The following is a 231,457-nucleotide window of genomic DNA, read 5'->3' as shown; positions in this document are numbered from 1 at the left end:
GGAGGGTTACAAGAAGATAGCAAAGCGTTTTCAGCTTGCAGTTTCCACAGTGCGAGGCATAATTAAAAGATGGCAGGTGAGGGGAACTGTGGAGGTCAAGAAGAGATCTGGAAGACCAAGGAAACTCTCGGAGAGAACAGCTCGTAGTCTGGTCAGAAAGGTAAACCAAAACCCACATTTGACTTCAAAAGACCTCCAGGAAGATTTAGCAGACTCAGGAGTGGTGGTGCACCCTTCCACTGTGCGCCGATACTTGTACAAACAAGACCTTCATGGAAGAGTCTGTAGAAAAAAACCTTATCTACGACCTCATCATAAAATACAACGTCAAAAATATGCAACAGAACATCTACAGAAGCCTGATGACTTTTGGAAACAAGTGCTGTGGACTGATGAAGTTAAAATAGAACTATTTGGCCACAATAAGCAAAGGTATGTTTGGAGAAAAAAAGGAGCAGCATTTCATGAAAAGAACACCTTGCCAACTGTTAAATATGGGGGTGGATCCATCATGCTTTGGGGTTGTGTTGTAGCCAGTGGGACAGGAAACATTGCTCGGGTGGAGGGAAGAATGGATTCAATTAAATACCAGCAAATTCTGGAGGCAAATATCACAGCATCTGTAAAAAAGCTAAAGCTGAAAAGAGGATGGCTTCTACAACAGGATAATGATCCTAAACATACCTCCAAATCCACCATGGACTACTTCAAGAAACGCAAGCTGAAGGTTTTGGAATGGCCTTCACAGTCTCCCGACTTAAACATTATCGAAAATCTGTGGGTAGATCTTAAAAGAGCTGTGCATGCAAGACGTCCTAGGAATATTGCAGAACTGGAAGCCTTTTGCAAGGAAGAATGGGGAAAAATCCCAAATAATAGAATCCAGAGACTTGTTGTTGGCTATAAGAAGCGTTTACAAGCTGTGATATCTGCCAGAGGGGGTGTTACTAAGTACTGAAGGTACTGATGCTGTAGGGTGCCCCGACTTTTGCACATGCCAAAATTATGTTTTTCATTTTTGTAATTTTGTTCAATTTATAAAATAAAATGTAACTATGCATTAATGTTTCCTGACAATATTGTCTTTTTTTCCCATATACCAGAGAGACAGTAAATATGAATATAACTTTTTAAATATATAAAATATGCTGTTTTTAAAGGGGTGCCCTGACTTTCGCACACAACTGTAATTGATGACACAAGCAGTGGTTGGTTTCTCACGCAGGACTGAATTTTTCTGTCTGAATAAGAGTCATCCTCAGGCTGAGTTAGGCTTCAAAGATGTGGATTTTTTGGCAAAAATGACTTTTCTTCGTGTCTACAGTGGAGCATACATTTAAACTGGCATCATAGTCTAGAATGGATTAAATTAGTATGAGGAAGGAGCAGAATCTCACACATCACATCATTAAAATGTAACATCAGCATCCTCAACAATTACTGTTAATTTTTAGAACAAATTTGTATTTAATTTTAGTCATAGTCAAAGGGCTCTGTGGCTGCAGGTCAAGCAGCAGCACACCTAACCTAACTCATTAAATCAACTGATCTCAGTTTTCAGAGAGTTGATTGGTCAACATAATCTATTACATTGATCAATCTGAGTACTGTAATCTGATTACTTGGATTACTAACTGTTATTTTAAATGTAATGTATGAAGTCTACTAGTCCATTCAAATAACCATGTTACCACATCATGAAGGACTTGGTATGTAAGGAATCATCAAACAGTAGCCTAGTGCTAACTGTAGACAGTGGGTTGTCTGTAACTAACAACACATTAATACATAGAGATTAGAGATGATGCTAACTGACTATTGTCCTTGTCTACTATACTGATGTTTCTTTATTGACTAGTGACTATTTTAAGTTTTTCTCAAACAATTCAATTTAAGCACAAAAATAATCTACAAGGTCAATACATTGTCTTTAAAAAATAATGTGCCTCTTTAATATTTATCTGAAAACATTTTCTGTATAACTAGTTATTAGTATAAATACTAATGAGTGTGATGTTCACACTGTGAGAGACGCTGTAACAATAAAGTATCTCCTCAGGGTTAATCAAAGGAAGAAAATCACACTGAAAACAAACCAATGAGCTCTGGAATCAATATCTAGCATTTCCATGCATTTCTTTAGTTTAAAGCTTTTAAATATTTTGACAATAAACAGTCCAACAGGCAGAAGCAATAATATTGATCAATAATCAATGTGATCAACAATTGCATTAAAATGGCAACTATACAAAGGAACAAACACATAATAAATCAGTTAGAATTATGTTCAGGCATCACATTTCAATAATTGACCCTAACCCATGAACAAATTGACAGTTTGCAGTGCCAACAGCCATGCAAGTTATGCAGCATTCTCACAATCTATCAGAAATTTTAATTTAAATTAAATAAATGTATATTATCAGTGCTTAGATACTCTCTAAGAAAGACAAAAAATACATAGAGGAAGTGATTCATTGGATTTTTTAAGCTTAAAAAAAAAGCTTGTGAAAGCTGGTGGCAAATGATGGGTTTTACTAGGACATTTTTAGGGATTTCTGTGTTTTTCCTTGGGCTACTTAATCATAAGCTCCATCGCAACTTTCAAAAACTGGATGCAATGTCTCATTATATATTGATTTATGTGATTTTATTTTATATTCGTCCAAGACATTCTAGCCATTCATTGAGACTATACACAGGTATGAGTATTTAACAAACGTGTTCATAAAGATATCTCCAAAGACATGTTATCCACATAGTTCAACCATTCATAAATACACAAGACATCTATCCTATTCACAAGTTAAGGGAATTTAATATCACATGATGGAAAAAGACATTTCCCACAAAGCACAATAAACACTGTACAAGTAATAAAACACTGAGTGAGGAGGGCAAAACCACATAGTCTTGGAAGTACAATGCACAGATATGAGCTCTGCTTCTAGATACAAGACAAAGCACCCAAGACCAGGACATTTGTCACTCTACAAATGTGCACTAATCACTTATTCTACTCATTCAAGACTATTCATCTTCACATTGGCTTTGATGAAATAGATCAAACTTTTTCTCTGCAGCTGGGGTACACACATTAGCTAAATGCAAGTATGATAATATTCAATAGAAAAATATACTGAACAACTCTATTGCCAGGGCATTGGACTGAAGATCTGTGTTTGATAATCATTCAGAACAGGAACCATTTTAAAGGTGGTCTCTTGTGAACTGAGGGTAAAACCTGACATTCAAAAGACACTGCATGAATAAACCTACACTGTAAAAAAAATATAACTACAATCTATTTAGCAGAGCTGGTATTCTGATGTGTTTGAACATGTAAATTAAAATGGCTGTAAATACACATCAGACCAATGATGTGCACCTCACTCTGTCTATGTTTGCCATTGTGAATAAGCTGAAATTGTAATTTGTTGTTTGCCCAAAAAAGTTGGGGGAAAAAAAACTGCGTTTCCCAGAATGCACAGCAAGGGCAAGTTTCCCTCTCTTTTTCCACGACGACCCCAGCCACGACAGAAACATCATTACTTTTAATGGACGACTTGCAAGCAAGCCTGTGAATGTAAGTATTTTGTGTGCAAATCAACATGCATTCTATTAATATTAGTGAGTGACTCAATGATAAATGTTTGCTGCTTTGCTAAATGTACTTGTGAAGGTTGGCTATACTTAGTTATTGCTAAAGCTAGTTAAACTAGGTAAGTTCTCTGTCAAGATTTATGTCTCAGACGAGAGACGAGATTCTGCAAAAATCAAGCAAACAACCACTTGTTTCCTAGAATTGAAGGAAAGTGTATATTTGGTGTGATTTTTCTTTTTTTTTACTTTTTCTTTTTTCTCAACCATTTTACATGAAAATTCACATTGCAAAACAAATGTTCATATCTTTTACAAACTAAGTGCTATTCGGGTATTAAAACTCCACTTGTCATTACCTTCTCATTAAACCTTTCTCATGCCCTACACAATTGGTTCTAATATCACATTTGTGAGCTGGAATGTCAGGGGGCTACAGAAACCTTCAAAGATAAATAAAGTCCTTGCTCATCTTCACAGTCTAGGGGTCAAAATTGCCGATCTGCAGGAAACTGTTTTGAAAATACGAAGAAGCTGGTTTAATCAGTCCTATCACTCATTTTAATGGCAGAGCTAGAGGTACATCTATTTTGGCTCATAAATCTTTACAGTTCACAGAAACTAATGTGATTGCAGAACCTGGGGGTACATCTACTGTACGTCCAGACTACCTAAGTCTGCTCAAGTAATCAATACATTTATGAATAATTATGGAATCATAAATCTCAACTCAACTCATAGAGCATACTCATTATTCTCTCTGTTGCACCAATCATTTTCTCGGATTGATTACTGTCTTGCAGAGCCGTATAGGGAGAGAGTTGCAACAACTCCATGCGGTTCGGTTTTTTTACAGCAATGGCGGCTCATAGAGCCTCACAATTGTTCCCGGAAGTGAGCAGTTTACTATTGTAGCCAATGGAGCTAGAGCGGATTAGATGGTTTGTGATGCACTTTTGAACAGTAAGACATTATTATTATTATTATTATTATTATTATTATTATTATTATTATTATTATTATTATTATCAGCAAATCTAAACCCATTAATGTGTGCATTAAGGTATGTTAGTGGATTGTCCCCCACTAAACTAGTCATTTTTTTATTTTCATTTTTTATTACTATTATTATATATTTTTTTCATTGTGAATACACTGCTGTTGTTTTCATGTTCGAAAGAAAAAGAAAAAAGTTCTAAATTCTTCTTAGAAAATTAAGGGATCATTAGCACAGAGTTCACTTCACACAACTTTATCTACCCACATGGGCTACATATCTTCTTCTTTTTTATCAAACAATAAGCTTTCAATTGTGTTATTTGTGGAAAAAGTGCAAATGAAGTGTTGGAATATGATCACTCACATGTTTTTTTAATTTTTATAATCTTGATTTTTTTTTTTTGTTTTTATTAGATTGCTTCTGCTGACTTTGGTTAATAATTTCTTTCTGCTCTCTGGTTTGGTTGGGAAGCCATACATTTTCACTCCTTTTTCGGAACTAGTGGAGCATCCCCATACAGCACAGCAAACTGCATGACAAGTTATTAATGTTTCTGATTTTGTTAGACATTTATTTCATGAATATATCTTGGTACATAAGTGCTAGTAAAAAATCTAATGTCTATTTTTATATATGTATGAATATAATAAATATGTTTTCAATGTGTCCTGTCTGCATGTGGTGTTTTTTATCTACCCCATTTTTTTAAGAAAATTAAAGAAAATTCAAAGCAATACATCCTGTATACAATACATATTAACACAATTTTTAACCAAATTATTGTTGGCCGAAACTATGTCAAAAAAGCAGGTAAGCCAGCTGTTTACAATATTTATTAATACAAATTTAAGTTAGGAAAAAAACAAAACATTTATGGAACAGCAGACTGCTCCAATCAGTAGTGTGTGGAAGCCCGTTTCTGCCACAAAAAAATTAAAAAATCACCAAGAAAAGTCATAATCATGGGAAACAAAGTCATAATTATGAGAAAGAAAGTCATAATTATGAGAAAGAAAGTCATAATCATGAGAAATAAAGTCATAATTATGAGATAGAAAGTCATAATTATGAGATAGAAAGTCATAAATATGAGATACTTAAACACATTTACAGCAGCTTGTTCATGTGGTGAGCTGACACTGAGAGATGGCTGATAAGACTATCAAAGACTACGTTAGACAGGGCTTTACACATGATGAAATACTTTGTTTGCTTGCAAATTCACATAGGAATATGCTGAGTAAACGCACCCTTAAAAAGATACTAAGCAAAAAGAGGCTCTGGCCTCGAAAGGATAAAACTGATGTGGCTGAAGTAGCTCAGTTTATTGAACAACAAATGGAGATTTCTGGTCAGTGCCATGGGTACAGATGGATGTACCAAAACATTTTCTATCTCATAATTATGACTTTCTTTCTCATAATTATGACTTTACTAACTCATAATTATGACGTTCTATCTCATAATTATGACTTTCTTTCTCATAATTATGACTTTACTAACTCATAATTATGACTTTCTTTCTCATAATTATGACTGTTTCTCATAATTATGACTTTCTAACTCATAATTATGACTTTCCTTGGTGATTTTTTATTTTTTTTAGTGGCGGAAACGGGCTTCCATAGTAGTGGCCTCTTCATATAACGCTATTATTATTTCTGACCACTCACCACTTACAGCCACTTTTAGACTAACGTTCTGGTCTGAGACCACCCTGGAGACTTGGTGTATCTGCTTTGTCCCAAGATAAGATTACTCAACACATAGCCTCTCAGATAGACTTATACAGTATGTGAATACAAATTCAACCAATGATGTCTCCTATGGAATCTTGTCCGAGGAGGCTGAAAAAAACTAACTAAATCACGCCATCTTTATTACGAATTTGGAGATAAAGCAAGTAAAATACAACTGTAACAGGCAACAGCCTCTCGGCTAATTAGAAAAATTGATACATCAGATGGCCTTACCCATGATGGCCAAAAAATGTAGTTTTAAACATTTTTATTGGACTTTGTACACTTCTGAGCATAAAGCAGTGCCTAACTTTGACAGCTTCTTTTCCAAACTGGTTATTCCACAACTTGGTGAGAGATCTCATATTGGTCTTGATGTTCCAATCACAATTGAAGAACTGGGGATTGCCATTAAATCTATACAGACTGGGAAGAGACCTAGGCTCCCCAGAATTATTCAAAAAAATTCTGATAAATGATTGAATATGCATAACAAAGTGGGCCAGAGTGGGACTCATTTTCAGCCCTGGAGCTTCATACCTCAAACCGGCTCACAATCGAAACATATTATTATAATAATCATGTTCTAACCTTACATGTTGAGTCTACAATACCATGCTGTTCTGTAAAGCCTTGTATTTCAGTGTATTGTTCGAGAGTATTTCAATTCAGTAAAGGTTGTTTCAAAATGTAGAATTATTTCAAAATGAGCGCACATCTCCAACATTCGTCTTTACAACACGTCCTTTTCAAAAACAGACACAAACATTTTCTGCTGTACCTCCCTTAGAAAAATTAAAAACTCTCAGGGCCCCCCATTGTAACAAAATGCTAAAAAATAAAAAAAGGGTAAAAAAAAGAAGAAGTGTAACCATTTTTGAAAACAAATATAATACATAATACATTGCAAAGAAAAAACATTTTCTATTTTTCATAATTCATAAAAAAAATTTTATATCAGCATCACGTGTAAGAAAACGAGAATGGATGAACATGAGATCTTTAGGATATAACCACTACACTAACTTCAGTTATAAATAATCACCTGCTTCATTTATTAAAAACAAGATGGCAAATCATATCAAATGCATTCATTATTAAATATTAATTATTCAGACAAATTGGATTTTGATACAGATTCTTATATTTTTTTGAAAGCATAATTAAGTAGGGATTCAAGGCTGATGAGCTGTGGGGGTGCAAATGGACCCTCCAGGACCAAGTTTGGATCCCCCTGAAACTGACAGAGTGCACGGATGTAATGCTCATGCGCGCGCATGCCCATGTATGCTCATTACTGATTATTTTTTGCTAAAAAAAAATAATAATAAAATAATAATAATAATTCAGTTTTGTTTATTTTTGTTTTCAAAGTGTAAGGACACTTGTTTTATTAGTTTACTGGATTAGGTTAGGGTTAGAGTTAGGGTTGCATGCACATATATGCTCATAATTGATCTCAGTCCGTGACACTGGCCCTCGCAGCCCAATCATCAGACCGGCCCACCAGGAATTGTCCCAGTCCTCCCGATTAGCCACTCCGGGCCTGCTTCGGCCCCACGGAGAGTGACTACGTCATTTTGAAGCCCATCAAACGGACATGAAGTATAACAAAACAAGAGAAGAACAAAAACATTAGGTTACATGGTCACTAAATTCAAAACAACATAAATTCAAAGCAGTTCAGTTCACCACGGATAGCCAATTTAACTCAGAGCCTGTATCAGTTGCTATAAAGTTTAGTAAAACTGGCACAGCAGCCCACATGCTCACAAACACAATTTCAATATGTAGTACGAAAGGCCTACTCACCGGCCAAATTTACAATTAAAAGTAGTGACATTTCACAGAACAATGTAAATGTAACTGGTACAACAATAAAATATGACTCTGTCCAACGATATAGCAAATTGCTGAGATGATTCAAAAAAATTGACTGCATAGGTTTGCCTTGATTTTTAAAGTTTTCTCAGTTATTCCTTTTTGACACTGTAAAACCTAAACTTTGAATGAAACACACGAGGACGCAGCTGAAGCATTAAAAATCAAAGTGTTGTGAAATGATCACATTTTATTAAAGTCAAACTAAAAATAAACCTCATACTTGGAAGCTAAGAAATGTAAAAAAGAAGAAAAATATCAGTAGTGTCAGTAGTGTGACCCTAAATAACTGTCAGTCTGTCTGCCTGTGTTTACATCAGTGAGGAGCTGTAACCAAGCCCATTATATTTTTATATTTTTAACACATTGAAGGCCAATGGGAGATAATAAAGCTCTATTGGTGCCACAAGGCACTGTTTAAAAATGCACCACTGCTCTATGAAAGTGTTCATTTCTGAGTTTATTAATCAACCGCAGAACATCAGAACATCTCGTTCATTTGGACGACACACAAACCAAACCAAACCAAACTCTGGCTCCAGAAAACAACTTTCATTGTTGGTGTTTCCTTTTAAATAGACAAAGTATCAGACCTCACAAGTATGATACAACTTCCTTACCAATTCTTGTCAACTACTGCACCAGAAAATGGGTGTTAGGGATCTACTGGTTTTTGTTTACAATGAATATGCATCATTATTCTTTAGCAAAGAAAAATCCATGAGCTGATTGAATTCAGGTTAGAATCCTTCTTGTTCTACTTGTTTTCGTGCATATGTATGTACGTACTTGCATGTGCAGTTATCAATATTCTTAAAGGATGGAGTTGGCTGCAGGGTTAGGAAAAATTGTATCTGCAAAAGAAAATAGCTTTGTGTATTGGTGGCATGTTCCATGTTTTGATCCGTTGAGTTTGTCTGGTTCTGGGACTCATTGTGTTCCTCGAGTTCCAATCATTTTTACATGCATGTACATTTTGTTCGTGTCACACTTGCATTTGATCATTGCATTGCTTCTGATCTATGAATAATCTGATCTAGACACATCCAGCTGTGACACTGTGGAGAGATGATTGATGCCCTGAAACTAAACTTCCTTCAGAAAACTGCTTTTCTTTTTTCATCTTTTATTTAATCTTTGTCCACAACGAAGAGAAGGAGATGAAAAGGAAAAGCTAATGTGGAGCGAGACCCTGGCAAAGCAATTCCATATGTGTGGTATATTTTACTGCATGAGACTGTAGCTGTCTTTGTTTCCTTAAAGAAATGTCTTCAATTGGCCCGAGTAAAGATATTTAGGATTCCTGATCCCGAACACATTTTGGACATATTAATAGTATATACTAACTGTCCAAACCAATCTTGTCCAATCTTTCTGAAGAACAAACACCAATAAAGTTGTTCGGCAAATGAGTAATTCTATCAACACAACCAGTAGGAAATGGGGCATCAAACAGAGACATAGCTTGGTAGAGCTTTATCACACTGGAATTAAACTGCTGATCTGTAGCAACATTTAATCATGCACAATTTGTAATTTTGGAATTAATTAGTTTTTTTGTGTGCTTGTTCATATTACTCGTTATGCATTTGACTTCTATCAGTTTAGACTAGAAACTGAAAGCCACCCTATGAGGTGAACCAGGGGTGGACTGGGACCAAATTCAGCCCTGGCATTTTAGGTCTGTAGTCCACTACATTATAAGAGGACACCATGTAAAAGCCCTTAAGTCAGTGATGCTGAACATGTGTCTCTTCATGTCTTAATTTTAATTATTATTCCCCCAGAAAACCTTAAAAGGGGGAAACTTTTAAGCCCTATTTTTTACCCATTTCTTTTGACCATTTTGCAACTTCCTTTGTCTCATTTTAGTCCCTTTTCAAAAAGTTCTAACACTTTTTTCAGAATTGAGCTTCCTTTTGCCAATAAATATTCCTTTTTTTCTATTTTTTGTCAATTTTTGCAAGTTCTTTTTGACACTTTTATCCATTTTTCCCCACTTTTCATCCAAATAGGCTACCTTTTGCCCAATAAATACCACTTGTTTCTTTTTTCCCTACATTTTGCCTCTTTGTGTTCCACATTTTTTCCCTTTTTCACTATTGTTTGCCACATTTTGCCCATTTGCCCTTTGCCATTACATACTGTACTACCTAGTTCCTCTTTATTTGCTCTTTTTTGGCCACTCGTGACTGGTTTTGGCTCATTTCACTTTCCACTCTTTTCTTGCCACATTTCTGCTACTTTTGGACTATTTTTGGCCACATGTTACCATGTCTTCCTTTACTCACACATCACAAACAAAAGAAAACCAAGCTGAACGGACCAGCCCACTTTGGGTCGATGGACCACCGGGGTGATTCCCGGTATACCAGATGGCCAGTCCACCCCTGGGTGAACCACATGCACATCACATGTCCTGAGTTAATACATGAGCACACAGGCCTTTATGTGTGGAGGCATTTCATCTAATCTTAGCCTGTGTGTGTCACTGAAAATATGTATAATATATAAATATGTATTCATTCTAAGACCTCACTCTCCTTCCACTTTCATTGCATTTTGATAACGTAAAGGTCAGATAAATGTGACCTGGCTATTCAGACTGCGGTCGCATTGTAAAAAAAAATATCAGCTACGTAATTGGATTTAGGAGCACATATAAAAGTGACCTGGGTCGAATTTGAAAAAATGTGATTTGTGCTGTCTAAGTTGTCTTTAAAAGATCAAATACAGGTCACATATGGGTGACAAAAATCTTATTTGGCCTGCAGGCTGAAAGAAGCCAAAGAAACCCAGCACATTTTAATTTACCTAATGGAAATAAATCAGCTTGAACTAAATCTTTTATAGTCAATCGCAAAAAATGGGCAATAACAAAGAAATGTAAAACTCTGTGCTGGTTGGTTAGAATATTGTGATTCCTATGTTATGTTCTGTGATCATGCACACTAGGAGATGGCGTATGCAATGTTAATGTTCATGGAGACGTGTCATATAATGAGCTAATAAAGACCCAGTGGGATGAAAAGAACAGATAGGATTTCATGAATAATTTCATACTGGGAGGATGGGGGCTAAATACAGACACAGTCATCTATATCTTACTCTCCTAATTTAACTAAATCATAGATGATTGAAAGCTAATAGACCCTCACACCTGCTTTAATGTTAAGACATTATGTGAAGGAGAAACCTGATTGATCGAGCGTTTGTGTGGCATTAGTATGACAGCGTTTGTTTTAAATTTCATTTGATCTGAAAAGAGAGAAGAAAAAAAAATAAAACAACTGTGCCACGCTCACGGTAAGAGGGTGGGACAATAGTATGGGAAAGGTGTTCACTGTGCCAGGGAAAAAGTCACCACAGTAAACAAGAGCACATATGTGAGCAGAGAGAAATGTCTCAACCAGGACACAGAAAGGTCCGGTGCAATAAATCTAAATAAAACTTTCCAATGTCAAATGTACAATATTGTTATAAAATGTGAATTTCACAATATATATACAATTATATACAGTATGTAGCCAGGTCTTTGATACCAAATATAATTTTTAGGTCATATACTGTAACTCCTCTCTGCTCCTCGCAATAAAGAAACTGTATTTATTTGTAGAGACTTTAATATTTTAGACGAACACTGCAAATAACACAAAGACAAATACTTCTACCTTTCACTATACATATTTTTTTTTTTTCCTTTACAGTATATTAACCTCACAAGATAGGATGGATGTATAAATAGGCTGGGAACCTTACAGTTACCCTGGCTATTATTACCCTGTGTCAACTTATACCTGTCCTCCTAATCCTAAAGAAACTCTCTGATAATGTCTTTTATCCCTCAGAGGACTGAGCACCCGTTTTCTCTTCTAGCTTTTGGCCAAAAGAACAGAACAAACAATGTTTTTTTATCTCTTCATATTCAAACTTTAAGTTACATTTTTTAATTCATCTCATATTATTGTGAGTTCAGTTAAAAGTAACACTCTTATACACATTATACACAGCATAAGATGAACATTGGATGAGGTTGCGTTTTGGACTATAATCTACTACGTTGTAAGCACAATTTAACTGAAATTGATTTTAAAAAATGTTTGTGTTTAAAACCATGAGTAATATTGTTTAATAATTATTATCATCAGGGGCATTTGGTGCTAATTCAATTATGGAAAGAACAAAGCTGAAGACACAGGTCTGATCTTTTCTCACTGGTTCTACAACCTTTTTTGTATCGTATCTGCCCAGTTTAAACAGTAAAAGTGCAGCACAGGTGTATCACTAAAGTGTATTTTTATGTAATGTGCTGTTGACCAGTTCCTCTATAGATTACTAGTACCTGTACCAAAAACTTAGTTTTGTCACTACTCCAAATGTCTTTCACCAAGTACTTTGGATGAATGCACAGAGGGTTCTCAGTGCCTTTTAGGCTTAAATAATACATCACAGAGTTGTGCAGAACAGATGCAGAGTAGCGTATAGAGAATGAACAGGCAGCTGCTGAGGATTCTCCCTGGCAGAGACTTACATTTATGTAGAAGAGACTATTCTGCAGTTCTAATTAACAGCTGTATTTTTGATTAATAATTTGCTTGATTTGCTTGCAAACACTTTTCAAAGAGTGTAAGATTTTCACAAAAAATTTGTAGTTGAAATTTAAAGGGAAGATTCAAAAGTTTTTAATTCGACAAATCACTGAGCTCATCTATGAAAAAGGGCTGCATATTTCTAAATCCGTAATTTTGCCTATACTTAAGTATGTTTTAAAAGAAGTAAAGTAATTCACTACATTTCTACTCTCAACCGTTACTGAGTCAATTATTATTTTTGGTTTTCAAATGATCAACGGACTTTGTATATGCACATATTTCATATGTGCATATACAATCTCAGTACGATGAGCTCTCAGCCAAATCTATGTTTACGTATGATTCTTTTGAAATGTGAAAAAATACTTAACTAGTCTTTTACTATGGTCTACTGCCAATGGTCATTCATATACATGAATGTATATAAGTCCTTCCTTCATACAATAGACCCCTATACAAATGGAAATGATCGCTGAGTGTGCCCAGCCAATAGGCTTTGACTTCCTGTTTTTGAGACTGTCAATCAAAGTAAATGTGGAACTGTGCACGGAAACAAGGCCGTGCGTCACAACAGCAAACAGGCTAATATGATTTTGGCTCTTACCTAATTCATAGACCTATATCAATGCAACCCGATGTGACCTTGTTATGTTCCGCAATGCGTTTACAGAAAAGTAGAGACGTGGCTTCTGGTAGATTTGTAGAGTGGGAGGAAGTGAGGCTGTTTAGGGCGGGACATCGAGACGTTTCTCAGAAACTCCGAATAGCTGCTTTAAACTTTGGTGTCAAAACTGGTTTTAACCTTTGGTTGCTTTGCAACTGAGCTCTCAAACTAATGATCGGGCCACATTCCCTTTGTCTAATATCCATGATAGCATTAAGGAACCATCGATGGCATTGTTTCATTGGCCACATGGCTCAAGGCTTCCATTTTTAAATAGAAGCAATGTGAGCCGAGGCTCCAGTAAAGCATCGCTTTGGAAATATGTGAGCATGTATAAGTATGAATGGTTGGGTCTTAAATCAACACAAAGCCTTAAAGTGGATTAGTCGTAGTTTTATTTTAGATATCTAAAGACAAAATAAACATAATAGCAAATGATGATGTAAGTATGTTTATTTGCTATATATGTACATATTTATTTGTATATTGTTTATAAGTTTATAAGTACACAAGTATACAATAGGATTACAGGATTAGATATTTATTGGTGAAATGAACTGCTGCTCTTACCTTTTTAAATTCTAAGTCAAAAATGTTAGTCCTGCAAGCTCCTTAGTGAGTATAGATAGTGCCTGCAATATTAACTTTGCAAAATAATGTCCAGGGTGTGCAAGTTTCTATGCAGGCAAATTGTCATGTGTGTAAAAAATGGGTCGCAAATTGTTACTTGCATAATAAACAAATATATAGTTTAATATTGCTGGTCTGTGAGTATTTGGCATTCACATTGGTTGCTTGTATCCATTCATCTGTGTGTTACTGTTGATATACATATGCCAAGATTTGTGCATGACAGTTCTGTTCACAGATCCTGTTACGTAACGTTAAGTAGTGACAGAAACACAAGCTTGATAAGCATTATAAGAAATGTTGTGAATGGTTTGCTAAGTAAGAAGCAGTAAATGTTTGGAACATTTCTTCCTGTGACTTTTAATACCTGACTGTTTGAGAAACATACACAAATGAATTATAGCACCAAAAACTGCTGCTATTTGGCATTGTATTTCCTCATTTCTTGGTTAGTTGATCTTTCTTTGCTTGTTTTTCTCAAAGGAAATACATGCTATGACCTCTGGGAGGCAAAGGATGATCAATTATCTGTGTTGTTTTTACTCTTGTTCAGACTTTGACAGATGGAAAGGTCAGAAAGGCAGCTAATTGAGCAGGTTGAACCTTTTCACTGAGAGCAACTATTAGAAATGATGTGGCCTATGTGAGTTGAATGTATAACAAAAACATTTTACAGTGTATTTCTGATGCCCAGTTTTTGGTTTCACTTCAATGAAAACATGGATTGTCACATAAATGCAATGGGGAAAGTTTTCCAAAAGAAATTAATTGAAAATGTGTGTTTTCTATCAGAAAAAACAGCGGAATTAATATGAGAGGGAAAAGTGGGAGCCTTCTTATCCTATGAATGGGTATGAATTGTGCATGACTGTTGGTGGTCGTCAAAAAAACTGTAGGTGCAAAATGGCTGCCAAGTACGCCCCAGGGCAGCTGTGGCTACAATGAAGCTTACCATCACCGGTAAGACTTATGTGAACAACTGGTGTGAATGAATAATGGTTTCTATAGCGTGCTTTGACCTTAGATTTCCACTGGATGCGTATCTGCACCGACACTGCTCTGCTGCGTGACTTCAGCACAATCTACTGTCCAGCAATCCCCACCGCCTCCGTTTGCTGAGCATTTGTTGCAGCAAGCAAAGGGCAGCAAGGACTCAGGGGACCCCGCTAATTCACGTGTAATCGCGCGATACATATGAATGATTCAACCATGCATGAATGCGATATTTATATGTGAAATACAATTTTAAAAGTGTTCGGATCAGGCCAACCATAATATCAACGGAAAGGTCTGGTCCCCCAAGTCCGAATATGTGCTAGGTTTTTGGGTAGAGTAAGAAATTGCGTCCACTAAAGCCAAAACGCACAATTTTATTGCCAAATAAAAAATTGTTTATTTTTTCGAGTTTTTTTCCCCTGAGTCCGAATATGTGCTCAGTTTTCCGACAGAGTCCGAAATGGGTCCGTCGGAGGTCCCGGAAGGTCGGTGTTTTCCCCTTTGAACACGCAGTATTTTATTTTGAAAATAATCTGGATATTTTATTCTGTGTCTATGTTCTACTTCCTGTCCCGCACAGGCTTGTTTTTGTTAACTTGCTGCAGCACACCTCCAGCGTCCAGCAGAAATAGAAGTGCTGCATATTTGCTGCAAAGGGCAGCAGCATGACTCAGCAGTGACGGTGCTGATTCACATGCGGTGGAAATTGATACATTGACTTTAATGGAAACCGATCAGCTGCAATGCTTTTTCGCAGCAGTTACGCCTCCAGTGGAAATCCAGGGTTTAGTCTCCTCAAAAAAAGCACTTCACACTAGTGAAGGAGGTCCACAGCACAGGGGCAGGGAAACAATGGACCTCATGCAAGAAGCCATAATATAAAAATAGATTAAAAAAATAATTCTAATCTGTAATTTTGTTAGTACCCATTGGTTTTTGGGATTCGCCAATGTTTTCTTATAAATTCTCTTTGGTAAGAGAAAATTCTACAAAAAGTTTAGATCCCACATACTAGCTAAATAAATGATTTTCCAATGCAGTGGTTGAAGTACCCCCTTTCTCTTAGCTTTGAATCCAAGTACCCCCTTACGTTTCACCACTATATTCTGTGAAAAAACAACTATGGAGCTTGAATGAATGAGTGATAACACACATTTTAAATTATGTTCTAATCAATATCATTTCTATCATTTTCTGTGTGCTTTTTTGTGTTTTTGGTGTCATTGTGTGTATTTTGCTATCATTTGTTCTTTTTATTATATTCTATTATGCTTGTTTTTGTGTGTTGTTGGTATAATTGAAATTATTATATCTCAGTGTGTGTGTTTTTGGTGTCATTTGGTTCTTATATTGTTGTGTGCATTTTGTAGTGATCTTATGTATGTGTCTTTTTTATGCTTTTATTTATTAATGTTCCTCTCTCTCTCTCTCTGTGTGCGCATGCGTGAGTGAGTGAGTGAGTGGCGTGGAGTGAGACGCTGAGTGAGTGTGTTTAACATAGTTTAAATTTAATGTGGTTTGATGTTTGTAGTTGTCACTTTAAGTTTATTGTTAGTGTGTGTGTTTGTTTTTCTTTTCTCTCCTGCCGGGCTTTTACCGGTCGGCGTCTAGAGACGCCATGGTAAATGGAGTCACGTTTACCCACCTCACGCGAAAGCATGGCATTAAAATCAACACCAGCTTTCTGTGTAGTGTGGAGGACATTGGGCTTGCTGTGGGAGAGAAGGTTGGGCACGACAGTGTGAGGTCGGCCGCTCATTTGAACAGTGCCGTGGTCATCTTCCTGGATCAGGTGGAGAAGGTGAACCGCGTAGTCGTGGTAGTGGTGGAATCAGCTGTCCACCAGGGTCATCCTGTCAAACGTCCCTCCTTTCATAACCGATGAGTTTCTGAGCAGAGAGCTCTCCAGACATGGGAAGGTGGTGTCACCCATCAAAAAGATTCTGTCTGGATGTAGATCTCCGCTGCTGAAACACGTAGTGTCTCACCGTAGACAGCTGTTTATGATACTTAACAACCGGGATGCGGACCTCAACCTCTGCTTCCGTGTTAAAGTAGATGATTATGACTACGTGATATTTGCCACCTCATCGGCTATGAAATGTTTCGGTTGTAATGAGGAGGGACACACCTTGAATGCCTGTCCGAGGCGGGGGGATCCAGCTCCGCCTGACCGGGGGGTACCCCCCGGCCCTGTGGCGGGATCTTCCGCCGCCTTGCTGGTGGCGGCGGGGCGGACGGAGGTCTCTGACCCGGACCGTGACGTCCGAGCGGCGGCGCGGAGCACCCCGCCCCTCTCCGCTGCTGTGTCTGACCTGGAGCAAGGGGGGGTGAGTATGGATGATGTGCACGGTGTGCGTGAAACTAATCAGAGGGGTGAAGCACAAGTTTTGGGTGATGTGGTGGAGAGTGAGGTTGGTGAAGAAAAGGGGAAAAAAAACAGAATGAGGGTGAAGTAGTACAGGTAAATGAAATGAATAGTGAAACACAGGAGGAAACACAGGTGGAGGAGCAGTAGTCCTACATGGGGGGATAGGGTGGAGGAGGCTGAGATGGAGGAGGAAGAGGCTGTGAAGGAGAAATCTGCTTCTAAACGCAGAAGTGTTTGGAAAGAGAAGTTTGAGGCAAAGAGTAGTAAAGGGGAGGAGAGCAGACAGACAGTAAAGGAGCAGATGGGGGAAAGTGACAGTGATGAGTGTGTCTCTGATAACAGTGACATATCTCAAAAAATAACTATTAGTCAAAAATGGTAAATTATATAGCGCTTTATCACCACACTGAAACAGTCTCAAAGCGCTTTACATATCAGCTCATTCATCCATTCACTCTCACATTCACACACCAGTGGGACAGGACTGCCATGCAAGGCGCTAGTCAACCACTGGGAGCAACTTAGGGTTCAGTGTCTTGCCCAAGGACACTTCGACACATAGTCAGGTACTGGGATCGAACCCCGAACCACTCGATCAGAAGACGACCCTCTACCACCTGAGCCACGGTCGGAAATGTACTCTGTAGAAATGATCCAAGATTGATCCAAGATTTTTTAGCAAAGACCAAAAACGCCAAAGGGGTCAAAACTGAAGAGCATTTCACAGATTTAAGTTTATTTTGCACATCGGCCAGACTCCACATGAGCAGAAAGGATGAGTCTGGCCTTTCTGAAAGGGAGGTTTTTAGACTAAAAAACTTGTGTTTAAAGTAAGAAAACAACTGAACAATGATGAAGCCAAGATCTCCAATGTGTGTTTTAATTAATTTATTGATTTTTATCTGTATTTTTACTTTCTCACTTATGAATAATTTTAGAGTGGGAAGTTTAAATGTAAATGGAGCCAGAGAGTCTAAAAAAAGAGCAGCCATATATGAAACGGTCAAAATAAAACACATTGATGTGTTTTATTTACAGGAAACACACAGTGATAGCAGCATTGAGGCAGACTGGAGGAGGGAGTGGGAGGGGGAAGTCATTTTAAGTCACAAAACTTCTCTTAGTGGAGGAGTGGGCTTCCTCCTCTCCAAGTCCTTCACTCCGGTCTCACTGGAGGTGGAGCATTTTATCGAGGGGAGGTTGCTTTTAATGAAGGCACGATTTGATACTTTTTACTGCTGTTTTTATCAATGTGTATGCTCCAACAATCGGTGCAGAGAGAAAACTGTTTTTACAAAAAGTTGATGACGTTTTAAATGGCTGTGCCCCGGAGGATTATTTATTTTTGGGCGGGGATTTTAACTGTACAGAAAATGCATCTTTAGATCGCAACCATGCAGGCAGCTGGTCTATTCTCATGGCCTGGTGGATGTATGGACAGTACACGTGGTCCCACCTCAGAGAGAGTAGTGTGTCCTTGGCTAGACTAGATCGTATTTATTTTTTTAAGCATCATTTTAATATTGTTAAAATGTGCAGTATTGTTCCTGCTGTTTTTACTGATCATTCTTTAGTTTTGTGTAATGTTTTTATTCAAAATATTTTACCAAAAAAGCGCTTATTGGCATTTTAATTTGGTCTTAACAGTTGATAAACATTTTAAAGAGTTTCTTATTTATTTTTGGGATGTTTTTAGACAGAGGAAGGCAGAGTTTAACAGTCTCAGGCAGTGGTGGGACCATGGTAAGACAGAGATTAAACTTTTGTGTCAACAGTACACCCTCAATGTCACCAGAGACATCACCAGATCTATGAAGGACCTGGAGAGTGATATAGTGGAACTAGAAAGACTGAGTGAGTCCACAGCAAATCGAGAATATATTGAAATTCTCAAAATCAAAAAGCTAGTTTTAGCCGACCTATTTGATGGTAAAGTACAGGGTGCACTGGTCAGGTCCCGGTTCCAAGCCATCGCGGAGATGGATGCTCCCTCTAGCTTCTTCTTTGGCCTGGAGAAGAGGAGTGGGCAGGGGCGAGTAATCCACTCACTTTTTGAGGACACAGGGCAAATTCTGACTGAACCAAGCCAGATAAGAAGGCGAGCTGTTGGTTTTTACTCAACACTGTACTCTAGTGAGTATAAGGAGGAGGTAGCTCTGATGGACGAGTTCTGTCAGGGGCTGCCTCTGATCTCTGAGGAAACCAACAGGCAACTCAACCAGCCGTTACAGATGCAGGAGCTGAGGGCTGCTCTGCAGGGCATGCAAGGGCGGCATGCTCCCGGCATAGACGGACTGAGTGTCGAATTTTATAAAGCCTTCTGGGAAATCTTTGCACGGGATCTTTTAGATGTTTTTAATGAAAGTCTGGCCTTTGGTTCGATGCCCATGTCCTGCAGGAGAGCCGTAATAACGCTACTTCCAAAAAAAGGGAACCTGCAGGACATTAAAAATTGGCGCCCTGTGTCCTTGCTGTGTGTTGATTATAAGCTCCTGTCCAAAGTCTTCGCCTCCAGGCTGGGGAGGGTTATGGAGCAGGTCATTTATAGGGACCAGACATACTGTGTGCCCGGCAGGTCCATGGTGGACAATGTCCACCTCATTCGGGATGTTTTGGACATCTCCAGCTCATTGGGTTGTAACACTGGTCTGATTTCTCTAGACCAGGAAAAGGCTTTTGACCGCGTTGAACACAACTTCCTCTGGAAGGTTATGGAGAGGTTTGGGTTCGTCGCCGGTTTCATAGCCAAAGTTAAAGTGTTGTACAGTGAGGTTGAGAGTGTCCTGAAGTTTAATGGTTGTCTGTGTGCTCCTTTTAGGGTGTGTCGAGGCGTCAGGCAGGGCTGTGCTCTCTTCGGTATGCTTTACACACTCTCCCTGGAACCCCTCCTTTACAATCTACGCTGCAAGTTACAGGGCTTGTTTTTACCCGCTTTTAAAAGTAACATTGTTTTAAGTGCGTATGCCGATGATGTTGTGGTTTTTATTAAAAACCAAGGGGATGCAGACATTTTAGCTAACACGATAGAAAGGTTTAATAAAGCATCAGCAGCGAGGGTGAACTGGAAGAAAAGCGAAGCCCTGGAGAGTGGAGTGACGGTCTCCCAGTTCTTCCCCAAGGTTTAGTTTGGAAAACGGAGGGTTTTAAATACTTAGGGGTGTTCCTCGGTAAGGAACATATAGTGAAGAAGAACTGGGAGGGTGTCACTGAGAAAATCGAAGGGAAGCTTTCCAAGTGGAAATGGCTGCTCCCTCACATGTCTTTTAAAGGTAGAGTATTGGTTTTAAACAATCTCGTAGCATCCCAACTGTGGCACCGTTTAACTGTTTTAGACCCCCCATCAGGATTGCTTGCCCAATTACAGAAAAAAATGGTAGATTTTTTTTGGGATGGGCTACACTGGGTGCCACAAGGGGTGCTATTTTTAACCAGAGAGGAGGGGGGAGAGGGCCTCATCCACCTAGCCAACCGGACAGCTACTTTTAGACTACAGTTTTTACAGAAATATCTTACAGGTCCTTCTGATCTTGTGTGGAGAGATGGGGCCAGCTGCATTCTCAGACGTGCAGATTTCCTGGGGTTGGATGCTGCTCTGTTTTTAATTGATTCTAAACTTTTAAAATTTGGTGGGCTACCTCCGTTTTATCAAGGTGTTTTTAAGTCTTGGGCCCTTTTTTACTGTAAAAGGTGCCCAAAGTCTAACTCTCTGTACTGGTTGTTGAGAGAACCGTTAATTCACAGAGCCATGCTGGACATCAGCAGCAATGTCACCCCCGGCCTGACGATGGCGCTGCTAAAAACAAAGACTCTATGCCTGCAGCAGCTGGTGGATGCAGTGGCGCCGGCGCTGGAGGACACCAGGGCCCTGGGCTCTCTTCTGGGCCTGCACTCTGTCCGGGTGACAGAGAGACTCCTAGAGCTGTGGCGCCAGAGGCTCCCTGGAAAGGAGAAGAGCCTTCTAATGGACTATGGACAGGGAAAAGTCAAACCGGTTCCCTGCGGATCCCTTCCCCGAAATCTTCCTGAGCCCAGCTCTGGGGGAGCTCACCGGCCCCCTTTTGACTACAGCACAGTCTGAAAAGCTGACTCTGCACAAAGCTGATAAAAAGACGTGGTACATGAGCTGCGTCAAGGCCATACACAAGGCCGGACTGAGCAACCGCCCCCCACTGTGTGGTCAGAAAGATTGGGGACAGATGGAGCGAGCCCACAGTGGAGGATTTTATATAAACCTCCCCTAAAAAAGCGGACAGCTGACCTCCAGTGGAGGATTTTACATGGTGCTATTGCCTCCAATGCTTTTATTTCTGTTCTTTCTGGGTTTTTATCATGGGAACTAAGTACAAAAAAGAACAAAAAGAAAAGTGGCAGCTCCTCAATTACCTCTCAGGTGAAGCTAAAATGGCCATTTATATAAGCAGAAAGAACAGGGTAGAGAACAGAGAAGGACAAGAGGCTGAGGCAGTATGGCTGGTCAATATAATGGCGAGACTCTGGCTAGATTTTAGATTTTATAAACACATTGGAGACTTGGACGCTTTTAAACAGCGATGGTGTTTTAACAATAATGTTTGTTCAGTTGTTGATGATGAGTTGGTTTTTACGCATGTTTTTATGGCTTAAACTGTCATTTTTTAAAACAAAACCAAAAAAAAAAAAAAACTGGGTTTTTAATGCATTAGCACTTTTATTGGATTGTGAAAACTAAACCTGTGAAAATAAAGTGTTTTTGTAAAATAAAAAAAAATCTCTTTCTCTCTCTCTCTCTCTCTGTTGTGCCATTGCATACCACTAGGGGTACACGCACCCCCATTTGAGAAACTGGTCCAATGCACAATAGCATGGTTTACATTTAAGAAACATAAAAAAAGTAAACAGTCTAACTTACATTATTATGTATTTTAAATTAATGTTAATGATTGATCTCTTTTGGTCTGCAACAGGACCCTTTTTTTTTGTTTCCATCGTCATGTGAAACTCTTTTCTTCTTCAACACTGCATCCCTGCACTGACACAGCATTCATAGCACACACAGCAAACACACAGCTAAGGACTGAGGGAGGCTCGATTGGAAATGGGCCACACCTGAGTGACTAACAGGAGGGAGCTAATCACTAACAACCCAAACACATTGACCTCACTGGGAGTGTGAGAAACTACCAGGAAGACCTCACAACACAAGAGTTAACACAAGAGCTAAAGCATGAACTAGAACCTCAAACTGAAATAAACAACACTTAAAGCAAACAAATTACAAACCATGACAAACCTCCCACATTGAAGGTTTTTCTCTTCAACCAGCAAAAATGTCCTCGAGTGAGGTAAAAAAAAGAAAAAGAAAAACCTTTTCAATTGCACCTCAGATTTTAAGTGTAACACTTTCCTAGACATCTCTTAGGCAAATGAACTGAAAAGAATGACACTTGACTTCTTTAATGCACTTAGCAGAAACGCAAATCATGACAACATAAGAAACTCAAAAACAGTTTGACTGAGGACAACAAAATACTGTATATCAGCTCAAAAACACAGCCTGTGTGTGCGCCTTATATTGAGTGTGCCTATGTTTCGTTGCATTATGTTGACTATCTTTGAATAGAATCATTTTGTCTGCCCTTAAATAAAAAAAAAAATCAATCTATTCCTGCACGTTTGAATAGTTATTGAAGTGGTCTAAGGAATGCTGCATTAATTAAACAAGATCTGCAGCACTGAACTCAGATCAAGTGCAGCTGAGTGTTCATCTATTACATAGGAAAAAAACAAACGGCTCAAAATAAACATATGTAATGCAAATTCTGCCTTTTTGCCAACATTATGCAAGAGGTTTTTATTCATTTAAAACGTTACAGTGTTTATCAGTTTAGTTATCCACCACCTCGCCTGGTGGATGAGGTGGTGGAGGACCCAAGCACAGGAAGAGATTGAGGCAGCATCCAGGTGTAGCGTTCATAAAACCAGTCCATGTTTAATGTAGAAACCAACAAAGAACAAAATGGCACAAGGAAAACACGGAGCAGGGTACAAAAATGTCACAGCACACAAACAGGGTAACCAGCAATCATGAGGCAGCTAAACACTCAACCCAGACACATTGGCCCTCATTTATCAACCTTGCGTGAAAATGGGTGTAAATCTGACTGCACATTTGGTTGTAAAACAAGACCAAAGTGGGACATATGAAGCATTTTTGGATTTCACCAATCCTAAGCTAAAAGTAGCTCTTAGTGATGTCACTCTTAGAAGAATTTTAGAATTTCTCGAATTTTAAGATTTTTCTTAGAATTTTTCTTTGTTAGGATAAAAGTAATTCACAAAGCATCTTAGGCCCTAAGATAGCTCCTAAGGTGAAAGAGTTTTAGGAGTAGTGAGGAGGACTTTTAAGAAGCCTAAAAGTGTCTTAAACAAACAGAAACAGAGAAAGACAGGACGACAAGATATTATCCGTATGTTTAATGACAGTGATTTAATAAGACTCTACCGCCTTATATTTATTATTATTCATTTATTATTATAGTGTTTCTGTTTGTTTTAGTTTTTCACAATATCCACCAAGTTGTATTGTTTTAAACTCTAACTGGCAATAAAACTATTTTGATTGTGACTTTTCTCACACAGTGTATTGTAATAGCAGCTTTGTATTGCTGTGTGATTTGTTCACTCCCTTCTCTGTGTGCTGTAATCTCTGTCCTCACTTTGATTGCAGCAGGTAACAGCGCTTCACACTCGTATCTTGTGCCACACAGGAGAGGGAACGATGCATTGATTAACAGGGCCAGCAATCACAGTAATCAGTGACAGCTGATTGTCTGCTCCACCATTAGTATCAAATACATAAAGTGGTAAAATTACCAACGTAGACAATAAATAAATCAATCTAATAATCTGCATGTGAATGAGGTTCAAACATTTTAAACTGTTTACAAATTAATTACATTTTGCTGAATTAAATTAATTTCATGATTACACATTTCTTAATGCAGTCCAAGTATGATCAGTTGATTTTATTCTCCATTCATTATTGGGAGCACAGAGTATTTTTCCTTTTCTTTTTCCCCCTTTCTCTAACAACCAATGACAGCTTTTAGCAGACTGTGTCATACCCAGCAACAGAGTCAACCACACCTCCTCACTAAGATAAAACATTCTGTGAACTCCTTGCTCAGAGTTGCTCTCAGAAACTTCCTGAATCATTTTAAGCTAAGATTCCTTGCTAAGAAATTTTAGGCTAAGTTAGGAGCCCTCTGAGGGGACTGAGAAGCTTTGTGAATATGGGCACAGGTTATTAACTTGTTTAGAGGGAGTCAAAGATGTTGTTTGAGCCTCAGGACCGCAAACTAAAACTTAAGTTTTGTCTTGATTGAGCTGGAGAAAGTTTTCTGCCATCCATGATTTGATACAGTTAAAAAGAGCACAGACTGGACTGGTGTCATCAGGAGACACAAAGATATACAGCTATGTATCGTCAGCGTAAGTGTGGAAGTTCACTAAATAAAACAGGTCCTAAAATTGATCCCTGAGGCACATCACGTCTACGGTGTTGAAAGTGGCACTAAGGTCCAGTAGAACAAGCACTGTCTGTCTTTTTGTGTCCAGGTTATACCTAATGTCATTTAAAATCTTCAGGAGGGCCGTATCTGTGCTGTGGTTCACTCTGAAACCAAATGATCGGGTGTCGCTAAAAGCGGCAGCTGCTGAATTTGATCGTCATTAACATGTTACACCCTCAAATGTTTCTGGTTTGGAGGCCCCGCCCACTGAGGTAAAACCAAACATTGGCTAGAAAAATAACATTTCCAAGATGAAAATTAGCATCTTATAGCTGAGGTGAAGAAAAACAAAGATTTTCTTTCGGTATTGGGAAAATAGCAATTTAAGGGGCTCATTTGAAATGCTCTGTGGAAGAGAATAAGTCTTTTCATACTATGGAACTGTGAATGCGCGACCTGGTGGTCATAGAGGGATAAAAACGTCAACAAGCTTGGTCAATCTGTCGATATTTCCAACCTAATAACTTTTATAATTTTAGTGTTTTAATAGTGTTTATATCATTATCCCCCATCACAGAGTGGAAGGGGGATATATGTTTGTCGACATTCAAAAATCTCATATCCACAGATTCCCTAAATAGCACTGAATCAGCTGAGCTAGGCCACGCCCATCTCAGCCTTGAGTTTTGTGGCGCAAAATCGCTAAAACTGCAAAACCTACTTTTTCTAACTCCTCCTTGGGGATTTGTCTAATCAGTGTGATCTGTCGCTCCTGAGATCATATCTCTGAGTTAATTGCGATTGGTCAAAGTGGGCGTGGCTTAATACAACATAAAATATAAATAAACAGCTGAAGAATTATATTGACAGTTCTGAAATTTACAGGGAATATATAGAAGTGTACACAGACCACCCATTCCAAAAACTGCACCGCTAGGTAGCGCTATAATGGGTGCAAACTTTATATCCACATGTTCACTGCAAATGGCACGTTGGCCTGTGTCGTGACGCTCGCCCCAAGCCCGTCATCCTTTATGTCGTAATTCCATGGGCTCCGCAAAATCTGGGGGCCGAGTTGCGCAGGAAGGCTTGGCCCCCTTTCATAACTGCTTGCAGTTTTAGTTATTATCATTATTCTCCCCCACCACAAAGTGGGAAGGGGGGTATAGGTTTGAGTTTCGTCCGTCCGTTTAAGATCGTAAGTAATTTGATTTTCTGATGTGATCATATTTTCTTATGTATACATAGTTCTTAGATTTAGGACATTTAGGAAAAGGTTGTGAGTTATAATGACAACCAATGGATGTTGATGACTATGTTTTCTTGTTCATATTACACATATTCAGACTTGAGGAGGGGGACCAGGGTTTTCCGCTGATGCCACTTTCTGCTCGGATCCAACCACTTCTAAAAACCAATAGGAGAAGCAGTATTGAAGCAAGGGCAGTCCCCTCGCTTCCATACAGGTGACCCCTGGTGGACAAAAACACAGACTACCTGGGTCTCCAGCGGGCCAATTCAGACTACCTGGGAATGATGCACATATCCGAGCACTTTTGTAAAACCGATGGGTGAAGCAGTGTAAAAGAGACAGACCTCCCTTGCTTCAACACGCCTTCTCCCAAGCTTTTAACTTGTGAATGTTTTGTACTGTATTTTCTGTATTTACTTTTATTTTTAATTTTTTTCTTGTCTTGTGTAATGTTTTTAACAACTGGAAAGTGTCTTTGAGTTTTTGAAAAGTGCTTATGAATAAAATGTATCATTATTATTAGTGGGATAAGCAAGATTTTCGAGTGTGAAAAGGACAGTTCTCACTTTGAACAGGTACATTTACGAGGCACTGGTACACCATTCAGTAACCAGGTCCATGATGATTTTTATTAAGCTATTATTTTAATTCAATTTACACATTTGAAGGAAGTGCACAAGATGGACAGACAGATATGTGAAACAGTGCTGATCAGCTGATTGTTAACTGTTTGAAAAGCCAGGAAAAACCTGAATTTTCAGCTTGTGTGCAGCATTAGCTTTAGCAGCTAACTCGACATTTATACCTTGGAGACCAATACCACGTTTCCGCAAAAAGTCTTTCAAGGAATCAAGGCTCCAATGGGAAAAATTATCTAAATCTCTGTCAAACTCACCGCCTATACAACGTCAGACATGGCAATTTTTCTATGTCTTGACCTTTGACCTCATGTGCGAGAACTGAACGAGAGCGAGATTTTCAAGCGTGTGAAGAGGCTTATAACAGAGGCCTTGAACTGCTTTTCCGTATTGGAACGTAATCAAGCTGAGGTTTGAATTAAATTCTCAATAACTAACTTAAACAATGCCTAATCATAGTTTACCTCTGGTGGACATCTTAGCGTTCAGCATGTCAATAGCATATTCCTGAAATATCTGAGGCATGGTGGTTTTCAACAAAATGTGACAGCTTGAGAAGTTTTTTTATTGTCACCAATATAAGTAATGTCTAAGTACTGTTCAAGGTGTTTTGGCAGTTTCTGAAAATGCCACACTCATGTAGAATCACTGCATCACTGAGCAAGAGGTCAGTTGACGAGGTGAACTCAAACGTGGTGCTCGAATGAAAAGAAATAGTCATTGTGTACATAGGACATTTCCAGATTATTTCGGGTGGTCCCTTTAATGTGACATCAAAAATATTTTTGCTGTCAGCCACAAAAACAGTCATCGAGATTCTCGGGATGGCGAAAAAAAAAAAACCATATATATATAGTGTTAAATAGGCCTACTTACTAAATGGTGATATTGAACTAAAATGTCAAGCGTCCATCCTTTTTACTGATCCAAGAAAAGGAGAAACATGTTAGTCAAGATGACAACATTTTTTAGTTGTTTCTTGTTTTTCCTCACAGGTTAAAGCTCATCTGGAGCTGGAGTTTAATGCCACAGATTAAAATGCTGCCCTTCAACTTTAAATCGAGTGTAGTTAATTGGTTTTGTCAGGCACATTGATAAGCAGGTGCAGGAACCATACACACACACACACACACACACACAATTATTTCTTTAATTAGTCCAGGCCTCAGTCACGCCAGCTTTCATAGAACAGAGTCAGGAGAGGTGTGCCTTCTGTGAATTCCCACAATAAACCTTTCTAATCTGTTTTCCGGGTTAATGTCCTTTTTCCCTGAATGTGAGAAATCTTATATCCTCGTCTGTGACAGGAATGCTGAGCAGCTATTTCTCTTCATATTATCCCCTCAGTCTTACCGTGTGTGAGTGAGTGAGTGAACTCTGAATATGATTGGATGTGCTATGTCAATAGTTTCCTTTACAACCATTGGTGTGTACAGTAGGTCATGTTTAAAACGATACAGTAAAAATACTTTGGAGATAAAATAAGCTATGTAATTAAATAACCCTGATGACGTAGCAGGGTACTAACTATACAAACCTGTTGACGCACATATAGAAATTCAGATACATGAATCTGTGCTCCCTGGCCCATTTTTTTTGCACGTGATGTCCCATCAATGACTCTTATTCTGAAGGTTTAGTCTGTATTTTATTGTTTTGACTGTGGTATTATCTAAACGTTTAAACTGCAGTGTTTACTTGTTGCTCTTGAACTGTTTATGGGGCATTCCCTTTTTTAAATTCTGCCCAAAGAGACCAGTCTATGGAAAGTCTAAAATAACTGCCCATGATCACTGACTTAAAACAGACTGGTGGGTTATGTCTGTGTCAGAAATGTGGAAGAAGTTGGTGAATCAGGAAAAAAAAAAGGAAAGTGTAAATATTCAGTCTACTTGTAAAGAATGTTACCAGATAGGGGTGTAACAATTTGTTTTAGCAACGATTCGATTGGAATCATGTTTTGTTGTGGCCGATTCGATTCAAGGAAGATATTAATCAATTTAAAACGATTCGAGCCGATCGATTCAGAAACTTTTTAGTTAAAATAAAAATTAAAGTGTGAGTAAAATAAACACCTGAATAGTGTACGGTAAAAGAGAGCTTTCATAGATTCCTGATTTTTCTTGTCAGGGAATCATCGATAAATCAATTATGAACATAACGGGCGACCGTGGCTCAGGTGGTGGAGGGTCGTCTTCTGATCGAGAGGTTGGGGGTTCGATCCCAGTACCTGACTATGTGTCGAAGTGTCCTTGGGCAAGACACTGAACCCCAAGTTGCTCCCAATGCTCGACTAGCGCCTTGCATGGCAGTCCTGTCCCATTGGTATGTGAATGTGAGAGTGATTGGGTGAATGAGCTGATATGTAAAGCGCTTTGAGACTGCTTCAGTGTGGTTATAAGGCACTATATAAATCTAGTCCATTTACCATTTATAAACAAAAAAGTAAACAACATTTAAAGTCAAATATATTCAGATTTTATTTAAATGAAGTCCAACCAACACTTCAGTTTAAATCAACAGGATGTTTACTTTTCAATACTAGTAATACAATGTTAATGTCAAAACTGAAGTGCAACCAAGATTTGTTCATGTTAAATGAGTTAAATGAGCGACTCTAATAGAATATCTTCGTCTGTGTTAAAGCCAAAGTGTTTCTACACTGGACCCAAAAGGTGGATTGATCAATTTTTCACGTGACATCACAGACAGCTGACAGAGTCAGTCGTAACATCTTTATCATTAAAAGCGGTTCACCTTGGTAGAAACCTGTTTTTTCAATATTGACATCCATAGCTACAGTCCCTTTCTTATCTTTTCTGTCATGCTTTGGTACCTGTAAAACAAATGTAGAAATGAGTGCAAAGCAAAAACAAAACACTGAAGTGACACTTTGTTTTAAATCCTAATTCTACTCACAGTTTAAGTGAAAAGAAATTCAAAAAATTAATACATTTCCCCAACAGTAACACAAAAAGGTGAAGCACGTTACCTTTGAAACAACAATATTTGAGTTTGTTCATGTTCCACATGGTCACACTCGCACTAACTAATGGGGGCAGGGTTTTTATTTCCAACTCAGGAATTACTGAAATGTACATGTCCATATATTTATCATTAACACAGGAATATCACACACAAATGTTTTTGGAACAAAGTTAATCTTTGTTGAATTGGTCATCATTGATTGCTTTTTTATGTGTTTTTAACTTATTAAATTCTGTAGATCCTGCTCTGTTTGTGTGAATGTGAGCAACAGACTGCTGCACCTTTATTGATCCTTTGGGATCAATAAAGTATTTATCTATCTATCTGTCTATCTATCTTTATTGTTTATCCTCATTGTTCTGCTCAGCTTGGCTTCCAACGTGGCCTTTGAAGGAGGGAGGCATAGTCCTAAAGCATGAGCACACACACACACACACACACACACACACACACACACACACACACACACACACACACACACACACACACACACACACACACACACACACACACACACACACACACACACACACACACACACACACACACACACACACACACACACACACACACACACACGAAAGATGGAACAATTACACAACTTTTCTGCATTTCTTAGATAAAAATAGATTTCACAGGGGCAATAAGACCAACATACGTACATCCACATCTTATACATACTACATGTTAGCGATGCACTATGCACTGAAAAGATCATTCCTGGCCAAGAGAATGAACTGAGAATGAGAGAACCAAACCGTAAGAAATAATTTTGCCAATCATTGGTACTGTTGTATTAATGGCTGCGACTGTGTACTAACCTCACTAAAATCAAGGCATGGCAATTGTATCAATTATTTAATACTTCTGATTTAAAAAATAAATACATTAAGAACATATATATGAAACTATTAAGCACGGACATTCAAACAATGCAAAATACAAATATCTAAATTGACCCCACTTGTGTGTACATATGTACACAAATAACAATGTGCAGGCTTATGGCTGACTGGGCTGCTGAAAGATAGTCAATGTTCTCTAATGAAAACACTAAGTGCATTTAAGTTCATGATGCTCTGGCTTCTCTTGCTCTTTGCACAACTCCATCTCCAAGCAGGTTCTCCGCATCCATCATGATGTGCATCATTTCTTGTGCCCACATCCAAGTCATTTTCAGCCCAGAAACCAAAAATGCACATTTGAGAAACTTCAGTGGCTGAATTTTTGTGTGAAACTACATGTTGGATACTTTGACTCTCTTGACAGGCAGAGAAACAGTTTATCCAATTGTTGCAAGATAAAGATCGATTACAAAGGTGTGTCGTGTGTAAATTAGGAACGGCAGAGATTCAAGAAGTTGGATTGGTCGTCTTCATTAACTGATCACTCTCATATAGCCCAAGAGGAGGTGTAGCTAAATATGTAGCAGACCTCCCTTAATAAGCATGTGTTGTTTCTGTGAAGCACTGGAGACACAAGCACAAACTCTACTGGGATGGATACATGCATGTGGAAAGATGCAATGGCAACAGAATACTCTCGTGTTAAATCTGTTTTGAATCTGAATTAATCTGGATAAATGAATGAGTGAATAAAAATGTAGCGAGCAGTAAGAGGTCAAGCCACACATGCTAATTTGTGATTATGAGTCTGCAGGATGCCAGTCGTATGCTTGAGGAGTAGCTTTCACAGCTGCTATCTTTGTGAGTGGCGCTTTTGTTAAACCAGGAATGTGCCTGAGGCCGTGCCTTACCAAGGCCCCATTTAATATTTCCAGACGAACAAAACAATGTTGTCACTATGTGTTAACCATCTGCTTTGAAAACTATTCAAAGCACTTTAGTTTGAAGGCTCCATTCATACACTTTTTTAAACTCTTTGATCAAGGTGTAATTAGAAAAGCACTGACACGTTTGCTGATGATGACACGTAGTTGGTTTCCATTATTATCATTGATTTGGTATGAAATTAACTCTTCTTTAAACGGCTATCTTTAAAAGTGACCAATTCATGCCATCTAGTATTAAAAGTGTTAAATACTGTAGAGAGAGCTGCATTAATAAACCTTTGAAATGAAAGCAGAGAGCTTTTTTTAAATTATTATTATTGTTTTTGTTGCAAAGGAAGATATCACATAATTTAAGACTTTCCAGACCACTTACTGTAGCAAGAGGCACTGCTATTTTTTGTCAAGGTCTTTTTAATGTTTCTTTTAAATTTATACACACAAACAAAAACATGAACATCAATGATGTTTCATTTAAGAACAGTAAAACATCCCCCTCCTCCGCCCCATAGCTCCAGTAGAGCTATTCTCTCAATGTGTTATAATCAATACCAGAAGTTCAAACACGCTATGAAAGGGCAATTTATAGTAGGTACAGTATATGAGATATACTAAAAACACACACTAAAAAAAACCTGAGTAACCAATGAAATAATGAAGTTACCTAAAAAGTGGTGGGATTATCAGCCTTAATTTACAGTATTTTTAGCTTTTCTATATAAATTATAAAAGGTTGCTAGATGGTATTAAATTTCTGAGCACTGCCTCTTGTGATCGAATTTTCTCATGATTCAAGAAATAACATCAAAACAATATAATTTACCCATGATTTAAAAGTTGTGTGTCCTTCCATTTAAACAGTATCAGTTGACACGTCAAAAGAAAACCAAAAGCAACCATAGTTTTGCCGGACGACTGAGATGTACAGTAACTCAGGTCGTATGACCCCAAAAATTGCTGTTATAGGAGTGAGTTTTAATGATGTCTTTAAGATATCTGTAAATGTTGAGAATATCAGTTTTTTTATGAACATTTTCACAACTGTACTCTGTTTGTGAGGATCTGTTAAATTAAAAGTAATAGTTTAAAGCTAAATCAAAGCTCCTATGATAAGCCATTTTTAATTATGAAATTGATTTATGACAGACTGCGGTTCAGTGTTTTTGTACCAAACATGTTTACGTCTGTTTTATATGTGTGTGCCTGCATCAGAATGGAAAGATGCACTTTGGTGGAGCGGGTGTGACCCATCAGACAAAGCTGGAGAAGCACTGGATCAGAGATACTCACGTTTGTATGATTAGTGTAACCAGGTACCCCCGTTACATTAGGTTGGCCGAGCATTTCCTCATCACCCACTGTAGGAAAAAAAGCATCACATTAAATCAACAGATTAAGACACTAACTTAATATTGTATCAGTGCACAAATATGAACTCCTATTGAGGATGTAGTGAAGGCTTATATATATATATATATATATATATATAAAAACAGCATGCATATGTTTTTTTCAACACAAACAATAGGAACATCAAAACAAGCTAACCATCCTTGAGATGCTCTTTTGATAAGCAAATATTACACAAGACATCTGAGTTTTCCGAACTACTTTCCTATGAATGTCTACAAAGCCTTTGAAGTAAAACTATGGAATGCACTTCACTGCATAATCGAAGTCGGTAGCGATTTCCAAAAGAGAACCGTTCTTTGCTTAGTCTCAACCGCATCAACCGGACTGGTCTGCCCCCCAATTGGCTCAAACAATCTATTGGTACTCAGCAGCATGTTGTCTGCAATCCGGCCTCGCTAAATCAATATTAAAACGTATGAGCCTGTTGGTCGTACTTCAATTTTTCCGAGCTATCTTATATATCCCTGCCATATGCGGCTTCTTCATCAAAGAACTCGTAGCTGGAATTAATTCCATCTGTGCTGCACAGATCCCTCCACCAACAGCTGTTGGAAACAATGTAAGTATTGGAAAAAAAGTTTGTCAATTTTAATTTCAGGAATTAATTCTGTTTTTTGTCTTTCATCCATGACCCGCTTCCGGAGATGCCGATCTCCAATCAGCAACAAGGACCTCTCTTGCACGGAGGAGGGGAGTAGGGGTGTTCGCTTCTCACCTGTGCCTTCTCTGCCAAGCATGCGGGCTCCAGCCAGAACGCTACATTGTCCTCTCCTTCTGCTTCAGAGCTGCAGCAACAACGTCTTCTATAGCCCCGTGGCAATGCCCAAGGCAATGGCCGCTGGTCGTCTTCTGCTTACAAACGTCGCCTATGACCTGAGGCCAAAGCCATCCCCAATGCTCAAAAGCTTGAGCCCCTTGTAGCTGCAGCATATATATATATATATATATATATATATTTATGTTTAAAGCGCCCAAAACTAGGATCCGGTGTCTATTAGATCATAGCCAGCAACTATAGTTAAACTAGATATCAATTATTCATTAATAATTCATTTATCTATTAATAATTATTTTCAGTTATGTTTCTACTGGCATTCAATCATGGCCAGCTATTCTAGTTAAAATTAGTCAGTACATTATCCATATATTTATTTTCAGTTATGTTTCTACTGGCTCCTTTGCAAGTGCATGAAAGACTATGACATATTTGGGGGTCATGCTGACCACTCTCCCATCTCCGTTTTTGAATCATAGCCAGGTTCTCTATTTAAAATAGTTATTAGTCATCAATAGTTATATATTTATTTTCAGTTATGTTTCTACTGGCTCTTCCAAGCAAGCGCAGAAAAGACACAATCCGTCATTATGGTGTTTTTTGGGGGGTCATGCTGACCGCTCTCACTTCCACGCAGGCACGTGAAAGGCATGGCGGTGAGATTGGGGGTCATGCTGATCTCGCTCTCTGTATATGCATTTCCATGTAGCTCATGGAGGAGCTTTCCACGCACCTGCTGGAATGGCACCCAAAACAGAGCCTTACCGCCAAATCTAAACTACTTGCTAAATAAAGCTTTTGAAAATGCCTACTTCCGCACGCTTCGTCCGCAAATGCCTTCCACCTTACCCCCACCCCAGCACTTCCTCTTTTGTCTTACTAAACAGATGCCAATGACTCAACTAGTCTGGGACACTCTGATGGACCTGGTTCTTTCCTGTTAAATGGGAGCTGTTTCTTCTCTGTCGCTGATGCTTGTTCGTGTGGATTTGTTGGGTTTTCCTTTTACAAATTAAATATTTTGATAGAGTTGAATTGAACTGAAGACACTAATGCTGTGCTCTGTTCCATGCTGATCATGCTCTCTGTTTATGCCTTTCCATGTATGGAAGAGCGATGGGGAACAGAGGCTTACCGCCAAATCTAAAATGCATGCTAAGTAAAGCTATTTGACTAAAGTAATCCTGACTGAATTGGAATTGTAATCGTAATTGAGAAAATATGTTACAGTTCTATGGCATACACATACATAGTTATCAAATATTAAAATATATTTCATATCAAGTTTACATGTAAGTTCTCTTGAGGATTTAAAACTAATTTGAAATCAAGGAGTTTGACAGAAAAGAGGCTCAGATGCCCACAAAAAAATATTAGTACCTATATATTCATAGATAAGGAAGCCTAACAAGGTAAGCAAGTGATGAGAAAGAAATTAAAATAGAGAATCGTTTTTTCTTGGCAGAAATACTTTTGAACACTTGCTGTACATTCAGCTGACATAAAAATCTTGTTTTCAAATATGTAGAATAATTGTGAATTCATCAGTAGCAGTAGTAGTTTTATTATTTTAGTTCATTTTTTGCAGGCACCTTGTTTATGGCTTGTCTCGTTCTTGGTCTTGGCTCGGCTCCCAGAAGTCTTGGTCTCGATACATTCTGGTCTCGGGCAAGTCTTGGTCTCAGACAGTGTGGTCTGTGGTCGGTGTGGACCCAAATGCAGAGAGAGATGGAGGCAGAATGCAGGCATAGCGTTCCCAGAACCAATCCATGTTTATTCCAACAAAATTAATTTCAATCCAAAAGATACAAGGAGGTATAGGGAGCAGGGAACAAAATGCAGCAGGGTAGACAATGACGTAAGACAAGGATCCAGCAATCACTCTATGTCCAAGCACTCAGCTAAATAGTGAGGGAAGCTTGATTAGGAACGGGCCACACCTGGGTGGAAAACATGAGGTAGCTAAACAGTCAGAGACCAAGCACACAGACATCACTGGGGGTGGAGCCACAAAAAGGAATACCTGAAACACAGACAAGAGTTAAACACAAGAGGCCAGACTCAAACAGAATAAACAAAGACAGAATAACTCAAAGGACCAAAAGGGCTAAATAACCAAAACAGAACCTGACACAAACACATTTTACAAGCGAGTACGAGACCATTGAGCGTTGGCTCCATTGTGTTCCTTTCTCAATGGGTTCCGGACACAAAACAGGCCGAATGCACCCGGCTTTTTCTTCTTCGCCCCTCCTCGTTCGTTGGGCCCCCCCGCCCCTCTAACCTGTGTCAGTAACCAATGTGACATGCAGTGGTGTATAAGATGTGGTGTTTCAAAACCATATTAAATGCTACGTGTAAAAAGCATGTGTTTGTGAGTGCGCAAATAATATCCCTCACTACCTACGACGCTCAGCAATCTTCTCCTGCACTTGCACACTGCAGCAGAAGGCAACCATAGCTTCTCTACGAGTAGCATGGATACTCACGAAAAAATTGCCGCTGTCGATGAGGTGGTAATAGACAACAAAGTGAAACAACAGGTAATATCTTCCATTAAGGGAATTCCTTAATCAAATTTTTATTCCTTGTTATTGTTTTTATTGTGCATAGTTCATGTTATGAACATATACATAGGCTACATCTGAATGAGGTAACTTTTTAAATAATAATAATTACAAAATATATACATAAATAAAAAAAATACAACTGGTTTCCATGTGTTTCCGAGCAGTAGGAACTAATCGCTGGTAAATAAAGCCCAATAAAACTCTGGAAAACCATAACAGGAATAAATATTAGCTGCCTGGTAAAGATAATAGCTCTAACTGGTACAATGATAAACCCAATGATATTACCGCCTGTGCATGCAGTACAGAGCAGAAATTGCTGTGTCTCCAGTATGTCTCCAAAATGTTTCAGAGTTTTAGCATCTCCCTACAAAAAGCAAACTGGTGCTGTTAATGTTATTTAAACCAGAAGCTATTCATGTTTTTCGGTTGCTGTTTTTTTTAATTATTTCTTGCACAGAAAGCCAGTAGTTTTTTGTTTTGTTTTTTTTGGTGACTGTGCCCTTTTTAAAAAAATAAGCTAGTTATTTTTTTCAAAATGTCTTGCACAAAAAGCCTTTGTGACTATGCTTATTTTAAGAAATGTTTTTAAGTTAAACCTGAAGTTAGTTATGTTGCTGTTGTTGTTGTTGTTTCAATTTCTTGCACAAAAAGCCAGAAGGTGTTGTTACTGTTAATCAAACCAGGAATTGTTCATGTTTTTCAGTTTATTTATTTATTGCACTTTTTAACCAGAAGATGCTGTGATTATTATTTAATTAACCTTGAAGCTTCTTGCATGTTTTATTACTTTTACAAAAATCCAACAAATGCTGTTTTATAGAATTTAAAGACTTCAATGAAAATATCGAAAATGTGATGTGATTTGTGTTAGTTCACTGTACGAGAGCAACTGTACAGGATTGTTCCAACAACATGGCCCACAGCAAATTGTAGTTTAATAGCCCTGGTCGATGAGCTAAAAGACAACAATTCTTTTTAACATGTGAAGGAAAATAGTGTGTGTGTGTGTGTGTGTGTGTGTGTGTGTGTGTGTGTGTGTGTGTGTGTGTGTGTGTGTGTGTGTGTGTGTGTGTGTGTGTGTGTGTGTGTGTGTGTGTGTGTGTGTGTGTGTGTGTGTGTGTGTGTGCGTGCGTGTGCGTGCGTGTGCGCCCTGATAGAGAATGGGAGACCATCTGTTCGTCAGCTGGGCCATCAAATCACATTGACTGCTCTGCCACAGTTATTTCCTCCACCTCGCTTTGATCCACTAATGATTTGCAAACAACTATTTGCTGAACTCAAGTATATTAGAATCTAAATAAGCTTCACTACATGAAATATTGGAAATATGAATGATTGTTTGTAATGTAAAAGATGAACCTCATCCGATAGCACGTTCAGCATATTCTTTAGGAAAGAAATCCTAAGGAATATTAAATGAATCACTCACATACAGTAGGTTTGGATCACCTCTGTTTTCACTCTTTTTTGGTGTGTTCTGGTAAAACAAAATGTACCTTCATCAATGAAGCAGGTTATTCTCACATTCTGCACAGATGTTGCTTCTGAAAAACCTGCTCACTGAGAACATAGGCTGTTGAAAGCAGCTTTAATGCAAATTCACATCGGCCTGGATTATCTACCAGGTTCATATTGCTGAGGGCATGACCAGAATACATAGAGGAGTAACCAGCATAATCATTGGCTTAAAAAGACAGGGTTTTAACCTTTAATACAACATTAGCTTGTGCTTTCCTGAAAATAAAAAAAAATAAGCATTAAAGGACCACATTTGTCTAATTGGTTGATTTGTGTGGAGCCCTATGCTATATATCTTACTATAGGGAAAGTGTCATGATTTACAAAAGGAACAACAAATGTGACTGGTGTATAACTGGGAGTGCATTAATAGAGGGCGCCTTGTGTGTGTCCTAGCTTTGCAGTGTAATGTTGACCTTTTAAGAAATACAGTACTTGTTTCTCTATTGTCTTCACCTCTCAGGAGAGAGAGAGAGCAATCAGATGTGACAGGTGGGAACAGGCCTACATTAAACCAATAACCCTGGTCCTGCTGCTTCCTGTGCTTCTTGTTGCTCAGCATAAGTGATGACTTCTAAAGGATTGCCCAAAGCTGTCATTTACATTTTCATAATTTGAAATTCAAGAGCACCGAATAGTAGGCATAGATAGTGAATAATAGTATAAAAGGAAAAATAAATTCGACAACTGTGTAACGGGACTCAAGAGAGGCAGCACAATTAGGCTGTGAGCCTGGAGCTGTCCGTGGTGCTGAATTAATGTTCCTTTTGCACTCTTTTTAAAAATCCTGTTTCTTTCTTTCTCTGATCAGAAAGTACCACCAGAACCATGCAGGTTGAAAGACCCAGGCCCAATATCATGATGGAAATTTCCGTGCAGAGAAAGAACTATACCACAGATTCATTAAATGTTTAACATCAAAGTTATACTAATATTAGTAAAATTAGAGAGAAAATACATAAATACAACAGGTCAATCAATTATAATGCAAGTGTGGGTTGAAGATGAATTCTGGTCCGTTCTCATCCTTCATTCAGGAAGAAAAAAGCAATTGCACTTCAGATCTAGGAAGAGTAGTTTTAAGAGCATAACAAAGGCACAGAGCAAATGATAGACTGCCCCCCAGGAACCTCAAAAACCCCCAGATTTTTTTTTTTTTTTTTTTTTTTACTAGTCTGCACATGCTGTCAAAGGTCAACACCACAGGAAGTGCAATCATTCTGAGACAGCAATGCATATTTTGTTATTGCAATAAAATACAATAAAAATAAATAAATAAATAAATAAAAATAAAAAACCCCCAGATCAAATCAGATTATTCAAGCTCTAGATAATTTTATAATTGCCTCAAAGAACAGGTGATCAGCTGTCATATTAGGTCAGTTGACTTCATAAAAGCTTTAGCAACTGTGAACAGAGGCATGGCAGAGGGAATGGTTAAAGGCAGAGATAAAGTTACTCAACGAAGGCAAAGTTGATCATTTTTTTACAGCAGCAGCTAGCACTCAAAGACTGGACACAATGCTTTGAGGGACCATCAAAAAACGTTCCATCTGGGTCCCACTTTCTGCCAATAGGAAGTACAGATTGACTCGAGTGTCCTTTCACTCTAAATAAGAGAAGTGGCTGTTGTATGTGTCAGCTACACGTTTTGTCTCATTACACTGTTGGATAATCAGTTTAATAGACAGTCATACACTTCTCTTTTGGAGGACACTTAAATTACATTGTCTATATCAGTGGTTCCCAAACTTTTTTGGCTCAAGTTCCCCCTTTCTTTTATTTTTTAATCCAAGTTCTGATTACACACATTTGAAAGAATCTCATTTAAAACAGTCTGTCTCCTGAATAGATTTATTTTTATACTTCTTATCATTTGCGGTCATCTCCCGCCTGACCCTAGTATTTTCAGTTCATGTTTCAAACAAGATCGAAATGATCTTTATTATGATTATCATTTTCAACTAAAACATATACAATAAAAATACCCATTTTTTTAAATACTTTAATTGTCCACTCTCTCTCTCTCTCAAGTACCCACTGTAGTGGCATTGCGTACTCATAGGGGTACACGTACCCCCACTTGAGAAATACTGGTCTTTTTGAACAATTTGAATGAGACTAAAACACTGCCAAATAGAAGGTACAGTATATTGTGTTTACCAATAAAGCAACATTTGCAATCAATACGCAGAGAATTCGGAAAAATGGAAGCTTGGCTACATGAAGTTTGTTCTTAAGACAGCTGTTCATCTATCCATGCATCCATCCATTCATCCATCCACCCACCCATCCATCCATCCATCATCCATCCACCCACCCACCCACCCACCATCCATCCATCCATCCATCCATCCATCTGTCCATCTATCCATCCATCCATCCACCCACCCATCCATCCATCCATCCATCCATCCATCCATCCATCCACCCACCCACCCACCCACCCACCCTCCATCCATCCATCCATCCATCCATCCTTCCATCCATCTATCTATCCTATTTCTTTCCCTACTTCCTTCTGTTCTCCAGCTCACATTGGGCATCATGAATATGTATTTTCAGTGTGTGTGTTTCTTCTATGCAAGTAGGGTGAATAAGTGAATCGTGTATTAACAGAAATTAGCCTGTGGCTAAAATCTGACATATTTCCATATATCATATGTTCATTAATATCTACTGTATTCTTTCTAAATAAATTTAAAAAAAAAACATCAGTTTACATTGCTGTTGTTGGATAGAATCAAGGCGATTGGCAGATGCAATACAACAGAGGGAAGTTATGAATGAACAGTCATTGATACACCAGTGAAGACGTCCTCCCCCCACCCCCCTCCCCCCCTCTGTGTGGAGTTTGATGGTTGGTCGCTGCTCTCTCTCTCTCTCTCTCTCTCTCTCTCTCTCTAACCATTCCAGCTCTGCTGACAGACAGAGACACTCGGCTCACTGACTGACCTGCATGTCTGTCTCCTGATGTGAGGGTGATGGATGTCCCTGTGGAGCGGGACTCTGGCTTTTCCCCTCACCGGAAACACATCACTTTACAGGACAAATAAGGAGTCAGAGGACAAACACCAGGATTCTTGCCAAAAACACCGCCGACGCTGCTGTGGTGTCTGTCACACTGACACTACGTCCCTTTTTCTTCCTTCGTCTTCTTCTCCGGCTCCGGCACACACACACACCGGGGTAGTTAGGTCCAAAACACGGATAAAGCTAGCCCAGCTGTCCCCTCCTGGTACCGGGGAGCTAAGGTAAGACCTGCTCTGGTACATTCCGTGTCTGGAAACCCACTGGTCGCCCACTGAGCGGACGTGTGTTTCACATATTAGGTGAAACCTGGAGACTCTAGTATACATTTATTCCAAAGTGGGTGGGAAGGTGACTCATACTGGATCCTAGCGCTGTGTTTATATATATATATAGACCCGCAGGATGCCAACATTTCATTTACATACAATTGTAAACAAACTAAATCCATTTGATTTGAAAAAAAATAGCTATACATAACTGTTGTAGGGAATAGAGAGGGGTGTCAAACATACAGACTGCGGACCAAATTTGGCCGCCAGTGAATTTGCCCTCATTTGACTTTGGAAAAGTTGAGACATTAATTTGGTTAAATACACCATCTGTTGTTGCAGATCCATAATCATTAATAATTAATTAATGAAAAGGAATTTAGTTTAAATTAAGAAAATAAAAGTCATACATTTTGTAAATACATTCAAAATCAAGGGCCACATTAAGCCAGTCATAGCATCCAATACAGGGCAAACACTCATATTTAGGGCCCTACTTCATTACTTGGTAAAACACTGCATAGCAGCCAACCAAGATGTTTACAAATGCATACTTTGCTCTTAAACAGAATATTCAATCTTTGTACTTTATGCAGTAAATGCAAATATAATAATAATAATAACAATAATGATAATTATTAATATTATTAGTGTGTGTATTATTATTATTATTGTTTTTATTATTATTATTATTATTAGTAGTAGTAGTAGTAGTAGTAGTAGTAGTAGTAGTAGTAAGTTACCATTATTCTGGTTCAGTTGACTTGAAATAAAACTTTGCCAAATGTTGCAATGTAAATAGCACATTTCTCCCACTGCTGGTCCTTGGGGGTCATCATGTGTGTATAGTAGTTGCTAGGGGTGTGTATTGCCTGGCATCTGGAATTATGATTTGTATCCTGATACATAGGCCACGATACGATATGATACAAAATATCCCAATATTATATATATGACTTAAAAAAACAACTAATTTGTAAATGTGTACACCTTTATGAGAACATTATGTATGAAAAAATATTTTATTGGCATATTTCACACTCAAAACGTTGGCTTAAACATGCCGCGTGCCAACAACTAAAAATAAAAAAATAACATACAATCTGCCTGTGGCTTTGAAACCAACTTTGACTTTAGTGCAACATGACCTTAGTGCAACTTAACTGAGGTATATTCCTAGAACAACAAACAAATGCAGTTAGTACTTTCTTTTTCGATTTTATTGAAAAAACACAAGCTGGTCAACATGCCCAGGTTTCAGCGCACTTCTTTGTGCAGATACAATGTCTCCTGCAGTGGAAAAGACTTTCCTGGTAAATGAAGGTTAAAAAAAATAAATTATTATTTATTTATTTAAAAAAAAAAAAAATTGATATGGATGCATTTAGAATCGATTTGAGAATTGCGCAACGTAATATCGCGATATATCGATTTGTCTTCACATCAAATTGAAAAGTAGATATCGACAGGACACAAGGCAAATATATCATTTCAAAGAGATAACTATCCCAAACTAAAATGTTCTGCATAATAGTTTACGCAGTATTCCTTTTTCCACAGCAAGTCTCAGGGTGGCCAGCTAAGCCTACTGTTGAGGAAGAGGTTTTTTTTTTTTTTTAAAGGTGGGCTAGGCGATTTTCAAAAGCTAGCATAATTTTGAATGTAGATTCCCCGACAGCTCCACCTTCACCTCCCTCCTCACCCTGCTGCAGAAAAGGAGCTCAGCTCATCGCTTCCATTGTGTAGAAACGTTGTCGTCTCATGTCTCATTCAAAGGAAACACTAAACTTTACCATTACATGTGTTAAAAAAACATGACCAAAAACTCTGTTTTAACTCTGTCTGTGATGCGCTTTCAGTGTGAGCTTGTACATGTGAGGGATCGAGAACGAGCAGGGAGACGTGATTGGTTAAAAAAAGGGTTTGTTTTTTTTCCATTGGTTGAAGATTTACAGCTGCTACCGTTGACAAATTTTCTTCGTTCCTTTTTCAGAGCACATAAGATATTAATTTCTGTCAGGACATAAAGACAATTCCAACCAAAAACTTAAAAAGTGTATCTAGAGAAAATCGCCAACCGTAGCGTTAAGTAAGAGAAAGCAATGTTGTTAAATACTTTGAAAACTAAGAGAACTGAAATAATAATTGTTTCAACAAGAATGGAATCCTTTTTGATTCTGCTTTTTTTAATTTAGCAAGGTAAACAAAGTGCACTTCTAACAGTAATTTAATAACATTCATTTCATAACAGGTAGCATGACTTTCCTTGTATTGACTTAAATAAACTCTGACATGCTTTGATCCTTTAGTAGGTTGCAGTGTCTTTCATTGCATCAAATTAGAAGTGGATTTAGGTCTTGTTACTCTTTTAGCACAGCTTTTTGAGTGACCTGGAAAACAGCCTAACTGCTGCCTTAGTGGCCTCAATTTGCTTTAACTGCAAAAAAAACAACCTAGTAGGCCCTTCTAACTCATAGCCATTTCTGTCCATTCTCCCTCTCTTGTTCGCTCACTCTCTCATTCACTTTCACACACTTTACCCAACCCACCCCCACCCTGGTAGTATGCACTCACTCAAGCTGTGTCTCATCGTATCTCATCACACTCAGCCGCACTCTGCCCCCTCTGCTTGTCCCCATCACACATGTACAAAAAGAAGCACACTAGCCCACAGCCATGCTGGATGAAGTCGATCAAATCTGTGATCCTTGCCCTTAACTCTCACGTGTTCCGCCATCACATTTGTTTGTGTTTGTCTCTTAATTCACTGATTTGCGTTACCTATATCGGATTTGATGCCTGTTTTTCTTAACATGTAGTTGACCTTCAAATGATGTTATGGTGGTCACATATTGTGTGGACAGTAGAAACTACCAGCAGTGGTTAGCTTTGGCATTATTCCAAGGGCAAGTCATATTTTTGTTCTGTATTTACAATGTGGTGACGTTAAAAAAGACTTAATATGTACAATGGAGCCCTGTATAAAATGTCTTCTTAATGTGGGTGGCTATACTACATCATATTGCATCTATGTATGGGTCAATGAGGCAAATGTTAATAATGACATAACAAGCTTTTCAGGGCTCTAAATTAACTTTTAAAGGTTACTTGTCATGTTGGGCAAGTAGGTCGTCCAATCTACTCGTCAATCACATGGCAAATTGAGATTTTGTTCAGAAACCAAATTATATATAACTAATGAAAATGGTTAACCATTCAGTTATCACTATCAATAATTATATATGTGCACATGTTACCGTTTGATCATTTTGAAAGCTCAGCAAGAAGATGTTTGTTTTACCATTAAAAACAAGCAATGCACCAAAATGAAAATTCCTGCCGAAACCAAAAACTGAAAATGAGAAGAAAGAAAGAAATAGTAGATTACAATTTATGAACATATCAATATTAAAAGAGCTATTATTTTTCATTATTAGCAATTATTTTCTATTTTATTCATACAAATTATTGCTGCAGCTGTCAGTCAACGCTCTGTGTGGGGTGGGAATTTGATTGCAACTGCTTTGAGTCCGGCCTAAACAAATGTTCCAGGATTTTCTTGTTTGATCTGCAATTTCCTTTGGACTTGCCGTGTTGGGCATTTTCGATGTTAGATTAGAGGAAATGATTGGTACACTATAACTTGTTGCAATTGTTAATGTTGAGCCTTGTTTATGCTTTGGTTTGGCTGTAATACATTTCTGCAGTAAATACAAACATTGATGATATCAACAAACCACAATATGGACATATGGACTACAGTATAAGTGTCTAGTAAAAGATACAATTGCAGCAGTCAAACCCATATCTACATGGGAAAACCACATTGTGTATCCTCAATGTATGTTAAAACTTTCCTTCCTGAGCAGTTGTAAGCTAACATTTCAAAGATAACCACAGTGAAAGTGTGAATCTGCCAAATGTAATCCTGATCTTGTCATATTCCATCCCCAGAATTAACCTGTTAAACCCTAAACTTGAAGGAAACTGCAGGTTTGTTGCCAGAGAGCTCAATTGTGTAAAGTAAAAGTTCAGTCTATCATCTTTATATTTTTTTTAGAAACAACAAGTGGCATGATAATAATGGAAAGGAAGAGGACTATCATTTTTCTCATTCAAACAAAGTCTCAGCAGCCTTCACAGCCCATTTCATGTTTAATGAGTATACCGCCAGCAGCCACACTGCCAAAGTGGGTATAACTTTAGAACATAATTATGATATATATAATTATTTGTTATTTCTTATTACAGTATATATATATATTATTATTTTGGTGTATTTTAACTGTACAAATGCCTGTGTGTGGGTGTGTGTGTGTGCATATGTGTGTTAACTGTGGATGGGAATTGATAAGAATTTGGCGATTCTGATTCCTTACCGATTCTCATTGGGTGAAGGAATGAAATAATACAAATGGATTTGTTTGCCTTAACTCTTTATTATATTATCTTTGTCTCTTTAATTTCCTGCAGGGATATCAACTCTCTTTTAATCCACCAGGTATAGATTGTTTTCACTGGATAATAATATATACAAAAGCGCTATATAAAATTGATGATATAATATTATTATTATTATTATTATTATTATTATTATTACAACATATGACACGTTTTGGCTACAAATATTTGAGAATATTTATAGTGCTCTTTTTGAACTTGAACAACTTGATCCAAAACTAATTCAGACATAAAACAAATAATTATTCTGTAAAAAAGAACATATTAACCAAAAGTACAGCTGAACTTATTGTTAAGTATTTAAATGGTAAAGCTTTAGTTTAGCCTTTGTTTACATTTCTATAAATGGACCTTCAGAGACGCCGTCCCCGTTGTTACATGTGACGTCATCAGCCGTGTGTATGAAAATGTGAAGGAGCAAACTAAAGACAACGATCAGTACCAGTCCTTCTCCTGTGTCTGATTACTTGTTATAAGGACATAAACTGGCGACGAGGTGTGTGTTCTTACTGAAGTTTGTTATTTTCAGAAGAAATGTTCATGCAAGAAGCAACTTTTGCGCGACTGTACAGAACCCGGAAGTGACTAGCGTAGCAACAGAGACGCAACAAACAGCACGGAGGACAGCAAAGAAAGAATACATTTTCATAAGATTGGTTCCAGGTTGTTCTTTTTTTGTTGTTGTTTTAGGAATTGCCACTTAAGCTTTTTGCATGCATCATTTCTTCACTTGACTGCACTTAATTAAACTTGTCACTAGTGAGGAAAGCTGGAGAGCGCAGTCCGAATGCACTTAAATATGTGCACACAGGTATTTATCTATATATTTTTTTTAATCCTGCAGTTCACACATTTTATCTAAACAAAGTTGACTTACTTTAAAAGTTGAAAACATCAAGACAAAATATTTACTGAGAATAGAGAAAAAAACTTCAAAAGTACATTTTGTACATTTTCTAGTACTGCAACCCCTTTTTGTTCATCTCACAAGCTACTGAGTCGCTTAATAGCAAGCCTGTGTTGCACACACAGTCCTGCATTGAGATGCAAACTTAGCTCTATAAACAGCTCTTTATCAATGGCTTAAATCCTTTCCGTCTCTCTGTATGAATGATGCCTCAGCGACCAGTCTTCTGTCAGTGGCAGGCACAGGCCCATTGCTAAGCACAACGAGGAGGAATGGGCTCTAGTCAAAAGATGTGTCTTGGTGGGAAGGGGTCAGCTGCTCAGTCAGAAAGCTTAGACTAGACCTGGGAAACTGGCAGATAGTGGGCCCACCACTGAGCAGAAGCTGGTAGATTGTGTTTATTCAAGTTTTGTTTTTTCTCAGCCTAAATCACTAGGAATTATTCATAAAACTATAGTTTCATTGATTTATTTTAATTTTTTACAAATGTCCAAATTGCTTTTATTGGTGACCAAGTAAATAGTCCCCTTTTTCTATTTTCTGAATCCAAGTACCCCCTTTGTCCGACTAGATTTTGCTTAGAAAGCGATTTAAAAACAACTATTGAGCATAATGATGGAATGAACGAGTGTTGACACACATTTGAAAGATGCTCATTGTTTAAATAAGTGGAAAGTAGTGGACAGTATTTAGTGCAGTGGTTCCCAACCTTTTTTGGATCATGATCCCATTTGGTTATCAAGAATTTCTGGCTACACCAATTTTTTTTTTAAAGAATTTGTTTTTTATCATGTTTGAGTTCAGATCATTTTTTTAACTGCATTTTAGTTCAACTAGATTTATATTTCAAAAAGTGAAACTATAGAAAAAATGTTATTTAAGATTGTGTTATTTTCATTTAAAAAAAAAAAAAAAACTTTAAAATTTAAAAAAATCTATTTAGACTGACACTTAATTTCAGTTCTCAAAGATCTGAAATATTTTCTATATACACAAAATACCTATTTCTCTCAAATATTGTTCACAAACCTGTCTAAATGTGTTAGTGAGCACTTTTCCTTTGCAGAGACAATCCATCCCTCAAGTGTGGCGTAGCAAGATGCTGATTATACAGCATGATTATTACACAGGCGTGGCCACAATAAAAGGCCACCTTGAAATGTGCAGTTTTGCTTTATTAAGGGGGTCTGGGGTGGGGTCAGTAGACCACTCAGGATCTGGTGTGACCATCATTTGCCTCACGCAGTGCAACACATCCCCTTCGCATAGAGTTGATCAGGTTGTTGATTGTGGCCTGTGGAATGTTGGTCCAGTCCTCTGTATAAAGTTGCTGGATATTGGCAGGAACTGGAACACGCTGTTGTATACGCCGATCCAGAGCATCCCAAACATGCTCAATGGGTGACATGTCTGGTGAGTATATGCTGGCCGTTCAAGAACTGGGATGTTTTCAGCTTCCAGGAATCGTGTGCAGATCCTTGCAACAATGGGGCCATGCATTATAATGCTGCAACATGAGATGATGGTCGTGGATGAATGGCACAACATTGGGCCTCAGGATCTCATCACGGTATCTCTGTGCATTCAAAATGCCATCAATAGAATGCACCTGTGTTCGTTGTCCATAATATACGCCTGCCCATACAATAACCCCACCGTCACCATGGGCCACTCGATCCACAACGTTAACATCAGCAAATCGTTCACCCACACAACGCCACACACTCTGTCTGCCATCTGCCCTGAACAGTGAAAACTGGGTTTCATCCATGAAGAGAACACCTCTCCAATATGCCAGACGCCATCGACTGTGAGCATTTGCCCACTCAAGTCGGTTACAACGACAAACTGCATTCAGATCGAGACCTCGATGAGGACAACGAGCATGCAGATGAGCTTCCCTGAGACGGTTTGTGACAGTTTGTGCAGAAATTCTTTGGTTATGCAAACCAATTGTTGCAGCAGCTGTCCAGGTGGCTGGTTTCAGATGATCATGGAGGTGAACATGCTGGATGTGGAGGTCCTGGGCTGGTTTGGTTACATGTGGTCTGCGGTTGTGAGGCTGGTTGGATGTAATGCCAAATTCTCTGGAGCACCTTTGGAGACGGCTTATGGTAGAGAAATGAACATTCATTTCCTGGGCAACAGCTCTGGTGGACATTCCTGCAGTCAGCATGCTATCTGCACGCTCCCTCAGAACTTGCAACATCTGTGGCATTGTGCTGTGTGATTAAACTGAACATTTTTAGAGTGGCCTTTTATTGTGGCCAGCCTAAGGCACACCTGTGCAATAATCATGATGTCTAATCAGCATCTTGATATGCCACACCTGTGAGGTGGAATGGATTATCTCTGCAAAGGGGAAGTGCTCACTAACACAGATTTAGACAGATTTGCAAACAATATTTGTGAGAAATAGGTCTTTTGTGTATATAAAATATGTTTTATATCTTTGAGTTCATCTCATGAAAAATGGGAGCAAAAACATGTGTTGCATTTATATTTTTGTTGTGTACATGCAAACTAGGAATGTAACAAAATTTCGTAAAAATAAAAAATGGCGGTATAAAATTCAAAGGTTCATGAAATAAAAAATAAAAATAAAGTTAAAAGTTTTAAAGGATCGCAGCAGCTATGACGACTATCGTGGTCATTGCAACGTGTCCATTGAGCGGTGACGTGCCAAACTACTCCCCCCGACAAAATTACCATCCCTTGGCCATGGTATTCATTCAGTGTTCAGCGAGTTACGTTATTTGAGACTTTTAATGCCATAATCTACATTATTGGACTTTTAAATGCTTTTGATTTTTATGTATCATTTTCAGGGGTGGAAAGTAACAAATTACATTTACTCTGGTTACTGTAATTGAGTAGCTTTTTTGTGTACTTCTACTTTTTTGAGTACTTTTTGAAATCTGTAATTTTTATATTTACTTAAGTAAATTTTGTTTCAAGTAACAGTACTTCGTTACATTTGAAATAGATTCTGTTACAGAGTAAAAAAAAATCCCACACGCGGATGGGAGTCTGCTACATTTGTGCTATTGAACGTACCGTAGAGCTGTTGTTAGGATCAATGTGTACAGTATATGTCTGTGGCCTGCTCTGTTGATTCATGTGACGTCACTCACATTGCTGCATCGCGACAAAGCAAGCACTAAATTCAAACGGAGGGCAGAGAACAAGGCCATAAAAAGTGGATTTTAAACCTACGTCTGCTGTCGGGAGGAGCAGAGTCTGCTGATATCCGTGTCAGTAGCGAACACTTGATCAGAGGTATGTTAGCGAGCTAACTTTGTTTTTGTGGCTGTGTTTATATAGCATTAGGTTGTCGTTAAATGCTCATTTACTATTATTTACCTTCTGTACACATAAAGCTGAACACCGTAATGCTATTTCACTACATGTCATAAAGTACTATTCAGTAGGGATGTAACGATTAATCGTAAGACAGTTAAAAATCGATTAATAGGTATCACATTTCACATCAATACTGTGAAAATTGAATCACAGTACTTTTTTCAAACAGCAGAGGGCGCTATATAGCCTTCTCTTGTTCAGAAGTGTTAGAGGCAGGTGGAATCTACTACTACTTTCCTTCTGGCCGCCTTCTACTCTTAAACATGTTCATAAATGATTCCTTACCCCTTTAGCACCGAAAGAATATCTGTAATATTATGTGAATATCTGTGAAAGTCTATTAGCTCTGTCTGCTAGCGCATAGCATCTCTTCTTCACTGCAAGAATTTTTGCATGTCAACCGACCCCCCGGTTACCAGCGCCTTCTGCTGGTCCAAACATATATCTGATGTAAATACAGTGCAACCTGTTTTTTTCTTTTTTAAAGTTCAATTGTTAAGGCACAAAATACATTTTCAGTTGCACCTTTAAAAAGAAAAATAACTATTAGGCAGTTTTGCATTGTTTACTATAGAACCAGACTTTAAATTAATAGGCTTCTTCTTTATTTGTATTATTACTTTATTTATTTCATTCAAGATTCATTCTTTTAGTTAAATTGCATTGTTTTGAATAGATTATCAAGGGATTCTGACAATGAAAAATAACAGAAAAATTTTACAGTATTTTTCCCAAAATAATAAAGGAATATTTGTCAGTTATTTGTGTACAGTCCCATTTTGTAAAATAAATCGTGAGAGAATCGTATAGTGAACCCAGTATCGTGAATCGCATCGTATCGGGAGTTGAGTGAATCATTACATCCCTACTGTTCAGTAGTAGTATATATGTATGTGACAAACAAACCTCATGTATCTTTGACTGTCAGGCTATCGTCGTCATTAAGATGTTTTGCAAGTTTGTTTACATTATAGCCGTTACTGCTGAGGATGTTGTGGACCCACCTGCTCAGAAGCGCGCCGATTTTGGTCGTGGGGGGGGGGCTGGGGGTGTGCGACTCAGAGCGGAGCATTTTTGTGCCCCTCAAAGTTTTCTTAATGCCCCCCATTTAATACTGCCTGGCGCCGACTCAGGTCTCCCGTGCTCCTCGTCCTCCAGCAGTGCCAGGTAAGCCACTGTGCTTCTTTACGCATTGTGTGCGCAAGCTACAGGTGTTATAGCCAATTGATCAGCAATTTTGCGCAATGATCATGTGATTTTAATTACAATTGTTATTATGAATATGAAACTGTATTTGTAGGCGCGCGCAGAGAAGTCAGTGATGATTTGTGTAGTTTTTTGGCAGTTTAGACGGTGTTTGGGGTGGTTTAAGCTGTGTTTAATGCAGTCAGGAAAGGAGGGGTCCCCGGAAACATTACCCCGTAAAAAAATGTTCCTTGGATCACGGTGACTGCATTTCATGCCTTTTTTGTCCATTTCCGCGTTTACCCGTTTTCATTGGTCGATTCCGTGATTCCGTCTGCGATTCTGTTAACATGGATTTTTTAGGGCCCTATCTGTCTATCGTTCCACTCCTAGTCATAACCATGCACCACTTCCTAACCGCCTTACCTCTGTGCAACTTTGTTTTTTGAATTGTTATTTCAAATAAAAAGGTAATAACCTACAACAAAACGACACACAGAGGAATGCCTTTACTCGTGTAAATTAAATTTAGGATGTTCTGATTATGTAACAGTGCCACTTTTAAACGTTCACTTGCTCACACGACCTCTGATCATCACACACACCACAATAACTATTAAGGTCAGTGCTCAGATTAAATGAAGCTTGTCTTTAAAGCCCCCCTGTGATCTGTAACATGCTTTTAAAGATAATTATAGCTTTCCTATTGCTCTCCTGTGCCCCCAGAAATAGCCTGCCTTACTTTTTATCTCTTTTTCTCTCCCTGCACTTTTTGAAAGGACCGTACCAAGGACTTGGTGTGTATTGTTAAAGAAGCAAGGGAAAAAAAAGATTTATGTTAGGACCTGACGACACGTTTAAAGGCATTTATGAACAAAACATTATTATTAAATCTTTCACATGAAAAATCACAATGATACCCCACGAAACAAAAACGATTTGTAAGTTCTTACACATATTCATAGGAAGTGTTAATTGAAAACCAAAGTGTGAGTGGGTGGCTTAGTGAAGACGTGTTAAGAACCAACAAAGAGGAGATGGTTTAAATGAAAGTCCATTTTAATAAAAAGACCAATGCAAACAAACAAGTAAGCATCCTGTACCTGCTAACATTTGAAGGAGACGGTGGAGATGGATGGAACAAAAGTTCCACATGAAAAAAACAAACATATCCAGGTGTCTTTGATCACTCAAGGAAACAGGAGAACAGGAAGATGAGGAAATCTGAGTTCAGACTGACACTTAATTTTAGTTATCTCAAAGATCTGAAACAATTTCTATATACACAAAATACCTATTTCTCTCAAATATTGTTCACAAACCTGTCTAAATGTGTTAGTGAGCACTTTTAGCAGACTGCTAAAAGAACTAACTGGGGTTTGAAGTTCTCTTTTACATCACCAACCAACTGGGATTGCTGGGAGCAAGATTGTACCGCGACTTTACAGTGAAGTGTGTTGCATCGTTGGGCTGTAATAGTTTTCATTACACTTTCCCGTCTGCCACTCACACCATAATGTGCACTATGTGCGATGAAGAAAACAAAGGTAGAAAAATGGATAATTTTCTGCCTCAAGTATCTATTTTATTAAAGCATTACTCTTGTATTTTGACATGCAGGCTCTAACCAGTTTTACAAGAAGGCTGTTATTTCAAAGCCGTGTTCATGATACAACACATAAAAGCTAATGGTGTCAGATGAAGTAGAAATCAGTAGGGGTGTGCATTGCCATGAATCTGGCGATATGATACGATTTGCATTTCACAATGCAATATATCCCGATACTAAACAATATGATATACATCACAAAAATCACAATATTAATAACTACAAATTTCACCTTTTTCGCCTTTACAAGTACAAAATGATTTGAAATACAATTTCTTTCTTTTTTTTTTTTTTTAAACTAACTATTTCAATTACCAATATCAAAAAACTTTAACTTTTGCTTCTACAAAAGATTCTGATTCTGTTCCTAAACATTCCTAAAATTCCTAAACATTTTTTTAACTACATCTATACATCTATAAAAGTGTCCAGTATGTTTTCTGAAAATAATGTGCAATCAGCTTCCAAGCTAGGATGCATTGAAGAGTGAGGTACTTTAACAAGGTTTGTTATGGTTCACTGACACCTAGTGACTAGGCATTTACGTGCTATGTATACGTTAGCCCAATTAAATGTTGTTTTCCCGTTTAAAACTATGATTAAAAGAACATATCTGGGCATTTTTTGGATCGATACAATACTCGCGCGGTGAAATATCGCGATATATTGCCGAATCAATTTTTTTTTACAGCCTTACAAAATCAGTCTCCTCATTGTCCATCTGTAATACAGACTGGCAAAAAAATGCCAGCTAATATGAAATTGTCACAGAAAATCACAGCATGTCAAGCTGCAGAGACCCTGATGCAGATTGAACTGATGGAGTCATGATTAAATAGTTGATGTGTTGCTGTATTTGTGTTTCCGGGAGGTTTTAATTAGTTTCCAAAGTAGTTCAGATACTTATTGTCTTAGTTGTATCATCAGTAAGAGCTCATCTCCCTAATGACAAATGGAGATGCTCAGGCAGTTAAAGCTCTCCTAAGTGCTTCTTTGAGCCAAGACTGAGGTTATGCAGTCTGAAGTGGAGATGTATAATTTCAAACGTTTTCTAAGTGGAGTGATTTTTTTAATTCAAAACCCAGCAATATCTTGTTTTTTATTTACTTTGTTTGGTCAGTCTTTCATATTTATTCATATTTTGGCACTTTATAGAGCTGTGTGTTGAAATGAGGAATAAAACTGCCAGGCTTCTTATGGTTTGTTATTTTTGAGTGATTTGCTTTATCAATCTACACTTAAAGTGCAACATAAAGCCTACAGCTGTAAGAGAAGAAAAATGGCACAATGGCGAAGCAGGATCATGATCAATAAGGAGCCAGTAGTGAACGGTGTTAGTTAAAGATGCCAGCATCAAAAACCTAGTTAGGGCAAAGACAGGTGATGAATCCCAGGATCAGAGGCATATATTCTTTGTAGCATATAGATCAAACTATATATCTTAATACTGTAGAATTTATTTACCAAAAAACTAAAATGCTTGCATTTAAAGCCTTAATTTTTCTATGTTTATTAGATGATGCCTTGACAATTTCCATTCCAGTCGAATAGATTTTTGAAAAAGACAAACGAAGAAAGATTGCTTTCTTGGTCAAATGTCAAAAAGCAACTACACATTTTGTATTGTATGAATAAACCAGTGGTTATATTTAAGAATATGTTTACCCTTATGCAATGCAGGGGTTGTGGAAAATGTATTAAAAGTCATTTACAAAAAATAGCAAAAAAAATTACTACCTGATTCTTGAACCATGACAGAGGGGCAGGCTGAATTCGAACCGTAAATCCCGCCCCTCACTCTGACACTCTAGACAGGACACTGACTTCCTCCTCCCAGCACAGTGACGTAGGGCCAGAAGACAGCTCGCCCTCCTCCCACCCACTCCGTAGTCGAGCTCGTGCTGCTTTATAAACATGAGACAGAGTGTGGGGATGCTGGATTCCTTTGTGGGCGTGTCTGTTTACATGTCAATCACGGCACAGAGCTTCCTGGAGGAGTGGCTTCTCTAGCTCAGTGTCGCGTCAAATTCGTCATCAAAGTGGGAACGTGTCATCAAATTGGAGCAAGGTGTTAGGGCTCGCCCTGCAGTAAGAAAGGAGCAAATCACCCTCTAACTAACAATTGAGGGAATCAATGAAAAAAACACTTGCATGTGCATGTGTATGACGCCCAAATAGCACTTTTATGATGTTTAAAGCACAGAAAAGTTGATTTAGCTTAACATGGGCCCTTTAACACAACTTACATTAATGCAAGTTAAATATTGTTAATTAATTTTAAAGGAATTTTCTATTTCACAAAGGATCTGTACTGTTTTAAAATTATCTAATAACCACTACCTCTTGGCTTCTGTGCAGCTCAATCTGTGTTATACTTGTCATGTTATGAAATGCTTTTAACATAAATAATGCAACAGCTAGAGATGATATCAATCAATGTAATTATCATTATAACAACCCCTAATTACTTTTCCTTGTGTACTTGTTTGAAGAGGGATGAGCACCTTTCACCTTATTTGATTTGTTGTGGGTAATGTATCTGTCCAGGTATTGCATTTTAAAAGCTGTTGTTACGAGATTTTGAGTGACAACTTAAGTGCTACACCATTTCTGTCAAAGCTTTTTTCTGCAAAATCTATAAAGTAGAAACAAACTTTGAGTAGAACTTTTACATAAAATTCGATCTATCTATATCTATCTACAAAACGTTTCTTTTTCAAAATCCCTAAAACGAGACTTTGGTAATTTGCTGTGAGTCCAACAATATCTCAGTATCAAAATAACCAACAACTTGTCAAATTGATTTCAGGAACAGAACAATTATAAACTTTTTTGCAACAATAAGTCAATTAAAAATACTTCAACTTTGATGATACACTAAAGTAGATGAGCACTACTTACCAGTACTTTAAGTTTTTTCTCTCAGCATTGGCTCAAAGAACTTTAATTCTTCATTGTAATGTTTTTAAATAAAGCCCCTTGACTTTCTTCATGACCCCCAAAGCCACCATTGACACAGGGCAAAATAATCTCTAAGCCAGCAGACTAAAGATTACATCTCTGTATACCATGTATCAAAGGATGAACCTTTTTGTATTTTATGTCACACTAACTTAACAGCTGATTTAGCGTAACTCTCCTCCAAGCTCTAAGTTGGGTTGTTGCCAACATAGCACACAAGCAGGTACTTGAGCAAACTCACAAGAGAATATAATATTAGGACTCAAACATGATAAAGACAGAATCATGATAAAGGATTGAAAATGATAAATCATCAGTTATGCTATTGAAATGATGTAAAGATACATTTTTGTGTCGTTATATTATTGAAGTTTCATCTTGTTGGTCTGTGACATGGTTAAAGCCTATGTATTATGATGCCTAGTTTCTTTGCTTTAATAAAGTTGATGCACCACAGTGTCCCAAAACTGGTGGTGAAACAGCTGGGAAAAAAAAAATACTGCATTTGATAATAAATCACAGAAGGCGGAGGCTATAGCAATAAAACACAGTGCCACTCCACAAACAGTAAATCAGCTTTTAGATTTTTCTCAGCTTTTGTGATATCTGGATTCCTGTTCTAAACATTATACTATCAGGGTTAACAAATACAACTAACAATAACTATCAATTCTGGCCTTCACAACAAAAGCCAGTGTATTAAAATATTATAATTAAGGATGTTCTGATTGATTCAGTGACAACTTGTGGCTGCTGGTTGGTGACTTATAGAGGGCTTTCATCTACGTCACGTTCTGAGCAGTAACCCAGATGCGCGGCCATATTGGAAGCACTCGGAGGTAAACACTGCGATGGATAAATGTCTGAAACCACAGAAAAGCTCCTCAAAATGCGTTATAAATGCAAAGGCATACAGGAAAGGACTATATATATAGACTTTTCTATATATGTATATATACAGGACAAGGCTCCAACAGATGACGTGCTCAGTGAATGTCTCAGACAATGGGGAACAGAAGATGAGGTGCTGGAGGTTCCGTCATGGGAGGACAAGCCCCTACATGGGATGTACCTCCAAAACATAACTGAAGTGGACTGAAGGACAGCACAGAGGCACTCATCATGGCTGCATAGGAGCAGGCCTTGAGCACCAGAGCAATAGAGGCCCAGACCTACCACACCAGACAAGACCCCAGGTGTAGACTGTGCAAAGAGGCCCCTGAGACAATCCAGCACATAACTGCAGGGTGTAAGATGTTGGCAGGGAAAGCTTACTTGGAGCGCCATAACCAAGTGGTTGGCATAGTGTACAGAAACATCTGTGCAGAGTATGGGCTGGAAACCCTAAGGTCAAAATGGGAAACACCTCCAAAGGTAGTAGAAAATGACCGAGCTAAGATCCTGTGGGACTTCCAGATACATACGGACATAATGGTAATGGCGAACCAACCGGACATTGTGCTGGTGGACAAATAGCAGAGGAAAGCCGTTGTGGTTGACATAGTAATACTGAGTGACTGCAACATCAGGAAAAAGAACACGAGTGAAATAAAACAAAAAACTAAACAATATTTATAAAAAAACGTACGCAAAACAAGAAGAAAAATGCACGAAAATATACAAAATGGCTCCAAAAACACACAAAATGGCAACAAAAACACACAAAATAACTGTAAATATATACAAAAAGACTCCAATAACACACAAAATAACTCCAAAAAACATACATTCCAGAAGAATATGAAAATGAGTCAAAAAAACACATAACTAAATATTTATACAAAAAATACACAAAACGACAACGAAAATGCACAAAACTACACTAAAAATGTTACAAAAATACACAAAATGACTCCAGAATCACACTACAATGGCAACGAAAAACTATAATTATACAAAAAATGCACAAAAAGACAACAGAAAGATACAAAAATGCACATAATGACTCCAAAAAACATACATTACAGAAAAATACACCAAACAACAAAAATATAGAAATGAGTAAAAAGAAAAACTACAAACAAACTAAACAATATTTATTCAAAAATACTAAATAAATGCTAAATATGGACAAAGTTGCATTCATTATCATATAGATTTACTTGTGAGCGAGTTTATTGAATTTGTTGTACAAATCAATGTTTTTTTTTTTTGTCCCCCTCTGTACATCACAGCGGCGTATAGACAGCTTTGTCCAGACAGGTCCCTCATGCATCGTGGAGGAAGCTGCAGGTCTTACTAGATGGGTTATAGCAGTGGCTACACACTTTTGACTGTTTTATTTATTATGATAAACCTAAGGAAATAGGTTATGTGTGTATATATATATATATATATATATATATATATATATATATATATATATATATATATATATATATATATGCCCTGGCATTTGTTTACTGTTAAGTTGAAGTTTTGAAAATTAATTTTGAATACAATTTTGAAGATTAACTGACGTTTGCGTGCTCATTTTAAGAGGTCTTTCATATTTTGTATTTCATATAACACACTATGGATATAGTTGTTTACAAACACAAAAGTGTATTTTATCCAATTAATCGATGGAAAAATCGACAGAATACTTGATTACAAAAATATTTGATAGCTGCAGCACTACTTTTGATAAAGGTCATACTTTTTACCTGGAATACAATGAGAAATACAGCATATTTTACCTCTACATATTAAGAACTGTGTTGCTACTGTAGCAGGCTATTAAATGTGATTATATTAAGCCAATAATGCCACATGCAGTAGCTTGATATGAATTATATTATTGTCATCACACTAGAAAATTAGTTAAGAGCTGCTGCTCACAAAATGGGCCAAACAAATTCAGATGTTGTCCAGATTTTTGCCTCGTAGATCCTGGTTTAGCTTCGCTAACCACAAGCCTCCTTTCCTCTGATAACTGATAACATTGTTCTCCGTGATTTTGGCAGTGTATAAAACTCAAAATGTTTTTCACGGTCTGACTGATTGGTACAGCCAAAAACACGGCAATAATTCACCATTTCCTTCCAATCAACGTTCAGGATCTGCTTGAGTACGTGCGCTTTGTTTACCAGCTGAGTACCTCCAATATGGCGACTTCCGGTTTGATGATGCGGTGATGATGCGCCATGAAAACCCTCTAGTGAGACACTATTACTTTAAGGTATCTTGCTTTTTCCAGGCACATAGAACCATTCTATAGCATACTCACATAACTATACTACCCAAAATAGTTCGGAAAATACAGAAAAAGTAAAAAAAATTCCCTTTGTAGCAACTCTGTTCATGACGCTTCGATTTTGCCTGTCTCTTTAAGAAAGTCCTAGCTTGTCTGACACACCCATGAACACTCCCCCTTCAAACACAGAATATGTTATTGGAAAAATGGTACAGTGTAAGCATGCTACATTACATTAAGTGAGGAATGCCAACACAATGCTTGAACTCCTTAACTTCATCGCTCCAGTGGCGTGATGACCATGAACTGTGTGAGTGTGTGTGTGTATGTGTGTGTGTGTGTGTTCTCCTTCGGCCGTAGCACTTATCATAGACAGCGCGGGGTTACTAAAGGAAGATTCACCCAGAGTGTAGGCTTATTTAAGAAGTTAAGCACGTAATTTTGCCCTGGTGTCCATCACAGCTGCAGCCGTCTTTCTGTAGCTCTGTAGCTGCCTCGGCTCTACAGACAGTGACAAGAAGTTTTTTTTTTTTTTTCATGCGTACATAAATTAGTAGAGACAACTTAAGCCAGAGGTTTCTTGGAAAAGTATTTGAAATAAGTAAATTAAAAGCTAAATATGCAGAGGCGGATACTGTGGGCTGAACTAAGGAAGAGAACACAGGACGGGGTAGGGGCCTCGTCCCCAAGGTGGAGCCTCGTCCCCTTAAGCATAACAGCAGGAAAATGGCTGCTGGCGGGGGATTTAAAGATTACTCAAAAATACGTGAATCAATCTGAGAAACAATGGATGTATGTTTTCCAAATCTGGCCCTGAAGAGCATCAAATTCAGTCTGCTCCCAAAAGTAAAAATGACAGGAAAAAAGCGTGAAACCTTTTGTAAATTACCAACTAATTCAGTTGTAGATTTATCTCAGCCCCTTCAAAAACAAAAGTTCAGTTAAAATCCACAATATTTGCTCTCAATTGTTTCATAATGTGGCAAATTCTTCCACAAAATTTCCGCAAATTCCCAAAATCAGGGAAATTTAAGTACAGTTCCTGCAGGGATGGACGTACTCACATACTTTATCATTTATATATAACGTGTATGTGGAAGAGCAAACTAGGATGTTGAATCTGCTTATTTTCCCACCTAAAATCTGTGGCCCACTTAAGGTCAAACTGTTCCGTATTTGGCCCCTGAACTAAAACTAGTTTGACACCTTGAGACTAATCAGCTCCACAATATATATCATCTGGTCAGTTTCAGAAGCAAATAAGCCTCATGGTTGAGAGGTGAAATGTCTTCAAGTTAAATTTTAATTCCATTTGCCTCAACTGAGCTACCAGGATCAAAATGACTTTGATGACTGAGAACCTTTGCAGACAAATCACAATAATATTGCACTTGCCATTGTTTGACCTTCACTTAATGTACCACAATCTGCATCTCCTCTGTCCTGAGAATCATTACCTGTGGTTGATATCAGCCATATCAAACTGATGTTTAAACTGCTTTCCATACACAGGTTACTCCTCTAACTACCTTATGAACACACTTATAAATGAATTCATGGATTAAATGAGGCTGTATAAAGAGCTAATTATTTCAAAAACAATGTGCTCCTTTTGTTAGAACTGAGTATATGCTTTTTTGCATGTGTGTTTATTAATAGGTCAATTATTGCAGTAGATATACATAAATACATAAACATGTTGGTTTCCTTGCTGCTCTTGTTTTTGAAATGTATCTATTACATGTTGTGATTCAGTATTTTCCAACCCAGTGAGCAAATATACACAAAAATTGCTTCAGAAGTTCAGAGCAAGTTATTAACCTTCTAAGAGCTACTTGATCTATGCTTTACATTTTGTAGCGATGCAACGACTGAGCTGTACCTGTATTTAAAGTGAATCTTTTGATGATTGTCATACCGCAGCCAATGTATAGAAAATGATCAGCCAGATAAAAACCTTTTTACACCATGTAACTGAGGCACATTGACAACATTATTATCATTGTGGAGATGTGTTTTCTCCTACCGTTGAACGAATCATGTAATTTCTATAATAAAAGCTTATGATCTGTTTTTCCACTTCTGTGGACATTGTATGTGTAGATTTTACTGCACACAACCAGCTTAAGTGCAGCCCATATTATTTTGTGCCATTACTGAGCAGATTATAGTGGAATCATATTTGTGCATTAGTGTTTGTTTATACAGAAAAATAATACAGACAAATGGATTTCAGGGGCAATGGACTGCTAGCTCTACAAATGCATGTGCCATTATGCTGAATCATCCTGCATTTAGTTCAACACTGCTGCTTCATCAAAAACATGTCATGTGAATCCATTTAAAATGGAGCTGGAATGATATAATGTGAGAAATACTGCAGCATGGCTGGCCTTCAGTAATGCCTTTTACCATATCAGTGACACATGCCACTGTCCGCATACACACAGAGGAGACCAGTTTGTATGTGACAAATCATTTCTCAGAATAATAAGGTGACATTGTATATGCTCTACTTTGTGCTTTGCTTTTGCTTCTTGTTTTAGATGTATTATACCAAACAATATTTAGGGTTTGATTACAGCACTACCACAGACTGCAGATGTCAAGGCCTATGGGATCAGTGGGCTTTGTTTATTAAGTACCTTTGGTTTATTTCTGTATAGTTTTCCCTTAGGGTTTTATTTTTGGTTGGATTATTATATGCTAGGCCTTGCCTTGGGATTTGATAATCTCTTTAGTGTTTGCTGGGCTTTTCTTTTTGGTTTATCAGTTTGATTTTGGCTGGCTTTTGTTATCTAGATTTTCTGTGGGTCAGTTTCAGTTGTAATTTATTGTGGGTGGGGCTTTTGTCAAGGTTTATCTTGTTATGATTTATCTAGCATTCATCCAGTAGGAATTTTCAGTTTACATTTTACAATATATGGCTGTAATATTGGAACACCAGGTGGTATTGGCATGGCTAATCAATGCCCTACTTGGGGCTCTCATCTTTAACTTCAGAGGGCTTTTTTGTTTCTGTACCCCTTTTCCCAGTGGGTATATTATGTTGATTAATTCCTTCTTCCCTCCTTTTAAGTGCTGAGTGATTGGTTTTGTTTTATTCAGTGAGTCAGCCAGTCAGTGGGTTTACATGCAGCTTGACAAACTTAATAAATGGCTTAGTCTGATATTAAGTGGATTTTTATGCATGTAAACAGTCCATAGCTAAAAAAGAAAAGTGAAATAAAAATTTAACAAAATGGTGAAAGAAGGGGATCTCCCCACCCAACCCTGAATCCCATTAAAGTCTTTGTTTTAGACTATTGGGAGAATGGCATCCCATTAATGGTCTACCTTGTTTTCTGAATCCCTGCTGTACCCTTGATGTATAAGATAAAGTTGGCCTATAGAGTAAAGAAATCTGTATTATTGCAAATTGGTATCATGTAATGATAAGGTAATATTAGTTTAATCTTACAGTATATTACTTTGTTCCCCTTTACATATTATTCAATTACATTTACTCAGGCTTTATCAGAATAGTTCTAATTGGTAATCCGAACAGGGCAGTACAAACACACAGCCTTATCGTAAAATCAATGACCAAATCAGAAAATAGTTTTTCTTGCTGCTGGGTTTTAACACCTCCATCAACCTACTGTTTTATCAAGTATTTCACAGGTCATATTGTGCACCTTAGATCTGAAACGGGGGTCGCAATTGTTGCCAATGCCAAATACCTACATGCAACTTTGTGAGCAATCTTGATAGTGTGTGATACAAGATAAGGTTGACCTTCAGGAAGACACCGGTTTCACATTGTACTAGGCTCTTAGTTTCCCACAAAAACTCATGCATATTTCATTGCAAAACTTTATCTGACCTCCACATTCTTTGTGATACGCCTTGACTGATAATGCAAATTTTAAATAATTTCTGTCTGAAAGACAATGATTGCATTTTGACTAAAACCAACCTGATCTACATCAAAACAGATAACCGCTTCATTGTTCTTTTCCACTTAATCTGTTAATTTGTCCAGGCTGATTTAAATGTAAAATGTTTTACAGCGATCCCAAATAATTGTAGTGTTGCTTTATAAAATGTAGTTTGGAGTTACAAAGTGGTGTCATTCATTGGGTTAGGTCATCTGATCATGTTACTAAAACGAGCGTTACAGTTTTCATAATTTTGGTATGTCGTACTTATGTTGGTAATACTTTTTGTCTGCCCAGCACTTGTAATACTATGATTAAATTAATTGAGCCAAGTTAGCAAATAGAGCTGAAAACCTGCTGGCATTCAGTGGCTTGGCTCATTCAAGCACTACACCCCTAAGTTGTGGTCAGGTTATTCAGACACTGCACGACCACAAGAGAAAGAAAAATTTAAAATAGTTTCTCTTTCCCTGACTAGTGTTACAGCCTCAAGCCTCCTTGAGAGCATGGCTCATGATTTTGAGGCTACACAAAAAATGGACACCAACACAAAGGTTGCCACAAAAATGTACTGGTTTAGTTTGAATAAAAACACAAAAGAGAAACACAGCCAAGCTTAGCATAAAAATGAGAGCTATGCATCTCTCAAAGCCAATGCTTTCCCACTACTTTAAAAAAAACTGAACATAACTAAGGGTGGTTTCACACATGGCTCTTTGCTCCGCACCATGCTTCGCTTCCTCGGATACTCCGGTCTTTTTGCGATATGTGAAAGGTCACTGAAAATCTGGAGCGGAGCATACAAGCTAACTCTGGTCCTCTGAAAAATGTAGGTCTCAGTTCGGCACAAGCGAAGCATGATGCGGTGAGAAAGCAACCAGGACCAAACATAGGACTTTACTTTGAAGCGCAATTGTAACGGAGCAGCTCCATCAGTGACAGCAGCTGCTGCGTGCCCGCCATCACGGTAACAGACATGAGCACACATTCACAACCCAGTGCTCCAGCAGCAACACGCATATCCAACCATCTATCCATCCATCCATCCATCCATACATCCATCTATCCCTTTTCAGAGTCACTTTGTCAGCACACAAAGAAAAACACGTCACATTTCCTCACTCCCTTCCGTATTTCTCCCACATCATACATTTATTTCACTCATCTGTTTTCCCAAACTGTTCACATGATCAGCGATGGTTGCACATTTGACTGCTCTGTTTTATCTGCATATATATTCTCATATCTTCACACATTACACATCCCTACCGGTAAGTGACATGATGGCTCTGAGCGCTGACAGGTAGAGACGAAGCGGCATCAGGTGTGTTTCTGTAGCGCATTAGTGCAGGTTGTGGCATTGTGTGGTTATGGGTTATTTTGATTTACTATTAATAACTTTTCTGCGGGGATTGTATTAGGATTTCTTTTGGAAAACATAGGTAGAGAGACCGGCGCGACTGTCAGTAGTGACAGGGCAGCGGCACATCATCACGGCATTGGAGGCTGAAGTATTTTGTCCAATCGGCGACTGACCGTTTCGCCTGCGTGACGTTGTTCAGTAAATTTGGTACGCTTGGCAAATAGAATGTGTGAAAGCGGACCGGAGTCCACCGGACTGTACTGTATGTGTGAAAGCACCCTAAAGCTACCAACATACTGCACCAAGCAGGACTACCTGGAAAGCAGGCAAACCAACAAGGAATCACTATCAGAGGAATCAGATTTTTGCAAAATAAAAGCAATATTTCTAAATGTCGACAAAGTATATTTGTGCTTTGAATGTGTTTCCTTTGAAGGTTGTTTTGGGCAGGAGCCTCGCAACTCCCATTAAATCTCATTCCGCGAGACTTTGCCGCAGGAAGATGGACGCTCCAAACCTCCTTATAAAACTCTTCATTCCTTTGTTGTTTCACGTCTAATGTGGCAGGAATATATTTTAAGTATAATGCTAAGAAATGTCCCGGTCTCCTTTTCTGTTTACACGTACCACGCCATCTTTTCTCAGAGAGAAGTGGTCATGTGACCAGGTACCTCACGTCATGTGACCAGCTACATCACGTTCTGTGACGTGTATTGACGGAAAAAGGTTTTCCGTAGTGCTTTTGCTACACATTTCAGTTTTGAAATGTCTGAAATTCCTCCTCATGAATTCGTAAATTCTTTTTAGCAATATTTGAGTGTTTTTACGAAATTCTGGTTTTTCCATTACCAGTTTTTATTGCGCTATTTAGTTTTTGCGCATTTCCAAGGTTAACAGAAACACAGCGAGTGACAGGCTTGGCCAAGTTGCACGGCTGTCTGCTTCACCCAAGCATCTTTACGAGTTGGGCTGGAACCACCTACGCAGCTGCACAAATGCAGCCAGTCCCACTTAAGAAACTTACAGAGAAGAGAGCGGGTTACACTCAAGCACTGGAAAAGTGTAGCGAGTATAACCTGCTCCAAATAGAGACTGGAGGAAGACGTGAATATGTCAATCTTTTAAAAATAGCAAGACAAGCAGTATATAACACTAAGAAATCAAGCCATTACGTCAAAACCATTGATTAGTTGTGGGATATTTTGTCAGCATTTTTCAACCAAATAGTTCATCATTATTATTGCAACTCTGTCCCATTGGTGTGTGAATGTGAAAGGGTGAATGTGGCTGACATTCTAAAACACTACAGCTAAGACTAAGAGCAAAAACATACATACAACATTGCATGTTTGAAATTGTTATTGTTAACGCTAAATACAACACAGTCATCTCATTGCACTTATCTTGTAAGATTTAAAGACATGTTTTAGTTTAAAAACCCAACAATTGTATCATGTATACTAACAAAGACATGTATGGAACATTCGTGTAATAGTCTGGTTTAGTTTACCTGGAAAATTGATGGGCCCTGGATTATTGTGGTTACTGTGACAAATGTGATTTGTCTATGCTCTAAGCTGAGAAAGGAAATGCCAGGGTGATCTGAGGTCAGCTCTTGTCTTCTTCAATTTAGCTTTATTTTGAGCTTCTTTTGCAATGCTTTCTGCTTCTTTTACTTGTGTATTTTAGATTTATCTTATCTGCATTTCTTTTTCTATCTTACTCTCGATCACCATACCACACCTTGTCTACTTTATCTGAATAATCTTTTTTTTAAATCCTGAAAACACACAGAGCCATAGGATTTTGTCACAATGAGCTACGCTCGATCAGTCATTTGTTATCTTATTTTTCAAATTGAAATAGATTGTTGTCATTGCTTACAAGATGAAACTCTGGCAAGAACAGTCTTGTCATCTTCAAGTTGTTTCTGCTCGATGCTCTAGCATTTGAAAATGGCATAAGAAGGATTTTTGTGGCAGTGATCGTTGCTCAAGAGAACATACATAAATACTAGATATGAGTCATGCCACCAAAACCTTTTTTTATTTAGGAGGATTTCATGCTCTAGTTTACATCAACGCTCCAGAGGCATCTCAAATTGCACATGCTGCCATATGTATTGTATAGACATTAGTTAGGTATCTGAAGAGGAAAAGCCAAAGGGAAGCTTGGTTTTTGACACATCTCATTGATTCTTTGAAGTAGATGACTTTCTTTTAAATTAAAGATGACTGAAGAAAGCAGTTTCTTTTTCAAAGCATATAAGAGCAGGAGAGAACATGCTCAAATTTTCAAAATGACATCTGTTTTCTTGAGTCTCAAGACAAAAACTACATAAAAAAACAAGTGTTTTATTCTGAAAAGGTTGTTTACTATTGAATTGGTTGATTTATATACTGTATAGTTACAGATTGTAAGATAGGGAGTTAGAGGTCAGGATATAAATGCTCAAAGACCATGATTTGCATTTTAGAAATATTTTTGTATACATGTCAATATAAATGTTGGACAGTTTGGTGGAACAAACAGAGACAAGGTAACAATGGTTTGGTCATATATGTAGGAGAAATGATAACTATGTAGGGAAAATGATAACTATGTAGGGAAAATGATGCCAATGATGGAGCCTCCTGGAAAAGGGAGAGGAGGAAAGTCAGTAAAGAGGTTGATAGATGCAGGGAGGGAGGACAACAGGTTATTGGTGTGAGGAAGGAGGTCACAGGAGACTAATGGGATTAAAGGAAGATGATCTGCAGTTGCAACCCTGTGAAAAGAGGATGTCAATATGGAGAACATTTTCGGATTTTATTGCATTTTTAACACAGTTGAAATTTTGTATCTGATATATGCATACATACATTTTATGTTTTTGTTAAAGTTTCAATACTAAAAGGAGGACGCGATTGCAGCAAGTATAGAAATAATACAGAAAATATTGTTTTTGCAGTCATTTCTGTGAATTAGGAATGTTTTTTTTAACATGTTAAACAATATCATGAATAATGTTTTTTTAGTGTGACTGAACTTGTATATACAGTATCTCTGTAGGTGGTTTTACTATTGTTTCAATTTATATAATGTATTCCTCCAAAGCAAGTGGCTTCAGTTTGCACACCCCTGTCAGTATAATCTAGTACTATATATTAGAATGAAATCACTTTTTTTGTACATGGGTTTTAGAATAGTGTTAGCTATTTATTAATACCTTTATATGAAAATAATGGGTTAAGGAATATTTTGAGACTCACAAACTTTTTTCAAAGCTGTCAAAAAAAGAATGCACTACACTTTGGGATGGATTCACTAACATCTGAACTGAAGGGTGGTAAACCAGGTGTGTCCCCTAATCCTTTGGTGGCGCTGTTTGCTCACCTGCTGTGGAGAATTCACTAACATTTCAGGACTAATAGCTGCGCGTATAAACATGGTTGGGACTGCCCAATTTAAATGAACATTTTGCTCGTTCAACGTGGAGAGGTGAGTTCACAGAAGCACAAAATTATATTTGAAGAAGTTGGACTCTGTAGAAAACAAAATTAAAAAAAATACAAATGTTGTTTAATGAATTTCAAAACCTAATGATATTTTTCCCCCTAATTTAATATAGTTGCTCCGCCAGGTCCTGCAACTTTGCACTTATCAGTCTATGGAAAACAGGCAGAACAGAAACTGTCCTATTGATCTGTTGATGCCATTGATCTGAGTTAATTCAGCAACACCGTCTGTCAATCAGTCAATCAGCACCATTTGAAGATGCTCTACTGAGCATCATCCAGCAGGTCTGAGCTCCCAAGCAGCGCTGTATCACACACACTCTCATGTGAACATCTTGCCAGGGCTACTTAAATTACGCAGCTGCTCAGCTGCGTAATTTACTTCTACCTGACCTCCTTACCATCAACGTGACATGAGAGTGTGACGGTTAAAACATGGAGAGGAAGACACAGGAGCTCATTGGAGCTGCGTTTTCCGGTGCAACATCCATGGAGCTCCGCACAAAGCGTCCACTACACCACAGCGTCACCGGACTCCACACGGGCAGACTCGGCTGTTTCTCTCCCTCACACACACTTTACTCTACATTTTCTTTCAGTGGCTGTTAATATTGACTATTGTTTTATTCAAATTATTTTCTTATACTAGAATTTTTTTTTCCATCTCCACTGTGTTTTGTGTCAACATTCAGTGCATTGACGATCTCCGTGTGTGTTTGCACCTACCTGTGGGGTGTACTTTTTTCGGCGCTAAAAACAGTTACCGCAAACAGTTCCAGATTTGATGAATTGCAATGCGTCCACTGCATTAATTTATTTTCATTTCCCCTTCCCTTTTTTTGCTCCCCTTATGAGAACTGCCTACGTTACCCCTTGTTGGCGCGTGGAGTGACGTTGGCACGTTTTAATTTTCCTAAACTTTTAGTGAATCCGCCCCATAGTGTTAATCTTTGATATCATATGCAGACAAGTAGTTTATTAACATTTTCATTGAACCACATGAGCACATTGAGTCGCTAGAAATAATCTATACTTTAATTATTTGAATAAAAATTCAAACAAGTTTGTGTGTGTATACTATATATCGCAAGGTTCACTTTTTTAAACAATAACGCTAAATTAATTCACTGTAATGATAATTTACTGGACCCCAGGCCAAGTTTTGTCCCGTTCACAGTCATTTTGTTTGTTCTCTTTTGCATAGTAACATACTACAAAGCTGGCAGGGAGTCATGTGCCTGAAGCCAAAACTGTTGCAAACTTTTTCTTTTGGAACATATTGTGCATAAATTTGCGAGTATGATACAAATATGTTTTGTTATTTTTCTTTTAATATAAAGCTTTCGACTGGTTAGAACTTTCCCAGCTTGGTTGCTTCTTCTACCTTAGGCCTGCTTGGTTGATGTGCAGTGGCGGGCCCTACATTTGGTACATACCTGACTTAGTCCACCTCTTAATAACACCATTATGACATCACAAAGAGCGCCTTTAAAATGGATTTTTAAGTATGTCTGAGATCAAATCATGGTCCCTTTGTCATTCAGTCATTGTTCAGATCGATGCACAAGTGTGTTCTGAAGTGATTTTCTTGTAAAAACAGCAGTATCATGATTTGCTCTGACCTTGAAATAAGAGAACAGCCGAGCTGTGCTTCACAATAAGTTGTTGATTACGTTGGGGGCTCCTGTCAGAGAGTGACTGGGCGTGTCTTAAAGCTGCAGTATGTAAGTAAGTCAGTAAGTAATCTTTATTTATAGAGTGCTTTTCACAAGTAAAAACCACAAAGTCCTTTACACAAATTTCAATATCATCCCGTCTAAAGAGAATATGGAAGAACAGTAGGAATGTGCGATATTTTATCGTTTATGATTTATTGTCAAAAACATTCTCACTGGTAAGAATATGTCATCCCATGACATAAACGATAATTCCCATGTCGGAAAATTAGCGAGGGCCATGGGCCATTTGTCCCTAAAATTTCCCCTGTTTGTTGTCAACAACTTATTATTCTCTGGAGTGGAATGTAGGGCCTTATAAAATCCGCGTTAACGGAATCGACCAATAAAAACGTTTAAACGCGGAAATGGACAAAATCGACATAAAACGCTGTCACCGTGGTCCAAAGAACGTTTTTTATGGGGAAATGTTTCCGGGGACCGCTTATTAGGCGCGCCGCCCTCCCTCCCCCTATTCTGGCTGCATTAAACTCCAGTGCACGTTAACTTTGCTGTGCCTGTAAAGCTCCGTCCGTGTTTCGTGAAGTGCAGCGACGCTCCATGAAAACGTGATCAGCTTTCCTCTTCACCTGCTCAGTGTTAGAACTGTTGTGCCTGGCTAACTAAGAATAACTCAGTCCGTGTTGTCTTTTAGTTCTTTTTATTCCAGTTTTTTGTCCGTGTCTCATAGTTACATATTCAGAGTCAGTTAGCTACCTCAAGTACACCATTTCAGTGGGAACTTCCGGTTTACAAAATAAAAGTCCGTTGGAGCAACGTTATTAGAATGTTACATTCTAACATCTCACCAGAGCTACAGTAAAATGCATGTTGAAAAAATTTATTAATAAAAAATTAACTAATGAAACACAATAATGAAAACAATCAGTGTATACTTAATTTATTATTATTATTATTATTATTATTATTATTATTAATATTATTATTATTATTTATTTATTTATTTTTTAATAATGTATTGTTTTCTTTTGTTTTTTAACTTCAGTGTATTGCATGGTGTTACTTTCATCCTGACTATGGGGGACAAAAGTAACAAAGTACAACATCTAGTCAACGTCAAATTCCACATTACAATGGTAATGGTAAATGGACTTGATTTATATAGCGCCTTATCACCACACTGAAGCAGTCCCAAAGCGCTTTACATATCAGCTCATTCACCCAATCACTCTCACATTCACACACCAATGGGACAGGACTGCCATGCAAGGCGCTAGTCGACCACTGGGAGCAACTTAGGGTTCAGTGTCTTGCCCAAGGACACTTCGACACATAGTCAGGTACTGGGATCGAACCCCAACCTCTCGATCAGAAGACAACCCTCTACCACCTGAGCCACGGTCGCCCTAAGAGACAGAAGATAGGATCATTTAAATTAGGTTAATTTAAACTAAGTTGATCAGAACTTAATTAATAGAGGGCTGGCGAAACCCAAAGCAGAGAAGACGTTAGGTCAGATGTTAGGGTTCAGAGCCGAGATTCCAGCTGGGAGTAGGAGATTGGGAGGGGAGAGGTTGAGGACAGAGTGTCACGTCTGTAAACATCGCGTTGAAATTGGACACATCCTTGAGCATGTTAGGGGGAGGGCAAGCGGTGATATTGAATTGTTTTGTTACAGGCTAGCATTTTTTCCAGTAGCCTTGAAGTCTCTGGTCAAAGTAAATCCAATATTGTGGAATCAAACAATTGGCCGACACATCCTCTCCATTATTTCCAAGATCGATTCATTATAGTCTGAACGTTGAATGCTCTGCCCAAACCTTCAGTGATTACTGGCAGCCTTCCCAAAACGGCTGGCAACGTAATGCAGACTGCAATAGACGAGATAGCCGCCAGCTCCAATTAGCAGCATTCCTGCTACCATGATTCCAATCATGTATATACAGTATCCTTGACGTCCTCAACGAAAAATAGAGACAGACAGGAATCCTTACAGGAATCCCGGGAATCCATCGTGTATCCAGCTGGAAACTTTCCATCAGGGTATGCAGGCTCACCTCGGCCTGGTCTTTTCATTGAAAAAATTAGATAAACAGCTGACCAATTCCATAGTTTCGGTATGTATGTTTTTTTGGTTTCATTTGGTCAAAAATCGCTGTAGCTTTTGAGGACGTTGATTGGAATTTGATTTGTGGTAGCTCTCAATGATTCTCCTACAATAGTCGACACAAACTATTACAGTTCAACCTTATACACAGAGTTTATTATAAACCTCTCCATAGAATAAGTAGTTGCTACCAAGAACACTCCCTAGGTGTAAAGCTGAATCAGGATCTCTGGACATGCAAGTGCCTGGAGCATTATTGTCTGGACATCATCACAAAATTAGTGGGGACGAAGATCCCAACCATTCCGAGATTGATATTGTTGGGGGACTGCTCAGTTTTGCCACCTGACCTAAGGGGCTTTACTTGCTTTGTCAGATTAGCCTTTATAGCGGCTAACAAATGCATAGCCATTTGCTGGAAAAGTGAGGAGCCACCTGGGGTATCCCTGTGACTTAACTTACCTTCTGAAAAGAATGTGTTTAAATTCAAGAGGAAGCCATCTCTTTTTGACAAATGCTAGACCTTCTTCTACCTTCAATACCCATACCTGATGTGACACTGCAGGGAGCTTCTAAGGCCCTACTTGGCCAGATGCACCGCAGCCTCATTCAGATCAATATCATAGCACGTGCATAGAGCATGTATACTGCCTGGTTTTACAACTGTTATGTTTTGCTAACTTAAATTACACATTTAATTTCTCTCTTTTTATTTCTCCCCTGCTAAATGAGCTATTTGCCAGTTGAAGAACCCACGGCGTCAGTGTGGATCGAAACAATACGGTACGCGACACTACGAGTGTGGCGAATGTTGCCAAATGGGTATATTTGGCTCCACATGCCCCCAAATTCATCCCATTATCACATCTTTGATAGTTCACATCGCTCCACAGTGCTAGGCTGCTGTTATGCTGTTATGGCACCTCTGCTCCATCCGAGGCACGCCCCTTCTGTGGAGCACCAGGAGGAGGTGGAGGAGTAACTCGAGGTGCTGGAGAAGCATCAGTAACTGCAGATGTGTTTGGTCCCTGACTGTGACCTATTCTTCAGCTATGGCATCTTGAAACAGTGAAAAATGAAGCGAGGATACACTTTCAAGCTCTATTGCGTGCCAAAATCAGCACATGGCGACATGGATGCACTGCTATGCACTCCACTATGTAAAGCTGTTTGAACATACATTCCATATCAGTGACATCAGCCATAGTTAATCTCTATTAGTGCATGTACTCAATTTTGGTTTACTAGTGCGTAAGTAGACTTTACTAGTGAACTAAAAACTGTCACTAGTACTACCAGGTAAAGAAAAACTGTCAATAGTAGCACTAATGTTGCAACATAATTATACAAAGGTTTTTTAATAAGTATGCACCAGCTTCCCTTACTGAGACTGGGAGCTGGCTCCAAGGGTGGGGTGCCATGCATAAAATCAGTGCACAAAAAGAGAAGTGATCTACTTTGTAAATAGAGCACTAAAAAGTTTTTAAGATATAATAGAGCTTGATCATTAACAGCTTGGTATGCTAACAGATTGATATAAAATTATATTCTAGATGTTACAGGAGGATAATGAAGCCGATCGTGGAGAAATATGATCAGTTTCTGATGGGCCGCGGATTATTTAGATCAATAAGGGATCAGTCCCGGTGGTGGTGGAGAGTTATCCTGGTCTAAAGTTGTCTTCGGTCTCATGTGAGAGATCTTCAAAATCATGGTCGAGAGAAGGGCCTTTTTTCCGTGGATATCTGTTGGCCATGTACAAGGTCTTCATTCCATGATGGTTAGTGCAGCGTTAAACAGTGCAGTCGTGGATCTGGGTGGTCCCAGGTCACTTTATTGTTGTTGCATGGAGTTGCTGTATGAGAGAAAAAAATTGATCACCGTTGAGCTGTTGTTGAGCTGTATTTATGAAATTGGTGAGAAGCTCATCCTTCGTTTTAAGTACATTTGAAAGGCAACATATGCTCTTTGGGTAGATTGGTGATTTTCTTGTTGGCATTTAGCAGTAGAATGTCTTTCTCTGATGGCGAGTGTGGCATCTCCACAGCCTGTGACCCAGTTAAATGATTGAGGACATTTGGGAGCCCTTTCCCTGACAGGCTGATCAAAACAATTGATTTATTTAATTTGTTCTGTGTTGTAATCATCTTTAAGGGTTACAGATTGTGAAAGTAATATTAGACAAGAACAAAAGAGACACAATACTTTTTGTACCTTACCAAATCAGATTGAAGGTTTTTTTCTTCAGCATGTGACTGTGTAAATAGTATGTGTTTAAATAAATACAGATTTATTCAATGTATGAAACACTAAAAGTGAAGACATAAAGGCAGATAGTTTATTGCTTGTTCTCTGCTGAACTATTTTTGGTAGATGGCCGCATTCTAACCTTACTGGTTCTGCCCTATCACCTCTTACTTACAGCAATTTCTACTCCAGCACCTTCAATCACGCAGTACTCTAAAGCTCTCTAAGGTGCATAGCTGGCTCTTATTCAACAGCTCATACAAAGACCACTTTTGTATTTGCTATTTGTCTCTTCCCTGCTCCTTTCATTTGACCTTGACAAATTAAATTTTTTAGTACAGTACTTACAAAAAGAATGCTTTTAGCTCTCAATCTACATTTTAAACTATGAATGCTTTCCATTATCATAAGCATTTGATTGCATATGCAGTCATTGGGAGAGAGTAGGACTGACATTCTGCACAGTTTGTGTTATTCTAAAATTGATTTGATAAAATTGTGTATCACAAATCATACATCATGTATCAGTCATGATGTTACCTTGATGACACTCCACAGTTCGGCACAGACAGGGGAGATCCAAGTAGAGTGCAAGTTTAAACAAGAGCAGTCAGAGACTACAAACCTCTGCCAAGCACTAAAGATTAAATTACATAAATGAAATATAAACAAGTGAATTCTAGCTTTCACAAGTCAGGATTAGGTTTTTAGTTGGTAAACATACAGGCAGTATAATGAGGTGAGTTGTCCAGGGTTTATTATTACTGACTGAATATGGTAAAAGTGATGTAAAAGAACATAAATGGACTGTGGGCACACTGTTGCTGCTGCTGCATGACTGAATTTATTGTTGTGAGGAGGAGACAAACAAAATGAAAGATTTTTCAGCTTGAGTCAGCAATTTTTGGAATCCAATGTGTATACTTGTTTTTGAACTCTTCCACTACCAGCTCCAATTGAATGGCTTCAAAATTAATTCTCCCATACTCTTCATGTTAAACCCCATAATGCAAGCAAAACCTTTGAGATAGTGCATTGTCGCAGAAAATGAATGCATTAGGCAGCCCTCAATCATTGTACATTTCACACAAATTCTCAAATGCAAAAAAATCTAATTATTTATTTAAGAGGAACAGCGCACATTAATCAACCTAAGACAACTGTAAATGCAACAGAGTTAGCCAAATTTTCATTGGTAGTTTCTTGTTTATGGCATTTCAGAACAGATAAAAACAGCAGACATAAGATACAGGATATATATAGATGAAATAAAATAAGTAAGATATTACATATTCAATGCTCACAATTTTGATTATCACCAAAAAAAATCAAATGCTAGATTTCTTTGTAAGTACACACAAAGTATGATGTGACAGACAGCTGTGGAACATGTAGCCTACAGCTGTGTGAGTGGTGCTTTTCTGGCCTCAATAATATTCTTGCAACTGAGCATGAAAAAAACTAGCTAATCATGAATTTTATTGAGTTTGTTAATTAATTCCATTTAATTTCCAAATTAATTTTATCATTAACAGGAGAGGTTTTCATGCTTGTCTTTGATCCTTGACCATGAATAGAAGGCCAGAGAGTAAAAAGGCTGAATTGAAAGCTGCCCTAATACCATTTTTATTCACCCTTTTTCATCTCTCTTAGTAACGTCATTTTCACCAAAGCGAGAGTGTCTCCTGAAGGTAAACCAATAAATATTTTAGAAATTCTGCAAGATTTCTACTTTTTTCCAACAGCAAAGGGAGGGGAAATAACTAGCTTAAAATGCAAAGTAGGATTTGATTGTGCAAGAGGAAAATGTCAAGAGAGACAGATAAAAATGGTGCAAAACAAGAGAGAATAGCAAGAAGGGGGAGGGGTGCATAAACAAACAGAGCTGTGAGCAAACCCTGGACTTGTGCTGAATGTTTAGTGGCCAATGCATGATAAGATCCAGCTAGTGACTCAACTCACAACTTAGGGTTCACACCGGCAAATCTTGAAGCTTCTTAAACCCTATGGGATTTGTCTGCTTTGTTCTGGCCAGTGTGAACATATAAATTAAATTCTATAATGGAGCAGACAAGTGAATTCTCAATGTTTTGTTTTTTGGGGGGGTGGATGGGGGGGCGGGGGGGTCACAGAGCATTTCCAAAAGAATTAACAAATCTGACGGAGAAATAAAGCTAGGCACTCTGCGTGGAGTGGCCCTGAAACATGGGCATTCCCCTTCAAATCTGGCCTTACGTGCATTCTCCGGGTGGCATTATATATCTATCCAAAGGGACACAGTCACAGGGGTTGCGGGGGAGGGGAGTAACACAAGCACACTAAAGGACTTACCATCAGCATTTTTAATATGTTCACATTTACCAGTTCTAGATGGGGCAAAATGTGTTACATTTCATTATATTTTACCTGTCGTCCACTCAGACTGACTCCAACTATTTTAACATTGTGTACAATGTAAAGCCACAGTTTGATCCACTACACGAGTAAATAACAAGTGAAACATTGATGACAGATGATGATGACAGATGATGATGACTAATGCGCGCTGATCATTTCTGAATGCAGGAATGTAAGAAGTTAATAAAATCAGGCTTTCCACACAAACAAGCGTTAATCTGTCCTTAGTATGATGGGGAAAGAGAGATTTTAACTGTGGCTAGGACAGAAGAATGCATTGTATATCAACGAAGGCTTTTCAAATTTAAAGTGCTCTTTATAATAACATTTACAAGCGTTGGGAAAACTCCCATGTTCTGGAATTTCTAGACAGCCCCAAAAAATGACATCTTGGCCCAGTCCGCCTCCTTGGCTTCAGACCGCTTTCATTGACAGACCTATGCAAGTTTGGTTGAGTTATGCGTGGTGGGCGTGTCAGAAGCCTGGACCGGAATATACATGCAGGAGAGAAGAGCATAACTGCAGGCGCGTAAAAAAATTCTTAAGTCCAGACCGGAGAATACGGCCCATTGTCACAGGTCGAATCCAACTTGGGTCATTACTATGGGATATAGAGCAACTCCCTCAATCCTACCTGCTTGTGTTGTATGTCACTTTGGAGGTTCGGCTAAATTAAGGTGTAATTGTAAAATTTGTAATTGCAAACGAAAAGCAGTGAAAAGGGGCAGGCGTCTGTGGATGTTTGAAGAAACTCATCGGAATAACCAGGTTTTAGCATGTTTAAGGGAGATGTTAGCATGTTTAGGGGAGATGATGCACTACGTTAACCCTGAATGCTGCCTGTAGGGTCAATAGGTTTTGAAGCAATGAGGAGAAACGAGTGAGGCAGTCATTGACCCCAGCCCTGTTGGTGTTTCTGCTTTTTACTGCTGAAAATCCTTTTCACGCATTAAAAACAAACAGGTGAGCTGTTATTTATGGTGTTGTCTGTGTCATTTAGAAACGTCAAACATCAAACGTAACCAAATCAAGATGATAGAAGTATTAGCTGTATTCTGCCCATTCAGTGTGAGACAATCCCAAAGCACAAAGGAGCCATAGACGCACTCTAGATTACCTGGAAGCAAAAGACCCGATGCAAACAAGCAATAATACATAATACATCAAACACAAAAATGTTATTCTCCATTGCATGTACAATGCTTCTTTTCCATCTGCTTTGGCTTTAATTCTGTACAAGCTCACTCCTCTACGATTACGTGACTTTGTTCTTAGTACCACCTGCTGAGTGGGCTTTATAAAGGACATCAATATTTCAGACTCCAGCTCTCCTGGGGGTACACGGCTAGGCTCAGAACCCACAGAGAGGTGCTGATAGAGACAGAGAGCCTGTGAGAATGTTAAAGTTGGGGACTGACAGGTGACTGTACTACTTTGTTAGTGGAGAGTGAAAAGAAAAAACTAGTTATATTGCCATTGGAGGTTTAACCACGTATTTCATACTTGTTCAGGTGTTTGTTACTATAGACATACATGGCAGATTCAGTTTTAGAAAAGTGAGAAAGACATTTTTAGTGATGCTAGCAATCATAGAATGAAAACACATACATTGAAAGCATTTTAGGTTGCTTTTGAATAGACAACTCCACACTGGTGTAAACAAAACGAGCTGGAGCCAGCTGAATTTAAGTAAGGGTGTAAAAAGGATTGAAGAATAATTGAGAGGGAGCAGTTGCACATGCATATCCCATCTGACTGCTGATGATCCTTCTGTCCCTTCATTTAATTCACCCTCTCATGCTCTAACCACATACACCAAATGCCATGACTGCAGCTGTTGTCATTAGAGGTTGTTACCTTAAATTTAATGGCAAATGGTAAAGAGGTGTCACCAGGGCTTTTTACAGCCACTATGTAAAAACAACTTGTGAACACAGGGTTAGCTGGTGTCAATTGGATGGTTTTTGAATATTTGTTTTATGTACAAAACAGTTTTTTTTCAGTATTTGTGGCAATTATACAATCAAAAAAACAATCTCTTGATATTCTCTTTGACATTGTTTACTAAAAGAGAAAGTTTCTAGCCAGTACGACAGAGCAACGTGCTGCTTATAGAAATTGCCATATGCCCGTGTCATACTGTATGTAGGAACTCCTTAGAATATGCAAACTGATCTGTGATTGTATATGCCTAAAGTAAAATATGTATGTTTATTGTATATATGAACATATAACATTGTTATATATGTAACAAAAAGTGATATGGATTTGTGGCAGAAATGCAACCAAGGGTTCTTTTTACAATAGGACATAAGTGTAAGAGGAGTTTTACTAACCTATAAATATGGCACTGTATCATCTTAGACTTTAACTACTCATCTAAAGGCATTTTTCACTGTGAAGCACCATTGCCCACTTCTGCAATACTACTACAATACTGTTTTATTCTGACGCATTTGAAAACTGGACTATTTTGTTCATTCTTTATATGCAGCTGTTTATACAATGATTGTGTATTTTGTCAATGATGAACAGCTTCAAAGGGTGAACAAAGCAAGGATTAAAATAACAAAACTGCTGTATTGGGAGTTTCAGTATTACTTTAACATTAAATATATGAGTGATCTTGCTAATTATTGTAATCAGCCATCCTAGAATAACTAACACCCATTGTGTTGATATGAACTTTGTTGTCTTAACTGTGTTTGCCAATGAATGTGTAAGTAGAGAAGCTGATGCTATGTCCCTTTGGCCTCATGTAAGATGTGATTCACCTGGGCATGAGCCACACTTTGTGCTCTCAGCAAAGCATAACCTGTGTGCACCCCTGCTTAGAATGAACAACTGACCCGAACAGACAGAGGACACTAGGTAAAAGCCTCCCCTTCCTATTCCCTGACACTCTATCTGAAGTCTACCATAAACAAAAGGAAAACGGGTTAAAATATTTTGACAGATGTTTAGAAAGAGGAAGGGGAACATATAGTTTATATACCACCATAATGTTAATTAAAACAGTATTCCTCCATTCCTCAAAGACGAGTCCCCATGATGATGGGATGGGAGGAGAGGCTGATATCTTCTTCTCCTTGCGTGGTGCTTTGACCCCGCGCAACATCCCAGTCGTTTCCACCTCAGTTCACGGAGGATATCGTGCTCCGAGTATTTCCCGACACGATTGCAAAAATTACAGACACAAGCAACAGAAAAAATAGTGCAGTTTGGGCATCCATGTTTGAAAGAAATAAAGGAACTCACTAAGAATAAAATACAGGTAAACAAGGTTAAAAAAAAGGGATAAGAAGGGAATAAGGTCAGTTGTGAACTTGAGCTGCTGCTGTGGCCATTCGGTGAATCGTTTCGATAGTTATAATGTCCTTCGTTGTTTGTTTTGATATGTTGAATATATCCCTTCACAGCATATTGTAACCCCTTTTGCCTGGATCTGGAGGATATCACGCAGGTATTGCTCCAAAAAGACTTGCTAACATGCACAGGTAGACTTATTTCAGCCATTCCAGATGAGACCAACTCAGGAAAATGTCAGACATCGCAAAAGTAAACAAGGGAGGCGGGGCTCTTGTAAAAGGTCAATTTATAATTCTACTTTGAGATTATTGGGTGCCTCTTACCTCTGTTTTTTTTTTTACAAACACTCCTGCATTTTGCTCCCCACACACAAGATAGCAAGCCGTGTCACTCCTCTCCCTGGGCGATGGGGTCTACGTATGATGTCTATGGGTTGATCAAAGAAGCAAAGCCTGTTATATAGATTAATGATATTGCCGGAATGGCCGATACTTAATTTCAAAGCCAATATCGGCCCATAACTACAATATAACGTGCCCTGATAGATGTTGCATCTAACCATCACGCATTTAGGTTTGCGTATGCGTGCAAGCATGCAATTTAACACACAATCTATTTTGCGTGTTTGCCTTTGATGAAAATGCAATGTGTGAACATCTGCCAGGCATTAAATATTGGAAGCAGAACATTTAAATACATTAATGTAGCATGCACATTTGAAGTTATTAAACCTGGATTTGTTTGCTGTGCTTTTTTTTTTATTTAGATTTGTGCTGCAATCTCAGTAGATGAGGCACAGCATGTACGGAAATAACTAATTTATTTAAGCACTCGAGATTTTGTGCCTTTAACAAGACACTAAGGTGCAGATTCACTGAGATCTGAAATAAAGGGTGGTAATTCAGTTGCTTCTGTAAATCCTATAGCAGGTGTGTTTCTTCACCTGGTGCACGGAATTCACTAAGATTACAGCAATGATTAGTGCACGTTCAGAACTGGTGCAGACCGCCCTTATTTAAATGAGTGTTTTGTACGTGTTGTGTTAAACATGGAGGATGAACATAAGTGAGCGGAAGCGAAAATAAAAATGTGAAGCAGCAGAATTGGAGTTGTTAGAAAAGGAAACAAATATAAAAATGGAATTGCAGCAGATAGATATTCTTTATTAATCCTGCGGTGGAGAAATGTGCGTGGCTGTGACTGTGAGTGACGGATATGTGCATGCGCGCGGCTGATCGCGTGCGTTTGTGATACAGTGACCTGCGGAAGAGAGATGTACGCACGTCCAGCTTTTTTTCTCTCACACACACACACAACTGGAGCCTGTTTTTCATCTCTGCTGTATTTTCTGTCCACATTTACTGCAGCAAAGATCTCTGCGTGTGTGTTTGCACCTGCTTTTCAGTTGTACTATTTTCTGGTACTAAAACTATCACCGCAAACAGTTCCAGATTTCATGAATTGCATTGCTCCCCCTGCATACATTTATTTGCATTTCCTCCTCCCATATTTTTGCTCCCCCTGGGAGATCTGCCTACTATGCATATTCATTAGGGGGAAATGCACTAAATGGATTGGGGGCGGTGCAGTCCTGATTCCCTGGGCTCTTTACTCTTTAATAGCGTGTGGAGTGACGTTTGCACACATTTTAATACCACTAAACCTTTAGTGAATCTGCCCCTTCTAAATGACAAATTAGGGCTTTGCATGGTCACTTTGTCCCATTTGTGAATGGGTTAATGTTGCTGATATTGTAAAGCGCTGTGGGACTACTTAAATAAAGTACAAAATAATTAATTTCCTTTTCATATTTGTAAAATAAAAAGTTTTCAGCTGAAAAACAATTCTGCTGACCTACGATATAACCTGAAGTTTTTCTGCTGTAAAGCATTCATTTTCCTGATCTAGTTATAATTGAGGATGTTATCTGTCTAGATAAGACATTTCCTATCTCAAAAACCTTATTAAATCACTAAATTAATTGTCAGGATTTCAAGACACGTGAAATGCATTACCGAAAGATTGCGATAGTTTGTTCCCAGTGACTGAAAAAAAAAAACTGTGAAGTGAACAATCTTTTATTTATGTAGTGTCACAAAAAAATAATGAGCCATCTTTGTCTTACAGAGCGTCTTCTCTCAGCCCTCGCTCTACTCTGATATCAACGATCAGCAGTCCTGTGAGAGCCAAAAGGTAAAGTGGTGCCTCTGTTTTTGCCAATGCTATGACAGCAAATGTGGATAAATGTTTTAATCCACTGTGTATTCTTCTGGGAATCAAAAGCTTGTTTTAATGAGACACTGGGCTGCTTCAGGCTACTGCTTATACACAAATAAAAACAGCTGAAGCGCCAGGAGAATTATCTCCATAGCTACATTAGGGCAAGAAGAAGTTGACCTTGTCTGTTATGAACTGGGATAGATCCAGAATATCTTCACTGAATATGGCTGTCAGACTAAAGCTTGGGAGGCAGAATTCAATGGGTTTGGTTTTAATAGGCAAGAACGTGTTTGAAATTGAAATAGCAGTAGATTTGATTGTTTAAAAAAACCCAAAAAAGTACCCTAATAGCAGTGTATAGTGTACAGCAGGGCTGTGTGGTTGCTCCAATGAAAGGGAATGTTTTGTCATTTTGAAACACTGGAACAATGTTGCCTACAAGCAGAACTTAACCACAGTGCTCAGCAACACGCTCTCTCACTGAGTGTCCCTGAGGTATGACGCTGGATTCCTGATTTCACACTGGATTAATATCATTCCCAGCACAAATCTGCTTTGTGATGCTATCCACAGGAGCAAACTGTCACTCAAGCTGTGCAGCTGGGAAGCATGTGGAGATTTTTTCCTGCACACTGTGCAGCCACAGAAAGGAAGGAAGTCAAGTGATGCGTTTGGCCTGACACCCACACACCTGATCTGTATGGCATTTGATTGGACTGAATGAGACGATTACCACATTATTGTAGACTTTCTATTCAAAAGTACAGCTGAATGTAGTCACTACAACACCGTCATTTACATGCTTGAATATGTTTTGTTAATTTGTCCTGTAGATTATTATTATATCACCTATCCCAAACCCAGTGATTTGTAAAACTAAATACTGCGGTGCAGAGCTCCTAACAGGTCTGCAGTGTAACCTGTTGGACACATTTATTTTGTTTTTAAAATGTGAAGGAAGTGATTTATGTTTGAGATAACTACCTCATGTGCAGTTAAAACAACATGTTTGTATTGTTTCACAGGCATTCAGATTCCAAAAACTTGTCCCCAAGGGGCAATTCAGTTTCAGTTACATCCCGACCAAGAAACATGAAACGACTTGACCTGGTTCAGAAGACAAAAGTCCAGGTGGCGATAAGGGAGTGGAGGTAGAGAGGAGGGGGGGACAGAGCGTCAGATCTTCACATTTACCCATGGTGAAGAATAGAGTCACAACCTTGAGCTGGCGTGTGAGGGGGGGGCAATGGGCGATAAGACGATTGTTTTTGTTTCAGGCTAGCACTGTTTGGGTAGGCTTGAATGTCTCGGTCTCAGCAATAATGCAATAATGTGGCGTCAAACCGTCAGCCGAGCATTTATCTTCTCCAAGATCGGTTCCATTTCACGTAAAAGCTTCTTGCTTACTTTTGAGTTTGTTCATCGTTGGAGTCTGAGTGTTAAGTGATCTGCCCAATCCTTCAGAAATGAGTGACAGCCTTCCCAAAACAGCTGCCACCATAGCACAGACTTTGCGGTACATCAGGAAACTGCCAGCTCTGATCAACAGAATGCCTGCTACTATAAATCCAATTATGTATATGTCCTCCACATGTTCGATAGAAACCATGGACAGACACACGATCTTCCACTTATTCCAGGAATCCATCGTCAACCCGGCCGGACACGCGGGCTCACCTTGGCCCGTTTTTCTTGCTGAAAAAATTTGGTCAATAGCATTGAGAGACCCGTTGATCAATTCCATGATTTTTGATTTTTGGATAAGTGCAAAGAGAGTCTCCTGTAGATCCACATGACAGAGACAGCAGACTAAACAAAACAGGGAGAGATAGGGAGGGAGGACAGAAAATGCGACCGCCTTCACCAAGAGGCAGATTAGTTCAGTGTTTTACAATAAAAAAAAGATTGGAACATTCAAGGTGTTTAATGTCAGTTGTTTAAAAAAATTGGTGCACCACAATACATATCTACTGGTATTTGGGTATTAAAGGGGACATATAATGGTAAATCCACTTTTTTAGCCCTTAAATGCGTTTTGTTGTATATTTAGAGTGTTTAGAAGTACAGAAAAGTTAAAATTAGTCTCTTCAGGTGCTCCGTTGATATCTTTATATTCTGTTTTGGTCATGTTTTTCAATCTGTTTCGATTTTTCGATTCTCTGTTACGTTTTTTGAACAATAACGTCACAGTATTTGCAGCGGAACTGCCAAATTAGGACATCGACTCCAGGCCCAACACTTCGAGCAATCTGCCATTTGTATTTCTCGCTTTTATTTTGTAGTCCAAGCTCCAGGATGCCGAAGTTACGAGAGGATAAGTCAAAATGTTCAGTTGTTGGATGTAGTAACCCACACGCTTCATTACAAACATACACAACCGTTTCCTCCAGCATCAGAACCTTTTCAAAGTGCCTGGTTGAGTTTTATTTTTCACGGAAATGTACCCACATCTGTGGGTAAGGTCATTTTTGTGCGCGCGAAGCACTTCGAGGATGACTGCTTCTGCAACCTCCGCCAGTATAAAGAAGGATTTACAGAAATACTTTGTCTGATTGAGGGTTCAATTCCTTCTATCTTTGGAGATGACGAACAGAGCGCTTCGGTAAGCTGTAAATAACGCTAAAAAGTGTGATGATAAGACGTCCCTGTCATTGTTTTGTTAGCATTAGCAGTTGCACCGTCTTCATATGTTAGCGCTGTGTGCTCATTTTAGATCCTTGATGACATGGCCTACGTGATTTAATTTAAGTCTAAAGTTTTCATTAGTCATTTCATTTTGCCGTTTTTTTCTCCTAAAAGACTGTATTAAAATGCATTTCGTGACGTTAGCTTGGCGCTAGCGTTAGCTCGGCGCTTGTGTTAGCTCAGCGCTTGTGTTAGCTCACTTGTTAGTCGTATCTCTTCTATCAAACTACAAAAATGGCCGAACAGGGTGGAGTTGAACCTGGAGAGGGGGCGGGGTATGAAGTGTCTCATTTGCATTTAAAGAGGCCGCACCAAAACGAGTTGCTCTCAGAAGCACATCAGAAAAGGGGTAGAAAAGGGGCCTGTGGAGCTATAATAATGAGGAATTCAGACCCAAGCATTGCAGTTCCGCTTTATATAGACCACAACTGTATGATTTATATGTAAAAAGGAAGGACTTAAATGCATGATTTGTCTCCTTTAAGTAGTGCTGTAATGTTTCTGTTTCTACTGTAATGTTTTTGAGTCTGTGCTTTTATATAGACTAAATTCTGGTCTAATTAGAGGGTTCATCAAGCTATGTGTGTATGTACAGACACATCGTGTGTGTATTTCCGTCTGCCTCTGCATGTGCGCGAACGTGCGTGTACTGTTTGTCGCTGCGTGTGTGAGGTGGTGTTCCGGGGCTCATGGCTAAAGAGCAGGGGCTGTTTGAGTGCTATAGTGTCTGTGGGGTTGTGTGTGCATGGGTGAGCTTCACATTGGTATTCTGTGTGCCTGTGATTGTAGTAGTTGATCATAACCCAGCGCTGTGCGCTGCTTGACTGGGTGTGTCTTAGCTGCTTCAGGAGTAATGCTTATAATCATAAGCATTTTTTTAATTTGCCCCCTAGTAAGCAATGGTCTTTGATTGCACCTAATATCTATCCTGCTACAGTATATGGAAATGCTTCTAGCAGGATCAGTTTGTTTCCTACAAGTTGGTCTTAATGTTTTATTAGTTCAAGAATTTGTTGGTTGGCCTTACCTGTCCATTACTCTGAAGCTTATTGCAGAAAAAAGACCTAAATCACATTTTCAGAAAATGCTATTATTTCTAGTATTAGTGTTACACTAATATCGCTACGCTGACTTCCCATTGCTTACCGGATTAGATTTAAAATTACCTTCACCTTCACAGCACTTCTTGGTCAAGCCCCTGAATATTTAACAAAACTCATACACCCGCATCTGCCAACCCGCTCACTAAGATCCACCTCACTTAACCTGCTGCCAGTACCGAAGACTAGTTATATAACACGTGGTGACCGAGAATTTGAACTTTGAAGCCTTAACTCTGAAACTCCATACCCTTGTCAATCCATTTTATGACTCTCTAGAGGCTTTTGAAAAACATTTTGAAAACATACATATTCAGACAGGCTTATGGATGATGTAAATGAGCAATTTTATCTCACTGTTTTTAACATTGTGTTTTTTGTTGTTGTTTTTTGCTTAATTTGATGTAAAGCACTTTGTGACCTCTGTAAAATTTGCTCTATAAATAAAGTTTACTTACTGAGTATGATAGCACACTTTATAGGGCCCTGTAAAATCCACGTTAACGGAATTGTGGACGGGAATCACAGAAGCGACCAATGAAAACGGAATCCACTGTTGGACACGGAAATTGACAGAATCGAGATGAAACGCTGTCACTGTGAGGCAAAAACATTTTTAAGTTTCCGGGGACCGCTCATTAGGTGCACTAATTAGGTGACATTAGATTATAATTTCTAGAAAAATGGAATTAAAAAAAATTATTGTGGAAAACACAGAATTTGGAAAAAAATAACACAAATTTTATAGGGCCCTAACTTTACCTTAGCTGTAATATACTGTATGTAACTGCTCATCCTTTGGTACACATCCTTTGATAGTTTAAATAGTACTTCAATTAATTATTAATTATTATTCATCATTCAAGTTCTTAACAATGCACATAATTTCTGTTTATAGTAGGTGAAAATTTGAATTTGAATAATTACAAGAGGCATCATGCATATTTTATTGTATTGTCGAGGATACATCACATGCCAGTCCAGAGGTGTCCTTGGATTCCATGTGTATGAGTTTAATTGTCACGAACAAGGAGCCTGATTTGCATTCAAAGATTTTCAAATTACAGCTGTAATCAGGGACAAAATGTTTTTTTTTTTTTTAAACAAATGTTTGTGGACTGTGTCTATGCAAGGTGAAAACATTTAGCCAAGGACATTATACGGTAGCTTTTGCAAACTGGGTGCTGTAGCTTACTGTAAGGCTTTCAGGGGATTTCTTTTGGGACTGCCTCATTTGAATGATTTGCACAGAAGCTATGAATTGGCTTTACAGTGTAACTCTTCATGCAGGGCACTCTTATAAATGTGCTTGAAAAATAAGAAATTTTCAATGATGAAAATAACTTGTGGAGAAACTGTAATGCCTGACCTTCGGTTACATGCTCTTCAGAAGTCTCTCTGTGTCATCAGGTACAATAAATACAATGTAACCTTGTGGTAAAATGACAGAATACTCTCAAATGTCTGAAAGCTGCATCAGACCAACCAAACAAGAGCATTGTGTTATTGTAATATACTCCACTACAAAGGCTTACTGCTGTCCTTTTATACCTGTGTGTGTGTGTGTGTGTGTGTGTGTGTGTGTGTGTGTGTGTGTGTGTGTGTGTGTGTGTGTGTGTGTGTGTGTGTGTGTGTGTGTGTGTGTGTGTGTGTGTGTGTGTGTGTGTGTGCGTGCGTGCGTGCGTGTGTATGTGTGGGCATTGCATTAACCAGGTTTAATCTGTGCATGGCTTATTGGACACAAATCCCTCACAAAGCTTTAAAAGCTTCTGCCTTTTCATATCCTCTCTCTCTCTCTCTCTCTCTCTCTCTCTCTCTGTTTTTGTTTGGTCTTATTTATGTATTTGACATACTTGTTGAATCTTGCTCTCCTCATTTATTTGAAAACATTACACCCTAGAAATGTCTAAGATTTCTCTCACTGCAATGTTGTTTGAGCAGAAATATAGCTTTTCTTTTTTTTAATGGTATTAAAATTTTGATTGTTTTACAATAATGTATTTTGACATTCCATGAGTGGTTAAGAGTAGTGTTGTCAAGAGAAACATTTTTCAATTATTGAATCATGATCTGTAATTAATTCATCTAATTAATCTCTTTTTTAATAGCACTTACAGTAAATATTGCTGAGAAACGCCCTCAATTTGAGGTATTTTAATTCAAATGACATTATCGTGGCAGATCAAAACACTGATACATAACAAAGTGGTTTTATAAAGTCGTTTATTGTTTTTAACAGACTTGAATAGATGCAGGCGTAGCCATTTACATTCCGCTGTATTTGAGACTCGTCCTTTTGTCAATCTCCAAATAATAGAAACTACAAGTGAAATAAAACGTCATGTGTAGTAGGGGTTGAACGACTTTACAGTTACCATAGACTCACGGTAGGCGATGCACCAGTGTTCCTGGGTTTACTTAGCTCCTTTAGCATTAGCTACTTTAGCATGTCCCATGGGCTGGAGGTCTTCCGTCTTTCCCCTCTAACGGAGCCTTGTTTTTAACCCGTTCAAGTTTTTCATGTCATGAAAAATAAAGGTTTTTTTTTTTTTTTCTTCACTACAGTTTATGTATACATTATCTAAAGTATAGGTTTTGGCTTGTCTGGGCAATCAAGAGTTATTTTTTTTAATAAATAATTTAAAATAAAAATACGTTTAGGAGTTTTAATGAAGCCCTTGAGCAAGTTCACATTCTTTTTTAACTTGAGTGATTAACTTATTCAACTCAAATGTTTACTAATACTCTAATGAACAATCCCAGATTTGGACACCAATTAACAATATTTTGTGTAATTGCAAAGAAGATATGTCAAATGTATTCACATTTTTGCCGAGCTTTTCTTGTTGTCATACATCTCCTTCTTCTCACCTCCAACGCAATGCATAATTCAACGGGGCGCTGAGTTTATGCTGCATGTGATAACAGGAAGTTGTTGAGCAAAGCAGCGCGACTTAACATCTGAGAGTCATCCCCAGCATGAGCCACATCCTGTCATATTCATCCACTGCTTCCAAACATCAACGTCACTGCGAAAAAACCTCCTTCCTATCCACACTCCTCTTTCCAACACTGCTTTTTACCTGGTGTGTTCAAATGACACACTCTCTCCCTTTTTTATCTTTTTTTAGATCAAGTGACTGCTCTGTCAAATCTGCAAGGCAATTTTTTTTGTTTTTTCTGAGCCTCCTGTCTCTCTGCTTTGTCTTTCCTCTCTGAAATCATTCCAAATTATTACCATGGTGAACCTGGGAAAAATATAACTCAACTCAACCTTATTTATCAGGCTCAAATTACAACAAAGTCATCTCAGTGCGCTAAACAAAATATAAAGTCCATAGTAATAAAAATAATCCAACAAGATACACATGAACAAGCATTTAGTGACAGTGGGAAGAAAAAACTCCCTCTTTTTTATAGGAAGAAATCTCCAGCGGAACCAGGTTCAGCAGCTATCCGCTTCCACTGGTTGGGGTTAGTGAACAGAAGGGCAAACATACGGTGGCTGGGAAGTGTCAGGTGAATGCATTTACAGAAACGAACACAAATGCAAACAGGTCACAACACGAATGCAAACAGGTCACAACACGAATGCAAACCGGCCACAACGGAAGTGTTTCCGACGGACCGGTATTACAGTCAGACGGGTATTATGATATGATAGCCTGATATGAAAAATACAAGAGTATCCTAATCAACTTTCACTTACTTTCATACGTGTTTCGATGTCTTCTTCTTGTTCTTCTCTGTTCTGGTGGGTTAAAAACATCCGCCAGAAACGTGTCCGTCTGTAATACCGGTCCGTCGGAAACACTTCCGTTGTGGCCATTTTGCATTCGTGTTGTGACCTTTTTGCATTTGTGTTCATTTCTTTAAATGCATTCACCTGACACTTCCCAGCCACCGGGTTTCCGCAACGGAAGTGTTTCCGACGAACACGTTTCTGGCAGATGTTTTTAACCCACCAGAACAGTTTAGAACAAGCAGAAGACATCGAAACGCGTATGAAAGTAAGTGAAAGTTGATTAGGATACTCTTATATTTTTCATATCAGGCTATCATATAATACCCGTCTGACTGTAATACCTGTTCGTCGGAAACACTTCCGTTGTGGCCGGTTTGCATTCGTGTTGTGACCTGTTTGCATTTGTGTTCGTTTCTGTAAATGCATTCACCTGACACTTCCCAGCCACCATACAAACAGGATAGGATAGAAGGTTAGTCCAGCCGAGTGTTCCAGACTAGTTTAGCTGCAAACCCTCGATCAGGAACCACCGGCTCCAGCATCAAGACACCTGAAACAGAAATAAGAGCCATCGGAGGGCGATGAGAAGGCGCAGACTGCAGGAAAAACATGATACACTATGATACACTCGTTCCTAGTGGTTAGGTTAATATGAATATTAAACGTCTTGGGGCCTCCACCGTGTTCTGAAGTGCTACCACTACAGACGAGGTTCAGTCTGGTCATTTGGAGAGGGAGAAGCATGAGCAGTTTTCATACTTTATCGAATGTAGCTCAGAGGAACATACATTTCTTTCACTGTGAATTCTTTTGTTTTATTGCTTGTAATGGTGGCACATTAGTCTGAGTAAAAAATGTGGTGCTTTAGGAAGTGAGGATTACATGTAGACATAATGCTTTGAATGTGACCCCTTTTATCTTTTAGTGTGAGACTAGGTCATGCACTCACTGAAGCCCCACAGCTGGCGGGACAAACACCAGCGCACTGAACTGCACTCAGATTAGCATGCACCCAGGTAGATTTCCAATGAAAGAGGTTAGACGTCATCCATAATTTGTAAAGTGGTTAGCAGCAAACGCGTAAGAACTTCACTAATACCACGTAGCATTTTTCATTATAAAAAGAGCTCCACAAGGATTACATGTCTTTAACGCTACACTGTGGTTTGAAATCGTCATTCTGGCCCAATCGATAAAGAACACTTGAATTTTTTAAAGGTGTGAACAAAAACAAATAACTTAATATTCTAAACAATGTAAACAGATGCTTCTGTGTGGAGTTTGTATGTTCTCGCTACAGTCTAAAATACATGTATGCTCGGTTGCCTAGAGTCAACTGTGCATGTTAAAGGTGCATGAATGTATAGTTAGCTTTTATTGGGATGTTTTACCTGTAACACGCTGGGTCCTGTACTGGGTGTCCCTGCCAGTGCCTGCCAGAGCTGGGAGAAGCACCAGCACAATCCTAAAACCCTATACAGGAAAAAGCAGGTATAGCATATGACTGACAACCTCACAACTAAAGCGCATGTGTAGCAAAAAGTAAACCTCTCCATTTGTTGTACATCAGCATCAACCTGGATGTCTCTCAAATACTCATAAAGGTTTAGTTCATTTATTAGTTAAAGGGGCTGTATTATGAAAAGATCACTTCATAATGGTTTTGCCTCCCTCCCTTGTTATGTAAAGTCAGCTCCAAACGGGCGAGTTGGATTTTTAAATCTTGTGGAGCTTCACATAGTAACTACTAGGAATGGGCGATATAGGCAAAAAAAAAAAATGATCCCGATAATTTCTGGTATTTATCACGTTAACGATAAAAATTCTGATAAATAAAAACACGAACAACGATGGAGAAGAATAATAAAAAAAAAAAAAAAAAGAAGACAACACTGACTACAGATGAGAATAAATCCTACACAAAAAAGGACAAAAAAAAAAATGAAATTGTGTTCAGAACCAAAGAATGTTTGACCAGAGAGACGAGCTGTGATGTAAATTTTCTGTGTTCAAAATAGGGGACAGGACTCTGATAAGCAACCTGCTTCTCTCGTCTCCTTTTTCGGCATGTACAAAAAAATAAAGAGAAAAAAAAAAACTGTGAATGCAACCATGTCGAAAATAAACTGAATAAATAAATAAATAAATAAATGAATAACGTGTTTAAAAGGTGTTGCTACTATCGTAGCTCGTCTGCCAGTCTTTCCTCTAAGCCCGTGTTCATTTCTCCTGCTCTGTTTCACCAGGAGGGTGAAATACAGTTTGATGTTACATTTAATGCGGGTCGATACAATGCCGAGCAGTGTTTTGTGTGACACCATCTACTTGGCAAAGTCCTCGGCTTGCGGTAGTAAAATCTGAGCTTTGCATTTAATTGACCTGGCGGACTCCGCGAGTCCGTGAACAGCTTTCCGCTCCAGAAAATAATAAGTTGTTGACAAAATACTTGGGGGCATTTTTGGCCCGTGGAACAAGGTTTTTTGGGGCATTCTTGGCTAAATTGTGGGACAAATGGCCCGTGGCCCTCGTTAATTTCCGACATGGGAATTTATCGTTTCTATCGTGGGATTACATATTCTTACCGGTGATAATGTTTTTGACGATATATCGTCAACGATAACATATCGCACATTCTTTGTGACTACACGTTTAGAGCTGCTTACATTTTTTTTAAATATGTGTGAATGTCAATTTATTTAGGACAGTGAATATCCTAAAATTTGCAAGATTTAGCCAAACATTTTTGTTTCATTTGCATTTTTTAAAACATCACAATATATACAGTAATACACAAAAAGCAATGAATCCCGTAACTAGTCATCATAATGAAATAAGTTATAAGGTTAATAAATAAGTAGTACAACAAAGTCAATAAGATGGTAAATGCTTTGAAACGGAGAGGAATATTTGTAATACTTTGTGGTTCTTTGAGTTTGTTAATCCGTTTTATTGAGGTTTGGTGTAATTGTATGTATCCTATTATTGTTATTATTATTATGCAGGATTCTCAACAGGAATTTTTCACAGCATATGGAATCGCTTAGTACAATGCAAGTGAGTGTTGTAGGGGGTCCGAGTGCAGCCCCCCTAGAACATTTTGAAATTTATAACCCTCTGAAACACTATTTCCTGAATTTGCTAAAGTTTTTTTTTTTTTTTTTTTTTTTTTAATCTTTGTTACAGCTTTACTTTAAAGCCAAACATTATTTGTTGAATTGGTGAAGGGTCATAATAAAGGGAGTGAGAGAGATGCCTGGTACAGGTCCAAGACAAATACATACTCAGAGACTCTGCATAGACAAGAAATTAAATGTTTTGTCAAAGAGTGATTGGAAGACTGGCTTCCTAGTTGTCGGTCAGTGATCATCATGCGAGTCACATATACCACAGGGCTAATTTGCATCGGTTTCCCGCAAGATAGAGCAACAAAGGAGAAAACGCCCGTGTGTCAGGACAAAACAAGGGTGTAGATTGCATCCTCTTGACACATTGCCCGAGTGGGCGTCTTAGTACAAACAAAGATGCAAAAACAGGTGTTAATTACATTGTTCTCCATTCTCTGAGGTGTTCCTCGCACCAAGAGCAAAGATGAAATATCTTTTTCATGTTTAAATTAGGTATTATGTGGGACCCGCATATGTGGGACCCCCCCCTCAAAATGACAACGTAGGGGCCCTCGATGCTCAACTGCACTGGCGAGAACTCTTTTATGCTTTATATCATACAGAAAATGTTACAGAAGTAGTTTCAAAAGTAAAATCAGCCCAATTGCCCATAATGGATACCTCAGTTACATTGTCGTCGTGCAAAAATGCCAAGTCTCAACTGCTACAACCTTATTCTGCATTGTTCTGGAAATCTTTTAGCTTTTTCTCCTAGCTTGATTTTATTTTATTCTCTCCGTGACATCAATTATTTTCTGGTTAATCCCGGCATTTGCAGCTTTAACCTTTTAATGCTTATTTAAAATAATATATGTCTTTTCTGTGCCTCTAACTCAGTAATGCAAAAGCATTGCTGAGCTGACTTTAATTTGAACATTGCTGTCAGTGAATGAAAACATGTAGAGACAATGTCATTAGGCAATTATTTTCCTTCTGATAAATGGAGGTGATAATGATGGGCATCAAATAACTTCACACAGACGTAGACCTAATTATTTCTCTTGTACTTTAGATAATTGGATGTCTTGCAGCCCATAGTGCCCCAGTCACCAAGCAGCATTTCACTGATCCTTTTTTCTCATCGATCAAACTCCCAGCAGTGACTATTCTAACCTTGTATCTATACAGAGCCAACATTCTGTAGCACCTGGTAATATATTTCCCCAAGCTAAGGGATGATTCAAGCATAGAGTTAAAGCTTACCTGTGTTTTTTGTGTTTACTAAGCCAATAATAGGTGTCTGTGCCCTCTAGACACACATTGTTCTTCATATCTCTTGGCCCAGTCTCGCCCTCCTCTCATAGTTCCTTTTTACAGCGATCCAATTTGTCTCGTGTGCTAATTAACAAGGCTGTCCTCAATTAAAGCACTAATTGGATGATCGTGAAAAAGCAAACAGAGACACACAAGTCTCTTGGGTGCCCCTCCATTTAAAAGATTAATTTTAAGCATTAATGATGAAAGAGAATGTCTGCTATAATACAAACATGATAAAGTATTATATTATCAGTGCTCTACTTTATTAGGTGTGTCACCTTTTGTGATAAATGTATCATTTATCATGCAAGACCTTAGCAAAACTAGGAGTGTATAGTGTTTAAAGGGATACTCAACCCAAATAACAAATACAGCTCAGCTGAATGACTACTATACTGTATGTAAGCTTTACTAGTTAGAATGAACGATTCAGAAGCTGCATATACAGTAGAAAGCACTTTAATCACACCATTGTGGAGGTCGATAAAAGGTCATTTAAGACTGAAATTAAAAAATGTAGGGAAGAAATTTAGCAAACTTGTTCTTCTATTTACAATTAACATCAAACAAAAAATATTAATTCCTTATTTTCCACAGTTTGGCCCGGGATCATATCCTTTTAGATAAAACGTTTCTGCTTTGGTTACATCTTTCCAGCTCTTACTTGTCTTATTTTATGGAGTGTTTTTATCAAATGCCTGTGCCTACGTTGTTTGTTTTGACTGTGTGGATGGGGTTGTGACTGAAACTCTCCTCGCCTTTGGACTATCAGATCAGGCCATATTTTTCTGTCCGAGGTGGCTGACGTTTGACAGAGCAATAGCCAAACCCAAGTCCGACGCAGAAATCCTTTCTGCTTCCTACTAGGAAGGAATTTATAAATGGCAACTGATGAGCACTTCAGTGCCCAGCATGTTAACACACGTGCTAATGTGAATGTAAATATCTATCCGAACACATCATTACCTTCAGGTCCCATAGAGCTTGGTTGGTATCAACCATCTACTATATAAAAAAGTAGAGTTTATTTTAGGGGGCAAACCAACACTTGGCCTACAGCTCACTCTGATTGGTTTATTGGTGTGTTCGTAGTGTTGACATGCAGGCCCTCATTTTACATCTTGAACATTCAAGTCTGCTCAGACACAAGCTATTGCACTTCATTCTTGTTCCTATTCAGCTGCTGAGGAACAGCAGTCTGTTCACATCACTGGAGGTAAGAGCCACTCTCTTTTTCCTAAGCTACTATCATTATAACGAATGATTACAAGATTGTAATACTATTCCTGTGTTTTTCACACTCTGGAAATGTTTCACACAGGCTACTGCATCGTCACGCTCACAGTCAAAGCAAACGGCTGACACCAGTCCTGACGGCTGTCATTGCTTAAAAGAGGTGCAGTGGTCACATGTTAGTGCCACATACAATGTCCTTTTGTCGGCAGTTTATTACTCCTGTTTAGCGATAGCCTTTCTTTAGTTTAGTTTAGTTTTGAGCAGTTTACTTTTTTTTTTTTTTACATAATTCACATTATTCAGTTACAGAAGCTCAAAAAAGGAATAGGCTGAAGCTAGAAAGCTTATATATGCCTACCCAGTAATGGATGTAACAAACCATTGCATTTCCCGGTGATTAGGGGTGTTGAAAAAAATTGATTCAGCGATTTATCATGATATTACGTCTCACGATTTTCGAATAGATTCAAAATGCATCCATATTGATCTTTTTTATTTAATCATTTTATTTTTTTAATGTTTTAAATGTTTGCCCTATTTAATGAAGTTCGTTAAAAAGCCAGGGGGAAAAATGGCCCGTTAAGAGTGGTAAGCACCCCCAATCAAAAAGCCCCCACCAGGCTGCCCTGTCTGGTGAATGTTTGCATCCAATGCTGTAGAAGACAAGGTTGGAAATGACAACCGTAACAAGCAATAACAACCACATACATCAGTAAGTAAGTGAATAATTTTGTTGTTACTGTCTCAGGACATTAGCTCATCATGATAATTTAATGGCAGTAGAGACCTCTGCAGGAGTCCTCCAGTATTGCATCCACCACTGTGACCGGTAGTGTCGTACTTTTGAACACATGAGAGGCCATTTTTTGTTTACATAAATCTTTACACCTTCACTTGAATTTTCATGGAATTGCAAATTGTTACTAGTGTGCTAAAGTTTCCCGTGTTGTATATTAGACATTAATAGTTTTTTTTTTATATATATATATATATTTTTTTTACAATTTATTACAGAAAGATTATTGCAAAACATTATAATATTTACAAGCCTAAAATTTATGTATTTTGTATTTTTTTATAGCACAGGTTTACAGCTATGTAAAATCTGAAGCATCTTAATGACTAGGCTAGTTACATTTTGAATAAACACAAATAAAACCTTGAAATGATAGGCTTTGATATTAGAGGGACTTGTCAACCGTTAGCACTCTGAAGGTAGAAGCCTCAGATGTCGGCAGCCGCCATGCTCATTAGCTTTCGGAGTGAAACATGAGAGGTCATGTCAAATAGAAAAGATTTTAAGAGGAGGTGTAAACTGAATTTATTTTTCTATTTATTTGTATATGGTCCAATTGAGCTGGAGTCTGTCCTATCTAACATGATGGGAGCAAAAGATCAAATACCCTATGAATTGCTTTATGTCACAAAACAGACACCATAGACCATTACACAAAGATTTACACTGTGTGACAGCTTAGGGGTGTCAACATATTACTGTGGGCTGAAGGATCTTTTCCTTTGTGTAGGTTGACTGAAGACGATACTGAGTATAATGATCTAGAGTCGCACATACTTGTTATATAACCACTAAACCTGAAGCTAGTTTCACAATCCTAACTATAAGCCACAGATTATCCAAACATACACGTCTTTGGATTGTGATCAAGGTCAGTTCAAGGTCAGAAAGAAAATTGTTTCCCTTTTTGGAGAAATTTACTTTCTTCACACATTATGATATGTGAACAAAACATAACGATGTGTGAACAAAGCAAAAAACAAAGATAACAAAACAGAATATATGCACACACAAGCTATTTTGTGCCAGCTTCGGTAATAACTCCTCCGTTAGTGGGCTGTAATGTCCAGGACATTTTGCCCTTAGGGACACGTTTTTGGGATTCAGAGTAATATTACATTTCTCACATGCTGCAGGGCATCATTTCTCTTTTTGTTATTTTAGAAACCATTGTCACAGATTTTGGATTAATAGCGTCCATGTGCTTGCTAAAACACAATTGGTACTGTCAAAAACCTATGCTACACTCTATGCTCTTTTCTTCTGTGGTTCCTGACAGCAATGTTCAGTGGTTGTAGTTTGTGTGGAATACACAACCAGACTGCAGCATTTTACTTAGTGGCCAGCAGGGTTTCACTTACTAAGGAAACGCTCATGCCGTGTATGCATTTCCCCATTTTTTACCTTGATGTGGTGTCCTACAGGAACAGGACTGGATGTTCTTGGTAGTACAAATAATTGGTTTTGTTGCTTTATGTTGTCAATGTATTTACCTCTGAAAAGACTAGATACTCATGTTATGTTTTTTTCCCAATGGAAGCAAGAAGGGAGAACAGGAGACGGTTGTCTTTAAATCATTTTTGTTGCACTTAAGTAAACTTAGTGAAAATAGGCATTTTAACTTTCAATTTAATTTTTTTGTACTCATCCTCATATCCAAGATAAACAATAATCTGTATAGTTCTTTCAGCTTGTAAGTGGATCTACTGATCTACTCAAAAAAGTTATTAGTTAGTAGTTCCTTTTAGTTATTGCATTTGAAAAGTAACTGCACTACTTGTTACTTTACTTTCCCAATTTTTAATTTAATTCACAATTTTAAAAAAAAGAATATAAATATGTGGTAAGTGGAGTTGCATAAAGTGTAGAATAATATAGAATAAAATAATACAGTGAACAGTGATTTTTGGCATTTTCTTATTAGGTTGATGATGGGGTCTTTCGAACAACTCAGCCAATTGTAATGTGTAGTTAGGGTGCTCCTACTCCAGTTCAGATTAACGGAGATTTGGGTGTATTGTTATGAGTTTTGACTGTTGAGTTGCCATTTACACATGAAGTCACCTCCTCACTGCTCCATGTCTGCACATCAGTCCATCTGTAGCTTTTTAAGGTCATTTATATTGTAAACAGGCGGCTGCTTCGCTCCCTGAGGCGAATTCACTAAGATCTGAAATAATGGGTGGTAAACCAGGTGTGTTCCTAAATCCTTAGGGGGCAGTGTTTCTTCACCTACTAAGATTGTGGCACTTATTGGCACGCGTATAGACGTGGTTGAGACCACCCGTTTTTTTTTTTTTCTAAAGTTAAGCCCAGTATGAGTTTTATCCCACATCTTAAGGCGTGCCAGTGCATCGTAGACCAGTATATGTGCAAAAACCGCTACCACAAACCCAGGAACTGCCCCGGGCCCGCAGATGCAGCCAGGCCAGCAGAAAGAGCGGGGGCCAAGGTGCCCCAGGCCACCCCCCTACGGCCGAGCAGCCCCCCGAGAGGCAGCCACCGCCCCCCACACACACATCCGAGGAAGCCCCAAGCAGCCGAGCACCCAGCGCATCCCGCCACCGACCCCAACCCCCAACCTCAAGGCCCCCCGCCAGCGTCACGCCCCCTCACTCACCCACACCCAAGCACCCAACCCCCCGAGGGGAGGACCCAGAGAGCCCCCAGCCCGAGACCCCCGCAGAGGAGCCAAGGCCCACGCCCATCAGACGGCCAGAGCCGTGTCGAATGGGCAGCCGACGGGCCCAGAGCCAGCAGGGATCGGACCCCAGGCCAGAAGGACCCAGAACAGAAGCAGCACTGAGAGCAGCACCCCAGGGACGACGGCCACGCCTATTGTTGCCGAGGGCACCAAGGGGATGCTGCAAAATGCCCCGCCGGCCCCCAGGCGCACCGACCGAGCACCCCAGAGCGTGCCAGATCGCCTTTCCTTAATGCCGCCCGCGCGATGAGCCCTAGACAGGCCCCCCCACCCCCCACCAAAGGGCCCAGCCACACCGCAGAGCCCGGCTTGCAGGGCACCACCCAAGCCTGGGCCACCTGGTGCCCAGGCTTGGGCACCAGGTGCCCCACCATGGTCCGCACCAGAAGACCCCATGCCAGGACTGGCCCAGCCAGCCGGCCAGGCCCGCCGGATCCCAAGGGCACCACCGCAGGACAGGGAACCCCCAAGGGCAAGCCCCCGGGCCAAACCCCCGTGGGGGGTGCCCACCCACCCCAGCCCACGAACCGGCCACAACCCAGCAGGACTGCACAGCCCCAGACGGCGCAAGAACAGCAGCCCAGGCCCTACCCCTAACCGGACAGCGCAAACCAAGGGGCAATGGACTTCTCGGTCTGTTGCACAAATATTTAATAATGTAGAAAACAAAATAAACAAAGAAAAATTTTGTTTTTTTGTAACAACTTTAAAACCTTATGATATTTTTCCCTCTAATTTAATGTGGCTGTTCCATCAGTTCCTGTAACTTTGCTCTTAGTCCATGAAAAACAGGCATATTTGGATAGAAACTGTCCTATTGATCTGTTGATGCCATTGATTTGAGTTAATGCAGCAACACAGTCTGTCAATCAGTCGATAAGCACCATTTGAAGATGATCTATTGCTCATCACTCAGCAGGAGGTACCGAGCAGTGCTTGTCACACACTCTCATATGTGAACATTGTGCCATCACTGCGTAAATCTTGCATCTGATCAGCTGATTCTGGCCTGTACACACCCAACACAGCATAACGTGGATGGCTGTTCATCATAGGAATGGGATCCACACAAGGTTCCTGCTGCTTTACAGAAGGTTTTCCTTGCCGCCATGATGAATTCATGTTGGGTGTGGGATACATATGTATGTGTATATACGTATATATGCATATGTGTGTATCCATAAAATGAAGAGTCCGTCCTTAAGACTGCTCTACTGTAAAGTGCCTTGAGATACCATTGGTTATGATTTGGCGCTATACAAATAAAGATTGATTGATTGATTGATTGATTGATGCTCCTGCCATCAACACGACACAAGAATTTTACGGTCAAAACATGGCGAGAAAGACACAGGAGCTCACTGGAGTGGTGCGTAAAGTGAGTGACATCCACTGAGCTCCAGACGCACAGTGACCCTTTGCATCGCAGGACCCGGGACTCCACACGCGCCAACTTTGGTGTCCAGCTTTTTCTTTCCCTCATAATTTACTCTGAATTTTCTTTTTCAGTGGCTGTTAATATTGACTATTGTTTTATTTAAATTATTTCTTATTTTCTTTCTTATCTTCTTATACTAGAAAGGTCAATTGGAGCCTTTTTTCTTCTTCTCTGTGTTTTGTGTCAACATTTAGTGCAGCGATGATCTGTGTATGTGTTTGCACCTGCCTGTGGGTCGTACTATTTTTGGCGCATAAAACAGTTATGCAAACTGTTCCTGGTTTGATGAATTTCATTGCGTCCATTGCATTAATTTATTTGCCTTTCAACATTTTTTTGCTCCCCTTGTGAGAGCCGCCTACTTTACATATACATCAGAGGGAAACGCGGTAAATGGATTGTGGGCACATTGTGACTCACAGAAGACGTGCAGTCCTTATTCCCTGGGGTTTGTACTCTTTTTTAGCGCATGGAGTGATGTTTGCACATGTTTTAATATCCCTAAACCTTTAGTGAATCTGTCCCTCTGTGCGTCAGCTTGGACACCAGGGTATAAAGGAAGCATGTCTTATGTCCCATGCTTGAAAAGCTGTGCTGCCTCTGTGCATCCACTCTTCCCACGACCTCCGAAGCTCGTTTTTGAATGTTTGATTCACAGTGTTATCCAGTGGCTGTGCAGCTACCTTTGACAAATGAGTGCGTGCCTTCACTGCCTTGCACTTTCGGAACTCGGAGCAGCCACTCGCGTTAGTTATTCTCCGGCACCGCCATCTTTGTTTTGGTCGTACGACGCATTGGCGCTCATATTTTGCGTCAATGTATTTTTTTGCATCGATGTCATTGATGACATCGATGCGTTGTCCCGACCCCAGTGTCACACACTTCTGCCTCCCGACTGCCTATTTTACCACTCCACCAAAATAGCGAACTATATGCCAAAAAATACGGGTAGCACGTTTCGATAATCTAGTAATGTAATTTCATTACCATTTTTTTAAGTGTAATGCCTTACTTTACTTTATAGCACAAAAAAATCATTTTCTCCATTTGTTGTATACAAATTCTTGTTTCTAAACTTGTCTTAAATCAGATCTTTGCACCAGCTATAACATTTTGTGCCATGGTTTGTCTTAATTGGTTTTCTTTCCTCGCCGTATTTTTTTTTCTTCTGCCAATTCAAACTGTATCATAACATTACGCTTGTCACGTTGCATGTATTACAATTTATCTGAAGTCGGTGCCTATGTTAGTTAATGATCTCTTTATCGTTGTTTGAAATAACATGAAGTGTTCCGAACTGCCCTAATTGGTTTGAAATGCCTCTCACTAATCATTCAGACTCATTAATCCTTCTGAAGTAATGTAAATATTCAAACTAATCCTTCACAGTTGCTACAGAATGCTAAGTAATGCTAGCATTACACTACATCGCATGATTAAAGGCCATCACTGAATATTTGAAGTTTCTCCACATAATCAGCTGGCCTTTGTAAGTCAAGAGGGCGGTACGACATTGAGGTTAATAAGAGCAGTGCACTGAAGAGTAAATAGACCTTGTGGTGATTGGGGGTGGGGAGGAACAGGATTAAGGTCATGTCAACTGAATACCGCTAGAGCCTTGGCGTCATTACCATCTCACAGGTCAAAATTAGAACTCTTTCATCTCAGTCACAAATGTTTTGCTATTGCTTTTTGGCCACCAGCGCCTGAAGACATCATATGACTTTTACTAACCATTGAATCCAATGGGTCACAATGTGTTTTATAATTTTCCAAAATGTTCCAAGTTCTGTCTTTGTTTCTACAGCTGTCCCACTCATTTTTAAACATGTGCCCAATGTTCTCCTCCATCTGTCAATGAATTTTATTAAAGTGTTTTATTCCACCACTCCAGTGAGATGCAGTTGACACTGTGGACCCATTAGCATGGCCCAATTGAGCCTTTCTGGAACTATGATGCTTGTACCACCTGCTGTCTCAGTTAGAATAATGGAAATGGTACCAATGGGAAAGGTAAATTTGATTTTATTGAGATTTAGTGACTAACAAATTAGTTTATTGTCATTTATTCTCTACCATGGTTAACCATAATCTTTTGTAGTTTGTTGTAAAGACGTGAGGGAGGAGCAAACATCTGGAGCTCAGGAACTTATGTGTGTGCATCATATGAGAGTTTATCACCATATCTGGCCTGGTCAAACGCAGTGCTAAAGCGTATGGTTTTGCAGGTGAGACTGTGACTCACATCTTTTCACTATCCTCATACCACACAGTAAAGTAAATAAAAAATAACATAAATGTAAACTTGTCAAATATGGCTAAACACATTGTAAATTGTAAAATCAACTCTATTCAGTAAATGAATTTCCTCTGTGTTAGAATGCATTTTTCTAGCTTTAGCTAGTGCTACCCATCATGGTCAATTAAACAGACCCCTAATGCTGCAGAAATGCACAAGGCCTGAGGCAGGTATCCAACAAAGAGAAAAAGATAAGCAAAAAATAGCATTCACACACATACTGACACACTGTGCCCTTTAACAATTCAAAGCCTGTTGTGCCTACATGCAGTTACCAGTGCTATTACTCCAGGATGTAATTAGAGCCATGGCTGGAGGATTAATATTATAAGATGCATTTCCTTGGAGAATGTACATTTATATACTGTAAATTTAGCCTAAAGTAAAGTGGCCTTTAGGGTCATGCATAGGAATTTGCAACTCTGTCATTTTCACTGTAGCATGTAAAATTTTGTGTTCACTAATAATGTTCGCTTTTGGTGTGAGTGTTTATTTTCAAAGGGTTCAATCATTTGGCGGATGAAGGCATTACATTTGGGTTCACTGTGATGTGGAATCTGGCCCCTTTAATTCATATCATTATGTTTAATAATGCCGGCGGTTCTTTGCAGCAGACAGATTCAACTTGGGTCGGCATTAATGAGCAGCAGTCGATCCTGGTTGCCTGTATATACGTGCACCCTGGAGCTCTTCTTCTCGTCTTCATGCTGTCAACGAAACGAGTTGGAACTGTCGCCCCCTGCAGTCACAGAGTTTTTTGGGTCACATATTTTGTTCATCAAATTTCGGTAAACAAAAGAGGTTTACATCAAAATTTAAACTTTTACTGATTTTTACAGCAACCCAAAGCAGCACAAGTTGTCATTTTGACTGAAAAAGCTGCTAAATGATCCTGAATGATGTTATTTCAACATGGTGTCGCACAGGCTCCAAAATGGTCAAATAGTCCCAAGTTAATAAAATTAATATGGTGCAAAATAATGCACTTTTAGGCCACATTTGTAAAAAACAGTAGATGATCCCTTTAATGTGCCATATTGAGGATAGTTTCTGATTAGAGTCACTGCAGAGAGACACAGGGGCATGATCACTGATATTGATTGATGTATTCTAGAAGGTTTAAGTGCAATTGATATATGTGATTAATAGAAAAATCTAATTTTGTCCATCCAGGTCAGTGAAATGTAAGAAACTGTTTGGAAGAAATCAGGATTGCCATTGTTATTATTTGGTGCACAAGGATTCAGACGTGAAGAATCTTAATGATTATTACCCTCATAATTATGTATCTGCTTTCTGTGTCTGTGGTGGTGCTAATGTTGTTAATGAAAATAATATATGCTCCCTGCTGCCAACTGTTGTTACTGGATGAAAGCATTGTGTTAAAATTCAATTCTGCCAGGCCTATTCTTCTGATTTTAGGAAACATGTTTCTTATCAGAAGACAGTGTCTTCATCTATTCTTATTACGTAGTCATACACCACTTTTGAAGAGCCAAGGGGTGATGTTGCAGTTAATTTCTATTGTCAAAAAGGGCAAAAGCAGATAGTGCTTTTAATCAACCAACCTAAATAACCTGCCAGTGTTGGCAGGCTTGTGTTTATCAGCATCCCACCTTACCGTAATTTAATTTTGGCTTCTAAATCTGATTTCAAGCTTCGAGGCTGAATGACTCTTTTTACACCACAAAAGACCACATTTACTTTAATTACATAACAGCCTTTTATGGAGAGTGTGTTTACATATTTTAAGTATGTGCGTCATCCAGTGACATGCCGTGACCACTAGGGCTGGGTAGGCACGTTGCAAATCGAGACCACCAATGACAATTTCATATGTTTCTGCTGTCAAGTGTAAATTCAATTCAAATCAATTTTATTTGTATAAAGCAATTTACAAGAAAGTCATCTCAATGCGCTTATCAAAATATAAAATTCATAATAAGAAAGAAGAAACCCAATAAGATCCACATGAACAAGTGTTTAGCCATCTAACAAAATCAACATCACAAACACCATTAAAGAAACATAAACAATTATTTAATATAGCCTCCATACTCTCCAACAAGATATATCTCATGACATGGCAGCACATCTGTTGTTTGTGTTGGAAACACAGAAACACGGAAAAAATGACAACAACTTAGAACAGCCTCAGTGAGGAGCATCCACAAAGCCAATCCTTCCTTTTGTTCCATTCACTGTGAAAAGTATGAAACATGTTCTGACCTTACCTTTGCTGAAGGTCTGGTAGCTCAGGTGTTGGTCTCCATCTTTTAAAAGCTGTTGTTTTTCCTCAAAACAAAGTTTCTCTATCATCTCTAGCGCTGTCATCCTGTCTATAGTGTTATCCCGCCCACTTGCTAGAGAACGTAGCAGCAGCGGTCACGTGATATCAATTCACTAATGTACTGTGAACTTACGTATAGCATTTAGCATAGCACGGTTATGTCCAAAGGCAGCTCTCTACGCTGCCTTTACGCGTAAATGGTTTTCATCTTCGGGACCTGACTGTGCATGCGCAAACACGTAAAATCACGCAATGAGAACGGAGGCAGAAGAGCAACGTGCCTTTGGGAGGGGGCGTGGCCTCCCTCTGCCTTACAGCGGAGTGAAAAAAAAAAAAAAAAGACAGCTGTTCCAGGAAATAGCGCTGTTTAGTAATTTGGGCTATGAAACGCAGAAAATGCGGACACTTTCAAACTTATAGGTACTGTAGGCTATTGGAAATGGAAAAATAAATAATTTATAATTATATGATAATTCACCCTTGGGTAGGCACTGCCTACCTTGCCTACCCTGATGGCACGTCACTGGCGTCATCCCAACCACATTGTTTTGTTCATTTTAGTACGTGTCAGTTCCTCCTGAGCTGTTAAAAAAATCTGCTCAAATGATTTACCTAATCTCATATTTCACTGAGCTGCATTTTCTGATGATCTTAACTGCAGTGAACCCCAAAAATAACCACACAAAGGAAACAGCTGACACATTTACATGGCTATTTTAGTTCAATGTTGGTTTAATTTAGGAATACAGTGTTACACAGTATGTTGTTTTGTTAGTAATCTTTGGACATCATTCATTACAGCTATTAACAATGAACGTGGAATCATCAGTGTGGGTGTATGGATGATTTTGTTTTCCATGCATCCACCCCCTACTGCCAGAGACACACTGTGTACTTGGCACAGGAAGCTGTGGTATCACATTCTGTGTCATATTAAATGTGAGGGAAGCACCCGCAATCTGGGAAATATGAGTCAGATGCTGAAATTCAAAAACTCTCCAAAAGTCAACACATCAAGGTTGAACTGGAGCTTCAGAGCATGATTTTCACATTCTTTCTCAAAGATTCCAAATAGAAAATCTGAGAGAAAAAGAAGTCTGACTTCTGCACTTACCTCATCTTATGATGTGGTGTTATTGTGCTTTGTCTTTTGCTTTAGTCAAATAGAAACCCAACTATTCCAGATGTGTCTTTCTTATAATGTTATCATCTAATCTGTAGTGTAGGTATTCTGACGGATTTTGTTTATCCTCTTCTATAAGTGTTTTTGCTTGATGAAACTGCGATATCAACCCAAGCCGATAGCAGCAGACTTCGTAAAATATGAAAACTTCACATAAAGTCAAAGGCTTCTTTCTCATTAACTCAGTATTCCAAAAGGGCCGTGCACCCTTTTTGACTGATAGCTGAGATCATTCTCTTAATGTTGAAATACAGAAACGCAATTGAGTCAATTGTGGAATAGATGGGGGCACTTAGATTTGGAACTGGTGTATTGGGGCATGAACAATTTGGCACGCAATAGTAGCTTAAGCCATCTCCAGAAGTTTTTAGGTCAGTAGTGCATCCATAGTAATCTTTGAAAAAGAAAGATGTTGTGGTCTCAAGGTTAGACAAGCAGGTTTGTGATTGAAGTGTCACTGTAGCAGCAGGAGAATAGGATTCGGATGGTAAACATGTACCATCTACTCTGATTTTCTATGTATTCTGACTACAATAATTATTTCAAGCAGAGGATATACAGGAATTTGATCTATTCTGGCTTTTGTTTGCCTTTTTTCTATTTGGAGTAGCACTGGGCAGTTATTGATAACAGTTTGTTGGCTGTCATTGAATTCAGGCAAATTGGCAATGACTACATTAGGGGGTAAAAAATAGATATCTGCTAACGACTCTATTTTGTATGAAAATGTCATCATTAACTCATTCAGTACCAGCAATTTTCAGAATTTCTACCCCCCCCTCAGTGCCAGCTGTTTTAGAGCATTTTGTCTGATTTTTAAAGACTCACAGAATATTTTGTACTATGAAAATCTGAAATCTGACACCAGATTCTGAAAGATTCATAAAAAAAAAAAAATGTTTGTAGCCTGTTTAGTTATTCTGTAATCAGCAGTTGAATAGAGCAAATTTTACACAAATTGCCAGTTTCAGAGCAAAAAGTGCGCGCTGCTGTGAGCTGGTGAGAACTTCAGCATCAACTCTCGTAGCTCCATTTTCTGTCTCGTAAACTCCTTTCCTCTCCCTCTGTGCTCTGCCCATCACGGGTGATCTCTCATCCGAATATGCTCTGCTACCACCTACATGTCAGCTATTATTTTGCTATCTGGCTCACAGTTGAATGTTTTGCTTACTGTATTTTGTAACTTCCTTTTCCTCCCGACACGCAGAGATGACCCGTTTAGTTGATGGTTTCATCTAACGATCACAACATTATTAATAATCCATTCAGGTCCACATATGTTCTGGATTAGTACTGTATGTGGTGCTGTGAGCTGCTGGATACTTCACAATATCACTTCATAGGATCATGATGCCCCTCGTCCCTGCTTCTCCCTCCTTAGCTAATGGTAGCATTAGTGGCTAATCTCACATCTATAGGTGCGCTGCTGCCACCTTCAGGGCACCAGTTGGTCACTATATCAAATTACAGCTTAGATATTGATGAGGGACCTCCGCCAGGGTGTATTCTTGTAATCTCAGTGATAAAAAGCAATTGACGAGTTTTCTAGTCAAGGGCACTGAGCGTTTTGATTTGAAATGACGAATTATCTTGTCAATGGCACTGAGCGAATTATGCACAAATAACTCAAAAACCAATAGAACTGAACAATGGTCTCCTCATTGAGTATATAATCAGTATATAATCACACAAAACATTCTTTGAAATAACATATCAATTCTTGTATTGCGACCGTGGCTCAAGTGGTAGTGGGTCGTCTTCTGATCGAGAGGTTGGGGGTTCGATCCCAGTTCCTGACTATGTGTCGAAGTGTCCTTGGGCAAGACACTGAACCCTAAGTTGCTCCCAGTGGTCGACTAGCGCCTTGCATGGCAGTCCTGTCCCACTGGTGTGTGAATGTGAGAGTGATTGGGTGAATGAGCTGATATGTAAAGCGCTTTGAGACTGCTTCAGTGTGGTGATAAAGTGCTATATAAAATCAAGTCCAAGTCCATTTACAGCTGATATTTGCTAACAAGACAACAGATGCAGAGTGCTGTTTGACTGAAAACATCAGATTTCTCTTAAGCTGATTAGGCTTCTTATAAGACCATCATGACTCACATCACCAAGTGTAAAGCAGAGTACAAACAAATGATTTCACTGAAGGATTAACTAATATTGCCTACTTGGTAATGTCCATTGACATGTAATGTAGCTTATTGTTTTTTGTTTTGTTTTATCAGACCTATGAAACAGCCATATTATTAAAAAAAGGTATATGTATTTGCACATTTCCTTTTGTTTATGTTCATGTTAGGGAAGTGCTAGCGTCCCTTTCCTTCCGAAAGCCACTGTAGCGAGGAGGACGTAAGCTTCTCAATTAGCATGGGATTGGTTTGAGTGAGACAGGCTCATGTAATACTGTCAGTGGTTAAGCCTGTGGGCATCTTTAAAGAGCTTTCATTCGCCAGACAGGGAGAAGGACAGGAAGGTGGGAGGAAGGGGAGGAAGGGATAAAAAAAAAAAAAAGAGTGTTGAATAGCTTGAAGAGAGAGACCCATTTCAGCACAACCAGCTGATAGAATGGAAGAGGGAGACATATTTGATTAGGGAAAAGGAACGCACAGATCAACCGTGGATTAATATTATAATGCTGACTGAAAACAATGTCAGCAAACACAGCTTGGTTTGAGGGAAGATGGGCTGTATTTCTTTTGATACATTTATCAGTGCTTAAGCATGTCTGGTAGTGACACAGTAATATTCCTGAGATAAGAGTAGCTATGGATGACATGTTTTCCTTAGCATTTATACTGTAGGGTGGTAAATACCAGTAGGAAGTAGGAATACCTGGTTTTAATTTGATGCCCAGTTCAGCTGAAAAGTTTTTTATCTTTTCACAACCAAAGAGGTCTTTATGAATGATGATTTGAGCTTTATTGCATTGGCTTTAAATTAAATTTGTGAACAAAAGATTGATGGAGGAAATAAGTTGTCATTCCTCAGATAGATTGAAAGAGGGGCAGATAAGGCAGGTGTCAGTGAATGCCAGCCCATTTTTCTTATGCATAATGGGAGCCTAAGATTATCAGTCTAGTACGTAATAGGGTGGGACAATACATTGAGTTCATGATACGATACAGTAGAGACTATTGGGCTCACAAAAATAGCACAATAGTTTTGGAAAGAAAAAAAAAGACCAAAACATTTTAGTTGCAAAGATAAATTGACTTTAACTCTGGGCATACTTAAATACTATACTTACTCTGGGTATGACCTTTTCTACTCATAAGGATTATAAAAATGAAAACAAACCATAACTATCTGGTTTTGGTAGATTGTGTGAATTATTTTTCATTTGACCCATTACGGCTTTTCGCAATACATTTTGATATGTTTGATGATGCAGTAAGAGGTATTGTTGAAACAATCATCTTATCTATGTTTTATACTACATTCTAAGCTTATACTAAGTTTTAAACCTTTGTCTCGTTATGAAATATCTGAAAATACAGCTGTGAATTTGATCAAAAAGCACAGGCAGTCACTGATTCATTTCAGTAGATGTGGCAGCTAGTAATTTTCTTGAATTAGAATGGCCAGACCAGGGTCATTATATTGATTAAAATTAGTGAAGTAGACAGATGAATACTTTTTTCATTATTTTGGGGAATATTGAAGAAACAAGAAAAGCTGTAAAACACTGAAGGAAATCAACTTAAGTTTTGTGAAAAGGAAAATATCTCTGACATTTGGGTGTTCTGGAAACATACAAGTTGTTCAACCATGAGAAAGGACGTCTTTATTTAAACTGTTTCCCCATTCATCTTAGAATAAAATAGTTGTATCTCAGAAGAATAATGGATTATCCAAGAATGTAAGAACGTCAATGTACAATTATAAAATGCAGCAAAGTTTAACAGCTTTAAGTGTCACATTATGACTTCTATTTTTGTTTGAAATGCGTCAAATGCCATTTAATGGCATTTAATGGTTTAGAAAGCCATTTTGACGTTAATGTAAACTATTTTGATTTGCAAGGGGTGCAAGGGGGTCAGAAAAAAGATGGATGAATAAACTATAGTAGATAATCTGTATGTACTTTTGGTTTTGATTTTAAGATACTAGTACAGTGTCAGTCGGAAGTATGTATTCATATAGTGGAGGCTTAAGTAGAGTTGTCAATTATGGCCAAATGAGTGAATGTGTTTGAAGGTTGCATGTACAAAGAAGTGTACATACTCCCTGGTTTAATTCTATGGGACATGCGCATGATAAATGTGTTTTGTTTTTTTACTCATTTTTATCTATTTTTGTTTGTTGTATTTTTCTGTAATGTATGTTTTTTGGAGTCATCATGTGTATTTTTGTATCTTTTTTGGTGATGTTCAGCTCATGATAAATGGGAGCAAAAACAAAAGTGTTGCAATTATATATTTTTTTAGTGTATTAACAAACGCTTAATAACTAATAGAATGCAAAGTTTGTCTTTTGTTTAGCTAACCAGACTTGACATTGCATAAATTGCTGCTTCTGGTTTTAAAAAAACCTTGAACGTGGGCCTAAAATAAGGCCATGGAGGAATATCTTTGTCATTCTCAGGGTCAATCTCTGCCAAAGTGATTGTCCAAACAATAACAACACTATTAGACATGACCTGCCTCTCTTAGATTTGCTATTGCACTGCCGAGCATGACGTATTAAAGATTTGGTGGAACTGTGACAACCTGTATGAGGATCAACAGAAACTTTTCTTGTATTAGAACTGAAGCAATAAATAAATCTGAGCTCACAGGAGAGAAAAAGTAGAGTAATGAGAGTATCCTTACAAATGTAGTGGAGCTAAAGTAATCAGTAGCCCGCAGAAATAATAATCAAGTAAAGTACAGATACTTGAATATACGACTTAAAGCTGCTATCTGGAGTTTCTGAGCGAATGTCTCGATGTACCGCCCTTAACAGCTCTACTTCTTCCCCTGCCTCTGCCGATCTATCAGAAGCTACGCCTCTACGTTTGTGCACGCGCATTGCAAAACATAACATGGAGTGCCATAACCTTTGATTAAAACATGTTTATTACCTGTCTATAAGAAATGTCGCCAAATCCTGGTCCTTTGGAATCCTCTTAAAGGCAGCATGTCCCTCCACCTTTGAAAAGCAGCTCTGAGATAAATCCTGTTGCGGTCACAAAAACGTTTATCCAGCTTTATACGTTGCTGATCATGGAATGGGTAACTTTGGGGTTTCAGAGCGCTCCTCCATGACGCTCTGCTGCTCAGAGTGATACCTGTTTGAGATGCGCAGCCTCGTTTCCGCGCACAGTTTACGCAGCACTCCAATCACTTTGATTGACAGTCCTAGCTCCAGGAAGTCAAAGCCTATTGGCTGGGCGCACTCGGCGATTGTTTCCATTTGTATAGAAGTCTATAGGATGAAGGAGGGACTTATATACATTAATGTATATGAATGAGTTATTTTTTTGCATTTCAAAAGAATCATACATAAACATAGTTTTCTCAGAAACTCCAGATATCAGCTTTAAATACAGTACTTCAGTAAATGTATTTGTTACTGTCCACCACTGGATTTTAAACAGCCATCTCTCCAGCTGTCTACAGATTGGTCACTGCCAATCTGCAAAAATGCAGTTATACATCAAATTGAGACTCCTCCTGAATGGGGTGTCACTAACAATTAAATCAATAAAAATGTGTTATAAATATCACTATTGTTTTTAGGTCTCATGATGACTGTCATTTTTCCTATGAAGGGTTTAGCTGTGCATATATTACCAGATGAACCCTTTTGAGGTCTGAAATATGAACTCATTATGAGGCTACTGGCTGTTGTTCAGAGCCAAACAAACGACACAGATGATGTGATTATGTCAATTTGCAGCCTGAGGTGCTCTCAGTCTATCCTCGGGCGCCCACCTGGTCCGTGCTGTAAGGTTTTTGGTTCTTTTGATGAACAGCTCGAGGACAGATGACAAGAAATGTTCTATTTCTCAGTGTAGTTTATTCTAAATAGTGAAAAATAAAGGTTTAGCTGGCCTGTGTTCCTAAAAACAGCTTACTCACAGGTGGCTGGTCAGAAGGAAGTGAAGAAATGTGAAAATGGAGTACTGATATCTCCTGGACTTGGCACTGCCTCTCACAAACCGTGGAGGCTGGCACAAAACGAGATTGGCCATATATCATCGCAGCGGTTCAGCCCTGCTGCATCGATTCCTTGAGGGTTCTGTCAAAACAGTGTGAGTGATGAATAAGGCAGGTAAATAAATGCAATAGTTGCTGGGTTTCCATTACAGATTTTTGCAATATATATTCAATACACATTTCAATATCGAAACGTCTGAAATTTCTCGTCATGAAAGCACAAAAACCTTTTAGCAATATTTGAGTTTTTTTTTGAATTTCAGGTGTTTCTATTACCAGTATTATTTAGATTTTGGGCATTTCAAAGGGTAATGGAAAGGCAGCTAGAGTCACAGGGTCTACAAAAGAGAAGTCTTAGTAATATAGTTCACAGACAACTTTTTTCTAGTTAATCACTTCTGTGAACAATCCATAATTAAATGCATCACTACGTGTATCCGCAAAACTATATTGTAAAGTGCAGTATAGAGTCCAATTTGATTTAAAAAATATTATTTTAAAAATACATTTTTTTATATTCTAATTGACTTAAAAAGGTCATACCAGTGTTTGTCAAATAAAGGCATAATTATTTCTCCAACTGCAATTTGGACAGTGAGGGACAGTGCATATTAATAAACATTTTTAAAATAAATTTTCATCTTTAGCTTTTTCCACCTTTCAAAAGTATCATATTGTGAACTTTGTATATCGTCACATTCCAAGTAAAAGCACAATATTTACCACAAATAAATACATTAATGCCATATTATCTTGCAAAGATAGCATATTACAGGCATTCATTTCACCAGTTTTATTGGTAAATAATCCAAAAACTATAGTTACATTCAATTTATGCTTCATTTGTTTGATCAAATATCCATCACCATCCTCAGTAGGGTCTGTGGAAGCATAGAGATGGTTTATAAACCATCACTGGTGTTTTGGATGATTTTACACATGAGATCAACAGCGCTGCATAACCATTATGTGTTGCTGACTGGTTGATGATGGGAGCAAACTCAAAGCTACATAGTTATTCATCACATCACTGATAGAATAACACCAAATATTTTGTATCTCTGGTTGCAGGAGACTTTCTGCCTCTAAATTGTATCGGTCAATTTGCTATTACACAGCAGGCTGTTGGCAAGCTAGCTTGTGCACACATGGCACTCCAGATACCAACTATTCTTTAGGAGCCAGTTGTACTCAAACTATCAACCCCTTAGCTTTGGAGCAATGTCTGAGTGAGCACTAACACAACTCTGAAAAACCATTTCTTCTGTTTTTAAACAACCATCTGCATCCTAAAGGCCAGTTTCAGACAGTAAGAGGGTCAAACAGCAGGACTGGTATGTGTAAGACTGTTTCCATTTGGTCAGTTAAACAAAGCTGCTGTGAGATCCTGCTTCATGTCTGTTATCTGTCCGTTAATCCAACATCTTGCTGTTTACATACTTTAGCAATGCCAACCTGCTCCTCTTAGACCAACTGGACACTTGTTCTCTTGTGTGCGATCCAAATGTTCTCAGCAAACATCTAGTGGAACAATGACGTTCAAGTTTTTTAAAATGTCACATATAATCGTGATTAAAGAACTTGTGTATTAAAGCAGAAATAAGTAACTTTCGCTTAGCGCTCCCCCTAAAGGTCCCTTTTGGTTATGTCATTGTCGTAAAACACTCCGCACCCCCGAGGCAGCAGCTCCTCCCTCCCGCTTCAGTGAGACGAGCAGTGGGAGGCTTCCTAAACGTACCAAAAGCGGTTAATCTTGAATAAGCCTGCATTCTGAGTGAGCTCATCCTTTAGTATCTCAGTAAGTTGACCATTTATACCGTAAAAACGGCACTGTTTATGATAAGGGAAGTGATCAGCCAGTTGTCTCCCCTGCTGCGCAGACACACATGCACACACACACACTGGAGCGATGAAGTGACCAAAAAGCACCACTGTGTTCAAGTTACTCATCACGGGCGATTGATGTGACTGCAGTTGCTACAGTCGCGTTTGTTGTGAATGCACCTTTAGTGTGTATTGGGCTGTCATAAAGCAGTACATGTTGTCGCCAGAACGAGAACAGAGCTGCGAGACTGCCACCGGGTCGGAGGCAGGAAAGTTGCAAGTGCAGTTTTCTGGCCAGAGACAGCAGGGAGTGATGAAAGACCCCCCAATCACCCCATAAACACTTGTATTACCCTCACAGTGACTAAGAGGAGGATTTATTAAGGTGAAAAAGTTACTTAGTTCTGCTTTAACTATTCATTACAGCGTTGTCATAGTCACCACAAATAAATTAGTACGTTTTTCATATGCCATAAAAGTAATCTATTGTAGCCAAATACATATCTCTCAAAAGCTATAAAATTGCTCTCAAACGTCCTGCTTTTACAAAGTGTAACATGCTATTGTGGCAGAGCAGTAAACATACAGTAGCACTGTGCTGTCAGTCTGAGTGGCCTCTCTTTATCTATAAACATCCCATGGGTACTGGGTTGGCCTGTTCTTGTCCTACTTTTGCTCCTGCCTGTCTTTTGTCCTTGTCTTTTAACACAGCTCTCCTTTAGTTGACCTATCTATGTATTTATATCTAACAGCAGTCACCTGCTGTACGATGGAGTGCATTCATCCATCCACGTTATGTGTGTCCAACTCAATTCCCTGTTCTCGTGCTAGTTTCTCCCCAGACAATTATCTATTTTCTATAACACAGGCCAATGAAACGTTTTGTTTCAGTTTGCGTTACATCCCCTTTTTTTCTTTCCTCTCTTCTTCTCTTCTCTGTGTTTAAAAAGCTGATCAAGTTGTCTGTAAGACACCAAGGACTCACTGACACTTTGCATGAGTACAACAATCTAACACAGAAATAAGCCGCTTGACCTTTTGCTGTCAACGACTTCACTTATTCAGTAAAGCGAATGTTAAGTGGAGAAGAACTGTCAAAACCAGCTTGTTGGCAGCATCTCTGTAACAGCAGGAGAAGCATAATTGATCACATGTATGGAAATTAGCTGGCTATTATTGATAGCAGAATTATCTCTTACTCCAGTAAGGGTTCAGCAACATTGATAGCAAGCTAGTAGCCTAACGAGTTGGACTAATGACATATTTATTACGTCCATCTTTCTTTTCAGGGTCAGACCATTTATAGCTGCAAATGCAACAGGTTCATGGAACACTGCTTATAAACTTAAATAATAGTTCAAAATAAGGTTAATACAGGGCTCTACACTAACTTTTCCAGTGGTGGCACTGCTGATGAATAGTTGACTTAACTGGCGTACCGTAGTTTTGTATGAAGTAAAGATTGACAATATATATTTATATATTTGCTAAATGTTTTCAGGTTTCAGTGTTAATATTACGTTTTTCTGCAACAAGCAGTGACTGAATTAACAGGTAATTTCTTTTTTATAATTTTAAAAGAAGACAACCAAAATATCTTAAATAACAGCAAAGCATAACAACAGGTTACATGTAACCTGTCCTACCGCAGGCGACCGTGGCTCAGGTGGTAGTGGGTCGTCTTCTGATCGAGAGGTTGGGGGTTCGATCCCAGTACCTGACTATGTGTCGAAGTGTCCTTGGGCAAGACACTGAACCCTAAGTTGCTCCCAGTGGTCGACTAGCGCCTTGCATGGCAGTCCTGTCCCATTGGTGTGTGAATGTGAGAGTGATTGGGTGAATGAGCTGATATGTAAAGCGCTTTGAGACTTCTTCAGTGTGGTGATAAAGCACTATATGAAATGAAGTCCATTTACCATGTATTCTGTTTTTTTTTTTTAGTTTTGCAGAAATGCTGTACTTGAGTTAAATTAACAGTAGCATAACCATCTGCATTGCTTCAACGGATTAAATTTAATTCAGAGGGCCCAGCTCTGATAGTGGGGTCTCCTAACCCTCTTCGGCCTGGCTGATCATCTGGCCTGACATCACAGTCCATCAGTTCTGGCCCCTCGATGCTGATTCTGATGAGCGTGTACGCTCCATCGCTGCGCTCGGCATGTACTGCCGCCCTCAATGTGAGCCTGGCTCCGTTTGTGGACCACACGCAGTCCAAAGGAGAACATTGGTGTTTATACTAGGCGCATTCACCGTTGCACTACCCGAAGCCAAGTTGCGTGAGCATGCACCGTCTCCTCACCCGCATCGCGGAGCGAGGGAGGAAGATAAGTGCACTCTGTGGGATGAGACGAAGTGCTCAGCCGCTCTGTCACAAAAAATAGTCGCATATGCAACCAATTTGGTCACAGTGTTGAGCCCTGTTAATAGCTTTTGGATACATTTGGGACAATCAATGCATTTACATGCACACAGCTATCGAGCTATACAATTTGACTTTTTTTTATCCCATCTAGTTATTTTAAGAAAACTACTGTGTACAAACGATGTGCTTTAAGAGCCAATCCTGTGCATTCAATTATGTGAACCAACTTCTCAGTCTTTTCTCTTAGCTGTGTTATAAGAGCACACCACTTCTTTAATGATGAACTGCGTTTTTGGTTTTCATGACCAGTGTGTGTGCTATGAGCAGATGGAGTGATACAAATTGAGAAAATTAGAGGCAGCGGGAGTAGGAGTGCATATAGTATTAGAGCCTCTTGTTAATAGTGCAAACAGATGTGGCACTGTTTAACTGGTAAGCAAAGTCCTGCTGTGTGCATTCCTGCTGCTGCTAAAAAGAAGCAAGAGCTGGCTTTATTTCTGAAACTTCGGGTTAGCGCAGAAAGGGTTAACACCTGCTAAGCTCTGATTAAACCTTGCAGGTCTCCAACTTCTGGACTGCAGCACAGAAGAGGGACAATGGACAGTTTGCTCCGGCCCAAAGGAAAATAAGAGAAATAATAAAAGAAAGAAGGGATGGCGCCATCCAACTTAGTTTCTAACATTTGTTTTTACACATTGCAAAGCTGCAGTAAACTACTAACTTTTATACATTGTTCCTACATTAAAGGAGTTTGGTTTCGAAGTTGATGATCACTGGTAGTGATGCACTGAAAATTTCGTCCGAAAACCAAAAATGCACTGAAACAACCCGGCCGAAACAGGATATTATGATGATGCGAGTCTGGATACAGAGCACTAAAGTGTCCTTTAAGCAGATGTTGAGACAGAACATGGTGTGAAAACAATGAAAAGTTCCCTCTCAGGTCCCTGCATCTGCGCCATCTACCCTCTCTGGTCGCCCACCATGCGGACGGGCCGGGCTCACACCAGACAGGCCCCCTACATGGACACTTCACTCCCAGCTGGTCTGGCCCACTCACTTGGTGTATCACACACCCATACCCAACCCTTGGGGGGCTGGATGGTGGGGCTGGGGGTGGAGGGGGCCACCGCCTGTGTTTTTAAGTAGTGGCACAGGGGCGGCACTCCCACCGCGTGGATGTTGACCGGGGGCCTTTTGTTGTGGGTTTGGGGTTGGTGGCAGGGTGCGCTGAGTCCTCGGCTCCTTGGGGCTTTCTCGGATGTGTATATGGGGGGCGGTGGCTGCCTCTAGGCTTGGGATCTTGGGGACGTCTGGGGGTTGCTCGGCTGTGGGGTGGTGGCGTGGAGCTCCCTGGCCGCCGCTCTTTCTGCTGGCCTGGCTGCATCTTCAGTTCCAGTGCAACGCTTGGGTTTGCAGTAGCGGTTCTTGCACATACATTGGTCTACGATGCACTGGCACGCCTTGGGCTGTGGGATAAAACTCATACTGGGCTTAACCTTAGACACGTTGATCCCAAATACCTGTTTTAGGTATTATCACTCACTCCTTCCCTCTGTCCACAGTCACCACCATTATACCTAAGCTTCACACTAACTTCACCAGACTGGCTTGAGTACATACATGTAACACAATAAGCACAATATACTCAACTACAACTTCACATCTCACTCTCTCTTTAAAATAATCAACTCACCTAGGTGTAACATTGCCCTCTCCTTTAATATCCTCCCTTTAATAAAGTATTTCTCACCCTTCCTTAGGGAGGGCTGGTGATGGTCACAATTATGCAATAAAATAAATTAATCTATCTATAAAAGCAAGGAACGTCTGTGTGCGTGTGTGTCTGTGTGTGGAGCGAATATCTCCGCGACGCGGTGTGAGTTCGACCTGAAACTTAGTCGACGGCTTCCAAATACCCCAAGTGTGTGCATCTATTATTTTGGAGTAATTTGGTGTAGCAAAACGGTTAAAACGTTAAATTTAAGATTACGGCTCCCTCGGTAAGAGCGCGGTATTGAGCGCACAACTTCGGGTTCCGGGTTAAAAAAAAAAAAAAAGTCAATATTAAAAACCTTTTTGTACCACTAAAAGTCATTTAAGTTAATATTTGATGGTTATTTAATATTAGTCCCGCGATTCCAAACTTCCTTTAAATCTCGATTCATGGACTTCCTCCTTCGTCTCCATGACCGTGGATGGTGGCTGTGCTGACAGTCATTAGTCGACCTTATCACAAACATTCTGCTTCTTCAGACAGAGGAATGTAACGTTTTTGTGAGCGAATGGGTCCACTATGATTATTGTTTGTTTTGCGCAACGGTGAGTGTTTCTTCTTATATTCTTCTATGTGCTAAGAAAGATGCTAGCAGCTACAATGCAAACAAACACACACACACACACACACACACACACACACACACACGGCTGATGCGTGTGTGCACTACATCGGGATGTACACGGTGAATGCACACAGAGCCGTTGAGAGAGAGTTGCAACTTTGGTGTTGCAAAACGTTTATTTTTCGTGGTACTTTCGGTCTTTCTCTCTTTTTTTTTAAATTTCTCAACAACCTGATGGATTATGTGCATGACGCGCGCGCACGTATGTAAGAGATAACGCACGGAGGAGATGGAGGCACGCACACACACGCACACACTTTTTTTTGTATTCTTTTATCTTATAGTTACTGGTATTCTCATTGTATTATTATTATTGCTATTACCTTGTTATTTTATGTTGTTATTGTTTTTATTGTATTATAGTTACTGAATTTTTATTATATTATTTTGTTATTGTTATTGTATAATTCTACTACTATTGTATTAAAGTTATTGCTATTCTTGTAATTACCATTCTTTTTCATTATTAATATTTTTTATTATAGTTACTAGTGTTCTCATTGTATTATTAGCATTTATTTTCATTATATTACCTTGTAATATTTATACAAAAAGTACACAAAATGACAACAGAAATGCATAAAAATATACAAAAAGGCTCTAAAAACACACAAAATTACTCCAAAAAACATATGTTACAGAAAAATACACCAAACAACAATACACAAAACTACACAAAAAAAGATACAAAAATACACAAAAAGACAACAGAAAGATACAAAAATACACATAATGACTCCAAAAACAAACATTACAGAAAAATTCATCAAACAAAAAAAATATAAAAATGAGTGTAAAAAAAAACAAACATTTATCATGCACATGTCCCATAAAATTCAACCAGGGAAATTGCACACACTATTTTACTTTCCACCTGCAAATAAACCCCTTTATAACACTACAGAGTACAGAGTATGTACACCTCTTTGTACATACAATCTTCAAACATATTCTCATTTGGCCATAAATGACAACTGTACTTATGCGCCCACATGAATGCATACTTCCGACGGGCACTGTACTAGTTTATTTAATTGCAATATCAAAAACATGCATTGCTGTCTTAAAAATATTGCACTTGTTGTAGTGTCGACCTTTGACAGCATGCGCAGACAAGGTAAAAAAGGAAAACACTCTCAAGTGCGATTTGTGTTTCTGCCTCATTTTGACTGTCGACGTGGACCCCTACGCTGGAGCCTGACTCATGTCTCTAAAAAATCCTAACTATGCATCAGAAGCATTAATTGGGCGTTGGAGTCTGTCAGCACACGTTTCACAGAAATCCTCTGAATTTCATTGCGATTTGCAGCTGTACTTGATCAGCGTTTTAAAGAAATGATCCACGCTGTAAAGGATGCAGAAAACCTGCTTGGAGACAGTGAAGCACATAAAGCAGGAGAAGGAGATCAGGGCGCCAACAATGAGAGACTGTCATGAACAGACTTCACTGTGATAAAGTAGAGAAGGTGCTCTTCATCCAGAACTTACAGGCACTTTATGTTTTTATGAAAAAACATTTAATTTGACTCTTTCAGCAGCCCAGTCAGTTATAGGCCTGTACATTATTCTTGATATAACATGAGTTAGAAATGTTATTTCATATTTTTTTCATGTTGTGCATTGTTGGAATGTCAGTACTAAATCAATTTAAAATAGGAACATATTATTCAGTCTTTGAAGCATTAATAATAATTCATGCAATTGAAATGCCTTGATTTTAGTCAGGTTAGGTACTAATACTTGGCATAATAATTTATTTCATTGTTTTGGTTTTTGACCTTGGTTTCCTCATTTCAGTTTTTGGTTTCAGCCAAGAATTTTCATTTCAATGCATCCCCAATAGAATAAAATAAAATAGAATACACCTTTATTGATCGCCAGAGGGGAAATTCACATTTCCAGAAACACGGTATAAGAAGAACAAAAATAAATACTAACATTGGAAATACAGTAAATACTAACATAGGACTAATAGTGCAAAATGTACAACATAAATAAATTAGAAAAAATAAACAAAGACAGTAATAATAATAATAATAATAATCATAATAGCTTGAATTTATAGAGCACTTTTTTCGAGGAGACTCAAAGCACGTACAGAAACCATTATTCATTCACATCAGGTCTTTACAGTAATGAAAGGAAAAACACCAAATTATCTTTGTATGTTTGATGATTCAATCCCTATGGACTCAAACGTTGTATTTTGAACTTCATTAAAGTAAAACATAAACTCATTAAAAGTCAAAGCAAAACAAAAAAAAACATCTGCATGAAAAGTTTTCCTTTATGTTTATAGTAGAATATTTAAGTCAGATGTCTGGTGGATGTTTTTCCATTTTCTTTCACACTGTTTTCCTTACACTTTATCCCCTTGCTCAGAGGTCAGAGGAAGTTCAAACAGCAAGGATAAAAAATTCCCTTTCAGATATGCTGTGGAGCAGTGAGGTTGTGGCTTTATATTTAGGCACACTTGAAGGCAAATGACAGGATTGATGGAATCTTCTCCAAATTGAAGGAGGTCAAGGGTTTTATTTGATGGGATGCAGCTTTAAATGAGATGATCACTTTACGAAACCCAGCATAAGGTATGGATGTGTCAAAGTGAAAGTATCATGCCAACACTAGCAGGCATAACAAGACCTGACTTATTGTGTCTTTGTCTCTCGGTTTGTTTATTTCTAATTCATAATGAGCTCTAGTCTCCCATGCGCGTAAGTCAAAAAAGCTGCACATGAGTTTGTCCAAAATCTTCTTTTTAAATTTGGTTTATTTTGGTCCTAAAGTTTAAGTGTCATGCATTAGAGGTAGGGTAGGTGATTTCTCCAGATACACTTTTTTCAGTTTTTGGTTGAAATTGTCTTTGTGTCCTGACAGAATTTAAGATCTTATGTTTTCTGAAAAAGGAACAAAGAAAATCTGTCATCTCTAGCAGCTGTAAACCTGTAAAAATTTTGACCAATGAAAAAAGACTGTACTCGTTCTCGACCCCTCGCATGCTTGAGCCAACACTCAAAGCGCGTCACTAGTGATTGACTTAAAACTGAGTTTTTAGTCACGTTTTTTAACATATATAATTATAAAGTTTAGTGTTTACTTACTGCTGAAATAGACATTAGACGATGAAGTTTCTACACAATACAAGCGATAACCTTAGGTCCGTTTCTGGAGCAGGGGTGCTCATGCATGTGAGTGAGACGGAGCACAGAGGGGAGGAGGAAGGGGGGTAAAGGCAGAGCCGTAGGTGAAGCTACATTCAAAATCATGCTAGCTTTCGAAAATCACCTACCCTGCCTTTAACTCTTCACAGCAGTGCTGCTGATGCTGTGACACAGTTATTTATTTACTTGCGGTGAACGTGACTGTTTACTGCAAGACCTCCACGCATGCCTCTGCGGCCGTAGCAGAGTCCGTTACTACCCAAAAAGTAGTTTGGTCCACCGCGCTTGTCTTTTTCTGATCTCCAAGACGCAGAGGATGCACATTCACTGTCATTTATTTAAAAAATTAAAAACGTGTGTTTAGGGTATTAAACAGCTCTGCTCTCCTACGTCTGGGGAAATTAATAAAAAAAGAAACTGTGAGACCAGCTCTAGATCCACACTGAGGGGGACTGTGAAGTATAGTATAAAAAGTGCAGTTTTGCCATAAATGTAGGGTTGCACAAGCTGGAACAACTTGCCAGTGGTAGTCAGAGACACCCTTGCTCCATTCAAGAAACTGTTTAAAGAATGGCTTATTAGTAACCAAAGTTGTGATCACCAAATATGCAAATTCTTATAATGTATTCTTCATTCACTAGTATAAGTGATTCTGAGTGTTGTATGTATGTGTGCATCTTGTTATAGTGAACATTTTAATCATGCACTGAAATAGGACGATTGTATTTGTATCATGTATTGTCTGATTATGTTTGCTAGCAATAGGGAGATACTGTATGTGTGTGGGCTCTTTCTTTTTGATTTTGAACGCTTCATCCACCATTGGCATTAAAAGACTTCAAATTAATGTTTATTTTTACAAAAATCCTGCCCTAAGTTCCTTTAAGTTACTGTTTTCACTACTAGTAGTTAACTATGTTTCATAAACCATTTATGAGTCATGATATGTGTGAAGAAATAAAACCTACTAAATGTTAATCAGATTTTACGGTACACCACTTACAAACTTACAACTAATCTGTTTCCAGCAATAATTTTACAAAGACGTGTAAGTTCAATGCTGAAAGGTTCAAAAGAATCATTACCAATGTGTGTTTATTAGGGAAACTCTGGCACAGGTTTTGTTGTTGTACTGTACACAAACACATATCTGTCAATTATAAAAACAAGACACAGACAAAAAAAATTCCACCATTAATGCATAGTGCATATTTAAGATGGTTGGCATATTTGCTGCCAACTACTGAGTCATTTGCATAATTACAGTATAACACGCAGGGTTTTTGAGAGTGTGTGTCACACTGCTTCACTTGTGGGATTCATCTTTAGCCACACATAAGTTGTTTCCCATCTGCTGACTGAATACTGTAAACTGTTCAAGTAGGAGAAACTCTTATCCCGAATCTTCATACTGATTGGAGATTTGGAACACTTGTCTTACAGTGTGGTCATGACTCATGGACATAATTTCTGGGCTCTTCAATATGCATTACAGTAATTGTTTTTCAAAGTATCCTGAGCAATATATGTGCAATATTATAGTGCGTGGGAAACAATATGTTGGTCAGGTGAATGAATTAAAGAGTGTCCACAGCTCAAGTAAGGAAAATATATCAGTTTATTGCAATTTATCAATTTAAGTTCACACTAAAATCCTAATCCGATTTTTGCCTGAACCTGATGAGACCCAATGAGCCAGTTAGAGTTCATTCTTATTTTCTATCAATTTACACAGTCTCGGGTGGGGCTCAGACGCTGTCTGGTGAATAAGCGGTCAGGTGATGCAACCAAGATGGGTGAATAGGTGCTAAGGAGGTGAATTGAAGGCTGGCCTCTAGAAGAATGAATGACTTATTCTTTACGAAAGGCAAAATAACTGTGTGCGTCCCCAGATTTAAATAATCTTGCGCTGTAATGGGTTGGAGCTTAGAAAAAAATCAGTTTCGAACGAGTATAGGCCCAAATCCGTTGGGCTTGAGCCGTGTCCAGTCTAACTTTTAAGGCCCGATTACAGATCTACTTTACCATGCAAATAGTACACAATTGATCTTTCAAATAAAAGTATGCACAGTTTTAATATAAAATGAAAGTGAACCTCAACGCAGGAAGATTGGCATCATCTTTGAGAGACAAGAGGGAAGACGTGTTAATCAAACTCACAAGCCAAGCAGGACCAGGAGTGACATAAAGCAAAAGAGAAACCCAACTTACTCTACAAACATACTGTGACAAGTTGGCTATCAGTCATCAACTACTCATGATAAAAACTACTTTGGTATTGTACAGATAAATCTGAAAACAAAAACATTTCATTGAATTGTATATTATCAATGAACCTCTGAACCTGGTTCCGCTGGAGATTTCTTCCAATAAAAAAGGGAGTTTTTTCTTCCCACTGTTGCTAAATGCTTGTTCATGTGAATCTTTCTTTCTTACTATGGCCTTTATATTTTGTTCAGCGCTTTGAGATGACTTTGATGTATTTTGCGCTATATGAATATAAAGTTGATGAATTAAAATTGATATTTTTGAAATTCTATTCCATCCATCTATTTCCAACCCACTTGCTCTCTTTCAGGTTGTTTTAAAGCATTCTTCCAAAAAGAAACCCGTCCAGTACATCCTCTACTTACTGATAAGTCCACGTTTCAGTTTTGATATTTATCTTGCCGTCTTCTAAACTAATTTGGCACCATACTTTGATGCATGCACTGAAGGAGTGATATAATGACTAGATTTCTGAATTAAATATAATGTGTAATGACTGACTTGAGTTTTATTATTTTATTAAAATATCTGTGATTTTGTTAGTACCCAATGGTTTTTGGGATTCACCAATGCCTTACAAATTTTCTTAGGTAAAATAAAATTCTACGAGTGGTCAAGAGCACTCGAACTAAGACAAAACCTCACAGCCTAATCTTCCAAAGCACAATGATGCATGCTTTAAATTTAAGAAATATTAAAAAGAAAACAAGTTATTTAGTTTAAAGGGATTTTAATGATTGATCTCTTTTTAATTTGGGATTTTATAAAATCCCATTGGTACCCAAACCCAGTCAAGACTATAACAGCCCTAGGGTTATTTGTTGATTAGTTCTTTTCTTTTTTGTACTTCCGTTGATGTTTGCACACAGCACAACACCTGTCCTTATGTGGTGTTTAGTGGGCGTCACTTATGCTAATAAGCTGTGTAAGATCCAGTGGGATTCAACATTCAGTACATCTGGGTCAGAACAAACTTGGAAGTTAAGAACGTTGGGAGTTCTGTTATTTATCTAACAAAAAATAAAAGAAAACATAAGAGACCAAATGTCAGCCCATTGTCTGACATTTGGGTAATATTAGAAATGTTTTTCATCTTACAATAATTTAACCGATATTGATAATCATTGTTGTTACAGGCCATGGAATAATGTTTTTGTTCTTGTCATTTAGATTCTTTTGAATAACAGTTTGAGGCCATTAGAAGACGACCTTTAACAGTGCTAAAAGCTCTGTGTGCGTGTGCGTGTGCGTGTGTGTGTGCGTGTGTGTGTGTGTGTTTTCTTGACATTTACTAGAAAAGGTCACAGCTCTTTTGAGTTTTGTGAGTGTTGATTCTGTCTTGAAAATCAAAGTTGAACACTGTTTTACATTACATTTTACATGGCTTTGGATGGTTCATTGGAAGTTGCCCCTCATTTGAAATAGATTAGAGATCTGATAGTTTGTATTAAAGGAGCAGTCTGTAATTCTTATAAAAGTGACTTTTTGTCATATTTACTAAATCTGTCACTAATTAAGGACAGCTTTACATCAAACTAGTAGTTTGCGTGAAAAAAACAGGCTCATTGAGTCCCCCTGCTGCTCCTGCAGGGGGACTCAATGAGCCTACATGAAATCAGATGTCTTATTATGCACAAAATCACAATGCGCTATAATCTTGGCTTGACACAGCTTAACATGGTTGTAGTACCAGTGTTCCCTCTGAAGAGGGTACGTGTTTAACAATAGGACTAGGAAGTTAGCGCAGGTAAATCCTCTAAATGCAACACAAAGGAATGTAATGAATAACGATAGGTGACTAGTGGGTTTGCTTAATATACTGAGGATCAGACAAACAGTATCTACACTAGCTCAAGCAAAGTAATGTCACTTTCCCCTTTCTTATCTATCCATCTCAACTCCATGCAGTCTTCTTTTGAACTTTTGTTTTACCTCCAAAATATTATAACTTTTATCATGACGTCATTTTTTGCTCGTGCTGCCCCGTCACACTTTCCGGTTGTTTAGGAATTATGAATTGTGTTGCTACATAACATTTCTGACCTCTGAAATTTAAGATTTAAAATGTCACCATAATACACACCTTTGTTTATTTTCATGAAAAATGACAGTGCTTAAAATACAACTAATATTAGCAAACAACAACAATGGTATGTCAACAAGTTCAGTTAAATATTATGTTATTGGAGAGTTTGCTGATGTTTTAGATACATAAAGTAAGAGACAGTAAGAGGCTCAGCGCTGCTCCTCACACACAAGCAGCTGCTAATCTGCCTCCTGACCCCAGCTGATCAGAGCAGACAGACTCCACACTGCAAATAAAATGGGTCTGTTCTCTGTCTCCACCTTGGATGATGTTTCTCTTAGTTTTACAAGCTATTTATACCGTCTGTTATCACTCTCTCTCTGACTCAGGGCGAACTGCTTACAGACTGAAAGCGGAACGCGCGCAGTTCACCGCACACACCGAGTCAGAGGGACCAATCTGTTCCTCCTGAACACAGTTGTGCCTTTATTCTGTTGCTTCTTCACCTCGATCTTCCTTTTTCCTTTTGATTTGCCGTGTGAACGCTGTGCCAGAAGCCACGTTCGAGTCTTTAGCTGGAATATCTGCAATGGGACTGTCCCTACTCTCAGATCGGGAACGCGCATCGGCTTTTGATGAGCAGCACCAGCGCCAATAGTACTGCTTAAAACAGCTCATGGGCTCGCCCTGTTGGTAGAAATATCTCTGATTGGTTGAAGTCCAGCGTCACTTTCCTGTATTTCTAAAGCTGATTTACAGAGCCAGGAGAAGGAGCAGAGATTCAATGTCCACTCACTACACTTTGGATAACAATATGCTCAAAGATTATAGATATTTGACCAAATAACACCAAAGAAAATTACACATTGCAGCTTTAAACAACACTATTAAAAGGTTTCCATGGCTGTTTTCTATTCTTTAATTTGACTAAACTATTGATGAATGTGTAAATAAAGGAATTATTTTTGACAGTATCATCTGTTTCTCTAAGTGCAGTCATCACCCCAACATGTCAATTTGGGTAAATCTTAGACGGTGCTTTTTTTTTTTAACTTTTGCTGAGTAATATTGTGTTGATGCTTTATCAACATTGGTCATCGGCCAGAGTAGGTCGGTGACTAAGACTGAACCTAACCCTAAACCTTTACCTAACCCTAAAAAATTGTTGCGATATTGTGTTATAACCTAACCCTAAACCTAATCCTATACCCTAAACCTAATCCTATACCCTAAACCTAACCCTAATCGTAAAACGCTACATACTTGTACTTCGGTAACCGTACCAATACCGCGTTCTAAAAAAATACAGATACCAAAATCTGCAGCTTTATTATAAACTGTTTTAGATTTAAAATCCATAATATGTTGTAAGTATTTTTCACTGCTGAGGTCCAGATGTACCTCAGACAATCAATAACTCCTCCTCCTTGAGTTTCCTCAAATGTTGAAGACTGCAGTTATCCATGAGCTTAAAAAAAAAAAAATAATAATAATAATAATAATAATAACTGGAATGCTTCTGTAATAAGCATGGTAACAGGCCCACATCAAACCTCCCATTTCTATGAAAAATCATTGAAAGGAATGGTTTTTTTCACAAATTCTCAGTTTTATGAGGCAAAGCAATCTTGTCTGGTTTTCGAGCACAGCACTGAGACTGTACTTATTCATCATCCACCTAAATATTAATGCATCCAGAACATCTGTCTTACTATTACTGGACCCCAGTGCTTCATTCAAGCATTAAACAATAATGTGATGCTGCTTGTTTTTTTTGTTGGCCAGAGCTTGTGTACAAGTTGCCCTCAGGTTTATCAGATTACTTCCTTCTTTTTTTAATGCTGCGTGGGAAAACCGTATCATCTGTTCTATGTGTGGTTTGGTGCAGATTAGTCCTAAAATAGATCAGGCTTAGTTGTAATTTTATAGGTAAGCAGTTCCTCATTAGCTTTATGACTCTCAGTAACAATGGTTTTCTTGTGTCCCTCCCCAGGAAACCCACCAATTTTACACATCAAGACTGGTATAAGACATGAGCTGCTAATGTAAGTACCCTGTTCATCTTCAAACACAACTTTTAGTTTTTTATCTTTTCCAGCCAGCTTAGGGAAAATATCCGGGTAGACCATAAACAGGTCACCAGTATCAACCTCTTCAGCCCCACCGGACCCGCCCGCACGGACAGCTCAAGCCTATGTGACTCTCACGGGTCTAAATGTTGTAAAGAATGAATTCAATCACACATTTCATACCTCTCCATAATACGCAGATATTCAGCTAAAACTGTAGCTAACCCAAAGTCAGAACAAAAGACCACAGCACACACACCAGGCCTATATGTTCAAAGAGGGAAAACTACGTCAAACTACAGGAAAAGCTGAATACACTGATATACAGGTTGTACATGTTACGGAAAAAGTCAGCAATGATGACAAATTGTGTCTTGCCTTTGTTGTTTGTTATCAAAAGTAGCTTTAATGTGCACAAAACTCCATATTTTGATAAATCCAAGTCGTGTTGTCAGATAGATACCACCATTACAGACATACGGGCATTTCTCAGTGGAGAAATGTGTCCAATGAGCAAACAGCACTCATGCGTAAAATGACAGGTCCCTCTTTTATCCAGCTCTGATTGTCCAGGGCTAAAGACTGGTCACATAATGTTTGATATCACCATTTTCTATAGGTTCTGAGCTTTACAACATTGTGTCAAGCAAAAATAGCATTACGCATGGCACAGCAGGAACCTGAATAAAAATTAATGTGTTTACTTCAAGCCAAATTGTAACATAAGACTAATAATGATTGGAATCATTTTTACTGACATATTACAGTTACACACGTGTTCCCAAACTTGTGGAAAGATTTGGCACAGTGGGCTTCCGCCTGAACTTTTTTGTTGAAAAACATGTATATCTTTGGCCTAATGTTTATTGTTATCACCAAACTTGCTGATGTCCATACATTAATTAAATTATTTCTGCTTTTGTAGCCTTCTCTATTGAGAATTGGCTTTATATTGATGTACAGTAAATCTCTAGGTTGTTTAGTAGACTACCGATTTCTGTATTTAAAACATGATTTATTGTCACTCATTATCATATTTCCAAAATTTCACATCATCTGTAACCACTAAGGATCCTACTTCAATCTGAACAAAAATGTACGTAATGTGAAGCTTTGAAAAACATTATTTGTTATGGGTATGTGATTTTTGGAGAAAAGTGGCTTGAGCTTCAGTGGTTAATATGCAAAAATGCCACAATATTGTTCATAGTTTCGTGGGCTGAGGCAAATGAGTCAGCTATAATATTATACACTATTACCTAATAAATAATAGTGAAAGCATCAAGAGAATTGAGAAAATGATACATATGTATGGGGCAGTGACGACACCAATGTCGACATCAATGACAATTCCATATGTTTCTGCTGGCAAGTGTTAATGTAACAAAATCAACATTGTAAAATACCATTAAAGAAACTTAAACAATTATTCAGTAGCAGCCTCCATACTCTCCCAACAAGATATATTGTATCTAAAGACACGGCAGCACAGCCGTTGTTTGTGTTGGAAACAGAGAAAATGACAGCAGCAACAACAACTCAGTACAGCCTGATTGAGGCACATCCACAAAGCCAATCCTTCCTTTTGTACCATTCACTGTAGAAAATAAGAATAATTTTCTGACATTTCCTTTGCTGAAGGTCTGGTAGCTCAGGTGTTGGTCTTCCATCTTTTAAAAGCTGTCATTTTTTCTCACAAGAAAGTTTCTCTATCATCTCTAGCGCTGTCATCCTGCCTGTAGTTTTATCCCGACCACTAGCTAGAGAACATAGCAGCAGCCACGCTGTATCAATTCACTAATGCACTGTGAACTTACGTATAGCATTTAGCATAGTGCGGTTACGTCCAAAGGCAGCGTAGAGAACTGCCTTTTTACTTAAATGGTTTTCATCTTGGGGAACTGACTGCGCATGGGCAAACACATAACAACACGCTATGGAAACAGAGGCAGAGCAGCAACGTGCTTTTGGGAGGGGGTGTGGCCTCCTCCTGCCTTACAGCGGAGTGAGACTTGTGCAGTGTCTGTGCCGTACCAGGAAATAGCAATGTTTCGTCATTTGGGCTATGAAAAGCACAAAATGCTGACACTTTCAAACTTACTGGGGGTTTTCACTGGATACGTCTCCGCTGCGTCACGGCACCAATCCGGTTTTGCCCTGCTGTCCACCGTCCGGTAATCCCCACCGGTTGCGTGTTGAGTGTGCCACAATGCACTCCGGTTGGACGACTGTAACGTCACGAGACAGAGGAGTTCTCATGATATTTATATAATCGCGCAAGAACACAGTTAAAGGTATGCGTTATAAACGCAACAATAAACAGGTCAGTGTTCCTAACGAAGGAGTACAAGAAGGTTGGACTCTCTGGATTTGTCATAGCCACATTTTTTAGCTAGATAAAACTGAGCCAGTAAAACATGAACTAAATCAAAGTTGCTGCAGTTTACAGTGCAGTTACAGTATGAGAGGAAACAATCTAGTGAATGTGATTTTGTTTTTACACATTATGACGTTTTGGTGATGTAGTTACTTGAAATATAATTTTAAGTGTTTTATTTTGAAAAGTAAGAGTGTGTGCTTAATTTCCTGTTTAGCTTCATTTGCTCTGTGCTGATTGATGCATCGTGCTCCGGTGTTCACCAGAAATAGAAGCCCTGCGTATATCTGGCGGAGGGCACCGGACTGCCGCAGCTGGGAAGGAGTAGACACGCACTGCAGTGGACCCAGTGGAAAATAACACATAGACTAAAGTGGAAACCTATCAGCTCCGGTGGCGCGGTGGTGACGTACTGCAGCGGACATCCAGTGGAAATTGGGGGTTATAGGTACTGTAGGCTATCGGAAATGGAAAAACAAAAAAAATATATTTATATTATTTAAAACAAATAATCAAAATATCAATTCACCCTTGGGTAGGCAGTGCCTACCTTGCCTACCTGGACTGCATGTCACTGGTATGGGGGGAAGTGGAACTTCACTAATAATATCAACTGTTGCTTGGGTCCTAAAGAATCTTTATAGTAAGGTAGAAATATACGCTGTGGAAAGGTTTGCTGAATGTTTAAATCAACAGTTTTATTAATAAAAAAAAAAAGGTTTGTGTTAGGTAAGGAAGTTTTTCTCCAGTTATGTATTTGAAGTTTAGGTCAGATATAATCAGTGATCATCTAGATTTGTGCTTTGACCCCATTTCCAGCTGTAGCTGTCTGCCTTTAATTTGCAGTTGTACTGATTCAAATCCCTAGAGACAATGGCAAACATTAATAGTTATCTATTTTACAACATATTGTTGATACCATTTAAAAAAAATAGGAATAAACGGTCAATGACCTTAGATCTTGTATTTAAGCATTTCTTAAATAGTGCCACATGCTGAATGTTAAGTCATTGCCTTTAGTTTAGTATCACACACGGATCAGGGCGCAAGTTATGTGGATGCTTTAATATTTACATTCACGTTTCTTCTGTCACACGTGGACTCATGTTACAAACAGATATTATTCATATTTGTACTTGCAGGCATGTGAGCTCACACCACTGCACAGACACAAGCCTGCATACATTGTGCTGCTTTATGTAGAGCCAGGGGTGCTGCCAGCTACGTTGCTGTGGTTAGAAGATAACAGAAAGCTCCAATCACAGATCTCCTCTGAATCCGCCCCTGATGGAGTCCCCCCTAGGGTGGAGGATGAGAGCATGTACCAATAAACACACTCATAGCAGGCCACGCTAAAGGTTTAAGAGTCAGCCATTATCCATTCAGATTATATGCACAAAAGGTGCTTCACAATAATAATACAATTGTCAACGTGGATCACTTAAGGGGTTTTTCATTTAGGCCCAAGTGAGACCAGCAATCTTTGATGAGATTATAAGATTCAGTTCTTAATAATAATTAATGTAAGCACATGAGTGAGTACTCTCAACTGCTGGTCTCACATGCGTAGTAAAGAAGTGTCACACATTCTTGAAATCACGAATAACAATCTAATCACTTCACTACTTTATCAGCTCATTATGCTGTTTTTATATTAAAGTGCCTGCATTAAACCACTTTCTGTGTGTGCAGACAGTTATTAACAAGAGTATGAACTGAGTTTTAATTAAGTGCTCACAAATTGCCATTCATAAGAATGCAATGGGATGGCCTACATTCTGCTAACAATTATGTAGCTTAGACAAGCAGCTTTAGAATGATGTCATTTTGCTCCCTTTTGTTTGTTTGCGGGACCTAAAAAGCAGAGACAGGATGTTGTTCTTCCTCCGAGGATGTTATGCGCCACTGCTTTTTAGACTTGTTTATTTGAGATGATTCACAGAGAGTAAATCATAAGATAGCTCACTCACAAACACACAGCCCACTCACACAGGGAATTAAGAAACCAAAAAAAAAAATGATGCCAATCTTTTAGACTCTATTGAGGTCATTATCCTTTCTGATTCAAAAAGTCTCTCAGTGGAAGTCGATGTTAGTTATTCTGGAACAGATAGGGCTTAATAAACAATGTTAATTTAATTAAATTCCCAATATATTTGTTATTTTTTAATTAGCACTAAGGAACAACGCATCAGACTGTGGTTTATTTATGAATCTCAGTGTTTCATCATATATTTATCTTTATTTGAAGTGCTTATAAGTCATGTTTGTTAGTTAGTTAGTTAGTTGTGTGCTTTTAAACCATTTAAATAATAATAATATTTGATATGGTATTAAATAAATATTATATTTGAAATTACAAAATGACAATGACAAAATATATAACTCTCTCTGAAGATAATACTGCATTCAGTCAGCAAATGTTTGTTCCCAAAGGGGATGTATTTAATTTAAAATATTCACACAGCTACAAACAGAAAAATAATGCTTTTTTAAATTCTCAATGTAACCAAAGCAAACTTTGAATCTACAAGACTCCGTCAACGTGGAAAACTTGAATCAATCCATCAGCTTCCATGTAGAAGCCAGGTCGCATGGACCTCATCCTAGGAAAAAAAGGCGAGGAGCATCTGAACTGCATTGTCCTTTCAACAATCAAGCTGGATAGCAGGAGCCTCCATCGTCCACACATGTACAGTGGGCTAAAGCGCCGTAATGATAAATAATAAAGACGAAATGGTAATCAACAGAATGGATTGAATTGTGCTGGTTCCACCAGTCGGTGCACAGGCAGTTCTAGGCAATGTTCCCTGTTTTAGAGGAGAATGCAGTTGGTCAATAAGTGCCTATTGACTAGTTGACTTGTGGGTATTATTGAGGCCTTGTGTAGGGATTGAGAAACTGGAGCATTGGGTTGACCTACTTTCAGTGCACTGAGGAACCCTGTCCCCTCTTCTAAGTCATATCTGGAACCCTCACACTGCAACAGGAAGTGACTTTTCACTCCTCCCCTTCATGGCAGGAAATCTCATTGTGCTTCCCCTGCGAGGTCAGGGCTGTCTGCATGTGTCAGAGTAACCCGTGGTTAATGTGTGTCAGGCCAAGGGCATTTTGACTGGTCCGCTTTAAAGCTTATCCAGTTGGGATTTATAGCTTTGCTACAGTTGGTTATAATGAGCTGTGAGTGACTGTTCATCTCTTGTATTAGTGCGGTACAGCCATCAATAGCCAGCACTGGATGCTACTAAAAAGGACAGACAATATGACAGCTTTTGTTGTGCTTGCACATTGGGGGTCCATCTCAGTTTGAGCTGCACTTTAAAATAAAAGACTGTCTTAAGAATTAACAAAACCAACAACACCTCAAAATGCGTTTTTATTGTCTCAGAGACACACTTAGTAGTTCTAATTGGATTTAATGGTTGATCAAAGATCATATTAACTTATTGACTGGCATTCACGTCTAAAAACGTCAATTGTGTTTTTCGGGACTGTGTGACAAAGCTCTTCTTTGAATATTGAGCTTGTACCATGATGTAGTGACCAACTGAATCCATGCAGGTGAGAGAATTGATGCTGAAGTTTCCAGCAGCGCACACTCGACCAGATCATTTGTGGAACTTTAGTGGATTATTGGAGAGTGTGGCGATGGTGAGACAAAATCATTAAAAAAAAAAAACTGGGCAAGCAGTGACACTCGGCATGCCCGGGAGGAAGAGGAAGTGGTGAATGACGGGAGAGAAACTTGGAGGAATGCCAAAATACAGTAAGAAATGTTGAGGTGTCACTAAAGCAAAAAGAAAATTGCTTCAAAGTCACTGACAGGTGTTTTCAGAAAAAGGCTTTTTTTCTCAGCTCACAAACTGGCGATTTGTGTGAAACTTGCCTATATTCAACTGCTGATTACAGAAGAACGAAACAAGCTGTAAACAAAAAAGATTTCTGATGAGAGAGTCAAATCTTTCAGAATCTGGTTTCAGAATTCAGTTTGTCATAGTAGAAAATATTCTGTGGGTCTTGAAAGATCAGTGAAAATCATCTAAAACGCCTTTCGATATGGGGTTGGCTGCTCTGAAAATGGCTGGCTTTGGTATTAAAGTGTTACTCGACCCATCCCATGGATGCACTTTAGAGTTCGTCAGCCAAGGAAACAGCTCTGAGCGCGTCACTCGAGGCTCTGTAAGAGGCGATTGTGTCATCCCTCTGCGCAGGAGTGCTTTCAGTCACTCGGCCTGGTCAGTTAGGGGCGCTGCTGAGTGGAACTCAATACCTGAGGAGGTTAAACAGCTAACCACTTACAAGGCCTTTATAAAAAAATTGAAAATTTGTCTTATTAACATGTACGTCTGCCAACATTAAAAGTCGAGCATGTTGCACTGCATTGTATTGTACTAGATAACGTAGCCTTTTGAACGCGTGCTTTTTGTGTATTTTAATATTGTAACTGGTTTTTTGTGTGTTTTAATATTGTAACTGGTACTGTCATTGTTGTTATTGACTTGTACATGTATTGTCATGCTTGTATTTTAATGCCATCTTGGCCAGGGGACTACAGATGAAAATAGCCTCCTTCTTTGTATTTCGACTCCCTCAGAAAGTCAATGGTAGGATAACATTTTAATCTGCCGCTTCAGCGTATATGTACGTCAGATGTCATTCAGTTTTGTGGCTCGGTAGTAAATGGTGAAACTCCTTGTGTAATCACGACAAAACACTGTTAAACATGTTGAGCTCCACAAGGCTGTGTTTGAAGTCCTTATTATTGCATATGCAGCTTCTAAATCACCTCTAAAGCTAATAGTAAAGTTTACATATAATAGTCCTTCAGTTTAGCTGTTGTTTGGAATTTGGGGTGAGCATTCCTTTTAGGGACAGTTACCATTGTCTTTTGTGCGATTCATGTAAAATTAAAGATTTAGATAACCATTATTAGTCCCACAAAAGGAAAATGTGCAGTTTCAGCAGCAGATAAATGAAATAAAATAAAATAAAACAGCATGATGAATAATGGAAAAAGGAAGATATATACACACATGGGCCTGTACACAGTACAGAGAGAAAGAGGTACTTACCAAGCAGAAGTATTTGCATTTTATCTATTTTTTAAATATACAATTTATTATCTGCATTTAACAAATATATGTCCATGCATATGCACACATTTGTGTCTACTTCTTTTTATCCTTTCAATTTACCCTGAAATTAAAAGTGGAAGTCACAGCTGTGACAAAAGAAAAAACAATTAAGCACCCACTGAGAGATTTCTGCCACCATGATATGACCCATTATGAATAAAAATTGTTACAATGGATACAGAAAGGCATATGTGCCTCATTGTCCTTTAATTGATTTTCTGGGTGGAGACCCAGCTCATTAGGGGCAGGACGGGACACATGTTAATGATACTTCTGTACCTTATTATGACTTTTACTTCCTCTATTGTCAAGTTTGATCATATTCTCAAAGCTTTTCCAGGGCCATGACTAACCCCAGCGGGGCTGAGAACTTCACTAAACCATCCAGTCAGTGGTAGCGCTGAACGGTGTGTACAATATAAGCTATAGAATGTTTATTCTATTTCCATTTAAGTTGCCATTGAAATTCAGGGTAATACACACTACACCACTGATCTTTGTTATATGGAGAATAAAAAGGAATAAATACAATTTGGCCATTTATTCACAACAGTGGGCATTTAAAACTGTGAAATACATTTAAAACAAAAAAATTATAATTACACTACACAGTATTGAAGGTGCTGTGAGGTGTTCCCAAATATCAGTTTTAGGTACAACCACTCACTCCGTCCCTCTGCTCACAGCCACCACTATTATACTAATGCTGCGTTCACATGAAATGTCCGTACGTCCAGATTACATACAAAGTCAATGAATAGATGCGTCCCAAATGTGAAATCTTTCCAGTGCAGCAGTGCGGTCTGATCCGCACGTCAAGTGCGTTGGCCGTACGAGCGCGCTCCTAATTTTACGCATATCCACACATCCGCAAGAGTTGAAAATATTGAACTCCTGTGACTGTTTTGCATGACAAAAGCCAATCAGAGTCTTTGAGGACGATGGTGTCAGGCCATCAACACGGACACCGGTCTGTTCACCTATTCAACCATGGAGTAGAAGCTGTGTGTGACCACCTGGAGCTGTATGACACGGCCTTTATAACCGGGACCGGACGAGGAAGGATTTGGCGTGGAGGAGAATCAGCGAGGAGGTGGCAGTAGCAAGTAAAAGTTCTCTCTATAGTTTTCATCTTTGATAGTTGGCACTGAGCTAGGATAGCATTAGCCGCTAATCACACGGCTTTTTCACAGATCCTCGCTTCAGCAGGCAGTGAAACTCACCGAGTTGGATGTGTTGCTGGTGAGATAAGCTTCGCTTCAGACGTGCGTATGATGCAAATTGGGGACATTTTTTGGTCCTGGTGACCCTGCGGTACTGCGCGCAGAAGATGCATTTGGTGTGAACGCAGCATTAAACTGGCTGCTGTGTCTCCCACTTCAATTTTTCCACACTTGTTACCAGACTGGCTTAACTGATTACACAACACAATATGCACAACTATAATATCACATCACTCTTACCTTAAAACAATCGACTCTTCCCCACCCCTTCCATTTTCCTACCCTGATTCCCTGTTCCCGCCGCCCTCCGCCCTCACCTAGGTGTAACCATAGCCTGTAAAAAGAATGGATGACACACTCTCACAAGGAAGTCAAGCTTTTTATTTTTTAGAGTTCCCCCTGCTGACTGGCTGCAGTATAGGTCATAAACCCTGCCTCCTCAATAATAACGGATGGGTTGTTGGTCAAACTGAAAAGTTAAAACACTCGTCACATAATTTTTTTTCAAACCTAAACTCTGCTGTGATCATTAGTTATCACCCAACATTGTTTTCAAGTGCTCATTTTCCTGTGAAGTTTGTTTTAAATAAGTTATTTGAGGTTGAAAAACGGGATTTGGCGTCATATTACGATCATTGACAGCCGCGGATCTTGCGTGAATCGCGTAAGCAGTTACGTCCTGAAGGAAAACCGAGATGCCATTAAACTTTTCCGTTCAGTTTTTGCGTCTTTTTTGAGCTACTGGTATACTAGTACTAACCTCTATGATCTGGAGCCTCATTTATAAATGCTGTGTATGTACAAGAGAGTAAAAGAAAGCATATGTAACATATAAGCAAAGTTTGGGATTTATACATTTAAAAAAAAACCTGGCAACATAAAGTTTCCACCTCCACGGCAGCTCTGACCCTGCCGTACGCACAAAATCATCCGACACCAACAAGAGAAGGATGAAATTAAAGACAGCTCTGTGAAATTAATAGAAATTTTGTGAAATAATCAAACACATTGAACAAGGTGTTACAGAGCGGGTAAGAGCTCAGGTACAGATGACAACACGGACATAAAACTGAATTTCATTTATTATTTACTAAACTAAGGGAGCAGGCAAGACCTGGGGTCCACTAAAAGGTGTGAAGCTTAACTGAGTGCCCGAGGAGGGGGCCAAGGATGGCAGGCAGACCGACGAGCAGGAACAGGCAGAGGCCAGTCGGGGCAGGCAGACAGACAGACAGATGAGCAGGAACAGGCAGAGGTAAGACGGCACAAGGTGGAAGCTGGGGCGATCGGCTGAGGACCAGGCTGCTGCGTTTATGGGGCTGCTGATAGCCTCCTGCAGGTGGAACTCGTTGGCAATCAGCAGCCACTCACTCACAGCACCACTGAAAAACAGAAAAGACAGGGAAACAGCTCCCCTAAGTGGCACTAGAGGTGAAGGGCGTGACAGAAGGATGCATTTGCAAAAACGAAGGAGTAAAAAAATCACGCCAGCAGGGATTGAGTGACGTGTGCGCGCTTACAAATACAGTTTTCTATTAATAATGATAATAATTGTATTCAAAATCACATGACCATTGCGCAAAACTGCCAATCAATTGGCTGCAACACCTGTAGCTGTTATAAAAAGCAACGCACACTTATGCGTAAAGACGCACAATGGCTTATTTGACACTGCTGGAGGACGAGGTGCACGCGAGACTCAGGAGGGAGGGGATCTTCAGAGACCAACGAAGTGCTGCGGGAGGGAGGAAGACGAGCTGCTGCAGAGATTAACCCCATGTTTTTGGCGCATATATAGTGCATCTGTGTGTCCCCCACCTCCGTTACACAGAGGGGATCCCCTCCACTTTTTTGTGTGATTGTTTATTTTTCACCTGTCACAGTCTCATGAGGCAACGCAACGCAATCTGTCTTTCTATCATTCGTAATGCACACTGTCACCAAATTACGCTCTCCTGCTTGTGTCCACCTCAACAATTAATACCTCCACCTCACATTGAGTGAAATGTGTTTTATTTGCTTGTTTTCCCCTTCAGTCCACTGTGAAATTAGTATTAGTGAATATTCATTCAGAACGTTCACCTGACCTTTTATGGGCACCAAATGGGTGGAGCAAAGTGTTTCTTCACGTGCGCCAACCTTTGAGTTGATTGTGATTTATAAACGGAAACAGGCGTGGGACATACGTGCGTTTATAAATCGTAAAATAAGGATTTGTACGCCAGCTGAAGTGTGCTTACCTAGGCACACTTTTATAAATGAGGCCCCAGATCATCTGAACAAGATGGTGGTAGAATTTCCAGTGGGAAAGATACTTAAGTTCCTGGCATAGCCGGGTTGCGTAAGTCATCAGGGCAGTACGCTAAATGGGTGGGATGTGTTACCAGGGCTCCTCCCACTGGATCCTACTGCGCAGACTCTGGCTCCAAATTAAGTCAAATTTGCAAGATGGAAGCGCCCCTAAGCGCTGCATTTTGACTTCAAGAATGTTGAATGGGGACACTGCGGGTCGCTCCGCCGGCCCCCGGTCACACTGGCCGAGCCCCCCAGAGCTCCCCGCATCATCTGCGAGGCTCCCCCCCAGCTATGGCCCGGGTAAGATTCGAACCGGCAACCCTCCCGCTGATTAAGATACATTCACAGTTCTACAATTTGTCTTGTTAACTGAGTAAAGGATCTAAACCCTCTGCACCATTTGGTAATTTTGTGATGACCCCTGTTGGTGTAGAGTGTTGTTCATACTGTATGTGTTAGCAAACTCCTAGTTTTTGCCCCAATGTTTTTGTATGCTGGTTAGAAATAATGAGCACATGCTTCTGTTGTTTCGCTTGTGGAAGTATTGTGATTCTGTGAAACAGGAAATGATCTGATAAATGTTGTCACGTCCTGACTCCCTCAGTCATACTGACGTACCCCAAGGGGAACACTTACTTCTGACAGGAGTCACTGCTGTAGAGGATGTAAATAACATTTCTTGACCTAATAAATGTTCCCTATTACAATTCAATTCGTACTGTAGTCTCCACAATCCAGATAAATTACTCTTTTAAAGCCTCATGGGTAAAAATGGAAACTTTTCCACTAAAGTTCAAAACTTTGCAAATTTCTCTTTTTAATTATATGAGCTACACTATGATTTGAATTGCTAAGAATCTTTATAGAGGCCATCAAAAGCTTAAAAAACATAAAGAGTAAAAGCGTAAAAATCTGGACCAAAATAAAGTTGTTTCAGCCCTCTCTCGTTTGGTGCTTGATTTGTGCTGAATTTGAACTTTAATCAGAGCTTTAATCAAACCTGTATCAAAGTCATGGTGTCACCAGTATTCACACTTTCAGCAGCAGTGGAACATGGTTTATTTCAAACACACTAATAATCCCATAGTTGTGTCCCCATCTGATCTGAATCAGACCAATGAGATGTCAGCAATGCCTATGGAGTGCAGTCAATAGCCTACTTGTGAAAATGCGTAAAGGCGTGTCAATGCAGAATGGTGCAGGCCAATAGATCACAGCAGGATGAAAACTGGTGAAACTCCGAATCATACATCACAATCTGACAAATTCAAAGCTAACGTGTGCAGTAACAGTGTACTGTACTTTCTGTAAAGGTTACATAATTTTTATGAAATGTAGCTCATCCTGAAATAAAAATATAGGCTTTAAATAATGCTGTCAATACCCTCAGAGGAGGTAGTAGCTTGGTCTTTCACTGATTTCCTTTGCCGCTCTCAATCTTTAAAGATTGGCTTAAAATTAGAGGGTCATCTATCAGTGGGGAGCGATGTTACATTTACAGCCTAAAAACAGGCCAGAGCACAGCAACAGTGGACACGATTGAGTGTAATTAGGACACGCACGCACGCACACACACACACACACACACACACACATTTTTTATTATTGTTGGTGCAACTCAGGATCAAATTATGCATGTGCTCCAACAAATGAGTGAGTTACTGAGTATTTGTCACTTAAAGGAGCGTAGGGCAGGATCAAGAAAGACTCCATAGTGACACGAAGGTCATTAATGTAACTGCAGTCATTAGTCAAGCCGACACTGGGGCATGAACTATTCATAGCAGAGCAGCTGATACTGTGACTAGACGATGGATACCCGACCGAAGCCCGGGTTCAGACAGATATTTAGAACTGGTCAGGTTCAGTCACATAGTGTCCTTGCACACAGCTTTCTTTCCATTCATGCAGCAGCAGCAGCTGTAGCAGTGTGCGTAGCTTCAGCTCTGCAGGCAGGACCATTGAGCAGAGGAGGACAGCTCTGAAGCCATCCACTGTTATTACAATCTTTTTTCTGCACAAGAACATGGAATATCCTTATCTTTGAGACATGGATTATGTAAATAGATCCACTGGGTCTCTTGTGCAGTGCCTCCCCGTTTGTGTTTAACGTTCACTTGTTGCTCCGTATTGACAGTTGTTGTTAAAGGTCCCATGTCATGCTATTTTTCACCCATCTCCATTTGTTCCAAGAACTTCAAAAACATAGTATTTGAGGTTTATTTTCCCAAACTTGCCTGTTTTCCAGAGTCTGAAAAGTCACTTTCTGATCAACTCTACACAAACAGGCTGATTTACAGCCTATTTATGCATATTCATGAGTGGGCGTGTCTATAGACGGGACACTGACTTCCTCCTCACTGCTGGGACATAGGGCCAGAGGTTGGCCCACCCTCCTCCTGCTTTATAAACACGAGACAGAGCGTGGGGGTGGGGCGTTCGCCGGTACATACATAGACTGTAGAAAATGCATACATAGCACTGTGCGGAGGATGCTGACATGCTCACCTTCGTGGGGTGTCTGTTTACGTCAATCATGGCAGAGAGCGTCCTGGAGGAGCGGCTTCTCCAGCTCAGCGCCGCATCAAATTCGTCATCAAAGTGGGAACGCGTCATCAAATTGCGAGATGTTTGGGGTCGCTCTGCAGTAAGAAAGGAGCAAATCACCCTCTAACTAATGATTGAGGGAATCAATGAAAAAAACACTTTGGGCATGAGTATGAAGCCCAAATAGCACTTTCATGATTTTTAAAGCACAGAAAAGTTGATTTAGCTCAACATGGGCCCTTTAATAAAAGCAAGCTTACCACTAAATTAAATGTAGATGTTAGGGATGTAACGATTCACTCAACTCCCGATACGATTCGATTCACGATACTGGGTTCACGATACGATTCTCTCACGATTTATTTTACAAAATGGAACTGTAGACATATGACATATGATTTTTTATGGGTTCAAAACTATAAAAAACTGTGCTGTTTTCCTTTTATTTTTCATTGTCAAAAGAATCCCTTGATAAACTATTCAAAACAATGCAATTTAACTAAAAATAAATCTTGAATGAAATAAATAAAGGAATAATACAAATGAAGAAGAAGCCCATTAATTTAAATTCTGGTTCTATAGAAAACGATGCAAAACTGCATAATAGTTATTTTTTTCTTTTTAAAAGTGCAACTGAAAATGTATTTTGTGCCTTAACATTGTACTGTATTTAGGTCAGATATTTGTTTGGACCAGCAGAGGGCGCTGGTAAACCAGTGGTCGGTTGGCATGCAGATATCTTGCAGTGAAGAAGAGATGCTATGCGCTAGCAGACAGAGCTAATCGTGACTTTTACAGATATTCATGTAATATTACAGATATTCTTTCAGTGCTAAAGGGGTAAGGAATCATTTATGAATATGTTTAAGAGTAGAAGGCGGCCAGAAAGAAAGTAGTAGCAGATTCTGCCCGCCGCCAACACTTCTGGATAGCGCCCTCTGCTCCTCTGCTGTTTAAAAGAAGTACTGGGATTCAGTTTTCACAGTATCAATGTGAATAGTGATACCTATGAATCGATTTTTAACTGCCTTACGATTAATCGTTACATCCCTAGCAGATGTGTCATTTGTATGAGGAAGAAATTATAGGTTTTAGCTGTCGGGTTTGGGTCGGCTCGGATTTAAATATGTGAATGCCTGTCGGGTTCGGGTAGGACTGGGATGAAAAAATGTGGCCCGGTGCATACTCCAACTGTGACATGGTTATTTATTTATTTGTTCACGTGACTGTTTACTGCAAGACCTCTGCGCATTCCTCCGCATAATTTCGTGGAACCAAACAGTAGTTTGTTCCACCGTGCTTGTCTTTTTCCAGAGTGGACACCTCTCCAAGCCGTCGAGAACATGCATCAGCGTCAGCAGGACTACATTGGAAATTTGGCCCGTAATTGCAGTACAACATACATCATACAGTCTGTTCAAGTCAATAGGGAGAAATTGAGTGTGGGCTGATTCTTTTTGGTTTTCACCTTTAAATAGCAAATTTTTGCTTGAATCATGGAGGTTTGATTAAATCACAATCTCTCAGAACTATTTTACAGCACATGCATATGCTTCATACATTCACACATTAACATGCTCACACCTTTGGAAGATGAACATGTGTTAAACACAGAGTCAGCTGACTGTGTTTAACGCACATTTCCTCTGGAAGTGTCGTCCGATTACTTCCCCCACCAAAATGTGTTGTACTGTATGTGTTTGCACAATTCACTAAATTCTTTTTCCTGTTATTTTTCATCCTGCTTACTGTCGTCCCTACTTTTGTTCTCCTTCTTCTTTGTGCAGTTTACAACACATTTACTGATTTTCACACCCTCGCTTTCACTTTAGATAGCTTTCATTTTCACTTCCGTCAAAATCCCCCCCCCCCACAGATTTGCCCCCCTCACTTCATACTGCCCTCCCCATTCTCAGCAGCAGTCTGTAAACCAAACGTCTGCTGTGTTACATGCAATACACACTGACAAAGCCGTCGGCACAGATGTCTTCCTATTTTCCAGGGCTGCGCTGTAAGCCTGTGGAGCAGATGGGCTCAGGGCCGACTGACTGAGCTGTGCTCGGACAAACTTCCTCTCTGCAGTGTTGCTCAGATGAAGGGATGATGTCCTTTGCACAGTCTCTCATCTAATTCTGGCCACCCACAGACAGCAAACGGTGAAAAAATCTGGTCACACACAAACCATGGCTGAGATTGCTCAGAGAAGGTTTATTATGATAATAATTTAGCACATTTTGCATAAAATGAAATCATCCTCCCTGTTTTAAGTTTTCTCAGAACAGAGAGCATGTTGTTCTACTAAAGACCAGGGTGGTGGGATAAATTTGGCTAACTCCCAGCTTGCTGCTCCATCTGTAACTGCTCTCAACCACAGGCAGAGAAATGACATCAAACAGACTTTTTAATGCAAATGTCAGAAGTACTTCCAAGCCCCTTTGTTTCGTGCATACAAACACTCACACTGTCTCCCTTTGAGTTGGAAAAAAAACTCAGCGACAGTATGAGTCTTTGGCACCAGATATAACTGTTTAAAATAAGAGATCACAGTCCAGACACCAAATCACAAATAAGACGATTAAGTTTACTTTTAGGTTTTATTATTTCATTTTGGGTTTGTGCTCATCCAATATAAATCCAATCTAACTCTTTTCAATAATCCATCACCATTAAAATAAAAAGTTTTTTTTAAAAAAAACAGTATGTATTCCAGGTGTTAACGTCATGATAACTTAAATGTTGATTTGTTAAACTGGATTTATATTGTGCTTGAACTCCACTCGATTAATTTAGTAGATGTTTACACTATTTTACTTTGAATGAAGATTCACCAACATGGTTCTAACAGGAGCACAAGTCACCAATGAGCTTCGTCTAAAATCTGCTGCAGATTTCATGTTTGGTTTGTAATAAAAAAAAAAAAATCCCAGAAATGATTTTTGCTAAATAAATTAAAAACTGAAACATAAATATTTAATTGACAAACATGTTGCATGTTTTGTGATTAGTTAAAAGTTGTTAGATAGTGGCTATTAAAATAAGAACATGATTTCCTATATGCAATGTATTGAAAATGTAAAAATTCCATAAACGTGTTGCATGTTGAAACTTAATCATTTTCTAACATTTCAAGTAACCACTTTCTACATTAACGTTCCCTCTAAATACAGTGGAGTGTTTCAGAAGTGTTTATCAAACTGGTAGCCCTTTGGATTATTCAGTACCCTTAAAGTAGCTCGCAGTTTCAGAAACGCTTGTGTCATCTGAAATAAACCCTGAATCTCTCAATCTAAAACCTTTGAAGGTGTTACAGAGTTATCCCAATACTGTTTTAAAGCAGAACTAAGTAACTTGCCCTAGTGCTCCCCCTAAAGGTCCCTTTTGGTTTTGTCACTGACGTAAAAACTCCACACCCCCTGCTGCCTGCCCCACCCCACAGCTACATGCGCACCTTTGCTCTTCCAAGACGGTAGCAATCGATCACTGAAAAATCCTAATACAACAGTGACACTGAGGGTGCTTTCACACATATTGTCCCATGTGACCATGTGAACAGTATGAGGAAGAGAGACAAGTAAAATAAATGATGTGGGAGTAATACGGAAGGTGGTGGAAATGTGTGTGTTTGTTTGTGTGCTGTCAAAGCGGCTCTGAAAATGGATGGATGGATGGATGATAGATAGATAGATAGATAGATAGATAGATAGATAGATAGATAGATAGATAGATAGATAGATAGATAGATAGATAGATAGATAGATGGATATTTGTGTGTGTGCTGCCCGATGGAGCGCTGGGTTGCGAGTGTGTGATTGTTGCTGACCTGTCACTGCATGTCACATGCATAGACCCTCCAATCACCCCATAAACCCTTTTATTACCCTCACAGGGACAACGAGAATGATTTATTAAAGTGAAAAAGTTACTTAGTTCTGCTTTAAGCATAGTTTTCACAATGAAAAGAAATCTACACAAAACAACTCATAATGAACAAGTGAAAAATGCTTTCTAGAAATGTTTGAAAATATATTTAAAAAATAATAATAAACATAAAAATAACAGGTACATACAGTTCTATAACTACAGGTACCGTCTCAACATCTTCATCTTTAATTATCCAGGTGCATCTGTATTTCATTTATTTATACTTTGTCTTTCTACCACTTAATGGGGTCCATATTTAATAAATTCAGTTGGTTGAACCTGATTTGGAAAAGTACACAACAGTTCATATTGGGTCTCACAGTTAGTGCAAATAAGGGCAGAACCTAAGCAATGAAGTTTGAAGAAGTGACAGTGGTGGTGGTAGCATCATGCTGCAAGGGGGATGTTTTTCAATGACAGGAACTGTGAGACCAGTAAAGATAAAGGAATAGATAACAAGTGCCAAAAATATAGATTATTCAAAAAAACTTAATCATGTGGCTTCTGGAACTCAGACTAAACACAACAGTGACCTGAACTACATTAGCTAAGACAACAAAATAGTAGGAGCAGTCTGGAAATGTCCCGAGGGACTCAACCACAGCTCAGACTTAAAGATCTCTGGAAAGACCTTAAAGGGCTGTCCACCAATGTGTCTGTCCAAAGATAATCTATGTACTTGGAGACAACAAAATATAATCTCCACATGTTCCAGGTTTCTTCAAAGAATTTTTTCAAATCTCTTCTTGCTGTGTGGCTAAAGTATTAACCACTATTCCCTCTTACAAAAAAAGAGATTTCAGATCTTTCAGACCTTTTATAACTTTGAGCAAAGAAACTACTTTTACATGAATTAATGAAAGATAAATAGTTTAACACATATACAGCTCAAACATTGGTTTTTAAACCTTAGTTTGCATCTGATGATCATATATTGTATATATTTTCTTTATAGATAGATACGTGTTGTTGTCAGAGATCTGCTGCATACATACGAAAATAATGCATTTGTCACCCTCTGGAATTGCTTCTGTGACCCACTTTTGGGTCCTCTTAAACCTGAGAACCTCTTAAAGCTATTAAACACTAATGTTTAAAAGGCTAGTTAAAACACCTGGATGTAGTTTAAACTTGTAATACTAGAATATGATGGATCTCACTGCTATGGATGCCTTCTACATGTATATTCTGAGGTCAGATAACAGTTATTGGTGTTATTGATTATGTAAATGTTAAAATAGTCTGCAGTATTGAACTGCAAATGTCAGTAATACCTTTGATAACTGTGTAACACACCCGGTAGGAGGAAAACTTGCAGGTTTTGATCAAAGTTTTCTATTTTGTTGGAGTCAGCAGATGCTTTTAATGATGCATTTAATGAATCATTAAAAATAGATGTGATTGTTTCCCTAGCTTCTAACTAAAATCTGCTTCAAGTGGCTAAACCTCAGGCCTGAAAACTCTGAACACCATTTTTTCTTGAGCCAATAGTAAAATGGGTTAGTTAAAACTTTTCTCATAAACTGGTCCTGTTCAGTCAAGAATGGATGAATATGTAGCTGTTTATAGGAGAAGCTCATAATATGTCTTTGTATTTCTGACTTTTGATCATTGTGTTTCTGTGGATAAGATTTTACTAACAATTTCCAACATCAGTTTTTATATTTCAATAAGTCTTGGGAGGTCTGGAAGCACTTGGGGAAACCATTAGGTATGACACATGTATGTGTCTCCATCTGCTGGTTGACCAAGAGAACTGACTTTATCGTTGATGAGATGAATGAGAAATGGGGTAAGGTCAACATTTAGACACAATGCCAAATGTCCCTCTTTTTTCAACTGGAGGAACAGATGGCAGTGTCCTGGTGCACAACGCGGGAAGAACCTTCCACCTGCCGCTCCTTGTGGAAAAAGTCACTATCAATCACACCCAGTTATATTCATACAATATTCTTTTTTAGAATTTCCAAATAAATGAAAAAATTTTTTAAAAGATTTATATGAATAAATTACTTAAATAGACACCTATACTGCCAACTCCTGCCATACTAAAGGATGTTTAAAAAAATAATTAAAAGACATAAACCATCACAGGGAGTTTGTTATATTAGAAACTCATTTTTTAAAACATTAAATATATTATGTCTTCAGTTAAAATTGTATTGTTTACATTTGAAGGATTCAACTCATTCAATAAAGTGGAGGGCAACCACAATTAATTGTGATTGTTAAAAGTTATGGCATTTTTAATTAAATACTGTAGCAACAAAATGTGTCCACTATTTGTTAAAAAGATCAATGAAAAAAAATAAATAAAATGTGTTCTTCAAAAACAAGAATCATGTTGCAATATTTAGAACTTCTGCCTCACGGCGAGAAAAATCTTGGTTTGACTTCAGGGTTAGACATCTGGGACTTTTCTGTGTAAAGTATTTTGCTGTGCTTTTCCCTGTTCTCCTTCTAGGATTCCAAAATGTGTGATTGTATTCTCTGAATTGCCTGTAAAAGTATAAATGTGAGATCATGTTTAAAAACATAATGGTCTCACACATTTCCATTTCATTCCTGATGACCAATTATTTTTGCTACCCACCATTTTTCATTATGTTCGTCATCATGGATTGTTACAAAATGATACAAACGCATTGAATTTGACCAAACTCTTTACTGACAGTGAGCTTTGCTCCATCACACTGCTGAACCTCTTAATGCAGCTGTCGCGGTAATTTCAACACATCTACGAGTTTATGCTAAGCTACGCTGAGTAGCATGTGGCCCGTGGCTATGACGCAGTTAGTTAATGTGGTGTAAAAGGATTTAGAGAATGTGACCTATCAGTGGAGATGGTGCTCTGTGGAGTGGGTCTGTTAATGACTCTAAATGTGTCTGTGCCTGTAGCAGGCTAATAATGGTAGGATGAAAGCCAGCTTATGACTTTGCTCAAGTAGCTACTGATAAAGGGTGTTTAAAAGTAACATGGTGCACAGACACAAACAGCACATGTGACCTTGATATTACAATTACACAATATCCCACCATTAAAATCTTGATGTTTTATGACAAGAATTACCTGTACTCCCATCACTGCTTTGCCAAACAGGGCATTGGTTCAACTTGGCTGTAAGTAGGTAAAAAAAAAAAAATGCCATCTGCTGCTGGCAAAGTCTTACTGGCCCTTTAACTGGTTTCACTGTGCCAGTAATCAATAGTGCCAGTGATACCCACTGCAGGAGGTAGGATAATTGAGAAAAGGGGAAAGTGAGAAACTGCATTGAGGGGGATTACATAGACATATATAGGAAGTATTGCATTTAATAAGCCAATTTCAAAATTATATGTTTGAACTTAACAATTACTTTTATCAGGCAATCAATCAATGATAGGAAACCATATTTCATACCAGAAACTGTAACATAGTGTGTATTACAATATATAGCAGATCTAAAATCTTAAAACTATTAAAATATGAACAAATTAAATAGTTACTGCTGTATGACACAGGTGATCTGTCCTGCAGATTAATTGTTTCTGTTGTACACCTTACATGTAGGATAGCAGTGACAGCCTACAAAGAATATCTTGTCATACTTGGGTTTCCTTTAGCCTAAAATATTGTGTGTTGCACAGGGAACAACTTGTGTATGAATTTTTCCTGCTGCCCTTTCCCCTGAATTTAATTAGACAGATTAAAAGGATGTTTGTTCCCCGGCTGATGTGAAGGGAGGTCTCTCGAGCTACCGATGACAGTCAGCAATTGTCCTTTTACCCATGTTATATGCCCTGACCCAGAAGTGTCTCCACGCCTTTTCTTCTATTCATTTCAAGCATTTTATCACTGCTATTTTCTGTGGGAGGCAGTAGAAAGCTCGACTAGTCATGGCTCATCAGTGTCCATCTCCAAACAGCCCTGGAAACACTACATTTGTAGTCTAGTTTGCTTTATTAGGTGCATTGTTTAGGTGGAAAAGGCAGTAGGTCGAGGTCGGGTTTGAATGTGTTAATTTACATATTGGACAATGGCATATGAACAGGTTTTTAACTCTTGGGTCATTGTTTGTCCATTCTTTGCAGGATTTAGTCGTTTCTACCTGGGTTGGAGGTCTTCTAGAGTGTTGGACCTCCCATCCATCATGAAAGGTTTGGGAAACACTCGTAACAGACACCTGTCTGATTCTTGTGATCCTTCCATTGGCCATCCAGAGTCACTCTACACTCAGAAGACCAGCACACTACCACGCAGCCCATACCTGCTGAGCCCAACAATGGACCACTACGGCACCATGGACCCCCATCTTTATCCTTCGGGGAACCCAGCTTCTCTTCCTCCAGACTGCATGCTCTCTCTAAATAACCAGCTGTCCAACAGCAACACCTTTCCCGGGATCCACTACAACTCTTATGACCCATCTGACTTCTCTCCCCCTGGAGACAGCATCGGGGGAATAGGCTCAGGAACCATGGGCACATCTATGTCCTTGGGTATGGGGACCAGCTTGGGCATGATGGGGCTTAGTGGAAGAACACCTATGATTACAAGCGGCTCAGCCACAATATCGCATCATATCACCAAGAACCAGGCACCAAGTAGTCTGCTGGACTTTGAGAAGCAGCTGCCTGGAGGCCGTGATGGATTTAGCACTTTACAGTTTCATCGATCAGCTGCTGCCAAGCAGCGCACAGACAGTCCTGGACGCATTCGTTACATGCTGCATTCCGTACAGAAGCTATTTGCGAAGTCCCAATCACTAGAGAGTCACAACATGAAAGGAAACGTTAACGGACGCTCTACCAGCAGTGGTGGAGGATCTTCTGGAACAGAGAATGGAGGGAGGCATAATCGACGATCTAAAAGTAAGGACAGAGGTACAAAATCAGAAGCAACAACAAAGCGACGCCCACGTTCCAACATGTCTGGTTATTGGAGCTCAGATGATCTGGACAGCAGTGATTTAAGCAGCTACCATAACTCAATGGCCATGATGACACTGGGACATCCAACTGGCCATGACAGCCAGAATAGATACATCCACAGTGGCTACAACACGATAAGTTCTTCTAAAGGTAGCAATGACATGAAATATCAGGCACTTCCTGGACCTGGTGATGGAGGAGGTGGTGGAATAGGAGGCCCAAGAAGCTTAGTAATGAATGACAATGAGTTTATGAAGGGAGGGTCTTGGTCCACCTTAACAATGGGCCAGCCGAGACATGTAATCCAGAAAGGCTCGTCTACTTTGGACCGGTCAATGCTTAAATCCAAGTCCTGCGCCCAGGAGCTAACATGCAACTATCTACAGGTTGGACGAAGAGTGAGTATCCCTTAAAAAGATGTAAAACACTATTCTTTGTTAATAATTGATTATTTAGTGATATGAATTAGAAAAAATAGAAGCATTGTTCAAAGCACTAACTCATTGCTATTTTTTGCACCCAACAATGCCTGTAGGGGGATTGGAGTGGCTCATTGGGTCGCAACGTGGTTGCTAATGAAATCCCTTGCCGGCGGATGCGTAGTGGAAGCTATGTGAAGGCAATGGGAGACACAGAAGGCAGCGACGACTCTGAGGGAAGTCCTAAACCCTCACCAAAATGTTCTGCTCGCCGCCAGAGCTACCTCAGGGCTACCCAGCAGTCTCTGAGCGACCAGCTGCCTCCTCGCAAGTATGAAAGCCTTTTTATTTAAAAAATATTAGCAGTGAACAATAAAGAAAAGGATCCAACAAGAAATAAAATAAATAACAAATCTATGTTGATTGGAGTAGCAATATAAATTTCAACTAGAGATGGACGATATTATAGGCCCCCAAATATTACTGGCCAAAATCAGGCATGAAATGTAATATCAATCATCATCGGTATCGATTTTTCCCCCGATATTGAAAAATCATATGCTTTTTAGACAACTTAATTAAAACTATAATATAGTACTTTTTCTAATACTAAATTGAAAAGGTATTCTTATATGTGCACCTTCCGGTGAGTTATCAAATTAAAAGCATATATGTGACCTAAAATTAGGTCCGGGGGTCTATGTATATATCTGTAGCAGTGATTATCGGAAATTTAGCTTGGTATAATATTGGCACATCAGATATTGGCAAAAAGTTAATATTCAACATTCAACTTCAACATCTACTTACAACTTTTGTTAGTTGAAATTTGACTCTTATTTTTTCAACCAAGCACTTTTATTACATTAGTATTACATCACATGTGCAAACTGTATAATATTAATGTATTTAAAAAAAAATTACAAATACATTTCAGAATAAAAGATGTTAGTTTTTGTTCAAATAAAGGAAATTAAAATAGATTTTCTGTATCTCTATAACATTTATTTCTTTCAAAGCAATTCAAATGTGTGTAAAGATATGTTTTTTCTTTAGTGAAAGCCTTTTTTTGCACAAGGTTAGAAGAAATTAAATCACATTTGTATAAGTGCATAAAATAAACATCATGCCATTCTTTCTCCGATCCACTGCCCAAAAAAGTACATGCTCACTAAAGTACACACACACTGCCCTCAGTCACACATAGAAGTTAGAAAAGAGGTACAATGTGAAAACAATGTGTTTTTACCTTTTGGCATTATCGCAATTAATAGTAATCACCTTAAATCAGGTCATCTTGCACTGACTGTAACTTGTTTCCAAATGGCATGATTAAAGGACTGTTATTGGATCCTTTTCATGGCGACACTTTGGGAAGTTAGAGGCAGTTTTTGGCAGTTCATAAAATAAATACCAACATTAAACACAAGCTAATAAGCATTGATTTCATTTTTTTATTATATATATATTTTAATTCTTGTAGATATCTTTACCACCTTTATCTATATGCCCCCCTGTCTAATATTGTGTTGGCCCCCACTTCAGTGAGCTGTAGCTTTGTTACGGTACTTTAGGTCTGCTAGAATTAAGCTTTTTTCAGTTCTCAAAACACAATACCTTGTACTGTAATTACATCACATCTATTTCCCTTAGAAAGTACTTTCAATAAAAAAAACTCAAATACAAATATTTATTTCAAAATAAAAAAAGTTACATTTTAATCTTTACTTGATCATAATCCTCAATTGTCAAGTTATATTATTATATTATATTATATTTTGTATCAAATAATCCACATAAATGTTTTTTGCAGCAACACCTTCTGCTTTTAACACCTGCTTTTAGAAATATGGTGTTAAAGAACCATCTCTGGTAGGAATATTAGTTTTAACAGCCTTGCCAAACGCTGATCAAAAATACCTGCTCTTTTCTGTCCTCACCTACCTGACTGGTATATGCAGCAGAACACTGGATCGGATCTTGTTGCAAAGGGAGTTGGATGCTCTGTGGTCTCCGCTCCACAGTGTCCCCTCTCTGCATCAGCTGGGCAGGTCAATGAGTAGGTCAGTTATAGCTCTGTAAGACAATTCTCAGGAGTGGGGTGCAAAATACTTGAATTGGATAATTCTTTGTGCGAGACTTTGCATAACTCTCCTCAGAAAAGAATGCAGAGGGAAGAACTTCAAATGCCAAACTCATGTCCTGCTGCCAGCCATGCCTATGCTTGTAATTGCCATCTGCCCTGTGCTTAAATATCCAAGTTTTAACAGTCTCTATGAAGCACTAAATTACACGTCATTGCCCTGCTGTTAAAAACTGTACAGACAAAAAATCAGTATGACAAGTTTGAATGATTTTGTGAAGGTCAGCTAGCCATGTTCTTATGAGGGTGTTTTGCACAGAACATGCCTTACTGACATACTGTATCTGTGCGTGCATGCACAAATACGTATTAATGCTTAGCCCTTTCCATTTCTGCTCTGATTACAATTTCTCCTCCCTTTATTCTGTCTTTCTTTCTGTCACGCTGTCATGCTGTATTACATCTCATACGTATATTTGCTTTTAAAGAAACTACATCTTATCTCTCTTATTCCCATCACCTATACATTGCTTTATTTTGACTGTTATACTTCTCTTTTCAGCTGTCTTCCATCCCTCAGGGAGCTCGCCAATAACCGTAGCCTCGACAACCTGGACTGCATCGAGGGGACAGGCTCGTCTTTGCCATCCTGGGACGATGACGACTTCAGCCAGATGTGCAGCACATTAGGGAGACGTAGTTGCATGGGACAGGTAGATTTCTGCTTTAAGGCTGGATAAAGGAAACAAAAGTTGACATTCATACTCAGCAGGATTCATAACTGTTGCTTTTGGAGCTTAGTCTCTAGGGCAGTGTTTTTCAAACTTTTTTTGAGGCAAAGTCAATAATTTCAGATGGCAGTGGCTATTTGTACGGTAGCTTTATCAATATACGGACATTATATCCTTCTGTAGCGTCCCTCATTGGCCAGTTTAGGTCACTCATTGGCCGGTTTAGGTCATGTGACTAAGACGCTACGTACTTGTACTTTTGTATGTTATAGACATGCTACGTATTCATGAATTGTTGTGATATTCATTTGTAACATAACCCTAATCCTAACCCTAAGACACTACGTACTTGTACTTCGGTAAACGTAATAGCACTGGTTGTTGTCTGTGTGGCTACCGTACAAATAGACACTTTCAAGAAAAATTACTACGGTGTTCCTGCACCAAATTTTCCAGTAAGGTCCGGAGAGTTGCAATTTTAATTCGTAAAACTATCCCATTTAGACATGTTTCTACTATCAGTGACCCAAACGGTAGATATAATTTGGTAACGGGCTATATTTACTCATTTCACGTTATGCTTTTGACTGTTGTTTTTTTTCCAGTAAGATATTTAAAAAACTGCCTAACTCCCCTGACACAAATATTATTATTGGTGGAAACTCTTGTGTGCTCTAATTTTCTGGACAGGTCAGCCCATACAACCCAATTATCTGCATCCTCCCCACTGTTAAATGATTTAATATCTTCTATGAATCTGGTGGATGTCTGGAGACTGCAGTATCCCACAAATAGAAATTATTCCTTCTTTTCACCAAGACACAAATCATTTTCTCGGATAGATTATTTTATATTATAATCTAGTTTGATTTCTAATGTGATCTCTTCAATTTATCATACTTTTTTAATTTCTGATCATTCCTCAACATCCTTGGTCCTTGACCTTAACCATAAGAGAACATTATAACTGGCGATTTCATCCCTCACTCCTTCTGGATGCATCATTTGACAAGTTTATGTCTGCAAAAATCTCTGAGTTTCTGGAAACTAATGACAATTCTGAGGTTAATGACTCCACCCTATGGGAAACTTATAAGGTAGACAGCAGAGGTCATATTATCTCTTTTGAAATCTCTATGTGGAGGGAGAAGAGGAAGCATCTTGCAGATATAGAAAATGTACTTCCGCAGTTGGAAACTACTTATCGATCCTCCCCCAGTCCCCCATTCTACTCAATTGTCTGATCAGGTATGGAACCAGCTGCTTAAATTAAGGCAAATATATTTTTACCTCTGGTATAAGCCCCATAAATTGATATCTAGGCAGCTGAGAAGCTTCCAGACCCATTCAGAAAATCAGGTCAAAAAAAGGGGAATTAGTTGTTGACCCAAAAGGCATTGTCACTGCAAATTTGCAGTTGACCTCATTTGGAGACATGATTTATTGCTCTGGTTCAATGATGGAGTCCAGTCGAAGCGTGATGATTTTATAAAAAAAGGATTTATTATAAACTAAATGAAAAACAGTACAAAAGAAGAAGTGTCCCATCCTGTTGGGAGTTAAGGCAGCCAGGTACTAAGCAGGATGGTGCAAAAGGTCTTGTGTCCGGCTCAGGATAAACATGACTGACCAACAGTTTTCACAGTTTGAGGCTTTATACAGATATGAGAAAAAGTCCCAACCCTGAAAGAAAGAAAAGGAGGGGGTCAGATGCTCCCAACAGTGGAAGTGGAGGAAAGGTTGGCGCCACCATTATCTGTCCTTGATAGTGTGTGTGCATGTATATCTGCATGTGAGTTTGAGTTTGACCTTCAGCAGAGACTGTGAGTTGCACTGTGGATACAATATGATCTGTACTGTTTAATCTAACATGACTCAGCTGTTCAAAAGTGCAAAGAGTAATGCAGTCATCATGTATTAAAACATGACAAATTGTACACATGAACACACATTTGACGATATGATGATGAATATAATAATTGCCATAACAGCATTAATGATCGTTTTAAGGAATAATACGAGCAACTGTATATGTCAAAAGCAAATGGGAATCTCTCTGACTGGTGTGGAGGTCTTGCTCTTCCTAAGTTAAGCAAGATGCATTAAATTCAAACATCTCTATTCAGGAAATTTTGGATGCTATAAAATCATTTCCTAATGGTAAGACTGCAGAGCCAGACGGTTTCAGCATTGAACTATATGAAAAAATACTCTGAAAAGTTAGCTCCCCTACTTTTGAGAATGTTTACACACTCTTTTGAAACTTATCAATTTCCACGCACTTTGTATGAGACCAATATTTGAACTGATACCGAAGGAGGGCAGGGATGAGACTGAGCCTTCATCTTTTTGACCTATTTCTTTATTAACCTCCGACATGAAGGTTTTTACAAAAATACTGGCAAATAGGGTGAATAAACATATAACTTCCATTATTCATGCTGATCAAACTGGCTTTGTTCCAAATAGGTTCTCATTTTTTATTGTAAGAAGGACTAATGAACATAATGTATCATAAACAGAGAGAGGCAGTAAAATGGCCGCCCTTTACTTGAATGCAGAAAAGGCGTTTGACCAATTGGAGTGGAGTTACATGTTGAGAGCTTTGGAGGAGTTTGGGTTTGGCACTCGGTTTATCTCTTGGATGGAATTGTTATAGGACCAGCCCTCTTCATCCATTCTAACCAATCAAGAAGAGTCGGTCCCCTTTCCATTACACAGTGGCTTGGTACACGGCAGGGCTATCCACTCAGCACCCTGTTGTTAGCTATTGCAAATGAACCTCTTGCCATTAGTATTAGACACCACACTCTTCTTAGACCCATTCACTTGGGGAATATGGACCATCACTTCTCTTTATACGCGGACGATGTTGTGATTTTCCTCTCACAGCCTGAACAGTCTATCCCCGTTTTACTTGATTTCATAAAATCTTTAGTTAATAATTACTTGGCAAAAGTCTGAATTCATGGCTGTTGGTGCAGTACTTGACCCAGAGTTTTTACATTACCTTTTTCAAAATCTCCCAATTTTTTTTGACAAAATCATTTTTTAAATCATTAGATAAAATATCTATGCAGTTTATCTGGAACTACAAAGCACATAGAATTTCCAAAATACATGTACAGAAGTCAAGGACAACCATGTTTCCTCCACAATTACTGGGCAGCCAATCTCAGGACCTTTGCTTCCTGGCAGGAAGGTGATAAAAAAAGAAGTCTAAACAGATACTTCTGCATGGATTGCCATTGGAAAGTTTAGTATTGAAAACAGCTCTCTTCCAGCTCTTTTTTTCTCATCACCTGGCCCTTGTACAACAATGAAAGTCAATAATTGTATAGTCCTGAATTGCCTGAAAATATGGGAGCAAATAAGGAAGGGCAGCAAACTGCCAAACACGCCTGTGCATGCCCCAGTGTGTCAAAAGTTAACCATACATTTCTTCCGTTCCTATTGAATATTACATTTGACACTTAGAAACTAAAGGGTTTAGTCACATTGAAGGATTTGTATATTGGTAAACAATTTGCCTCATTTACTCAGCTTCAGGACAAATTCTCCCTTCCCTCTACTAACTTTTTCCGATATTAACAAATTATAAACTACATCTGCCAATCTATGCCTAATTTTCATACTCTTCCTGAGGAAAAAAAGATTTACAGTCTTTTGCTGGGCCCATCTGCCTTAAAAGAAACAATTTCAGCCTTTGTGAAAGGGTTTTCTGAACAAGTGAATTTTACCGCTTTTCCATTTGAGGGAGGCCTGGGAGGAGGATCTGGGATTAAGTATCACAGATGACATTTGGGAGGAAAACCTTAGCAGACTCCGATCATGCGCCGTTAAAGGTGTAGTTTGCAACTCTCCCTCCCTGCTGCTTTTTTGCCCTGCCTCCAAACTTTCCAAAGTCCTTCCCTCAGAGGAGCTCTACAAGCTAATGTTAGTCCGACAGCAACAGCACAGTAATATGACATGCTCTGTTAAAAGCATATTACTGCTGCACTTCTCCCTCTTAATGAGCACATACCTCAGCAGCAACAACACAGTGTCACTTACAGCAGCCCACACGGAGGCTGCTGTGCGCACATGAATAACACATGCACTACAGAGTTCTAGTGTAACAATTACAAATCAATCAGCAGTAATTATCTTTTAAGCAGAAAAGTTGCTAATTCCATCTTCTACTCCTCCAGACCATACTTTGTAAAAAACACAGTGCTCCAGGTCTGGGAAGGGGGCGGGGACTGTGAGCAACAGCTGTCAGACAGTCCATCAACACAATCCTGGCTCTGATTGGTTCTTTTTACTCAGTCGCGGTGCATTCTGGCAATCTGCCAAAGGCTGCAGGAGCAGCAGGGGGGATTCAATGAGTCTGTTTTCTTCACACAAACTACTAGTTTGATGTAAAGCTGTTCTTACATAGTGACAGCTTTAACAAATATGACAAAAAGTCACCTTTATAAGAGTTTCAGACTGCACCTTTAATACCAGACATCAGTTAATTTATTTTAAAATACTACACAGACTTCATTATTCTAAACCTAAACTTCACAGGATTTTTCCTTCTACTTCTCCTTTATGTGATTGTTGTAAATCTGCTGAGGGCTCCTTGGCACACCTTTTTTGGACATGGTCCATTGGTGTGAGATATTCAACTAGTTTTCTGGAGTGTATTTTCAAACCTGACCCAGAGATAGCGTTGTTTGGGTATTCCTAATCTCTACAAAATCACAGTCTGTACAGTGTACAATAATGTATGGGACGATCATTGCTAAGAAAGTAATATTGAACCTCTGGAAATTGGACACAGTACCTCAGTTTAAAACCTGGCTTGCCGACCTCACCAGTGTACTGCACATGGAGAGGATCCATTACGGCATGATGGGCTGTCTTGATACATTTTCCAACATCTGGCAGCCTTTCTTGGACTATATTGCCCGATTTGATCGCATTTCTGGGCAGTGAGACGTGTGTACCGCTTACTTTTTTTTTAATGCTTGTTGGGACAAAATGTTCTAGCGAGGCTGTACTGTGTCATCTTAACTGTTAGCCCTTGTTTTTGTTTTTTTTCGCTTTGTTTCATTTGCTTCTTGTCTATTATATGTACTAAAATATCTGAAAAAATTCAACAAAGATAGTGTAAAAAAAAAGGGGGTCTTGATTAGGAATCAAATAAAAACTAAGAAAAACGTTTTTGTGATTTTTTATATTTTGTCTTTCTAATAACAAGTTAAAATAACAATCTGCAGTCATTCTTATAAGTGTTTTAATAGGAATCAAATAACAACAAAAAACATAATTTTATATTTTTTATATTTTGCATACTTGATATATGTCATGGGAGGGATAAAAGTAACACTACTACAATTGAACTTTATTCTGTTAAATATTGTTTCGTTTTATATTATGTATTTTTTTATATCATATACATTTATATTATTTTCATACAATGTACAATATAAAAATGTATTATTATTATTATTATTATTATTATTATTATTATTATTATTATTATTATTATTATGTCTGTGTGCTTTGGGACAGGAATGGGCTCACAGCAGCAGCACAATGGCACAGTTACAGACAATATTTATTTGGTTTTCAATTATTGGTGTAAAAAACATTTTTTACACCAATAAAGTGAAATTGAATAATTCCCACAGCACACCAGACGGTCTGTCATGGCACACAAGTGGCTGAAAAGCCCTGCTCTAGGCCCGGGTATGTTAGTTTCCTTGTTACTGACGAAAAGACAACAAATGATCTTATATTTAGGTTAAAGCTGTAAAACATGCAGTAGCCAGGTAGAAACCAGCTAGCGCATGTCCCAGCCAAATGAATGTGTACAGTATATCACAAAAACGACAACAATCACTACCACATCACTCTTTCAGCTAATTTAGAGCCTCCAGTGAAGCGTCCTAGAAGACATGATATTTGGATTTTTGGGAGGAAACCATTGCACTTGAAGTAAACTCAAGCATTTTCAGGAAGACCATGCAAACTATTAGAGAAACCAGGAAAAGTAAAGATTGGGCCTGCACAGTCCCTGTGATATGAGCAGCCATGCTACAAAATATAATCTACTCTCACAAATAGTGGAGGATGCTCAAACAGCGCCTTGAGTGAGAAAAAAGTAAGGATGATGTGAGTGAGTGAAGTGTTGTCAAGTGTTAAATACGTAAAAAGCTCATTTTAAAGGAACTTGAAAGGTTTATAAGGTTTATATTTCAAATCTATGGGGTCAGTTTCAATAAACAAAATTAACTTTTCTTTACATTTCTGTAATTTTTCAAACATTGAAAGGTCTTTCCTCTTTTGTGTCTTGGGTTTTTTACCTGTAAGTTAACATCTTACATTACAGTAAATCAAGAATACGTTAAAAATAATGTAGGAAAACCTAGAAACACTCCATCTGAGTCAAAGCTTAACTCCACAGTTGTATCAATAATGCATCCATTTATGTTCCTTCTACCAAACATCAGCACCATTACTGTCTTTTTTTCCTGGTGTAGTTACGAGACCTGGACAGGAGTCATCAGTATGACGACCACAGCTCGGAGTCTACGTACAGAGATTCCCGTTCCCATTCTCAGGACACCTCTGAGCCTCCAGACCTGCCCATGCCTACATGCTTCCGATCCCGCAGCCACAGCTACCTGAGAGCCATCCAGGCCGGCTGTTCCCAGGATGATGACACTGTGTCCATGGACTCAAGCTGCTCTCCGCCTCTGACTGACACCACTGTTCGTACCTACGGCACCAGCACTGGTGAGTCACTCAGAACAGATCAGATACAAAGGGGATGTTTTTTCTAAAAAATAGAGTGTATTGCAGGATCAACTTTGTTACGGTTGTTGGAGACAAAGGATTGACAGCAAGAAGAAAACTAAAGACAGTTCTGCACTGTTAAATATGTATCAATCATGATTCCATTTGGAAGCAGGTATAGTGATAGTCAAATTTGTAGTATCTTTAATTTGTTCCATATGCTAAACCGATCTTACTAAACAAATACTCTGAGAGTTTTGTTAGTGTGGATATATTCTGGTTCTTTTGGTATCTGTCTGAACATTATCACCCATAATGTCTAGTGAGTAGTGATACATCCCTATTTCCCTCCCTCTACTTCATAGTGGTGCTCGGCTTTGTAGTGTCTGTAAAAACACTTTGAAGTGCTCATCCCAGCTCTGGTCCTTGGTTGGCATCCATCATGCTCCCAGAAACCCATTTAGTTAAAATGCAGCCTCTTTTGCCCATGTTAGACGAGCTGTCTGCCCAGTGGAAGACATGGAAAGAACAGTTTGGCTCTTACCTGATAGCCACAGGCTTGGACAAAGCCCCAAAGGAGAAACAACTTGCCATTTTCCTTCAGCGTTTTGGAACAGACAGGCCAAGCATCCTCCCCTCCCGCACAGGTAACAGTTCCAACCCCATTTCTCCGTATACGTCCCATCCATGGCTCTTCAACGTCCTTAAGGAAATAAGTATAAACCAATCCAAGCAGCCTCTGCTTTAATTATCAAACCTACAATAAACTCTTCACTTTGTGACAGAAAATGTTAAAGTAGTGTGGACTTTGTACTTGACTTGGTTTACAGAACTAGATGGTAGTATCGCTTTAGATCACATGTCAAACTCATGGCCCAGAGGCCAAATCTAGCCCTTTGGAGCATCCATTTTGGTCCGCAGCAGAAAGTAAAAATGACAGAGAAAATATGAATCATTGTGTAAATGAAACTCAACAATATTTGCAGGGGCTCACAGTTTCCCCGGTGCTTATATTGCATGATTGCAGTTATTTTTAATAATATGATATATTTTCCTCAAATTTTAAGTAATATTTTCCCTAATTAATCAGAAATTACTCACAAAGCCTACAAAATTTAAAATGAAGATCATATTGGGTCATATTGGGTCTATCACTTATTGCTTGGATATTATCGGTTTCTTACAAATTCAGTATTTTATGTATACGTAGAAGTGCAAACTAGGGCACAATAATGTTGAAATTACTCATTTTCCTGCATAAAATCTGTGGCCCACTTGAGATCAAGCTGCTCTGTATTTGGAAAATGTTTAAAATCATTATTTGTCAGGATTAGGTGTTTGGCTGCTTGAACATCAGCTAGTGTCATTACCTCTACTATCCACACAGTGGCGCTGTTCACCACACTCTGCTGAGTAATCAGCACAGAAGATGCTGCATTCAATTAAATAGAATTTTCTAATTTCCAATCTTTTTCCAGCTCGAATCTGTTTTCATTCAGCACACTCTATCGATTGAATTACATGGACGAAATAAAAGTGTGCTAATTTATCAGTAAATGCTTATTTTTCTTTGCACAAAACATTTCCAGGTGTTAAAACAAACTAATTTGCAGTGCAACTTTAAATGCATGATGCATTTCTAATATCTAAGCCTGTAATTGTAGATGCTGATGAGACAAATGTGGAGATAATGTTGAATATTAGAAATGTGAAACATAGAAAAATGTGAGGTGCACCTTAAACTAAAAATCATTTTAATTTTATATACCTAAAATATCAGCAGCATGGAGATGTATGAATGTCCCTGGTGCTGGGGTCACAAGCTGGGCTCCTTTCTGTGGGGGGTTTGCATGTGAGTGTGTGGGTGTCTGTGACTGGTTTTGGAGAGACCAGCTAGAATAAATGGATAATAACTCTGATTTGTCAATCATTATATATATTTTTCAACTGAGCTTAATTTAATTTGAAAAGAAAACAGATGTTTAAAATAGCCCACAAAACTCACATTTTAACAGGGCTGTATTGTCTTGGTTGGATTTCTGTAGAACACATACCAAGGTTAATTTGAAAGGTTATCGCATATTAATTATGATTTTACAAATTAACACAAATATATATATATATATATATATATATATATATATATATATATATATATATATATATATATATATGTGGAGTTAGCCAAAATAAGTGTATCCAAAGCAAAGTTTTTAATTCACATATTTAACTTGTGTTGTTTTTTTGTTTGTTTGTTTTTTTACTTTATTGTATTGTGAAATATTGTCTAGTATACACTATAATACAATAGTTGAAAGTCTTTAACATGCTTTTGAACAAGCTCTTATACCAAAACATTGTCTAATTCTTTCATTCTGACGTCGCCTACTTTATCCATTAAATATGTAATTTCCGAGGTGTTCGTGAATGCACCCTGTGCCACGCCCCCTGTATCTGTGAGACAGTGTAAACATAGAGCAGTTTTCCTCACTCACACTCTGCACAGCTTCTGCAGCTTCTTTAATGTTTTCTTACCTGTGCACCTGACAGTAGGGTGAGTTTACCTTTAACCTTCTCGTTTTCTTTCATCTTGGCGTGTGTTGAAAACTTAAAACTTAGTTTCTCCTCTTAAATGAACAAGTATATATGGTTTATCAATGCACTGAATGCTTTTTAAACATGGATTTGTATCGATAACTAACAAAGAAAAGGGGAAAAATAGAGCTGATAGTAGGGAATTTATTTATATATTGGTTTGTTTGCCTTTTTAGTGACCCTTTTTGTGTTGTTGTGTCTGGCAGTTTAACATATCTATGAATGTCCAACTCCCTGTGCTTTGTCTTCATCATATTTAATGTATCAGTGCTAATCATTGGTTAGTTGTAGGTGAACCAAGCAAATTTAAAGTGATTGTATTACAAAAAAATATATTTGTCATATTTCGGTATAATAATAAACTCCTGATATGTTTTTTAGCACCTGACCTCAGACCCAGTGGTAGTTGTTTGATAAAAACAATATATATATATATATATATATATATATATATATATATATATATAATGGCTGTTAAAATTTCAGATATTACAAACCTGCAAACAGTACAACACCTAATGGTTCACTTGAGCAGAATCTCTTTTCTCTTGGTTCTAACTGTCCAACCTGCTTTTCTACTGTTCACTAATGTAATGTGCTCAGGTGGGGCCAAAAACTAATCTCAGGTCATTACATCTGTAGTTCAAAGGACAGGTAAACGCCTATTTTATGACATAAAAGCCATTCATTTAAAAAAAAAATGTTTTTATGCTTTGTTGACAAAATGTACTTCAAATCATTTGAAGCTGTTTTTTTTTTTTTTTTTTTTTCACGTGTTTACAGTCATCACTCATAAGTTTTTTTGTACAAGCTTAACATTAACATACCATTCATTAGTTAAATTGATAGCAGAATCTATGTTTTCTCTACGTTTTATTTTAGTGTATATTCTGGATTAGCATCATCGTTTTGTAATACTACATTCAATAAAATGAATTCATATTAGGTCACTGGTAGATGGTGTTCAGGTGTAAAAATGGTGTGTCATTGTAACCTATACACATTTTTGCATACTCAGCTTTGTGTTTAGAACATTTTGTATGGATACTATGTGCTTACTTTACAAACCCAGACATACACTTGACTGTTTTTCAGCTTACGTTGCTTCTCTTCCAAGGCATTTTGTCTTTTTTATTTTTATTCCTATAAATTCCCTGGTTTCTTAATATTCGGTGAGAAAAACTAATCATTGAAAAGAAAAAAATAATCCAAACTGGTTTAACCACCTTTGGGATGGTTGTGTGCTTGTATCAGAAAGTGTCTTGTTACAACATGGTCACCTTGGGAATGAATCAAAAACAAGCACAGTGGAATAAATAGTGGTGTTCTATAATACTATTGTCTAATCTAACCAAAGGGAAAATACACAAGATTCACAGCCAACAGATTAGTTCAGCTTGGTGGTATACAGTGTTCAAATAATAGTCTTCATGTTAGATAAGACTTTTGATCATATCTTTATACGTTTATACCAGAGTCGTATAGAGAGAGCGTTGCGACAGTGGAAGTCCAAAATGCTTGACCGTCACATGATTCATGTAAGACTGAATATTATCCCAGAAGTTAGTGGCGGTGGTTAGTGGCGCCATTTCAGTAATTTGTCATTAATTGACAATATTTATACAGTACATATGTATGTGTATATACAATATATGTTTATGTAGTTCCATAAATAGTTTTTTTCCCTAACGTATATTTGTATTAATGGTTATTGTAAACAGCTAGCTTACCTGCTTTTTTCACGTAGTTAAGGCCCAAAAAACTTGTTAATATGTATTATATACAGTATGTATTGCTTTTAATTTTCTTTTAATTGTCAGTCATTTTGTCTGTTTATGTGGTTTTTACTTATTTTTATGTGTTTTTGGAGTTATTTTCTGTGTTTTTGTTGTTATTTTTGTGAGTTTTTGGAGAAATTTTCTGTGTTTTTGTTGTTATTTTGTGAATTTTTTTGAGTCAAGTTGTCTGTGTATTTAAGGGAGCTTAATAATTGATGTCATCATTTAGATTGCTCCATATTCTGACACCCTGAACTGAAATACACCTTTCTGTATCTGCATTCCCTACTATAGAAGCTAACTTATCTGCTTTTTTTGACGTAGTTAAGGCCAACATTAATTTGGTTAAAAAATATGTTAATATGTATTGTATACAGTATGTATTGCTTTTAATTATTATTATTTTTTTTTTTAAAGGGGGTAATTAAAAAACACCACAAGTTAATGGGTTTAGATATGCTGATGATAATATAATAATAATAACAATTAATAATACTCTATGATTATTTAAACGTCTTAAAGTTCAAAAGTGCATCACAATCTAAAAAAAAAAAAAAAACTATTGGAGTGAACGGAATTGTCGCAACTCTCTCTCTCTATACGGCTCTGGTTTGGACCATACAGTGTAAAAAAGATGGCAGTGACAAGCTCCTCTAAAAGTGAAGCTTTTTTAGAGCTTCTCTGCTGAATGGCTGCAGTATAGGCCATAAACCCCGCCTCCTCAATGCTAAAAGATGGGATGTTGGTCAAACTGTAAAGATAAAATACTCGTCACTTAATTTTTTAACCTAAACTCTGCTGTGATCATTAGTTATTATCACCTTACGTTGTTTTCACGTACTCATTTTTCTGTGAAGTTTGTTTTAAAAGTTATTTGAGGTGGTAATACGGGATTTGACGTCACATAATACGATGATTGACAGCCGATGATTGGGCAGTACGCTAAATGGGCGTGGCATGTTACCAGGGATCCTCCCGCAGGACCCTACTGCACAGACTCTGGCTCCAAATTACGTCAAATTTGCAAGATGGCTGTGCCCCTAAACGTTGTATTTTGGCTTTAAGAATAATTGTTATATATATATATAGAACATACAATGAACATACAATTACAAAGGAATAGTAAGACAATAAAAGGAACTGACAACAAAAGAATAATAAACATATTAATCGTAGGAGATGGCTTAGATGCTTGAATGTTTTGTAAATGTTTATGGCCTTATTGTTTGCAGTGGTTTCAATTGTGTGAAAAATCCTGGGTTAATTTGTTTTAAAAGTGATGTTGAGTTGGTTTGTTTTGGCTCCATTTGGCTTTGTGTACATGGTATTTAGCAAGGAATGTTATGGTTTGAATCAGAAGTGAGAGGTCTTCAGGTTTGGTGTGGTTATCAAAGTAAAATGAGATGTCTCTCTCCGAAAGGCCGGCCAGATATCCTGTTTTATTGGAAATAAATTGCTGTAAGTGGATCCAGAGGTTTTTAATATAAGTGCAGTTGTATAACATGTGACTATAATTAATATATAGCTAACATTTATCTTTCTTTTTTTTTTTTTTTTTTTTTTGCTGGATGTATGATGTGAAGAATTTTGAAGTTGAGTTTTTTGATTTTATTGAAGATGTAAAGCTTCTCGCCGACCCACCATACCTTACCCGAGTTTATTTCCCCATGGAGTGAGTTCCAGTGTGACGTTGCAACTGGTCTTTTTGGAGTTTGAATAATATTCCTGATGTATTTATTTGGGCATGATTTGCTTGTGATATTTATTTCTATTTAATTTCTGTCTTTGAGGATGAAATTGAGAACCCTTTAACAAATGTAGTATTCCATTTGGTATTGCGTAACATACCTTGACATAGTCTGATTAGTTAGTAACCCTGTTAGCACACACACATCTCGCCGACGTCGGCACAATGAATGAAGTTGCATCGGCGAGACGTATTATGAAGAGCGTTTGCTCATTGGGTAGATGTCGAGGAGACATCGCCGTTTAGCTTATATTAACCTTTATTTAGCTCTGATCATTCATTTAGTATAAATATCTCCATATCCATAGTTGAATTTTTCTGATAGGAAATGGCAATGTCACAACAACAAAAAACAATATACTACCACTAAAGAGCTTATTATGTGTGGACAAAATAAAGAGAGACACAGTTCATGATGATAAATGTATTTTCAGCACCATAACCAAAAGAGCCACAGCACAAAAACAGCTTCATGTCAGTGACATTTTACAGTTCTACAATTTTATAAGTGGTATCACCGATTTAGGGGGAAAAACACACACAAAATGACGCATTAGGAGTAGAGTGCGATGCACGATCTGAGGCCGACATCGACGAGACGTATGCGTGCAATCTGGGAATGAAGTCATTATACATTAGAAGTTCTCCCTGTGCGTTGATCAACTGATTAACCCAAATGATTCCATGATTAAACCAATTTTTAAGAAATCTCAATTTATTGCGGTGTTTGATTCGTTCATTTTTCCAAATGAAGCAGCTGGTTGGCGAGAAGTTGTGCGGCTTCAAGAACGTTGAGTGGGAACTATGGAGGACGTCACGTCCATCTTTTTTAGTCTATGGTTTGGACTTGTATAGTGCAGTTTGTCATTGTGTCCTCGTCTTTAAATAGTTTCCATCTTTGACGTGTCTTTTTCTGACTATATCACTGAATGTAATTCATTTTTTAAATGACAATGTATTATGTAACTGTGTGTGCCTTTTCAATCTATTGTATTATTCCTGTCTCTTGTTTAATCCTCATCATTTCTTAGAATTAACTGTAAATCCTCTAATAAAATCTACTCATCAACCACGACCTACATATTTGTGTAGGTCTACTATACAATAACTCATTCTGTGCTGTAGTGCAGGGGTTCTCAACTGGTTTCACCCTGGAACCCACATGTTGTCATGGTCATTAATTCGAGACACGCTTTTTTTTTTGGAATTCAACCAACCAAATTTACTTTTTTTAAATAGATTTTGAAAACTCACATATATAATCTTTTTTTATTTTATTTTATTTTATTTATTTATTTTTTCTTTTAAAAACATAAATCTGTATGTTTTCCTGTGCATTTCACAGCATGTCTGTCAAAAGTAAAGTTTCTTTCAAAATAAGACAAGTCCAAGATGAAGGACTTTTTAAGTATTTATTGACCAGCTGTCCGCGACCCACTCAGTACAGGTCCGCGACCCACTTTTGTGTCCTGACCCACCAGTTGAGAATCACTGCTGCAGTGTGTGAAATATTAAGCAATGAGGATATTTTTCTAGCAAGCTATTAGTGTGACCTATTTATTATGTCCAGCTCTCTAATATCCATCTCATATAATCTCAGAGATAAATATTTGGTTTTGTATTTCTGTACCCAGATCAGATTATAAGCTAATATTATTAAAGCCTATTATATGTTGCACAGAGACCTATACAGGATTTCATTGTGTACGATTGGTATCCATAGACAAGGATGCACAAACATCAATGTTTGGTCATATTGTCAAGCAAGTTTCACTGTTGCTATATCAACAACATCCCCACTACGCCCTGTCGTTCCCAGCATCTCCTGGGGCTGTGAACCAGTTCATAATGCACTGGTGTGTTTGATCCTACAATAAACAGGAACATCTGATAATAACTTAATGTGTATAGACACATACACACCCTTTCTATTATATTCCATAACAATTCATGATAGACAAATAAAGAGTTGTTTTGATCCAACAGATGCATTTCAGTAAATACTAAAGTTCATTAAAATACTTAAATAATTTTCAATCCTTTTTTAAAAAAAATAGTTTGATATTTTATTGAGTCAATACTCCAACTTGTTATTTTAAAACATTTCTTTGAAAATCATTCTTTATAGATTTCAGTTAATAAAAACTCTAAATGTGTAGATATAGTGAAGCACCCTTAAGGACAAAAATGATTTTTGTTCCAAAAATATTAGCTTTCTGAAAGGTATTGAATAACTTGCTGGGGATTTTTTCAGTGGCAATGGAGATGATTGCCTACTATAATATTGTGGCATTTTTGGGATTAGTATTTGCAAAGCTTTTTGTTATTGTTGTTGTTTTTGTTTGTTTTTTGATTGTGTCTCTAAACATACAAACCTATTCCTCCTGTGCTGGAATCTTAATATCCTATTTTTTATTTTATTTATTTATTGGGTCCTGTTGTTGTTCCAGTTGATTAAACATATTGTTGAATTTGTGGTTATTTTTTAAGGAAGATTGGCCACACAAGGTGTACAGTAGTTCTCATAGAGGTCAAAGCTACTTTCAATGAGGCAAAAAAAATAAATAAATCATATTATTGATGTGTTGTGTGATGGATCTATGATGTGTGGCTTTCGTGTAAGTCTTTTAAACTCTCTGTAATAATCTCAGCTCTATGTGTTAAACCCTCTCTAAAGCATGCAACCATGTGATAATAAAAGTGATGTTTTAAGGAACCACACCTTTCATTATGTAATTATATTATGTAGAAAACAAACAGTACCGCATCTAATGGAACCGTGGTTAAACAGTAAAACAATTGTCAGGAATAGGTTTGAACCTTAGCATGTGTGTTTCAGTGTTTTCTTTCCTTTTATGTGATGTTCATGAGTATATATTTAAAACATTCTGACAGGTTATGGCAGGGTCTGAGAATCAGCTGATGACTAAAGTGTTGTGCTGACTATCATCTTCTCTATGACTGAGGGGTGTGGTGATTTGATTTTAACAAACTGAATCAAGAAGAAGAGTCTTCCTGAAGTCTTTATTGCATGTGACACAGGTATTGCTTGCCTGTTGGAGGTTGATGATTTGTTTTCCTCTCAGTTGTTGTGCATCAGTGAGTCAGTGCACCGGATATGCTCAGAGAATTATTCTTTAGGTGTTAACTCACTGTAGTTAAAGCAAAGGGTGATAATAATGAGTAATTCACAGCTCTATATTAATAATGAATGTGATTCGTTGATTCATTCTTTGTGGTTTACAGCAAAGCTCCATCCTTTCTAGTCCAGTGTTCTAACTCTGCACTATTTGTTTCTGTAGTCTCCACATGCAGAACCACCTATAAGAAGGCCGCTCCGCCTCCAGTTCCACCTCGCACCACCTCCAAGCCCTACATCTCAGTGACCGTTCAGAGCAGCACAGAGTCGGCCCAGGACAACTACCTGGATCAGCAGGACAGGAGGTCAGAGGTCACGAGCCAGTCCAGCCACGCCCACAGCAACTCTTCTGACAGCCTTGACAGCACCCGTGCCAACAGCCTGGCCCGCGGTATCCCTCGTCCTCCCCACATCATCGCCACGCCCATCGCTACCACAAGAGAGCCTATAGGCCCAGCCACCGCCAATGCGTTCACTGAGACCAGTGACTCTGTGGTGCAGCATGAGCATCTGAAATCAGGTGTGAATAAAGGGAATCTAGCAGCAGAGGAGCCCCTCGTACCTCCTGTTCCCAGACGTAAACTCTCCTCCATAGGCATACAGGTCAGTGTGTGGCTTCACTTCATCTCATCTTAGACCAGGGGTTCTCAACCTTGGGGTCGCGAGACACTGGGAGAAGATCGCCAGATGCCTTCAAGAAACTAAGAATATTTTTTTGGACATTTTGAGCCCATTTTTGCTTATTTTCACGCCTTTTCTGCAAACTTTCAATATTTGAACCCATTTCATCACTTCTTCTTGCCATGTTTTTGCTCTTTTTAATGCATTTTTCTACATTACTCCCATTTCTTCATCAATGTTCAATGCCTTATTTGCACATTTTTTCCACTTTCAAGACATTTTCAGCACTTTTAAACTTTTCCCACCTGATGTCACATATGTTGATCCAGCATTGTCACTTTTAACCTCTTTTCACCATATTTCATGCTTATTTTTTGTCAATTTAACCACATTCACCATTTGTCATGCCCATTATTTGCCAGTTTAAACTAATTGTTCCTACTAATTGCATCAATATTGACACTTTGAACCACTTTTTGTTGAATTTACAACTTTTAACCATTTTTTTTTTTTTAAAATCCCCAATTCACCACCTTTCACCACCTTTTCCCCTTTAAACCCTTTTTTTCTGATTAAAACAAGGATTTACATCTTTAGGATGACTACTGTATATATTATGGCCCAAACAATGTTAAACTTCCTGAATAACAGTGGATATTATTCAAATTAATAAATAAGTGTGATCATCATAGATTCATAGAACAATGGACCATCATTTTGCTGACTTTATGGATGGGCTGCAAAAAGCTCTCCCCTTTATTCCCCCTTATAGATAGCCCTGTCTCCACATGACTGTTCTTCAATGGACATGTCTGTGTTCAACCACCTTCAGCTACAGTGGGGGTCCCCGCTCTCTGGAACCTTTATTTTATGGGTCAGGGGCTGAAAAGGTTGAGAACCACTGTCTTTGGCCATTGTCCACATCAGTCATTGTTTAGACACACCCATTTAAAATTCTTGATCATAAATCTACTTGATAATTTTTTGACAAAGTATTTTCTAGATCAGAAAGTCTGGTTATAATTACACAGGTTTTACTGTATATTTTATGTATGTCCCCTGCTTGTGTCACCTCAAGCCCTTTTTTTAATGGCAAAATTACAGATATTTGTACAGTGGAACTTATGATGTGATTCATTTCTTCAATTTTTTTTATTTTCAAACTCGATGTTTGTCGTGTTATTTATTCACTTTTTTTAAGTTCATGAGAAAAAAAAAAAATGATAATGATACAATAATTTGAAAAGGGAGAAAATAAACAAAAAATAGAAAAATAGCCATGCTTTTATTTGAATTTAACTGTGGGCTACTTACATACTAATATTTATTATTAAAAATGTAAATACAAAACAACATAAATAAGACCACAATACAACACAAAAACAGAGACTTACAATTCATCTGACTCTAAAATTAAAAACAATCTGTGCATGAAATTTGCATATGTTTTTTTTTTAAATCTCAAGCTAAAACAGTCTACAATGCCCAGGGTTAAGATATGGATATCAAAATGAACAATGGGTCTTGTGATGTTTTAATATCGTGACATATTATTACACAATTTATCGACCCACCTTTATCAGTTACCCAGTTAGCTAGTTAGTGTTGAGCTTTTCTTGAAACTTGAACAACAATCGTATTGGAAAATGAGTTGATTGGCATTTTCCTTTCAAAGCAAACAGTTCAGGAACAAAGGTTTTACTATTACTGTTCACACAGACATCCTCGAGGATCCAATACCTGACCAAAATTGAGCCATAAATCTCTGTAATGTTGTCCATGCACAAACAACACGTGTGGTTTTATCTGTGTTGTTTTTATTTTACTATGGATCCCATTGGGTCCAAAGATTTATTGATATTTATTTATTTATTTTCATCATATTTCTTTTCAAAGGTTGACTGTATCCAAGAAGTTCCCAGAGAAGACACGCCGCCATTAGCCAAATTTCAGTCGATTGGAGTACAGGTGGAGGACGGGTGGCAGTAAGTCCTCTTCCTGTCCTTTTAACAACGTGAGGAATTTCTACTATAGCCACACACAGACTCCCCTCACCCTTCTGTCCCTTCATACACTACGTGTAAAAGTCAAAGCATCCATGTCGTGTATGTATGTTGTGTTTGTGTTGGTAAAGCATTTAAAGATCCCCTTGAACTCATGGTGTCATTTTTTTAAATCCTTTAAAAAGGAAGTCAACACCAAGTCTTTGCCTCCGCTTTGATATGCTGCCATGTTGAATCAGACATTTTTTTGACTCTGACTTTTTGAGTTTAACTTCAATAGCTTGTTTGTTTGTTGTTTGGGCTCCAACTCTCAAAATACAGAACACTCTAAAGTTTACAAGTGGAGCACATTTTTTCTAAGAGGGAACCTTTAAATCAATCTTTGCTTCTTTTGTGTTTGAGCCTCATTTATGTGGTTTTTGTGATTTTTATTTCCATCTTCCCTTAAACCTTCTGACACTGCTGCAGTTTTACTTTCAGCCTTGCTTTGGGAACTAACAGCAATCTCCCAACAGGAAGATAACCCATTTATTTTGGTTCATTTGTTCATTTTTCACAAAACCCTATTTATTTAATTTTACTCATGTTGCTTTTGATTTGCTTTTCATAGCTTTTAGACTTTTCATCCTACCTTTTGGTTTAACTATAAAAGATCATGATAAAAGATTGAGGCGTTAGTGCGACATCATCGTGAGTCTGATTGATTCTGTCCATTAATACCATTATTGATCATCAATACACATTCACACTTGTTCTAAACAAGGAAGCCATGATTCTTGTGACAAAACAATTTCCAATCTGTCTGTGAGATGGTTTTCTTTAAGTGCCCCGCTGTTCTCTGTGCAGGCACAGTCGTTCCAGCAGCATGGCCTCAAAACAAGAAACCGACTCCGACACACAGGACATCCGCGTCACTCCCAGTTTGTCAAATGCCAAACCCTTTGAAAAGAAAGCCATGTTGAACAGTGCCAGCCAGTCCACCAGCCCTCCTCCTGGAGACAACTCTTTAGACAACAGAGATCTCACTGCTGACGTTCTGCAGCAAAGACAGATCCTAAAGCGCTCCACCACCCGAAGCAGCTCTTCCTCTTTCTCTGAAAGTCTGGACCCATTACTGGACCCGTCGTCTCTGCCACCCCCAGATCCCTGGCTGGACAGTGACAGCCTTGCTCAGAGTGGGGAAGGTGGGGGAACAATGTGTCACAGAGACGGCCACTGGTTCCTTAAGCTGCTGCAAGCCGAGACGGGACGCATGGAAGGCTGGTGCCAACAGATGGAGCAGGAAACCAAAGACAACCAGCTCTCTGAAGAGGGTAAGGACAGCAGGGAACTCAGAGATGATCCAAGGTGGGAAAGTGAGAATCCAATGTCTCAGTGGAAACAGTGCAATAGACAACCGCAGAGTTTGACTTTATTTACTGCCTATAAGTTCATTATACTGTACAAATTACCCACATATTTCTCAAGCCATAGACCATGTGTCATAATCAAGGCCCGGGGGCCAATTCCAGCCCTCTAGAGCATCCATTTTGGCCCGCAGGAGAGAGTAAAAACAATGTCAAAAATCAATGTGTAAAATGTAAATGATCAACAAATTTGATTGTAGATATCGCAGTACCTCAAAATACACAGTTTATTTTTTCCCTATATCTTTTCTTTATATTTTTTTTCCCTTTTTTATTTTTAGTTTTTTTAAATACACTTATTCAGTGAAACTTTACAACATTAGGGAAGCAAAAAATTGTTTCCTATTCATCCACAAAATTTCCCCAAAATAAAAAATAATAATTCAATTCAACTTTATTTATATAGCCCAAATTAACACAAAGTCATCTCAATGCGCTTAACAAAATATAAAGTTCATAGTAAGAAAGAAAGAACCTTCAATTACAGTAACATGAATACTACTTGTAATCTAATATTTTCACCTCTGTAATTAATTGTTATAAATAATAAAGGGGTGCAAAATAAAACAAACAAGGTTCGATCATAATGTTTATGTGCTAAATCCAAAGTTTTCCTGTTCATTTGGGTGGACATACTGTATTAAATGGGAATTGAGTTGTGGTTTGAATTTCCTGAGGGAAAGTATAAATTTGTCTTATGTTTCTCAGCATAGTGACATTACCAATCACATGGCTTATTGATAAACGTCATCAAACAGACTTTTACCCCAAAAAAGCTCAGCATGCTAAACATTTTGGTCAAATACTTCCCCAAAACAAACCATGTCTGCTCTGTGGGAGAGCCTTATTTTTCTTTTTCTAGTGGACTGTGGCTGTCCGACCTGTGGTGAGGGGCTCAGTTATAAGACTGTGCCTCGGGCAACACACGTACGCACACGCGTGCACACGCACGCACAGAGCATGGAGTGGATGAGGGGTAATACCTGGGGTTACCACACACAAGCATTCCTTTAATCTCCACAATTACACAAATCTAGCCTGCAACTGATTAAACCTCAGATTAGATTAGTGGCTGAACATCAGCTTGATCCTCACAATCATAAACACACGGGCAAAAATACCCTCAGTGTACACAAATGGAACTTTAGAGCCTGCGACCACACAGTCGGTAACACACACACACACACACACAAGACAATGTGTGTTAATTTGTGTATCATTTTGAACAAACTTTAGACTTGGCAAACGGCACAGTTCTGTGACGTCTAACTTTAAATCATCTATTTTGGAGGATGGGGGCTTATTTGGTCAATCCAGATGTTTGTCCTAATTTGTTCACACAGCATCAGATTGACAGCTAAAGAATCTCTTTAAACAGGGACTCAGACAAAGCCTGTCACAGTGTCCAATTGGCTATAATCAAACTCAAACCACACTATTTATTTATTTGCACACACAAAATCTTTATGAAATCCATTTTAAATTTATGCGCACCAGTCCATCCAAGTGTACCTGCCTAACTTTCACCACCTCACCAATTCCAACTTCAAGTACATATACAAAGCGACAGATTAATGTACTTTTCCGAAAGCAAATGTTTTTAAAAGAGTTCAAAGTGGATATAGATTTATATAGAGTCTGAGGTAAATAGTTTCAATGTGATGAACCTTTATATTCAAAAAGTCCGTTGGTTAATAAAAGTTCTGCAATGCGGCAGATGAAAATCCCTCCAATGCCTTGTTGAATAATTGTGAAAATCAGAAGAATATTTCAAGAAATTACAGAATAAATGTGTTATCTCAGTGGGCGAGTTCACATACCTTTACATGTTACAGTTACTTTGTGTTAATATTGTAAATGGACAAAATGTAGTCTTTTCTGAACACAGGACCATCTGAGGAATTCAACTTTCTTAAAAAAAAATATTTTTGATTAGCAAAACCTTGTTTAAATAAGTTTGACAGGAATTATCCCAAGCCATATTACAATTGATAAATTAAACTATAATATAGAATCATCATACAAGAGGGATTAAGAAATGGACGGACTTTACCCAGAATAATGTAATATAATTAATCACCGTAGTGAAATTCTCTGCATTTTATCCATTTTGCAGCCTGTAGAATACCTATAGATTTAATGATTTTCCTACAAACATACTCAGAGTGAGGTTTCCAAGTGAGTTTTTGGTCAACAATGACTCGTAAAAATGTGGTTTTTATCTACTATACCTTCATCAATTAACAAAATCACATAATTTCATTATGCTGATTTCAAGGCAGTACACTGCAGCATTCATATCTACCAACAGTTCAACCTCATCCAGGCTTTTTCTGAGGTCACAGCCTTTCACCTGGTCGGTAATAGATGGAAATCATCACTTTTTTATCACAGGAATGAGACTGAATCTGTGAAGAAGAAAAGTGCAATAGAGGGAGAATTTACCTGTAGAAATAACAGATTTCTGAACATCTTTTGAATACAAAGAGTGGTCATAAAAATGAATTAAGGACTCCTCATTCTCTACATTGCTGTGTCTATTTCTCCTCCCTGTAGTGCTGGGGAAGGTTCGCAGTGCTGTGGGAAGTGCTCAGCTGCTGATGTCGCAGAAGTTCCAGCAGTTCCGTGAACTTTGTGAACAAAACTTGGTGCGTATCTGCTATTCTCTCACATACAACACGAGCCTTGTCTTATCATTTCTATAGTTGATGTACAATAGTATATAATGCAGAGTAATCCAAAAAAACAAACATGGTATATGTCAGATATCTATAGAAATCACCTACAAATTCAATACATTGAAGAGTGAACACTAGACAAATAGGTGTTGGACTTTATACATTTCAATTCATTTATGGGGTAAATTTTAAAAGGATTTGAGAGTTTTCACAGCATTTCACATTTTTTTATGTCACACAGAGGAACATAATCTGTCATGTCCAAATCTGTGTCAATCTGACCAAGAATACCAGCTATAGAGCTCCCTCTTGTGTTAAATATTGCAATTGCAAGTCAGGACTTTACAAATATAATAAACCAGGGTAGATTGGCACCGGCAGACCCCCGCGACCCTGTAAAACAGGAGCAAGTGGGTTTGAAAATGGATGGATGGATAAACCAGGGTCACCAACCTTTATGAAACTCTACTTCATATGTACTGTATAGTCTGAAGGGCTACCAGTGAGAAAAGCACTTCTTAAATCCTTCATTTTCACGGTTTTTTTTAATTAGAAAGTTAGATAATAAGGAAGGCTATAGCAGTAACTTAAAAAGGTGGGAAATGTTGAGGTTTCAAGTACATGCAAAACTTTTTTTGGAAATGTGCCATTTTGGATTGAAAAGAATGGAAGTGGTTAAGTTTATTTGTATCTGTTCAAACCAATCAGTTTTTCAGCAAAAAGGCCAAAATATTACATCGTAAAATATCGCACCACCCTATTGTTCTACCTACTGCCATAGATGAGTGTTTGTCTCTGTCAGTGAGTATTATGGACTTAAATGAAATTGATGCTTATTAATAGTAGAACATCAATGAATATGTTTACCCTAAACGTCTCACAGGACACCGGCACAGTATTTAGAAACACACTGATATTATTCCTCAAACTTAAATCTTGGCACACTGTTGATAATTGTTTGAAGTGTTTTTTATTTATGTATTTATTGAATTTTGTTTATAGTATTTGGCTGAGAGTTACAGGATGGATTGATGTTTTTGAGTTATTATTTGTGTCATAATAATGTATATGTAATATATTTTGGAGATGACTATTGTAATTTGCGCTATATTAATGAAGTTGAATTGAAATTAATTTAATGATTACTAGGACATCAGTCATAAATTGGACAACTCATATTTAGCCTGGTAGGACTGCTGATTTATCCCCAAAAGAGGAAAAGAGCTAGCCGCGTGTGCGTGACTATATTGAAATTATACTGGACTGTTACCAAACACAGTAGATACGACGATTTCTGAGAATATTCAAAAGAAATGTATTTACTTTGATGTGTCTCGTGCTACATTGACTGTCATATTTGCACATTTCTCATTCGCTGTCCCCCTGTGTCCCCGTCATGGTCAGAATGTGAAGGCAGACCCCCGGCCCACAGCCCAGGACCTGGCAGGCTTCTGGGACCTGCTGCAACTCTCCATCGAGGACATCAGCCTCAAGTTTGACGAGCTCTATCATCTCAAGTCCAATGAGTGGCAGGCGCTGCCGCCTGCGGCTGCCCAGTCACCCTCTGAGCGGAAGGTACTTCCCACCCCTGGTGCTCAGTGCCCTGGCTGGGGTAGGAAAGCCGCCGAAACCGGCCTCTCTCCTCCCACCACTACCACCATTTTCTCCCCAAAGTCTTTTTTTAACCCCGTGTGGGATGAACCATTAATCAGTCTCCCTTCCAAATGGAAGTCCTTTTTACTACATGCATGGGTGCAATCATCTCAAAGAGGGCCATGCATTCTATACATGTGAACCCTTCCTTTGACCATGCATGTGCTCTTTTCTGCTGATGGAGCATGTCTGTAGAAGATGATGGAGCGTATTGCAGTGTTCTACTTTTGTGATGTTTGTGTTGTCTTTGTGCAGTCCATGCTGTGCATGTGTGTTTGTAGAAGTCCTTTTGGAACTGTTGCCTGTGTGCTTTGTTGTGTTTTTGCTTTTAAGTTCAGTTTTTGATACTTAATCAGCTCATGTAACCTCATACCTGACAGCACCTCATATCTAAAGTCGGCCTCTATCTCGTCCTCTCTAATGTACGTCAGCGTCGTGCTTGTTTTCTTTTCATCCAAGCAGCTGATGGTTGATACCCAACTGTGTTTTTCCTTCTTCAGTTAGTTCATAAAACTCTCCTCTCTCTCTATTTCATGACACAGCAGGACAGTGAGGGTCCTCTGATGACAAAGACGTCCGGTAAAGGACGGCCAGCGCTGAGCCGTGAGAACACAGACTCACCTTCAGCCTCTTCCTCAGCGACCGTGGAGAAGCAGAGACAGGAGGCCCGTAAGCGTCTGCTAGCAGCCAAGAAGGCCGCCTCGTTTCGACAGAACTCTGCCACGGAGAGTTCAGACAGCATCGAAATATACGTCCCGGAGGCTCAGACTCGTCTCTGAGGTGAACAATGGGTGAGAAGGAGCTGCAGAGCCTGATCAAAGGACAGCTGGGTGTTACACAAACACCTGCTTTTAAATGCATTACACTTTATTCATTGCTAAGATGCTAAGATGGGCAAAAGTGGGTAAGAATGCAATTTGGGGTCACTTCAACACTAATCTGTTTATAGGCTGGTCTTACTGGCATTATTTCATGCAACATTTAAAGAAATGTGAAGTCTTTGTGGACCCCATAGACTGGAAAGCAGGAGATCTCCTGGGCCATTAAAACCACAGCTGATGAACTTTCACTTTTCTTCTTCACTTCATATCATAAAACGCCACAAAGATTATTGTGACATTTTTTTCACTTTTCATCCTGCTCTCTTCCCAGATCACAAGCCATCTTGTAGCGTTACACACACTATTTTCACAAACACTACACACTTGCCGACGTACGTCTTCCTTGTATTTCTTTATTACTCTTTTTGATTTCTACATAGATTCTTATAGATCAGGTTATCTTTAATATGTTGGTATGATAAAACAAGCCAGGTTTGATGGTTAATCAGGCATTCATATAGTTCTTATAAAAGTGTTTGTCCCTCAGGATGATGTGACCATAAGATTTTAATCACCAGTGGGTAAATGGAAGAAATGTTATGTTTTGTAACAAGTTGGAATGAAATGAGTTTGTTGTTCACTAGTTTACAAATAAACACTGTAAAGCACAGTGTAGTAGCCATAAATACTAGATTTTGTTTTCTATCTAGGGGAAATATTTAAAACTTCTATTAGTTATTTATTTTTCACTCATTAGATTCTAACAAATCCATGAAAAATCTAAATGGACAAAAAGCAACACTTAGGAAAAACTGAGATGTTGTCCAGCCTCGCCATAATTTTAATAATTGTTTGTTGTTGAATATGTCTTGTTATTTTATATTTGTATATGAAATTGGGATTTTGTCCGTTTTTCTGAAAGGGGTTGGGATTTTGTTCCTTTGCCAGGTTTTCCTTTATAAGCTTTTACTGCAGAAATAATCTGGATTTTATTTGTTAATTTAATTGTAATTTAAGTGCTACAAGTACATTCATTTCACTTTAAACTCACTCAGATAAATCAGTTAAAGATCACAAAAACTCTTCCTGAATCATTGTTCTAACAGAGATTATTTGACATGTTATTTACTTTTTGTATTTATTTTTTCCTTTTCCAGCACTGCAGTGGCCAAAGTGGACAATTTCAGACTTACATACTGAAAAACAGGTTCATTGCTTTGTTGTGTGTTAATATTGTCTTAGAGGACACTGTTTTGGAACTGTGAAAGCTTTAGTTTTGGGCTCAATGTTGTCATTTTGAAGCACTTTTTTCATCTTTCAATTTAAGAGATACCATTTACATTTAGGGTTTGTTTATTGCTATGATGTTCATAAGACCTGCTATAAAGATTAAGCTTTATTTATGCTGAATCAAATATACACGACCACAAATCACTGGATTATGTTTACTTTAAGGACAATTCTGATCTTTCTCTTTTCAGCCATCAACATGTTTAAAGGGAACTGAGCATTTAAGACATGGATTTAGAGCCTTGGCTTAGAGAAGGTCTCATTGACTATTGCTTTTTTTTAAAAAGAATATTAGCAGCTATAAAGTGGCATATGTAACTCATGTTATCTATAAATATTCTGAAATGGAGCCTTGACTTTTTTAACTGCACTGCTTTCGCTGGAGGCTTCATGTGCAAACATTAATCAAACTGATGAAAAGCCATCACAAATCCCATTGTCTCAGCATTGGTTGACACTAAAGAGACGTGTTAAGGTTGATTCTTCCACTCCAGGGTTTCACTTGTAAATTGGCCTATCAAAACCAGTACATCTATGTCAGAAAACAATTATAACTGGGTAACCCATCTCCCCCATTCACAATTTGGTTTCATTCATGCATACCAACTGCATCCTTTTCCAGCCCCCCAACTGTGGCTTGAACGACTCATTCTCACCTCCCAAGCGAGGTGACACAGTGAAGTTGAAGATTCATTTGAATTGGAAAAAAGCCCAGGGTCAACTATTCTTCTCCTTTTTCCAGGCACTATTGCTCCTGATTGTTGGCCATTGTCTGCCTGCTCTGTTGGACGATCGGGGGTTCCTCCCCTTGTCGTTTTTTCATCAGCTTGACTGACAGGAGCTAGTAGCATCGTTCACACCTGAAACTTTGAGCAATACATACGTAATGATTAGGTTAGTTTTTGTTTTTTTAAAAAACAAAGAAAGATTGGGCCTCCTTGGCTTGCTAGGCTTTCAAAATTAACCCTGGGAACTTTTAGAAACATTTAAACTCAAAATAATTTCTAATCCTCCCCTTCATAATTGTCAACTTTCACTGACAGGTCCATCGTAATTTGTGTTTTTTTGTATGAAAAATGTCAGACAGAGTGATGTCTCATTTCTGATTCCTAAAGGTCTGGAAGATGGAAAATATCATTTAAGGGCAAAACTCCCCCGTAGCCATCAGATTTACAGTCTTTTCGCACTTGAGATGTGCCAAATACCAAAGAGTCGAAGTCAGAAAACATTGAATCATTAATGCAAAAAAGGTTTTAGCCCTGTGCATACCTGAGTCCACTGTCTTGGTTTGGCTTTTGTGATTCACACAGCTGCACAGTTGGAGGTAGATGTGGAGGTAGTTTGGCCTAAACCGCATCAGTGTGGGTGAGGGTGTCAAAGATAGATAGGGAAAGGCTTGTTTTGATTACGACCTACTTCTAATTCACTGTCACCCAGAAGTAAAAAGGGGAATCTCCTCATTGCCATTTTCTCTTTTTGTTTTCTTCTCCTCCAACTAAAAAATGACACAATTTGATACTGTCCTGTTTTATATTGATAAATGTTTATTTAAAATCTGAATGGGATCTTTGCACTGAATGTGTCTGTGACTTTTTAAGATGAGGATTTCCTTCATTTTGAGACAGCAGAATAGCAACGCTCCACTGTGCTCTGTGGGTTTCCTTGGAGGGAAAAAGCTGATTAGCAATTGTGCTTTGTTTCACAGACCTGGGGAGGGGCTGGAGACAGGGACAGAGAACTTACTACAGAAAATCACGATGTAGCAAAAAGTATCTAATAAAACGGCTAGATTTTGTTCTAAAACAAGCACATATATCAAAGACTCATCTGGTGTTTGATATGCAGCGTGTGTGTTTCAGGGTTTTGTGTTGTTTCAAACATTTGTGTTGTCTGAGACCAAACTGTAACTGGATGTATGTGTGGCTTTTAAAATGAACCTTTATCTATATCTTTGGCTTTAATCTCTCTCTGGACATGTGACTTAATATGTGCAATACTGAGTAGAATGCATTTTTTGACAGTAATAATAAACTAATAATGCCCATGTGCTTCTCAAAATGGTCCCCTGTATATAAAACAGTTTTAAAAGTGTAATCTTTAACTTTGAGGACAGTGCAGACCTGTTTATACTGTTTCAGGATTTGTCCTATATGATGCGAATATGTAACGATAATTAAAATGCATACTTTTTTCTAACTGTTGATCACGGTTGTGTTTTCTTTCTATTTTGTGCCAACACATAATAGTGCTGGAAATAACTCATTGTATTTTGTGTGAAAGGAATGTTTTTTTCTTTCTTTATTTATTTAGTTGGATTCCATTATCAAACACCTTAAAATGGTCAACTATATTTTTTAAATATTTGAAATGCATTCAGAGGGATTTCATTGAAAGTGGTTTCATATTGCTTTAAGTTTATTAAATGTTGATTTGAAAAAAGATTTTAGGGTCAACTTATTAGTTTATTTTTAACCACTGAAGGCTTTTTTTTATTTTTTTTATAAAGTCTTTATGGGCAACTTTAATACAATGTTAGATCATTTTAGGTCTCAATTGTATCTAATTGAAGTTCAGCTTGCAAACTAAAAAAATGTTATATTTGATAATATATGTGACAGCTAAATACTTGAATTTGTACTTTTCATTTTATTTGTTTCAATCTAACAAAAAAAAAAAAATATATATATATATATATATATATAAGCCCAACATAAATCATTTCATTCAAGGTACTATTCTCAAAAAACAAAAACAACACACATACAAATATACAATATTTAACAAAGAACATTTTATACTCTTACAAACATTTCTGCTGCTTTACATAACTTTCTAAAATATAAATTGTCCATTGAGCCTATAAGTCATCACCCAATACTGTTCTATTGTTACCCAATTCTACTTATTTCTCTTTAAAATATTTTACAATTAACAAAAATATAGTTATTATTTACAAATGCTTCTGCTAAACAAGAAAGTCACGTGATTTTACTATAGAAATGATTGAATCTGAGTTGTTTTTCCGAAAGTGTCCTAAATAATGTCTTTTAGTGACTGTGACTACATACACGATAAATCGTTTTATGTAAAGCCCTAATGGAGAAACGAAGAGACAGGAGTGGATATGAAAGATATCTGCTTAGTTTTATTTTATAAACGGAAACAAATGAACTTTAAAAAATAACACACACAAAAAAATAAAATAACACTGTTTACGTTTCTGCGCGGTGTTTGAATGAAAAGGGTCTCCAGTCAGTCACAACGACGCCGACTCGGACTCCGCTGTCCAGATGGGCTGTGATTGGCTGAAATGAGACAAGGGGGTGTGGCAGGCCGCTGTGATTGGTCCGCAGCTGTTGATGAGGAGGGATAAGTTCCGCAGCGACTGTCAAGATTGGCACATCCTGCGTTTACAGGTAAAAAAAAAAAAAAAAAAAAAAGGGGACCGAGCGGCAACAAAAATGGTCAGCGTTTATCTTTTCACCGAGATGTGACCCTTGAAGATTTCTTGTGCTGGGAAAGTACTACGAGTTACCGAAGGTACGCCGAACATCCTCGCCGTCTTGGAAGAAAGTCCCCCTTGGCTTTGGGGGACGCTTTGTACGGGAGAGTAACTTGGACAGCTGCGTGTTTTCAGCCAAGCCATCAACAAAGAATGAAGGCATCGAAAAGAGGTGAGAACCGCTCAGGTCCACACACACACCGTTATCACACACACACTGCCTCCGGCTGCTATGCGGAGGGTATTCGTGTGTTTGTGTGAGTGAGTGTTTGAATTTGGAGGGACAGCTTAGCAGCAGCTAGTTGTCTCCGGGGGCAGAGGCATGGTGTCCATCTGGCGGAGCGACATGCGGGAGCTGTGCGCCCCCTGACCGCCTTCTTTGTGCACACACACGGACGCTTCACTGACAGGGACACACACTTTGTTTCCCTACTATGTTTCAATGAAAGTGTGTGAGAGACAGTTGGTCTGTACTGGTGTTTACTGGGAGACCATCACCTCTGTAGAGCTGTCAGACTTCACAGGACTATTTCCTGCAGACTTCATGAGATCTCCCTCTGTTTTACAAACACAGTTTATCAGCCTGGAGATTGTATTCGGTTGATGTGATTACTTGCACTGGGTTTGTTGTCCGAATCAGTGATTTATTTATTTTTTAAGTGCAAATCAAAGTTGACCATTTGAAAAACTGCTGCAGCCCCCATTGATGCAGATCTGCAGCATTAAGCGAGCCACATAAGTTTAAGGATAAGTAGTTAAGATATTTGTTGCACTTTTTTGTCGTGAAAGTGATTAAATCGTGAAATTGCGCAGAAAGAGAAAAATGCATTGGCTACAATAAAGTACAAACATTGCTTTATCAGGCACAAACTCAACAATCCTCTGCATCAATTCAACTTTATTCTATTTTTCTTTGAAAAGAGCATTGATCTGTGTAGTTCTACACAACTTTCCTTGTGAGAAGCTGTAAATATGTTCGAACTGTGCAAATTTGCAAAAAAGTTTCTCCATGCATCTTTTGCACCGTTTCTTCATAAACAATATGTCCGTCCGTGCATCTTTTAGTTGCGTTTTCTGGGTGTGTGTGAAATGATAAGCACACTCCCCCATGGTTAATGGATTCCTCTGGCTACTGTGATGTTGATATGTGCTCCTTTTGTGAGGACAGGCGCTGCCCTGGGGGGTCAGGTTTCAGCAAAGCTCCAGAGCACAGGGTCTTTAGTCCTAACACAGGTCCCACCCCTGGGATCAGGCATGCTCCATTTTGTGGGGAGAATCCTCTCACTTGTTTAGCATTGATAAATACCAGCCAGGCAAACACACTTTAAGGACACAGTATGTGGTTAAGTAAAAATGACTCATATTCAAATAATCAGATCAAAGTTTATAGTTGTTTTCAGATTGATGATGATCCACACATTTACATTTCAACCTTTTGCCTCCCCCAGCCCGAGAGGAAGAGGAGTCCTTCTCGGACCCAGAGCATTCACCACCTCTGTCCAATGAAGATGATGATGATGAAGATTCCCCCATTGATCTGTCAGCAAGGGCAGACCTGGCCAAACGTCGTCGTCGTGGCAACCTACCAAAAGCTTCAGTGACCATTCTGAGGGATTGGCTGTATGAGCACCGCTACCACGCCTACCCCACAGAGCCTGAGAAGCTCCTGCTGTCAAAGCAGACAGACCTCACCGTGCTACAGGTAAAAGACTTCAGCATTCTAGAGATTTTCAACTAGAAAAAGTCACAATATTTATCTATTCAATGTCACATTTTCAGATTTATATTGAATTTTTTTGTTCACAGGGGGCAATTTTAAGGCACAAGTGAGCAACAAAACCAGACAATATTATAAATTACATATGTATGAATATACAGTAAACACAAGTTCAACAGTCCAAGTTACTCTATTTGTTTTGTTGGAGGAATTCCTGATTTTATCCTCAATGTTTGACACACTCAGTCAATCCTTCCTTTACATTCTCTGAAGCTATGTTCTCTTTTCTGGCACTGCTGGATGAATCTCTTCTCGTGCTGCCACCTGCTACAATTATCTATATTAATATACTAATAATACTATGAAGTAGTCCCCAAAACATTTAAGTTGAATTCTACAACAAGAACATCTTTTTGAAAGGATTACGGTTTAGTTTTTCTCCAGCTTTTGTGCCACTAGAGGGGGTTGCTGAGGACCTGACAGACCAAGGAATGAGGGGTATTAGTCAGGGTTAAAAATATAACCACAATAGATTTTTTTTTTTTTTACAATTAATTACATTTAAAGCTGCTTGGGACAAAAACATTTGAACAGAAAAAGATATAGTGTAGGCCTCATAGATCAATACATTTAAGATCATGTGCAAACACATTTCTGGTATTTTCATGGTTTGAAAGAGTGGTGATATCACTGAGAAAAACACAGAACAAAAATGGTGGCAAGGCAACAACAAGAAATGTTAGAATGAAGTAAAAAGTTGAATCACGCATCAGTCTATGGGATTCTACATCCCACAATGCAATGCACAAAACTTTTCCAGGAATGTCAATAAACCACATGTTGACAGCAGAGATCAAAACAAACTTTTGAGTGGCAAATTGAAGCTTTTTACATCTGTTTTTGAGAATGATCTTTGATTTGATTCATAATTCCTAGAGTATGTTTTATTAGATGAAGAAATATGGTCCTGAGCAGCTTTAATAATAGGCAAACAAAAGTTATGTATGGTGTTCATATTTACAGATAACCGATTGCATCTCTGCATCCTGAACTATAATAAACACAATGTAATAGAAAATGGAAAGCATTGAGTCTGTATAGGATAGGGTGTATTACGCCTCCTTCGCTGTTTTACTTATACAACCGTATCTATTCTTTTTATTCACAGATTTGCAACTGGTTCATCAATGCACGTCGACGCATTCTCCCAGAAATGCTTCGTAAAGATGGTCAAGACCCCTCCAAGTACACCATTTCCCGTAAATTCTGCCTGAAGCATGAAGTCCTGGCGGTGGACCGCGGTCGATCCAGAACTCCTGAAAGCAGCATCTCCTCCGACTCCTCTCAGCCTCCATCGGCTGCCACCGGCCCTGCACCAATTAGAGACCTCAACATGCTCGGAACAATAGCGTCTGCTATTCTGACGGGCGCCAATGGATCCATGAATGCACTGATGAACACGGACACTCGGACTCTGATCGATGCTGGAATGAGAATGGAGGCCTACTCGGCTTCTTTCTCAAGCAAAAATGCTGCAGCTTGCACTAGCAGCGGCCTCATAAACACGCCTCCCCAGTCACCAGCTGATGCCCCCGACTTATCTTCTTTTATGGTGCTGGTTGATCTGGCAGTGCAGAGGGCTTTAAAGCTGGAGAACCAGCAGAGGGTCAGTACCAGATGTCTGGGCAGCATCACTGACCTAACTCCTCCTTCAGAACATGGCCAGCAGGTGATGGATCCTTCCAAAGTGCAGAGCCTGATGGAGAAGGCCATGGCTGGACCTGTGTCTGCTTCAGTCACGTCCTCACGACCATCAGCGCTTCCTGTGTTACTTCCAAACACCATTCAAAGCTCAGGTGTCAATCATCCCCACATCATCAGAGCTCATCTCTCCTCCATCATGCCCACGTCTTCCTCATCATGTGAGAAAGCTGCTCCACCTCTTCCTGCGGTGTCACGACCCACCACCAGCTCCAGTCCTGCTCCTGCTCCTGGATTCACTCCAACCGCTACATCTTCTCCTGTCATTCTCCACCTTCCACTTTACCAACCCACATTAATCCCTGTCAGCATCGCTTGCACGATGCCGGCTTCCCCGATCACACCCGTGTGCACCAGTGCCCTGGCTCCAACTGTGGTCCCAGCAACGCCCCCCACCACCACTGCAGTCACACCTCTGGTTGGCCTCACCCCACCTCTGCAGCTGTCTTCCTCCTCTTCTTCTTCTTCCAGCAGCTCTCAGAGGAATACCACCATTATGTGGAATATGGTTCCCACTGAGGGCAGGCAAGTGGCAAGGACGGGCATCACCACAGTGTGGGGCCCCAAACACAGCCTGCACACGGTGAGCGAAACCGTTAACTGAACGCTGCTGCAGAGAGATGAGTTGTTGCTTATTAAGCCCAAACCTGATTGGAAGATGACACTGTATGAAGATGAATGTATCCGCTCCTGTCTGTTCTGACTGCATAGCTGCCAGTTTCTGTTAGAAACTGAAAGGACGGACATTAGACCTTTACCTATCTTTTTTTCCTTTTTTCAAGAGATTGTAATGACTTTTATTTTTTTTTTAAACTTTTTATGCTGGGTATAAAACATTCCTGCTTTTAATCTAAGTATTTTGTACAGTAGTATTTTTTTATCCTTTAACTGTACAGACTCTTCATGGTGTAACCACCAGCACAAATGTCTTCTCTGAATGTTTTTTTTTTTTTTAAATACCTTTTCTACAATTGACACTCATTCTTCAAAACCAACAGGTTGTTTGACTGATTTTATTTTTTTGTACATTTTTTATAAATATATATAGACCCTTTTAGATGTGCAATTCAGAAGAATGTTTGCTTACTCACAACAGAGGCAAAGCATTGGGAGATATTACAGCACATTTTTTAATGAATGATTAATTTTGATGTATCCTAGCCTCCTGCCTTATCTCTCTGTTCAATGTTAGCCTTTGTTTGCCAATTTCTGCCCAAACAAAACAACAGTATTGTAATTTTATTGTCCTGCAACTTTTTCTTTTTTAGTTAATAGAGAAGTACATGCAATGTGACTTCTTAATGTTTTTGGGTGCAAAAACAAAGTACGATATGTACCTCTACATGGTTTAGTTTCCTGATGATTGGGGGCCTTGCATGGTCAGTATTTGCCAAACCTGAATGTCTGGACTACTTTAGAAAAAGGTAATGCACATTATGGCTTGGCAAGTAAAATTTAACTGATTGTAAAATACTCTATGTTTTCTTGGAATTATCATCACCTGTGCATTCCACTTGTAAGTGTTTCTCTAGGTTGTGAAATCATTTCTATGTGACGATTAGGGTTAAACCAACCTCTTTTCCTACCTGGACTTTGGTTTACTGTAGCAATGTGTGATTAATGTGATAAATGCTGGAAATTGTTTTATCCTCATGTATCATTCAGTTGTTTTTTATTTTTCTTCTTTTTTTATGTGCTAGATTTTTGACGGAGGAACTGGAACTCATTTCTTCCTCCCTTTCTGTTTGGTACTCAGACTAATGTCTATGTATACCTCACTTTACACAGAACCTGCCAGTTCTGTAGATTTCTTTTTCTTTTTTTGGAGCCAGTAAAGATTGTAATGTTACATGTAAATATTTTGAAGGTTTCTTTTGTATTGAATTTGTTGTTGCTGTTATTTCACTTTTTTTTTTTTTTTTTTCTTTACCATGTGAAACCCAAGTGACCAATGGCGGTGTGACCAGCTGCTGTGCCTTAAATTTACGATTGAGGGGAAAATATCTCTCAGAAATCAAGTCTGTGCAATATGTGCCTTTATTCTTCTTGTGTGTTTTTTTTTTTTTTTATAAAATAAAGATGACTAGAAAATCCATACTGTTTCATTGTTTATTTTAATTTATAAAGTACATTTAAATTGAGGTGAATGTTTCGGGCTTGCAAAGTGCTGTACTTAATAATCAGTATTTGTATTGTGAGCAATGCTGGTGGTATCAGGCAGGGTTGGGGTCAATTATAATTGTAATCGTGTAATTCATAAATTAAAATTGTGATTTAATTTAAAAAATCTGTTGCTGTTATAATCATTATTGAATTGTAATTGAGTTCAGATAATTGACTTTTGGAAATTCTATAAAAACTGTCAACTACAATTTAATTAAACACAAATCTGGGGAACCATGTCACAGTTCTGTCTTACACATATGTAAAATACAATCATCAAAATATATTTCATATCAACTTTACCTGACACTTCTCAGCATTATTTTACCATTTAAAAAAATAATAAATAAATCTAGGGGTATACTGACAGACAAAAGACTTTGATGCCCACTCCAAAAATATTAAAACCAATATTTTCATTGGCTAGGAAGCCTGACATGGTAACCAAGAGATGAGAAACTAATTAGATGATGAATAATATTTTTAGTGTATTTTACAGATGATTTAAGACATGGGTCAATCTGACCCGTTGTCATTAGAGAGGCTAACAGAAAGCTAACACAAGAGGAAGGTTACATTTAATGGGATTAGGCTCAGTAATTGTAATTCATTGTAATTGAAAACATTTCAGGGGTAAATAATGAATGTAATTTAAATTGTATTTGGAAAAAATCCTGGTCACTGTAATCATAATTGAGTTGTAATTGAACATGGATAACTGAAAAATGTAATCGACCCCAACCCTGCAACAGGATACATGCACTAGTTAATAAGCACTTGTTACTGGCAGCACAGCCATTACAATACTGACTTTCATTACATCCAATCCAGCGACTAATACCCTTTATAATTGTTTTTTTAAGTGTTAGAGATTGTGCAGGGCCAGGTTTTGTCACAGTACCAACATAAATCTGCTAAACCATATACAGTGAATGTCACAATGCAATTTCCTCATAGATTTAACATACATGCACTTCTTAGACACTATTAAGTAGTCCAGTGATAATGCTAATGAAATCACACCAAACATACACAAACAGTTACTTTATTTGCCTGGGTGATTTCAAAACTGAATTCCTTCAGCAACAGACAAAAACATCAGCTGAGGGGTAAAACAAAACAGGTCGACTGGGTGGATTCCATCAAATGTAACTCCTTTGATTGTCCAACACTTATTTACCAAGTGAAATCTTTTTTGTTTTTATTTTACAAAATGAATTAATTGGGCATTAAAGCCCTTTATGTTTTAAAGTAAAATGGAAGTTCAAATAATACACACAGACAACAATCACAGTCCAACCAGTTTAGGAGTATAAGGTTTCCATTAAACAAATACAAAGATTGCTCATTTCAATTGTTTGTTTAAAAGTATATATATAAACTCACTTTATTGTGTAAAGTAGATTTCAATGGTTACATACAGTAATTTGGTCAGAAGCATTTTTTTCTTTTTTATGTGGCAATTAGAATGAGTGGGCCTGGGTTTTCTGGTTCAGATTGTGTGTTATTCACTATCTACTCATCATCTTTTTCTTTGGCGCCGTGTTTAAGAATCCGTGTAAACTCTGCGTAGTTGAAGTTGCCCCTCTTGTCAATTGGCGCCTCACGAAAAAGCTCGTCCACTTCCTCGTCCGTGAAGCGATCTCCCATGGTGGTGAGCAGGTCTCTCAGGTGGTCTTCATGAATGACACCTTTGATGCAGATAGCATATATTAGACAGATCAGAGTGTGTGTAGGTGTGTGTTCTGATAATTACAATAACTTACCAGATCCTTCCTCGTCAAAGCAAGCAAAGGCGTTCCGAATTACGTCTTCTGGGTCAGTTCCGTTGAGCCGTTCTCCAAACATGGTGAGGAACATGGTGAAGTTAATCGGCCCTGGTGCTTCACTCATCATCCCCTCTAGGTATTCATCAGAGGGATTCTTACCTGGAAACCAAACACTTGGTTTAATGTATTTAAAGGTTCTCTCAGCCATCCAGGCCAAACAAGAACAGAGGCAGCAATTAATGAAGTTGAATAAATTTCCCAAGAATTGTCCTTGAAGATGTTTTTAATAATATAAAGAGGATTTTCCAGGTCAAGCTTTACTTTAGAACAGTGCTTCTTAACCTGGGTTTGATTGAATCCCAGGGGCTCATTGACCCAGTCTCTGGGATGGTGGTAGAGGGGTTGTCTTCTGATCGAGAGGTTGGGCTATACCTGTCTATGTGTTGTAGTGTCCTTGGGCAAGTCGTAGTGTCCTTGGGCAAGACACTGAACCCATTGGTTGACTCGCACCTTGCATGGCAGCTCAGTCCCATGGGTGAGTGATTTGATATTGTGAAGCACTTTGGGACTATACCTCTGTGGTTATAAAGCGCATATAAATAAATTCCATTTAACATAAAACAATATTACATTTGAATTCTAAAGTTAAAAGCGTTTAGAACACAGCAAAATAAAATTGCCCAGGCTAAAGTGTGTGTCTGAATGATAATTATAACATTGTTTCAAATAAATCTTATTTTATTTGTTCAATTACGAATGCACGGATGAAGCTTGCAGGTTTCAGTGCCTCCAATAAGGTTTTAGAACTATGAAGAGAGGAAAAGTCCTCCATGAATAGGCTACACTACACACAGTTTCTTCACTGTATGCTAAATAATATTAATTTTAAAGAGTAACCAAATCTCAAAACCACTCATTTCTGCTGAAAACAAATGTATTTGGATATGAAGTAGTGCTGTTGGTTGATTCATGTCCACTTCTTGACATTTAAATCAAAGTATTTCAATTTGGCATTTTTTGTTATTAAAATGTAAGAGTGACTGCCCTCTATGGGTTGAAACCTGACTATCATGATCACATTTTGCAAATGATTGAGACGAAGGCTCATGACATTTTGAAGGCAGCTTTTGTCATAAACTACCACTGTAGCACTACCACTTTAAAAACTAGTGCCTTTTGACTCTGCAATCAGTGGCCATTAGGCTAGATACAGTGAGTTATTAGTTGGTAGAATGGGTAGCATAGTTATTTCTTTGGAGATGTGACCAAGAGTGTCTGGACGTGTCTTAAATGCTCCAGGAGTCCAGTCCATTATCAAGGCAGCTTTTTTCATTTCTAGCCTTGATGAACATCAGCCAAAATCTCTGGGTTTAGCAACTCTTTAAACCCCGGAAATTTTTCTAGTTGAGGTTTGTCTAACGTCTTGTATCTCCCTCTTGAGATTGCAGCATTACAGTAATAAAAAAAACAGCAGGCTTCAGCCTAACTGTTTCCTTTGAGGCTCATGTCTAATCAAAAAAAACCTCTTCTTATTCTATTTTTGTTTTTTCTTTTACCAAGAGACGCCAGCATGTCATGCAGATCCTCCTTATCAATGAAGCCGTCTCTGTTCTGGTCGATCATGTTGAAAGCCTCTTTAAACTCCTGGATCTGGGACTGGTCAAACATGGCGAACACATTGGAGGTGGCTCTCTGTGGACGCTTTTTGGTGGTCTTTCCCTTGGCGCGCTTGCTCGACATGGTGGCGGCAGATTCTGGACCTTTAACACACATCCATACAGAAGTTAATTTCAGCATCCACCTTTGTCTCCTTTATTTATGTTATTTCATATGTGCTTCTCCAATACAGGAGAATCCCAAGAGAAGATGATTTTCACACTGTGATGGTGATCACATCACTGCAGGTTTCAGATCTCTCCTAAATTAGACCTGTCACTCATGCTCATCGTGCACATGCAGGAAAAGGGATAGGCAAGTGAATTTGGCCCGATAGTTGCTCTAAAGCATGACATCATGTCATTAGTGATGTGAATTGTGCTCATTATACTGTAACAAGTTGGTACTTATTTTTTAGGGTGGGGTTTTGATTCATTACTACTTGTTGACTTTCAACTCAAAAACAACACTGAAGAGAATAATGGGTGCAAAATCATAACCGAACAAGCCATGACATTGCAGAAAAGCACAACTTATTTCATTAATATTAGCTTTTGATTCGTAAATGTGAATGTGCTCATCACCTTTAGGCTACGAAACTGGTATTCTCATTTGCATATACAGTGGGAACAAATGTGTCTGCTTGCTCATACACATCTCTGCACACTGGCATTAAATAACACCGCTAAGAACCATTCACCCACCTCCAATAATGATCACTAATATATTTAGCAAAAATGAGACTTTTGTTTTTCAGTCTGGACCTAATTCATGTTATTTCCTCATAATCCAAAGACTGACTTTAGATAATGTCTCTCAAAACCCGAAATGTCAGCTTTTACAGTTCATGATTTATTTCTGACTCCGTCTTGAGTAAATTATTCTATCTCATTAGCTTCTTACGAAACAAAACTATAAGAGACAGACATTTGGTTTCTACAAAATCACTGGGTTCACATTAGTCTGTAGGGGCCACTTTAGTCAGAATTACGGTTTTTAGGCCAGACTACTGGCCACTCACTTTGTCCTTCTTTTTCTTCTTGTTGTGTACACTAGTTAAAATCCCTACTTCTTTATTATTCATGTATAATCTATGAATGTGTACACATCGATGCTCAGAGCCAGATTTTTGATTTGGGGCCCGGAAAGAAAAAAGAAAGAAAGTCGATTTCTCATTTTTTTGGGAGTCAATTATTACGATGGTTAGTGGTATTGAATCATTGGCACGTACCAATTTTTAAATGGGGCCCATTACAATGTACGTGTCACGGGGGCGCCAGGGGGACCATTTGATTATCAATACGAAGATGGATCCTTGGACTTTATGCATTCATAGCATGAAAAGAAGATCCGATTTTTCTTCTATTGCAACAGCAACCAGTCTACTGTAGAAAATAAGAAACAACTCTCTCAAACCTCAGTGCCATGTGTCAGCTTGGCTATGTCTGACTATTGTGTTTGTCACTTAAAGGCCCTTTCATTCACTGGAGATCACAAAGCTGCTCTGTCCCTGCATCCAATTAAAGCTCCCAGTCACACACAGTCTGATATTACCAAACACTGTGTCAGTCATCACTATCCCTTTTCACAAGTCAGGCAGGTCACACACCTTTACTGAGGATGAGACATTTTAGGAGCAACAGTGAAGAACAGTGAAGAATTCCAAACACACACGCACACACACACTCTCAAAGAAAACATGATGTCAGGTGAAAGTCCACAACAGATGATTTAAAGGGTGAGTAACAGTAGGAATGTCCTGTTTCAATGTATTGCACTGGTGTTTTTCAAACATGAATACAATACACAGAAGACGTCTTCATCATGATCAACAGGTTAGATTCCCTTTTTTGGCTGATATTTGATCATTCTTTGGAAGTCTCGCCTTTCCTTCACTTTCAGCACTGACAGAGGAAAAAAATCCAACAAAGCACACATTCATCTCTGGAAAACATATGACAGCATCACTTTAAACTATACAAACCATTACATTGGTTTAAAAAACATTTTAGATCCTCACCTTGACTTCAGGTGGAAATGTTTGGGGAGTTCCTCCAAATCCAGCAGTGTGTGAAAGGAAGCAGGCAGTCCCACTGAACAATCAGATTCCCAGTGAGTCCCAGTGTGTCCCTCCCCTTTCCTCTGTGGCCAATGGAAAGTCTGGTCTGTCCCATACAAAGACATCCCAGGCCAAACCGTTTCTCCATACAAGGCGAAAGAATGCACAGACTGCAGACTGCTACTGCCACAGAGCTGCTCAGAATGTTTGGGGAAAAGGCAGAAGTGACAGGAAATACGATAAGGACGCCTTATTTAGAAAGAAAGCATCCAAACATTGTTGTAGCGCTTTATGATGTGGGAGCAACAGCAAAAACACTTTGGTAGGTTTCTGTTGCTGGCTTCAGGGTTTCCTGTTACTGTAGATGTTGGGGATCAGTGTTTGCTCTTTGGCTGACAATGGCACACAAGAAAAACAATTGTGTATTCCAGTAGTTCCCCAACTTTTCACAGTTCCGTACCCTTCAGACATTTAACCTGAAGCCATGCACCCCCTACTGCTGTTTTTTTCCAACCTTGGGATCGTGACCCCATGTTGGGTCGCCTGAAATTCCAATGAGGTCCCCTGAAATGTCTAGTAATTAATAATAATAATAATAAAAAAAATACTGATTCAAAATGTATTTTAAAAACGTTTTAACTATTATTCTTTTTCAAATTATTACACTACACACACACACACACACACACACACACACACACACACACACACACACACACACACACACACACACACACACACACACACACACTAATCTTAACTAATAATAACTGTATTCTATACTTTCACTTTTTTTAAATAGAAATGTTGTTCAAATAAAATGCATCTTGTGACTTTGTGCACTAATCCTGGCAACAACAAACATTTTCAAAAGCTATTTATTGTAGAAAGAAAGAAAAAGTCTCTGGAAACTCCCTACAGTCAAATTTGTCTCTCAATTTTACCTATCCTGTTGAGGAATAATAATGTATAATACAAAAAAAAAAATAATAATAATAAAAATACTCTGTAAGGAATGTAAATTGGGAAAGAAATGTAGCTCTCGTCATATTTGTGCTTTTTTGTAGACATTGTTTCTCTGTCCCTATGGGTCGTCTAAGTCTTACAATGGCTAATGTGTAATTTGTGTCAATGCATGGAGGCTCCTGACTGCTGGTTGATTTATATTCTAGTATACAATTCTTAATTTACGTACCCCTGGGGGTACCTGTACCCTACTTTGGGAACCTAGGGTGTATTCTTCACTAAATCAAAGAAAACGTACATTTTCTTAGGCGATTCCCCCCACAGTATGCAGTTTTCTTTTTGCCATATGATTTCTATGAAAAAAAAAAGTCTAATATTCTGACTGTTGTCTTTTTGAGACTTAGCATTAGCCTCTCAACAAATTCCAGCATTCTTTAGATAATTCGTTTTTGGGAACGTCCTCATCTTTGCAAATGTCTTTGAATGAGTTCAACTTAACATTTTCATTATACTGTCTCCATATTTTTAAGATTATATCTTTTATTACATCTATTTATTTTTGCTATATTTCAAGTTTTGTTTTAAAAGTAAAATCACATTTAATCAAAATACATTTATAACATTTTCAAATACTGGGAAAAAGGCTTTCATGGAATTAAAATTAACATGAAGACCTTTAATGAGGACCAATCTTATTTAAATTTGTACTTTATTTTATTTCATTTTATTTACAGATCTGTGATGTACTAAATTAACTTTATAGGCTTTTGAAAGTTTAAATGAATTATTTTTAAAGAACTTAAATTATATGAAAAATACTGCTAATTGTTTTATGTATTAGTGATTTAAAAATATCCTAGGCAAATTTAGTAAAAATGAAGAAAGATTGTCATTTTAATAAGTTGACACTGTATTTCTTTAGCGACAGTGATAAAGATAATACTAATCCAAAGTTGTTAGGGAAATCCAGATGTGCAGTGCTGCTCTCTGCTGGACTACATTAGGTAATGTTACTTAGGTTACTTAAAACAAATTCATGAATAAAGACAGTGTTCATTTAGGGAATTGTTGAACACTTGGTTTCATTAAGGCTCCTGATTCTTAACTAGGCCCATCTCTAAAAAACATCAATATTATCATGTAGAATAAAGATGAAGATAATAAAACACTGTGAGGTATTTATCCATGTTAGACAGCTGGTCATTATAATATGGCGCACCCTTTTCAGATCTACATAGTTACCATGTGGTTTAAGCCTTTATTTACTATTTAAAATCAAAGGCGGGACTTTTCTTGTTGTACTCTTTTTTCATTGGCTATCGGAATGATGGACGTGGTGCGCATGCGCAGTAATCTCGGAAGATGGATGTTTTGTTTAAAAAAAATGGCTGGATTGTCATCGTGAAAAAAAGCGACGTCAAAGGTGAGCTGTTTTACTTCTTTCTTTCTGCCTTAAACCAGAATAAAACTGTATAAAGTGTGTGTAACACTGGCACAATCAATTGTATGTATTGTAGTGGCAAATTTGTGTCTTTGTGGGATTATATTTGTTCTTGTAACTTGAAGCCTTTATCAGATCGACTCTTAAAGGTGAGTTAACGCGTATATCACTTGTAGTAGAGAACTTTAAAAAACTAGTTGTTAATTTAGTGTAATTATTTTAGCAATTTTTAAAAATACGTTTGTGCGCACATTCTTTAGTTTTTTTTTTTTTTTGACGTAGTTAGCAGTTGGAACGTCTGCTGTCAGGTTTGTCCGACCGACTGCGTTGTGTATGTAGATGACTTTGGAGTGTATCATGGTTTAAATGCTTTCCATTTAATATATCTCACATTAGTAATAACGTTTGTTGTTACAACATGTTTATATTATGGCCGTGGCTATGGCTACATTAAACATATCCATAGACTGCCATTCAATACATACGCAGCGCCCCTCATTGGCCAGTTTAGGTCACGTGATAGGTGCACCGCGTGACATAAAGTTCCGTCAGTTGTATTTTGGCTCATATTTATTTTTAGCTACCCTGCTAACCCTTTTATTTTACCCCTATTCCTAACACAGGAAATACCCTAAAATGTTTATTTTTTGTTGTTTTATTTTTTTTTAAAAAATATATATGACAAAAGTTGGATTGGAACCCACGTTAGCTGAAGAAGAAACGTTGTGTGCAGTACCTTAACAAAAGCTGCGTTTAAAATGATAAATTTACACAGTTTGATCATTGAAGTTCCATTTTATTTGTAAATGTTATGCTATGAAGTAATAGGCAGAACTAGCCCTTCTTCTTCCAAGATTTCTATTTTCCACTAAGAAAACATGTAGAATCAGATCACAAATGTCAAACTCAACCCACTAAACTTCTGATGTCCACAGACCTCCAGATCACTTCCATAATGCATCGGTCAGTCTGGATCTCACCCGCACGTCTATATGACATCCAAAATAGGTCAGCATCTGACGTCATGACCACGACCTCATTTAACCTTGATATGACGTTCAACGTTTGAAGCAATTTCACATATGAAGTTTAAACAGCCTTGCAATTCCACACTCAGTCACAGACACATGTATGTGCTTCTGTTTAATAAAAATCATTATTCAGTATTATCCACAGTCACTAAGTATATATCCAAGTGTACTTCATTAACATTTATGCTCTGCAATCTTTTTCAGAAAAAAGAAAAAAACTTTTATTTTTTATTTTTTCTTTAATAAAAAAATAATAATTACTTGCGTAGTGTGGAATGTTCGAAAAAGGTTTGATCAAGTGGCGTTAAACACAGAACAATAGTCAGCAACAGTAGGTATGAGAAAAACTGACCCATTTATTATTAACCGATTGGTTACATGAATTTTAACCTTCAACCTAGTATCTACAGTATTGTACAATTGAATAAAATAAATTAAAAAAAATTGGAAATTTGAATCCGATATTTGTTTTCAAGTTGATATCGGACCGATATCGATATCGGATTGGGACACCCTTAATTTTTATTGCAAATTATAGAAAGAACTCTCAATTTCTCCACAAATATTTCAATTTCTCAAACAATTTCACACAAAAACATTGTGAAAACTAAAGTACAATAATGTGTTAAAATTGTTCTTTTTTCCCCACCAAAAATCTGCAGCCCACTTGAGTTTAAACTGGTCCGTATTTGGCCCTGGAAATAAAAGGAGTTTGACATCCCTGATGTAGATAAACATCAGCATGTTTGTTCTTTATGACTAATATTAACAATTTCTCTCTTTTTGATGTTGCTGTTTTAAATCAGACTGAATTTAATTAATTTAGTTTGTTATGGTTTAGTTTACTTACAAAGCGATGTATGAGCACACACACATTCTTCATTAATATGTTTTACAAAATGGAATGGAAGGACATACAGTACGTACTTTGGACTTCAGTTGTTGAGTGAGTTCTACAAATATTGTTCTTCTTTGAAACATCCTGACTATCAACAAATTAAACATTAATTGTTGGACAAACCTTCCTTGTGACCTTTCCTCTTCCAAACACGTCTGCTAATGAAGTAGAAGGATTCCATTTTGGCCAGTTCTTCATTGCCGGCTCTTCTTTGTCTGAGCATGACTGCTGTAGATGTAGGTCTTAGATTATTCCCCAGAGAGCAGTGGTTTATCCCAGAAACTGTCCAGTTGATCTGTGTGAGTGTGTGCATTTCTATGCCATGCGTGTATGAATAGCCGACCCAGGCCTTTCAGAAAGTGCTGGTCCTGCTGTCATGTGCAGTGGAAGTGTGGAAGAATGAATGAACTCAGTGTGTCGTGTCATGTGTGGGTGCTGGGTGAAATAAAGGAAGCATCAGCGTGAGTGAAAATCCCAGGACTCTCTCATAGATTGGTGTATCTAGCCTGACTGGATAGAGAAGATAGAACCAGTGTGCAGTTATCATCAAATGGACTGTCTTGACTTAGCATCAAGTCATATATTGTCGTCATATTTAAATGCTAGTAGTTACAGCTCTAAACAAAGACAATGTAGCTTCGTTTTTAAAGAAAACTATGTAGAAGGGAGATGGCCTGAGCCCTTAAGGACAGGCAAGCATGAAGATTAAATGTACCGGTAGTTGGCTGCTTTATTAGGTGGACAGGTATGACTATTTCTAATGACTTCCTTGACCTGGAGAAAGTATTTGTGATGCCTTATGGCAGAGGAAAGGTCATATAAACGCAACCTGGTTGTGAAGAGACATCTTCATCCTTCCTTGTGGGTAAGACCCGGTAAATTGGAGTTCGAGTTGACGTAACATTTTGGTTAGGGGTGTTGAGAAAAAAAAATTGATTCGGTGATATATCGCGATATTACGTCGCGCGATTCTCCGATCGATTCTAAATGCATCCATATCGATTTTTATTTTTTTATTTTAAATTTTAAAATTAAATTTATTTTTTTTAGCTTTATTTAACTAGGAACGTCTTTCCCACAGCAGGAGACATTGTAACTGCACAAAGAAGTGCTGAAACCTGGCCATGTTGACTAGCTTGTGTTTTTTCAATACAATATAAAAAAGTACTAACTTTCTGCATTTATTTGTTGTTCTAGGCATATACCTCAGTTAAGTTGCACTAAAGTCAAAGTTGGTTTAAAAGCCACAGGCAGACTGTATGTTATTTTTTTATTTGAAGTTGTTGGCACATGGCATGTTTAAGCCAATGTTTTGAGTGTAAAATATGCCAATAAAATGTATTTTATACGTAATGTTCTCATGAAGGTGTACACATTTACAGGTTAGTTGTTTCTTAAGTTATATATATATATATATAAAAATTGAAATAATTGCCTTATACTTTAATATCGGGATATATCCTATCGTGACCTATGTATCGGGATACGAATCGTATCGCCAGATGCCAGGCAATACACACCTCTAATTGCGGTATTTTTTGAATTATTGTTTTGTTGATATAGAGATAGAGGATTTAGTATCCCAACCAACTCTTAATTGTTTGGGGTTTTTTTGGACAAGTTTAGGTTTTCTTTTAATTCTCAGACTCTGATTAATTCTGACAAGTAAATGTCAAGCTATGAATGACTGGTTGCATGCACATTGATATAATCGTACTGAAGCTGGAATGCTTCAGCAATGTTGCTGCTCTTGGTGGGCAGAACAGAATAGTGCTTTTAGTATAAACACACTCAAAGGCAGCAAGAGTAACTTGTCTGTCTTTCATCTGCTAAAGTGTGCACCTGTTTGTTCAGGTGTTTAAACTCAAGAGAGAATATTATGTAGGGGTGGGAACCTCTGGGTACCTCACGATATGATGCGATATAAAGCTCACGATAACAATTATCTCACAATATGACAATACTGAGATTATCAATATATTGGTCAGAAATTAATCTACAATAATCTATGACATATACAATTTTTGTTTTATATCTCTGAAAGACAATAAATTGAAAAAGTGTCCTATGAACAGTGACACTATTTTAGTGCAACATTTCTGTAAATAAGTGTCAACATACCAATGTAAACGAATAAGTATCTCCAATAGTGCTTTCTGTAAACAAACAATAGGGAATTTCTTACCAGTGACACCAGTATAGTGCAGTATTCCAGTAAACAAAATATTGGTTACTTCAACAAACAGTGACAACATTTCTGTGAAGACCTACCTGCACTTTAGTGATATACCAGAAAAGGTTTTGAAAATAATAAAATCTTAAATTAAAAATAATTTTTTTTATATATATATCGTTTTTTAATCAATACTTAGCGCGAGCATATCTATAATCGATTGGGTGAAAAAATATTGCGATATATTGCCGTATAGAGATATTGTCACACTTCTAATGACATAAGGAAACATCTTCTGTGTTTGTTTCTTTCAATGGCTGGTTAATAATGCATATTAGCATAATTTACCTCCTGATGAACTTCAGCCCCAAAAGTCTTGATCAGGATCGCACTACAAAGGTCATTTTATTGTTGTGAAAACATCTAGAGCACCACTGGGATCATTCATAGGACGCTCTTGTTTTAGAGCTAAAATGTGTAGTTGCTCAAACTAAGATTCCTTGTCTGAATTTTTTGATCAGCAACTTTTATATTTCGGAAAAGACAAAATAATTGGAATTTAGCGAAGAAAGTTTTTATTAGCATATCATAAATGTGGAATGGGTCCGACTCCAAATCGAGAATCAAACCACTGATAACGGAACAAATAGAATGCACAGCTGACATCACTTTTCGTTTTTGTTGTCCTCAGTCCCAAACCATGAACATTGTGGGCCATCTGGCAGAGACGGTGTTTGTGACGGTGAAGGAGCTGTACCGTGGCCTCAACCCGGCCACTCTCACCGGTGGGATCGACGTTGTTGTTGTGCGGCAGCCTGATGGTTCTTTCCAGTGCTCCCCGTTCCACGTCCGCTTTGGCAAACTGGGCGTGCTGCGCTCCAAGGAGAAAATAGTCGGTGTAATCTGTACCTACTACATGTGTATTTTTTATTTGTTTGTTGTCTATTTTTCACTGTACATTTTAAAAAAAAAATGCGTGTTCATATTTTCTAACTCTTTAGGTGGACATTGAAATCAATGGCGAATCTGTTGACCTGCACATGAAGCTGGGTGATAATGGCGAAGCTTTCTTTGTGGAGTATGATGAAAGTTGGGAGGTAAGATTGTCATTACTGTGCACACTGGGCTATTATTAGAAATCTGTCTGTTAGTAAGCAGTTCAGTTAAGTACACTAGATCGTGAACACTTCTGCATCGCACACATATTTACCAAAACATATGCACAGCAACAACACTTATGTATCCATTAAAGTCTTCCAAGAGCCAAAGAAGTGACAGGAAGTTATACTGTACCTGGCAGTTTAGAGCATGTTTAATGCTGTGGGTTAAAAGGTAACACAATCAGATCCTACTGTTTAAGGCCCTTTTTGTCTTGTTATTTAGTGGCTAAAGATATATCATAATGTTGGTTCACTATGACCACAAACAGGAATAAGCATGTCAGCCGATGAATGAATATTTGTTTACTAGTGTTGTAAGTCAAATTAGGCCGATAAAACAGCCTAAACCTGTTTTGTGGTTTATGGACTTGCATGTTGTCTCTTACCAGCAGACCTCACTGACCCTGAAGAGGTAAACGCAGGTAGAGAAGACACTGAAAAAACTGAACAAAAAGCATGGTCATCTATGTACACCCTAACTTTTTGTGTTGCAACTGAATAACAAAGCACTAAAGTATCATAGAAACTATTGATGTACAGTTCTTTCAGATTGTGTGATTGGTTTAACTATGTCACTTATGTTATTAATCAGATGTGGGCCTTCTTTATAGGAGTAGCAGTGCTTGTTCATGTGGAATTGTTTTGTGATGACGTATTGTTGTAATTGCGGTTAATGTGAGTCAAACTGTAGGAATGTACTTTTCAATCATGAGAAATAACGCATCTGATATGACTGTAAATGGAGAAGTACGGCAATAGAGATTGTCGAACATTTCAAGTTTCTGGGCATAACTATTGACTCCAATCTTAAAATGTCTGCAGTAATGTAAAAGCTAGCCCTATGAACGACAGACATGTCAGGCATCAGCTACCTGATTGACTGATGCTAAATTATTCATGCACTCAATGATTTTTTCTCATTTATCGACTCCCTGTGTCATGAGCTGGTCAGGCTGGAGCAACCACTCTGAAACCACTATACACCCTCTCCAAACAATCACTGAAAATTGGAAAAAACAACCAAGGAGCTACCACCACTGAAACATTATCAAGAAATATAGCCTTGTGACTTTTGACAGTTTTATTTGTTTTACCGATATGTGTCTGATTTATAAATTAATTCATGACCAGGCCCCACCACCACTTAAACAATATGTGTTACTCGGCAGGAACAATCTTAGGGAGACCAGGGTATCAGCGACAGGAGACTGTTAAGCTAAATTTAGAAAAATTGTGTTTGGACATTCTGCATTCTCAGTCAGAGCAGCAGAAAATTTCTTCCCCATATCAGGGACTGTACGAGCCTCTGTGGTTTTAAAAGTAAACGGAAATCATGGCTCAGTGAAAAACAAAGACGTGATCACTGATTAAACCTCTGAATGCATCATTCCCAGAGCTGTATTTTTAAATGTGTTGTTTTTAACTCACGTACTGCCATTGACGTATATATATATATATATATATATATATATATATATATATATATATATATATATATATATATATATACACACGTCATTTCAAATCCAAACGTTCACTACCATTGACGTATATATATACGTCAATTGTGTTTTTTAACTGCAGTTGCTAGGAGACACTGTTACGGACCTTTCTAATGAATATCAACGTGCTGTAAGAGCACCATATAACTCAGATAGCAAAATAATCATAATTTTGCCATCAAAAGAAAGGAAACCAATGTTGAGGTGTCGCTAAAGCTAAAACAATAGCCTGTTTTCTCAGCTTTTTGTCAGAAACTGGCCATTTGTGTGAAACTTACCTATATTCAACTGCTGATTACAGAAGAATAAAACAAGTTAGAAACACATTTTTGTTCTTCTGATGAAAGTAGAGAGCCTATTCTTTCAGAATCGAGTTTCAGATTTTACATGGTCATAGTACAAAATATTATGTGGGTCTTTAAAAATCAGTCAACATACTGTAAAATGGCTGTCAGTAAGGGGGGTAGCTGTTCTGAAAATGGCTGGTAGCCAATGAGTTAATGATGGACTGTTGTTGAATATATATTGTTTTAAATGCTAATATGTTTGTTTTATCATATGTATTGTATATGATTTCACATCTTCCTGCCCAGGGAGCACAGATGACAATTAGCTTTATTGCTAATTCTGGCTTGATGGTTTTGTTTTGCATGGCCCCTGTCAAACAAACTAATAAATAAATACATGTATAAATAAAGTTGAATTGAATTTTTAGCAGAGCTAACCCACTGTAGGATCTGTAGGTGACTTTCAGTAAAAAACATTTCCATTGCTCGTTTTAGGTCCCAGCCCATCTTTGTACATCACCTATTCCCTGTGAGGCCCCTGAGGACTTGGAGAAAAGCACTGAAGCACCCTTTGTCTCTGGGTCTGCCGGTGCACGCAGGAAGAAGCGGCGGCGTAAACGCATACGTTCTGACACACACCTGAGAGAGCAAGCATGTTCTTCATCAGATGAGAACGAAATGTGTGAGCATGAGAACGATCAGCCACTTCAGGAGAGTCCCTCTCCAAAGGAGACGAGAACACCTTTACAAGTCAGGTCAGTCATCACAACATAAAACAGTCTCCTAAAACATTAGCACCTGTGAGGATTCTGTGGTCCAATATTTTTTTTGCTTCGCATGCAAATTCAGGTGCACTGTGTATTCCTAATTTAAAATCGTAAATAACGTAAGCGATGAAAACCTGGTGTTGGTCAGAGTGGCTACATTTTATCAGCCTTACTTTGTTCAAACTATCTTCAGACTGCTGTGGGTGCAGATGTAGCTTGTTACTACTACTACCAATATGACTCCAGTAAACAGGAAATTAGTTTCTGTAAATCCATCCTGTTGTTGTTATTACCACTATGGAATCCTGTGCTTTAATGAGCCTTTTCCACTCATGACTGTCATTTATTTTTTTGTCTTCTAATGCTTTATCATTAAGAGCAAATGCTGATATAACATAATGGTTTTGACACTTGTAATCTATATTATACCTATATCTGCTAAAATTGCATCACAATAAAATGGAATGGTAATTGTTGGCTAAATATCAATACTCATGTCTGAAGTACATTTTAATCTTATTTGATACATGGGATTTGGAGAACTTTTTATTAATGTACAATGTTCCTGTTTTTCCTCATAGTAAATCAGTGTACTATTCTCTGACTGAGGAGCCAAATGATGAGCTGGGGGCCACACAGACCAGAGAATCTCATCCACATTCAGATGGAGAGCAGTCCCCCTCAGAAAAGTGAGAAAAGTTTTTCATTTTTTTCCTTTGTTAAAAGAACCTATAAAATGCTCTTTGAGGATTTTTTTTTTCTCCATCATTTTCAATTTTTGTTTTGTCCTTTTCTCAGAAAACACATTTTCTTCAGTCATCCACATTCTCCTAAGAGTGACTCTGAACTCGAGGTTAAATCACATGATTCCTCAGGGCCCCAGATGCAGTGGCACTGGGGAGACTTTCCAATGGTGAGTTATTTACCGTACATACACTCTGATAAGTTCAGAATGACCTTTATCGCGATGACCGAGAACCTTCATGCAAAACAAATCTTGGTATTCTCCTAAACATGTCCTTTATATGTGTTCTTCTTTCGATCTACATTTGTCATGGAGACATTGTTTTCTATGCCTCACTTTGGTTTTACAGCTCTGTCAACCAGAATGTATGACATCAGAGGAGCAGAACATTTGTCCATCAGGCACTTGCCATTTCCGCACCATTGAGAGACAGGACTGCATTGACATGGACTCCTATCAGGATGTTTTCATCAGTGGAAAAGTAGGCAGAGTAACTGTAGTGAAACCACTGCCACGGACTCAGTCTGTTGATTTAGGTAGCCTTGCCATGCTAACTGCCATCAATGAGAGGCCCTCTAACATTTCTCACTGTACCCCCAATGAGCTATTCAAGTCTTGTGAATTCCCAAAGAATACAGACTCAGAACAGATGCTGGAATCAAAACTGGAAAATGAGTTGACCAAAGATTTGTCTGCTATTTCTATTAGCGACGCTGCAAATGCCTTTAATAGCAAAGAAGACACAGAAGGTAATGTGTCTGTTGATTGTAGCCCAATAAATATTAGTGTAACCAAAATAAATGATGCACAAGAATCAGTCCCCATAAAAGTTTGCACAGTCCTAGAACTGTCAGAACAGAGTGAGCAGGAGTCTAATTGTGCCCTTGGAAGTGAGGGAGACAGCGGAATTGACCCTTGGGCAGGAGAGGAGGACAACCAAACTATTAAAAACAACAAACCCAAAGATGATGGTATAAACACTGGAGAAAATATTGGCACTGCAGAAGGTTCAACTTCTAACACCGAGTCTTCTTCTGTGGTCGAGCAGCAGGGAAAGAAAAAAGGTAAGCCCTTCTCCTGTGCACGTACTGTATGCTATTGGCATGGATTTATTGGTTGTTATGTAAGCAGGATTTTTGACTGAAATATATACTGAGTCTGTGAGTATTTGTGTTTCACAGGTAAACGTAATCACCATCTGGGGCCGACTGATATTTACTTGGATGATCTGACCTCACTGGACCCTGAAGTTGCTTCACTTTATTTTCCCAAAAGGTAATTGATTTGTGATTGTAAAGTTTTTCTAGACTGGTAGACTGTTATTATTCAAATATTTTTTGCACTATAAAAATTAAATTACATCATATATCAATGTTGGAAAAACAATTATACACTGAATTCAGACTCAAAATGAAGAAGGAATGGCTCCCAAATCTGCTTCTACTACCTCTCAGGTGTTCAAGCTTCAAATCATATCAAATCAAGCTTTATTTAAATAGCACATTTCATGAAACAGAATGTGCTTTACAGTCAAAAACAAGTCAACTCAATGATCACTTACAAATTCAAAATACTATAAACAAATTCAGAATAAAAGCTCAAAATGTACATAAAAATTATTCACATAAAGTAGATCACACAGCATGCACACAAACACAGATTGAAAGCAGGCATCAACATCTAACCATAAAGGAGGTATGCTACGAATCTAGATTACCTCTTATTGCACTAACTTCTGGGATTTATTCAGTGTGTGCTGTCCTACAAAGCTTGTTGGAGCTTAATCACTATGGCAATTAATGCTGAACGGCTAACCTGGTCGGACCAGATGTGGCTCTGGCTTGGATGTTAGCGTGTCCTAAAGCCCCGCCTCCTGACCAATCAGATCTCTTAGAAAACGACCTGCCCATTGTTAGATGATTCTGATTGGTGCAGATCTGACAGCTACGTTTAGGAAAGAAGATTATTAATTATAGATGTAATCCTATAAGTTACCAATGACATCCTTTCGGAAAGATATAGACTTAATGGACTGATTTACAGTCAGCTGATGAAGCCTGTGTATCGATCTGTGTATGTGAACGTCATTAATTCATTCATTCATTTATTCATATGCCGGGGCTGACATTATCAGCAGGATTATGCACAATGTGCTCTCATCCCGGTGTGTGTGATTGAGGTCTACTTGAATAGAAACACGTGTGTGCTGTAATAAAGTTTAACTTCAGGGCGCTGTCCGTTTACCATCCAATGGTTTAGTATAATAAATAATCTTGCGCTTTTACACATTTACAGTGTCATTAGCTTCCTGCCTGAGTTCTCTCATTCCTGCCTTTTCTGTAACAACAGGGTTAGGGTTGTCTTTGGTCTGAATTATGTATTTTAATTATTCATCATTTTAAACTTCAGCAACCTGGTCGGTACCAAGTTATGAAGTGGATCAGATCTGAGGGAGTATAAAAGCTACGCCTCCTGGTGCTCAGCACTACTGTTGTTCTTCACTGTCATCATGGATATAAATTCATGATATTTATTTAAGATCATAAGCTGTTCCTCCTGTGAAGACGTTCGCTCTGCCAGGTTTCTCCATTTTAGTGATTGGTCAGACGCTGCAATTTCCACCTCTTTGATGTGAACGTGCACATAGCAGGCTGAAATCACTTGGCTTAAATTAGCGAATTGTGATCGACTGTTGTAAAACAGCTCCTCTCTGACAGGGATTGTTTGGTTAGTTGAAGCCCGCTAACAGAGATTAATCCAGGATATAATTTATTCTAGAATTGTAGAATAGGGCCTGAGGGCATAGACTACAAAGCTAGATTTCCTGTTATCGTGCCAACTTTGGGGATGTAATCAGTGTATGTTGCCCACTCAGCTGGCTAATGTCTTACGGAGCTAAATTACCATGGTAACTTAGGCTGAAGGACTAACCCGGTCGGGACCAGGTTTTGTTCTGGATCAGATCTTAGCGAGTACTAAAGCCCCACCTCCTGACCAATCAGTTTTCTTAGAAAACGAGCTGTCCAATAAAAGGAGAACACGTCGCGCTGTGGATTTGATCTGACACTGACAGGAGAGAGAGTATTTAGACATTGATGCAATCCTTACATTTACCAATGACATCCTATAGGAAAGATATAGATTTTTATCTGATGGACTGATCAAGTAAAATAAGTCGCTGATAAAGCCTGCGTGCATCAGGCGCTTTCACACCGATAAATAAATACGTTCATCCATTCATTCATTCATTCATTCATGTATTCTGGGGTGATGCAAAGAGCTTCAGTCCTATAAGATAATATAAAATATAAATATATTCCACCGTATGATTTAGGCTGATCTGTATGAATGCAGCATCAGAGCTACAGACAAGGTAAAAGAGAAAGTGAAACTGATCAGAGTGTCTGTTTATTCTCCGTTTATAATCGCACTAATTTTAGTATTAACACTCATCAATTCCTGCATTAATTGGTTGCTTCTTTTACTGTAGCAAGTTTTTGGTCTGAATTATGGATTTTAATTCTTCATGTTGTTAAATAATGATTTCTCAATTTTGACATAAACTGCTCTCCACTGTGTCTCCGTGATTGTGATTGGTCTACCCGTGATAATCTCCTCCTCTGTCACAAGAGCACGCACATAGTGAGGCGGGAATCAACTCGCTTAACCTAGCGAGTTGTAATCGAGATCCGTAGAACAGCTTCTGTCTGACGGAGAATGTTTAAGTGAAGCCTGCTAACAGAGGCCCTAAGAGAGAAATATACTTACTATTACCAGTAACACACAAAATGAGAAAAAAATACACAAGATCGCTACAAAGTACACAAAATAACAGAGAAACATACAAAACGACACCAAAAACACACACACTAGGAATAACTTAAATAATACCAACAACACAAAAAAACGGCAACAAAAACCCACAAAATAAGAGAAAAAATTGTACTGAATAATAAAAAGAACAGACAAACGACAACAAAACACACAGAATTACACTAAAAAAAGGTGATAGAAATGATCTTGATTAGAACATTAACTGAAAATACAAAGGTCAGTCTTGGTCCCACATCAGGAGGGAGATGACAGGAAATGATAGAAACTATAGAATTCAAATAAATTTATTCAGGATGCACTAAATACAGTTTCATTCACTTATTTACAAAATGAAATGCTTTAAAATGTGTGTTATCACTCATTCATTCCATCATTATGATCTGTAGTTGTTTTTTCATAGAATTTTGAGTAAAATGTTGTAGTAAGGGAGTGCTTGGATTTAAAAGTAGGAGAAAGTGGTACTTCGGCCCAAAAAGATTGAGAACCACTGATTTATAACATCAGTGCGATTTTGTCTTACATTAACTGTATTTGCATTTTATTGCAAGTCTAAAGCGAAGTCTACTGGTGTGTGCAGTGAGACTGAGGCTGCTTTCCAGCTCGGAACAGATCAGGGCCAAGGATCAGGAAGCCAGTCACCTCAGTCCGTTGGCAGCGGGGCGATGGACAGCGGCACTGAGTATCTGTCTGACTCCGCCTCCTACAACATGGACATCAGCATGTCCCTCTGCGGAAAAGAGGGCGACACCAGCCAAATCACCAAAGGTATGTGGGCCTCAGGGCCACACGGCACATGTGAATTAGAATTATCGGAATCTATTCTTAGCTGGCACTTTTACGCCCCCAGAGAAGTTCTTGGAGCACCTTGTGACGTTCCAGGACTTTGTCAACAATGTTGGAATTATAGAGGATCCCAGTCTTGTCATCTGCATAAACTCCAAGTAGGATTTGGGAGAAATGTTTCATCAAAGCATTCATTATAGTATTTTTATGAGACTGTATTGCATAGATTTGGAGAGAGTCATTATCAAGTTGATGTGATTTATTCATTTCACAGTTATTATAACTGGGCGGTGGCTGCTCCAATGGTTTTATCAATGACAACTTTCCAGAAGAATCTCCCACAGGTAATTTAATTTGGTTTGTAGAGCAACTAAAACATTTTTCCATACTTCTCTATCATTTAGCAATAACATTTAAGCTAATGGCTAAGTTAACTTCCCAAAGTGCGTGGCACGGATTGGAGACATGACAGGTGAGGTGCGGCAAACAAGAGAGCATTCTCAATTTCATGCCAATCTTCTTCATTGACAATGAATATCTGTTACGTGAGGAAAAAAACCCACCATGTTTGAGTCTCGAAGAAAACACTGAGAAATATGCTTTTTGGTTGCAATTCTACTTGATTTTAATGAAAGAACCAAGGAGACAATCACAGTACAAGTCAGCTGATAATACACAGGGAACATCTTTTATACTTGGTGTTGATGTAAATCATCTACTAATAAAACCTTCGATAGAGAGTAAAAAGGTAAAAAACTTAGATAAGGATGTCAGCCCAACCCTGTCCAACTGTGTTATTGGTTTAACTTGATATTACCTTTGCGTTTAAGGGAGAAAAACTAAAAGACAAAAACTGAGATTGACTATATCAAAGACTACTAATGATCATAAAGTAATATGTATGTGTATGCATGAATATAGTTCTTTAACAAGATCATTAACCCTACAAAATGCCTACACAGAAAGAAAGTAATACTGAGAAGCCTAAAAATATAGCATAAATTAAAAGACCATTAGATTATTAGGCTGTATTAGATTTGGACCGGGAACAAAATATAACGTGCAGCTAAAGTGGAAAAAAATAATGATTTACGTTGGCATACTGTGCTTCACGTGGAGCGGAATAATAAACCAACTTTCAATAGCTGACTTTAAATTGTTTTATTAGACTTTTTGGCGCAGATTGAAACAGTTTTTCCATTATTTTCTGTATTTTTGACAACTGCACTTTTACATTTGTTTTTTATACAGGTGATTTGTTTAATTTAGTTTTTGATTAATTATAAAATATGATGTTGCTTGTTCCCTGTTACTTCAATACATTTGGAAATGTGTTATTTGTCAGGATCATTTGGGGGGCGATGGACGCAGGCGGGGCTTGAAAATTCCCCTTCGTCCGAAGTGGGGAATTTTAAAAAAAGTTTGAGAACCACTGCTGTAGAGTATGAAACTGATGAGGTGTCAGTTATCCATTGTTAACCTAAGACCTGGCATTGCTTGTGTGATACTAAGAGCACAGTAGAACGACTGGTAAAGGACAAGATGCCTAAAAAGTCTGGACGCTGGTGGTTTTCCTGGAGAAGGAGACACATGGACAACAGTCAGGTACTGATTCTAAACTCTGTGATGACATTCTATCAGTAAATCTTTATTCCAATGTGCAACATTCACACCTAGAGGGGGAGACGTTTGACTGTCACCCTAATTTAATTTCCCTGTAGAACATTTTAGTCTAAATCACATTAACATCTTCTTTTCTGAAGCAGAAAAGCTCAAAGGAGGAGCAAGAAGAGCCAGTGGAAAATGTGTCGTCTCCAGTGATGTGAGTCAACACTGACGAAGAAACTTCATTAAATGTTTAGGCGACGGATTTTACTTTGATAACATTTTCTCTTCTTCTTTAAAGACCGTGTAAAGCTAATTCTGACATTTTCTTCTAAACACAACTATTCTTTAAAACATGTACGCAATTCAACCATTTATATTATAATTGGAGCTGGGGTTCAAAAACCAATATCTGTGTTCCAGATTTAATGGGCGGGTCAGAAATCAGGGACACGTTACGTAACGTGACCGTCATTAGCATAAACCTAACCCAGCTGCTGAAGGATACCAAACTTTCCTGGCCTTCAGCGGGCGCAATTCGGCCCCTAGACGAAAACAAACCACATATAAAACGCGTCCACTGGTGCTACATTTTCCATGAAATGAGCACTTTTATAAACCGTTGTTTTGTTTTTTGCCTCTAGCGGGCAGAGTTTGAACTCTACCCAAGAGAAATGCGCATATTTGGACTCGGGCCAGAGTAGACCTTTCTGCTGACACCTCGTTTGGCCCGATCCAAGCTCTTTTGTTGCACTACCGACGCTGGAGCAGCTTTCACATTGTTCTCTCCCATAGACACAGTACGGAGGCCACGCCCTTCCTGTGTGTGGGCGTGGTTTCAGTGCCTCTAACTGACACGCCCCCAGTGTTTCATATCAGAGAGAAGTGCTTGTTTTTTCATGATTTTGAGACCTCATTTTTTATACTTAGCGATTTTTTCATCTTTCAAATTTGGCCCAGTGGTCAATGACACATTTCTGTGATGTGACAAACTCATAACACAAATTTATTTCTGCTTTACACGGACTTTAATAGTGCATACAAATATGTACAGCAGCATATTTATACTTTATCTTTAACCAAATTTTATAATTTCTATATTCATATCCATGGGTATTTAATAAATAACACAGATAAAATTAAACAATGTGATATCTTTGCATCACATAAGAATATGGATCTTTCTGTAAAATGAACTCTGGGACCAAATCTTACAATTCTTCTTACTGAGCTTTTATTTATTCATATATGATGCTCTGAAACAGAGGGAAACCACTCCAACTCATAGTTTTAACAAACACTGTATGGGTCATTCTCATGAAACCAATAAAATACCATGTCCGTAATGATTGTGAATATAAAATGTGAAATTTAGTTATATAACTACATATTAATGTTCTTGGACGACCTTGACAGTGATGAAGCAGCAGGACTCAGTCAAAAAGCAGTCATCACGTCCAGCTTATCAATAGAAAGTGCCACACAGTCGATCAACCAGATGTATCGCAAATCTCTGCGTTTGACCTCCAACCAGATTGTAAGAAAAATGTTTAATGTGTGTTTCAGACTTGCACAAAAAACCAAATATATTCAACCCTGTTTCTGTGAGCACAGGAACATCTGAGATTGCGTGAAGGAGCAAATAAAGTGGTATTCAGTGTGACCACCCAGTACCAAGGCACCTGTCGCGCTGAAGCCGCCATCTACCTATGGAACTGGAACGATCGCGTCATCATTTCGGACATAGATGGCACAATTACCAAGTAATACAAAGGGTTTTTTCCACACATAAAATCTCTGTTTGAAATGTACTTATAGTAAATTCACAAGCTTTTTTCATATTGAAGTAATGACTACATCTGTCATACTGTAGTATACAGGCATTTCATAAGAACCTGTTTGCTGCATTGGTTTTGTTAACCATTTTAACAAACTGGATACTATAAAAATACTGTAAATATACTGGCTTTTGATACAATTTAAAAACGATTAGATTTTAGCCTTGTATTGACTCATCTTTCTATCTGTGGTTTCTGTAGGTCTGATGCTCTTGGTCACATTCTGCCCCAGTTTGGTAAAGACTGGACACATAAGGGCATTGCAAAGCTTTACCACAAAATACACCAGTATGTAACACAACTTTTTCTGGGCTTTAAACTGTTAACCTTTTCCATAAAATAATTTTATTTTTTCTGAAAACAATTTAATCACATGGTGTAATTATGTAACCCTTCAGAAAACGAGCCTGTCCTTTTAAATTTGTTAAAGTAGAAGCTGCAGGATTGGACACCCATTGTTTAGTAGAACTGCTTTTAATCATGCATGTGCATGCTCTGTATTGACCTCAGTTGAGCACCTGCTGTACAGATTATATGGTTTATAATTAGTTCTGTAATTACTACTGAATACTGTGAGTACTGTGTGTCATGGTTCATGCTATGCTGCTACCGTGCTTTTATTTTGGCCATTAAGCTTTCCAATGGTACAATCAAAATCCTGTTGTCTGTCCCTTTGCAGAAATGGCTACAAGTTCCTGTATTGCTCAGCGCGAGCTATAGGAATGGCTGCCATCACTAAGAACTATTTGCACTGGGTTAATGACAGAGGCACGGTCCTCCCTAAAGGACCTGTGCTACTGGCTCCCAGCAGCTTCTTCTCAGCATTACACAGGTAACAAACATGTTGTTTGCTATCTCTCTCTCATATCATATTCACATCAGAATTAAATGACATTACATTTTCTGCACAAAAACAGTGACTGTATACTTAGCATACCAGCCTATTTTTCTGCTCATTCAACATACATGAGTTTCATTGCTCTGTTGAGTCATGAGTGGCTCGACAAGAACTCCAGTCAACCCTTTTGTCTGCTAACGTTGTGGAACAATAGAACTTGCCTCATGTTTTGACCGTGCAGGGAGGTGATCGAGAAGAAGCCGGAGGTGTTTAAAGTGGCCTGTCTGGGTGACATCAGGGACCTGTTCAAACCACTCAGACAGCCTTTCTACGGTGCCTTTGGCAACAGGATTAATGTAAGTCCTGATGTATTTAGGTTGTAAGACTATGAAATAAATTCCTCTTTTGGAATTAAATAGTAAAAGAGCATTATTATCAGGGTTCTTGCCAGCGCTGTTGAGTGTAGGGGCCCCGACGTTGTAATTTTGCTCCTCTACGGAGTGATGGCGCCCCCTACGCTCCAATTTCAGCAGCGCTTAATCAGTACCGTCGTAATAATTGTTGCACACTCGGTCATAAAAGGGACTCCCAGGCATGACCGAGAAACGTATACATCAGCGGCACCGTCTATTTAATACAAGCAATTTGCTTGGACGCTCCTGTCTTTACCTGAGGACCCCTACAGCCTTTTAGCTGTCCCTGATGATGCCCGCTTACGTAACCGTCCATGTATGTAAGCTCCGAGGAGTGCGGACAGTCCGCACACAACGGACTCCACGCGGACTCCTCAGAGCTCACATACTTTAGTGTACCAAAAAAACATTTCCCATGATTCTTAGCGCTTCTCTGTAGTGCTTGTACTCCTGGGATGTTTTTTAAAGGTGTTGCTACTTTCATAGCTCATCTGCAAGTCTCTCCTCTAAGCTCATCTCCATCTTTCTGCTCTGTTTCACCAGGTGGTGAAATGCAGTTTAGCGTTACATTTAATGCGGGTCAATACAATGTCAAGCAGTGTTTTGTGTGACACCAACTATGCGGAGAAGTCCGCGCGGGAATAAAATCTGAGCTTTGCATTTAATTGGCCTGGCGGACTTTGTGTGGAGGGTGTGGGTCAACCGTATCAATATTACTGTGGTATAAAATTTATACAGTGGGGCAAAAAAGTATTGAGTCAGCCACCAATTGTGCAAGTTCTCCCACTTAAAAATATGAGAGAGGCCTGTAATTTTCATCATCGGTATATTATATATAACAAAATGGAATTTATTGTTTATACAGTGTCAGGCATGAGTAACTCTGTATCATGACCCTTCACCAATTGATTTTATTTTATTTAATTTTATTTCGAACATGAACACACCAGCAGTGTATTTACCACAATGAAAATGATAATAGTAATTTAAAATAGTAATAAAAAAAAAAAATCAAACATAGCAAAGTGAGAATAAATGGTCACCAAATCCTGCATGTGAAGCCTGTACATGTTTGAAAAGGAGTAGGAGGAAGTATAAACTTATATGATCCTACCCCTTGTAATAACAAATAACTTTTGGCTTTAAAGTAAGGCAGTAACAAAAAACAACTTCACTAAATCTGGCCCTTAAAGAGTTATACATTTGAAGAGTTTCCGCCTGTGCAGTGAGAAATTCCTAGTGAGAACCCTGATTATTTCTTGTAAATTTTAAATTTAATTTAACAATTAATTGTCATAGTTGTAGAGAATCTTTCACACTAAGTTGTTGTAATGGGAGCTTTAATTCCCATGGAATATGGAATTTGTGGATCCTAAACGGAATTAACTGTTAATGTCTTGTTTTAACATTTAGTAGAAGTGCTGTAAATCCTGTTAAGTCTAAAATGTTAAGAGGATTGTAATACTGAGGCTTTACCCAGTTCTCTAATACAGTGCTGTTTCTATTTTGTAGGATGCGTTTGCCTATAAGCAGGTTGGAGTGCCAGAAACTAAGATATTCACTGTCAACCCCAAAGGAGAGCTCATTCAGGAGAAGACCAAAGGAAACAAGTCCTCGTACGTCAACAACTGTTTCTTATTCTCTAAATATGTCATGTGGACATAGTCACCTGATTAACCAAGGCTGTGTTGTAAATGTCATCCTAACGTACTACTCACTAAGTCTGACATCAAAACGAGTATGTAGTGTGTTCCAATTAGATAGTATGGAAGGATTGAGTATATGAGAAATACCCTGATGTATACTGTATCGGGACATTTTTGAATTATGCAAGGTTAGCACACTAGGTCATACTCAACCACCCCATGATGCATTGCGAGCAGAACGTAAAATCGGGGGACTGGCTTCAAGTTAAAAGGCAAGCATCAAGTAGCTCTTCTTGTCTTCCATTAGTTTTTAACCGTTTTGTAAACAGGGCTTGTTGCAGCTGTTCCTTTACAAAACTAAACCAAAACTTGCCGCTGTGGGTTTAGACCAGGGGCGTGACTGATGACGTGCATACACCTTAGCGCATTGTTCTGTTGCGCCCAGATGCAAACAGGTTGTGTTCAAGTGAGAACAGGTTGTGTCCAAATGCGCTCAGAGGCGCTGAAACAAAGGGTTTTTAATGATAGTGCACACCCAGTGACAATCCCAGCACCAATAAACCAATCCTAACAAAGGAAAACACAAGCAGACAGCCACTTATATTATGGCTCCTACAGGGCTCTTGTTTTGAAGTTTACCAAAAGTTTATTCAACAGCACAATGGCAGGTCTCCAAAAATCTCTTAATGTCAGCATAAATCGTGTTTCCGTGAGTTTTATGGATCAAATGACCACATGTTGATATTTTTGTCGGTCACTTTTTGCTTAAAATGCTTTCAGAACTTTCAGAGATATTTAGCCTCAGTGTGCTTCAGGTTTTTGTCGTTGTAGGTTCTAAGAGCATCTTGGGAAACATGGAAGTATACTTCAGTATGAACGCTCATCATCGTTCATCATCCTAACTAGGGATGTCCCGATACAACTTTTTCACTTCTGTTTCGATACCGATATTGCAGCCTTGAGTATTGGCCGATACTGGTATCGATCCGATGCGATATCAGAACGAATCCTACATACTTTTATTACTTAATTTGTAGTGTGGAGTGTTAGAAAAGGCTTGTCAAGTGATGTTACTCAAACAGAGAACAATAGTCAACAATTCAAGTTTTCTTCAGTTATTTTACTGTCAGTATATGGTGGGAACAACTGAGGGCGGGGACAAAAACAACAAAACTTATCGGAGCGCTTATATCGGAGATTTTAGATGCAGTCCGATAATATCCGATATTCATTTTCTGGCTCATATCGAACCGATATCAATATCAGATCGGGACATTTTCATTTTATTGTTTATTTCATTCATTTAAAAAGCAAATGCAACAACAGCATTTAACATATGAATGGAAAAGGAGCAGAAAGAAGTAATAATGATCTCGTGTTGATGGGGGCAGACATTATAAGTTATGAACAGTTCCAGTTCATTTAAGCTATCTGATGCAGCCGTCTTATCAATTCTTCTTAAATACATGAATGGACTTGGAAGTTTTAATTTTACAAACCATAGTGTTCCAATGACTGACTCCTTTGATTTCCTTTGCAACTGATTGAAACCTGGGTTTTGTAAAAACCTCAGTTCCGTTTAGTTCATATCTACTTTTTCTCTTGGTAAGTCTGTTTTGCAAATTGTCCGGTAAACTTTCCAGATGAGCTTTATACATGATTTTTAGGTTGTATTCTAATAATTAATTACATTTCAGTGTTTTTAATTGTAAAAGGTAAATTGGATTAATGTAGGTTTTGCACTTCCCCACACTTCAATACAATAGGCAGATACTGTATGGAGCAATCAGTGAGTTTTATAACAGAATCAATGCACTCCTATTTAGAGAATCTTTGACTTTATGTGACACTGTTATTTGGGATATCTTTACTTTGACATTATCAGTGCGTGATTTCCATGCCAAGTGTTCGTCCATTACAATACCTAGAACTTAATCTCTGATCCATTAAATAATGACGCTTCAACGTATTTCGCTTTTCTACTAAAAATTCATAAATTTAGTTTTTCTGATATTTAAGGACAATCTATTGGCATTAAACCACTCCATAATTTTCTGGAATTCATTCTCTATGATTTGTAGAACTTCTTTTATATTTTTTCCTGCATAAAATAAGGTGGTGTCATCCGCAAATAGTATTCACTTTAATAACTGAAACACAGACACTATATCATTTACGTAAAGAAGAAAGAGTATAGGTCTTATGACCGATCCTGGGGTACCCCTCAAGCTATATTACAATTTTTGGACTTTGTGTTATTAATTTCAACAAACTGATTTCAATCTTTCAAATACTGTAGCTGGCAACCCACTGGTGTGCCACACCTCTGATACCATATTTATATAGTTTATGCAGTAATATTTTGTGGTCCAGCATATCAAACACTTTTTGAAGGTCTACAAAGACGCTTACTATTCCTAACCATACTTATAGTGTATAATAGACAGTATACTCTCATTTATTGTGTAATTGGTTAGTATGCGATTTTGAACACAGCACAAGTCTTCTTAGTAGTGTGTAATAAAAAAAAAAAAAACAGTAGTGTGATTCTCACAGCAACATAATGGTAAATGTTCTCAGAAAGCAAAGTTATCATAAGAGTTTGAGTTTAAGCTCTAATACAACCCATCACGTGATAGAAAAGAAACGAACTCTGATGGATTGTGTCCTGTTGCAGCTACAGCCACCTCAGTGAAGTGGTGGAACATTTCTTCCCTGAGCTGAACGCAGGTGGCAGCACTTCCTCCGTTCTTCACCTCTCTGAGTTCAGCAGCTTCTCCTACTGGAAGGAACCACTGCCACAACTGGACTTGGATGCTCTACTGTAGACTAAAAATGTCACACACACACACACACACACTGTTTAGCAAATATATTCCCATATTTCTGCAATTATTTTTAATAGTTTTTCAATGGTGATCATAAAGAGTTTTAAAGCTGCTGCTTAAGAGGAGCCAAACTTCATGTTTAAGTAGATGAATTCATATGCAATACCAATGGTGGCTTTATTAGCAATAGAAACAGTCTCTTGTGTGTCATATTGAAACAAAGCACAACAAGACACACCTGCTGTTTGACTGTTAAACCTTTGTGGTTGTTTTTACCTTAGATTGGTTTATAATGTGCAGACTGTGCAGAATCAGAAATGTGCCTTGCTTGAAGCCTCTGGAAGTGATTTTACCTACAAAGGGAGACATAATCATAGCATTCACAAAACAAATGCTTAAAAGAACATAATTTCAAAAACGGTTCACATTTATTTAATGAGAGAAGATAAGATTACCCACAATGCTGTGCACCAGTGTCAATACTGTATATTAGCTTCACAAAGACAATCCTTTTCCAATTATTGTGAAACATTTCCATGTGTGTCCCACTAATTCTGAACAAGGTTACATGTGTGTACACTACATGAATAAGGCGCTACAACAGACTGATTTGGACCTAGTCTTTTTTTTTACCTCGTAGATAAACTGCTACTGTGCTTTCATGTGACTTTGACACTGGTATATTCATTATCTCAGTGTGTAGTTGGTTTCATTTGTATTTAAGCAAACTATTTTCCTATTTTACTGTTAAAGAATTGTTAGTGTTGAAATTAAGTTAAGATTTTTTGTCTTCCTGTTTTATTGTAAGATTGATAATCTGTGTTTTTAAAGCCACAATCGCGCACTTCGGAAAATGCAAACCCTCTGAAGATAAGCATGGTATGTGTAATATGCAATAATTCAATTATATTTGAAATCTTCATTTGGAGGTTTTTGATCTTTACATGTCATTAAAGAAGATATGATTGACTAAAGGTTTCATTTTGTTAATAACGTTAGCTGTTCATTGGATGCATGGGTTATGGCACTTTTCTCTGCAGGTGTTACACTCCAGATATGTTTATTTGCCTTTATTCCACCATTATTTTCATCCATTCCACCTAATATGAGGTAGACCAGAGGCTTACTACCAGGGTTGGGGTCAATTACATTTTTCAGTTACAATTACTTTTTCAATTACCCATGTTTAATCAGAACTAATTTACGATTACAGTGACCAGTATTTTTTTCCAATTAAAAGTACATTATAATTATTTTCTATTCTCAGAAAGTCAATTACATTCTCAATTACTAAAGTTCTAGCCTGAGCCTGAAATAAGTAACCTAATAAAAGTTAACTTTCCTCTTGGGTTAGTTTTCTGTTAACATCTCTGATATGCTAACGGGTCATAAATCAACTGTAAAACAAATATCTGTCGTCTAATTTATTTCTCATCTGTTGGTTATTTTATTAGGTGTCCTATTCAATGCAAATATTGGTATTAATATTGTTGGTGTGGGCATCTGAGCCTTTATTGTGTCTGTATAGATTTATTTTTTTAAACGGAAAATGTGGGAAAGCTTGATATGAAACACATTTTAATAATTGCCAACTTCATATGTTTGTTTATTTATTTGAGCAGCACAAAAAAAACAAAACATTTTTTGTACATAACACGTATTTAAAGGTAAAAAGTTCTCAAAAGGAGTAGGCAGAAGTTCAAGGAACTTATAGGTGTCTACCCCTCCTTTACAAAATAACATTTTAGACTTCACATTTGGTTTTTCATTGTGTAAGAATACTATACAAATATATACATACACATTTTTTTTTTTTATCATTTATGTTCATTTGTAACAAAAGTAATGGGGAAGAAAACCCAGAATATTTTCTTTTTTATCATTTATGTTCGTTTGTAACAAAACGTAATGGAAAAATAAACCAGATTTTTTTTTTTTTTTTTTTTTTTAATCATTTATGTTCGTTCGAACCAAAAAAAGTGTAACATGGTTCCCCAGTTTTGCATTAAATTATAAATGACATTTTTTGTAGGATTTTCATGGCAATTACAAAGTAAATTATTTAAAGTTAATTACGATTATGACATCAACAGATTTTTGAAATTACAATTACAAATATAATTACGCCATAATGGTAATTAATTATCAATTACATGATTACAATTATAAGTGAGCAAAGCACGAGGAGAACATGCAAACTCCACTCAGAAACGACCCTAAAGTGTCTACTCCAGGACATTTATTTATTTATTTTTTTTTTACTCCAGGACATTTATTATGGGTGAATGTGCCTTAGGGAGAGAACACGTGCAGTCAGTCTAACGCTAGAGGCGCTCACGTGTGCGTGTGCGTGTGTGTGTGTTTTATTATTTCTCACTTCCCGATCACAAGGAAAAGTTGTGACGAAGGTAAGCGAGTGGGTTTTATATTTCAACTAAAGTCTTCGTAGTGTGCAGCCTGCTAAAAAAAAAAAAGTATATCAATCATTACACTTTTTAAATGATTAAAAAAACAATTCCAGCAAAAAAGTAAAACGTTTTATTTTGTAATTGTGAGTGGACAAGCTGAATGTTGGAAATCGAAACTTAGCACTAGCAGGCCATTACACGCACAGCCATGACAACAACATGCATTGTCTGCCATGTTGGTTCCTACAAATAGCAGCTTAATAACATTTATTTTAATGTCAGTGTCATTATTCTGTGTAGGAGTTTAGCTTTGCCCATTTAATTATTTATTTTTTTTACTGGTTTTCTTCTGAAGCTGCTACACTTTTTTGCTAAAGTTGCCATTTCTCAGATATATATATATATATATAATGACAATTTTGGTGCGTGATTTTAACACAGAAATTGTTGCAACATGAGACGATTCAAACTCAACTAAAAGGACAGTTGGAAACCTTACTTTTGTTTTGGTTGATAATAATAATAATAATAATAATAATAATAATGCATCAGTTTTATATAGCGCTTTATCATAGACACTCAGAGTCGCTTTACAGAATTAAGGCATTATTCTTTCACTCCACACTTAGTGGTGGTAAACTACTATTGTAGCCACAGCTGCCCTGGGGCAGACTGACGGAAGCGAGGCTGCCATAGTGCGCTATCGGCCCCTCCGACCACCACCAACACCCACTACATTCATACTAGGCAATGTAGGTGAAGTGCCTTGCCCAAGGGTACAATGACAGATTCCACTGTGGCACCTGGAATTCTCAGTGGTCTCCCATCCAACTACTAACCAGGCCCAGACCTGCTTAGCTTCAGAGATCTAACGGGCAATGACAGGCTGGTATGTCCACGATGTCGGTGTCGTTCCAAGTTTAATTTCAGAATAAAGCTTCATGGCGTATTTGTGCTTTCCTTCAAATAATATGTTAGGAAAAGTCTTTAATTTATCCTCTAAACTTCTCGTGTCTGTAATGACGTCTGTGTGTACACTGACACCTGTGATTTTATGTCACGTGATCACATATATACAGTATGATGTCGTGTTTACAAGCTGTTCGCAGAGACTCGAAATAACCCTTGACCTTAACAATGTTTATATGTATAAAGTATTTTCTAATAGGTCTCTAACAACGACTGTTCCAGACAGATGTGTCCAACAAAGTGAATGTGCTGTTTTTTACTGCGGTCAAGCGTTTGTCTGGTCAAATCAGCCGCATGTTGTTTTCTTGTGCGCGAATATACCAACACTTACGGTAATCACAATGAGACCTGAAGAGCTGCTGAAGAGAGAAAAAACATTTAAGAATATTTCACCCAACTTTGATGTAAAATAATAATAATAAAACATTTCCATAAGTAGTTCATGAGTCATATTTTGATTAACTTAGTACTTCATAGACTACTTGCATGAATAATATTAAGTACTTTTACTGTGTACTTTTTGAGTAATCCTTTGTCAAAATCCTGTACAGATAGAATTTAAGGATATTTCACCCAAATATGACGTGGAATAAAAAGATAATTTTCCATAAGTAGTCAATAATTCATATTTTGATTAACTTAGTACTTCATAGACTACTTGCATGAAAAATATTGAGTATTTTTAATTTATTGTGTACTTTTTGAGAAATCCTGTCCAGATCACAAATTTAAGGATTATTCATTATATACAAATATGTAATTGGAGTCTAAAGCCACAAAAAACACCACTTTAAAAAGAAAATAGGCTAATATAAGACCTCTTTGCAGTTATTTGGGTCATTCTGCGCTTGTGCGACTTGTGGCGATGACGCGCTGGTGACGACATAATCCAAGATGGCGGCGGCCCTGACTACAGCCGACACTATTTAATAAAAGCCTTAAAAGACATGGATATAATGAAAAGAGTGGATGGACAGAGGCATAAACATGCAGACTTTCACAGACTTATTAAACGCAGACGGACCTCGGTTAACGGAACAGGCTTCACCGGATGGCAGGATGTAATATCACCAGTTTATCATTTTACCAGTTGTTAGAGCTACTATATTTACCAGGGAGATAATATTTATTCCTGGTGATTGTTTCCTGGAGTTTTACTGGGATTTTTACCAGTGTTTTACCAGTATTAGCTTCCACTCCACGGTCCAAACTGAAACCGTAGCCAGACACACACACACACACACACACACACGTCACTCATTCACATTAAGGAAGGTTGCGGTCATTATACGGGGTGGATTAAAGAATGAATAAAGGATTCTTCTCTGTGTTATTGTCACATTATAAAAAAAGTTTAGAAATAGCAGTCTATGATACAGCCAGTGATCAGCTCTCTCTCCCCTGTCAGCGGCTCCGCAGACAGACAGACACTGGTTGTCATGTCACTGGAACGATGAAGTGATGGAGTGACCAAAAAGCACCACTATATTGAAGTGACTGCAGTGTCTACAGTCGCGTTTGGTGTGAACGCACCTTTATACGAACGTAAACAAACAAAGCAAGCCGGGCGCAGTAATACAGGCCCCGGAAACAAACTTAGGAACCAAATCGAAATTCAAACATCTTCGTAACGGTTCCGGAACCGGTTCCTATTTGCAACCGGATTTCGGTGCCCAACCCTACATATCGCCCAGCTCTAGTGCATATCCCAATTTCAGGACCTTGGACAAGGAAACAAAAATGTCAGTCCAAAAGGACTGAAGTCGAGAACAATGATTAATTTTCACATTTTAATCTCACTCCAATAACTAATGAAATAGGGAGAAATCAGTTGTTATCCTTTCCTATGATAAGGTTAAGTAATGCTTTGTCATCCATTACATTTTACTAGATTACTTTGAAAAAAACATGCTATTTTTATTTTGACTACATGAGAGCCATCTTTGCTAAGTGCCAACCCCCAATTCAAGTTAACTAATAGTTTCTGTCTGTGGAAGATATTCTGTTTTAAGCTCAAAGCTCCATGCATGTGTTCTTTGTGTTTCTCTAAAGTGTTCCCTTTTGTCTCTGTTTTCCAGAACTTTTCACAATGTCTGTGAGAACAAGTGAAACTGAGTGTTTCGATGCAGCTCTGGCCTCAGAGCTTACATGCCCCATCTGTTTACAGCTATTCAATGAGCCAGTCTCCCTCCCATGTGGTCATGTCTTCTGCTTTGACTGTATCCAGACCATGGGAGAAGGTCTTGATCAACACAGCTGTCCAGAGTGCCATGCTGAGTACTCGGCAACTGAGTCCCTGGTGAAAAGTATCAAAATGTGCAGCATTGTAGAGACCTACAGAGCTGCGGCTGGAAGAAGACTCTCTGATGTTCAAATAACAGATGATAGCTCTGTTAGAAAAGATCTGAACACAGAATGGCACCAAAGCTCAGCATCACCAGTAGAAGGTGGCCAGGCTTGTGTCAGCTACAAAATAGCGGAGGTGTTTTTGACTCAAGAACTACACAGTCATAACAGCAAAACGGAAATGGATGAACCCAAAAAACTCAGGCTGGAATCTGAAATAACTGAGCTGAACCACAGGTTGGAAATGGCCGAGGATGTCCTCAGGAAGGAGAAAGAAGTAGAGCTCACTATGACTACTGCTGACGCTCAGATGAGAGAGAGAGTGAACAACCTGCTGGGTCAGATAAGGGATTTGTCTCAGAGCTACAGTGAGAAGGTCACACACCTGGTTGAAGAAGAGTTAAAGAGAGGTGAGACTGGTGTGAGGAGTCGGGTCCATCAGGCCTCTGAGTGGACCAAGCAGCTGAGACAGGCTGTGCTTCGAGCTAAGTCATTGATGACTGAGGAAGACGAAGCTGCATTCAGGGCTGAGCTCTACACACAGCTCATCAATAAACCAGTAGAAGAAGAAAAAGAGGATGCTTTAGCAGAACCACCTGTCAGCCTCGCCCAGGTTTGTCCCATGCTGGAAAACATGAACACTACACTAAGAGAACAACTTGAAAAGATTCACCGCTCCCTTCGGAGAACCTTCAACCCCTCAGAGTTGACCTTTGACCCTGAAACGGCTCATCCTAACCTTCTGCTCTCAGAGGACTTGAAGACAGTGACGTTCAGCAGTGTCAAACAGACGTACCCATCCCTACCTCAGAGGTTCACCAGCTTCTTCCAGGTTCTCAGCTCCCAGAGCTTCTCAGAAGGTGACCATCGCTGGGAGGCGGAGCTTGACGGCTCCCCGTGGATCATTGGCATGTGTTACAGTAAGAAACTGGCACGCCATGGAGTGCCATCAGCTCTGGAAAGCAATCCGGACTCATGGTGTCTGATGTGGTTTGACAACCTGCTGACGGCCTTTGAGCGGGGACGTGGCGTACCACTGAAGAAGACCAAGGTCTCATGCAGGCTGGAAATGAACCTGAGTTTCAGAACCCACAGGCTGAGCTTCTACAACATCAGCACCACCAGCGAGAAGACTCACATCTATACATTTAAAGTCAACCTGACGGAACCTGTGCATTTTGCTTACAGGATGATGTCAGGCCACCCCAAAGCCATTCTTACTATGCATTCATAATTATAGCTGATCAACTTAATTGTGCCATACTAATAAGGACACCAGAGGTAAAGATTGATTTGTAAATAGGGATGTAACCATTCATTCAACTCCCGATACGATTCGATTCACGATACGATTTTCTCATATTTATTTTACAAAATGAGACTGTAGACAAATGATGACTGAAAAATATTCATTTTTTTTCTTCAAAAAAAAAATACTCAATGCAATTTCATTAAAAATAAATCCTGAATGAATGAATAAAGAAAGAGTACAAATGAAGAAGAAGCTATTCATTTAAATTCTGGCTCTACAGTAAACTATGAAAAACTGCATAATAGTTCCTTTTCTTTTTAAAAGTGCAACTGAAAATGTATTCTGTGCCTTAACAATTGGACTTTAAAACAAATCCCATATCAAAGAAATAATATAAATAAACAAACTATGGCTTTCTCTCTTGTTTCTCCCTTTCCTCTCTGTGCCCCTCTTACCTTGGATTTCACATGTTCTTTCTTTTTCACTTCTTTCATTTTGTCTTGGGGAAGCCAAAATGCTTCCACACTTCTGATTTAAAACATGGTGGTGCGTCCTGAATTTCAAATTCTAAATAGATACCGCCCTCGGCTGTTGAAAATAAATAAACAATAATAATTTTTTTTAAAAAGTACTGCGATACAATTTTCAAAATTATGGTAGATACATGAGTGCTTTCAAATGTATGTATTGGATTGTCTTTGTTTTTGCCTTGTCGTCACTATTGGACGAACATTAATATTTTACAGTAATATATCCATTATAGACACCATTGTGTGTCGATGATTGGTTTTATTTTACCTTTAGAAGAATCATTTCTAATTATTAAAAAAGTAATTTAATTGCAATACCGTATTCTTTCCTATTTCAACTGTAATTATATTTGTTTGTCAGTAATAATTTTGCAATGTGTGTTTTTTAGTCCTACTAATATCCTAACCACTCAGTGTATTTCAGTGTTTCCGTCTGCTTATCCTTTTTGTTATATAACCAACTGTAACCTTGGATTTATGCTTTTCATGCATCTATTTCTGATGTTTTGGCCATTTTTAACTTAATTTATTATCGATGAATGAGGAAAATGTGTCCTATAATATTAAAAACTCAACTGACAATTGTTTTCGTGTATTTTATTGTTGTCAAACTCATGGCCCTTTGGAGCATCCAATTCGGCCTGCGTGAGAAAATAAAAATGACATGAAAATGAAAATATGAATTATTATGTAAATGAAACTCAACAATTTTTGCCGGGGCTCAGTTTTCCCAGTGCTTATATTACATGATTGCAGTCATTTTAATGTTAAACAGTTGAAAAAATGCAAAATGTTTACACATTTTTTTAATTTTCCTTAAAATATTACATAATATTTCCCTTAATTAAATAGAAATTGGTCACAAAATCTAAGAAATTTAAAGTGAAGATCCTGTTGGGACTAATATTCATCACTTATTGTTTGGATATTGTTGGTTTCTTACATATTTTGTATTTACGTATACGTAGAAGTGCAAACTATAGGGCACAATAATATTGAAATTACTAATTTTTCTGCAGAAAATCTGTGGCTGTCTTTGGCAGAGGTGTAAAGAGTACTGATATATCCTACTCAAGTACAAATAAGTCATACATAAAATACTCAAGTACAAATAAAAAGTAGCTCAATTAAGTAGTACTCAAAGTAAAAGTTAATAGTTACTTTCACCCCCACGTTTATTTTTGGTAATAAATCTTGCCAGTTTCCTTGCATACAGTAAACATCTCATGTATAAACTTCTTGCACAATACTTCATTTATTTTCCACAAAGGCATCTGTATGAAATAAAAACATTGTATAAATAAAATAACACCAATGAATTCAACTCAAAATTTTAAAATTCTCAGGCTCCAAGTAAAACTACATTTATGAACTCTAAAACTGAGAAGTTTACATTTAATCTGGTTGGTAGACTATGATGTGAAGCATTTGATTGTTATCTGGTCATTTCATTTTTTTGTAGTTTCACAATGTCCGTTGATCATTTTCAAATAAAAAATTATAATTTACTAAGTAATGGTTGGGTGTAGTAATGTAACGAATTACTTTACTTATTTTAAAACGAGTAGAAATATACTCAAATAAGCACATGTACCCACAAAAGCAACTCAATTACTGTAACTTTCACCTCTGGTATTTGGCCCCTGAACTAAAATGAGTTTGACACCCCTGGTGTACCCACTGATGTGTTAAACCTTTTATTATTATTATTATTTTTTTTTTAATTATTATTATTATGCAAACAAACAGTATACAAGGACATACAAAATACAAGTCAAGAGGTTTATTATTATTATTATATTTTCTTTAAAAAAAAAAAAACCACACAAGACAATATCCTCCCATTTCAGTGCAAAGGCTTTGTAAAGATGGACAAAGATAAATTGACTGAAGTCTTTCCAAAAAGTCATTGAGTGTGAGCAGGACCAGAAGAGGTGTTGCACTGTTTCCGAGTGGGTTCCACAAAAACAACAATTCGCATCAATGTCTCTTTTAAACTTGGTCATGAAATGGTTGGCTGGGTAGTATATGTAATATTTTAAAGCAGGGGTTCTCAACTGGTCTCACCCTGGGACCCACATTTAGCCACAGTCATCAATTGCAACCTAATTTTTTTTCCAGAAATCAACCAGTTAAATTTAGTTTTTCAAAAATAACTGTTAAAAACACACATATATAATCTTTTTTAAACATAAATCTATACGTTTTCCTGTGCACTATGCATTTCACAGCATGCCTGTCAAAAGAAAAGTGTCTTTCAAAATAAAAGACAAGTCCAACATGAGAGACATTAAGTAGGCTATTTATTTATTTCTGACCAGCTGTCTGCGACGCACCTAGTACAGGACCCACTTTTGGGTCCTGACCCACTAGTTGAGAATCGCTGTCTTAAAGGACACTTCTTTTACCTTGTTGGTGATCAGATACTTATTGGGGATTGACCAAACCTTTTTCCAGTTTATATCACCTACAAAACTGTTCCAGTATGATTTAATGTATGGGATAGAAATGACATCCTTCTGAAATAAACTATGAATCTTCTTGTTACTGTTTTTGGATTGAGTAAAGCAGGTTATATCAATTTCTGTTACTAAAGAACTAGGGAGAGAAAGAGGGTGGGGCAAAAAGTGGTTTTTAAAGAGCATTTGAATATATATATATATATAAATAAAGTGATTTGTTTTTGTATAGAATATCCCTATTGTTCCATATAATACATGTATATCTATGAGGTGAAAAATTGTGTTTGTAGATAACAGACCATGATAAGAGCACTTGCCTGTGGAATCCAGACAGTTTAACCGTAACTTTGTCAACACTGTAATTGCAACCCAAAATAAATACAAACCACCAAATTTTGAGAAGATGTACTGAGGAATAAAGTTCCAAATGGACACTGGGGTTTTTAATTAAGTGTTTAGCAGCCCAATTCATTTTAAACGTATAATTTAGAGTTGTAAAATCTAACACATTAAGATCACCAGATTCATAAATACAGGTAAAAGCCAGTGAATTAGAATATTTAGAAAAACTTGATTTATTTCAGTAATTGCATTCAAAAGGTGTAACTTGTACATTATATTTATTCATTGCACACAGACTGATGCATTCAAATGTTTATTTCATTTAATTTTGATGATTTGAAGTGGCAACAAATGAAAATCCAAAATTCCGTGTGTCACAAAATTAGAATATTACTTAAGGCTGATACAAAAAAGGGATTTTTAGAAATGTTGGCCAACTGAAAAGTATGAAAATGAAAAATATGAGCATGTACAATACTCAATACTTGGTTGGAGCTCCTTTTGCCTCAATTACTGCGTTAATGCGGCGTGGCATGGAGTCCATGAGTTTCTGGCACTGCTCGGGTGTTATGAGAGCCCAGGTTGCCCTGATAGTGGCCTTCAACTCTTCTGCGTTTTTGGGTCTGGCATTCTGCATCTTCCTTTTCACAATACCCCACAGATTTTCTATGGGGCTAAGGTCAGGGGAGTTGGCTGGCCAATTTAGAACAGAAATACCATGGTCCGTAAACCAGGCACGGGTAGATTTTGCGCTGTGTGCAGGCGCCAAGTCCTGTTGGAACTTGAAATCTCCATCTCCATAGAGCAGGTCAGCAGCAGGAAGCATGAAGTGCTCTAAAACTTGCTGGTATACGGCTGCGTTGACCCTGGATCTCAGGAAACAGAGTGGACCGACACCAGCAGAAGACATGGCACCCCAAACCATCACTGATGGTGGAAACTTTACACTAGACTTCAGGCAACGTGGATCCTGTGCCTCTCCTGTCCTCCTCCAGACTCTGGGACCTCGATTTCCAAAGGAAATGCAAAATTTGCTTTCGTCAGAAAACATGACTTTGGACCACTCAGCAGCAGTCCAGCTCTTTTTTTCCTTAGCCCAGGTGAGACGCTTTTCGCGCTGTTTCTTGGTCAACAGTGGCTTGACACGAGGTATGCGGCAGTTGAAACCCATGTCTTTCAAGCGTCTCTTGGTGGTGGATCTTGAAGCACTGACTCCAGCAGCTGTCCACTCCTTGTGAATCTCCCCCACATTCTTGAATGGGTTTTTTTTCACAATCCTGACCAGGGCGCGGTGATCCCTATTGCTTGTACACTTTTTCTGACCACAGTTGTTCCTTCCCTTTGCCTCTCCATTAATGTGTTTGGACACAGAGCTCTGAGAACAGCCAGCCTCTTCAGCAATAACCTTTTGTGTCTTTCCCTCCTTGTGCAATGTGTCGATGGTCGCCTTTTGGACAGCTGAGTATTGTACATGCTCATATTTTTCATTTTCATACTTTTCAGTTGGCCAACATTTCTAAAAATCCCTTTTTTGTATCAGCCTTAAGTAATATTCTAATTTTGTGACACACGGAATTTTGGATTTTCATTTGTTGCCACTTCAAATCATCAAAATTAAATGAAATAAACATTTGAATGCATCAGTCTGTGTGCAATGAATAAATATAATGTACAAGTTACACCTTTTGAATGCAATTACTGAAATAAATCAAGTTTTTCTAAATATTCTAATTCACTGGCTTTTACCTGTATTAATTACAACACTCTTCCTGATATAGTGTGCACGGTTTTTCCAGAGGAAGTTGAAAAGCATACGATCGATATCCTTACAGGTTTTCCCATCAAATATGAAGAGAGAGAGAGCAGCG

General features: G+C 38.3%; 5 protein-coding genes across 13 annotated transcripts; 4 read left to right on the top strand and 1 right to left on the bottom strand.

Moving 5' to 3' along the window:
- Positions 1–40,767: 40,767 nt before the first annotated feature.
- On the top strand, positions 40,768–182,075 carry dlgap4b (discs, large (Drosophila) homolog-associated protein 4b). 7 transcript variants are annotated; one of them, XM_028446681.1, is made up of 14 exons: positions 40,768–41,163; positions 81,516–81,581; positions 127,682–127,733; positions 149,327–150,564; positions 150,702–150,916; positions 153,231–153,381; positions 159,912–160,167; positions 160,662–160,814; positions 169,590–170,029; positions 171,944–172,032; positions 172,897–173,363; positions 176,013–176,104; positions 177,539–177,709; positions 178,330–182,075. In XM_028446681.1, the coding sequence occupies exons 4-14, from the start codon at positions 149,386–149,388 to the stop codon at positions 178,564–178,566; spliced, it is 3,450 nt and encodes a 1,149-aa protein (XP_028302482.1). In that variant the 5' UTR covers positions 40,768–41,163; positions 81,516–81,581; positions 127,682–127,733; positions 149,327–149,385; the 3' UTR covers positions 178,567–182,075. The 7 variants fall into 7 exon arrangements, with proteins under 7 accessions (XP_028302482.1, XP_028302484.1, XP_028302481.1 ...); XM_028446683.1 differs by lacking the exons at positions 40,768–41,163; positions 81,516–81,581; positions 127,682–127,733 and adding an exon at positions 149,136–149,236; XM_028446680.1 differs by lacking the exons at positions 40,768–41,163; positions 81,516–81,581; positions 127,682–127,733 and having other exon boundaries at positions 149,173–150,564; positions 178,330–178,567; positions 179,766–182,075.
- On the top strand, positions 178,511–188,768 carry tgif2 (TGFB-induced factor homeobox 2). Of its 2 annotated transcripts, none has more exons than XM_028446689.1 (3): positions 178,511–178,578; positions 184,849–185,102; positions 186,286–188,768. In XM_028446689.1, the coding sequence occupies exons 1-3, from the start codon at positions 178,575–178,577 to the stop codon at positions 187,480–187,482; spliced, it is 1,455 nt and encodes a 484-aa protein (XP_028302490.1). In that variant the 5' UTR covers positions 178,511–178,574; the 3' UTR covers positions 187,483–188,768. The 2 variants fall into 2 exon arrangements, with proteins under 2 accessions (XP_028302490.1, XP_028302489.1); XM_028446688.1 differs by lacking the exon at positions 178,511–178,578 and adding an exon at positions 183,346–183,572.
- A 1,302-nt stretch (positions 188,769–190,070) lies between these two features.
- On the bottom strand, positions 190,071–194,641 carry myl9b (myosin, light chain 9b, regulatory). Its single transcript, XM_028445830.1, has 4 exons — positions 194,487–194,641; positions 192,367–192,570; positions 190,808–190,969; positions 190,071–190,732 (listed from the first exon to the last, which is right to left on the bottom strand). Exons 2-4 carry the CDS (start codon positions 192,548–192,550, stop codon positions 190,557–190,559), a joined length of 522 nt encoding a protein of 173 aa, XP_028301631.1. The 5' UTR covers positions 192,551–192,570; positions 194,487–194,641; the 3' UTR covers positions 190,071–190,556.
- A 2,216-nt stretch (positions 194,642–196,857) lies between these two features.
- LOC114462806 (phosphatidate phosphatase LPIN2) lies at positions 196,858–220,235 on the top strand. 2 transcript variants are annotated; one of them, XM_028445827.1, is made up of 20 exons: positions 196,858–196,914; positions 201,726–201,926; positions 202,036–202,131; positions 204,479–204,738; positions 205,332–205,439; positions 205,549–205,663; positions 205,845–206,559; positions 206,677–206,770; positions 209,907–210,094; positions 210,177–210,270; positions 210,387–210,456; positions 211,625–211,717; positions 211,876–211,934; positions 213,134–213,254; positions 213,332–213,480; positions 213,757–213,843; positions 214,235–214,387; positions 214,635–214,749; positions 216,319–216,422; positions 219,130–220,235. In XM_028445827.1, the coding sequence occupies exons 2-20, from the start codon at positions 201,735–201,737 to the stop codon at positions 219,278–219,280; spliced, it is 2,964 nt and encodes a 987-aa protein (XP_028301628.1). In that variant the 5' UTR covers positions 196,858–196,914; positions 201,726–201,734; the 3' UTR covers positions 219,281–220,235. The 2 variants fall into 2 exon arrangements, with proteins under 2 accessions (XP_028301628.1, XP_028301629.1); XM_028445828.1 differs by having other exon boundaries at positions 211,879–211,934; positions 219,130–220,231.
- Positions 220,236–221,667: 1,432 nt separating this feature from the next.
- Positions 221,668–226,417, top strand: trim107 (tripartite motif containing 107). The gene is made up of 2 exons (XM_028447268.1): positions 221,668–221,688; positions 224,736–226,417. Exon 2 carries the CDS (start codon positions 224,747–224,749, stop codon positions 226,235–226,237), a length of 1,491 nt encoding a protein of 496 aa, XP_028303069.1. The 5' UTR covers positions 221,668–221,688; positions 224,736–224,746; the 3' UTR covers positions 226,238–226,417.
- Positions 226,418–231,457: the final 5,040 nt, after the last annotated feature.

The sequence above is a fragment of the Gouania willdenowi genome, chromosome 5, assembly GCF_900634775.1.
Source record: "Gouania willdenowi chromosome 5, fGouWil2.1, whole genome shotgun sequence".
In the NCBI taxonomy this organism is placed as follows: Eukaryota; Metazoa; Chordata; class Actinopteri; order Blenniiformes; family Gobiesocidae; genus Gouania; species Gouania willdenowi.
This window is presented reverse-complemented; position numbering and strand designations above follow the sequence as displayed.

Excerpts from the sequence above, each read along its gene's own strand:
- LOC114462806 (XM_028445827.1), top strand. The coding sequence starts at position 201,735 with ATGAACATTGTGGGCCATCTGGCAGAGACGGTGTTTGTGACGGTGAAG. Across the intron at positions 204,739-205,331 it reads AGAACACCTTTACAAGTCAG|TAAATCAGTGTACTATTCTC; the intron begins GTCAGTCATCAC and ends TTTTCCTCATAG. Across the intron at positions 214,388-214,634 it reads TTCTTCTCAGCATTACACAG|GGAGGTGATCGAGAAGAAGC; the intron begins GTAACAAACATG and ends TTGACCGTGCAG.
- trim107 (XM_028447268.1), top strand. The coding sequence starts at position 224,747 with ATGTCTGTGAGAACAAGTGAAACTGAGTGTTTCGATGCAGCTCTGGCC.
- tgif2 (XM_028446688.1), top strand. Across the intron at positions 185,103-186,285 it reads CAGACCTCACCGTGCTACAG|ATTTGCAACTGGTTCATCAA; the intron begins GTAAAAGACTTC and ends TTTTATTCACAG.
- dlgap4b (XM_028446686.1), top strand. The coding sequence starts at position 149,272 with ATGGCATATGAACAGGTTTTTAACTCTTGGGTCATTGTTTGTCCATTC. Across the intron at positions 150,917-152,546 it reads GACCAGCTGCCTCCTCGCAA|CAGAACACTGGATCGGATCT; the intron begins GTATGAAAGCCT and ends TGGTATATGCAG. Across the intron at positions 176,105-177,538 it reads AACTTTGTGAACAAAACTTG|AATGTGAAGGCAGACCCCCG; the intron begins GTGCGTATCTGC and ends CGTCATGGTCAG.
- myl9b (XM_028445830.1), bottom strand. The coding sequence starts at position 192,550 with ATGTCGAGCAAGCGCGCCAAGGGAAAGACCACCAAAAAGCGTCCACAG. Across the intron at positions 190,970-192,366 it reads TGACATGCTGGCGTCTCTTG|GTAAGAATCCCTCTGATGAA; the intron begins GTAAAAGAAAAA and ends TTTGGTTTCCAG. Across the intron at positions 190,733-190,807 it reads CTTTGACGAGGAAGGATCTG|GTGTCATTCATGAAGACCAC; the intron begins GTAAGTTATTGT and ends TCTGCATCAAAG.